Source organism: Physella acuta, unplaced genomic scaffold, assembly GCF_028476545.2.
Source record: "Physella acuta isolate Inbredline_101_S28 unplaced genomic scaffold, ASM2847654v3 ptg000608l, whole genome shotgun sequence".
Lineage (NCBI taxonomy): Eukaryota > Metazoa > Mollusca > Gastropoda > Physidae > Physella > Physella acuta.
This window is the reverse complement of record NW_026732127.1, coordinates 781455-1025468: the sequence shown is the minus strand read 5'-3', so window position 1 is coordinate 1025468 and position 244014 is coordinate 781455. Positions and strand designations below refer to the sequence as shown.

The 244014-nt window shown below is 40.0% G+C and overlaps 1 protein-coding gene and 1 long non-coding RNA gene across 2 annotated transcripts; one reads left to right on the top strand and one right to left on the bottom strand.

The window, feature by feature from the left end:
- Positions 1-492: 492 nt before the first annotated feature.
- LOC131947827 (D(2) dopamine receptor A-like) lies at positions 493-122339 on the bottom strand (the record flags this gene model as incomplete). The annotated part of the gene is made up of 5 exons (XM_059309165.1): positions 121386-122339; positions 21134-21246; positions 1215-1597; positions 963-1122; positions 493-826 (listed from the first exon to the last, which is right to left on the bottom strand). Coding segments are annotated over exons 1-5 (1944 nt in total), but the record flags the coding sequence as incomplete, so codon positions are not given.
- LOC131947836 (uncharacterized) lies at positions 5556-7347 on the top strand. The gene is made up of 2 exons (XR_009387929.1): positions 5556-6057; positions 7097-7347. It is a non-coding gene; the product is annotated as an uncharacterized LOC131947836 (long non-coding RNA).
- Positions 122340-244014: the final 121675 nt, after the last annotated feature.

Sequence of the window (244014 nt, the reverse complement as noted above, 5' to 3'; positions counted from 1 at the left end):
AAATATAACCACTAACATGTATTCTCTCTCAATTATATATATATATATATATATATATATATATATATATATATATATATATATATATACTGTATGTGTTTATCAACTGCGACAGCACTACTGATGTAGAAAAGTATGACTACTGAAATATCGACTTTGTTGGTGTCAGTTCTGATTCTATATCAGCTGTATTCAACCAGATTTGTCATACATATGGCAACACATTGAGATTAGAATTCGACCAACAGAACACCATCATTTATTCAGATAGACCACATACACAACCCATATCCTACCACATAAACATCCTTTAACTAACCTACTACATACACAACATACAACTTACCCACCACAGACCAAATAAGGACATACAACTTACCAAGCACAGAGCACATACACAACATACAACTTACCAAGCACAGAGCACATACACAACATACAACTTACCAAGCACATACCACATACACAACATACAACTTACCCACCACAGACCAAATACAGGACATACAACTTACCCAGCACGATAGCCAGAGTCTTAGTTGCCTTTTTCTCCCGCTTAGACGAAGATTTCTCCTTCCGCTTCCGGCTGGTGCGCATGTGGAAGTTAAATTTAGTAACGCCTTTCTTGTGGTCCCTCTTGGTTTTTTTCTTGGGACTCAACATCCCCTGCGAGGCCTCGGCGTTGTCACTGTCGCCCTTACACACCAAGGAGGTGAACGGCGTTTCCGCCTCGTTTGCGCATGTCTGCGGCACACCACCGGAAGGTCGATGCGGAATTTGAACCCGCGGCTTCCTGTGCGGCCGCGCATCCGCCGTTCTTACCAGACTGGAGTTTAGCCCGTTGTTCTTCGGTCTCTAGACGGTCCAACTCCTCGGCTACTGGTTCGAGATTAACTCGGCCACCTCCGCGTGACGTAACAGCTTGGGGTTGACCTGGGCCACGACGCTGGCCACGCCCAAACCTTTGGGAGTCGTTGGCGTTGGTGATGTTGTTGGCGCTGCCGCTGCCGCTGGGGCTCTCGTCGTCGTCCTCGTAGTTCGAGTTGTCGTCGGAGTTTGAATTCACGTTCGTGACGGAGCCCTCGTCACCGCCGTGCGCGGCCAGAAATCGTGACGTCGTCGCTTTCGATGACGTCGTCGTGTTGTACGTCACGCGGACCGTTATCCATCTTCGCCAGGCCCGTCGTCACGGTTGCTTCCGACGCCCCGTAGACCCCGCCCCGTGTCGTTGAGTGCCGCCCCTGCCGCTGTGGCCGGGTTCTCTATCACCCCCTGTAACGCCTTACGGTCTACATCACGTAACCGTTTCGCTTTCTTAGCCTTGAGCGCTCTAAGCCGAATAACTTTGTAGATTTTCCAGTAGAGGAATATCATGATAATGGAGGGTATATAAAACGAGCCCATTGAGGAGTAGATGATAAAGTCGGAGTTAAAGAACCGGCAGTCCCCCTCCGTCCTCTCCTCGGAGTAGTTGACCCCCAGGGTGATGGGCGCTGCTATGGCAACGGAGATGACCCACGTGACGGCCAACATGACGAAAACACGCTTGGAGTTTTTATGCTTGGCGTACTTTATGGGCTGCGTCACAGCGATAAACCTGCAAACAGAGGACAGGTAATTAGACAGGTGGGCTGCGTCACATTGTTAAACCTGCGGACAGAGGACAGGTAATTAGACAGGTGGGCTGCGTCACAGCGATAAACCTGCGGACAGAACACAATCACGTAATTATAGGTTGCGTCAGTGTGTTAAACCTGCAAACGACAATCAGGTAATTAGACGGATTAATAAGTAAAGGAAGTTTACATCGTTTTGTGGACGTGTGTTCTCTCGAATGAAATCTCAGCTTTTCAACCGCTCTTCATGTGAAATTGTCAACTACATTTGCCGGGATTACATTCCCTTTCATGTGATTTCCCACATTTGTTGTATTATTGAGTGGAGTATATCCCAGGCCATTACCACTAATGTCTTTTTTAGGAGTTTAAGTCCTTGATGATTTGAACTTTAAAATTTTATACAGAACGTTTAAGTAAAACTAAATTTAAAAAAAAATAATAAAATAGCCCAGAACAAAAAAAGAAGAAAAAGATAGAAAAAAGTTTGAATACAGTAACATACAATACACTTAGAATGCTGATGGGGTGGGATGGAGGGGGGGGGGGGCGGCTGGGATGAGGTCATACAATTATTACAGTGATTGTCAGTAGACTCTAAGTATAAATAAGTCAGCCCGCGCGCCGAGCCAATCCCCAGGGTCTGTCTACAATCAGACTAGGTCCCCGGGGGTGTCTGTCTACAATCAGCCTCGCTCCCCAGGGGCTGTGTCTACAGTCAGACGCAGGAGAACTGACCACGGATACAACCAATAGAAGTATCTGGACCCAGTGAAATCTATATGATGCTAAGATCGGAATGTGGTCGTTTTAATACAGCGGAACATTCGTCTTGATGACCTTGACATATGCAATCTTAACTTTGACCCCAAATCGTGTACCCCAAAGTTCGACATGAATTGTGCACCGCAAAGTTCGACCTGAATTGTGTACCCCAGAGTTCAACTAGTCAACTGTGTACAAATTGTGCCGTGTACAAACTGTGCAAGTATTCCAAATTCTATGAAACCAATGTTAGATTCCGAAAGTAAAAAAAAACATAATGTTGACTAGGGGAAACAACGAACTATTTTTACAATCTTCCACAAGTGGGTTATCTTGTCAAGTGTGACAGATGAAGGAATGTGTGGCTCAGTTTTAAGACGGTCCTTTCATTAACCTCTTATCTTAAACAAAGAACTAACCCACATAATCTAATAATTTTTACAGTTAAAAAAATAAATTAAAAAAAAAAACCTTAAACGTTGTTAACTTTTTTTAGGTTAATTGTGTATGACGCAGTTTTGACCCCTCCCCCCTTCCCCCTAACTGTTTTCTTGCCCCTAGCTCTCTCTTTTAAAGAAGACACGATAAAAAACCTTTTTTAATATCACTAATCGCGCTTCGTTAGTTATCAGTTTGCCTTTTGAAATCCCAACAATTACTGCCAGCCTTAAAATAAAACGGGAGAAAAAAAAACAAGAAAGCCAAGCCGGCAATACGCTGGAAATCTCCCATTCCGTCTCATTAGCCAGGCGTTTTCGCCTTTAAAAGCCAAAGTGAAAATTTGACTCCGCCGCGTGTGAAATCGAAACAGAAGACAGAATTAAACGTGGCTCAAAGCGCCTGGTTCTAGAAGGCTGAGGTTGTTTCTCCTTGGGTGGGGGACGGGTGGTTGGTTGGGGTAGAACACTGCTAGGCTCTATAGTCACGTGATAGGAGTAGGATCGGGGGGGGGGGGGGGGGGGGGGTGTGACAAAAGTTTCCGACGCTGCCTTTGATTGACATGGATCGAATCCAAGTGCCGACATCGATATCTGACAAGTATCGAGGATCTAAAAATATCGAATACAACAAGCTTTGTATTTTATTAATATATTTTTTTAAAAATATGGATACTTCGCTTCTCGCAAGTAATTGCTGACTGCAACTTTAATGTGGCGTGGTACAGCGAAAGTCTTATTTGTGATACTTTACCCCCCCCCCCCCCCCCACACACACACACACACCCCGACCCCCACCTCACACCTTTATCTCTCCTTAATTCCGAAACCACACAATCCTGCCACACCTTCCTCCACTCATTCACACTGTGTTGTGTTCAACGTTTGAAACAATCAATGGGTAACCATAGCAACGGTCTTTTGTTTGTAGCTGTACACTAACAAATAAAGGAAAGTTTCATAAAACAGTCAGGTATTGTTGACAGAGGGAGCTAACTGTGCTATAATATTATATCATCTTAGCTCACTTTGACGTCTGCATGTACATCCGACACCCTTGGCCTATAAGAGATTATTTTGTTTATGTCCACTTACTAGCGCTAGCAGTTTGTTTTTACACTCATAGGTAGGGTGGTCTAGAGCCTTGATAGTGCTCATCATAGCAAATCAACACAAGTAGGAGGGGGAGGGGGTATGTAGGGATTTAGTTGGGGGGGTGGTATGTAGGGATTTAGTTGGGGGGGGGGGTGGTATGTAGGGATTTTTTTTTGGGGGGGGGGGGGGATTTGCTGTTGATGTTCCCGAAACAACCAAAACTTACAGCCACACTCCCTACTACACCCACCACATAGACCACATGCTCCAACAACTCCAGCAACCACACCAACCACATAAAACCACAACCCCCAACAACACCCACAGCCACACCAACCACACCTTTAACAACACCACCAAATCAACCGCACCAACTACGCCTCCCTAAAACACCCCTGACCACACGAACCGCACCCCCCCCCAATCACACCAAGTACCCCATCCTCATTTTCCCGCACATAGGCATACAACACTATTTCTAGTTTGACATTAAAATATAGCCTTTATGTTGTCTGAATGGTACCACTAATTCTCTGTGTTATTTCAGCTATACACATCAACAACAGACATACATACATACATACATTTATTCCACATTTACACTGAAACCTTATCCTTCTGACGTTCTTAAATAACATTTTCCAAATAATTAATGATCTTAAAAACCGTATCTTTTTATCTTGAAAACAGCGGATTCCATTTACAAGAGATAAAAACAAAGTCCGCGATCATTATTTTGTTTCACTAAAAATGTAGGCAATTTCAAAACGCAAAAAGTCTGACAGTTTGTTTAGAACATCTACACTCAAATATTCTATTGCGATGTTAATTGATGTGCGGTATCACTTTATCGTGACAGAATAAAAACTCAAAACTCGAGTAATTTTCGTTTCGACTTTTTAAATCTAACATGTATACTCAAAACACAACGGTAAAGAAAAACATTTAATTTGTTTCGGATTATTTTTGGTGTTGTGGACAAGGTTTTGACTTTCTTGATCCGCCATCTTTATTCTCTCGTACACTAATTATCAATATGTTTAGTTCGTCATTGTATGTACACTTTAATTCGCACGTACGCTCATTATCGATATGTTTAGTTATTCATTGTAGTATGTACACTTTAATTCGCTCATTATCAATATGTTTAGTTCGTCATTGTATGTACACTTTAATTCGCTCGTACGCTCAATATCGATATGTTTAGTTCGCCATTGTATGTATGTGAGGGTTGATGAATATCCAAGAAATGCACAACACAATTGCAGTTAGATATCACAGTCCTTTATTTCTCTATCCTTCAGTCACCAAATCCACCTGCCTTCTTTCCTGCCCAACCTTCAACTGCCCGCCGCATTCATTCCTACACACCACATTTCTCTCGCTCACAACACAGCCACTGTCACCCGACCAGTCGCTTCCCTTGTACCCTCGTTCACTCCGTACAACAACATACACGTCAACACACCCGGCCTCGTGTCACACTACAAGTAGGTAGTCCAAACTGGCGAAAAAGTGCGTTTTAGGGTCAGTTTTTGCGGTTTTCAAAAAAAATATTTCACTACTTCTAGCTGTCCTATAAGAATAAAAATTATATGTCAATAAAGTTTAAGTCTTTATCTGTCGTAATCTGATATTTTTATATCTGTAACACATGTCTGAATGTGTTTTATATTTGTTTGAAAAGTATCAGTTACGTCAACAAATTTCACCGTTTTGCGTGTACCGATCGACCCCACACTGTTTTATTTGGTCGCGGCTTCGCGACGAAGCATCGTAGAAGCATAATCTTAATGTCATTTTAAAGATCGAATTCTAGGCTATCATTTGATGTATAAATTGAAAAAATAACTTGTTTATTTCATTTAAAAAATACAGATTTTAAACTTAAAATGACGATATATACACGGAAACAAACTAATTCTGTTTCAATTTTTACACCGATGTAAAGTTCAGTTTTATAACTACTTTGTGTTGTAAATTCAAGTATTTCTGATTTACGGTCGCGAAGCCGTACCCCCAATAAACATATAACCCTCGAGTCGACTTTCAGCCCCGAGTAAGTTGCTCGCCGAACGGTTTTAAAGGTTGACGACCGATGATGCTAAACGGATTTTACCCTTGCTAGAGCCTTCAAACAAGTTGTAAGTATCATTTTTAAAGTTTCATTTCCATTTTAATAAATGAATTTTAAGTTTGAATGTCAGTTTGGTTTAATTAGTACACGTTATTAATGTAAATTTGAACGCTTCAAGTCCACGGTTTTAGCGTGTGAACTACGCTTGTACACAGGGTGTGTTTAGACGTGAAGCTATTTAATTCAGGACATTCTAGGGACTTAAAATATGGATGCACTTAACTATTAGATGCTAGTGTTTACTAATTCTTTAAAATCTATTGACTGGGATCAATGATAGGGTCGTATTACTACAGTTTATCTGGACTATCACGTCAAAATTATGAATCGACAAATTCAAAATGGCCACCAGACTATCTTGGTTACTATGTGGACGAACTCAATTATTTACAGGGAACGAAGGTTAAATACTTATAAAATATTAATGAAACATAAAAGAAATGTATAATTATAATAACTATACATTTTTATCGCTTTATTTAAAACAAAGGACACTAAATTTTAAGGACTAATGTGATTAATTTTTTTTATTTTCTGTTGTGTGCTCTGATTCTGATTCCCCTGCTAAATAATGTGAAATGGTCTGCGCCAGTCTCCGTAATAAAATGTACCAGATCAATTTTTAGATGGTGGTGCAATTTATTAAGATTCTACATGTTGTGACTTAGTTTTAAATGTTATATTAGTTGTAAGTGTAAGTAGTACTAGTAGTATTTCTCATTATTTATTTATTTTATATGCATATAATAGTAACAATGAAGGACAGTTAAGTTGTCCTATAGGATGTTGAGAACCACAGTATGGCATCTTCATCATTGGATATCTCAACCATTGTGGGACCAGCAACGATTTTTTCAAATTTCATTCAGTAGAATTACTCTTAAAAATAAATATAAAGTATAAATTACTTTTAACAAAAAGGTGTTTTCAGGCTTTTTCATATGTTTCCAGTTATAGTCATAGGACAAATAGTAGGCCTACACAATAGGCTGGTAGTAAATTTAGTTATATTTTATTAATCACTAAATCAATTGTTTATTCCATAGCTGGAGACATTTACAGTGGCCTATCCAGAACTTTCCTTACAAGGGAAGAAGGCCAAGACCCCACTCCCCCCTACAATTCCCAAAACATATTACTTACTCTTGATGCTCCACAAGATCAAGGTTGAGGGAAACAAGACGTACAAAGATGTGGAGTTGTAGTTTTAAAAACTGTTCCCCCAAAGCAGTTATCAACCGTATAGGTTTGAAAAGAAACCAAAGCATGTGGCATCAACTGCTGCATCACTTGTAGGCATCACGTCTTTATTAAACTACATTACATTACATTTACTCTACTAAATTTTGATTCTGTTTCTCCTGCACTAGATAACTGTGGTATTTTTTAAAATAATATTTTAACTCATGTGATTTTTGAAAATAATTAACACATTTTTCCACGTTGATGTTACCAACACAATAGTTTTACAGTTATTCCAAAGCAAAAAAAAAAAAAAAAAAAAAATTGAATTTTTTTTTTTTATGAAAATAAAAGTGACCAAAACGCATTTTTGTCATTTTCAATTATTTTTTTACCTTAGAAAGACTCATTTTAGATGACTGAAAAAAATTGGGCATATATATTACAAACTTTGCAGCAACTTTACCAATTTCTACACTTCTATGTTATTTAGTTTAAAAAATATGGGTTCTCAAAAATGGCACTTTTTGAAAATCAGTTTTTTACCAAATTTTGCTTTTTTAAAAATCGCATAACTTTTTTATTTATTGAGATATTTTTATAAAATTTGTGGCATAGACCTTACAATTAAAAGTTCTTTCATGACATACTCACTCCAGAAGTCTGCAATCAATAGTTAATTTCAGTTTGGACTACCTACTACAAGCTACATACACACACGCAGTGACCCGTTCCACGTATTCACCTTTCATACACATTACATCACCACATACCCTCCATCTGTCCCTAGCTGATGCAATCAGCGGAATTATCAACACAGAAACAAAAAAAAAAGAAAACCAACAATTCAACAGAATATGTACATATTACATTCCAGATAATAGCTACATAGTAGCTCTATATAGAACATTTGAGATATGTTTAAACATCAAACATAAACGACAACCGATCGTTGACTCGGCACCACCCGTAGCATACTTTTGTTGGGTACAATCCACCTTCAGTCCCTGCAAGAACATCATCATTTACATTTCTCGTATATAACAATTAACAATAACCACAGTACACATACATACATACTAAAGAAACTTAACAAAAGGATACCGGTTCTTGTTTTTAACTTTGGATACGACGTCGATGTTTCTCTCCTTCGGTACAACTTGTGGAAGGACGCCATGCTGCATAATGTATATCGTAGAACAAATGTCTTACACGTGTGTTGTCTCACCGCCGTCTTGTTGTGTGTTCCGTCCCAGACTGTGACCAGATCAAATATCACCTTACCGCTGCATTAGAATGATAGTTTTGTGGTATTGTCTCTCTCCCGATATCATTCCCGATGATTACGTCGAATGATCCCCGTTCGAATACTAAGGCTCGTACTTGTCCCGTCACATACGGTGACTTAATGTTTATCAGTGCTATCGGTAGGCGTATGACCGTGCCACCAAACGCCTCTACCATTTTCCATTCACCCGTGTATTGGTGCTGTTCGACGTAGCTACTTTTTACAGCAATAGTAGAGCAACCAGTGTCTCTAACCGCCTCTACCGTATGAGCTCCCACATTCACCATTAGTGTTGGTATTTTCGGTGCGATCTGTAGTAACGGTGCTTGTTCTACACCCTCCTTATCTGGACTACTGTTGTGGCCGTTATAATCATTGTTATGATTTCCGTCCTGCCGCGGTCTATGTCGTTGGCTGTAATAACTGTGTGCCGCATGAGTGTTTGTGTCTCTGGGGTATTCTTGACCCGCAGCCTGGTTATTGACCCCAACGTTTGAGTTTCTATGCGGACAGTTCCTAATCATGTGACCCTGTTGTTGGCAGTTGAAACACCTCCCAACGTATCTTGTGCCGTTGGTTTGCGTTCCATATCTCCTTGGCCGTCGATTGTCATCTCTGTAGTTTCCTGCCTCTAGACCAACATACTCCGCTGTATCGCCTGTCGCCTTCGCGTAGAAGATTGATTCATACTCTGGTTCTTTGTTAGCTATTGGTCTATCCGTGTGTGCAACAATGTACTTTTGGCAGTGGTCAGTGAGTTCCTTTAGAGTGGTGGGCTTCCTTTCCTGTATGTAACTTAGTAGCTGCTTATCTACTGAATTTAATACTTTGTCTATCAACATGAATTCAATTATATTCTCCACTTTCATCTCCACTCTAGCCGTTTCTAGCCACTTCATAAACGTGGTTTTTAGATCCAACACGTAGTTCTTGAAGTCCTCCGCTTTGGATGGTAGTCTGTTGTGAAACTTTTTCCTATACGAGTCTTCATTATGTAAGAAGAACTCAAGGAGAGTTTCCTTTAATGTTCTGTAGTCTTTCATTTGATCCTCACTCAGGCCCTGACATGCATCCAATGCCTTCCCTCCTATTAAGACAAGGAGTTGAGTTCCCCACTGCGTATTGCTCAAGCCTGTCGTCCTCGCCACTGTCTCGAATCTCCTGATGTACGCATCTATGTTTTCCGAACCTTCCTGAAATTTCGGCAACTTTGATAGGATGTTTTGATGGTTCATGTCTATGTGTGGTATGTTTTTCATACCTTCATTCTTCATTCGTGCCAGTTCGAATTCCTGCCTTTCTTTTTCGATCGCTGCTTCCGCCTTCATTCTTTCCACCTCTATTCTCGCTTCCGCTTCCATTTTTTCTTGCTCCATCTTCATTCTTTCCACCTCTATTCTCGCTTCTGTCTCCATCTTTTCTCTTTCCCTCCTGCACCATCTGTCCCTCCTTTCTTCACTCTCATTCATTCTTTTCTCCACCCACTCGTCCAACTTCTCTCCCTCGTAGCCTTTGCTTTTGCCCAGTCTATACATCTCTGACAAACTCATTGGTTCCTCCATAATTCAACTAATTCAAAAACTCAAAAAGTTGTCACTTACAGGATTTTTTGTGTTCTATTCCCCAATTGTGGGTCCCGCAGCCCCACCAAGTGTGTGAGGGTTGATGAATATCCAAGAAATGCACAACACAATTGCAGTTAGATATCACAGTCCTTTATTTCTCTATCCTTCAGTCACCAAATCCACCTGCCTTCTTTCGTGCCCAACCTTCAACTGCCCGCCGCATTCATTCCTACACACCACATTTCTCTCGCTCACAACACAGCCACTGTCACCCGACCAGTCGCTTCCCTTGTACCCTCGTTCACTCCGTACAACAACATACACGTCAACACACCCGGCCTCGTGTCACACTACAAGCTACATACACACACGCAGTGACCCGTTCCACGTATTCACCTTTCATACACATTACATCACCACAATGTACACTTTAATTCGCTCGTGCACTCATTTTCAATGTGTTTCGTTCGTCATTGTATGTACACTTTACACAGTACATGTACACACATCCATGGCATGTACAAATAAAACGGACAACACACTACGTATACACCATTTACACCATTCATGCAAACAGAGATATATTGTACACACGCAACCGAAAACATTTAACGGTACGTACACACAAGATAATGACGTGCAATCAAAACCATGTGTACAGAAAACCTTGATGTGCCCACACAACCGCGATGTGTACAGAAAACTGTAACAAATACACACACTGTTGATTTATACACAAAACCATGACGTGTACACAAAAACGGAATGTATACAGAAAACAGTGCCTTGTACACAAACTGAGTTGTACGCAGCATCACACACACACACACAGCACACACACACACAAACACACACACACACAGACATCATCCATCACGTCTCGCAATAAAACCACCCCCCCCCCCCAGGGGATATGTACAAGACAGCGCATCTGTCCCACACGTCAAAACATCAGCGCTGAATTGAACAAACTCTTTTAAAATCTTTTTATCAAACTTGTTCTAATTCTTTAGTCTGCACTTCTCACTTTACAAAAGTGCAATGCTTCACAACCCCCCATCCCCACCCCCACCCCTAACCCCCAGACGACAAATAATATTTTAAAACAAAACTTTTAAAATCGTGACTGCCCTCCACATTGTCCTGTCGTCTCGTGACGTCCGTTCTGGGAAGTTCTAGTTATGTAATTGTCAAAATGATAAGGAAACGTGTTCTAAAGTAAATAGAGAACTTTATTATACCGTCGTGACTAGTCATTACCGTGATTAGAAGTATAAAAAATGTTTAATTAGTTTTAGAGAAACTGATTGCAGTCTTGGTTGGTGGGGGGTGGTTGGGGTGGTGGAGGGATGGAACTAGTGTGGTTGGGTGTCAGACTGTGGGATAGGAGTTAGTTGGAGTGGGGGAGAGGAGTGGAGGTGGTTGGGGATGGTTGGACGAGGTGGGGTTGTCGCTGTGGGTTGGAGGTGCTTGGGGTGTGGGTAGGGGGATGGGGGAGGGCGTAGGACGAGGAGGGTGGGGGTTACCGTAACTGTGGGTTGAGGATGGTTGGAGTGTGTGTGTGTGTGGGGTGGGGGTGGGGGTTACTGTAACTATGGGTTGGGGATGGTTGGAGTATATGGTTGAAGCAGTGCTGTAAGGCTTTGGGGCTGCATGTTGAATGGAGCTGGTTTGTGTTGATTATATATATATATATATATATATATATATATATATATATATATATATATATATATATATATATATATACGCATATATCCATCAAAGACACCAGCATTGACTAAATAAAACCGCGCATAATTCTAAGATTATTGTATCGCAGTGTGTAGCCGCCCTATCGACACAAAAATTGTGCTGTTAGATGAAATATTCCGTGTAGAAAGTTGTGTTGAAGAGTTTGACTAGCTGGACAGAATGAAATAAAAAACTGTCGCCTGTGAGTGCTCTCTGTAGCAGACACTTAGATGTGGACCCAGATATTGGGCTGTCTAGAACAGTCTAGAACAGTCAGAGACTAGAGCAGCCATTGGTTGTTTGCATCACGTGATCTAGACTAAGCTGATTAGGTACCAATTGTGGGCACGTTCTACCCAAAGTTTAAGGGAAAACGTCATTACGAACTAAGATGTCTGAGATTTGGTCTAAAAATATCGGAGGTCAACTGATCCCTACCCTAATCTTCTGACGGGTGGGGAGGGGAGGGGATGTTAGGGGGATGTTTGGGGGAGAGGGTGTTAGGGGGATGTGTGGGGGACGGGTGGGGGTGTTAGGGGGATGTTTGGGGGAGGGGAGGGGGTTTTAGGGGGATGTTTGGGGGACGGGAGGGGGTGTTAGGGGGTTGTTTGGGGGAGGGAAGGGAGTTTTATGGGGATCTTTGGGTGAGGGGAGGGGGTGAGGGGGATGTTTAGGGGAGGGGTGTTAGGGTGATGTGTGGGGGAGGGGGTGTTAGGGGGATGTTAGGGGACGGGGGAGGGTGTTTGGAGGAGGCGGGTGGGGTTATTCGTAAAGAAATTTTGAATGACAATGTAGATTTCTGGTGATAAAATTGTGTTACGCCTATGTAAACGGTAAAGTTTAATCATGACATCAAACGGTTGTCTGCACATTCGGTTAGACAAAGTGTGGTTTACTACAAGCTGTGTGTGTGGGGTGTGGTTTTATAAATGCTGTGTGTGGGATGTGGTTTAATACATGCTGGGTGTGGGGGGTGTGGTTTAATACATGCTGTGTGTGTGGGGTGTGGTTTTATACATGCTGTGTGTGGGGGGTGTGGTTTTATAAATGCTGTGTGTGGGATGTGGTTTAATACATGCTGTGTGTGTGGGGTGTGGTTTTATAAATGCTGTGTGTGGGATGTGGTTTAATACATGCTGGGTGTGGGGGGTGTGGTTTTAAACATGCTGGGTGTGTGGGGGGTGTGGTTTTAAACATGCTGGGTGTGTGTGGCGTGTGGTTTAATACAAGCTGTGTGTGGGGGGTGTGGTTTAATACATGCTGTGTGTGGGGGTGTGGTTTTATACAAGCTGTGTGTGGGGTTGTGGTTTTAAACAAGCTCGGTCTTGTGGAACCTACCCATATCAACACCTGCCACCTACCCATGTCAACACCTGTATTCTGGCACCTACCCATGTCAACACCTGTATTCTGCCACCTACCCATGTTAACACCTGCCACCTACCCATGTCAACACCTGTATTCTGGCACCTACCCATGTCAACACCTGCCACCTACCCATGTTAACACCTGTATTCTGGCACCTACCCATGTTAACACCTGCCACCTACCCATGTCAACACCTGTATTCTGCCACCTACCCATGTTAACACCTGTATTCTGGCACCTACCCATGTTAACACCTGTATTCTGGCACCTACCCATGTTAACACCTGCCACCTACCCATGTCAACACCTGTATTCTGGCACCTACCCATGTTAACACCTGTATTCTGGCACCTACCCATGTTAACACCTGTATTCTGCCACCTACCTATGTTAACACCTGTATTCTGGCACCTACCCATGTTAACACTTGTATTCTGGCACCTACCCATGTTAACACCTGTATTCTGCCACCTACCCATGTTAACACCTGTATTCTGGCACCTACCCATGTTAACACCTGCCACCTACCCATGTTAACACCTGTATTCTGGCACCTACCCATGTTAACACCTGCCACCTACCCATGTCAACACCTGTATTCTGCCACCTACCCATGTCAACACCTGCCACCTACCCATGTTAACACCTGTATTCTGGCACCTACCCATGTTAACACCTGCCACCTACCCATGTCAACACCTGTATTCTGGCACCTACCCATGTCAACACCTGTATTCTGGCACCTACCCATGTCAACACCTGCCACCTACCCATGTTAACACCTGCCACCTACCCATGTCAACACCTGTATTCTGGCACCTACCCATGTCAACACCTGTATTCTGGCACCTACCCATGTTAACACCTGCCACCTACCCATGTCAACACCTGCCACCTACCCATGTTAACACCTGTATTCTGGCACCTACCCATGTTAACACCTGTATTCTGGCACCTACCCATGTTAACACCTGCCACCTACCCATGTCAACACCTGCCACCTACCCATGTCAACACCTGTATTCTGGCACCTACCCATGTTAACACCTGCCACCTACCCATGTCAACACCTGCCACCTACCCATGTTAACACCTGTATTCTGCCACCTACCCATGTCAACACCTGCCACCTACCCATGTTAACACCTGCCACCTACCCATGTCAACACCTGTATTCTGCCACCTACCCATGTTAACACCTGTATTCTGGCACCTACCCATGTTAACACCTGTATTCTGGCACCTACCCATGTTAACACCTGCCACCTACCCATGTCAACACCTGTATTCTGCCACCTACCCATGTTAACACCTGTATTCTGGCACCTACCCATGTTAACACCTGTATTCTGCCACCTACCTATGTTAACACCTGCCACCTACCTATGTCAACACCTGTATTCTGGCACCTACCTATGTTAACACCTGTATTCTGGCACCTACCCATGTTAACACCTGCCACCTACCCATGTTAACACCTGTATTCTGGCACCTACCTATGTTAACACCTGTATTCTGCCACCTACCCATGTCAACACCTGTATTCTGCCACCTACCTATGTTAACACCTGCCACCTACCTATGTCAATACCTATATTCTGGCACCTACCTATGTTAACACCTGTATTCTGGCACCTACCCATGTCAACACCTGCCACCTACCCATGTTAACACCTGGTACCTACCCATGTTAACACCTGTATTCTGGCACCTACCCATGTCAACACCTGTATTCTGCCACCTACCCATGTTAACACCTGTATTCTGGCACCTACCCATGTTAACACCTGCCACCTACCTATGTTAACACCTGTATTCTGGCACCTACCCATGTTAACACCTGTATTCTGCCACCTACCTATGTTAACACCTGTATTCTGGCACCTACCCATGTTAACATATGTATTCTGCCACCTACCCATGTCAACACCTGCCACCTACCCATGTTAACACCTGCCACCTACCCATGTTAACACCTGTATTCTTCCACCTACCCATGTCAACACCTGTATTCTGCCACCTACCTATGTTAACACCTGCAACCTACCCATGTCAACATCTGTATTCTGCCACCTACCTATGTTAACACCTGCCACCTACCCATGTTAACACCTGCCACCTACCCATGTCAACACCTGTATTCTGGCACCTACCTATGTTAACACCTGAATTCTGGCACCTACCTATGTTAACACCTGCCACCTACCCATGTCAACACCTGTATTCTGGCACCTACCCATGTTAACACCTGCCACCTACCCATGTCAACACCTGCCACCTACCCATGTCAACACCTGTATTCTGCCACCTACCCATGTTAACACCTGTATTCTGGCACCTACCCATGTTAACACCTGCCACCTACCCATGTTAACACCTGTATTCTGGCACCTACCCATGTTAACACCTGCCACCTACCCATGTCAACACCTGTATTCTGCCACCTACCCATGTCAACACCTGCCACCTACCCATGTCAACACCTGTATTCTGCCACCTACCCATGTTAACACCTGCCACCTACCCATGTCAACACCTGTATTCTGCCACCTACCTATGTTAACACCTGCCACCTACCCATGTTAACACCTGCCACCTACCCATGTCAACACCTGTATTCTGCCACCTACCCTTGTTAACACCTGTATTCTGGCACCTACCTATGTTAACACCTGTATTCTGGCACCTACCCATGTTAACACCTGCCACCTACCCATGTCAACACCTGTATTCTGCCACCTACCCATGTCAACACCTGCCACCTACCCATGTCAACACCTGTATTCTGCCACCTACCCATGTTAACACCTGCCACCTACCCATGTCAACACCTGTATTCTGCCACCTACCTATGTTAACACCTGCCACCTACCCATGTTAACACCTGCCACCTACCCATGTCAACACCTGTATTCTGCCACCTACCTATGTTAACACCTGTATTCTGGCACCTACCCATGTCAACACCTGCCACCTACCCATGTCAACACCTGCCACCTACCCATGTTAACACCTGCCACCTACTCATGTCAACACCTGTATTCTGCCACCTACCCATGTCAACACCTGCCACCTACCCATGTCAACACCTGTATTCTGCCACCTACCCATGTTAACACCTGCCACCTACCCATGTCAACACCTGTATTCTGCCACCTACCCATGTCAACACCTGCCACCTACCCATGTCAACACCTGTATTCTGCCACCTACCCATGTTAACACCTGCCACCTACCCATGTCAACACCTGTATTCTGGCACCTACCCATGTTAACACCTGCCACCTACTCATGTCAACACCTGCCACCTACCCATGTTAACACCTGCCACCTACCCATGTTAACACCTGTATTCTGGCACCTACCCATGTTAACACCTGCCACCTACCCATGTTAACACCTGCCACCTACCCATGTTAACACCTGTATTCTGGCACCTACCCATGTTAACACCTGCCACCTACCCATGTCAACACCTGTATTCTGCCACCTACCCATGTTAACACCTGTATTGTGGCACCTACCCATGTTAACACCTGCCAACTACCCATGTCAACACCTGTATTCTGCCACCTACCCATGTTAACACCTGTATTCTGCCACCTACCCATGTTAACACCTGTATTCTGGCACCTACCCATGTTAACACCTGCCACCTACCCATGTCAACACCTGTATTCTGCCACCTACCCATGTTAACACCTGTATTCTGGCACCTACCCATGTTAACACCTGCCACCTACCCATGTCAACACCTGTATTCTGGCACCTACCCATGTCAACACCTGTATTCTGGCACCTACCCATGTTAACACCTGCCACCTACTCATGTCAACACCTGCCACCTACCCATGTTAACACCTGCCACCTACCCATGTTAACACCTGTATTCTGGCACCTACCCATGTTAACACCTGCCACCTACCCATGTTAACACCTGCCACCTACCCATGTTAACACCTGTATTCTGGCACCTACCCATGTTAACACCTGCCACCTACCCATGTCAACACCTGTATTCTGCCACCTACCCATGTTAACACCTGTATTGTGGCACCTACCCATGTCAACACCTGCCACCTACCCATGTCAACACCTGCCACCTACCCATGTTAACACCTGTATTCTGGCACCTACCCATGTTAACACCTGACACCTACCCATGTTAACACCTGCCACCTACCCATGTCAACACCTGTATTCTGGCACCTACCCATGTCAACACCTGCCACCTACCCATGTCAACACCTGCCACCTACCCATGTCAACACCTGCCACCTACCCATGTTAACACCTGCCACCTACCTATGTTAACACCTGTATTCTGGCACCTACCCATGTTAACACCTGTATTCTGCCACCTACCTATGTTAACACCTGTATTCTGGCACCTACCCATGTTAACATATGTATTCTGCCACCTACCCATGTCGACACCTGCCACCTACCCATGTTAACACCTGCCACCTACCCATGTTAACACCTGTATTCTTCCACCTACCCATGTCAACACCTGTATTCTGCCACCTACCTATGTTAACACCTGCAACCTACCCATGTCAACATCTGTATTCTGCCACCTACCTATGTTAACACCTGCCACCTACCCATGTTAACACCTGCCACCTACCCATGTCAACACCTGTATTCTGGCACCTACCTATGTTAACACCTGAATTCTGGCACCTACCTATGTTAACACCTGCCACCTACCCATGTCAACACCTGTATTCTGGCACCTACCCATGTTAACACCTGCCACCTACCCATGTCAACACCTGCCACCTACCCATGTCAACACCCGTATTCTGCCACCTACCCATGTTAACACCTGTATTCTGGCACCTACCCATGTTAACACCTGCCACCTACCCATGTTAACACCTGTATTCTGGCACCTACCCATGTTAACACCTGCCACCTACCCATGTCAACACCTGTATTCTGCCACCTACCCATGTCAACACCTGCCACCTACCCATGTCAACACCTGTATTCTGCCACCTACCCATGTTAACACCTGCCACCTACCCATGTCAACACCTGTATTCTGCCACCTACCTATGTTAACACCTGCCACCTACCCATGTTAACACCTGCCACCTACCCATGTCAACACCTGTATTCTGCCACCTACCCTTGTTAACACCTGTATTCTGGCACCTACCTATGTTAACACCTGTATTCTGGCACCTACCCATGTTAACACCTGCCACCTACCCATGTCAACACCTGTATTCTGCCACCTACCCATGTCAACACCTGCCACCTACCCATGTCAACACCTGTATTCTGCCACCTACCCATGTTAACACCTGCCACCTACCCATGTCAACACCTGTATTCTGCCACCTACCTATGTTAACACCTGCCACCTACCCATGTTAACACCTGCCACCTACCCATGTCAACACCTGTATTCTGCCACCTACCTATGTTAACACCTGTATTCTGGCACCTACCCATGTCAACACCTGCCACCTACCCATGTCAACACCTGCCACCTACCCATGTTAACACCTGCCACCTACTCATGTCAACACCTGTATTCTGCCACCTACCCATGTCAACACCTGCCACCTACCCATGTCAACACCTGTATTCTGCCACCTACCCATGTTAACACCTGCCACCTACCCATGTCAACACCTGTATTCTGCCACCTACCCATGTCAACACCTGCCACCTACCCATGTCAACACCTGTATTCTGCCACCTACCCATGTTAACACCTGCCACCTACCCATGTCAACACCTGTATTCTGGCACCTACCCATGTTAACACCTGCCACCTACTCATGTCAACACCTGCCACCTACCCATGTTAACACCTGCCACCTACCCATGTTAACACCTGTATTCTGGCACCTACCCATGTTAACACCTGCCACCTACCCATGTTAACACCTGCCACCTACCCATGTTAACACCTGTATTCTGGCACCTACCCATGTTAACACCTGCCACCTACCCATGTCAACACCTGTATTCTGCCACCTACCCATGTTAACACCTGTATTGTGGCACCTACCCATGTTAACACCTGCCAACTACCCATGTCAACACCTGTATTCTGCCACCTACCCATGTTAACACCTGTATTCTGCCACCTACCCATGTTAACACCTGTATTCTGGCACCTACCCATGTTAACACCTGCCACCTACCCATGTCAACACCTGTATTCTGCCACCTACCCATGTTAACACCTGTATTCTGGCACCTACCCATGTTAACACCTGCAACCTACCCATGTCAACACCTGTATTCTGGCACCTACCCATGTCAACACCTGTATTCTGGCACCTACCCATGTCAACACCTGCCACCTACCCATGTCAACACCTGCCACCTACCCATGTTAACACCTGTATTCTGGCACCTACCCATGTTAACACCTGACACCTACCCATGTCAACACCTGTATTCTGGCACCTACCCATGTTAACACCTGTATTCTGGCACCTACCCATGTTAACACCTGTATTCTGGCACCTACCCATGTCAACACCTGCCACCTACCCATGTCAACACCTGCCACCTACCCATGTTAACACCTGCCACCTACCCATGTTAACACCTGTATTCTGGCACCTACCCATGTTAACACCTGTATTCTGGCACCTACCCATGTCAACACCTGCCACCTACCCATGTCAACACCTGCCACCTACCCATGTCAACACCTGTATTCTGGCACCTACCCATGTCAACACCTGTATTCTGGCACCTACCCATGTCAACACCTGCCACCTACCCATGTCAACACCTGCCACCTACCCATGTCAACACCTGCCACCTACCCATGTCAACACCTGCCACCTACCCATGTTAACACCTGCCACCTACCCATGTCAACACCTGTATTCTGGCACCTACCCATGTCAACACCTGTATTCTGGCACCTACCCATGTCAACACCTGCCACCTACCCATGTCAACACCTGCCACCTACCCATGTTAACACCTGTATTCTGGCACCTACCCATGTTAACACCTGCCACCTACCCATGTCAACACCTGTATTCTGGCACCTACCCATGTTAACACCTGTATTCTGGCACCTACCCATGTTAACACCTGCCACCTACCCATGTCAACACCCGTATTCTGGCACCTACCCATGTTAACACCTGTATTCTTCCACCTACCCATGTTAACACCTGCCACCTACCCATGTCAACACCTGTATTCTGGCACCTACCCATGTCAACACCTGCCACCTACCCATGTCAACACCTGTATTCTGGCACCTACCTATGTTAACACCTGCCACCTACCCATGTCAACACCTGTATTCTGGCACCTACCCATGTCAACACCTGTATTCTGGCACCTACCTATGTTAACACCTGCCACCTACCTATGTTAACACCTGTATTCTGGCACCTACCCATGTTAACACCTGTATTCTGGCACCTACCCATGTTAACACCTGCCACCTACCCATGTCAACACCCGTATTCTGGCACCTACCCATGTTAACACCTGTATTCTTCCACCTACCCATGTTAACACCTGCCACCTACCCATGTCAACACCTGTATTCTGGCACCTACCCATGTCAACACCTGCCACCTACCCATGTCAACACCTGCCACCTACCCATGTCAACACCTGTATTCTGGCACCTACCCATGTCAACACCTGCCACCTACCCATGTCAACACCTGCCACCTACCCATGTTAACACCTGCCACCTACCCATGTCAACACCTGCCACCTACCCATGTCAACACCTGTATTCTGGCACCTACCCATGTCAACACCTGTATTCTGGCACCTACCTATGTTAACACCTGCCACCTACCCATGTCAACACCTGTATTCTGGCACCTACCCATGTCAACACCTGTATTCTGGCACCTACCTATGTTAACACCTGCCACCTACCTATGTTAACACCTGTATTCTGGCACCTACCCATGTTAACACCTGGCACCTACCTGTCCACGCTGATAGCCGTCAGGTTGAGGATTGAGGCTGTACATGCTAGAACGTCAGACGCTACCCACGCGTCACAGAGGGGGGCGCTGAGTAGCCAGTGGTTGGTCATCACCTGGTGAGTAAAATATGACGTCATTTTAACGGTTGGTGCAGTTGTTGAGTAAAATATGACGTCATTTTAAAGGTTGGTGAGTAAAATATAACATGTCTTTTTAACGGTTGGTAAGTAAAATGTGACGTCATTTTAACGTTTGGTGAGTAAAATATGACGTCATTTTAACGGTTGGTGCAGTTGGTGAGTAAAATAACACATTTCATTTCAACCATAATTGCAGCACACTTTGTTCTATTTGTATTACATGTGTCTTTAGAACCATTAATGTAACAAGAAGAGATGAAGAAACAACAAAGAGAGATAAAGGCGCACATTTAAAGAAACAAAGTTCCAATACACAAAGGGGCTGTAAATAAAGTTAAGACTGACCGAAATATCAGAGAAGTGTTAAATATTTGAGTGTGTGATCTTAGGTTCCAGGTGGGTTAGGGGGGATATGGTGTCTCGTTAGTTTGTGATGAACGGTTGGTGTGAATGTGTATTGTGTAGGTTTTCTGTGAATGTGTATTGTGTAGGTTTTCTGTGAATGTGTATTGTGTAGGTTTTCTGTGAATGTGTATTGTTTAGGTTTTCTGTGAATGTGTATTGTTTAGGTTTTCTGTGAATGTGTATTGTTTAGGTTTTCTGTGAATGTGTATTGTGTAGGTTAGTGAATGTGTATTGTGTAGGTTAGTGAATGTGTATTGTGTAGGTTAGTGAATGTGTATTGTGTAGGTTTTCTGTGAATGTGTATTGTGTAGGTTAGTGAATGTGTATTGTGTAGGTTAGTGAATGTGTATTGTGTAGGTTTTCTGTGAATGTGTATTGTGTAGGTTTTCTGTGAATGTGTATTGTGTACGAATTTTTTAATGTCATTACTAAGCTGCCTTCACACTTCATACATAAGAGGACACAATTGAAGTTTAACTGTACGGAAACAGCCTCTAAATGAAACAAGAAAGGTGAAGTTATTGACGAAGATTTGAATTAGCTTCAATTGAAAAACGTTCTTAGACGGGCTATCTAGCTGTAACATTTATATAATGAAATACAATTTTTTTTTACAGACGATCTTCTATATTTAATTAACTGAACTCAAACATATTTGATAGACTAGCTCGCTTAGGACTAAATACTTAAGTTAATGACGTCATACAATTTAAAAAAAATGTCACAACAACTAAGCTCTTCATAATTTAATTACAAATGAATTAAATACTTTCATACTTATTGCATAACTTATACACATCTATGTTTGTGATTTGAATTGACTGTTTGTATGCTTTTAAACTAAAGATCGTTTTGCTAAATAATTGATATAACACGCCAAATCACGCATTGATGTAAGTGTAAGTTTTAATTTACAGAAACCCCCACATCCCATAGTGCTTGCGGATTCCATTAAGTAGCATGTATATTTGACCAAGTGTATTGCCTGGTCTGTCTAATGGGGACATGTCGATATGTAAATAAATGGAGGCAAATCTGTGCTAATCGATCAATCGATGAATGTCATCAACAGACGTAAGTTTGTGGTACTTTTATTACATACCTTTTCTTTGATTACTTAAGCAATTTTTAAAATATCTAAACTTTTTTACGTTTCTATGACTGGCTAAAAAACAATTAAGAAAAAAAAATTAAACGTGTACAGTCTTACATAAAACTTTAGATTCAATATTAGATTTTAAGCAAATTAGATTTACGATGAATATAAATAAAGTATCATGAAGCAGATTATTTAATTCAGTTTTGCCTTAATTGATTTTACACGTATGTGGCATAATGTGACTAAAAATAGCTGACCCATTGTGAATGTACCATATAACTGTTCTTATTAAGTTCTCAACAACAGTTTCGGTAGTTTAACATAAAACCCATCCACACACAACATAGACACATCAGCAACCACAACACATACACCACATCTGACATTGTTATGTACACAACAATAACCACAAGATACATCCACATTCACAAGACACATGCACATTCACAAGACACATGCACATTCACAAGACACATGCACATTCACAAGACACACCCACATTCACAAAACACACATCTACATTCACAAGACACACACATTTTCACACTCTCACCCACACCCACACACATCAACTAAGATGTCACCAAACCAAGGCTATCGTCTACCACCAACAAACACCACTCCGTGAGACCACGACCTATTATAAGCAGTGCTATATTTATCCTCCAATGAATGTTAAGTAGTGGGTGTTGTCATAGCGTGTAAGCCAAGTTAGGTGTGGAGGAGAATGACTCTGGCGATGATGTAACTCGTGTTAGATTGTAGATTCTGGTCTATTTTTAACGTGAGTAAAAGATAGTCTTAGACAAAGGCGTGAGTTCAAGGAGTGAGTAGAGGATCATTGGTACGTTGTCAATACAAGGTTAGACCAGTCCTAGCTAACCACTGATTGCTAGAGCCTATATTTTGACTGGGATATTCGCGTGACTCTATAAGGTGACTGAAATCAGGGTTTCTTTCAGGTATCTCTACAGGTGGGGGAGGGGGCTGCTCTGTCGAAGCACGTCTCCCCTCCCCCAACCTTTAAGTAGAAAAGAAAATTATATCTAAAATAGCTACTTTGACTACTGTAAACACCCACAGGAAATGGAAATGCGCCCCACCATCCGAAAATTTTAAGTTCGCTTCTCCTCCAACCTCCCCCCCCCCCTCCCCCACCACCCGGAGAATAATATCAGAATGTAATAATGTAATAAATAGAGAGGTGGCTGAAACATGACTGAAACATGACTGAAATAACGGGATGACTGAAAAAAGAAATGACTGAAATTCGAGACTGTATTGTGTTTAGAAATAGACCGGCCTTTTTGTGGAGGGTAAAAACAAATTGCATCTTCGTGTGGAGGTAATTAGCCTGTGCAGCAATTACTGCTCCTCATTAAAAATTAATAATCGTGTGTATTTCTTTGGGAACTAATTACACCTTGTAATGAATCTCAGATGCAAAGTATGATAAAAAGACATTTTTTGCGAAGATATGAAATGTAATTACTACAGGTGAAGTAGAGTTGATCTGTTCATGTGACCCAACGCACGGAAAAATAATTATAAAGACGGCTAGCTCTAACGGTTCAGGTAGCGGTCCTCTAGTAGGTCACCTAGTAGGTCCCCTAGTAGGTCCCCTAGTGGGTCCCCTAGTAGGTCCCCTAGTAGGTCCCCTAGTAGGTCCCCTAGCCTCCAGTCAAGTAAACTGTACTCAAATCACGAACATGTCTTAGATTAGCTAGGAGTGCAGCAGGGTTTCGAACCAAGGATGTACCCTAGCCTATTCATCAACTGAGTCAGTTTGCCAGCTATGAGAATCTCAGAGACCCTCCATGTTGACGCGCATGCGTGCTTGCAACATGAAGATGGCGTCAAAATTAGAAAATTGATTACTAGAAGCTTGACACCTTGCCCCGCCCCTCACCCCCCCCCCCCTACAAGCTCCACAAAAAAATGTTGAAGATAAAATTGGCGAATTCCCCACCAGGGACTTGATACCGTCCGACTGAAATGGAACAATTTTTTTTTTTTGAAAAGGGTTGCAACCATGGCGTAAAATTTGGGGACGGGGGTCGTAAAGGGAGAGTTCACAGATCGATGTGGGGGGGGGGGGGCTTGTCGTGTAATGAAGTAGGGACTATTTTGGTCGAGAAATTTGACACGGTCTAGCATTCAAATTGTCTAGCTGAGGAGGTGAGAAGCGACGGGGGGAGGGGACATCACTCCAACAGTGCAGGGTGTATTCACGCATGGGAAATAGCTATGTCGGGGAAGGCGGGGCTGGTGGTGTAGGGGTGGGCATGTGGTGATGGCGTGGTGGGTAGGGTTAGAGTGCGAAATGGTATCATTTGTAAAATAACAGGTAGTAAACTTCCATCTAGAACCGTTCGGCCCTCGGGGAAGGTGAAGTAGAGCTGACCTGTTTTTGTGAGGGGATAGTCTGGTAAGCACTATGCCGAGCCGCTTTAATTTCTCTAGCGTAGGTCAGGTACCCATCAGAGCTGGGTGGACTCAGTGAGTTAGGTACCCATCAGAGTTGGGTGGACTCAGTGAGTGAGGTACCCATCAGAGCTGGGTGGACTCAGTGAGTCAGGTACCCATCAGAGCTGGGTGGACTAGAGTCAGGTACCCATCAGAGCTGGGTGGACTAGAGTCAGGTACCCATCAGAGTTGGGTGGACTCAGTGAGTCAGGTACCCATCATAGCTGGGTGGACTCAGTGAGTCAGGTACCCATTAGAGCTGGGTAGACTCAGTGAGTCAGGTACCCATCAGAGCTGGGTATTGAGTCAGGTACCCATCAGAGCTGGGTGGACTAGAGTCAGGTACCCATCAGAGCTGGGTGGACTAGAGTCAGGTACCCATCAGAGCTGGGTGGACTCAGTGAGTCAGGTACCCATCAGAGCTGGGTGGACTAGAGTCAGGTACCAATCAGAGCTGGGTGGACTAGAGTCAGGTACCAATCAGAGCTGAGTGGACTCAGGGACGAGAAACAACCAGGCCCCGAACTCGAGACTTTCGGGTTACAATTTGAACGCTCTATCATTCAACCACCCCACACAATGTGAGCACCCCACACAATGTGATCATCCCACACAATGTGAGGTACGGACGCTGACTGAAATGGTATATACTGTATAATGAGAAGTATGGACGTAAAATAAAACGCTATCCGTTGTATATTGCTAAAGGGACGTTAAGAATCAAATGCTATTATTTGCAAAATCAGATGAATGGACGTTGAATAAAATGGTGTCATTTGAAATAAGCAGTGTTATTATATTTTCCTTCCAGCTACACTTCTTTAAAAGGTTTGACTAAATTATGTCTGTCCTGTCGGCATTTTGGGTGTCGGCCTTTTGAGTGTCGGCCTTTAGGATGTCGGCCTTCTCGACTAAACAGTTTTTAAAACTAGGAACTTGGAACCCCAGGGTAAAGATGGACGTGTCGTATTTTCTAGTGGCTCGTAGTTTCGTTGATTAATTGAAACTAATTAGGTGAGGCGCAATACCACAAATCAATAATTAAAGTGGCATTCAGGTTGCAAAACAAAAATAATCATTTAGCTTTGTGTGTGTTTTAATTACTTGCTGTTGGTGTAAGTTGTATGATGGTGTTGTAAGTTGTATGAGGGTGTTGTAAGTTGTATGTTGGTGTTGTAAGTTGTAGTATGGTGTTGTAAGTTGTAGTATGGTGTTGTAAGTTGTATGATGGTGTTGTAAGTTGTAGTATGGTGTTGTAAGTTGTAGTATGGTGTTGTAAGTTGTATGCTGGTGTTGTAAGTTGTATGATGGTGTTGTATGATGGTGTTGTAAGTTGTATGATGGTGTAAGTTGTATGATGGTGTTGTAAAGTGTATGATGGTGTTGTAAAGTGTATGATGGTGTTGTAAGTTGTATGATGGTGTTGTAAGTTGTATGATGTTGTAAGTTGTATGATGGTGTTTTAAAGTGTATGATGGTGTTGTAAAGTGTATGATGGTGTTGTAAGTTGTAGGATGGTGTTGTAAATTGTATGTTGGTGTTGTTAGTTGTATGTTGGTGTTGTAAGTTGTATGTTGGTGATGTAAGTTGTATGTTGGTGTTGTAAGTTGTATGATGGTGTTGTAAGTTGTATGATGGTGTTTTAAGTTGTATGATGGTGTTTTAAGTTGTATGATGGTGTTGTATGATGGTGTTGTAAGTTGTATGATGGTGTTATGTTGTATGATGGTGTTGTAAGTTGTATGATGGTGGTGTAAGTTGTATGATGGTGTTGTATGATGGTGTTGTAAGTTGTATGCTGGTGTTGTATGATGGTGTTGTAAGTTGTATGATGGTGTTGTAAGTTGTATGATGGTGTTGTAAGTTGTATGATGGTGTTGTAAGTTGTATGATGGTGTTGTAATTTGTATGATGGTGTTGTAAGTTGAATGATGGTGTTGTAAGTTGTATGATGGTGTTGTAATTTGTATGATGGTGTTGTAAGTTGAATGATGGTGTTGTAAGTTGTATGATGGTGTTGTATGATGGTGTTGTAAGTTGTAGGATGGTGTTGTAAGTTGTAGGATGGTGTTGTTAGTTTTTAGTTGTGTTCTGATGTACATAAACTGATTCAGGATGCTTTAGCAACCGTGCAATGACACCAACATAATTACCATCACTAATTAGACTAAAGTTCTTGAGGAATTAAATAATTAGCAAAAAATTGTTAAAATCTATGTCGATGTCAGGTTGGTTGAAATGTGTAGTAATGTGTAATGTTGCGACAGTTTGTGTTTGTTGTAGACGTAGTTACGTTTGTGACTGGGTTAGATGCAGATCTTTTAGGCTGTGAATGTTTCGCTTACATGTAGTTGAAGTTGTGAATGTTTCACTAAGATGAAATTAAAGTTGGGAATTTTTCACTAAGATGTAGTTAAAGTTGTCACTATTTCACTAAGATGTAGTTAAAGTTGTGAATGTTTCGCTAAGATGTAGTTAAAGTTGTGAATGTTTCACTAAGATGTAGTTGAAGTTGTGAATGTTTTAGTAAGATGTAGCTAAAGTTGTGAATGTTTCTCTAAGATGTAGTTACTGTTGGAATGTTTCACTAAGATGTAGTTAAAGTTGTGAATGAAACAGAACAACCTTAAAGAGCTGAAAGTAGATTGAGTACTTCAGCCTGGGAAAGATTGATTCTATTTTAAGCCAAAGAATTGATTTCATTTGCTTCGAGCGAATTATTTTTCTTTCACAGTACTAATTAATTTTTTTCCCATTGGTTACTGGGGGCAACAGGGGGTGGGGGAGGGGAGGGAGGGGCTATTGTGTCGAGCCCGGGGGTGAGTTCTATCATCTTTGTGTGCGATCTGACCCCGATGTTTGCACGTGTTTGCACGCGCGCCGCGGCGGTATTTGTGGTGTGGTTAAGCTCTATCGTGAATGCCCGGTCAGTGAACTGACCACTGGTCATCTCGTGTGGGTGGGGGTGCTGTATCTAGAACATGAGTCTTTGTTGAACCTGCTGCACTTAAGGTTGGAGTTAAAAATTTGAGTTCGCCCAGTAGACTAGAAACACTAACCTTTGTAGGGCATCCAACAGTGATTATGTGCATCGATTCTATTCATCAATTCCTTTGTCAAATAATGATCCGCAGTTTATCAAACTAAATTTCAAACCAGCCCCACTAAGACCCACCTTTTAGAAACGTATTATTTTCAGAGTTATCTAATCTAAATAAAATTATAACTTTTTAGCCACTAAAAGAACAATAATTTGTTTGAAGGCTGCACTGAATACTGCTAAGAAATTAGTGCATAAAGTTACGAAAAACATGGAAAAAAATGGTTTCCTGGCAATTAGAGTAATGGCATCCAAGTGATGTCTCAGATGACATCTCACTGATGTCACATGACTGATGACATCCCAGTGATGTCACATGGCTGATGACATCCCAGTGATGTCACATGACTGATGACATCGATGTCACATGATGGTGATCCCCCACTGATGTCACACGTTGCCTCCTGTGACGTCAGATAACTGATCACCCCTACCACCACAAGCTATTACCCCAGTTTTTGTCTCCTTAATTAGAAGCTTTGTAGTTCATTTGTATTTCTCACTGAAGGCTCGTGGTTCAGATGAATGATTCATTAGCATTTTTGGTTTTCAACTTAAAATTAGCTTGCATTAATTGGCTGGCTAGGGGTGGGTTGGGGGGGGGAGGGTTGTTCTGTTCAATGAAGGTTTGATTATTTAGCAAAGATCATTATGTTAATTTATGTTAATTGCGATGAAATCGTCGGGTAACGTAAGAATAATGAGTCCTGTTAAATGACGTCATGTCATCACTACCGACCTGGACTTGACGTCTTTTAAATTAAGACCTGACCTATTTAATTGTAAGGTTTTGACCCATTTAAATACTTGACCTTATTTTTTTTAACGTGTGTAGGGAAAGGCAATTTAGAAGTTTTTAATTTGTTTTTAACAACCATTTGCAGTACCAAACTTCGTTTTAATTACCTTAAATTAGCTGTTCGAATTGGTGGTATAAAATTAGCTTTTCCGTTTTGAGGGCTGAGAAATTAAATGCTCAACTTTAATGTTTAATAGTAGGTATTTTCAGCTTGATTGTGAAAATCAGATTTTAAAATTGTACTTAAAAAATCATATTTTTAACTAGATTATTAAAAGACAGTAACATGTACAGCTTCATTGTTAAAATTTTTAATTTTTTAGATTTATTTTTGAAAAAAATAATTATTAAATGATCGCGATAATCAGCATTTTAGATAAACTCATCATTTTTTACCTTGATTGCAATAAGCTCAGATTTTGAGCTGAGTGTTACCAATCAACTCTCCAGGCTAATTAGCCAGCATGTCCACTAACAAAGACCACTTAAAACCTGACCTCCCACTTCCTGTTGACACCTCACCCAGTGGTGACAAACAGGAAGTACATCATGCAAACCTGCGCAGAAGCGATGCGCAGCTAATTAAACAAAGTAGCAAATTGACTCGACCGTCACGGTTCGGTGAACAGGAAGTGATACGCGAGTGATAGATCATTGTCGCGTGCCGTTGATGCGCGCCGAATGTAAACACGTGAGTTAAACTAGATGCACGTGCGGACTTAGAACAGGGAGTGAGTGAGTCGTGTCGCTAGTGTGTTTTGCTGAACTAGGAGTGACAGAAATCTTCAAAAGTGACAAAGTGACCCCTTTTACTTCCCCCACCCCAGAAATAGAAAATAACATATAATTTAAACTATATATATTTAGACCAGTGTTTCCCCCCCACCCCATCCTACCTTTCCGAAATTTTAAGTGCGCCCTCAACCTCCAAAATTTCAAATCCCCCCTCCCAAGTAGAAAAACAAATATCTAAAACAAAAGTGGATAGTGGTAGATTGAACTGTAAAAGTGAAAAGTTTGTGGTGTACGGGAAGGGGTGGGTGGGGTGTCTTAGTAGATGTTATCGATCGTGGTGCTGTTCGGCCTAACGGATAACAGTAGATTATATATATATATATATATATATATATATATATATATATATATATATATATATATATATATAATATGCATATCTAACTGGATAACTTAGTTTTTTCTTCCCTAAAACTGATTTCTAAATCCTAAATATTTCCTATTCAGTACACGACCTTGACCTCTCTAAATACCGACCTGAAATCTCTACCTTAAAACTCCGACAGTTCAACCAGAAGCCGCCTATCAAAAGCCCGCCACTGTAAATGGACGTGTTTAATTGCTGCTGTTTGATTTAACACCGAGGTTATGCTAGTCCTGGCTGGCTAGCTCAACACTTTTTATCCGACATGTTTCAAATAAAAATAAAATAAAAATGAAATCATTTCTTAAATCCAGTGCAGCTCTGCGAGCATCTCAAAGACGAGCTATAATTTCAACCAGGCATGCTTGAAAAAAAAATTGTACTGACTAAACTTTCTATCTCAGAAATCTTTATATTTTAGAAAATATTGTATCTCTGTAAATTTTCAACCTCAGTATTTTTTTCTATCTCTGAAAGCCTTTTACCTCAATAACTGGCTACTCTAGTAAACTCGCTACCTCAGTAAACTCACTACCTCAGTAAACTCACTAGGCCCCTACCTCAGTAAACTGGCTACCTCCGTAAACTTGCTACATCAGTAAACTCGCTACCTCAGTAAACTCGCTACCTCAGTAAACTCGCTACCTCAGTAAACTGGCTACCTCAGTAAACTCGCTACCTCAGTAAACTCGCTACCTCAGTAATCCGGTTACCTCAGTAAACTGGCTACCTCAGTAAACTGTGTACCTCAGTAAACTCGCTACCTCAGTAAACTGGCTACCTCAGTAAATTGGCTACTACAGTAAACTCGCTACCTCAGTAAACTCGCTACCTCAGTAAACTGTGTACCTCAGTAAACTGGCTACCTCAGTAAACTCGCTACCTCAGTAAACTGTGTACCTCAGTAAACTGGCTACCTCAGTAAACTCGCTACCTCAGTAAACTGTGTACCTCAGTAAACTGGCTACCTCAGTAAACTCGCTACCTCAGTAAACTCGCTACCTCAATAAACTCGCTACCTCAGTAAACTGTGTACCTCAGTAAACTGGCTACATCAGTAAACTCGCTACCTCAGTAAACTCGCTACCTCAGTAAACTCGCTACCTCAGTAAACTGGCTACCTCAGTAAACTCGCTACCTCAATTAACTCGCTACTTCAATAAACTCGCTACCTCAGTAAACTGGCTACCTAAGTTGTACAGTACACATCAAACAACACGGCACTGAATGTTTGTAAGTCGTAAAGTGCTGAGCAAAAAAAAAAACGGCACCGATACATCAAACTCACTCACCTACACCCGGCTCTGGAAGCTGCAACAGCTCCCCCATTACCGGAAAATGCCGGCTATTATTAGTCGGTTTTGATCTGAGCGTTAAGATCGTATCACTGGCTTAATAGCAAAAGCCGGAGAATTTTTTTTTTAATCTACAGAGAAAGAGAGTTTATTTGTTTCATGTTTTTAGAAAACGTCATGATTAGGGTTAAGGTTTTTGTGGGTAACATTACTATAGGATTAGTTAAAACAAAACATGTCCTTTGTATTCGGATTTTCGTGTATTGTAGCAGCGACGATGTAAAAAGTTCGCCGTATTTACATATTGATGCATTGTTACCAAAAATAGATCTGCCAATGCCAAAGGATGAGGCGATAAACGAAGAGAAAACAAACTAATTAGTTTAACACCGCGGACAAATTAGCTGCTGTAGTAATTCTGTTTTCGAGCCATTGGTCAAGTCCACACAGAGACAAGTGTCAAGTTCACAGACAGGCACAAGTGTCAAGTTCACAGACAAGACAAGTTGTTGCAGATAGGCGTCTGTTTAAAATAAGCAATGCTTTGTTATGCTTTGTTTTGAACGTTTGTTAATTTGTTTTCTTGTAAACATCAGGGTCAGCACGATTGGTGTAGACGAAGCCCTAGTCTTCATGTTTGGTTACATCACGTGATGGTCTGTGTGGCTAGTTCAAGAACAGCCGAACAACAGCTTTATACAACAACAGCCCAACAACAGCTTTAAACAGCGACAGCTTTAAACAGCGACAGCTTTAAACAGCAACAATTTTAAACAGCAACTGCTTTAAACAGCGACAGCTTTAAACAGCGACAGCTTTAAACAGCGACAGCTTTAAACAGCGACAGCTTTAAACAGTAACAGCTTTAAACAGCAACAGCTTTAAACAGCAACAGCTTTAAACAGCAACAGCTTTAAACAACAACAGCAGAATACAATATACAATATACAATTAACAATATTAACAACCGCCCAATAACATTTAAAAACATTCAACAACATTTAACATTTCATCAACGTACAACAACGGCCAGATTGTTTTATGCAACAATATCAACAACAACACATAACAACAGCCACGCACACCAACAACATACACCAACTGCCACAAACACCAACAACATACACCAACAGCCGCAAACACCAACAACATACACCAACTGCCACAAACACCAACAACATACACCAACAGCCGCAAACACCAACAACATACACCAACTGCCACAAACACCAACAACAGCTACATACACCAACAGCCACAAACACCAACAGCCGCAACAGCCCACCATCTGTAGGTCTGTTAACATCAAACATGGCCTGCATGTACCTAACGTCCCACTACCACCATCAGTAGGTCTGTTAACATGACCTGCATGTACATAAGGACCCACAACCACTAAACCCGTTCAACACTAACGTCCGTCTAGAACTTCGTGTACGCTCTATTCCTTGACCATATGGCCCCACATTACACCTTACAGTGACACATACAGCAGTTTGATAGACAGACACAGCACACAGGTATGCGTCTGCTTTGTTTCAAACTTGGTTTTTATTTTTTCCCAATTAACAATGAACACACAAGAAAGAAAAACAAAATTTATATAGATTACAACGGTATACATTGATAGACTTCAAGCAATGACGTGAAATAATAAATACATAAACACTTGTTACATAATACATGATTCACACATCAGTAGCATGACGTCACAGTGTGAAGTGTGATGTGTGTTGTTTAGTGGACATCTCGATATTTGTTTTGGTCTATATTTGTGTCAGAATGGACAATACACGTTATATATGCTATACAACTGTTTGCACCCGGTGAATATGCTACACCATTGTGCCATTACACTGTATATACATAACACCATTGTTTCATAACACGTTATTAATTTATCATACCATTATGTACATGTTATACTCGTTATGCCATTGCCATTTCACGTAACGTATGCTATACCTTGATGTCATTATATATTTGATCTCCTTAAAAGCAAGCTAATCAATACAAATGTGTACAAATCTAGATGAAATTGCTTTTTGTAGCTTTGAAAGGATTAGTTGTAATCAATAATGTATGATCTTAATCCAACTATTTTTGTTAAAGAGAGGTTGAATCGTATCAAATATGTTCTTGAACATCATAGCTTGTGGTTTTCTAACACAAAAACATATGGTTTAATAACACAAAAACATATGGTTTAAAAACATGAGACCTTGTAGTTTGAGAACAGAAAAACATGAGGTTTAAGAACATGAGAATACCAGGTTCTAGCCTATGACATCAACGATGCAGCTTTTAACACTGATTCTTCTACACTTGTGACTTAACATCAAGAAGAGTCATGAAGAGTCACATAACAGGTGGCGTCAGACACGATGTACCTCCAACTCACGACGCCAGTTGCGTCATCAACCCGACGCCAGTTGCGTCCACATGCTGGCGCTCATTAAACTCCAGACAAATTTGTTTAAAACCCGGAATTCCCCAAACTCCCAACAACGTGTTTTCTAAACTTAAAATAAAACTATTTGCGTCTATATTTAGCACCTGGAGTCAAAAAGGCGTGAGATGTTTATTTGTGTTTTATCTACTTCTTATATTGTGCCACTTCCTGAGCGGTATCGTCTGTAGAACAGCGAAACCTAAAACCCCAAAAGTTAACTGCCTTCATTTCCAACCAAAAAAAACTTGCCGCTCTGTTTGATTTTTTTACCTACACCAACCGATAGAATCTAACAGTAAAAATATTTTTGTTGCGTTTAAATTTTGTTGAGAGTTTTTTAACCAACTGAATCATAATATTTAGCTTAGATCTTCCTCCCGGAGTTACATCTATGAGAGCGGGGGGGGGGGGGGAGAATTTAAGAGAATGTTGGTGCTTAAGGACTGTAGATTCTCACGATGGCTAAAGATGACCACAGGTCACTGAACAACAAACTTAGTGACCCACTGTTTTTTCCCATGAAAAAATATTTGATTTGATTAAATTTCCATTTATATTATTAACTAACTCACGATCATTTGATTAACGAATACATAATCTGTTCCGTTGTTTATAAATACCTTTTCGTTGTTATTTTTATCACTAAGTCGCATAAAAAGATTTTTTTTTAAACTGCTGAGAAATATATTCTAAATTTGCTGAAAGCACTAGCGAGGTTTGAATTCTTCGAGGCCACTGAGTTAATTTTTTTTTTTCTCACATATTTTAGGAAATGTTATAAATCTTCCTCGTGAGTACCATCGCGCCCCCCCCCTCCCTCATCCACCCTCCTTAAATCATGGCTTGATCTCAGCTCGCACCTACTTTAAGCCCTCCCCCCCCCCCCCACCTACTATATACCCAATTCCCTCACCCTTACCACCAGACCCCTCACCTACTTTCTTCCCCCACCCCCTATTAATATAACACCCCACCCCTCACCTACTTTCTTCCCCCACCCCCTATTAATATATCACCACACCCCTCAGTTCCTTCAAACACCCCCACCCCTCACCAACTTTCTTCCCCCACCCCTATTAATATATTACCCCACCCCTCAGTTCCTTCAAACACCCCCACCCCTCACGGTCTAACCTTAGGTCCCAAAATTAGCCCGGACCCTAACCTACCAGCAAACTTTATGGCCTTACTACAGACCAAAAGCCATACATCCCGGGCCCAGTCGACACCAGTTCATGAATCAACCGGACCCCTCTAAGGGGCGGAACTCTCTCGGTCCCCGTCCCCCAGGGGAAGCGACTCTGATGTATTGGTCCAGAGAGAAAGTAGAGTTATGCCTCGTTTGTCATAACCGACACCTTTAACTACTAAAGACAAAAAATAACTTTAGGTAGGAAAACAAAGAGTGGGAGAAAGAATTATATGTTGACTTAAAATGTGATTGTTTTTTGTTTTTTTTTAACTTGAGCGACAGATAAATTGTGTTCAGTACAGACGTTACTTAACACCATGGTGTGTGGAAGGGGGAGGGGGTGGGGGGTGGGGATGGGGTGAGAGGGGTTTGTTGAAGGGAATATGGAATGGCGGGAGTTGATCGCATTCACTGATACATGACCTACTAATAATAACCGTTGTACATGACCTACTAATGATAACCAATGTACATGACCTACTAATGATAACCGTTGAATGTGTCCTACTAATGATAACCGTTGTACATGACCTACTAATGATAACCGTTGTACATGACCTACTAATGATAACCGTTGAATGTGACCTACTAATGATAACCGTTGAATGTAACCTACTAATGATAACCGTTGAATGCGACCTACAAATGATAACTGTTGAATGCGACCTACTGAAATAATATGTCTATGACCAACCGTTTCACATTGAACGAAGGATAATAATTGAATCCTTCAGAAAAATCTAATTTTCAAACTAAAAAATCTTAATTCAATTTGACGTAGATAATTATGTTCGTGAGTACACTGTCGCGAGATTTAATTAAATCAGGAGTCAAAGCTAGACGTCTACGTCTGTGTGACGTGGCTAAAGTTGTGGCTCTCACATAACAAGGCTCCTGTTTCATTGATTGCTTAAATAATTACACACTGTAATACTTGATGGTGTCCGGCTACACAATTAGGTTTTATACGATTGCAGCTTTTGAAAGATGAATAACTAAATTGCATCCAATTATCATTTAACAAAGAAAAATCGAGTTGTTTTATTTGAAGAAGTGCAGTTTTGGTGCCAAGTTCGTATCGTATATCTCGCCTACAAAACGGGTGGAATTTTTGTTTGTTTGTCGTGTGTGACGTAGTGGACCGTGTATTGTATAGCTCTCTGTATGGTTTGTCACGTGATAGCTCTCTGTATAGTCGGTCACGTGATGGCTTATACTATAGGATGCTCACAACAAAATCACTCCCCAGCCAATACAGACCTGATACCCCTATCCACAATGTCGACCGTATGACGACCATAACACGACGATAACACGACCATAACACGACCCCCGATTCCTTCAAACAACTACGGACACCACTTCAGTTAGCAGCATGACAGAGGCGTAGCGACGGGGTGGGGGGTACATATGTCCCCGGGCGCCAGGAGGGGGTCGCTACGCTTCTGCAGCATGATAACACACTACCCGCCCTTAAGCTTTCTACACATGAATTATGTGACGACACAAACCTCTTATCAGCGCTGAGACCGGAAAAATAATAAAATCGGAAAAATATTCGCGAGAAACTGTCAGAAATAAAATCTGCGATAACCAGATCGTATCTTTAGCCGACTGGTGAGTTGTTTAAAGCACGTCAATAAACCTCAAACGGTTGGGGAAAAAATTCTTTGATGGCAAAGTTACGAGCAGTTGTACTTCGTGGTAGCTGCTTCAACTTTATAAACTCCAGGGGTAGTGAGTGTCGCTGAGGAGGGGGGGGACGGGACGGGGGGGGACAGGATCTACAGCCGACAGGATCTACAGCCGACAGGATCTACAGCCGACAGGATCTACAGCCGACAGGATCTACAGCCGACAGGATAAACAGCCGACAGGATAAACAGCCGACAGGATAAAAAGCCGACAGGATATACAGCCGACAGGATAAACAGCCGACAGGGCCTACAGCCGACAGGATCTACTGCCGACAGGATCTACAGCCGACAGGATCTACAGCCGACTAGATCTACAGCCGACATGATCTACAGCCGACAGGTGATCTGGCTAGCGTGAAGATGTATCTGGGGAGGTTTCACCAAAAAACGACGTACGTTGGCGGCCATGATTCCATAAGTTTTATGGGGTGGTTAGAGACTGCTGCAGACACTTCGTTTAGCTTTTTATTGCTCTGTTGACAGGAAAGTCGTCGGCAAGGTCTTATATCATAGGGTGCACTGGGTGTCATTTGGTGCACTGTGTGTCATTTGGTGCACTGTGTGTCATTTGGTGCACTGGGTGTCATTAGGTGCATCCTGTGTAATCGAGTAGGCTAAATGCAGTTAGATACATTTGAACTTGTAACTGATTTTAAACTTTCTGAATTTATCTTACCATTCTAACATTGACATTCATTTATATGTCATTTAACTCTAAACTACAATATTACATGTCAATTTACGGTAAAATACAATATTACATGTCAATTTACTGTAAACTACAATATTACATGTCACTTTACTGTAAACTACAATATTACATGTCACTTTATTGTCGTCTGAAATATCACTTGTACATCCACCTAAAACTGTGCTATTTCGTTTTAAAGTCAAACTTTAAAAATCGATGTTTAGAATGTCGAAAATGTTTCAACATATAAAATCACAATAATAAACTCTAACAGATAAATTTGGTTTAGATTTTCAAAAATATCTGACCCTGCTACTTCGAATATTCTGGAAAATATTATCCCTGAAGAATTAATTAAACCTAATCCCTGGATTAAACGTTAATCCACCTGGTAGTACCTGTGAGTCCACGAGTTAATCCCACAACGCCAGAGTGGCTTTCAGACAGGACTAAATCTTTCTTCAAGCTTCCAGAATATTCCAGAGATCACAGGGCAGACGGTAGAGCTGCTCACACGGTGGAAACATTTTGGCGGGAATTAAAATCTGGTCAGGCGTGGACGTTTGGTTTTTGTATGACGTCACCGTTCTATTTTTAGCTGGTTTTCTAAAGTGAACATTTGTACAAGCTACTAAAAAAAGTAAAGTTCCCTTTCACTGTGTTTGGGGCAAGTGAAGTAGAGTTCATCTGTTTCAGTAACAACAGAGCATCAAGAGATAGTGTGGTCAGCACTATGCCCAGCCGCCTTTACTTTCCCCAACGTGCGTTAGGTACCCATCAGCGCTGGGTGGACTCAGATCATTCTACTGACATAAACCCGGATTTGAACTTGAAACTTTCGGGTTAGCAGTCTACCTCTTGCCTCTACCGCTAGGCCACCCCGTCCCTTACAATTCCTAACGTATCACCAAACCTCAGCCCCGCTAGGTCCAACCAACTACACCCAAATGTTGACGTCTCAGACAGATGAGGCGTGACCTCACAATATTAGGTGAAAATGAAAGTTGATGCTAATTTTTTTTGGAATAAATAAATGTTTGTCTCGCGTGTTGATGGAATCTCTGCAATTAAAATGGGCTGGCAAACGTTTTACGGTAATCACGTGACCGGCATCTGTAAGCCTAATCTTAACTCGAAACGGAAGTTGTCGTTACGGTACAACATCAAAGGAACTGTGACGTGCTGAGCGGGGAGTTAATCCCTCGTTAGCTAATGATACAGCGCCACCGTACTTTTGTTAGGGGCAGGGGTAGGGTGGTTAGTGGGACAGGGGTAGGGGTAGGGTAGTTATTGGCACAGGGGTAGGGTAGTTAGTGGCACAGGTATAGGGCAGTTAGTGGCAGTTAGTGGCACTGGGGTAGGGTAGTTAGTGGCACAGGGGTAGGGGAGTTAGTGGTAGGGATAGGGCAGTTAGTGGCAGTTAGTGGCAGGGATAGGGCAGTTAGTGGCAGGGATAGGGCAGTTAGTGGCACAGGGATAGGGCAGTTAATGGCAGTTAGTGGCAGGGATAGGGCAGTTAGTGGCACAGGGGTAGGGCAGTTAGTGGCAGGGATAGGGCAGTTAGTGGCACAGGGATAGGGCAGTTAGTGGCAGGGGTAGGGCAGTTAGTGGCACAGGGATAGGGCAGTTAGTGGCACAGGGATAGGGCAGTTAATGGCACAGGGATAGGGCAGTTAGTGGCACAGGGATAGGGCAGTTAGTGGCAGGGGTAGGGCAGTTAGTGGCAGGGATAGGGCAGTTAGTGGCAGGGATAGGGCAGTTAGTGGCACAGGGGTAGGGCAGTTAGTGGCACAGGGATAGGGCAGTTAGTGGCACAGGGGTAGGGCAGTTAGTGGCACAGGGATAGGGCAGTTAGTGGCAGGGATAGGGCAGTTAGTGGCAGGGATAGGGCAGTTAGTGGCACAGGGATAGGGCAGTTAATGGCACAGGGATAGGGCAGTTAATGGCACAGGGATAGGGCAGTTAGTGGCACAGGGATAGGGCAGTTAATGGCACAGGGATAGGGCAGTTAGTGGCACAGGGATAGAGCAGTTAGTGGCACAGGGATAGGGCAGTTAATGGCACAGGGATAGGGCAGTTAGTGGCAGGGATAGGGCAGTTAGTGGCAGGGATAGGGCAGTTAGTGGCAGGGGTAGGGCAGTTAGTGGCAGGGATAGGGCAGTTAGTGGCAGGGATAGGGCAGTTAGTGGCACAGGGGTAGGGCAGTTAGTGGCACAGGGATAGGGCAGTTAGTGGCAGGGGTAGGGCAGTTAGTGGCAGGGGTAGGGCAGTTAGTGGCAGGGGTAGGGCAGTTAGTGGCAGGGGTAGGGCAGTTAGTGGCAGGGATAGGGCAGTTAGTGGCACAGGGATAGGGCAGTTAATGGCAGTTAGTGGCAGGGATAGGGCAGTTAGTGGCAGGGATAGGGCAGTTAGTGGCACAGGGGTAGGGGAGAGTGGTAGAGGGATAGGGGCGTTAGTGGTTTTATTAAAGTTTGAATCCCATGTGAAATCCCAAGTGTAATTTGAAAATCTGACCACTTTGAAAATCTGACCACTTTGAAAATCTGATCACTTTAAAAATCTAATCATTTTAATTTTGAACACGCACTTTGAAATAAGTTGCCTAGGTGTCAAAAGAAATATTTATATTCCGCAAATAAAAGTTAAAAAATTCATCAACAAATGGTCCTCCTTACATCAATAGATTTGATGTCCAAGGGTCTACCTCATCACGTGATATTAAAGTTGACGTGAATGTTGAAGGATCTAGAGAGGTCAGTGACGTGGGTTTGTTTGTCTGTAGGTGGCGAGGGTTTGTTTGTCTGTAGGTGGTGAGGTGAGCAAGTGCATGATGGGACGTTCTTTGATCTGTGTATCACGTGGTGTAGGGGTTGTAAGGGCTATGTAGGGTTGGCGTCGGGTTGTCACCAGGTTAGGTTAGGGTTAGCGTAAGGTTTGAGTGCGGTTTTCGCTAGGTTGGGATGCGATTGGTGTAAGGTCGTTGTCTGATCGCATCACGTGTAGATCAGCTGGACTTCTGCTGCCAGGAAATGAAGTCTCGTTTGATCTCGCGGGCCGAGATGTCGCCGAGATTAGAGACGAGATCAGAGCATCAGATCGAGGCTGGGACGGACGCACGGTCACGGGTCGTCGGTTGCTAAGGGCAACGGATTCTATTGGCTGACAACAAACTAGACCGTTGGCCCAATGCCGTGATGGATTCATAAGATGGCCATTTGGGCCATTTGGCCAACGATTGTATTAGAATGTCTGCTTTATTTAATCGCCATTTTAAATTTGCACTCGGTAAAATCCCGATTGTACTGTCATCGTAGCATACATCTCATGCTAAAATAGTGCTTTGAATTTACATTGTCATAAAGGTATGCACCAACCCACCCCGCACCATCCCCGTACAGAAATATACCCCTTTATCCCCACTACACCAAAATTACACCTTCCACCTTCCGATCTCACCTTAGAGAGTCGCCAACAACCGTACCTCTCCAGAAAGTCGCCAATAAACAGTACCTCTCCAGAAAGTCGCCAACAACCGTACCTCTCCAGAAAGTCGCCAACAACCGTACCTCTCCAGAAAGTCGCCAACAACCGTACCTCTCCAGAAAGTCGCCAACAACCGTACCTCTCCAGAAAGTCGCCAACAACCGTACCTCTCCAGAAAGTCGCCAACAACCGTACCTCTCCAGTAAGTCGCAAACAATTGATGATCCCAACATCACAAAAATCGCTAAATGACCCCCCACCCCTTTACACACACACACACAAACAAGCCAACGACTAGACTCCTTGCCTCAACGAGGCAAAAACTACCCCCCCCCCCCTTTTCCAACACAACCAAGACAAAAGCTGACCCCCCCACATAATCTCCTTACCCCACCCCTCACGCCAACAACTGACCCTCTCCACAACTTGCCGGTTGCCGGCTTGAAATATTCATGAGTGACGTGTTCACTAATGCCGGTCGCTCTTGTTTCCGGTCATTTTGTCCGGTTTATTTTTTTCCCGCCTTAAAAAAAATGTCTAGCTTCTCTCTCGACTAGACACCATGTCAACGTGCTGGTCTGATGTGTCCACGTCTGCTTGACGCGCGCCTTTGGTTCCTTAAAGTTGACAGTTTCAAATTCGCTGACGTCATCAGCTTATAAGCAGGGGCAGATAAGTAATGGGCACGGACAGAAAAATAACATGAGTTACGTTTTCCCAGATCTGAAGATTACTGTAATTTTCAGAAAAAAATATAGTTTTTAATACTTTTATGCGCAATTTGCAGCAACTCTATAATCTAAAGTACAATGCATTACAATGCTGTCTTGTTGTATAGGCAATCACGATATAAAAAAAAATTATACGTATTTTATTGATCAACTGTTGTAGTCACAAGAAGTGGCGTCTGGTGCGAGACAGATAAAAATATTTTCATGACAGAAAATTGTTACTAAAAATAGCACATTGAATTTCGTTTAGTTCTGCCTGTGAAATGGTCAATAGTTCTTCCATTCAAGTCAGTTGTGCGAGACTGCGACTTTTGTATCAGATATATTTCTATCTCAATTTTACTTGAACGTAGAGGGCCTAGAGTTTACTTTCTTGTATACGAATCATATGGGGAAAAATACGAGAAAGTTCAAGGGAGATCACTCTAACTTTTTAACTCCTGTACTCAAGTACTTAGGGTACCTTTAAACACTTGTAAACATAAAACTAAAACAATGTAGACAATCAGATATTTCGATCCATATCTTAGCCACCATCTGACGGTAAGATTCGATCTTTCTAGACCGTTTTTCTGATGAAAAACTTGTGTAATGCTGAAAATAAAACTGCAGAAAAAAAACTGCATCAAAGTTATTTTCAAAGCAAGATTTCATCTTTTCGTTCAGGCTGATTTTTAATCAAAATATCGAATAAAAAGCGTCACTATTGATGCTATAATAACATTAAAGTGTCACTTTAATTAATTAATTTAAAAACTCCAGAGTAAACATATTTAACCCATCGCTCTCCAAAATGTAATTACGTAATTACGATAATTGGTGGAACTGATATGTGCAAGGTTTTGCTCGGCTAAACTCAACCAACATATGAAATCTCATACAGCTTCTGATTCCCATCCCACTTAATGAATAGCCCAACCCTGTACCGCACAAACCTCACCCAACCCTGTACCGCACAAACCTCACCCGACTTGGCCACCATACGAACCCTCCTCAACGAACCCCTACAATATGAGTCCCACGCCAATAAAAAAACCAACCCCACGAAACCCGAGCCATGAGCCCCCCCCCTTAAAACCCTAAGTTAGGAACCCGAGCTATGAGCCTCCATCCCCCCCCCCCCCCCTTAAAACCCTAAGTTAGGAACCCGAGCTATGAGCCCCCCCCCTTAAAACCCTAAGCTAGGAACCCGTGTCATGAGTCCCCCCCCCCCCCCCGATTAAAACCCTAAGTTAGTAACCCTAGCCATGAGTTCCCCCCCCCCCCACTTAAACCCCCACCCTAAGAACCCGATGCCACCATCAGGCGAACATCTGGTGCTATCACGTGACTCGAGTCACGAGTTGGTCACGTGGACATCTGCTAACACGGGTAGCGACGTGATCACAAATCACGGACGTGATCTGGTGAGTGGATAGCTCTAATCTTCTAGAGTTTTCTCCAGTTGTACATAGGGGGGGGGGGTGTTTATGAGATAGGGCAGATATGTCTTGTATGTGGGGAGTGGCGGGGTGATCAGATATTGTTGTCGATGATAAGATCGAATGGAAGGGTCAAAGGTTGATTATTGATCTTTCATGATATGGTTAGATACAGGTGGTGGCAGTTAGTGAGATAGTGAATGGAATGTTTGTGTTGGCACTAATGTATTTACTGCTAAGATGTGAATCACATAATGTTAAAAGCAGTTTGAAACAAGTAGCTACACCATATTGTTACGATAACAGTATAAATCACGAACTGATAACAACGTAGTAAACAAATAGAAAAGAAATAACGTAATTAGCATTAATTAGGTAAATGTTTCTGTTATTCTCAACCATTTTCTAGTTTTTAAAATTATGTTCAATGATTTGTTTAGGAAAGATTAACACGTCTTGATTTATGTTGGTTGAGGGTTTTTACTGTTCAGTAATACGTATTTGTGTGTTTTATTGATATCTTTATCTATTTATATATCTATATATGTATTCACATGTCAGTGTTTATGCGTGTGTATGTTTTTTTGGTTGAGTACTTTAGTCTTTATGAAAATGTTTCTATTTATAGACTATGTTCTGTGTGTGTATGGTGTGTAGACATGTAGAGAAAGGAAATAATACAAGAACTATTTTATTTCCGAATATCATGAATGGACGCTTCTATATTCCACAGGTCACTCCACGCATTCATGAGAGAGTAATTGCCAGTTTTTTTTCCCAATTTTTTTCAACTGCGCTACGAGTCAATCAGGCAAGTTGACTGTCATGGTAAGTTGACTGTCCAGGTAAGTTTAACCTGAAATGTGACTTAGACATCGTCCTTTTAATGATTCGCTAGCTTAAAAAAAGTTGATCTTTTTTTCATCATTTTATCCATCTGAAATATCTAGGCGCTTTTGTAAAACGGAAATTCCAACATTTACTCCAGTAAGAAACAGTTATTGTGTCAAGCCCCACTCCCACTTCATTAAAAAAAAAATCCTTAATGAACACATTCCCACCTAACCAAGCTTAACACTCGGATCACGAGAATCGTATTGCAAGAATCAAATTCTACGCGAAACTTGATTTTTTTATTAGGAGTTTCCAGAAAGTTGATATGTCTAGGATTAAAGCTCATATTTTATTTTCCAGGCCTAAGGTGGCATTTCAAGCCTAGGGATGGTTGATTCATGTCGGTTCACACGCAAATGTAGGTATAGATGCAGATTTGAGGCGTATGTATTTATTATTATTATGTCTGTCATATTCGTTGTATGTCAACTTAACGTAGATGAAAATGTGTATATCGAGTGTATGTGGTATATCTATAGCGTACGGCTGATATGAATATGTGATTGTAGATGATCCAAGTTTAGCTTAATATGGAGAGGAAACATCAGATCAGCTTAAAAACATATATATGTTGAAAGTTGTCTGAAAATCTGCTTTTTACAAGCTTTTATTTAACTCACTTCCTCGTCAGTCTGTCTAGACGGAAACGCAAGAGTGAAAATTCGGACAGTTCTACTTGACCGATACGATTCACAGTTGGCACGTGGGTCAAGACATGAAGACAATGCAATCTGAAACTAAATTTGACTTAATTGGATGCCTAATTGATTTTTAATGAATTAATTAAAATTTGGACCGAATTAGTAGGCATATCTAGCCAACCACACCACACGCGTCATCACCTTCAATAGCTGCGCCATCACGTAATGGCTGCGTTCAAAAACCATTGCGCGCCTACTGAACGTGATGTTCAGTAGGCGCGCAATGGTTTTTAGTCATGTAACTCTATAGTAAATAAAACATGTAAAGTACTGAAAAAAAAATTCATAAAAAACGTTTTAATAACAAGCTTTTATGTAACAATGCACTAAAAAGTAGAAAATAAATTATAGACTACTATTTAAATAACTATAAAGAAAAGCGTGGGTGTCTTCCTTAACATTAGTAAAGGTATCCAATAGATACTAAAGTGACCCACGCTTTTCTTTATAGTTATTTAAATAGTAGTCTATAATTTATTTTCTACTTTTTAGTGCATTGTTACATAAAAGCTTGTTATTAAAACGTTTTTTATGAATTTTTTTATATTGTACAGACGTTTACAGTTGTTCGAAAATAAGTTCTAGTGTCAAATAGAAGGTAGATCTAGAAAGTATGAAGATAAGGCTTTAGACTAGAGAGTATAAAGATAAGACTTTAGATAAAAGAAAAATATTTAACAATAAAAGTGTTGGCAGTAAAAATTGATTAAAATTTTCCTATTCTAGATTCTTGATTGGGAAAATTTTATGAGAACAGGAGGTGATGTGTGTGCGCGTAGAACAGACAAGAAAGGACAAATATCACATTTAAAAAGTGTAGGAAAACATCAGCAGTCATATGTTGTGTTGCATATGACAACTGTAACAAGTGAGACTGCTGTATCCATTTTACATACATATACATATACGATTTTGGTGTTTGACTTTAGAAATGTTGTGTTGTCAAAGAAACATTAATTAACACCCAAACAATGTTATTATTAATTACAAAACAAAGTTTTTTCCATTATACGCGGAAAATATAAAAATAATAAAACCTAGACAACGGGGCCCATAAAAGTCTGAAATGTTCAGGGCCCCTAAAAGATTTTGAGGGGCATGTAGAAGTACTACCCAACCCCTTACTTCAACAACACAAAACGTGTGCCGTAAGATAAGCCCACACCGGTTATACTGCACATCATTGCATGCTCGTGGTCTCAAACTAAATGCATTTTTTTAGCTAATCATCGTGAGCAGCATCTGAACCTGATTTTATTTTAAACGTCCGCCCTCGGGGAAATTAGAACTGATAGCGCCTACATCCCGTGCCCCCCGGGGTTTAGAACGCAATTTGAACCCGTCCCCCAATCACAAGCATCGAAAGTAATCACACCAATCGCGGATTACGTCGACACTTTTATTGGGAGCCATAAAATTTGCTCAAAGTCTACCCCAAACACATCCAGATAACACAAAATTACGTCGCGAATGTTTAAATATTTTTACACGTAACTGAACAGATACGTGTTAGTATCTGTAATTTGAGAAGAGATTTTTATCTAGGTTTGAGTTTTTATTACACAGGAAAAAAAAAAATTAATTCTTAGCTGTAGTTTCGTAGACGTCGAATTTATTCCACCACTTAAACTCAGACCTGAACTATACAATAGAAGTGGGGCTTTCTTTAGAAGCGGGGAACTGAATGCCAGTAACGATAACTCCGATTGCCAGAAAGAACCAAGGAATTATTCGACCGTCGCTAGCGTCCTGTCCACCGACAAACAAATGGATGCGATCATGGGAAAATGTGATATGGAAATAATTCCATTTTTTGTAGATAGCTGTACATTTTTTAAGTTGTATCTAGCGAACAACATAAAGCAAAAAGTTAATTTGTTTTTTTTATACGGCGCCCTTTCTCAAATTGCATGCGGACAAAAATTCATTTGGAAATAGATAATCAATGTGTAATGGGGACATTCGATTTAGTTCAAAACTAATCACGTGGCATAAAAAAAATTAATTAAATTTATTTTTTTAAAACGAAACGAAATATACGCTGGGCGACAACCAATAAATATCTTTAATTAATTTTTGTCCTAGGCAGACATTTTTTGTCGTAGTAAGGCTTGGCTGTCAACATATTTTGATTTTTAAGAAACGTAAACATGTACACAATTTGAGAGATATTCGAGGCTTTCAGTACTTAGGCTGGGGCCTAATGCCGGCATTTTTTACGCTGGAACTTTAGCCGCCAAGTAACTTGACACCCCCCCCCTCTTCCCCACCCTCACCTGATCAGTGTGTGACGACATTTCAAACAACAGAGACAGGTCGCCAAACCGGAAGTTAGAACTGGCGAATCGGTGATGACGTGGCGGAGATGACGTGGCGGAGATGACGTAGGAGATGACGTAGTAGCGGAGATGAAAGGCTGGAGATCAGAGGAAGTACTTTACTGTCTGGCCAAGAGTAGTGTGAGGGTGTGTGGGAGGGTGGTTGTGTGGGTGAGTGGGTGTGTCAGTAATGACATGTGTGTATGTTTGTGGGGGGGGGGGGGGCAACTATCGTGGCACGGAGATGAAGCCGATTTAAGAACAAATTAAAATCCAATATTAGATCAAGTGATTTGGGAGATCACGCCACAAGACTTTAGTGTCCGCTAAACAATACTTTTAATGCATGGTATTCAACTATTCGTACATTTATATATATATATATATATATATATATATATATATATATATATATATATATATATATATATATATATATATATATATATATATATATATATATATATATATATATATATATATATATATATATATATATATATATATATATACTAGGCATGCTGCCCAGCTTCGCTTAGGCTTTCGAAAACATTGAGAATTTGAATGCTTAATTAATTCGCCCGAAGGTCGGTCTACGACCTCAAGAGTTATGAAGAGGTTCCTCCGTGGACATTTTTTTTCGATTTATAGCTCATATAAGGTACCGGTCAGTCGAGGTCAGTTTTGACCCCCACATCGTAGACTTTTCGGCCAACCGGCCCCCGTGTTCTGTCGCATCAAGGCAAGATCATGCCAAATTTGAAGCGCCTGCGGCGCCGGGAAGTGCCCTATCGGACACCCGACAATCTAGATCTAGATTTCTAAAAGAATTTTTTTTTTTAGTTTAGCCCGAGCATAATAAAAAATAATACATTAACCAAGTTGACTTGCTGTGTCTCGAACCCGCACCACCTGCGTGGTTTAATGTACACTAACATCTCCGCTATTTAGGCAACTTATAAAATACGGAGAATGAAACACGTATTTTAAAATCTTAACTTACGCGAATATGCCTATTCTTTCAAATTAATTTTTTATCCCAAATTAGCCAGTTCCAAACAAAGATTTTGTATAAAATAAATAAGTCTTGAAATAGTTTAGTCCTAATATAGAAATTTATTTTTGGAATTGATTTTAGAGAAGTTAGAGTCTAAATCTAGATCTTAGCGTCTACGTCTAGATCTAGTTATTGCGTAGATTTAGATTTAGATTTAGTCTAGATCTAGAATCTCTAGATCTAGAATCCAAATAAATAAAATAAATTTTATGAGTTTAGGCCGGAAAAATTGTATTGTATACATTTCATAGTGTACGTAGATCTAAATCAAATTTGAATGAAATAGTTTATTTCTTTTCATTCAAAACACAGCAGATGACGTCATTAGTTAATGTATAAGCAATAGCGACGTCACAGTTTTATGCGTTTTTTTTCACATGTATTAATGCTTTTCCGGTTGCATAAATAATACTGTTTCTCTACATTCGAATACGCCTTTAATTTTTATTTTTCTTCTTTAAGTAAAATTGTGGTTATACATTTAAAACATCTAACATATTATTTTCAACAAAAGTCCGTAAAAAGTTCTCGATATATCGCTGCCGATTCTGACGTGATGTCCGGCGAAAATTTTTTGCGGACAGAGAAAGAGAGAGAGAGAGAGATGTGCGAACGTGGGGATTTATATATTAGGATATATGTTTGTAGTAGGTTCAGCTAAATGGAGTTTGACATTAAACGTTCCCCAAAAACAAAGAAACACTTTAATATCTTTTATCAATGTGTATCCTGCAGTCATCATAAGCCATAGGAGAAATTATAATCAGAACATTCTCACGTTAACACACAGGCCATAACATTCCCAGCAAAATATAATTGTAAGTTATACAATTTTCACCAAATACTTAATACGATATACACTTTATTATAATTAATTCAGTGTTACTTTTACAAGCTTTTATTAAACTCACTTCCCCTGTCTGTCGTCAGTCGTCAGTCTGTCTAGATCGAAACGCCCGTGAGAAATTGCAGGCACTTCTAACTGAAAGATACGGTTCGTAGTTGGTACGTTGGTCAAGACATGAAGACAATGCATCGTGACATTCAATTTGACTTAATTGGTCGCTTAATTAATTCTTTATATAATATCGTTGGCCACTATAATAATAAGTATTTTAACAAGCGGCCCACGCTTTTATTTATAGTGATATAAATAGTAGTGCATTAAAATATTTAAAGAAAGTAATTTTTTTTATATATTTAAAGTAACCGAAGATTTATTATATTTTGAAAACATTATTTTATATTTAATAAAAATTGTATTATTTTCTTCATTTAAGTGCATTTAAAAAAGCTTGTAATTATAAACGTTTTTATGTATTTATTATTTAGACGATTACATAACAAAGCTTTAGCAAAACGTAAACTTAAGTGCCGGATATCTTTAAAAACAAAATAAAACACTGGCTTAAGGATCAATACAGAGAAACACTTGGAATTCACACACAAATCTTTCCAAATTAACTCCATATTCAATGCCCAATTCAATGCCCAATTCAATGCCCAATTCAATGCCCCGTTCAACCCCCAGACTAAACCATCCCTAAATTCTTATATCGAAACTCATCAGAACAATCTCGAACGTATATTTTGAGCAAAATTTTTTAACCGCTTAAAAATCATTACCCAACAATTTTCAACGCTCTAATTAATTAGGTCATCTTGACCCTCCCTCATCGTGATATATACCCATGACGTCACCGTTCGCTATCTTGTTTTTTCCGCTTCACTGAAGCATGACGGATGAGCAGCCGAGCATGACGGCCATTGACGCCATATTCCACACAACAAGTCGATAAAAGAAACCCTTCATCATCTCGTTATATTGCCAGTTTATTATTGTGTCTGATGATTAACAGAGCAAAGACAATTCTCAATGAACTAAATAATTCATCTAGCGTTGTAATCTGTGATAATTATGTAAGGGGGGGGGGGGCAATCTTGATACAAAAGATTTTTTTGTTTTTGTTTTTCTCAGACCAAACTCATTATTCCTCTAGATTAAAGCACTGTATACACTATTACATCCACAGCGAGCAGCTATTTAATTGCGGGTTAGGGTAGGTGATTTAATTACAAGACATATCCTTTGTTCAGTTGGGGGGGGGGGGGGGTTAGTTAAAAGTGTAGGTAATACAGTCTTGTTGCTTGTAGACCGACAATGTTAGGACCTGTGATGGTTGCCACTTGGTCGAGAGGGATTCCTCTTGTTTCTCTGCATTACGAAAGGCTTATTAAGAAATACAGGGGAGGTGATTAAGAAATTCAGGGGAGGTTATTAGGGTTCAAGCTGTTCACATCTGCTGTTAATTTGAGTTGTTTATTTTCTCAGCGTGGATGGGGGAATTGTATTGCAAGTGTAATTTGGTTTTAGAAAAAGAATAAATAACGGGTCTGTTATTGTGTTGTGTGTTTGTGTTGTTGTAGAGGTTTGAGAGTTGCGAGGTGGAGGGACTGCATGATAGAGTTAGAGGAGGCGGGTGGTAGGGCGGTAGAGTTCATGGCTGATAACTCAGGTTCAGGTTTCAGATCCAAAGGTACATGGGGCTCGTTGACTGGGGACAGCAACCCATCTAGGCGAGAAAACTAAAAGATCAAACAACTGCTGCCTTGTAGTTTCGTCTTGGGTGGGCTAAGACTACGGAAGCAAATTAGGATGAGAAAGTAGGCCCCATGGATTAAATGATGTTGACATGTAATTATTACTGAATAATGTTGGAAAATACACAACAGTATTTCAAATACGAACGAAGAAGAAGCAGCAAGATTAATTACATTGTGTATGATTAACTAAATTCAAATTCAAATGTATTAAAAAAACGGTAACAATTGTAGACACAAAGGCCTTTTTACACATTGGCCGTTTAAACAAATAAAACAATTCAATAACACATAAGGCTTTAAAATGTGGTTACAGTTTTATTGGACGTCGTATTTTCATTATTTTGAACATTTTAAATCATTGACGTGTTTGTAGATGTGAAGGTAAAAGATTGTCGCTAAAGGAATGAACAAATTACAATCTTTATCTTCTCAAATTTCATTATATCACAGATAAAGTGATCAATCAGGAACTTATTAAGTTTTTATTTTGGTGACTTTAATGTACCAATTTATGTTCTAAACTTAAACAAATAATAAATGTTCTGTTTCTGATTCATGTTTTCTTGAAAAGACAGTAATAAAAATAGACAGTATTGTGTTTTATGTGCTACCTGTGTAAGCATTGATGTGTCTGGAGCTACTGGACAACTTGACCAGTGTCTGGAACTACTGGACAACTTGACCAGTGTCTGGACAACTTGACCAGTGTCTGGAACTACTGTACAACTTGACCAGTGTCTGGACAACTTGACCAGTGTCTGGAACTACTGGACAACTTGACCAGTGTCTGGACAACTTGACCAGTGTCTGGAACTACTGGACAACTTGACCAGTGTCTGGAACTACTGGACAACTTGACCAGTGTCTGGAACTACTGGACAACTTGACCAGTGTCTGGACAACTTGACCAGTGTCTGGAACTACTGGACAACTTGACCAGTGTCTGGACAACTTGACCAGTGTCTGGAACTACTGGACAACTTGACCAGTGTCTGGAACTACTGGACAACTTGACCAGTGTCTGGAACTACTGGACAACTTGACCAGTGTCTAGAACTACTGGGCTGGGATCATAACAAGTGTTTTGGTTAGGACGGTCTATTTTTAGCTCTCTTGACCACCGGCCTAAAAGATGTGTGTCAGACGATGAAGGATCTTGGGCTGGTGGCAAACATGTGATCGTCTGGTATCACGGTGGGCTGGGGTGGGGTGGTGGGAGGTTGGGGTAGGGGGGGTGGGGTGGTGGAAGGTTGAGGTAGGGGGGTGGGGTGGTGGGAGGTTGGGGTAGGGGGTGGGGTGGTGGGAGGTTGGGGTAGGGGGTGGGGTGGTGGGAGGTTGAGGTAGGGGGGTGGGGTGGTGGGACGTTGGGGTAGGGGGGTGGGGTGGTGGGAGGTTGGAGTAGGGGGGTGGGGTGGTGGGAAGTTGGGGTAGGGGGTGGGGTGGTGGGAAGTTGGGAAGTTGGGGTAGGGGGTGGGGTGGTGGGACGTTGGGGTAGGGGGGTGGGGTGGTGGGAGGTTGGAGTAGGGGGGTGGGGTGGTGGGAAGTTGGGGTAGGGGGTGGGGTGGTGGGACGTTGGGGTAGGGGGGTGGGGTGGTGGGAGGTTGGAGTAGGGGGGTGGGGTGGTGGGAAGTTGGGGTAGGGGGTGGGGTGGTGGGAAGTTGGGAAGTTGGGGTAGGGGGTGGGGTGGTGGGAAGTTGGGGTAGGGAGGTGGGGTGGTGGGAGGTTGGAGTAGGGGGGTGGGGTGGTGGGAAGTTGGGGTAGGGGGTGGGGTGGTGGGAAGTTGGGAAGTTGGGGTAGGGGGGAGGGGGTGTTGGACAGTTGTGTGTGGTTGTGGGATCAGGTTTATGGTAGACAGAGGAGTCGTTCAATGTTAGTGTTACTATGATGTTGTGTTATGTCAGGTATGAAGGTGTTTGGGTTGTGGTGAGACAATATTATTCATTACATGAAGTCGTACATGCATTAATGACGGACTGATGGGGTTAATGTCGGCCTAGAGATGGGGTTAATGTCGGCCTAGAGATGATGTTAATGTCGGCCTAGAGATGATGTTAATGTCGGCCTAGAGATGATGTTAATGTCGGCCTAGAGATGATGTTAATGTCGGCCTAGAGATGATGTTAATGTCGGCCTAGAGATGATGTTAATGTCGACCTAGAGATGGGGTTAATATCGGCCTAGAGATGATGTTAATGTCGGCCTAGAGATGATGTTAATGTCGGCCTAGAGATGATGTTAATGTCGGCCTAGAGATGATGTTAATGTCGGCCTAGAGATGATGTTAATGTCGGCCTAGAGATGATGTTAATGTCGACCTAGAGATGGGGTTAATATCGGCCTAGAGATGATGTTAATGTCGGCCTAGAGATGATGTTAATGTCGGCCTAGAGATGATGTTAATGTCGGCCTAGAGATGATGTTAATGTCGGCCTAGAGATGATGTTAATGTCGGCCTAGAGATGATGTTAATGTCGGCCTAGAGATGATGTTAATGTCGGCCTAGAGATGATGTTAATGTCGGCCTAGAGATGATGTTAATGTCGGCCTAGAGATGATGTTAATGTCGGCCTAGAGATGATGTTAATGTCGGCCTAGAGATGATGTTAATGTCGGCCTAGAGATGATGTTAATGTCGGCCTAGAGATGGTGTTAATATCGGCCTAGAGATGGGGTTAATATCGGCCTAGAGATGGGGTTAATATCGGCCTAGAGATGGGGTTAATATCGGCCTAGAGATGGGGTTAATATCGGCCTAGAGATGGGGTTAATATCGGCCTAGAGATGGGGTTAATATCGGCCTAGAGATGGGGTTAATATCGGCCTAGAGATGGGGTTAATATCGGCCTAGAGATGGGGTTAATATCGGCCTAGAGATGGGGTTAATGTAGGCCTAGAGATGGGGTTAATATCGGCCTAGAGATGGGGTTAATATCGGCCTAGGGATGAGGTTAAAATCAGCAAAGAGATGGGGTTAACGTGAGCTTGTAATCTCAGTAACGTCGTTGATTTTAACCCTCCACCACCTGCTGACGTTCATTACCCAGCATCCTCGGAAGATCACGTGACCAGCGACTCTCTACGTCATGAACAAAAGGTCTGTGTAGGTCACCCATAATGCAACGGGGTGAGTTCCATTTAGCTCCGAGAAATCCCAGGGTACTGACGCCGTAAGGTCTTGTTGTTTACAATTTTGTTCCGATTGTTATGTAAACAAATCTCAGCCGATCTGGGAGGGGACTGTCGTGGTGCAGCGATGGTGTGCGATGGTGTAGTCAATGGTACAGCGATAGTGTGCGATGGTGTGAGATGGTGCAGTCGAATGGTACAGCGATGGTGTGCGGTGGTGAAGTCAAATGGTACAGCGATAGTGTGCGGTGGTGTAGTCAAATGGTACAGCGATAGCGTGCGGTGGTGTAGTCAAATGGTACAGCGATAGTGTGCGGTGGTGAAGTCAAATGGTACAGCGATAGCGTGCGGTGGTGTAGTCAAATGGTACAGCGATAGCGTGCGGTGGTGTAGTCAAATGGTACAGCGATAGTGTGCGATGGTGTAGTCAAATGGTACAGCGATAGCGTGCGGTGGTGTAGTCAAATGGTACAGCGATAGTGTGCGGTGGTGAAGTCAAATGGTACAGCGATAGCGTGCGGTGGTGTAGTTAAATGGTACAGCGATAGCGTGCGGTGGTGTAGTCAAATGGTACAGCGATAGTGTGCGATGGTGTAGTCAAATGGTACAGCGATAGTGTGCGGTGGTGTAGTCAAATGGTACAGCGATAGTGTGAGATGGTGAGGTAAAATGGTACAGCCATTCCCTTATAGATATGTTCACAACACATCCTATGTTCATGGTCACCTATATAATCTACACAACCACACGAACTTTGCTTGATCACTTTGTCTTGTATTCAAGAATTTAAATACATTTAAAGGGGGGGGGGGGGGGAGTTCAGAAATTATAATTTTGCTTTAATTTAAACTCTCAATGAATAATATTTTCTTTTACAAGAAATCCCATCCGGAATACTACCATCTGATGTGAAAAGATGAAAATTTTGATTCGACTTTTTACCCAACAAACTGATCTGCGTAGTTCACTAGCTCGACATGAAGAGTTCAACTAACTACAGGCAGGGAGATGTGTATCAGTTGTAAGGTCTAATGGTACTAGCAAATCTAAGCCTCGATTTGAAGACGTTTCACTATCAGTTAAATATCAGAGAGAAAAGTGTCGGAAAGGGCAGGAACTGTGACGTACTATTTAATCTGACGTCACCATCTAAAGCCGAGTTGTGGCCCTTTCAAAATGCCGGACTAAAATTGAGAAATTGGAAACTTTATGTGGAGGTTTTAAAAAGTTAACTTTTGTATTAGACGCGACTTCAAGATTTAAATTCACGATCAGAACGACAAGTCATGAAATATAAATATAGTATTCAAAAGACAATTGAGTGTAAAACAAAAAATTCGAATATAGCATTTTTTGAAACAATATAATTTATAAATTTATTAAACTGTATCCTTTTTTATAACCTACCAAGTTATCCCAATTCGTCCAGCTTATCCCAACCATCCCAACCAAATTACCATGTCATTTATCCCTACATTTTGTCCATATTTTACAATTTGTCGCAAGAGGGCCATACCCATACAAATGTCACAATAAAATGTTTTCACTGGCCAACATACGAACAGAAGAATGTCACGGCCCAATCTACACCACGCACTCATTAAGGTATCATTATGCCAATCTACACTCAGTGCGTGCTATTTTAAAGTTTACTTAACCAAACATTAAGGTATCATTATGCCAATCTACACTCAGTGCTATTTAAAGTTTACTTAACCAAACATTAAGGTCTCATTATGCCAATCTACACTCAGTGCTATTTAAAGTTTACTTAACCAAACATTAAGGTCTCATTATGCCAATCTACACTCAGTGCTATTTAAAGTTTACTTAACCAAACATTAAGGTATCATTATGTCAATCTACACCCAGTGCTATTTAAAGTTTACTTAACCAAACATTTAGGTATCATTATGCCAATCTACACTCAGTGCTATTTAAAGTTTACTTAACCAAACAGTAAGGTATCATTATGTCAATCTATACTCAGTGCTATTTCAAGTTTACTTAACCAAACATTAAGGTATCATTATGCCAATCTACACTCAGTGCTATTTCAAGTTTACTTAACCAAACATTAAGGTATCATTATGCTCCTGCCGTCGCCAGATTACTCGGTGTTTTTTTGGTTACCTCCCCTAGTCGTCTGCTAATCATATTTTCTTTTTGGTGGGGCCCCTGAAACACAGGGTACTGCTGTCGGAGTCTTCTCGGGGAAGGGCGTGATTGTAATTGGGATTGTCATGTCAAAGAGACACAGGAAACAAGATGGCGGCCGTGTATTGATCCCTACGTCACTGTTTCAGCGCGCGCAGCTTTGATGTGTCAAGATAGATAACGCGAGATCTCGGCCGGCATATGGCGAGATCTCGGCCAACATAACGCGAGTTCTCGGCCAACATAACGCGAGATCTTGGCCAACATAGCGCGAGATCTCGGCCAACATAACGCGAGATCTTGGCCAACATAACGCGAGATATCGCCCAGCATAACGCAATATCGGCCAGCATATAGCGAGATCTCGGCCGGTATTTGGCAAGATCTCGGCCAGTATAACGCGAGATCTCGGCTCAGATCTCGCCGTATGCCATATGGCGGGATCTTGGCCAACATAACACGAGATCTCGGCCCAAGGTATAGCCTCATTCAAATGTGAGACACGTACTCAACAACAAATCAGTGCATGTGCACTTAGCTGAGGCTCTTGCTAAAAACATATGTCAAGTAACGTCAAACCCGAACATCAGATAACTGAAACGTAAACTTGATAGATAGGAAAGTATAAAAAACAGATATATAGAATAGACATATCACATGAATATTTTGCAATGCTGCGATCAATATAACAGAAATATCACTTACGCATCACGTATCACATAAATGTCCTATACATACCAGGAAAATATCATATTTCTAGCTAAATACAAAATACATTTTTCATTAAATGGCATCAGCAGTTTAAGTGATCATACAATGGTGTAATAAATAAAGGGGAACAACTTTCAAATAGGTTATCTCCCTTTTTGCACTGCCCCAGTTTATTACCTTGATGAATTCATTAGTGCCCACCGTCTTTGATTACGTGTTTAAAGTTGAATGGTGCGTGCACACGACAGAACTCATCAACTGGCTAAAAATAGATTTCGTTATTAAAGATGTGTCACAACAGTGATCTTCACTTTAACAGACGTTAGATGGTTGTGACAACATCATTGAGAACATCATTGTGAACATCATTGAGAACATCACTGTGAACATCATATCTGCTGGGGGTGGTTCTTTGTGTTGTGAACATCATAACTTTATAAACAGCTGCCTCAAAAATAAATGCTCAAGATCTGCTGGCCCGACTTCATCAACAAATCAGACCAACGAGAATCGACAGGACAAATTTCATCAGAGGTGGAAATATGAAAAGTAGACGGAGTTGGGTAGGGCATATACTACGCAGACAGTCAACCGATATCAGGCATTGAGGTGGGACCCACAAAGGAAGGCGTAAGACGTCGACCAGGAAATACCTGGAGACGGGACCTGGTACCAGAAGCTACAAAATTGGGCTTCACCTGGAGTCAGGTCGAAAAATCGCACAGGACAGAGGACACTGGAGATCTTTGGTTGGCAAATACTTAATATAAGACGAGTAATTATCTTTGCCAAGGATAATTACTGATCTTATGTTAAGTATTTGCCTAACAGTTCGCCAATCAAACAAACTTAAACAAATGAGCAGGGGACAAGTATTTCAAACATATCGTTGGGACAAATGGTAGGAACATTATTTGTTGGGGAACATTATCTATGCAGAATGGTTAGCAACAACAGTTTGTGACATTTCACAAAGTATTTGTTTATCGATTTAACCCCAATATAATCTTACAGAATCTCAAATATGGAACAAAGAAATTTTCAAAAGCCACAGTACATCAACTTATGGTGCTAACTTGCTTTCTTTTCAAATATTTGAAAACGCATCGGGCGTCTCAAGGCATGGTGATATCGGGGTTTAGCCTACCACCAACCCTCAGCACCCCTTAGTAACGCCTCTTACAAAAAACAACAATACACTTGTAATTTGCGAAAATAAAACCGTTGAATAGATCCTTCAGCTGACGAGACAAGCACTCACTCGTCTGATTAAACCAGTACCATCTTGTCTAAAACCTCTACAAGACAAGCACTCACACGTGTGATTAAACCTGCACGATCTTGTCTACCTGTCTCTGATGCTTTAAATTACGCTAATCGCTAATCGCAATACATCGTAGACGGCAGAAAGACAGGAGAAACTATCGAGAATAAGCAGAAAAAAAAACAGAACCAAACGATACAGATTCGGTATGTACTGTAGGATACAGCTTTAGGTTGATGAACACATGAGTGACGTATAAAAATTGATGAAAATATGATTGACGTATAAAAGTTGATGAAAATAAATTGACGTATAAAAGTTGAAATTTATCAACGAAGACATCGGAGGGTAAATATCAGGTAAAAAACGTGGTATACTATCTCCAATCTTTTACCTGAACAGGTATTTGAAGCCAATTGATCATCGGTTGCCTGGGGATTGCAGCTCTGGGTATACATTACTGGGGTGGGTGTCGGGGGGTGGGGGCTTATGAAGATGGTCAAATGTGTTTTAACAAAGTTTGTCAGTAGCATTGTGCTGTTAGTGGCCAAATACTTTTGGCAGATTCTCGCTAATAGAACTTGCCCAATATTAGTCAAAAATGTTAAGGCCAATGCATGTCAACTGTCTAGTACTTGACTATCATGTACGATCTATTTTAAAGTAATATAATTTAAGTAATGTAACCCCCCCCCTTACACCACCCCTAGAGCACAATATGTTTTCAGACACGTGATGACCGCGGGTGATTAAGTACATCCGGCCGGTCCGTGCCATTAAGTCAACGTGAGCCAACCACACCATCACTGGGTGCTTAATACAAATAAACACTTGTTCTTACAATTGTAAGATCGCACTCGAAATTATTTTTTTTTTGTAATTCCTGAATGACGCTCTAATTTAATTTAATAATTAACATAATTTATTACACGTTAGGTCGTTACAGTACACTTGTATCAATGTTTATAATTAGTTACAAGAGAGAATTGTGGTGCTGGTAATTCTCTTTTATCTTAGAAATCGGTGCTGTACCTATTGCTAAAATAGCAGGGTGTTAATTGCATTATTACTCCCGAAGACGACTTTATAAGTATATTTGTGACTTTAATATTTTCAAACGCAATGACATTCAGCAGGCAACTTTCATTTTGCAATTACCAGTCTGATAATTAATTAAACAAATGATTTGGCTATTAGAAACATCACGACCTTGGCTCTGATATAAAATTGTTTTGTGTTTCCTGTATGGAAGATTAATGCATCAAATGTGTGAGCTCATTTTAATATTTGCATTACATGTCAGATTTTAAATTATTAAAGTTTCACGCATTGCAACGTTTATTCCCAGGGTAGATTAATTTCTTCTACAACCCAGGCTCGCCAAATACGTAATGTATCGAAGTTTGACCTAATTTAATTAACACTAATGAGTTTAGAAAATAAACAAATGAATTTTAAATAAACAAGGACTACACGAGGAACTTGAGTAAAGGTGCTGTTTCATTAAATAACAATTAGCCACTATGATTAAAGATGTTAATTCTTAACAACAAATCTAGAAATAATTTTCCTAAAAATAGTTATAACGAAATGCCAATTAATAAAGTTTAAAACAATTAGGCCAACGAAAACACAATAGTCCAGAAAAAAGTCTAAAATGTCCAGAAAAAGTCTAAAATGTCCAGAAAAAGTCTAAAATGTCCAGAAAAAGTCTAAAATGTCCAGAAAAAGTCTAAAATGTCCAGAAAAAGTCTAAAATGTCCCAGTAAGAATTGATGTGATAGAAAGGGGAATGAAATGGAGAAATCTTGAAAAAAAAATTTTGTTTCTTTAGATTAATGTGTCTAATACACTAGACAAGGGTTATCGTTTAAATCACCCGACCAGGGGACAATGTAACGCTTACATCCACATCAGGGTCAGGAGACAATGTAACGCTTACACAAAATGTCATTGTCTTGAGACAATGTAACGCTTACATCTACTTCACTGTCAGGAGACAATGTAACGCTTACATCTACTTCACTGTCAGGAGACAATGTAACGCTTACATCTACTTCACTGTCAGGAGACAATGTAACGCTTACACCAATATCATGATCTTTAGTCGTTCAACTAGAATTTACTATGTTCTCCGATGTACCGCTCTTAACCCACGATTTTAGATGGTTAACAGAACTCTAACTGGGAATCTAACTCTACATACAATACGCTGAGATGGTCTAGTTGAAACAAGGTCTTGACAAGGATTTGATTCTGCGCATGTGTCTAGCTAACCTTTGATGCTGATATAACACTTCACGCCCTATATTGTTATATCACATATTATTACATGTTGTTATATCGCCAGCAGGTATAAATGCACTACACCCGTGTTCTTAGATCAACAAATTTTTCGCTCAAATCTTAATTTTTTTCGTCTACTCTATAGGCCTAGCGAGAAATTTTTTAAAATGTCGTCTTGACATGAGAAAAAATGTTAAACAAAACACGGTGGTGGTCTGACGTCACAGCTAGAAGACCACCCAACACCCGACACCCCATCACCAGCCTCAAGGTCACCCGACACCCCATCACCAGTCTCAAGGTCACCCGACACCCCACCACATCTCTCAAGGTCACCCGACACCACATCTCTCAAGGTCACCCGACACCCCATCACCAGCCTCAAGGTCACCCGACACCCCATCACCAGCCCCAAGGTCACCCGACACCCCATCACCAGCCTCAAGGTCACCCGACACCCCATCACCAGCCTCAAGGTCACCCGACACCCCATCACCAGCCTCAAGGTCACCCGACACCCCATCACCAGCCTCAAGGTCACCCGACACCCCATCACCAGCCTCAAGGTCACCCGACACCCCATCACCAGCCTCAAGGTCACCCGACACCCCATCACCAGCCTCAAGGTCACCCGACACCCCATCACCAGCCTCAAGGTCACCCGACACCCCATCACCAGCCTCAAGGTCACCCGACACCCCATCACCAGCCTCAAGGTCACCCGACACCCCATCACCAGTCTCAAGGTCACCCGACACCACATCTCTCAAGGTCACCCGACACCCCATCACCAGCCTCAAGGTCACCCGACACCCCATCACCAGCCTCAAGGTCACCCGACACCCCATCACCAGCCTCAAGGTCACCCGACACAGCATCACCAGCCTCAAGGTCACCCGACACCCAGCTTCACCCAGCGACGGTGACATTTTCCTCATTTCCGCTGACGTATCGATATGTTGCTGTTGTTCACACAGCGGCTTCCGGGATACATAAGTAGGTCACATGATGTTTCCGTCTTAACAATCCGTGTCTGGATTCGTTCCTGCATTCCTGACATGCTTCAAACATTCCTGACATTTCCTGCAACTGAGGATTTGTTTGCTAGTTCCTTAAAAACGAGTTATTTATTCTTCAACTTGACTGCAGGTTTTACAAGGCCGCATTCAAATTGGTGAGTAACGCGAACTCAGTAGTTGAGTATTAAAATTTACAAAGTTTGTTTAACACAGGCTAAGCCAGTGGCGTCACTAGGAGGGGGTGTCGCCGCTATGATCCGCACCACGGGCACCCTCCCCCCGACCATACTCCTTCCATTATTCACGCTGTTCTATTGCGGCACAACAAAGTAGGTTTTATTTACAGCGAAGTAGGTTTTCTCTACAACAAAGTAGGTTTTAATTACAGCGAAGTAGGTTTTCTCTACAACAAAGTAGGTTTTATTTACAGCGAAGTAGGTTTTCTCTACAACAAAGTAGGTTTTATTTACAGCGAAGTAGGTTTTCTCTACAACAAAGTAGGTTTTCTTCAAATCGAGACGAGATATGCAGACGTAATTTGTGGTTGAACCAAGTTCAAATCCCGGGTGAAAATTTTGTTTGTTGAAAATTGACGTCATTCGGTAGATGTAATATTACGTCATGTTGGGGGGGGGGGGATCAAATGGTTCAAACATCGAATGTATTTGTTGAGAGGTTGCTGGTCGCTTCTTGATGCTAGCTACACACAAACCTACACCCCACACAAGCCTACACCCCGCACAAGCCTACACCCCGCACAAACCTACACCCCACACAAACCTACACCCCACACAAACCTACGCCCCACACAAACCTACGCCCCACACAAACCTACACCCCACACAAACCTACACCCCACACAAACCTACACCCCACACAAACCTACACCCCACACAAACCTACACCCCACACAAACCTACACCCCACACAAACCTACACCCCACACAAACCTACACCCCACACAAACCTACACCCCACACAAACCTACACCCCACACAAACCTACACCCCACACAAACCTACACCCCACACAAACCTACACCCCACACAAACCTACACCCCACACATACCTGCACCCCACACAAACCTACACCCCACACAAACCTACACCCCACACAAACCTACACCCCACACAAACCTACACCCCACACAAACCTACACCCCACACAAACCTACACCCCAAACAGACCTACACCCCACAAAAATCTACACCCCACACAAACCTACACCCCACACAAACCTACACCCCACACAGACCTACACCCCACACATACCTACACCCCACACAAACCTACGACCCATCACAGTCCTACAAATCTACATCCAACATAAATGAATGTAAACACAAATCTAAACCCCACGCAAAACATAAACAAACAGGGATGTCACACACAAACTAACATAAACACAAACATACACCTGACTCAAAATAAAATACACCCCCACCAACAACCCGTACCACCCCCACTCCCCCACCCCCACTAGCATGAGCAGTTAAACCATGCTGACAGCATTACATCATTTCCTTCCTCAGATCAGAATGCACCTGTGTGAATTTCCTCTCACCTGTACCCTCCCCACCATCAACCACACCTGTCTTGTGGTACCTCTCTCACCTAAAGCCTCAGCACGTCACAATAGATTAGTTTACCCCGCAGTAGGTACAAACTTTTCTCTAAGAAACGATACAGAAGCCAGTTTTTTATCTATTTGATGTACTCAACCATTTTTTTACATCGTAATAGCGTGTCAACATGGTATATCACTAGTTAACTAAACTTTGAGTGATCTTCTCGCCAGTTGTCTTTAAAGATTTATCACAAACATTTTTTCTACCCCCCCCCCCCCCCCCACTCCTTTCTAAATCAAACTCAGCCCTAACATGTGGCAGGCATTTTTAAAATCACTTCCAGACGGATAAAAAAAAATGGATATTTATTTTCCTAGCTGCACCGGTTGCACCCCTTTTGTTAGTTAGGTGCGTGAGTTACGTCCCATTTCGAATGGGTTATCTTCCCTTGCTGGTTTCGGTGACGCAGTGAGGTCGTCGTTCTAGAACCGTTGCCATAGTTACAGTTTACATAATTTAACGCTTTGATCTAGCTGCACTTCTGCAGTAATCCGCGAGCTAAAAATAGCAAATATGTCGTCAGGTGAACTGTACAAGAACTAAATTGACGGCCTATGTAAGAATTAATTATTCACAACTCTAGCTGCTCTCAAATAACTTTTACCATGCATATTTTCTAGTGGCTAGTCTTGGTTTACTGGTAGCTTTTTACATGGCTACATGTCGGGCTACATAGCCGATACCTCTGTGACATACGCAAACATTGCTACATCTACGAACGTTGCTAACAAATATGCCAGTATATATAAGCTATTATATATGAGTCTAAATGTAAGGTTACTCTTCCATCTATATATGTGTATGTGACTTCATTATTGTCTGCATCTGTAACTACATCTAAATCTGTTACACCCACATATGTGAGTATAATACCACTTTGTGCACTAACTACTGTCGTTTCTTAAGGCTACCTTACCTCAAAGTCTGAATACATAATTATATCTAGGGGTAAATAAAAAGCACCGCGTTAAATATGCGAGGCTATAATCAAGGCTACATGTCCACACTTTGAGTGCACCACATGCAGCACTGTAGCTACACTCAAAGGCTACCTATGTCCACACTTTGAGTGCACCACTGACAGCAGTGTGGCTACATTCAAGGCTACCTATGTCCACACTTTGAGTGCACCACATGCAGCACTGTGGCTACCCGGGCTACCGATCCAAGCCCAACCAATAGCTTTAACTCATGGGGAAAAAAAAATCCGGTTAAACGAAATTCAAGTCTGACAATCAAGGCAGGGAATGGTGGGGGGAGGGGGGGGGGGGTTACCAGGTGCACGCCCCAGCACTGCCGTAGCATCTTAAACAGCTTGACCCTATCGTTCCATCATCGTTTTGAACCCTGTCACACGACCCCAGGCGCCGCTCCACCCCCGGGAGAGAGCCGGTAATCGGAGATTGGATGAAGACAATTAGACCTGGCAATGTTGTCATCCTGGACAGTTTTCTCGTCCTTTAGACACGTGTCTTTAGGTGGGGGGTCAGTCAAGGTCATCTTTAGGTGGGGGGGTCAGTTAAGGACGTCTTTAGGTGGGGGGGGGGGTCAGTCCAGGTCGTCTTTAGGTGTAGGGGTCAGTCAAGGTCATCTTTAGGTGTAGGGGTCAGTCCAGGTCATCTTAAGGTGGGGGGTCAGTCCAGGACGTCTTTAGGTGGGGGGTCAGTCAAGGTCATCTTTAGGTGTGGGGGTCAGTCAAGGTCATCTTTAGGTGTTGGGGTCAGCCAAGGACGTCTTTAGGTGGGGGGTCAGTCCAGGTCATCTTTAGGTGGGGGGGGGGGTCAGTCCAGGTCATCTTTAGGTGGGGGGGTCAGTCCAGGTCATCTTTAGGTGTTGGGGTCAGCCAAGGACGTCTTTAGGTGGGGGGTCAGTCCAGGTCATCTTTAGGTGGGGGGTCAGTCCAGGACGTCTTTAGGTGGGGGGGGTCAGTCCAGGTCATCTTTAGGTGGGGGGGTCAGTCCAGGTCATCTTTAGGTGTTGGGGTCAGCCAAGGACGTCTTTAGGTGGGGGGTCAGTCCAGGTCATCTTTAGGTGGGGGGGGGGGGGGGGTCAGTCCAGGTCATCTTTAGGTGGGGGGGGGGTCAGTCCAGGTCATCTTTAGGTGTTGGGGTCAGCCAAGGACGTCTTTAGGTGGGGGGTCAGTCCAGGTCATCTTTAGGTGGGGGGGGGGGGGTCAGTCCAGGTCATCTTTAGGTGGGGGGGTCAGTCCAGGTCATCTTTAGGTGTTGGGGTCAGCCAAGGACGTCTTTAGGTGGGGGGTCAGTCCAGGTCATCTTTAGGTGGGGGGGGGGGTCAGTCCAGGTCATCTTTAGGTGGGGGGGTCAGTCCAGGTCATCTTTAGGTGTTGGGGTCAGCCAAGGACGTCTTTAGGTGTTGGGGTCAGTCTAGGTCATCTTTAGGTGTGGGGGTCAATCAATGACGTCTTTATATGTATGGGTCACTGAGGAAGTCGCCTTTTAGTCACGGATGAGTAGATATCCTGTGTTCTATGTACCAGCGGGGAGCCAGTTTAAAGTCTTTCTGATCTGTTGACATAGTACAGCTACTGCATTTTGTCTTTTGAACTAACTTGTGTGACAGTCGAAAGTCTGGCCTACGTAAGTGAACTCTGAGTGGCAAATCGCAATGTTTTCCTAGATTCAGTACACCGGAAGCCCGGCGTTCAGACAAGGCTCACAATCAGAATGCGATTTTCTTTTCGTTGATTTATAAAACTTCAAGATAATGGACTTGTGATGCAATAATGTATCATTTTATAGCGAATAGATATTTCAAGCTGTTCACGTTTTAGTTTTTGATTTTGCCTACAAATACATCAACATCGGAATTATAAAGTAAGCTGAGGACCTGGCGCTCCATGGGCAGATGAAGAAGGTTTGTTTCTTTAAATTCGGCATATGATGGGATAATATGGTTACCGCTCTGCACAGCCGCATTTATTTTCCCTAACGTGATTCTGGTACCCGTCAGAGCTGGGTGGACCCAGGGACGTTATTCGAATTCTAAAATAGCGGGGGACAAGCGCTCTACCACCTGACCACAGTATACCTGCTACACGTGTTAAAGTGGAGGAGGTTCCTTATTTGTGTATCATGACAGGTCAAGGGTCAAGTATGGGAGCAGCTAAACATACGTCTATTTAAAGTTATGACAAGTACGGGAGCCTGTGATCTCATATTTTCTGAAAACTGAGCAATTGTGTCAAGTATGTGTACATACAGCATCAACTATCGGTATTTTAAAAACAACTGGACCTTCTTGTGTACATACAGCAACAACTGTCGGTATTTTAAAAACAACTGGACCTTCTTGTGTACATACAGCAACAACTGTCGGTATTTTAAAAACAACTGGACCTTCTTGTGTACATACAGCAACAACTGTCGGTATTTTAAAAACAACTGGACCTTCTTGTGTACATACAGCAACAACTGTCGGTATTTTAAAAACTGGACCTTCTTGTGTACATACAGCAACAACTGTCGGTATTTTAAAAACTGGACCTTCTTGTGTACATACAGCAACAACTGTCGGTATTTTAAAAACTGGACCTTCTTGTGTACATACAGCAACAACTGTCGGTATTTTAAAAACTGGACCTTCTTGTGTACATACAGCAACTGTCGGTATTTTGAAAACAACTGGATCTTCCTGTGTACATACTTCAACAACTGCCGGTATTTTGAAAACAACTGGACCTTCCTGTGTACATACTTCAACAACTGCCGGTATTTTGAAAACAACTGGACCTTCCTGTGTACATACAGCAACAACTGTCGGTATTTTGAAAACAACTGGACCTTTCTGTGTACATACAGCAACAACTGTCGGTATTTTGAAAACAACTGGACCTTTCTGTGTACATACAGCAACAACTGTCGGTATTTTAAAAACAACTGGACCTTTCTGTGTACATACAGCAACAACTGTCGGTATTTTGAAAACAACTGGACCTTTCTGTGTACATACAGCAACAACTGTCGGTATTTTAAAAACAACTGGACCTTTCTGTGTACATACAGCAACAACTGTCGGTATTTTGAAAACAACTGGACCTTTCTGTGTACATACAGCAACAACTGTCGGTATTTTGGAAACAACTGGACCTTTCTGTGTACATACAGCAACAACTGTCGGTATTTTGAAAACAACTGGACCTTCCTGTGTACATACAGCAACAACTGTCGGTATTTTGAAAACAACTGGACCTTCCTGTGTACATACAGCAACAACTGTCGGTATTTCGAAAACAACTGGACCTTCCTGTGTACATACAGCAACAACTGTCGGTATTTTGAAAACAACTGGACCTTCCTGTGTACATACAGCAACAACTGTCGGTATTTTGAAAACAACTGGACCTTCATGTGTACATACAGCAACAACTGTCGGTATTTCGAAAACAACTGGACCTTCCTGTGTACATACAGCAACAACTGTCGGTATTTTGAAAACAACTGGACCTTCATGTGTACATACAGCAACAACTGTCGGTATTTTAACAACTGGACCTTCATGTGTACATACAGCAACAACTGTCGGTATTTTGAAAACAACTGGACCTTCCTGTGTACATACAGCAACAACTGTCGGTATTTTGAAAACAACTGGACATTACTGTGTACATACAACAACAACTGTCGGTATTTTAAAAACAACTGGACCTTCATGTGTACATACAACAACAACTGTCGGTATTTTGAAAACAACTGGACCTTCCTGTGTACATACAGCAACAACTGTCGGTATTTTGAAAACAACTGGACCTTCATGTGTACATACAGCAACAACTGTCGGTATTTTAAAAACAACTGGACCTTCATGTGTACATACAGCAACAACTGTCGGTATTTTAAAAACAACTGGACCTTCATGTGTACATACAGCAACAACTGTCGGTATTTTAAAAACAACTGGACCTTCATGTGTACATACAGCAACAACTGTCGGTATTTTAAAAACAACTGGACCTTCCTGTGTACATACAGCAACAACTGTCGGTATTTTGAAAACAACTGGACCTTCATGTGTACATACAGCAACAACTGTCGGTATTTTGAAAACAACTGGACCTTCAAATTTGTCCACAACTTGCCCAACCCATCTGCGCCTCTGCATAGAAAACATCTCAAATGTTCTCTCCAAAAGATGAATCGCTGCCGTGGTTAGAAAAATATTTTCCCCATCTCTGGGGTCTTGTTTGTACCTAGAACTTCTCCCTCACCCCCGGGAATTTCCCCACGGTGAAGCGCGCGCATTAAGACACATCTACAGACGTTCACGCATCCTTTGAGCAGCTGTGGCGATTCAATTCGTTGCATTCAATTTTTTGTTTTTTCTCAAAGTTAATCATTTTCTTCCAGCTTGTTAAACCATGCCGTGAGCGAAGAGTCCCCCGATACAACTTTAACAAAGATAACATGCTGGTCTAGCTTTGTTTACTAGACGTTGAACTGTTTACAGTTCAAAGGTTATTGGGTTAAAAAGGTTAATGTTATCAATGTGTATCTAAAATACCTGAGATTAAATATGCAGATACTGAAATATTGAGGTAATTTAAGTTGGGAGTGTTTGTATTACCTGTGGCGTTTTATTAAAACATGTTTAATGGTAGGAGCATGGTTACGGTTTAGACTATGATAGGATCTGGGTTGTGGTTTATGTACGGGTAAGGGTTAGCTGTGTTATATTATTCGAGAGTTGACTAGTGGATTTAGAACATAACTCCCACTAGTCCACTCTTGAGGGCATATAGGGCATGTATGGAGCTTAACAAACTGTTGCGCTAATTGGATGCAGGTGGTTAAGAAATAAGGACGGTCATTAACTGGACCCAATAACGTGCACCCCACTCCTGCACTCCCCCTCCACAAGTACACCCCACCCCAGCCTCTCGCTATACACCCCGCCTAATATAAAACGATATAGAACATCACGTATACAATAGAAACTGACCAACACATAACGACATACAAACATCCGAATAGTCTATGTAACTGTTAATTAAATGTTAATTGCTTTTTGTAATTATAGAAAAAAACAAATTACCTGGAAATTGAGGAGGACATTTCAATTATGTTTTCAATGTTCTGATACCTTCTTCAATTAGCAATTAGATATTAAAATAATTTTTCTGTTTCTTAAATAACGTTGCGTAACTCTAGAACTTGTAGTTTGATTGTTGGGAGGGGTTATAACCCCCCTAACCCCCCTTGCCTACGCCACTGGTCACTAGCTAGATGACAGCAAACAGGATGTCACTAGCTAGATGACAGCAAATCGGATGTCATCTAGCTAGATGACAGCCAACAGGATGTCACTAGCTAGACGACAGCCAACAGGATGTCACTAGCTAGAGACTTGTCGTAGGAAAGTTCCGGAAATCTCTGGACAGATAAATAATGGCGTTGTTTATAATGATGTAAGGGCCATAACCAGAGCAGCGGTGATGCTTTAATTTGATTGGCCCACGGGGCAGACCGTCTTTATATTTATAGCAATGTGATTGGTCGCTGGCTTTTTTTTCCGGATGGGTGAGTGCCCAGGATTGGGTGTCTGACGGTCCTCGGCAGGCGGGCATTGACGGACGGGCAGAATGGGCAGACAACTCTGCCTTTGCCCGTTGTTGTTGTGTTCTTTATTGCCGTGTTGCTCGCCCGGGTGTGAGTGGAATTTATCGCGGGGGTCGGGTGTAAACAAAAGTTGAGGCCCAGGGTTGCTATGGTAACGGGATGAAAGTATTATTGGCGTGAAGGATGCGCGTGTGTATGACGGTGTTGGCTCGTGATTTGTGTCGTTAAGTCGGTGCGGGGCAGTTAGTCTTGCACCTAATGTAGTGGGGGGAGGGGGGGTATGGGAGGGGGGTGGGGAAGATGAGTGGACTTTAGAGGTGATACATTGTCGGGCGTGGGGTGGGTGGTCAATCGGGAGTGGTAGGATGGGCGGGAGTGTTAAAGTGGGAGGGGGTGGTAGGGTGGCGTGAGCGTTATGGTGCACTGTCTAGGGGTAGGGTAGCGGGTTGTGAGGGGTGGGGGATGTAGTTATTAATAGTAATTTTCACATCCGAAGTAAAATAATCGTCACGAAAACCAAACTAGTTTTCCGACAATTCACTCAATTGATGGGTCGAAGTTTTGTATCTTCTATTTATATCAACAATTGTATCACAATGTATCACCATTTCTAGGAATGGTCTTACCACTTTTAAGACTGTCTCACCACTTCTACAACTACGTATCACCACTGGTACGACTATGTATCACCCCCTGTACAACTATGTATCACCATCTGTACAACTATGTATCACCTAATTCCCTTCGACTGTTTCTAATCAACTCCGTATCACCCAAACATTGACTAAACCTGAACCGATTTCTTTTAACATCAGCACTTGTGGGGCTATTGGCCATACCTCTACCAAACTAGCCATTCCTAAAACGAACTGACCATTCCTCTACCAAACTGACCATTCCAATCAAACTTTTGTAACAACCCTAGATTTAAAAAAAAATCTTATACCGTTTTAACAAACATTTCTGACATTGCCTTGAGTACTTGTATTAATATGCCGTGACGTGTGTGAGTTTAAAAACAAAACATCAAATTTTTTAAACATAGACAGCCACAAGTCCATCCGCTGAGGAGCCGCCTCTCTATACCCCCCCCCCCCACGCCCTTATTGCCAAGAAAACAACCAGACTTTAATGCAATGGTTCTCAACCTGGGTTTGATCCAATCCCACAGGTTCGGTAAGTCAGTCTCAGGGGTTCGGTGTAGGTCACGACACACACCTGACTCATATGACTCACGATATGATTGTGTCCTTGCGAATATAAGAACTATTAAGAAGATTTGGTGAATGCGCGTATGAAACTTGTGGGGTTGACTACTTCCAAAAATGTTAAGAACCACTGCTCTAATGTTGCCATTTTTTTAAAACTAGAAGTTTCCAAAAGACGTTTCGAAAATTTTTTGCCAATTTTCGCTGGACAAATATTTATTTAAAAAAAAATGTAATTTAATTTGCTTTTAATTCAATCATATTTTAAAATATTACCCTACTTATTTTTAATGCTATAGAAATTGGATCCGCTATGGCTATACAAGTGAACATATGGAAGCATTCAGCGAAACGAAATATGAAAAATGTTTTAAATATTTTAAAAATGATTTTAAAAAATATTTAGTCTTAAGAAAAGTGATACTAATGATAACATGTCAGATGATATTTTTCATTTTTTGATGAAAAATCTCATGTTAGCTACGATAGTTACTTGTTCTATTTCAACAATTTTTTAACAGACATAACTGTCAAAACAGGAACACGATGTCGGGATAAATTTAGCTACAGCACAAAACACTAACAGGAACTGTAACTCGTGGTGACTCGAATGGCGTCACGAGCGAACAAGAGTTGCCCGTGATTTAAAAAAAAAATGTCCAAGACTCCCATCATGGTGTCTTGTGTCGCTACAGCCCAGTAATGATGAACATGACACTTCCGACGCCCCATTACCTTCGCGGCGCGGCCACAATGGCGCCCCGGCCACTCTATAATTTCAGCACTAATCAAGCGCCCCGAACGGTAGAAAAAAAAATGGCATGTTTCAGACTAAAACGACAAAAAAAAAGGTGATTTCTTTTTTGTCATTTCACCAAATTACTGCGTCATTTGTTTTTCTCTAATGGCGGCACAAAAAACGTGCGTTTTTTATTCTCAGCTAGCATTTATTTTTTTTTTTTTTTTAATTAGATTTAAACTAGTTTTATTTGTTGTTTTTTTCCTTTCTCCAAAACAACGTTATTTCAAAGTGCAGTTTTGCCTTGCGTTTTTAGGGATTAAAACTCCGGAATAATGATTTATTTTAGTGTAAAAATGTATTTCATAGCTAGAATAGAAAAGTTGTGTGTAGCTGAAATGTGATATAGTACACTGGTCAGTCGGTCAATGTGATAAAGTACAGTGGTCAGTCGGTACAAATAGATGACAGCAGTAATGTCAGTCTCTCTACCATGTGTCACAACACACAGGTTATGCGAGGTCCACCTCGGCAATGATAAAGTAAGTCTTACACCCAGGGGGGTCAGGCAATAGAGCGAGAAATGTTCTTTGAAAGATGAGTAGAGTATATGGATATTAGATCACATGATCACATTCCTGGCATCCGTTGCTAGGGCCTTGTCGTGGATTGGCTTTTTATTTACCTTGACAACCCCCAGAGCTATACCAGCGAGAGTGTAAATTCCTGGTAGGTTCAACCAAGCTGGGAAGATCAGCATAGGGTAGGGTTCAGACGTAAGCTAGCAACCCTGGTCCTCCAGGTTGGGAATTGAGCATAAGGTCAGCAACCTTATATCTTTAAAACATGGAGCATCAGAGAGAGTTCAGGTTGGCGTGTAATTTTACGGCGAACGGTCGAATGCGAAATTTTGGATAATGTTCGATATAAATGTTTTACACATTGGAATCATCACGTGATCAAAAGAGCTACAAATTTTTCATCGATGGTTCAATATTTAAAAAAAAAATAATTCAGCTCTAATTAGGCAGACCTTAGTTAATGATAATAAAGATGTATCCTGAATTTTTTCTCCCCTATCCCAAATATCCTGACTTCTCGGTTGTCCGCGGATGTGCACTCTTGCAACGTCACGTGACTCAACTAATTAACGACCGGTAAAAAATGTGATCTCATTGTTGGACTACAGAGAGCAAGGTGCTATTTTTAGATCTGGTTCCTAATTAGGTAGCAACACCTTAGGGTAATTAGTGATAGAATGCAGAACCAATTAACTATCACAAAGTCGGTTCGAACAAAATGTGTGAAGATGGTAGCCAATGATCTGATCCTAATATAGTTTGTTGATTAGTTCTTTTATGTCCAAGTAAAGGAATTATATATATATATATATATATATATATATATATATATATATATATATATATATATATATATATATATATATATATATATATATATATATATGTGTGTGTGTATGGATTTGTAAAGAAGTGTGTGTGGTGTGATATCCGTGTAGGCATGTGTTAGAGTGTGTGCAGGAGATGTGTGGAGATGTGTGGGGGGATGTGTGGAGGAAGTTAACATCAATCCTCACCCTCAGCCCCCCCCCCTCCCCCAGAACGTCCCTGACTGCATCATTTCCCCACATCTCAGCTGACCACTGGGCTCATCTGCTCGGCTATTTTTAGACTTCCGGCTGCAGCAACCGGAAGTTCCATACATGGCGGGAAATCACTGGACGAATCGAGGCTGCAATCTGTGACCCAACTGTTCTTGGCATTTTGTAACTTTATATAAATTATACTTGACATTTTGTAACTTTATATAAATCATACTTGACATTTTGTAACGATATATAAATTATACTTGACATTTTGTAACTTTATATAAACTATTTATGCCATTTGGCATCTTCATATAAACTCTTTTTGCCATTTTGTAACTTTATCTGATTTAATCTAGCCATTTCGTGAAAAAAAATGGGAACAAAAATCTCATGAACACTGTACTTGTTAAAACTATTTGTACTAATAGGCCTACAAAGTCTAGTCATGTAAATCAACCTTCTACACAAATTACTTGATTATAAAAACGTGTTCTGACTAGCTAATTAGTCTTAATTACCATATTGGTTTAATCTCTTGTATACCGCTCATCTGTCAGACTGATGTATGCTTTCTCACACAAGTCGTTTAAATATAGTAACAAAGTTCCGTAACTCGATGACACGGCTGATCCCCCTTTGACGTGTTGGTGACTGCCCTTTATCATCAGGGTAACCCGGTTCCTCCCCTTATATCATTGCCCCCACCCCCCTCCCATCTACCATTACAGCATAAATGTTGGATATTACGCTTGAAGTGGGGACCAGTCCCATAAATGTTGGATGTTAAACGGGGACCAGTCCCATAAATGTTGGATATGACGCGGGAAGCAGTCCCATAAATGTTGGATATGACGCGGGGACCAGTCCCATAAAAGTTGGATATGAAACGGGGACCAGTTCATCAATATTGGATATAAAGCGGGGATTAGTCCCATAAATGGAAGTTCACACTTTGCACATGAAGCCTCGCGATTCACCCCTACAAAATATGAACCTCCCAGTCCTTATGAGCACGGTGAAGTGAACATTCTCGTGATGCCATAATGCATCAAACACATCCATATCACAGTTTCACACAAAATGGTGACCGGCTCGTGAAATCACTTTACAAAATCCAGATATCTCCAAACTAAGTAACAATACATGAAAGGTCACGTGTTTTGGAAAAACCTGATAAAAAACGTGCTAAAAACGTGTTATCAAAAATTAATGTAATGCACTTGTAACGCTGGTTTAAGACAGATCAACATTTTTTAGCCTGAAGTAAATTGTGACAAGAACTGAACGCACTTAGATTTTTATTCGTGACAGATGGGACTTTAGAAACTCACATCTTTTCAACAATAGTACGGTAGATTAAAAATGCTAGATGCTTTCAGTTTAAAGTACACACATGTATATTTAACTACATATATTATATATATATATATATATATATATATATATATATATATATATATATATATATATATACATATGATACCATCGGTCTAGTATTTGGAATATTTTGTGAAGACAAAAATCCACTGTATGACCTCTGAGACCCTCCTACCCAAACACAGGTACTGACGGGAATTGAATCCATCAAATACAAGGATGAAATGCACATGTGGCCCACCTGAATGTTTACAGGTAGTAGGTAGTTTCAGGTCACAGATCTAACAGAATTAAGTTGGATTCGTTGAACTAATGGGCTGGGGATAGGGGGGGGGGGTGGTTTGTTGGGGAAGGCGATCAAGATGGGAGTGGTATGTGGTGTATATGTAATGTTTGTATGACTGATATATGATGAATGTACGACTGATAGTTTACTGATGACTGACTGACGCATGACTGATTTTTTTTTCTTTTTTTTTTTTTTTTTTTTTATAACAAAATACGAGAAAAAATCACTGAAGCCAGACCAGCAGATAACGTAGAATGCCTAGATAAAACAATACATAACACGTGAATACGTATTGATGAAATGACTTACTCAACACTTCTATCCCATAACTACTGTGTCTACGTGAATATGTGACAAGTAATGTCTAATTACTTCCCTTTCATACTACCGAAATTTAGCAAAGGGAGATAACTCCCTTAGTTCAACACAATGTAAAATGTAAATAAAATATAACATACAAATATATTGTATGTGATTTACTTTTGGAAAATGTATAACAATTTTATAGCCAATCGAATTATATTTTTAAGCTTTTACTAGTGTACGAATAAAAATTCATTTCATATCTCAAGTTAAAACCTTTAATTGTTTTGCTAAATATGTCTTTTATATAGGGCGCAACTGAGTGTATATTAATCTCCCATAACAAGTCGTTTATTAGTTCTATTTTTAAGAAATGAAAAAAAAAAAAATGTAGACATTTTTTCTCAGTTAAGTGAGAGTTCCCAGTCTATGTCTTAGCTTTGCTTGAAATATTTCTTTTAACTCGATGTCCGTGTATTTTGTGAAAAAATATCTGACTTTATTCCTAATTTGCCATATAGTCGATCTATAAATAGCCGTTGCTACTTGTCTGTTTTCGTCTTCTGTTCTTTGTCTAGTCGTGTTAATTAAATTAAGTGTGATTGCTTTATTTGTTGTGGCTGTTTGATTGGTGGTGTTTAATATTTTCGCAAGTGTTTGCTTTGTTTTCTGTACTAATATACAATCTAAATAAATGTGTTTCTCAGTTTCTTGTATATTTTGTTTACACGTTTGACATGTTATTTTAACATTTTGATTTGACTTTGTATTTCGTGAAACTGGAGTTGTATTAAAAATCAGTCTGTATGCTACTTCCCTTTCTTTTGGTGTAATGCGTTTATTATGTAGGTTTCTAAATGTATCTTTAATGTCTATTATATTGTGTTCCCTGGCCCAACTAATTCTCGTGTATAAGGATGTCGCTTGTTGTTTGATTAGGATGTCGTATATTGTTTTTGTGTCTTCCCCAATAATGCTTTTGTTTCCTTGGAATGTTGCTAGCGTTTCTGTATAAAAGCTGCCTATGTCATTTCCCCCATAGTGTGGTGTTATGATGTTTAATTTTAAAATGCTCTTTATGTTTAACCCAATGTAGTATTGTGCTAATGGATGATAATGTGGTTCTATCCTTATTCTATCCAGGTGTTTTAATCGGAAGGTGTTTATTTTAGTTTGAATGTCGTGTAGCCCTATACCTCCATTTAATTTATTTTGTATTAAGGTTTTGTGGCTAATGTTTCTAATCGTATTTTTGAAAATGAACTCTCTAATGTGCTTGTTTTTTTTTTTTAATAAATGAGTTGGGTATTGTAGAGTTCGTCACTACGAAAATTATTTTTGGAATGATATATCTGTTTACTAATGCAGCTCTGGCAAAAATGGTTGTATTGCAGTATTGGTATTTTTCCAGATTGTGATTTATTTTATTTTTCAGTGTGGTCCAAGTTTCTTGGTCGTTTATTGTGGGATCGCTAGTATAGGTTATTCCATAAATTTTGAGTTTGTCAGTTATTGTTATGTCTATGTGATAGTTATCTTTACCTTTCCATTTACCTATACCCATTACTTTTGATTTTTCTGCGTTTATTTTTCCCCCGCTCCCTTTCCCAAAGTTGTTGAATTTTTCTATTGCTTTTTCTGTTTGTACTAAGAAAGTAGTGTCGTCTGCGTATGCAAGTATTTTCTTGCCTACCGTGTTTGGAATGTACAGTCCTTTAATCAAGTTGTCCTGTCTAATGTTTTCTAGTAGGGGTTCTAAGCTTAGGATGTATAGTAGGGGAGATAAATGACAACCTTGTCTAACTGATTTCTGTATGTGAAAAGCGCTTGTAACACTGTTGTTTATTAATAAATGACTATGTGCATTGTTATATATTATTTTTATCCATGTTTTAAAATAGTGTCCTAGGTTGTAAGCATCTATTGTTTTTATTAACCATGACTGATGTATTACGGATCTATGAATGGTGTGCGGAAGCTAAATGATTGACGTGTAATGTAGAAAAGAAGAGACAAAAATGTTGCATAAATGATGGATGTATGTATGTTTGTATATATGTACATATGTACATATGTATCTATGTTTATATGTATATCATCTAAGTTCTGATGTATCGCTCTTTTTGACGTATTTTATTTTATTTTAATATTTGCTATCAATATGTCAGTGCCGTTTAGATTTGACATGATTTTGGTTTAACATTATAAACAAATCACTGGACTGCTTACTTCCCCTGTATAATCTTGACAACGAACTGTGGAAACATTTCAAACACCACATACACAACATTATGTACATTATGTACCTCATCACACATTCAGACGTAGGTGGGTGGACAACATATGATGCATCACTATCCCCTAACATTAAAGACAATCCCCTGGGCCATGTTAACTTTAATTGTTGGAGTAATCGCCCTTAAAGCAGGCCAAAGAACAGTTTTTAACATGGGAAGTGATGGCGTCCAAACTGACGTTAAGCGCCCACGTTATTTGTCAGCTGTTTTTTTTTTGAACAAACAGACAAACAAACAAACAAAACTTCACAAGGCCGAGTTGTGTGAGTGGGTGTCGCGCGCGTGAAATACACGTGCAGAAAGTTCAAGGCCGCTGTCGTTTGGTTGACAGGAGAGATGAATGGCTGGACGCTGTGAAGTGACGTGACATAATGACACTCACACAGACATGACATACTGACACACTGACATGACATACTGACACACTGACATGACATACTGACACACTGACATGACATACTGACACACGGACACGAGATATTGACACTGCCACGCAGACATTAAATGACACTGTCAGAGAGACATGACATAGTGACACTGACACAGTAACATGACATAATGACACTGTTACGCAGAATGACATAGTGACACTGTCACATACAAATGACAGTCCTTGACATATTTTCACTCCCTCTAACAGCTAGTGTTATATGGCGTACACCAAAGCCTGTAGTTACGTCTCAGCCAATGGTTACCCACCAAAAATGTCTAAAACATTTCAATATCGAGATATCCAACACATGCAAGTGAAGCTCAACAAAGACTGATGACGCAAGACATCCGAGTTCCGACAAGACACATCTCGTTTTACACATTTGTTGTAGGTAAACACAATTTCAATAAAACATAAATTCAGTCTGAAGTATCTTTTAAATATTGTATAACAATTATTGTTGATAATTCGCATTTATTCTGACGTTTTATTTTTAATTTCTCGTTTCTATTACAATTTTAAAGAATTTTTTTTTAAAATAACACCATGAATAATAAATTAAATAGTACTTTGGAGCTAGTTAAAAAAAAAGAAGAGTTTTCTCCCATTAACAAAGTGTACTATTACCCCCCTTGTTTATCACCTAATTTGTCCAGCTATCTAAGGATTAAACTCAAGGTTACATACAACATTTCCATACAACATTTCCATACAACATTTCCATACAACATTTCCATACAACATTTCCATACAACATTTCCATACAACATTTCCATACAACATTTCCATACATTATGATAAAAGCTCTATAAGATTATACTGTTAAGACGCTGGGTACGCCCTCTCTTGCAGATGATCGCGGGGGGGGGGGGGGGGGGGGTAAGGGAGGGGGGGAGTATTAGATACCACCATCACGGGTTATATGGGGTTGTTGAGTTGGGGGGGGGGGATAGAATAAACCCAGTTCATCTGAACTTCAGAAAATTAAAAAAATAATGTATTTTGATCGTTATGTTATATAAAAGAGTTTTTGTAAACTAAAACTTAAAAAAAAAAGACATTGTCAACAAAGGCATAGCTTTTAACTTATTTTAGGTCATACAATTTTGATCATCAAAAATGCATAATCTAATGTCAAACGTCTTTATATGAAACATCAGCTCATATCAAAACATCGTGTTGGTCTACGGGGCATAAACATACGCGTAGATAAACACCTTTAGAAATTGATTTGTTTACGTTGTTAGTTGTTGTTTTATTTCATTGAACACACATTAATAATTGATACACAATACCAATCAAAACAAGTTAATTAATGATTGAAACCAAATACAAATCGAGACAAATTAATTAATGATTGGTACTCAATAAAAGTCAACACGTGTTAATTAATGACTGTCACTGAATAACAATCACGACGAGTTAATTAATGATTGGTACTCAGTACAAACGATTGGCCGAGCATCAGTGTGAAGACATCCGTTGGTCCGAACTAGGACTGTCACGTGACCGAAGATAGATGTCGCTGTTTACAACCCGCCCCATGGGTTACCAGATTTGTGTCTGACCTTTGACCTAACGCCTTAGGTGTTTACAAACAGGCCCACACATTAGGTCAGTAGAGCTCAAGTTCATTGGTTTATCGTATATTCAGATTAGGATTATCTTGATTCTTTAGTAATTAGAAGATTATCGACAGTTAGTGGGGTTATCCCGTTGTAGGGTAATGTTTGTTTATGGCTGTCAGTTAATCTTTATCCGAAAACTATATATAGTACTATGTGGTATCTAGATGTTTATGTACAAATAGCAACGTTGCTACTCCCCACAAGTCCAAGACCACCACATCTATACAAACGCCAGCAGCTAATTACCACCAAACACCAACAGCAGCTAATTACCACCAAACACCAACAACATCGGTCAGCTATCAGCGTCTTGTGTTTGGTGCCACAGATTGGGGGTGCCTCGACTACATCTCCCCGGGGACGGGAGGGGGGGGGTGTCCGGGGCTCTGCGACTCATGGAGTCTAAAAGATGGATGAGTGTGTCCACTCTCGGTGTTAAGATGGACCGTCTTGTCCAGTTACAGACAGAGACACTCTGGCACCGTCCTGCTTTCTACAAGAGTTACGTCACAGAACTGAATACAGATTTTTTTCTTTCGATTGAACGTAAAAAAACAAACAATTGGCTAATGCTGGACATTATATTGTTCATTCTGTGTGTGAAATTATGAGATAGACAAAGGCTATGCTCGAATGTATGTAGGATGTTATGTGTACAAAGATATATGTGGTGCTATATGCTGTGGTGTATGGGGTGATATTTGTTCTGGTGTACCGTGTGGTGTTTGTTGTGGAGAAATCTCGACACTCTGTTGCCTTGTAGTTTGTTCTTAGTTGGACAAAAGATTACGGCAACAAAGTAAGCGAAAATAAAGCAGGCTGAAATCGGAGTCAGCGGCCTATAAGGCGAATAACAAGTTGACAGGTAATACAGAATTGTGTTTGAGAAAATCACCTGCAATATAATACAATGAACAAGACGTAGAAAATGAATTGGTAAGTTTACGTTAGTAAAGACATTAATTCAGGTTTAAAATTGGTATACAAAAATTGAATGTAGGCTACAACTAAATAATTCTAGTTGTTTCATTAAAGCAACCTTAATTACAGTATAAAATTATTGTTTAACTTCCAAACAATGACGCTGATGTATAATTTAGTGATTAATTAACACCGGGTCTATCGGAGCTCATAATAACCTTGACGATAATGTGTCGTTTGTTGTCAACTTCTCAGATGTGTTTTAGAATGTCAGTGTCCATTAGAGGGTAGGTTTATGATTTCTTAATTCTTCGTTGTGCAAACCCTGGGGACTCCATATTTCAAAAAGAGATGAAATCTACCTAGTTGGATCAAATTTAAAAATTAATTTCTAAAATAATGCAACGTCGGTAGAAATTACCGAGTTTCAAAACTAAATTTTGCAGACGTTTGATGTCGAATGGACGTTAATGGAAATATGTCTGGATGTCTGACTGGCTGATGCGCCGCCTCCCGGGGGAATCGTTGGGTCTGTGGTCGTAGGCAGGGTCTAGTGTTTCCTGCCTACGTCCTCGACCTTACCCCCCGGGGGGTGATGATGGATGCTGAAAACTCAAACCATTTCTTCTGATCTTTTCTATTTTCGCAAACTCAACACGATAGTGATGCCCCTTGTGTTCTATAAATAGAAACAGAGACCTTGGTTTTTAATTAATTATCTAAATTTAGAACTATCATTAGTGGAAATGAAATAAATGATATTTTATAGCAGATCTGGGTAAAAGCTCTTATATACATTACAGAATACCTAGACTAATCTTTCTTGAATGTCTAATAATATCTGAACTGAATTTAATTAAACTTCAAAACAAAGGAATTAATGGCAATGCCGAGATTTAATTGAAGAAAAATGCGTCAAGTATTCATCAAAATCTGCCAGGAAGTAGCCAGTATCGATACGTGAATTATTTAATTACCAAGTTTTTATTTAAAACGATGCCGATTACATCTTTAGACGGTAACCAAAGTGTGAGTTAGATTTAAATGTCAGTGCCGGTAATACGGCTGGGGATTAATGCTGATTAGCGCCCCGGTGGCACCGCGCGCTATTGTGCAGACGACAACTAATTGAGGAGATGGTGGAGGGGGGGCTGCTATTATGTACAGGTGGGGGGGGGGGAAGACTCTGCCATTATGTGCAGGAGAGTTTTACTGCCGCACGCCGCTAAGAAAATATGAACATCAATCATCATAGATGTTGTCGTTTCCTCACACAGAGAGATATAAACTTTATCGGTAGAGATGGATGGATTTGTGAGATATTCACGAGAAAATACAAACACTCGCACACACACCAAACATATAAATTGGTGTATAAATATACACACATTTTTATTTACTTTTTATTCATACATTTATCAATTTATATATATATATATATATATATATATATATATATATATATATATATATATATATATATAATAGATTAATCGGTTGAATGTGAAGGTCTACTGATATGTGATAACCTTCATCATTAAGGACTAGGGTACTCGTTGCACGGAATATAATAATGTTTTTAAAAAATTATGAGAAAACATTTTTTTCAGTCTTAATTTAATTTACTAATTGTAACTTTCGATAAACATAATTAAAGCATTTAGCAATTTAATATCATTTAAATGAAATATTCTTATTTTTAATTAAAAAAAAACAAAACTTTTTTTTTCTTAATTCAATTTCAGCTAAATGTTGAAAATAAGAATTCTGCGTGCTTCTTAATACTTGAAAAAAATAAATCAAAGTATTACATTGTGTAAAAAGTTACACAAATGTCACATAAACTTTGTTTTTTTCTAGCACAGGTACCGGATAAATAACCTGACGGTCATCACGTGACGTTGTGTGGGCGTGTACCTAACGCCCCCCCCCCCCCCACACACACACCCGCCACTAAAGCAGGTTAAACCCCACACTAATGAGGCAGCTAATCAATAGTTTTAGTCGCGCCACTGGCTTGACCATCAAATATTTATGGCAAGAAGTTAAAAACATTTGACTAGACTGACCTTTATTACGCTTCACGTGCCTCAAGGTCATTTACACAGTAGTGGCTGAAGTCGGGGAGTGGTGACCTAGATACATACATTAACCTAATTTTTCATCATAAGACAGGAAGTATATTATGTACCTGGCCACTTCACGTGCATGCGCAGTCGAGCACCTTGCCCCCGATGTGATTAGCATATCCGGATAATTAATTAGCTTGTTACTCGCTATATACCATTTGAAAGAAGAAATCACAAAAAAAAAAAAAAACTCAGCCGTTATTATTTTTAAAACATACCACTTTGTGAAAACTGTGATTTTTGAATTTATAACGAAGTGCAATCGATTTCCAACTTGGAAGAATTATGGGATGGCCTGTATCGTCATTAGTACAGGTCGATTGGTTGGTGGGTCACGGTGGCCTATCAAAGTCTAATTAATTAATGAGCTGCGGTCTAATGAACAAGGAACAATCTCAAGAAATATACTGACGTTACTCCGTCAATCGCGCTGATATATCTACCACTGTATTTATTTATTTACGCTGCAATGATTGCCAATGTGATCAGCTACTCACATTCAAACATGTAGCTATAGAGCCGGTTATCAAAGTGATATCTGAAGTGAATTAACATGTGGACGTTTGACGTAGAATGATGTCTCGCTAAATTACAACTGGACATCGTGTTGTTTTTATCGGACTTTGACTTATAAAGCTGGTGATAATCTTTAATCTAATGACAAGTTAGCTTTCTTACCGTCTACCTCCCCACCCCCAAATATACGCCAGGTACCCGCTAGAGCTGAGTAGAAGCCAAAGACCTGTTTACCACAAGGATTCGAACTCTGGATGCTCCGTCCATCAGACGCCATAACAAACCGGGTTCACACTCTGCTGGCTGTCAGCCATCTTGGCATTCATTAAAGAGCGAACTTTGAACTTTGAACTTTCAATCTGTCACGTGGTCATGTTGGACCAGGTCCTGAAAATGTGACCCCCACCCCTCCAACCCCCAACCCCTCCAACCCCCCACCCCTCCGACCCACACCCCCTTTACCACATGTTTCCCACAGCACAAATTCATTAATCAACAGTTGATTCATAAAATGTCAGACGTATGCATATTTTAAACGAAAACTATCAAAAAAAAAAAAAAAAAAAAAAAAAAAAAAAAACAGCCAACAAAACACACCCAAACAAAAACATTTTTAAAAAAATCTAATTAACGAATTAATTTTCAAATGATAATAAATTCCATTTCTTAAAACCTTTCTTTAATCAGAGCTCCTGATCGTTTACTGGTGTGTTAGACAGTTTTTCTTCTAGTTTTCTTAGCGTCAAAAAATAAATTAATTACATCTAGAAGAGATACGCATGAAAAAAGAAATAGAATGCCAGTAAAAACGGCGCAGGGCCGGCGGTTTTTGTGTTTGGGGCTAATGAATGGACGGGGGGTGAGCCGACCGCGGTCCGTCTATTGTGGCACAGAATCGGGATCAGATTTACAGCTTCACGCATGAGCGGGTAATGAAATGATTAACTCCTGTGAAATAATCCCCCGCTCCCCCCACCCCTAGATCTGTCCAGTGGACAATATTTTATTCTGTCAGCGCGCAACGCCTCAGCGCATCCGGCAGCCTGGCCGCTCGGATCCGAGGGGTGCGGCTTCAAAGGTCAATGAAAACAGAACGGAACTGAATAGATCCTCAGCCCGCCTACATTGGGCATGCGCGGAGCTCTGACAGGCGGGTCAAAAGGTCATGTTAGACTTTTGAAAATAAAGAAAAAAGTGCATGGCTATCGGGGGGAAATATATATATATATATATATATATATATTGAATGGGGAAATCATAGGGCGATGTCAATAATGAATTCATTTTATTAATAAACTCCTATCTGATAGTGGGGGGGGGGTATAAAAACTGGGGCTATGAAAGATAGCTTTTTCAATATCTGTATTTTAAGACGCTGTTTAGTGTGGTGATATGTTGATCCGATTGACAACATATGGACAACATATGGACAACATATTGCTCTTGATCGGCCTCCATATTGCTCAGGGGGTGTCGGCCATTGCACATCGGCTGTAAAAAGGGGCGTGGCTATTGGAAGGGCAAGGTCACTCTATCTTCCCCGATCAGAAGATGAAAAAGATAATTGGCGTTGATAATTATAGGAAACGTTTGATTACAGTGTGTAATATTTCAGGTTTTACTTTGCTGAGAAATTGAACTTGCAATTGTGGGCGTTCAATATGATTAAAGGTAGAGTTTAAGTTGGGTGATTGTAGGAGTGGGTGTATGTATGTTGGATGTTTTGTTTCCTTCAGAGTGTATGTTCCAACAAAAACGTCATATGGCTTTCAAACAGAGTATGAATTGTGAGTCAATATTAGGATATGGGCATACATAACATATATGTGTACCTTTAACAGAATGTTTATATTTATACTTGTGTTCGAAAGTTCGTTTCTGTATTTGTTAGGGTAGGGGGGTGTTGGAAGGCTAATGAGAGTGGTAAATGTGGAGTGTGGTGGATGCGGAGAGTGGTAGATGTGGAGTGTGGTGGATGTGGAGAGTGGTAGATGTGGAGAGTGATAGATGAGGAGAGTGGTAAATGTAGAGAGCGGTAAATGTGGAGAGTGGTAAATGTGGAGAGTGGTAAATGTGAAGAGTGGTAAATGTGGAGTGTGGTAGATGTGGAGAGTGGTAAATGTAGAGAGTGGTAAATGTGGAAAGTGGTAAATGTGGAGAGTGGTAAATGGTGAGAGTGGTAAATGTGGAAAGTGGTAAATGTGGAGAGTTGTAAATGGTGAGAGTGGTAGATGTGGAGAGTGGTAGATGTGTGAGTGTGGTGGATGTTGGCGTGTGGTTGATGAGGGCGTGTGGTTGATGTGGAGAGTTGTAAATGTGAAATGTGGTTAATTTGGAGAGTTGTAAATGTGGAGTGTGGTGGACGTGTGAGTGTGGTGGATGTTGGCGTGTGGTTGATGTGTGAGTGTGGTGGATGTGTGAGTGTGGTGGATGTTGGCGTGTGGTTGATGTGTGAGTGTGGTGGATGTGTGAGTGTGGTGGATGTGTGAGTGTGGTGGATGTGTGAGTGTGGTGGATGTGTGAGTGTGGTGGATGTGTGAGTGTGGTGGATGTGTGAGTGTGGTGGATGTTGGCGTGTGGTTGATGTGTGAGTGTGGTGGATGTGTGAGTGTGGTGGATGTTGGCGTGTGGTTGATGTGTGAGTGTGGTGGATGTGTGAGTGTGGTGGATGTTGGCGTGTGGTTGATGTGTGAGTGTGGTGGATGTGTGAGTGTGGTGGATGTGTGAGTGTGGTGGATGTGTGAGTGTGGTGGATGTGTGAGTGTGGTGGATGTGTGAGTGTGGTGGATGTGTGAGTGTGGTGGATGTGTGAGTGTGGTGGATGTGTGAGTGTGGTGGATGTGTGAGTGTGGTGGATGTGTGAGTGTGGTGGATGTGTGAGTGTGGTGGATGTGTGAGTGTGGTGGATGTGTGAGTGTGGTGGATGTGTGAGTGTGGTGGATGTGTGAGTGTGGTGGATGTGTGAGTGTGGTGGATGTGTGAGTGTGGTGGATGTGTGAGTGTGGTGGATGTGTGAGTGTGGTGGATGTGTGAGTGTGGTGGGTGTGTGAGTGTGGTGGATGTGTGAGTGTGGTGGATGTTGGCGTGTGGTGGATGTTGGCGTGTGGTTGATGTGTGAGTGTGGTGGATGTGTGAGTGTGGTGGATGTGTGAGTGTGGTGGATGTGTGAGTGTGGTGGATGTGTGAGTGTGGTGGATGTGTGAGTGTGGTGGATGTGTGAGTGTGGTGGATGTGTGAGTGTGGTGGATGTGTGAGTGTGGTGGATGTGTGAGTGTGGTGGATGTGTGAGTGTGGTGGATGTGTGAGTGTGGTGGATGTGTGAGTGTGGTGGATGTGTGAGTGTGGTGGATGTGTGAGTGTGGTGGATGTGTGAGTGTGGTGGATGTGTGAGTGTGGTGGATGTGTGAGTGTGGTGGATGTGTGAGTGTGGTGGATGTGTGAGTGTGGTGGATGTTGGCGTGTGGTTGATGTGTGAGTGTGGTGGGTGTGGAGGGTGGTGGATGGGAGGGCTGGCACTCATTACTCAGACTTATGACTATGTTAAATTATAACAGTCAATTTCTTTCTTTTCTTTCTCTACTCTATGGTATAATGACAACGCCGTCGCTATAAGTTACCCAACTTAATTGTTAAATGAATGGGCATGTAGCTTGAACCAGTGAAACCATCTCTTCTAGAACATGCTACATCCCGGTACAAAAACCACTGACCTAGATTTTAACATAATGAATCTTAAAATGTGATTTAAAAATGTTTTCTCACGTGATAATTATGTTTTAAAGCTAGTTTGAGACGAGAAAAAAAAAGTTAAAATCTAAACTTTGCGCGGACATCTAATTTGCATAATTAAAGTGTAATGTGTCTTCTTGTGCCTATCATTGGAAACTACTGGAAGGATTTTCTAGCCAGGCGTACGGCTATCTGTTGGCGTTACACTTGCGGAGTCACCATGGTGACGTGGTGTTATACTGGTGTAATCACCATGGTGACATGCTAGAACTTTGATGTCATCACTCAAAGATTATAAGTAAATATTTGTTTTGGTGTCATCTCCGATGGTGACCTATGGTCGAAACATTTCTAGGTGTGGGGGACGTGAGTGAGTGGGGGAGGATTGATGTTGGTAAATTGTTGATGTTTTAGATATTGTTGATGTTGGTGATGCTGTTGATGTTGCCTTTGTTGTTGATGTTTATGTTGGTTATGTTGTTGCTGTTGTTGATGTTGTTGATGTTGATGTTGGTGATGCTGTTGATGTTGGCTTTGTTGTTGATGTTGATGTTGGTTATGTTGTTGACATTATTGATGTTGTTGATGTTGTTGATGTTGATGATATTGGTTATGTTGTTGACGTTATTGATGTTGGTTATGTTGTTGATGTTATTGATGTTGGTTATGTTGTTGATGTTATTGATGTTGGTTTTGTTGTTCCTGTTATTGATGTTGATGCTGTTGCTGTTGTTGCTGTTGTTGACGTTATTGCTATTGTTGATGTTGATTAACACGATGTTTCACCACTCTTTGTGAACTACAACTCTAAGAATAGATAAGCGCTAACAGAGAGACAGGGGATACACAGGTAAATGTAATGAAAACACACCTGTAGATTTCTGTGAGGATAAAGGAAAAAAAAATGAAAGCTTGGATATTTGTGAAATTAAATTACGGTTTCGATGAAAATGTGTAGATTGAGATGAAAGTTAAGATACACATGAAATCAAAATAAAGGATTAGATAAAAATAGATTTAAAACAGATGGATGTCGCCTAGTGTAAGCTTGTTGTAAACACGGATATTCATGGGATGGGAGAGATTAGAGAGAGTATCTGAGAGAGAGCAGTTAAATAGAGTATGAGGGAGGGAGGATAGGAGGGAGAATGTGAGTCAGGATGAGGAGATTAAGGAGAGTATGAGGGAGGGAGGATAGGAGGGAGAATGTGAGTCAGGATGAGGAGATTAAGGAGAGTATGAGGGAGGGAGGATAGGAGGGAGAATGTGAGTCAGGATGAGGAGATTAAGGAGAGTATGAGGGAGGGAGGATAGGAGGGAGAATGTGAGTCAGGATGAGGAGATTAAGGAGAGTATGAGGGAGGGAGGATAGGAGGGAGAATGTGAGTCAGGTTGAGGAGATTAAAGCGAGTAATTCCTTGGATGGCATCTTAGATTCCAATAAATGGCGAGGACGGACAGTTTGTGGGGTCTGACAGCTGAGATCGTAAGAGTTGTCTAGGGGTGGGGGTGTACAGGGGTGGGGGTGTACAGGGGGGTTGGGTATATAGTGGGTAAGGGGGTGTAGGGGTGTTTGGGCTGCTGGGGTGTAAAGAGGTCAGGTGTATAGGAGTTTAGGGGTGTTTAGGTAGGGGGAGGGTGGGAGTTGGGTTTATACAGAGGGGTGTATAAGGTTGGGGTTGTACAGGGGTTGGGGTTGTACAGGGGTTGGAGCGTCCATGGACGTATGGGTGCTGTGGGACAGGGAATTAGAGGTGGGGTTGGATGGTTGACGCTGACGACAGCAAGCAGAAGGAATGAGAAAAAAAAACACAGGATACCAGAGTTGATTTGGTGATGAAGGGATAGGAGGTGTGATACATCAGTAGAAGAAATGGAGAGATAGAGGGACACAGAGGGACTGAGATGGAACGAGGGAAAAAGATGATGTTCCTAGACTGTCTGGGTCTACTGTCTGGGTCTACTGTCTGGGTCTACTGCCTGGGTATACTGTCTGGGTCTACTGTCTGGGTCCATGGGCCACTGTCTGGGTCTACTGTCTGGCTCTACTGTCTGGGTCTACTGTCTGGGTCCATGGGCCACTGTCTGGGTCTACTGTCTGGGTCTACTGTCTGGGTCTACTGTCTGGGTCCATGGGCCACTGTCTGGGTCTACTGTCTGGGCCACTGTCTGGGTCTACTGTCTGGGTCTACTGTCTGGGTCCATGGGCCACTGTCTGGGTCTACTGTCTGGCTCTACTGTCTGGGTCTACTGTCTGGGTCCATGGGCCACTGTCTGGGTCTACTGTCTGGCTCTACTGTCTGGCTCTACTGTCTGGGTCCATGGGCTACTGTCTGGGTCCATGGGCCACTGTCTGGGTCTACTGTCTGGGTCCATGGGCCACTGTCTGGGTCTACTGTCTGGGTCTACTGTCTGGGTCCACTGTCTGGGTCTACTGTCTGGGTCTACTGTCTGGGTCTACTGTCTGGGTCTACTGTCTGGGTCGACTGTCTGGGTCTACTGTCTGGGTCCACTGTCTGGGTCCACTGTCTGGGTCTACTGTCTGGGTCTACTGTCTGGGTCGACTGTCTGGGTCTACTGTCTGGGTCCACTGTCTGGGTCTACTGTCTGGGTCTGTTGTCTGGGTCTACTGTCTGGGTCTACTGTCTGGGTCTACTGTCTGGGTCTCCTGTTTGGGTCTACTGTCTGAGTCTACTGTCTACTGTCTGGGTCTACTGTCTGGGTCTACTGTCTGGGTCTACTGTCTGGGTCTACTGTCTGGGTCTACTGTCTGGGTCTACTGTCTGGGTCTACTGTCTGGGCCACTGTCTGGGTCTACTGTCTGGGTCTACTGTCTGGGTCTACTGTCTGGGTCTACTGTCTGGGTCCACTGTCTGGGTCTACTGTCTGGGTCTACTGTCTGGGTCTACTGTCTGGGTCTACTGTCTGGGTCTACTGTCTGGGCCACTGTCTGGGTCTACTGTCTGGGTCTACTGTCTGGGTCTACTGTCTGGGCCACTGTCTGGGTCTACTGTCTGGGTCTACTGTCTGGGTCCATGGGCCACTGTCTGGGTCTACTGCCTGGGTCTACTGTCTGGGTCTACTGTCTGGGCCACTGTCTGGGTCTACTGTCTGGGTCTACTGTCTGGGTCCATGGTCCACTGTCTGGGTCTACTGCCTGGGTCCACTGTCTGGGTCTACTGTCTGGGTCTACTGTCTGGGTCTCTGGGTCCACTGTCTGGGTCCACTGCCTGGGTCTACTGTCTGGGTCTACTGTCTGGGTCCATGGTCCACTGTCTGGGTCTACTGCCTGGGTCTACTGTCTGGGTCTACTGTCTGGGCCACTGTCTGGGTCTACTGTCTGGGTCTACTGTCTGGGTCCATGGTCCACTGTCTGGGTCTACTGCCTGGGTCTACTGTCTGGGCCACTGTCTGGGTCTACTGTCTGGGTCTACTGTCTGGGTCTACTGTCTGGGCCACTGTCTGGGTCTGTTGTCTTTGTCTGGGTCTGTTGTCTGTTGTCTGTTGTCTGGGTTTGTTTCCACATCTTGTAAGTGGGATGCCGGTACTAGGACGGGAGCATTAAGCAACTGACACACATCAAGGGAAATAACCCAGGCAGGTCTCCGGCGGACTAAAGGGAGATAAAACGTTTCCGTGGGCCCAAAAAGTGGGACACTGACTCAAGTGCTCTATCTTGAACGCTTGGAAAAGTAGACCTGTCTAGGAAGTGGGGGGCGGGGGTGAAAAGAGATGAGAGGGGTGGGGGTGACACTCTGACGTCAGATTGGGAGGAAAAGGTGGGGGTGTAGAGAAGTGTATAAATTTAGGGGAGGCAGCTTTTGATAGTACAATAGGACACGAAATACTGGAAAATTGTGAGGGGGAAAAAACAAACTATAAACACAATAAACAGGGGAGGTAATCGACTTAGAAAACAAATCTCTAGCTTTATTGCGGGTTGAAAAAATAAATTGCAGACAATTTTATTAAATTCTGTAAAGTACATGTTTTGTCTGACGTTTTACACAAACATTTTTTTTTAAATATTAAAATGGAAGTTTTTATACAAACAAAAAAAAAACAAAAACCGATAAAAATAACTGTTTAAAAGAATGCAGTCATGTCTCAAAAATACTAATTAAAAACATTTTAATTAGTTGTGAATTAGCTTCACACTTAAATTAGCATTACTGAAAGATTAAAAATCTGAAATTTTTATTTTTCAGAATATGTTAGATCTAATGTTGACGAAAGTATCGCAAATTTTCGTGAACTAACCAAAATAGCGTGCAACAGTTAATGGTGCCTTAGGCGTATTATTTAATTGTTTAATGAGTAAATAAGAGTACATTAAAAAATAATAGTAACCCATACAAAGAAATAAGATCCAAATAATCAAAGCAATGTATTCAGCAAGAATTTATTTGACACACAGTAAAATATTAGATCTAAGATCTTCCTTTACAAGGCAGAAGTTCACTGAGAAAATACGGGCAATCAATAACTGAAAATCGAACATTGATTACCTTTTGATTGGGAGATCTGAGGGAGTTGAGTGTTAAGGTGCTGGGTGCTGGGTGCTGGGTGCTGGGTGTGACGTGTTGTGACGTCATGTGCTGTTTGGTGTCTGTTTTGGAGATATAAGCTGTGCTGGGGGTGTAAGGTGTTTTAGGGTGTAAGATGTTTCAGGGTGTAAGGTGTTTTAAGGTGTAAGGTGTTTTTTGATGTAAGATTTTTAGGATGTAGGATGTTTTAGGATGTAAGGTGTTTTGGTATGTAAGATGTTTTAGGATGTAAGAAGTTTTAGGATGTAAGATGTTTTGGGATGTAAGATATTTTAGGATGTAAGACGTTTTGGGGTGTAAGATGTTTAGGTGTGTACAGCATCCTCCACAACACCCTCCCCTACAACAACCCTAACCCTCCCCTACCCCTCTACTCTCTAGCACATTCCTCGCACTAGTAACGGCTAAGCTACAACATAGTTGCTAGGGACATTGTGAAGGGATGGGAGTGGGGGAGGGGGAGGCAACAATTGTGTTTTAAGGGAAACAACTTTTTTTTATGATCTTCTGCTCTTGCAGGAGACATATTGAACAGGGGTCATAACTCTACTAGCGGCAGATAACTCCAGGAAGATCAGTATGACAGGGGCGTAATGACCTCGATTGTTACTCGTTGGAAACTGACAGATGACTGGAGAGCTGACTGAAATAAAGATGACTGACTGAAATATGACTTGAGAGTTGACTGACTGAATTATGACAAACATTGACATAAACATGACTTAAGACTGAATTGACTGAAAATTGACAGAAGATTTGGCTGAAATATAAATTGAGTTGACTGTAAGTAATATGAAAAGTTGACTTCTACGACTGGAGAGTTTGACTACGAGAATTTGAATACGACTGAAATATGACTGGAACTTTGACTGAAAGATGACTTGGGACTTGTGACAGACACAGGATTAAGAAGCTAACGACTGAAATACGACCAACATTATGTCGGGGGGTGGGAGGATGGGGGACGGGGGTGTAGCAAAACATCGACTTTCTAAGGGGAGGGGGGGGGACAAAATGTGTACACTGGCAACTGAGACGTCTCACAAAGAAGTCATTTTGTAAAACGAGTCTTTTCTTAAAGCAAGTCATTTCGACATCGGCGCATTCTCCCACCACGTGTAATAAATCACGTCCAATTTCAAATGGTTTATGGTAGAACACCATCCAATAGTTTCCCATCTAGAGGGAGATAACACTCTCACAAGGTCATGTCGAGCTCTTGCTTACGTCCCCTTGTTTAAGGGACATAACTCGGTGGAGGAGGAACGAATCCCAGGTGGCCAGTGGTCATCGTTAGCCTGGTTTAGGTGGATTAGTGGATTCTCCTACACCAGGACTTCTGCTAATCTCAGAGGTCAGAACTGGGTCGGTGACCCCAAAACGATGGGTCACAGAGTGTACAGGGTATCACTTGGGTTAGCCATACCACAGGTTATAGTGTACATGGTATCTCTTGGGTTAGCCATACCACAGGTTAAAATGTACAAGGTATCTCTTGGGTTAGCCATACCACAGGTTAAAATGTACAAGGTATCTCTTGGGTTAGCCATACCACAGGTTACAGTGTACAGGGTATCACTTGGGTTAGCCATACCACAGGTTATAGTGTACAGGGTATCACTTGGGTTAGCCATACCACAGGTTATAGTGTACAGGGTATCTCTTGGGTTAGCCATACCACATGTTATAGTGTACAGGGTATCTCTTGGGTTAGCCATACCACAGGTTAAAATGTACAAGGTATCTCTTGGGTTAGCCATACCACAGGTTAAAATGTACAAGGTATCTCTTGGGTTAGCCATACCACAGGTTACAGTGTACAGGGTATCACTTGGGTTAGCCATACCACAGGTCACAGAGTGTACAGGGTATCACTTGGGTTAGCCATACCACAGGTTATAGTGTACAATGTATCACTTGGGTTAGCCATACCACAGGTTATAGTGTACAATGTATCACTTGGGTTAGCCATACCACAGGTTATAGTGTATAAGGTATCACTTGGGTTAGCCATACCACAGGTTATAGTGTATAAGGTATCACTTGGGTTAGCCATACCACAGGTTATAGTGTATAAGGTATCACTTGGGTTAGCCATACCACAGGTTATAGTGTATAAGGTATCACTTGGGTTAGCCATACCACAGGTTATAGTGTATAAGGTATCACTTGGGTTAGCCATACCACAGGTTATAGTGTATAAGGTATCACTTGGGTTAGCCATACCACAGGTTATAGTGTATAAGGTATCACTTGGGTTAGCCATACCACAGGTTATAGAGTACAATGTATCTCTTGGGTTAGCCATACCACATGTTACAGTGTACATGGTATCTATTGGGTTAGCCATACCACAGGTTATAGTGTACAGGGTATCTATTGGGTTAGCCATACCACAGGTTATAGTGTACAGGGTATCTCTTGGGTTAGCCATACCACAGGTTATAGTGTACAGGGTATCACTTGGGTTAGCCATACCACATGTTATAGAGTACAATGTATCTCTTGGGTTAGCCATACCACATGTTACAGTGTACATGGTATCTATTGGGTTAGCCATACCACAGGTTATAGTGTACATGGTATTACTTGGGTTAGCCATACCACATGTTATAGAGTACAATGTATCTCTTGGGTTAGCCATACCACATGTTACAGTGTACATGGTATCTATTGGGTTAGCCATACCACAAGTTATAGTGTACAGGGTATCTATTGGGTTAGCCATACCACAGGTTATAGTGTACAATGTATCACTTGGGTTAGCCATACCGCAGGTTATAGTGTACAATGTATCACTTGGGTTAGCCATACCACAGGTTATAGTGTACAGGGTATCTCTTGTGTTAGCCATACCACAAGTTATAGTGTACAGGGTATCTCTTGGGTTAGCCATACCACATGTTATAGAGTACAATGTATCTGTTGGGTTAGCCATACCACAGGTTATAGTGTACATGGTATCTATTGGGTTAGCCATACCACAGGTTATAGTGTACAGGGTATCTCTTGGGTTAGCCATACCACAGGTTATAGTGTACAGGGTATCTCTTGGGTTAGCCATACCACAGGTTATAGTGTAGAGGGTATCTCTTGGGTTAGCCATACCACAGGTTATAGAGTACAATGTATCTCTTGGGTTAGCCATACCACAGGTTATAGTGTACATGGTATCTATTGGGTTAGCCATACCACAGGTTATAGTGTACAGGGTATCTCTTGGGTTAGCCATACCACAGGTTATAGTGTACAGGGTATCTCTTGGGTTAGCCATACCACAGGTTATAGTGTACATGGTATTTATTGGGTTAGCCATACCACAAGTTATAGTGTACAATGTATCACTTGGGTTAGCCATACCACAGGTTATAGTGTACATGGTATCTATTGGGTTAGCCATACCACAGGTTATAGTGTACAGGGTATCTCTTGGGTTAGCCATACCACAGGTTATAGTGTGCAGGGTATCTCTTGGGTTAGCCATACCACAGGTTATAGTGTACAGGGTATCTCTTGGGTTAGCCATACCACAGGTTATAGTGTACAATGTATCACTTGGGTTAGCCATACCGCAGGTTATAGTGTACAATGTATCACTTGGGTTAGCCATACCACAGGTTATAGTGTACAATGTATCACTTGGGTTAGCCATACCGCAGGTTATAGTGTACAGGGTATCTCTTGGGTTAGCCATACCACAGGTTATAGTGTACAGGGTATCTCTTGGGTTAGCCATACCACAGGTTATAGTGTACAATGTATCACTTGGGTTAGCCATACCGCAGGTTATAGTGTACAATGTATCACTTGGGTTAGCCATACCACAGGTTATAGTGTACAGGGTATCTCTTGGGTTAGCCATACCACAGGTTATAGTGTACAATGTATCACTTGGGTTAGCCATACCGCAGGTTATAGTGTACAATGTATCACTTGGGTTAGCCATACCACAGGTTATAGTGTACAGGGTATCTCTTGGGTTAGCCATACCGCAGGTTATAGTGTACAATGTATCACTTGGGTTAGCCATACCGCAGGTTATAGTGTACAATGTGTCACTTGGGTTAGCCATACCACAGGTTATAGTGTACAGCTTTTAAATAAAAATAGCCCGTGCTTATATCTTGACACTACATTTTACCAAGCTGGGAATAAATCAAATATCGACATAAATAAACAAACCAGACTAGTTCATAAAAAGTGGGGGGGGGGGGGGGGTAAGTTTGATAGATAATAAGAGGTAAGCCGAGGTAAGCCGAGGTAAGGAAGAAAGCAAAATACATCACATAGACCACACCAACCACACTACACCAGTCACACACACACACACACAACACCAGACACACCACATCAACCACACCATTTCTAAGAATGAACTCATACTAAACACATACAAGCTAGACAAAAATAACACCCTACCCCCCACACTACCAACACAGTTTACCTTCACACTACCTTCACACTACCATCACACTACCATCACACTACCCTCACACTACCCTCACACTACCCTCACACTACCCTCACACTACCATCACACAACAACATCCTCACGCCCTATCTCTATTGTACTACCCTGACCGAACCGTTGCCCCAGAACTTTTTTGCTTTTAATTTTCTGCTCCACAAGAACAGACCCTCCCCATTCATGTAACATCCTCTTTTTTTATGACTGTCTATTTCTAGCCCACCTCCCAAATCCGCATTCGTTAATTTTCATCCCGTCCTTTTCAAATGTTTTACCCCCACCCCGGGCCACACACCTCACACAGGATGAAAGCCGCACCCCCACTCACCCCCCCCCCCCCATCAGACATATTTTGATTTGATTTTGTGGCACGGCAAGAAATCCTAAGAATCTATTGTCCAAAGGCACTTGTATGCTCCGCCTTGGAGTTGAGATTTTCCCAGCATTCTCTCCATGTGTTTCATGAGCTAAACTCTCGCTATACGGAAAGAGTCAATGTTTCATGAGCTAAACTCTCGCTATACGGAAAGAGTCAATGTTTCATGAGCTAAACTCTCGCTATACGGAGAGAGTCAATGTTTCATGAGCTAAACTCTCGCTATACGGAAAGAGTCAATGTTTCATGAGCTAAACTCTCGCTATACGGAAAGAGTCAATGTTTCATGAGCTAAACTCTCGCTATACGGAAAGAGTCAATGTTTCATGAGCTAAACTCTCGCGATACGGAGAGAGTCAATGTTTCATGAACTCAACTCTCGATAAAAGGAGAGAGTATATGTTTCATGTTACTACTACAGAGCTTTGATTGTTCAAGTTTTTGGCCTACAGTTTCTATTTTATCTAGCTCAGCACGTTGTGAAAACAAACATTACGCAACATTCTTTAGCGTATTCAAAAGTATTTGAACTTCTGATCTAGAAAAATGAATCTTTTATTTCTGGTGTCATGTTTGTCAAATATCACTTGTCTACTCATGTGGCAGAGGAAAGTTCGGCGCCATTTTTATCCTTGAAGTTGAGCAGAAGGCTAACGTTTTCTCTGGTAGTTTGATCGTCTGATGATGCTTGGAAGTTTGGAGAGACTGGTAGTCAGGGAACAGCCAACAGCATTGTTAAAGCCATCCACACAGCATACACCCGTGCAGCATCCAGCATCAGTCATACAGCAAACAGCCCGTACAGCATCCACCATCAGTCATACAGCAAACAGTTCGTACAGCATCCAGGATCAGCCATACAACATACAACGTTCATTATCTTCAGGCTAACAAAAAAACCAATAAAATGTGCGTGACTTTAGCCCGATCTCCTCTATAAGGACAGTTGTGTTCACAAAGCTACCAGAGACATAGGGTTCTTGTGGTAGACACATACAGCTTTAGTGCTTGACTCGACTGAACCGGTTACTTTGCATTACGTTCATTGGAATTTTGGGGTATGGGCTTTCCGATGTATCTGCTACTACTTTTAGTAATTTGCTTATCTATAGTGGTAAATATTATTTTATTAAATTAAGATTTAAATTAGTAGCATACATATTTTTCACTAAATTTTACTTTGAGATATACATACATATATATATATACATACATATATATACATATATATATATATATATACATACATATATATATATATATATACATATATATATATACATACATATATATATATACACACATATATATATATATACATACATATATATATATACACACATATATATATATATACATACATATACATACATACACATATATATATATATATATATATACACACATATATATATATATATACACACATATATATATATATACACACATATATATATATATATATATATATATATATATATATATGTATGTATGTATGTATATATATATATATATATGTATATGAACCCGAAGAGTTTCCTATTCCATCATGAAAAACTACGCGTATTCCCAGTACAGTTACATCTAGAGTCTGCTACTTGTCTTGTAGACCCATCAACCTTCTAGACTGGCAGGAGACCCCCCCCCCCCCCTGCTTCTACCCCCCTCAACCCCACCCGTCACCTGACATGAAGTACCGTGTCCCCCACGACGTATGACGTGTTTGCCCCTCCCCGGGGCGCAGCTGTATGACCAGCCACTCGAGGAAATTGAGAACACTTAGGGGAGGTGTTTTTGTCAGGGGTGGTACATATTTAAGGTGGGTAGGGGTGACAGGTCCTGGTGGGTAGGGGTGACAGGTCCTGGTGGGTGGGGGTGACAGGTCCTGGTGGGTAGGGGTGACAGGTCGTGGTTGGTAGGGGTGGTACATATTTAAGGTGGGTGGGGGTGACAGGTCCTGGTGGGTAGGGGTGACAGGTCCTGGTGGGTCTCAGGTCACTCGATTATTCAATCCGAAACTCGACAGCTGGAAGGAAGGTGGAAAATTCGATATTGTATTTAATGCCTAGAATCTCTAAATAATGCATAGAATCTCTAAATAATGCCTAGAACGTCTAAATAATGCCTAGATTGTCTAAATAATGCTTAGAATCTCTAAATAATGCCTATATTGTCTAAATAATGCCTAGATTGTCTACATAATGCCCCCAATCTGTAAAATGTTCAGCCAGTATCTAGATCTAGATGTCACATGTAGAACAGGGTAAAGCCTATCCCCTCATGTACATGTTTCCATATGCGAGCTACAGTATTATCTCAACCATTTTACAAGGCAAGAGAAAATGTATGCCACCATATAGACTAACTCTGTTGTATAGCCAAATCAGAATTCAATGCCTTCAATTCATCCACAGTACTAACCTTATACGTTGTTTACCATACAAGTCTTACTTCATTTGTACACGTTTTGTTGTAAAGTTTTACATCGATCTAAAACAACATTGTATACTTTACAAGACGATTTTTTAGTGTATAGAATAACAAGCGAAAATGTCTATTAAAATCATTGCTCTAGATATGTTTAACTTTTCTAGAAAATGCCAGGTATTCTAAAGACTTTTATTCATACTTTGCCGGTAATGGACTTTAAATATTAAAACTCATATCGTCCTTCAACTGACCCATCAAATTTAAACTTTTTTTTCTCTGTCAGTGACACCAAGAAGACACCGTTTATTGTTGGAGGTGACTTGATGCAGACATCTATCCTTACAGGCACAGTTACATATATCTCGCCACCTGGTTTCTTCAGGTGAGGCAGCTACGACACAAGAAGGGTCGCAGGGGTCGCTCTTCTCCTAGGGTTGGGACATTTACGGCACCCCACACTTCACAAACGTCAGTGCTTTATCAGAGAAACAGAAGCCCTGATGTTTGATTGTTCTTACGGTAAGTGATTCGGAAAATGTTAAGGTTAGGGCTAATTTAAGTATTGGATTAGCGTTTAGGTTGGCGAAGAGGTTAGCGTTGACGAAAGAAAAAAATACGTTATTTTAAAATTCACTCTGCCATTAATATAACATCCACTTTTATGATGTTGCCATTATTCTAACCTTATTTAATGATACATGAACCCCACAATGATACTGGTATGATACATGACCCCCACAATGATACTGGTATGATACTTAACCGCAAAAATGATACTGGTATGATACATGACCCCCACAATGATACTGGTATGATACATGACCCAACAATGATACTGGTATGATACATAACCCAACAATGATACTGGTATGATACATGACCCCCACAATGATACTGGTATGATACATGACCCTCACAATGATACTGGTATGATACATGACCCCCACAATGATACTGGTATGATACATGACCCCCACAATGATACTGGTATGATACATAACCCCCACAATGATACTGGTATGATACATTACCCCACAATGATACTGGTATGATACATGACCCCCACAATGATACTGGTATGATACATGACCCTCACAATGATACTGGTATGATACATGACCCCAAAAATGATACTAGTATGATACATGACCCCACAATGATACTCTAAACTATTTAGTTTAGACCCTCAGTCTGAGATAGCGAGCTAGCAGAAGTCTCTACACAAGTTGTATCAAACACAACACGACATTTTCTGACGTCAATAAAGAGGGCATTAAAGGCATGTATAAAGCTGAATTATTTATGGGATTTACATTTAGTTTTTCTTTTTTTTTGTAAGAAAAAATATTTTGTTGTGTTGTTATTTTATGACTTTGTATCTGTGTTAGGCGCTAGAGATTACATACAGTGGTAGACACATGGACATTAACGAACACATTTTTTAGAAACTCACTAAACTTTAAAAATTACACAAGTCTGTAGAAGTATTGAACGGGTGGTAGGGATGGTCGAATCTTCGATTCTGTCAAGGGGAGTGGGGTTGCGGGTGGGGGCGGGGTGGGGGTGCCGGTCATGTTGGCATAATTCGCTAGGTTACAGTATTAGGGGCAATATCCAGTCACTCACAAGTTACTTTACCTGACTGTCAGTCACAAGTCAGCTTACCTGAATTACGTTTTGTCTCCACCTGACTTTGATGGTCTACCTCTTGGGTAAGACGACCCTGACCTAGCCTAACCCGACCTTGACCTGAGTCATAAAACTGACAAATGTGCATGATTCTCTGATCAGTTGGCTTGTAAATTTAAAAACAGCATCGATCTAACACAAGCGTACATTGCGATACTACCCCATCAAACAACGGTATCGATATAACACAAGCGTACATTTCGATACTACCACATCATATAATACTCCCCTGTGACTCAATCATTCCTGCAGTAAACTTTAGAAATTCCATCTAATTTAGCCAGAACACTGAAGCTAAGCTCACATCATCCCAATTCTAATCAACCTGAACTTTAAGATGTCTCTATAGTCCATCTATTTAAAGCACACCCGACAACATCTTGTTTGTTTACCCCGGAAGTTTACGTCATTTAATTACTGGGGCACAAGTTAGTTTAGCTAAACATTAAATACATGGCTGACATTGTTGTTATTGCTGACATTGCTAGCATTACAAGTCATATTTGTAGTTATAGTTATACACCCACTAGCTACAAAGCATCGATAGTATGAAGGATTCTTTTCATTACAAGCTTTTATTTAACTTGCTTTCTATGTTTGTCTAGATCAAAACGCCCGAGCGAAATCTTGGGCACTTGTAACTGACAAATTTGATTCGAAGTTGGCAGGTGGGTCAAGACATGAAGATAATGCAATCTGACACTAAATTTGACTTAATTCGATGCCTAATTAATTTTTTATGAATTAACTAAATTTTGTCGAAATTAGTAGGCTGTCTTGCCCAACTGTTCCACACTATTATACGCTCTATGTCATGTTCATTAGCTGCGCAATGGTTTTTAGTCATTCGACTCTATTGTATATAAAAAATTTAAAGTACTAAAAAACATTCCTAAAAACGTTTTAATAACGTTTTATGTAATGTTGCACTAAAAAGGAGAAAATAAATTAGAGACTACTATTTAAATAACTATAAAGAAAAGCGTGGATCTTTTCCTAAACATTAGTAAAGGTATCCAATAGATACTAAAGTGACCCACGCTTTTCTTTATAGTTATTTAAATAGTAGTGTATAATTTATTTTCTACTTTTTAGTCATCATTACATAAAAGCTTGTTATTAAATCGTTTTTATGGAAATTTTTAAAATTACAATTAGTAAACTTTTTCCTTTAAGCGTATATAAGTACAGTTTTATTCGTTAACAGTTGTTTCGAGTTAATATGTCTGAGAGCCCTAGCCCGACGTCATAGACAAGCCAGTACTCACAGGATTACAATTCTATTTGAAGAACTATCTATACTTATGTTGTATACAATTATATCTATAGGCTACTGTTATTGTATATACTTACCAAAAAAACTGAAACATTTTAGCGGTCGCAACTTACTATTTAAATTCAACTAGACAACATGACAAAATTCTTTCGAATTCAGTAAACAAAAAAATGCATTCCGTGTTACATTTTAGCGGCTAAACATTATGCAATACATACTTAAATTACTGCAACACTGTTTTGATTTCCCGGGGGATCGTGGAGAAGAAACGAAAGTTAAACCATCCCCAGGGTACGGTCAACATAATTTTACAACCACCCCAGAAGCTGATGACGTAGATATGATGACGTCGACATGACGCAGCTTGAAACAAGATACTCTCTTGGCCGGTGAGAATTGAAATACATTAATTAGCTCCCCTTGTCTGAGTGACGTCTGGTCTATCTACAACATGACGTCCAACTACAACATGACGTCCAACTACAACATGACGTCCAACTACAACATGACGTCCAACTACAACATGACGTCCAACTACAACATGACGTCCAAATACAACATGACGTCCAACTACAACATGACGACCAACTACAACAGGACGTCAAACTACAACAGGACGTCAAACTACAACAGGACGTCCAACTACAACAGGACGTCAAACTACAACATGACGTCGAACTACAACATGACGTCAAACTACAACAGGACGTCAAACTACAACAGGACGTCAAACTACAACAGGACGTTCAACTACAACAGGACGTCCAACTACAACATGACGTCAAACTACAACATGACGTCAAACTACAATACAGGACGTCAACTACAACAAGACGTCAACTACAACAGGACGTCAAACTACAACAGGACGTCCAACTACAACAAGACGTCCAACTACAACATGACGTCAAACTACAATACAGACGTCCAACTACAACAGGACGTCAAACTACAACATGACGTCCAACTACAACAGGACGTCAAACTACAGACGTCCAACTACAACAGGACGTTCAACTATAACATGACGTCCAACTACAACATGACGTCCAACTACAACATGACGTCCAACTACAACAGGACGTCCAACTACAACATGACGTCCAACTACAGCAAAACTTAACTACAACATTACGTCCAACTACAACATGACGTCCAACTACAACAGGACGTCCAACTACAACAGGACGTCAAACTACAACAACTACAACAAGACGTCCAACTACAGGAGGACGTCAACTACAACATGACGTCAAACTACAACAGGAAGTTCAACTACAACAGGACGTCAAACTACAACATGACGTCCAACTACAACGAGACGTCCAACTACAACATGACGTCCAACTACAACATGACGTCCAACTACAACAGGACGTCCAACTACAACAGGACGTCAAACTACAACAACTACAACAAGACGTCCAACTACAACAGGACGTCAACTACAACATGACGTCAAACTACAACAGGAAGTTCAACTACAACAGGACGTCAAACTACAACATGACGTCCAACTACAACGAGACGTCCAACTACAACATGACGTACAACTACAACATGACGTCCAACTACAACATGACGTCCAACTACAACATGACGTCTAACTACAACATGACGTCCAACTACAACAGGACGTCCAACTACAATACAGGACGTCAACTACAACAAGACGTCCAACTACAACAGGACGTCAACTACAACATGACGTCCAACTACAACATGACGTCCAACTACAACATGACGTCCAACTACAACATGACGTCCAACTACAACATGACGTCCAACTACAACATGACGTCCAACTACAACAGGACGTCAAACTACATCAGTACGTCCAACTACAACATGACGTCCAATTACATCAGGATGTCCAACTACAACATGACGTCCAACTACAACATGACGTCCAACTACAACAGTACGTCTTACTACAACAGGAAGGACGTTCATATTTAAACATTAAAACCACCAGTATGTATCAAGGTTTTTTTATAGGAGGTCTGTTTAACCATAGGCTTACATTTACTAATTAGGCTGATTTACTTTAGGCTAAATCTCATCAGTTATGACATAAGACAGCGAACTATCCGACACAGACATATAGGTCAGTGAAGCCAGTATCGGTGTAGGCCTGACATTGTATTGATGACCTTGTATCTTTATTCCGCTGCCTTTAAATGTCCGACCTGGTGTGCTAGTGAGTTCACGCCCCTGCCCCAGGCCTACATTTCAAATGTCCAACCACGTGGGGTAGGAATATATACATTTGACTCGTCCAAACGTTTTTATGTCGTCACCCCCACCCCCCGAGATAAAAATCAGACGTGGGTTCCAGACGAGCCAGGAGCACGTCAGATCTAATGGCCGGAAGTGGACATTAGGCATCGCTGCACGCGCAATAACAACAAATTAGGCCAGATAGAAAAAGGCAAGTTCGAGAGTTGCTTGACCACTCCCTGTGTTTTCAGAGGTATGTCCAATATATATATATATATATATATATATATATATATATATATATATATATATATATATATATATATATATATATATATATAGTACATACGTTGAATCCGTTGATACATTAAATCAGCTATTACAAAGTTCACAGGTCACAATGATGAGCCATTACTGAGAAGTGGTCAACCTTTGCAGACGACACATGAACATGCAAACTGCAGACCACTGTCTGGAGGTAACCGTCTGCTGATGACACGACTTAAAGTAACTTGCGCCCGCGTGAAGCCCTGTAGCCTGACTCCCGGGGTGGGGGTATGTAAGGGGGGGGGGTTTACAGAACTGAAAAGAATGCATCGGGATTTGGCAAGCGGGAGGGGGAGGACAACACATGTTTAAAAGACGTGAATTTGACCAGTATTGATTCAAGAGCGATGGCCGCTAATGTGGCGGTGTCGTGTGGCCCACGTTGGCCCACGTTGGCCCAGTCAGGACCGGCCCTATTTAACTGGTTGAAAGCAGAGTTCCCATGTTTTATGCCACTGTCAGCCTACGCCCAGACATCAAGCTATTCATGGCTGCTGCTGCTGGCTGCCGCTAGCTGCTGCTGGCTGCCGCTGGCTGCCCGCAGAACTAAGTTCTAACCAGATTTATTCCGGCGGGAAAAAAAGGAAGAAGGCCCAGAATTCCGCTCTGTCGTCTGATGCAGCCTAATTCTTCTCGTCACCGCCAGTTTGGCCAATTATGTCTAAATAAAATCCGGCCACATGAGTTCGACGATGCACTTTCGACAAACTTTACTTTCTTTTACGATCTTAAAGATGGAAACAATTGGACGAGAAGGGCGGAGAATAAAGCTAAAGTTGAAACACGAATTGCCATAGCACAGAGAATAAAGCTAAAGTTGAAACACGGTCATAGCACAGAGAATAAAGCTAAAGTTGAAACAGGAATTGTCATAGCACAGAGAATAAAGCTAAAGTTGAAACACAGTCATAGCACAGAGAATAAAGCTAAAGTTGTAACACGGTCATAGGACAGAGAATAAAGCTAAAGTTGAAACACGGTCATAGGACAGAGAATAAAGCTAAAGTTGAAACACGAATTGTCATAGGACAGAGAATAAAGCTAAAGTTGTAACACGGTCATAGGACAGAGAATAAAGCTAAAGTTGAAACACGAATTGTCATAGCACAGAGAATAAAGCTAAAGTTGTAACACGGTCATAGGACAGAGAATAAAGCTAAAGTTGTAACACGGTCATAGCACAGAGAATAAAGCTAAAGTTGAAACACGGTCATAGGACAGAGAATAAAGCTAAAGTTGAAACACGAATTGTCATAGGACAGAGAATAAAGCTAAAGTTGAAACACGGCCATAGCACAGAGAATAAAGCTAAAGTTGAAACAGGAATTGTCATAGCACATAGAATAAAGCTAAAGTTGAAACACGGCCATAGCACAGAGAATAAAGCTAAAGTTGAAACAGGAATTGTCATAGCACAGAGAAATAAAGCTAAAGTTGAAACAGGAATTTTCATAGGACAGAGAATAAAGCTAAAGTTGAAACAGGAATTGTCATAGCACAGAGAATAAAGCTAAAGTTGAAACAGGAATTGTCATAGGTAACCCAACATCGTATGATGTAAATTCAAACATTAATGCGACCTCTGCTAGCACTCTCAAATGTTTTCTATCGTCACAATTTAGATGAGATTGTTTAAAAAAATATTTCTCCAAGTACGGTGGAACTGGTATTGGGTGTTGAAGTGGAGTCCAAATGGAGTCCTGCCGGTTGGCGTTTTTTTAAACCAAATCTGAATATTTTTATTAAATCTTTTTTTTTAAGTTAGGAAAGCTACTTTCGCTTTTGGCTTCAAAACAAACTCAAGAATTTAGAATCAGAATTTCGTGAATTTAGATCTAGAAATCGAGATAGAAAATTAAAATCTAATCTAGATTCTAGATCTAGATTCTAAATCTAGATCTAGATAAAGAATTGACTTTTCAGATTTTAATATAGTCTAGAATCTAGATTCTAGAATTATATTTAGAATATAACCGACTCGTTAGATTTAGTTTTAGAGTTTTAGTAACTTTTAGTAGTTTTAGACTTTTAGATTTTAGAGGTAGATCTAGATCTAGATTCTAATTCTACTAACTCTAGATCTAGAAATCTAGATCTAGATCTTGATCTGATCTAGGGACCGTAGTCTAAACCGATTTTATTAGAAGAGTAAAGAAGAGGTTGTAAAGTCAAGTGACCAAGTCTAAAGAATTAATTAAAGAACTTTAGTAATTATATAATTAGTTACTAATTACTAGGCCTATAGTAATTAGAATTAGATTCTACTTTAGTGTACTAACTTAGTACTAAGTACTAGGCCTAAAATTAATATTAATTATTAATTATACGTCATACACTCATACTTTAAGTTTAATTAAGTCTAAAGTTTAAGTTATAAACAGTAGATCTAGATACAATAATAAAAATATACCCTATTATAACAAATCGTCAAATAGTATTATTTACTAGATCTAGGGCCTATGTATTTTATTTAGATCTAGATCTCAGCCTTATTTTAGTTAGACCTAGATCTATAATAATAATAGTATTAAGTATAGGCCTGTTACTGTATATTATATAGACTATAGCGTATTTTCTTTTATAGTGAACTAGGCCTATAATGGCTATATGATTAATATGAATACTTTTATTAATATAATAGTAATAGGTGTTAGTATTAGTTTAGTTAGCTAGCTAGTATTTAAGCTAGAGTTAGTAATAATAGAATAATTAGCTAGATTTATGTAAAACAGAAACCTTTAGACTTTAGACTTAACTTTTGAATGTAGGCCCATAAATTTTTTTCTAGACTTTCTTTTGCTTAGAAAGTTAAGAACTGATTAAATTAGTTATTAGGCCCTATGTATTAATCATATTATAGTTAATTATAGGCCCCTAATTTAAATTAGGCCTATTTAGTTATAAAGACTTTGCCTTTATTCATTTTAATAAATAGGCCATAAATCAATGCCATATTTTTAAAAAAAAAAATCCTTTTCCTAGTACTTTTTCTTTTAGTACTAGATCTAGATGTAGATAAACTAGATATTACACGGTGACAGTAGGCTAGACCTAATAACCGTAATTACTAATTAGTCGTCTGCTTAGTAGTTAGTCCTCGTAGAGATAGTTATCGTTATATATATATAGACAAGTTATAGTGTACCAGTATTACTAGATAAAATTCTATATCTAGTAATAGCTCTAGAAATTCCAAATTTGATTTAAGCCCAAAGTGGGCCTAAAAATTGGATTAATCTAATAATTACTAACATTAGGGCCTAATTAGTTTAATTGTAATAAGCTTTGTTTGACTTTGTGTTACTGTCATTGAGCTTTTAGTTTAACATTGAAAATTTAATTCAAAGATTTAAAAAAAAAAATCAGCAACTTCAATTAATCTATATAGCTAGATTCTAGATATTCATACTGTTGTACAAGGCTTACTTAGTAGAAATTAAATATGCTATAATTACAGAATTCTGACTATATCACTCAGAATAAACAGATATGACTAAATAAGCCTAATGTATATTACATTGTTTTAGAAGAATTACTTTTGCTTTACAGTAAGCATGTATTTTTAGTGTCTGTGTACACTAGTTAATATTTATTTTTACTGTTAATGAAAGTATTATTCCACAGATGAAGCATGTTCCACTTGTAATAATATTAATAATGTCTTGTTTTTTTTACTTAGACCAATAAAACAGTTGTGTGGTTTACACTTAAAGTCAGTATCTCAAGCCAGTTACCCTTAATGATAATGTACTCAAGCCCTCAAACCACTTCTCTGGTTTATCAATTGTGTGCTCTACTGCTTGACCAATGAATCCCAATTTAGTATTTGTAGGTCATTGTAAAAATATATATTGATATATCCTAAATAAATCTTTTATCAAGTGTTAAGATTTATGTTATTTTTATTGAGTGTTGTTTTAATACGTTCTTTGTGTTTGTGTGTGTTAGTTCAGTGATTTTGGAAAGCTGTAGTGATTGAGGAAACTAAACAGTGTTTAACTTGCAAATTTTATATGAAGAAAAACACACTGGCGCTAGACTGCCATTACTACTAACCCAAAGTCTCAAGTTAAATTGAGGTTTAAGTCAGTAAAAAGTCCCTGTGTGCACCCAGCAATGAGGGGTACCTAAGTAAAGGCATTGTCATAGTGCTGACCACATCATTACTTCGAATGCCAAGTTCACAGAACAGTTGAACTCTTTGCAATCTGATCCATGGACAAACAGGCTAGAAACAGGAACTTTACAACTCTCACTGTTGTTTACAATATTTTCATACACTAACAATAACATTAACAATTACAATCAATAAACAAATTCAATGATTAAGACAAGTTCAATTTTTATTAAATAAATTAATAATTTATTAAGTATTTAAAGATAAAGGCACTTTATTTAATGTGATATATATTTGTCCCATAATTTCAGGGAATTTAATTTTTTCCTGCATCAAATATTGTTATTCATAAATTGCAGACTCAGATGAAATCTTCATTCTAAAACACATTTTGATTTCCTATGTTTTGTTGATAATCTTAGTTAAGGTTGTCTGGAACATGTGTAGGGTACTTTCTTCTGTGTTTACTAGAGGTCTATATGCACTGATTTAATTCAGGTATTCTGAAAAATAGATTTACACACAATATTTATACTTAAAATTTTGTCTTATAATCATAGTTTACATTTTTATACATAATAAGCGTATCAAAAATATAAATAAAATTGCAATCAAAACTAGCCATTAAATCTATAACTTCAGGTCAATATTGACAAATCTCTTACTAAATCTAAACTCTAGATCTAATAACCATAATTCATTGCCTACTAAAATAACTGGGTCTTGCTAGATTTACACATAAACTTCCTACATCTAGATTTCTAAGTAAGCATATGCCTACTACTCTAGTTAGTAGCAGACTTTCTTAATCTTTAGCAGTCAACTAAACTTTAAATCTACTTCTTAAATCAAATCTAGATAGGTTCGCAGTAGCAACAGATGTCAACATTTTAATTTTATTAATATTATAATATTATTATTTATAATTAATGCCTACTAAATTACTAACTAAATTCTAGATCTAGATTTCTCTAGACAAGTTACTAACTAGATTTAGCACTGTTGTTAACTAGCTACATCTAGAAAAAAAAAATATATAGACTCAGAGACCTACTCACTGGATCTAGAATTATAGAAAAATCTTATTCCGGCTAGTCACTTCGTCATTAATTATTAATTATCATTAGGTCCTATTATTAACTTTTTAATTTATTACACTCACAATGTTGCATTCACTCTCTACTCTACTAAGTCTACTTCAGTAACTATGCTCAACTGAACTACACTAACATCCTCAGTAGTCTACAGTCTGCACTTAGTTAGACTAGTCGTAGTCACTACTTCTACTTGTACTTAGAAGTACTTACTAGATATTAGATAAGTACTTGCAATCAGATCTCTACAATCTACACTACAAACATACACTAAATGACTAAATCTAATGATAATCACTGTCATTTTTTATTTAGAGGGATCAGTATAGATCTAGACTCTAGTTAAGGAAGTATAAAGAACAGATTTAGGATCAGGTAGATTGAGATCTATTACTAATAACTATTAGATATCTAGATCTAGTTGCAATATGCTGAAATAAAGTGTAAAGTCAAACTTGATAATCGTTTGTTTACTGTTTACCAAATCGTCCAGTAGGAGTAATGTCCCCTGGGGCTAGGCTTGCTAGGTCTTAGATTTAACTTTTAAAAATAATTAATTTACTTACCGCCACAAAACTTTTCTGTCAGAATTGAATGCAAATACATTACTTCCCAACCGTACGTACACAATAGACTTGAAATTTTGTATATTTGTTGCATATTGGGAGTTCATGATGAGTTTAAAATCTTGAAGCGAAGTCAAGAAACAAGCAGCCGCCATGTTTTTTTATCAATGGGAAACATGATCACAAAAATTCATTTAGTTTGAAAAATTTTATCTCTCCCTGGCGGAAGTTTTTCCAAAACTTTGAATGGATTAATGAATTAATATTATTAATTATTTCAAAAATTATTTTCAATAGTTTATCTTGAATTAAAAAATTCAAATCACGTAAAAATCAATACTTAATATTTTGTTTTAATTTTTGACAGCTAAAACATAATTTTAGCGCTTGCCAATTAATTTATATAATTTTTTGAAAATTAGCATGTTATATAGCAAAGTATTACTGCAACACCCAATTGTCATACAAGAAAAGAGCACCATACATCGTGCTGATATTTAATTTTCTTTATTTTTTTTTTAAAAAGCTATTGTTTTGTTCGTTTTAGCTAAACCAATGGATAACATTTTTAATCCAACGAAATTAATGAACTTTAAACTAGACTTAATCTTCTCTCCTGATTAAATATCACAAAGTTTATTAGTTGTATCTAAATTTACTTTCAAATTCAAATCGAAATAAAATGTATTAATATTAAAACATTGTGGGCATTGACAAATATCAGACACAAACATATTTGTTGCATTAGTCATCTCAAAACAAAAATATTTAAATTTGATTGTCAGTTTCATGTTTTCTGAAAAAAATAATCATTTTAATTCATGTTTATTTTTTAAATAACAAAAATATACTGTGATATTTCTTCCAAAATCTTCCGAACTAAAAGAGATTGTGCAGTAACGATATGTTATATGTTAGGGCATATAGACGGGTACATAAGAACTTGTACAGACAGAGATGAATTAATTTCTTCGTTTGGGGACATAAAAAAAAGAAAAAAGGTGAATATACCATGGACATTTGTAAAAGGTCGGAGAAAATGTGTAGAAAACGTCGACATCAAAGATCTCGTCTCGTGTCGTCTGCGAAAAATCTCCGAGGACTTGGGAGAAAATTAAAAATAAATGGACAACGGACGGGATAATATTTCCTCCTAATTGCCGGCTAGACCGTGAAGGGTGGAATCAACCGGTGGTGCCGGCACGCTTCTCACTACAAAACACGTCACATTCTCACGCCGGTCTGCCAGACTTGTTCCAACCGGCAGACGAACCAACCGGCAGACGAACCAACCGGCAGACGAACCAACCGGCAGACGAACCAACCGGCAGACGAACCAACCGGCAGACGAACCAACCGGCAGACGAACCAACCGGCAGACGAACCAACCGGCAGACGAAATAACCGGCAGACGAACCAACCGACAGACGAACCAACCGGCAGACGAACCAACCGGCAGACATTGGAAGACGGCTAGGAGATTTAGCCAGGATGCAAGAGTACTTTCCCCTGCCCCCCCCCCCTCCCCGAGTTTGTATGGTGAGAGGATCAGATGTGGACGAGGTAAGATTAAAAGAGGAAAGACTTTTCCAAAGAATTTTTTTTACCCAACTCTTGGGGGGAAAGTGTGTCGCGTGGATCAAAGATCAATATTACTTAAGTCTTTTAAATCGCGCAATACAGAATTACATTGATATATATATATATATATATATATATATATATATATATATATATATATATATATATATATATATATATATAAGTATATATTATTAAGTATAATAGTAATTAAGGTACTGAAGTAATACAACAAAAACTGTGTTTCAATTTCAGTTAGTTGTTTTTTTTAAAGATGTACGTAAGTAAGTCCTTTTTCTTTATAGTACTTTTTTATAATATTGAGCAACCACCCTATCTATAAGCTCAAAAACCTATGGTTTTTTTTTTTTAAGTCACATAATTTATTTACTTTGAAACTACTAATATTAAAGATAAATTTAGCAAGGCCGTAGATGAAAGCATGTAAGGAAGATGGTAACAGCACACCGATAGCAAAAGTTTTGGAGGAAGCTGGAATTTTACTAAACTGATCAACTGATCACGGTCAAGTTAAAGATTTCAGCCAATGGACAAGCATTTTAAAAACTTCAAATGTTGGGTGGATAACAAAAATATACTAAAATATTAGGTACATAATGAACATGGTGTAATTACTGAAGGCTAACAAACAATGATATTTTCTAATTGCATGAGATCTTAAAGCTTGTCATTGTATATAACGGTTCCGGAGCGAATTATTTAAATTTTAAGCAACACTTTGTAAACATCATCAACACGTATATAGTGATGTGGAATTCATGAGCTTAATTCACACAAAACAAAATTGTGCGTTTAATTTATTCGAACTATGTTTGATATATATTTTAAAACGTTATGAATGAACTACAACTTCCGAATATATTGATTCGTCACATTTACCGTGATGAAATATTCAACATGTCAAAGTTGTTGTTAATTCCAATCCTATTTTTGAGCCATTTTATTTTCTATTTTGGGTTTTTAAAAAACCCGTTACTTCATCATTACTAACCGCATTATAGTGAAACAAACATTTACTTTTTTTATCAACATGTTTTGATACAACCAGTTACATTTTGTATCAACCTGACTTCTTCCAAACATTTACATGTTTCATATAGTTATCATAATAAGATAATTAATGTGTTGCCTGACCCGGGTATTCGAAACGTTTTGGAAAACGAAAACTCAAACAATGGAACATGATGGAACACACCTATAAGTGATCAAATATGAAAACATATTTGTAGTGTGGGGGGGGGGGGGGTGTTTGTTACAAGTTGATCAAACTTGGCTTTATCTTTACATGGACAAATATTTGGTGCTGTACATTACACGTTAACACAATCGAATTATTGTTGACGCTTTTAGATAAAATATGCTGGACGTGTTAAATGTATGATTGATTTTAACCAAAGATAAACTGATGATTTTCGGACTAACATAATCAATTGTTCCATGCTTTTTGTTGCTTTTTTGAATTAACAATCTTGATTGTTTCATACTTTTGTAGTGTCTACGGTACAAACTAACTATTGTACAACACGTGTAGAAGTGCTAGTTTTATTCGCGTCCGCTTTCAAGAAAAAAGGGGCATAACTCCAGAGGTTCGGTACAGACCAACACAAGGGCGAGAACCCATGCAGGCAAGAAACAATTTTCCAGCGCCCTGAGCGGGACTGACGTTAATGAGTTGTATGTTTACACTGGTCAGCCAGCTACTGGTCAGCTTCGTTATCCAACGCGGTGGCTATTTATAGATCCCCCACCCTCACCAACCTTACATCCGGTATTGTTGTCAGCCAATAGTTGAGCTGAAATGCACAACACTCACCTCAAAATGTGTATCAGTTGTTTTCGTGTGGGGTGAGCGAATTGTTGCTCCAAAAATGGGATAACCTGTTCACAAAGCGAGGTAATTCGGGTGAAGTGGGTTACCACGCGTGGCGAAATGTAGAATGACAAGGTCATTAAATGTCCCGTATTTGGACATGGTAATATGACTATTTTGGTCATTTCCTAATTTTGGCGGCTATTCCTGCTCAGCACGCACGTGCTATACGAGAGCTATCATTTTTGGGTTTCGCATTTTTGGGCACACAAAAATCGCTCGTTTCTAATTCTAGACTTTCGATTTTTTTTGGGAAAGTACTTGAAACAGTTTTTTGCATTGTAATAGTTCTTTTTCAAATGTTCAACATTTGTTCGTAAAGTAATAAAAATGAAAAACTGGGATATACAGAAATGATGGTTTAATCACACACGTACACATATTTTCATATACGCTAGACACACAGATACATATAGACACGCAGACATACATACATAGACACACAGTTATACACACACACATGCTAAAATAACCAACCACACAGAGGTATATTAAGACACATATGACCACAGACACAATGAGACACGTGTACATAGAAACATACATACCGTCAAACACAAAATCACTACACACCCACACTCACACATTTAAATCTCCACATCGGGGAACACAGATTTGATATCACACGTCAAACTATGTCATGGGGAACACAGATACACCGTGAAAGCGCTATAAAATTTCTAGCGGTCAAAAGATTTTAACACCTCTGAAAGCGGGTGTGGTGGGAGTTAAAAGACCGCTGGTGAGGGAGTGACGTGTCAATCATACCCTACGTCATACCAGGTACCACGGCCACGGGAAATGCTTTTAGGGCAACTGAATTATTGAGTTAATTACGGTAACACCATCTACCGGCATCTGGAGGGAGCGAAAAACGGGTCGAAATCTTTCCCACTGTTTCAGGAGCTACCGACCACTACAGTTTCAGTGTGAGGAAATTTTCTCTACGACCTCATGTAGCACAAAGTTTGAAATTGTAAATCAAAATTTTCTCTTTCATTTGAGAACATAGGCGGAGCAATACTGTATCTTCGAAAATAATCAACTTTCGTTAGCTGAACATCATCTTTTGTTGTGTTAAATATATTTGTTACCTTAAAATTAAATGCTGTTGACTTCAAATTATCTGTCGTTAACTAAAAATAGCTTCATTACCTTAAAATCTTCTTTCTTTATCATTAAATCAACTTTCGTAGACTTACCTATATATTTTTCTTTAAAATAGTGTTTTTAATTTATTGTCATTACATACTTCATGTGGGTTTTTAAAATGTTGAATTATGGACAATAAATCACACAACTGCTATGCCTATGGCTATAACATTTTTATACATTTCAGTGAGACGTTCATCATACAATGATACCAACAAAACAACTGTACATTATAAACTTTCTGTCCATAGCTATCGACCAACGAAACCTCAGAGAAATATTTGGGTTAAACTAATCGAAATGAACCGGTAGGAGTGGTAGTAAAAAGAGAATGTCTCCTTTTTCTTCCAACTTTAGCTCAAAAAGCTCGCCTCTATTAGAATAATCATATCGTCCTAAGTCAAATTACCCCCCTTGTTAGTTCAACATTATTTCCCTTGTTAGTTCAACATTATTTCCCTTGTTAGTTCAACATTATTCCCCTTGTTACCTTCTCTCAAACTGTGTTTATATCCAACCAACCATTTTGTCCTTCCTCCCCCACCCCTCGTCATTTTCTGTCTCCCTTCCCTCCGTCTGGCTAGGCCTCCATTACAAACTGTAAGCTCAGCATTAGCTCAGACTTCAATACAACCCCGCTAGGCTACAGTTGTAGTGGAAAACACAGGAAACAAACTTAAAAGGAACCTACCCTGGGAGGGACCTATCTGTCGAAGGACCTATCTACGTGCATACTGCAATGGGGGTCAAACAGGGGCGGATAATCTTTGACTGAGGAGGCGGCGCGTCTGTTCTGAGATGAAATCATTATGGGCAATCAATGCGTATTACAAGGGGAAATCAATGCGTATTACAAGGGGAAATCAATGCGTATTACAAGGGGAAATCAATGCGTATTACAAGGGGAAATCAATGCGTATTACAAGGACTAAAAGTTGATAGGGTTATCGACCCTGGGCGAAGAATAGATAGTCGCTGGATCTCTTAGAAGAAAATTACCCTCGGAATTTCAAACAGTTCTCTAGAAATGGAGTCTGTCTTAAACACATGAGTAACACATTACCCTCGGAATTTCAAACAGTTCCCTAGAAATGGAGTCTGTCTTAAACACATGAGTAACACATTACCCTCGGAATTTCAAACAGTTCCCTAGAAATGGAGTCTGTCTTAAACACATATGTAACACACTGGTTTAACATGCAACAAACGTAATGGAACTAGTACTTCAATATTAATTAAATTAGTTAAATCATACATACAGCCATCTTTATTCTGTGTATTATGTACAACATGTTTTAAAACAAAAGCTGTGCAAGAATAAAAAATCGAATTTTGGAAATAGCTTATATTTAAACAAGTATCGGCTTTGAACGAATAGTTTTACGTTCTATCCATAAATATATACATACTCATGCATACATATGCTTACACATGCATACACACATACACAAACATACATATACCTACACACATACAGAGATACAGATAAGTTTAACACATAAAAACACATTTCAAGAAGATTTAGCTACCCTTTAGACTACACGACAGATATCAACATTCATCTGATAAATTACTGCAGTCGAAACGAGCCTAGATATTTCTCTGAAACTTTTATTTGTAAAACATTCCTAAGTAAATTCCGTACTACGTTTGAAAGCGTGGGCCTGTGTTATAAATCGATCTAATCAAGTCTTGAACAACTGAGTGAATAGTTTGCACTTTTATGACAAAAACAATGGGTCGTTTACCAGCAGGTCAACAGGTCATCTCCTTACAGCCTCCCAAGGTCAGCAGGTCATCTAATTACAGCCTCCCACCACGCGCATGCAATCACCATAATAGCTGTACGAGTGAGTAAAGTCGAGTTTTCACAACATTTGTACTCATTACGTCATGACGCATTATTCAACGGAGGGAGATTCAATTTGTCAATGAAATACGTACACCAAACGTCAAACAGTGAATCGTCCAAATTTGGTTAGTTAACGTGACCTTGACTCTGTTTTGTTGCTCGTACTAAATATAAATAAATTGTTACGGAATGTTTCTAAAAATAGATTAGAAGTTGGCTGAATTTGTCAATATATTTTAATTACGTGTGTAGAGAGATGTTTAGATAGGTGGTAGGGGAATATTTGGGGTAATGGATGAGGGGGAGGGGGGAAAATGGAGGGGAAAGACAAGAGTATAAAGAGGAAATATGATTGGGAATATGGGGAAAAGAAATCGTGAATGGGGGGGGGGGGGGGGGGGTACAAGATCGGGATAAAAAGCGAAAAAAATGAACGACGTAGAGATTGTGGCAAGAAGAGGTAGATGAAAGTGAAGATGAAAAGGTCAACAAAAGTAACCCTGACCCTAACCCTGACCCTGACCCTGACCAATGACCAATGACCAATGACCAATGACCCTGACCAATGACCCTAACCCTGACCCTGACCCTGACCCTGACCCTGACCCTGACCCTGACCCTGACCCTGACGCTGACCCTGACCCTGACCCTAACTAGTGGTATACAGTAAAAAAAAATGATAGCTCTTCTGAAATCGTCGATTTAACGTCTTTGTTTTCACACATAGAATATATTAGATTCGTTTCATGGGCATAAATAGCATACACACATACATTTAGCATACGGGAAGCTATTTTTGCCAGTGTGTTTGTCGTGTTTTATTTTTATAACCTTAACGCGCTGACCTCATTTCATCATTACACGACACACCAAAGATAATATTGTGATCTGGAGAATGTTGTGGGTGTTTGATGTTGCTATTCTCATCGTTTCTTCTACTCTTTCCGTTTTCTTTTAATGGAATTTAAATTGTAAATAGTCTATAAATAGCCTACGCACATGCAATATATAATTTATGCTTTCCAAGAACCAACCATACTGTTCTAACTCAATGTTTCGTTTTTTTTCTAGAATTATACACTGTTTTGTTGTGTTACAACCAAAAGCTCCATTGCAAAATATTGCGTCGACACATGGCACATAATAATTCCACAACAATGTAATCACGCCAAATGATTTCTACAGAAATGTTCAGTGAAATAAAACTATAAGGCCTCGAGGTGATTTTTTTGAAAACTTGAATTATAAATATTTTAGATAATAAATCAGAAGTTTAGAAATAACATAAGCAAAGGATATAACAGATCAATATTTGTTTGCATGCATCTTGATAATTATACATGTATGTAGTTTATTTTTTATATACAAATAATATTTCGTTGATTTGATCAATAAGTTCATTTTTTTTAGAAATTTAAACAAGAATAAACATTTTGTATTGCACAAGATTTGATCGGTTTTTTGATGTACTTACACAACAAACTTAAAATCTGATTCATTTCAGACACACTGAACAATAGTCTAACGAACAAACTTAAAATCTAAGATTCTCTTCAGACAGACTGACCAACCGTCTAACGAACAAACTTAAAACTGATTCTCTTCAGACAGACTGACCAACAGTCTAACGATCAAACAGTCTACGAGAAGACAAAAGGCCCAGACATACCCTTTAGGGAGAAAATTACGTAAGTAGTTTTCCTCGTGTTTCTTTCCAACACAGCCGGCTCGGCTAATAGGTCACATGACCGGTTGGGTTATCTTACGATGCTTGCTTTAAATCGTGGTAGCCGTAGTGGGCGGCTACAATGGTAGCCACATATAGGCTAGTAGTAGCCACATTGATGGCTAGTGGTAGCCATATTGATGGCTAGTGGTAGCTACATTGATGGCTAGTGGTAGCTATATTGATGGCTAGTGGTAGCCACATCGATAGCTACAGTGGTAGCCATTTTGAGTATCACAGTGGTAGCAGTCTGTCTCTGTGACGTTAGTATCCCAGCTGTCAATCCCTGTGACGTCAGTATCACAGCAGTCAATCCCTGTGATGTCATTATCCCACCCATCTATCCCTATGACGTCACTATCCCACCCGTCTATCCCTGTGACGTCACTATCCTAGCAGTCAGACAAAACCTGTCCACCCAACGACCCAACCATCTCATATACCACCAACTACTCCTGTCTACCCATCGACCCAACATACAGCCAAGCAACAATTTCAAGACATCCTATGTAAGAGTGCACTCCCATTTCCGCTTTGAAATTATAAAATGGGAAATGGGAAATGATATTAAGGTATTCCATTCAGCTCCCTACTCAAGGGTTGTTCCATCTGAACTCGGACATTAAACAAACTTTAAGGTTTATCGAAACTTTCAAAGTTTAACATACAAGCTAATGTAAGATAACGTTTTTCTAAAGTCGTGTTATCTGTGTTCACTTTTAACGTTCCACATAACGTAGAACTATACATAGCACGGGATACACAGCAAATGTAATTGTGTATACACAACTAAAGCATGCCTGAGACATTTCCGAAACGTCTTTGAACTTGAGAACGTCTTGCATATTGATGTGCTGATAATTTTAATCATACGTGTTCGTCATCGTGGTTTGGAGGCTTTGTTTAGCTCTCTGGGGAAGGGGATCTTTATCAAAGGCATGTCCATCTCATTGATTTATTCGCTTGTATTTGAGGGATCTATATCAATAGCATGTCTTTCTGATTGATTTATTGGGTTGTATTTCAGGTCGAAATATTTTGTTCTCTTGTAAGACAAAACTTGGCGACAAACTGGGCGGTGAATCGGGGTGTTGTGGGGGTGTTGTGGGGGTGTTGTGGGGGTGTTGTGGGGGTGTTGTGGGGGTGTTGTGGGGGTGTTGTGGGGGTGTTGTGGGGGTGTTGTGGGGGTGTTGTGGGGGTGTTGTGGGGGTGTTGTGGGGGTGTTGTGGGGGTGTTGTGGGGGTGTTGTGGGGGTGTTGTGGGGGTGTTGTGGGGGTGTTGTGGGGGTGTTGTGGGGGTGTTGTGGGGGTGTTGTGGGGGTGTTGTGGGGGTGTTGTGGGGGTGTTGTGGGGGTGTTGTGGAGGGTGTTGTGGGGGTGTTGTGGGGGTGTTGTGGGGGTGTTGTGAAGGGGTTGTGGGGGTGTTGTGGGGGTGTTGTGGGGGTGTTGTGGGGGTGTTGTGGGGGTGTTGTGGGGGTGTTGTGGGGGTGTTGTGGGGGTGTTGTGGGGGTGTTGTGGGGGTGTAGGAATATTGGCGGTGTGTGGGGTAGGGGTGTAGGATTATTGGCGGTGTGTGGTGGGGGTGTAGGAGTATTGGAGGTGTGTGGTGGGGGTGTAGGAATATTGGCAGTGTGTGGGGTGGGGGTGTAGGCGTCTGGAGGGTGTTGAGGGGTGTTGTGGGGTGTAGGTATGTTACATGACCTCGGGTAGATTGGGTTGGCTGTTTGTTATTTACAAATGGTTGAGGGTGGTTGTGGATGGTTGGAGGTGATGCGGATATTTAGGGAAGCCTAACTGCGATTATTACAGCGAGGAACACGAATATCAGTCGGATGAAACTGTTGCTATCGAACATTTGCAAATTCCCAATGTTTGAAGTCTTCGTGATAACTGAATAACGTTTAGCCAGCTTTTACTCCTTGTCTGATGTTCTGTAATTCCTACGGCAGTTTTATTTATTGTAGTTAATGTTTTCATCACAAATATATATCGACGGTATTTATTTAAAAAAAAAACAAAAAAAAAAACAAACTGATAGATTAGTGGGGTGGGTATAGGCTCAGACTGGCGTCTATGGAAATGGTGAACTAAGTTCCAGAACTTTCCAAGTGATAGACGCCAGCTGACGTCATGGACGGGAACTGTTTAAAAGTGTCAATCATAAAATAACCCATCTGTTATGCTGGCGTGTGTTTTAGTGTGTGTTGGCGTGTGTGTTGGTGTGTGTGTTGGTGTGTGTTAGCGTGTGCTGGTGTGTGTTAGTGTGTGTTGGTGTGTGTGTTTGTGTGTGTGTTGGCGTGTGCTGGGGGGGGGGGGTGGACGGGAATGGAAGGAACCATTCCCTAGCCCCAAAATTGTCTGGTTTCGGCATGTAGACAGACAGACAGCAGACATGAAGAGACAGACAGCAGACAAGATTAAAATCGATACGTGTGTGACACAAATGGCAGACAAGTCTTCAAACTTCTGCTGGTTGAACCTAAAGGTCTGGTAAGTGCTTAGATTGAGTCGAGCATTGGGGCGGGGGGTGGGGTGGCGGGGGAGAGGGGGGGGTGATCAATAACCGTGAAGCCAATGAGATTATGAGATGGATGCGCGTGATATCTTGTCGGAGCGAACGTATGGAGAATAAAAAATGATGAGTTGGAAATAGAAACGGAATAAAATACAAAATATTGACAGTTGACGCCTGCGTGGTGTATAAAATACAAAATATTGACAGTTGACGCCTGCGTGGTGTATAAAATACAAAATATTGACAGTTGACGCCTGCGTGGTGTATAAAATACAAAATATTGACAGTTGATGCCTGCGTGGTGTATAAAATACAAAATATTGACAGTTGACGCCTGCGTGGTGTATAAAATACAAAATATTGACAGACAAACATAAAGAATGTTATGATTGTGTTTGAACAAATATGAATAACTGCTGCATAAAAACAATAACAGGAAATGAAAGATTTAGCCGGGTGAAAAAAAACAACAACTGACAATGGTAATTGATGCCGGTTGAACTAGCGCTAAGATTAATATGGAAATGTCGACTTTGTAATTCAATTCACGGTTGGCTGCGTTTAAAGGACACGCGTCATTTAACACAAACCGGAATTTGGATGCTTTAGTTCTAAGGTGATATGTCATTCTAGCTTTTGTCTTTTTCAACACCATTTTCCGTTTTCATTTATGTGCAGGTTTTGACATTCATGTCAAGGCTGAAAGGTGTACAGTTACAACAGACGTGGTGAAACTGTGGATATGTAAGGAAGTGACGTGACAAAGACACGCATGACTTACCTCCATATAGACGGCCAGCGGCATGACGGCCACGGCCACCATAATGTCTGCGATGGCCAAGGAGGAGATGAAGTAGTTGGTGACGGTCTTGAGACTTTTCTCCTTGAACACGCTCATGACGACCAGCACGTTGCCGAAGACGGTGAAAAGCGGGAAGATGATGAGCAGTATGTTCCAGTACTTGTACTCGATGTCCAGCAGAGCCTTGAGTGTATCGTTCTCCCCCAGAGTGTCCGTCATGTTCTCGTAGATGGCCCAGCACTCCAGGAACGGCCGGCTCGTTAGGTTGAAGCAATCCTCAGAGAAGTTGAATGCCGGCTCCATCGTGGCTGAAACCGGGTCCGGCATCAGGGCTTGGTTGAAGGCCTGCAGGTGGCCGGAAGCGGCAGGGTTGACGCCCAGTTCTAGCAGGTTCAGGCGCGAGTCTGATGAGGGGGAGGGGTAGAGAGATGACGAGGGGGAGGGGTGGAAAGATGACGAGGGGGCGACGTCGTGGTGGATGGATGCGGGGGCGGTGTTGGATGACGTCATGTTGTGACGTAGAGACGAGGCGTGTCCCGGGTGAGGAAATGCAGAGAGGGGCGTGTTCGAATACTGCCGGCTCCCGTCTGGGTAATCCGGGTAGATGGATGAGGAGGCTGGACCTTTGAGTGAGTACTGATCATCGTCCGTGCCCTCGCTGACCCGGCTGTTCGTGTCGTAGGTCTGGAAGGGGAAGCTATCCGCGGTACCTTCTAGTCCCCAGCTCCTCAACGGCCGGTTTCTCTCGTCGGCTGCCGGCGTTGTCGTCAGCCCCTTCCCAGAGGGCCGCTGCTGGTCGTAGGTGGGGTCCACCTTGGGGTCCCCGATGAACACGCCCTTGCCGTACTCTGTGTCGTCGGCGTACAGCCGCTGGGGGGCGTGCCGGGGGTGGGGTCGGTGTACGGCGCTGCGCTGATTGCGAATCACACCCATATTTAAATATGGGCTGAAGGATTAGCTTAATCCCCAACAACAGATGTGGGTTGTATCCATTTAGGGGTCGTAGAGTCACCTCCTTGGGTCTGTGTCTTCAAGTAAGTTGGATGTTGAATTCTTCATGGCTTTAGCTGTAGTTTCTGTTGGAAAAACATAAACATGGTCACAGTCGTGATATCTTATTAATACGATAATCTGGGATCTGGTTCACAAGCAAGAGTTAATCCAATGTCTTTATTAAACTGGCTCTAAGCGGTGTCTACAATTATGGAAATGCTGTCAGTCCATACACTGGTCAGCACTATGGACGGACATTGGTCATTATTATGGTCGGACATTGTGTGTGTGTGGGGGGGGGGGGGGGTGACTCAAGTAAGTCAGAGGTCCACGAGATTGACACAATCTGGACAATGTCCAGCCACAAATCTAATCTTTGTCTAGCAAATATTTAGACTTTCTCGTTCCCAAAAAATTGTGCAACGGAAAACTGCGTGCAGAAAAAATGCACAAATACAAACTAATTGTACAAAGACGCTTATAATTTGTCATGGGTCGTAGAAATATGTTTTTATTACACTACATTCTACATGTAGTCACTATTTGTAAATGTCTATAAATGCTCGATTTAAGAAAACAAATATGCCATTGCGCACTTTTTTGTGCGCAGTTTTCCGGTCCGCATCTTTCCAGTCACTGGATTTTCTACACAAGTTACATTGAAAATTTACAACTGATAACCAAATGTATTAGAACCATTTTTCATTCACCTCAATTTACATTGCGCATGTCTGGCGAAATCGCCATCGTATAGCAACGGTTTATTTAAATGACCTTGACATTATCTCTACTGACCTTGAAAATCTGCTTAAACAAAGTGTTCATCGGAAAAAGGTTCGTGAAAAAGTGGACAGGAAATGAGGTAACACAATTTTTATCTCACCAAATCAAGGTACGCGGAGGGTTAATGATCACCACATCCGTCTGCGGCTAAGTGGGGCAGCTAGGGTTAACACGGCCAGTATTTTACGTCATTCTGGTCAACTGATAAAAGCGTATACTTTACGTATACTTTACGTATACTTTACGTATAGTTTATGTATACTTTATGCATACTTTAAGCATACTTTACCTAGAAACGACGAAACTGACAGACACTGAATGTAAACATGACCCTAACATATTCTGTTTAGCGGTCAAACCTTCCCTTGAATAGTCCGGTTTAACGGTCAAACTTGGCCTAGCTTAGTCCAGCTTAACAGTCAAACCAGCCATAGAATAGTCCAGTTTAACGGTCAAACTTGCAAACTTTGTTTACAGTGTCCAATAATGTAATGTCGCATGTCGATGACGTCGGTTTAATAAAGTACCACCTGTTATGATAAAAAATAATCACCATCTGTTTACATCATAGTCGACTTAAACTCTCATTAAAAGCCCGTACTTGATGCCAAGTACACATTTACTCATGCGAATATTTATTATATATATATATATATATATATATATATATATATATATATATATATATATATAAACTAGAATTAAAACCTGTTTTTATCCTAACATCAGAATTTGAAACATCCCGTACAAAATTACACACGTTTTAACCATTTAAATAATTACCTCTACAAACTGTTGCTCCAATTACCTAATTCAACAGATCAGTTTTAATCGTTTAACCAACTAGAGGTTAATTCTAGAGCAATCACATCTATTGATTAGCCAATAACTGTATTTGCAAAAGGTAATTCGTTAGTTCAGCCTATACTGTTTGTTTTTTATATTTCGTCAAAAGTCTGAAGACATTTTGTCCAATAGGAGCATTTGTCGTGTCGATATAGGCAAGTGGCTGACTAATGACGTGGGGTTATTAGAGTGGAGTTAATTAAAACGTTAAATGGTCTAGGTGTTGCGTTACCTGGAAAATGACGTGTATCTACAGGTAGATTAACTCAATGTGTTGGGATTAAGGTTTGGATTTACAGAATTAATGTGTTTGTCTTCATTAGGGTTTCGTTTTTACGGATTAAAAATGTTTGTATTAGTGTCTGCGTTAGAGTTTAGTATTTACAGAACTAATTTGTCTGCGTTAGGGTTTGGGTCAAGAAATAGACCCGCAACAGTGAAGATAACTCAGTCGGGCAGTCGAGAAAACTAGACCACACACAACATACTAGACCATACACAGTATACCACAACAACAACTAGACCATACGCAGCATACAACAACAACAACTAGACCATACGCAGCATACAACAACAACAACTAGACCATACACAACATACATCAATTACTACAGCACAAACTACATACAACAATTACCTCAACACAAACAACATACATCAATTACTACAGCACAAACAACATACAACAATTACTACAACACAAACAATATACAACAATAACTAGACGACACACACGCCACAACAATAATAACAGCCACTACATCATCAGAGTGACGGAGTGGGCTAGCGGTAGAGAGCTGGACTGCTAACCCGTAATCTTGGTTCAACTCAGTAGACCGTCTCCGAGTCCACCCAGCTCTAATGGGTACCTAACTCACGAGGTCACAAAAACAAGTGAACTTTACTTCACTTGCCCAGTAGACTGTCAGGTTTGAAAGGGAACTTTACAACACACAGAACATACAACAACAAATATTTCAAGATTTTTGTTTTCAAAAATGTGAGCCACGACACAAATATATTATTAATCTGAAGTGTTACTAAGGTAAAACTACACGGCAATATCCACTATAGCGTCGGTACTGTCTAGAATAACGTCGTCACTATAACGTCGGTAGTATTACATTTATAACGTCGGGATTGTTCACTATAACGTCGGTAGTATTACATTTATAACGTCGGCATTGTTCACTATAACGTCGGTAGTATTACATTTATAACGTCGGCATTTTTCACTATAACGTCGGTAGTATTACATTTATAACGTCGGCATTTTTCACTATAACGTCGGTAGTATTACATTTATAACGTCGGCATTTTTCACTATAACGTCGGTAGTATTACATTTATAACGTCGGCATTTTTCACTATAACGTCGGTAGTATTACATTTATAACGTCGGCATTTTTCACTACAACGTCGGTTCTATTACATTTATAACGTCGGTACTATCCACAATAAGGTCGGCCCAACTAAGAAAAAACAATTTTAGAATTTTAGCACCATTTTATCGTCGGTCAGAGAGTTTAAGTGGTTATGTGGTTATATGGTTATGTGGTTTCCCAATCCGGTTAAATTGAGAAATAAAGTAGCATTTCATTGAATCAAATTACTTCGCCCACGGCTATCTTACGGTGTAGCTGTAACTATTCTTAGCTTTTTGCTTCTGTTTGATAAGTTTTCCAACTTCTGTCGTTGTTTTATTATTTTAGTCTAACGGTGGCGTATTTGTTTCATTTAATTTAATGATGTAGGTAATTTACAATATGGGTATTTATTATTTTAAACTTATTCGTCTTGCTGAAGCATAGCTTACAAATAACAGAATAATCTACAAACCAACAGAACATGGATTAACAGAATAATCTATAAATCAACATAACATAGATTAACAGAATAATCTCTATACCAAGAGAACATGGATTAAAAGAATAATCTCTAAACCAAGAGAACATGGATTAACTACCAAAGTAAAACATCACCTGTGAGATAATCCCCGAAGTTTCTGCCACACACAACATCGTCACCTGCACGCGCCACTAATCCAACGCTCGAATGTTACACCGCTCCTGATTGGTCTACTTATCAACCAATCGAAATTCACGACTAATTTTTCTCGCCTTCATCTAAAGCTCATCAAATCACACTACATAAAAAAACTGATTTTACATCACATAAGCGGCACAATTTTTCACGTGAACCAAAAAGTAGTTTATCCGGGTTTCAAAACAGATAATCCGTGAGCTACAATAGATAATCCGTAAGTTACAATAGATAATCCGGCTGTTATAATAGATAATCCGGCTGTTAAATTAGATAATCCGGGTGTTAAAACCGATACTCCATCCGTACCGAACATTGAAATCTTGAATCTTCTAACATCGTTAGTTTAGCAGACGATAGCCTGTTTAAATAATCCGATGATGGATTAGTGAGCCAAACCTCTTGTAGACCAGTGACGTAACTTCCAGTACTAATCACACGCCGTACTTGAATATATCACCTCCTAGCTTCAAAGCTGTATCAGCATGCCATATCTATAAAAAAAAACAAAGAAAATCTATATGTATGAGTATGTTATTTACAACGTCATAAAAACAACATGTTGGTTACAACTTTAAAAAAAATCTGTACATTTTGAGATTTTAAAAATGATTTAAAACTACGAACCAAATTCTAAAAAAAGAAATTCTTAAAAAATTGTTTCTTTATATCTTTAAAGTACAGGGCAATATCTCAATATTAGGCCGAACAAAATGAATTTGTCTGATAGCTTTTGGCCGTAAATTCCAATGTGGCAAGTCTGTGATCCGTAAAACGGAGGTACGTGCATTGTTTGGTAAGTTCCAGCCGAGTCTAGATGTAAACACTGCTCACGCTAGCACCGGCCGGTGGGACCGGTCGAACACGTGACACCCGTGTGCGCGACGGGGCGGGCTGGTGGGAGTAGCGTCATGTGAGGATGTGGGGTGGTGTGGGGGGGGGGGTTGTGTGGAGGGTTGTGAGGGGTTATGTGGGGGCTGGTGTTGAGGGTGCTTCGTGTGTGTGTAAAGGGGCTATGTGTGTGTTGATTTTATGTGGTGTGTTTTTGGTGTGTGGGTTTGTGTGGCATGTGCGGGTTGTTTTATGTGGAGAGTGTGTATGGATTTGTTTGTGTGTGGATTTGTGTGTACTTTAAATATGGTGTTTTGTAGAGTGTGTGGGGTTTGAAGTGTATGCAAATTTGTGCATGCTCATTCAGTGGGTGTTTCTTGTGTGTGGGGATTGGTGGTGTGGTTGTTGTATGATGTGGTGTGGTTTTTGTGTTGTGTGGTAGATATGTTTTGTAAGGTGTGTGGAGTGAATGTGTGTGATTTGCTGGTGTGTGGTGGCATAAGTGTGTGGTGACATAAGTGTGTGGTGACATAAGTGTGTGGTGACATTGGTGTGTGGTGAAATAAGTGTGTGGTGAAATAAGTGTGTGGTGACATTGGTGTGTGGTGAAATAAGTGTGTGGTGAAATAAGTGTGTGGTGACATTGGTGTGTGGTGACATTGGTGTGTGGTGACATAAGCGTGTGGTGACATAAGTGTGTGGTGACATAAGTGTGTGGTGAAATAAGTGTGTGGTGACATTGGTGTGTGGTGACATAAGTGTGTGGTGACATAAGTGTGTGGTGACATAAGTGTGTGGTGACATTGGTGTGTGGTGACATTGGTGTGTGGTGACATTGGTGTGTGGTGACATAAGTGTGTGGAGACATTGGTGTGTGGTGACATTGGTGTGTGGTGACATTGGCGTGTGATGACATTGGCGTGTGATGACATTGGTGTGTGATGACATTGGTGTGTGGGGACATTGGTGTGTGGTGACATTGGTGTGTGGTGACATTGGTGTGTGGTGACATAAGTGTGTGGTGACATAAGTGTGTGGTGACATTGGTGTGTGGTGACATTGTGTGGTGACATAAGTGTGTGGTGTGGAGTTTGACGTGTAGTAGATGGGCAAAGTGTCATGCAGCTATTTGTTAACTGACCTAGACAACCCACACAGTTAACTACAACCTGACCTAACCTGTAACCCACACAGTAAACTTTGACCTAACCTGTAAGTCACACAATAGACTTTAACCTCCGCTAACCATAACCACGCAGTAGTGGTTCATAATTTCACACAAGCCGATTAAAAGTCAATCATATCGTGAAGACGAACATCTGATAAAATACATTACTCGAATATTTTTAGAGTTAGTTCCCCTGGTTTACTTTAAACTATTATTTCAGAGTTAGTTCCCTTGCGAATGAAATTTCCCGCGAATCAGTACAACGTAGAGATATAAAACACGGCAAAAACAAAAACATTTACATAAAAAACAACTTTTTAGTGTTTAATTTCCGAGCGAAAAAAGGGTAAATCTTTGGAATTTGTGTTCAGATCAAACCGATTTTTAATATTTATATGTAGCTTTTTAACAATGTAAATCGGTAAATTACAATTTGTTCATGTTTATTAATAAGCTTTTTTTTTCTTATTTTACATATTATACATTATATATATATATATATATATATATATATATATATATATATATATATATATATATATATATATATATATATATATATATATATACTTATAAGACCAACATGAGTATGTCTGAAGTTCCACGCACCAAAAGAATGAGAAAAATGAAAACTTTGTATTACAAGCAAATTTACAAACATTCCACATTCATTCTAGCGTCTCTACAAATGTGAAACAGAAAACTTGGCAGACAACACAAGCGCGCGCCTAATAGCTGTACAGTCACGTGATCTAGGCTGTCATTTAAGGGGTGTATGGGTGGGGGTGGGGGTGTTAGAACGCCCAACTCCCCCTAACAACCCCCTGTCAACGGCGAGTCTTCTCTACACAAAAAAAGCTAGCTCGTGAGCTACAGGCAAATCACGTCATCGTGCGTGTGTATGTGAGTGTCTGTGTGTGTATCTGTGTGTGTGTCTGTGTGTCTGTGTGTGAGTGTGTGTGTTCTCGCCCAAAACATGTCGACACACAAGCGCGTGTTGTGTGTAAATCAATCATCAATAACTCTATGTGGTTACACACACACACACACACAATGTGTATGAACCACATACAGACGCATGGTGTTCTCTCCGCATACAAAACACGTTGTCTAAACCACATACAAAGGCATTATATCCCACCTGCCTATATTGTGTTAAATTCGCATGTAAACACCGTGTTTAACCCACTCGCCTACTTGTGGTGTTTACTCTCACACACACACACACACACACACGCACAAACACTGTGTTAAGACCCCCCCCCCACATGTTAAACAGCTACAGCCTACACACCCCCACACATACCCCACACATCCCACACACATCCCACACACATCCCCCCCCCCCCCACATGACCTCAACAGTTTAAAAACCAATCAAGTGCCCCCAGGATCGACCCCCGATATGAACTTCGTTGGAATATAAATAATCGATACTACATTTTCTATTGTCTCACGAGTATAGCTCGATTTTTTTATAGAATATCCGATACTAAACATCCTACACACGCGGGAATCGATACTCCCCATTCATGCTCCATTTTGTTTCGATACAATTTCTGACTTAGTCCGATACTAAAGAATGGTGGGACGCTAGGCTAAACCAACGAAGCGACTCGACAACCACCTCATTCAAATATTGGGATGGGGGAATCGATTACGCGTGTACCGGATTACCGTTAGGGTAGGTCATTCCCGGGGAAAGGAATATTTCAATCTCCATGTGACTGTACTTTTAAAATTTAAAATTGTTTTTTTTTTGGTATTGAAAAACTAATATTGTAAAAGAAAAGGTTTAATGAAGGGAAAAAATCAACTTTTGATGCGAATGTTGATAAATTTGTAACCACTTTTGTTTTAGTTAATCGATGAAGTACCGGGATTATAGAAACTAGCCTGCTGGTTTTATTTTCCCTATCGCCAAGTATATAAGAAGTTTTGTAAGCGGCAAAAAAAATTAAGATGTTTATTACGGCGTTTTACATTTTTTACATTGTATATCTGTGTGTCTGTCCGATGGATTTATTTAGAAAAGTATTATGGATAACAAAAAAAAGAAACTAAATCATAAATAACTTGCTTGTTACAAGCACACTGTTGTCTAATTATATAGCTTATAACATGCTTTTGTTTATTTAAAAATGTTGTACCAAATCGACATGATTTTCTTGTATTGTAATTTTTTATTGTTTGGACTCCGTAGCCTACCCCCACCCCTTCTCTATCGATAGGTTCGAACTCCAAGAGCCTCCCATCGATTGCAGAAAGGTAGGTCGTAAACAGAATCACCCCCCCCCCCCCTCCTCCACCCCAGGCGGTTCCTACACTGTCGATTGTTTTACAACTTCCACTTACAGATTTGGTTAGAAACTATATCATTAAAGCAATTCTATAATAAAAATGTAAATATTTTGTTCAACGTCTTGAGAAATGTGAAGTAGAATTTGCATGTTTCGTGAAATCGGCACATGACTATGGTATAGTCATGTAGTATAGTCATGTATATGCCAAGCATTCTTTACTTACACTAACGTAAGTCATGTACCCATTAAGGCTGAGTGGACTCACAAAGATGTTGCAGGCTCGATCTCAGCATCTAAACTCAAGTCTTATGGATAGCAGTTGTGTGCTCTACTTATTCACTACACCGCCTCCTTCTACACATTATATATATATATGTATATATATATATATATATATATATATATATATATATATATATATATATATATATATATATATATATATATATATATATATATATATATATATATATATATTGATTTTTAGCTTCAGCGTCGGCCTGTTTATACGTGTCAAATTAATACACGATAATTGACAGACCATATCCATTTATATGTCATTGTGACCCCAAGTTGTCCGACCCCTCCCCCTTGTCCCCCCCTCCCCCACCTCAACAGGCCACTCAGTTATCAAGTCTATTCACCTCGCCTGTCCATCACCCTGATTCCCCCCCCCCCCCCCCGCCTGGCACCCGCCCCACTATCACACAGTGGGGTACACACCCCCCTCTCTATAACGGAAAGATTAGACAAATCTGTCAAACCCTCCTTACAACTAATTTCTACGCACATTTTTAGGCGAGATCTTTTTGTTCTTCCACGCATGCGCAGACCAGAACCTCGAATGAAATATTTATCAGAAAGATATTCAACAAATCTCTCCTTCAGATCTCCGAATCGTGCATGCAATGATAAAACCTAATAATCACTGGCTTGTATATAACGTCATACATGTTATATTAGCACACACATGTCTATTAGCCCATAGTCCTACATGTCTATCAGCACACACATGTCTATTAGCCCATAGTCCTACATGTCTATCAGCACACACATGTCTATTAGCATATCCCTGTTTGATCTATACAGTGACCGCCTTTATTTTTTAAGACATGTATTTGATTTTTTCCCTTTTAATTCGACTGAAGAAAACGCCCCAGAGCCAATCAATTTCCACTCAAGGAGCAGGTTTTTATCTTTCTTTATTCTCGAAGATGTAAAACATGATTTGAATATTGAATCATAATTTAATATGAACTTTATGTAGAGACGTAAACAGTCAATTCTCAGTTGACATTGTGAGTTCGTTTTAATGAGCGGTCGAGTGGCTAAAGGTAATGAGAAGTGGGGCTAAATATTTGGTGTGACTGTAAAATAATGGAATATATGCATGTTTAGCTAGTGTGTGTAAATGGTGGGGGAGGGGGGAAGTAGATACATGTTTATCTGTAAACTGTTAAAAACAAAACGTACATTTACACCTAGTTGTATTACTGAAGACAAACCTAATCAGAAACATTATCCATTGTTACTTAACACAGCTGTCCATGTAAAATTGTAAATTGTGTGGACCTGTGTTGATGTGTTTAAATCTAACGTGATTTCGATTTGTGAGCGTTATCAATAAAAATTAGTATTAAGTGTTTAAATACTTCACGTAAATATGTGTTTGTAAAAGTCAGTTATGTTTAGATTGAAAGTTGTATTTTTTTTCAATTTCTTCCGATGGTGTGATGGTGAAAGTACACTGAGAGGAGAATGCCTGTGTGTTTAAAAAACATATTTTAAAATGTGTTTAATTGGTTTAATCATCACATCACATGACTCTTGAAATATTAAGTCTGTTACTTCTTCATTTCGTGCATTTTTTACGGCGTACATTTTAGCACATACGACAGAAACTTCCGACGGTAATTTTATTGATACAATGGCTGCTTATATCCAACATTTTACTTATATAACGGATGCTTCTGTTCACATTTCTACAAGTACATTTTTTATCTTTTGCGTACATTTTTACCCAATATAATGGCCTCTTCTGTTGTATATTTTTATCAGACTAATGGCTATTTTAAACTCATAGTTTTTGCCAATATAATTGTGAATAAATTAGACTAGTTGGGATTTTCGCTTTCAATTAATTTCTATAAAAAGACCAGATCTTAGATTTAGAATATTTTTCTGAACAAAAAGCACTGTCCATTCATTAAGAATTAACTTAAGAAAACCAGTGGAAGCCACTTGGTGCTTTATTAAATTAAAAGATAATTAAAATCGGCCATCTATAACTAGTTGGTCTCCATTTAGTATGTATCCAGTATCTCTATCTTACTTTTTCTCTCTCTCCCTCTCTCTCGCTCTCTCTCTCCTCTCTCTCTCTCTCTCGCTCTCTCTCTCTCTCTCTCTCTATATATATATATATATATATATATGTGTGTATACATATATGTATATACATCGTCGGCTCCATCAAAATCTACCTCTATCCCCCTCCCACCCACACACACTTACACAAACAAACTGTAACTATGACTACAGCCACACTCTCGCCCTAATCTACTCGACTCTACGGGTATCAGCACAAAAAAAAAACAATTTCTTGATTAAAAACCTGTTAAATATTGCTTGGGATAAAAATGGGAGACAACAATGTTTAGCCCGTTGGATACGGTTTGTTTATTTGACCACCCAGCTATAGGAGAACTAAAAATGATGGATTATTTCCGTTTTCTGGCTATCTGTTGATCTGGCAGATATTTACATTTATAGTTTAGAAAATCTGCAACATTTTCGTTGAGATAAAAAGGTTGTTAAATACAATGCGTGCTATTGTTCTAAGCTTTCAAGATTTAATATATTTTTATGATTTCTCTGGGTATGATAATTTAGTTTTTGTTTTCTTTGAATGAATAGGATAAGTTAGTTTTTTATTGTTTGTGGTTGTAGAATAATTTAGTTGTGTAGCATTATTTAAATATTTATTGTTTATGGAGTAGGTTTTTTTTTTGGAAGGGTTGCGATTTAAAAAGACAAGAACTTAAAAAAACACACAATACAATACGATATTTCGCTTATGTTTTAGCACGACACACTCCATACCTATCAAAGACAAATATTACGTAACATGAGTGGCAGCAAGGATGGACATTCTTCAATATAGTGTCACTTGTTGCATTTATAAATGATGATAAATGATTCTTTCTTCTTTGCAGATTAAAGAACGAAATGTTAAGTAAGATGTTCTATGATAGCGAAACTAAAACCACCAAACGTTGTTTTAGCTATAACCACCAAACGCTGTTTTACTAAAACCACCAAACGCTGTTTTAGCTAAAAACCACCTAACGCTATTTTAAGTAAAAACCACCACCCGCTGTTTTACTTAAACCACCAACCGTTGTTTTACTAAACCCACCAAACGCTGTTTTAGCTAAAAACCAACTAACGCTGTTTTAGCTAAAAACCAACTAACGCTGTTTTAGCTAAAAACCACCTAACGCTGTTTTAGCTAAAAACCACCAACCGCTGTTTTAGCTAAAAACCACCAACTGCTGTTTTACTAAAACCACCAACCGCTGTTTTAGCTAAAAACCACCAACCGCTGTTTTAGCTAAAAACCACCAACTGAGGCTCCTTCTGTAACCACTGTTTCACGTTCAGCTAGATAAACAACTCTCCAGAGTTACTGGTAATGAAATTACTTCCCTTCATTAACGTGGACTCTAGTATTGATCGGTTACTGCCCCTGCTCACTTTTCCCCCTCAATTCTTTTAAATTAACGCTGTCTTATTCTGTGTAAATTTAAAAGGATTTTTTTTTTAAAATAGTTTTTTTTTAAATGCAGTTTCCAGTGTGGAGAGGTAAAACTAATTTACCATCGGCCATCAATGGACTAATTAGTTCTCCTATTTACAAGTCAATGAATTATTTTCTAACCAAGGTTACTAAACTTCTCAATGAAATACCTTTCTAACTTTTGATTCATCTTTCTACTAAATTTACATAATATGAAATACAAATGCTTTGATATTTACTTGAACTCAGAGTTTGTATAATTATAAGCTTTCCTAATTAACTTAATTATCATACAAGTTCGTGTTTCAAATATTCAAATAAATCTTAAATCTAACAAGAGATATTGATTGTATCAAGAACCTTTTTTTTATTTTGCAAGAAAATTGGTATAACGTATAAATAAATAAATTATTAGTTTGAAAAATGTGTTTTAGACTAATGTAATAAAATGCTGGGTATGCTTTTTGTCTATGTAAAGGTGTGTTTTGGTTACTTTAGAACACTGGCTCTTCTAGTAGATCCGATTTTTTAATTTACAAAACCACTAGTCTATTTGAGTGCAAAAAAAGTATATTTTGTTGTGTTTGGTCGGATTTTAGATTCCTTAAAACCTGCCTGCATACTCCCCCCCCCCCCCCTTGATGGGTCTGACGGTATGGTAGTTCCGACTCTGGTGTGGACTACTGTTGTGAGAAACACGGATTGTGTGAAGTTAATTTGTTGGTTGAATATTGTCGTGTTGGTTACTTCCCATTTTTAAAATCCTTAATACCAGGGTAGACAACCTAAGATTGAGTTACCTAAAATGCTCATAAATAGAATTGACCTAAACAGAAATGCGATTAAACTTTTAGATAATTTGTGTTGTCCTTTATGTCTGACCATTTTAAAGCAGTTATATTATATTCATTGTACTAAGGTTTTGAATTAATCAATTGAATATAAACTGAATCAAATACTATTAGCTACGTTCAAGTATTATTTGTAGACGAGCGAATCTTTCATAATATTTATTGATATGCTGTTCTAATCAATATGAAAGCTGACTGCAAAGTCTTGTGATAAATCTAAAATGTATGGACGCTGAATATACACTAACTCCGAAGGCAAACTGAAATAGGCCATTCCACTGGTAAGCAAACAAAACAACGACATGATGTATATCGCTGTTAATCTGTTGGTAAATAATCCAATGATACAACGACTTTATGTATATTGCCACTAATCTGTTGGTAAACAAACAACACAACGATATGATGTAGATCGCCGCTAATCTGCTGGTAAACAATACACTAAGACAATGACATGAATTATATCGCCGCTAATCTGTACAATTGAACACAATTAGGAAAGTTGTAGCGCTTCACTAAATAATGAAACAATTCGGTTCTTTATTTCTACCTGCGGTATCGTTTATTTTCTCATAATATACTCTTCCTACTATTCGGAATGGGTATTGTAAATCTGTGTGCATGTTTGTGTGCGTGTATGAGTGTGTGTGAATGTGTGTGTGCATGTGTGTTTGAAGAGATCCTTACTATTTTGTGGTTGTTGTGATATGTGAAGTGTACACGTATGACATTGATTAGCTATTAGTTTTTTAGTTATTAGCTTAGACCCTACTAAGAGCAATAACCTGTATCAATGAAGGATTGAAGGTGGAAGAGACCGATCCTTCCAAGATCGAGCTGTACCAAATTTCAACCTCCCGCCCCCCTCCCCCCCCTCACCTCCACCCCTCCCAGGTCGACCTGTACCAAATTTCAACCTCCCGGCCCCCTTTTTTTCCAGACGACCAGAGCGACTGCTGTTAAGTGGTGGCGTGATGACGTCACGTGGGAACAGAGCTGTCCCCACCCACCTATCGTGTCACATGACCACTCCAGTGGGTTGTCACGTGATGTTTGTCGGCTAAAATCTATCTGCAATGTTATTTATTTCACGCGCGTGAATTCTGTGTCACGTCTTCTTACGCACTAAAGTGCACCAAAGTGCACCAAACGCAACAGAGGCCAACGCACGTGCAATCACCACCATAACAACATCAGCAACAGACTCACCATCAGCAACAGACTCTCGTAAAGTCACGTGATAGCAACAGCAACAGACTCTCGTAAAGTCCTGAGATTCTCCTCAGAGAAAGACAAACAAATCCTCCCCCGCCCATTATATTGTTTACACTATTCGATCCTTCTACTAGGGAACCTAATCAACTTTATTGGATTTAAAATCTCGTCAAATGTAAAAAAAAAATGTTGCAGTACAACACAACTGACATGTTCTGAGTTACCCCGACACGTTCAACATTAATGACCACACCACCACTCCACCACACCACCACATCGTCACGCCATCAACTGTCTTAATCTCTTAACTTCAACAACTACGACTAAACAAGCGAGGGGTTTTCAAATCAATAACATATCCCATATTTAATGAATCTCATTACTTTTAATGAGCAATTAGACATTTATTTTTTTAAATTCGCAGTCGTTGCATGACGTTTTTAAAATGAATTAAATACTAACGGACAATTCATTGCATGCGTGTATGTTGTGTGTGGACTGTATGCGGGCATGCGCGTAGGCTATATGTATATGTATTTACTTTCAAACGTAATAAAAATCGACGTTTTTAAAGTACCTGCCCCCCCACCCCCCCCACCCCCCCACCCACCACCACCGAACACATACAAACAAGGGTAATTTCGCGCCGTATTTAAATACTGACGGCATGCTGATGTTGTAAATGTGTGTGTGAGTTAAGCTCATGATTTGCTCACAATATTGTAAACATCCTTGATATGACGTGGTATTATAGCAATATGACGAAATAAGCAATTATTTTAACGACATTTGATTTATTTACCATTACTAGTTGTTTTTTTAACCACCTCGGCATACAGAGGAACTAACACCAGCTGTCTTAGTTCTCTTAATGTCAGTCGAGACTTTCGGGTTAGCAATAAATGTTACACTGTGTGAATGTTTAGCCTGTTCAGTAGTGAAGATAAACCAAGTGAAACAGTAAGGTCACATTGGGTGTAGTACAAAATGTGAAAATGTTTAGGTAAATCACGGTGTGAAAACCACATCAGCAACAAGTAACACATTGATTTTAAAACACACACACACACATTATATATATATATATATATATATATATATATATATATATATATATATATATATATATATATATATATATATATATTAAGGTTATGAGCTTTAACTTTCCTGTTTTTTTTTTTTCAAGTTTAATATTTTTTTTCCCCGAATGAAGTGAGTTTGTTAAAATACTTTAATTATCATCAAATCTCGTTCATTAACACTCAGTCGGTTAGACCGGACATCTAATCCTGGTCTGGTTCAAAACGATGCTCTGACCCTCACAACAACCGAAACGGAGGGTGGAGACATTCAGTGACGTCACGAGACTGTTATGAAAACAACTAGTCAACGCTGTAGCGCCGAGTTGTATTCGTCTGATCCTAATTCCTTTGGACTGACCGGAGGAATGGAATCAACCACGGGGGGGGGGGGGGGGGGGGGGGGGGGGTAGTAGTGAGATGGCGGGGTATGAGTGTGAGGGAATGGAGGGCGTGGGTGGGAGGTGTGTCTAGGGTACGGGGCTGGGAAGCTTTGACTTTTCCGTCCTCGTTAATTCGACATTAGCGGCGACAGAAGTTTAAAAAAACAACTTCCGCTCAGAGCTGGGAAAAAATGTTTTAATGTACACTTGTTAGTACGTGTGTTAAATGTTGCCCAAAATAAACTGTGATGTAGTTGGGTTAAATGTTGCCCAAAATAAACTTGGTGACGTAGTTGGGTTGTAGGAAGATTGAAGCTTGGAGACTTAATAAGACAGGACGTCATTCAAAGATTGGAGGCTGTACCATATGTTAAGGGGGTTCAAATGATTGCAATACATTCAATAAAATATGGACACTAGATTTTAATATCGATACCTAAATCAACAATGTACAACATCATCGCTTAACTATCACAAAACAAAGGGTTTGGTCTTAGTACAAAAACCATCAAACTTAATTGTTTGTACAAGGCCAGTTGGCCAAGGATGGAGGTAATACACGGCCAGATCTGAAGGTATAACTTGGCCAGTTGGCCACATGTGGAGGTATAACTTGGCCAGTTGGGCAGTATATGTTACAAGAAGTCAATGCCACATTGAACTTTACGCCGTCGTCTCAAACTTTACACCGACTCCAGCTTCAACTGACTCCAGTTGTAAGCTATCACTAGAGTCTAGTGACTCCGACTAGCATTGACTCAAGATATCAGCTGACTCTCAGTAGGAATATCGAACATGCATATTACCCGCTCATGACCTAAAACATGAAATAGAACCATCTAGAGCCGGCAGTTAGGCCATCACACAAAGATGGAACACACATATGGAACATTAAAATGGGAATTTAATATAAACACAGAGAACAAACAACAAGATGGAACATAATAATGGAAATCGCAGACTGAATCATAAAATAGGGAACGTAGAAAATACGGAGATGGAATATAGTGAAACAAAAAAGTATAATAATGGGTTTTTTTTCTGACTGTAAAAGTACATGTAGTACCCGGGGCATATGCCACTGAAGTATTGACACTAATGGCCATTCGGATAGTGACACGGTGTACCCTAACCGAAATACCCATCTTAATTTTACACCATTCTCTCATACACAGGCTAATTGTCAGAACATCATGTCTCGTTTATACCATTGTTTTTTCCTAACTCCGTTTTTAAAGATATTTGTTGTCTATGTGTTGTTTTTATAGAAAATTTGTATTGATTTTTTAGACAACTGTCAGGTATTAACAGAACTGATTTAGATACGTTGTATAACAAAGGATCCCTGTTATTTTTTGCTAATGACAATTGTATTTGAGGACATTTAAAAAACTTCTGACAGCGAGATTTAGCTATAGAACTTTAACGAAACTTGTATTCAACATATGGTGTTTGGTGAGAGGCATGGCGCTAGAGATGAGGCTGGATAAACAAGGGTGTGACCAAGGGGTGACCTAGGGGGTGACCTTTAGGGTGGTGGGTGGATGGAGGTCAACTGACCGCCTGTATAGATCTGGTATCTGGACAATGGGCTGCCCATCACAGTTGGTCAGCCAACTTTCTTTATCACTCGATGTGGGGCAGACACAGAGACAGATGAGATGGAAAGGGGGGGGGGGGTAGGACTTGCAGAGTCTGGTGTGTACAGACCTATTGACCGTCGACCACACAAACACACCGTACATGATTAGTACAAGTTGGTACACCTGCCCTGATTTTATACGCATGTTAACGAAAACCGACATGAACAAAATATTGGCTTACTTTATAGAGGAGATCGAATTAAAAAACGTGAAAGTGAATTAAAAAAACTTGAAGATTTGCATATATACGTAACTAAAAAGTGCATACAGAAAAACCATGTTTGCATTAGTTGTAGGTCCCAACGTATTATAACTGTAGCCCTATCCATCTTGCGCATGTAGTGTAGTGTAGCCCTATTCATCAGGTGTAGGAACTGTAGCACTATCCATCAGGTGCACGAACTAGTGTAGCCCTATCCATCGGATGCACTAACTGTAGCCCTATTTATCGGATGCACTAACTGTAGCCCTATTCATCAGGTGCACTAACTGTAGCCCTATTTATCAGGTGCACTAACTGTAGCCCTATCCATCAGGTGCTCTAACTGTAGCCCCATCCATCATGTGCATCGTCCCGCGGACCAGCCAATGAAGTGCTGTCTAACCAAGTATTCCGTCAATTAACCCTCTAACCATCACGGATACAGCGTTAACCCTTGTAACACCAGATGGACTTGATCTCTCCCCAGCATCCCATCCCCACCTCCCCCCAATCTCCCTCCTCATCCTCCCCTCCCCGTTCCAATTTCCTGCCAACTTCCGGTTGAATTGTGCGGCCCAAAAGTCGGAGATTTTTTTTTTGTTCGGCGTCTACGTCATTTGTCTATAGAACTCAGGGCCCGAGCTTTCTGGATGCCTGTAGATCTATCGTCTGCTGATCTATCGGCTGCTGATCTATCGGTTGCTGATCTATCGGTTTGATGGCCGCCTGTGCCCATCCAACATTATCGCCGCTTTGGGCTGACGATTTTAAAAAAAGTTAAACAATTTCTGAATGTACACACCGGATCACAACAAGGAGAGCTAGCAATGCCCGGTATCCCCAGCACGATTTCAAAACATCCTTGCCCCTCGTCTGTTGTTCGGGAAATAAAACTTCAATAACCAGCGCTGGAATTATTGTTGGTAAACTAAGCAAAAGCTTACAGTAATGAGTGGATCTATGGGTCTGGACATGCGCGTGTCTACAGTCTTCAGTGATACATGTGTCTGGATAAACTTTGTGCCTGGTGGAGGGGTGTGACCTAGTGAGGGTCATCCCTTCATGACGTCACGGTATATTGATGAATTCTACCTTCCCCCTCCCCATTGTTACATGCGTCAAAAAAGCCAGCCCCTCCCCTAAAATGACGTCACCCATACAATCCACCACATCCCCATACAATCCACCACATCCCCATATAATCCACCACACGCCCCCCCCCTCATACAATCCACCACACGCCCCCCATACAATCCACCAAATCCACAATCCACACCCCCATACAATCCACCAAATCCACAATCCACACGACTACTTAACACCGATTAAGTCTACTGGTGATTTAAGGCGGCTAGTGACTAAAAGCACGGTATAGACAACCTGCTAGAGGCTACCATGCTTCGTGCTACTGGCTACCATGCTACGTGCTACTGGCTACCATGCTACGTGCTACTGGCTACCATGCTACGTGCTACTGGCTACCATGCTACGTGCTACTGGCTACTTTATGCAGGCTACAAGTTAGCATCGTTAACTCAACGCTCTGAAAAAATGTAGCTAGCGATAAATTAGAAAACACCACCACAGAGAGAGAGAGAGAGAGAGAGAGAGAGAGAGAGAGAGAGAGAGAGAGAGAGAGAGAGAGAGAGAGAGGGAGAGAAATGAATTTATCCAACGATAAACTAGAAAAAAATAACGTCGCAGAAAAAAAGTAAAAAAAAAAGTTTATAAGGAGATCCAAAAACTTAGGCTTTAAAATTTCAAGCATGGATCAATATTTGTTTAAACCAAACTCTCAAGAATCTTAAGATGAATGTTTTCAATTACAATTGGCTAATTAGAGTTGCCTCAAATTGGCCTTCACCTTCTTACACCCGCACACCGCATGTGTGTGTGGTCTTCACCACACACACATGCACCAGGGCTAGTGTGTGAGGACTTGGAATGGTTATGTCCACACATTGATGTGGGGGATACGTTCAAAATAGCTAATTTTACACACAGACCCACACAACCACACCATATTACTTTGTGTGGTATGACATACACACAACCACAACTATTATACTGTATGAGCCTACACCCACACATATAAACACATTATACAGTCAACTCCACCCAACTAACGTCGTGTTGAATAAAGGAAACACCATTAGCATGAAACAATATGGAAACACCATTAGCATGAAAGAATATGAAAACACCATTAGCATGAAAGAATATGGAAATACCATTAGCATGAAACAATATGGAAACACCATTAGCATGAAACAATATGGAAACACCATTAGCATGAAAGAATATAGAAACACCATTAGCATGAAACAATATGGAAACACCATTAGCATGAAACAATATGGAAACACCACTAACACCAAACAAAATGGAAACACCACTAACACCAGCAGCTGTACGAACTGACGTGAACCAAATCTCAAGTTTCTGTATGTTAAACTAATCAGACGACCAATTGCCTGCAGCAGTGCAACACTACAGCAGACGATGGTACACTACAGCAGACGTTGGTACACTACAGCAGACGTTGGTACACTACAGCAGACGATGGTACACTACAGCAGACGATGGTACACTACAGCAGACGATGGTACACTACAGCAGACGCTACATTGGGGAAGAAGTGGTAGATGTCGCAGTAGAAGTTTAAAAAAACATTGTCTAAGTGAGCTCTTGAAAACCAGGTGAGACAAAGTTTGTAAACAAACCAGGTGAGACAAAGTTTGTAAACAAACCAGGTGAGACAAACTTTGTAAACAAACCAGGTGAGACAAACTTTGTAAACAAACCAGGTGAGACAAACTTTGTAAACAAACCAGGTGAGACAAAGTTTGTAAACAAACCAGGTGAGACAAACTTTGTAGCAAACCAGGTGAGACAAACTTTGTAGCAAACCAGGTGAGACAAACTTTGTAGCAAACCAGGTGAGACAAACTTTGTAGCAAACCAGGTGAGACAAACTTTGTAGCAAACCAGGTGAGACAAACTTTGTAGCAAACCAGGTGAGACAAACTTTGTAGCAAACCAGGTGAGACAAACTTTGTAGCAAACCAGGTGAGACAAACTTTGTAGCAAACCAGGTGAGACAAACTTTGTAGCAAACCAGGTGAGACAAACTTTGTAGCAAACCAGGTGAGACAAACTTTGTAAACAAACCAGGTGAGACAAACTTTGTAAACAAACCAGGTGAGACAAACTTTGTAAACAAACCAGGTGAGACAAACTTTGTAAACAAACCAGGGGCTCTATGTGAGCGCCTAGTTGTGCTCACATTTAACACACGCGTGGTCCAAACATTGAGCGAAATGAGCGAGAAATACATTTTTAACCAACTTGTGTGCTATTTGCGATTAAAAAAATTAAACCTCTTGTGCAGTTAACCAACCATTTATTTTTGTTTGTCCAATAACATATTTTTTACATGTGATCAAGGCCTTACAATAATGTTAACGTGTGTATTTTAATGCTTGGTCTGTAGATGCACTCGCAAATTATGAAGTACTCGAGCTATATACAAGAGCTTAAGTGTATTCCGTTTTGTCATGCTAAATTTGTCATGACACCCTGATATGATTGTTACACGTCTGTAAATTTTAAATGCCACCAGCTGCAAATGTCACAAACAGCCCGCCCACCTAACGCCACAGACAGCCCACCCCTTATCGTTATAGACAGCCCCCGCCCCCCACCTCACAGCCCCCCCCCACTCCCACCCTAACGACCATCATACAACCACCATACACCACCAACTACCCCTACTAAAACGAGTCCCTGTTTACACGAAGCATGTTTGTTACCTTGTTCTGCTGACATCGATTTTTGCCTTCAAGTTTAACCAAACTAATTTATACCTCCTCTACCCCCCTCCCCCGTTCTCCTTCAGTTCTTTACAAAATAAAATATCGATACTGAACACCTCCGGGACTCACAAATTAAAATATCGATACTGAAAAAATCCAAAGCCATAGAAACCGAAACTAAAATAACATTACTCAAAACGTAGGCCTTTATAAACTCAAGTATGGGTAATCGAGTAGTAAGGGTGTAAATACTGAAGTATCGATACTCAAGTAGTAAGGATTTAAACACACAAGTATCGATACTCAAGTAGTAAGGATTTACATACTGAAGTATCGATACTCAAGAAATTATTAACACACTGACGTATCGATACTAGGAACCCGACAGTCTGTGTTTCGTACGACTTCCTGTGTCGACCCAAATCCGATGGGTACCAGACTTACGTTAGGGAAAGTAAAGGTGGCTGGGCATAGGGCAGATCTCTTCATAATATCCCGAAGTCATTGAAACAGTTGAAATCTGCTTCACCTGCCCAATTTAACTGTAAGATTCGATACGCGAGATGTCACGATTAATTAAATTTCGATATTAAAGATGCCATATTTTCCCAAATTGAAGTATCGATACTCAGGAGCTTCAAACTACAAACTCATATCGGTACTCAATACGGTTAGGATACTAAAACATCGATATTCAAAAAGATATGTTTTTGAAACATATCGGTACTGAATACGAATTGGCCTAAAATACCAAAATATCGATGCTCAACAACGCAAGCCCGAAATACTAAAATATCGATACTCAACAAACCAAGCCATAAATACTAAAATATCGATACTCAACAAACTAAGCCATAAATACTAAAATATCGATACTCAACAAACCAAGCCATAAATACTAAAATATCGATACTCAACAAACTAAGCCATAAATACTAAAATATCGATACTCAACAAACCAAGCCATAAATACTAAAATATCGATACTCAACAAACTAAGCCATAAATACTAAAATATCGATACTCAACAAACCAAGCCCTAAATACTAAAATCTCGATACTCAACAATCCAAGCCCTAAATACTAAAATATCGAAACTAGAGAGCACTAAGCCTTACGAGTTGAAATATTGATCATGAAATCCTTCGGGCCTAATACAAAAAATAATTTAAACAATTTTTTCTGTAATAACGATACATTATTGACAGCAATGAAAAAACGTCAAAATATTCATACTAACATTGCTATACGCATATTCATTTTCTCAAGTAATAACTTTGAAAATTACCTTATTGTAAAAGAGATACTATTCAGACTCAGGTAACAAAGTCACCATTAAATTTGTTTACGTCAAACAAAGAAAAACCTATTTTAGCTTTGATGTCATCCTTCTCATCTAGGTCTTGTTCTCTGGGTTATTTCTGTCGTAGCTCTGGTTAGGTCTTGGATGGACTCTTTGATTTATAATGATCTGGTCGCGAGATCCGCCATCTTGTCAGTAACGTATCATTACAGAGAGTAAATTTTACCTGACTGACTGTGACACGTCTGAAAGCTAATATTAGTAACATGAACGGTGTGTTTGTCAACTCACAACAACACACTGAACACAACTCACGGTACTGTGTAGACGGAGATGTGTTCACACCATGTAGGACCATGATTTATGGACACACAAGCTATTGATTTGTAAATAATAGGTGTAAGGTGGATAACGATAAGGGCAGTCTATTATCCTGTCGTCTGCTATGTAGAATGAGAGTACCCAGACAAGCTGAGGTAACTTAGGAATATGGGTAGCGGTTTGGGTGCCCTAGAGTTTTGTGGGAAAACAAGTTACATTTAGAAATCAAATAGCAAGTAGTGGTGTAATGTATAACATGTTTAAAGTTGCTGTTTGAAGAGGGAAACTTCGTTTGTCTATATATATATATATATATATATATATATATATATATATATATATATATATATATATATATATATATATATATATATGTATATATATACACGACAATATTGTAAATTAGAGAGAGAGAGTAAGAAAGAGAGAGATAAAGAGATCGATATGGTGAAGATCCATTCGTAGATTCTTGCAACAAAAGTTCCCTACAAAGTAAGACATTACATTCTATAAGCACGCCACAATACACTACTCGGCTGACCTAGAATACCATCCGAGCTAATCCAATAAAGGTTTAGTTATACCAGTGAAATGTCCTTCTCCCCCCTGTTATGCTGAGTGAGTGTCTCTAGTTATTTGATCCAATACCATTTTTCCTTAGCCACTACCATGTGGAGATGTGTTCACAGACATACATTGTACCACCATTCACTAGGACGACGTGGACGACCAACAATCAATGAGAGGAACTCAGGCTTCTTTTCTTATCTTTAATTCTGTACTCTCAACTCACATACGTCCTTCCACCAAGGCGAAGAAAATCATTCTAACTCACGCACAATACCTAGCAACTAGTCTCTACACCAGAACGTCACTGTCGCACCATGCGCGTCATCATTCCTTGCGTTCAACATACCTTTCGCACCAGCATTCATTCGCGCCAATCTATAGCATAGATTATAACATGCATCATAACATTACCCCCCTCTCCCACTGAAGCTAATAGTATTAGCTTCTACTCACGTAGCTAAGTACAATACATTGTTTAACCTAACAATATCAACTACGTCAGTATATTATTAACTCCTAATTAATTCATACATTCAAGCTTTTAGCTTTACTCTCACAACAGTTTATTATATTCCAAATATACAGGCATTCATATTATATCAATGGTTGGTCATAGAATCTCAGTCCATCCAGACAAGATATTGGGTATCACATCGGCATTGTCCATCTTCTCCCAAACAGTTGCTAAAATAAATATAAAACCAAACGCCACATTAGTTTAAGCCAGCAATATTTGTGATGACGAACAGAGCCACAGTACCACCATTTGGCACATTTGTGGTTGTTCTCATTATAATATACAAACAGCATAATATGTCAATACCATAATCAGTTCCAATATTCTGAAACAAAACATTAAGTATCATGTCCTAATATCATATCACTCGATAGACCCGCACACACAGAATCTCATTATCTCCACAATATGTCCGTACAAGTGTATCAGATTTATCAACAACCCAGAACCAACATGTATTCAAAATATCTTAGGTAACATACTATATTATGAACTCAACACATATTACAACATGTAAACATTAACTTCAACATTATAACCGTAATTATAAACACCTCGTGATAGAATATGTGGTCTATCACATTTTATTAACTAGTTAAAAATCATGCATATTGTCTCACACCATATTGTTCCATATTTAATCAGTGAGATCCACTTTATTTAATCACTCAATAACTAGGCAATTTTAAAAGTAATCATATAATAATCATATCTCTAAAAGTCATTCCAAATACGTTCCTTACACTCCCATTCAATTAGCGTAATTCACATTGTAATCCAGTACTTCATCATCCCACACTAAACATCTCTTATACAACCCACTAAGTTCACCTGAATACATATGTATCTCTAGTCATATCTGTATGACCTTTATCAGTATCTTCATGCATTAACAGAACCTATATGTGCTTTATTATGACCTAGATAAAATGTCAGCTATCTGATTTTGTGTACCTGGGATATAAACTATGTTAAACTTATAGTCCTGTAGTAGCAATGCCCATCTTGTTAATTTAGCATTACTTAATTTTTTCCTTTCCAGGGCAACCAGGGGTGAATGGTCAGTCATTAACGTAAAAGGTGCCCCTAGTAGATATTTTGATAACTTGGTTATTGCCCAAACTATTGCCAAGCATTCCCTTTCTATTATGGCATAGTTTTTTTCTGCCGGAGAGAGTTTCCGACTGATGTACAGTACAGGATGTAAGTGTCCGTCTACTTCCTGCATTAGACAGGCACCTATACCATAAGAAGATGCATCTGTTGTTAATGTAAACGGTTTACTCATGTCGGGCAATCTCAATATTGGTTGTTGTGTAAAACAGTTTTTCAAATACTTTAGAGTGTCATCACACTCTCTACTCCAATTAATTGCCCTGTTCCCAGCAGTGCCCTTTGTTTTTGTTAGTTCGGTAATAGGATGGAGTAGGCTAGCAAAATTTGGGATAAATTTTCTATAGTAATTACACAGTCCCAACAAACGTCTTACATCCTTTTTTGTTTTGGGGATCTGTAGATCTAATATCTGGTTTACAGTTTCCCCCACAGGTTTTATAACCTGGTGGCTAATAATATGGCCCAGGAACTGGATTTCACGCATGCCAATTTCAATCTTACTAGGTCTGGCCGTCAATCCATGTTGTCTTAATGTTTTTAATAACGCCTCCAGCCCCTTTATATGTTCTTGCCAAGTATCAGAGAACAAGCAGATGTCATCCAGGTACGCAACAGTGTCAACGTTGTTAGCTAGTACCTTCCGCATGAGTCTGTTAAATGTGGCCGGTGCATTAATTAGGCCAAAACTCATGAAGTTCCAATGGTATAATCCATAAGGTGTGATGAAGGATGTATATTTTTTTGAAGAGTCCTTAATGGGAATCTGCCAATAACCCCTTGATAAGTCGAATTTAGAAAAAATTCTAGCCTGCGATAATTTTATGAATAACTCTTCCTGACTAGGCATGGGTTCAGCATCAGGTATTGTTACTTTATTCAGTTGCCTATAGTCCACGCATAGCCTAATCTCACCATTTTTTTTCTTTTTCAATACAATTGGTGCAGCATAAGGCGAATCCGACATTTCAATTGTGCCTGTCTCCAATAGTTCGTTGATTTCCTTTTGTACTTGATCTCTATAATGTAAAGGTATCTCGTATGGTTTTAATTTAATGGGGGTGTCCGATATCACTTTAATCTCATGTTCAATTGTGTTGGTTCTGCCGGGAACAGCAGATAATGTCTCCTGATATTTTGATAATAACTGTTCTATCCTTTCCTGGAATTCTTTAGGGATATGTTTTAAGTCTATGTCTCGAAAAGATTCGTTGTTAACGGGTATCGTCCGAATTTCGTAAGTATCATCCCGATCAGTGTCCTCACTAACCACAGCACAATTGATGGTACCTGTATATTCCGGTACTTCTAAATCAGAGGGTCTCATGTGGAAAGGACTAAGTATATTCACATGGAAAATTTTCTTTTTGTCTTTAATCATTATTTCGTAATCGACATTCGTCACTATTCTAGAAATAGTATAGGGACCCCTCCATGCCAATTGTAATTTATTTTCTTTTGAGGGTAATAGTATCCTAACCTGGTCACCAACCTTAAATTTTCTTATATGTCTACCGACGTTCATTTTAGATCTATATCGATTAGCCTTATCCTCTATGGACGCTTTAGCTATCTCACATGACCCAATAATTTGATGTCTCAGATTTATCACTCGTTCATATGTAGACTTCATCTCAGGGTTCAGTCGGTCATCCACAAGTAAAGATTTCATGATATCCATAGGACCTTTTGGGTTGGCACCAAAAACCAGTTCAAATGGAGAGAAGCCAGTTATAGAGTGAGGCACTTCTCTGTATGCGAATAATAGGCAAGGTAAATATAAGTCCCATTCGTTAGCATTCCTCTTAGGAATTTTTCCCATCATTGTCTTAATCGTGCCATTCAGGCGTTCACATATACAATTGCTTTGGGGATGGTATGGAGATGTAAAGGTCTGTTTGATCCCCAGCAAGCACGAAATTTGCCTAGTAATTTCTGATGTGAACTGGGGTCCTCTATCAGAGAGTATTGTATCGGGGAATCCCGTTCTTGAAAACACCTGTATCAAACAGTTCACAATGTCCTCAGAAGTTGTATTTTTAAGAGGGAATGCCTCAGGCCATCTCGTAGCGAGATCGACAACGGTCAAGACAAACCTATGTCCCCTTGCGGACGTTGGTTGTAACGGTCCAATTATATCTATTGCTATCTTTTCGAATGGTCTGCAAACCAAATCAGTTTTCTGTATAGGTGCCAACTGGGGCGTCCTAGTTTTGTTCATGCAGAGCTTACAAGATTGTATATATTTTGATATATCCCTATCCATTCCAGGCCAATAAAAGGCTGACTGAATTCTCTGCTTTGTTTTCCTTCTACCCATGTGTCCAGCAAGACACAGATCGTGAGCCTGACTGAGTATAATGTTCCTATATCTGTGTGGTATCACCAATTGTTTGTATTCCTTGGTATGGTCTCTAAAGATTCTCATTAACGTGTTATCTTTAACAATAAATCCATGTTCTGTTGTTTTAGAGAACGTTCTCGAGTTTTTCTTAGCTAGTTTAAATATTTTTTCTAAACTATGGTCTTTTCTCTGTTCCTCTTGAAATTGTGTAGGGGTCCACAGACTAGCATTATTCAATGATTCCTGAACGGTTGACGATTCTTCTTTTATCTTTTTCTCACTTAGGCCGCCCTCAATTTTCATGGCTCCCATTTCCTTTATAATTTCCTCCTTAGATTGTCTCCTAGTCTGTACCATGTTTATGTGATGTCTAGTCATCCACTCTGAAATCTGGTTATCAGATGGATTCGATATCCCTTTTATGTTCCCCAGAATAAAATCGTATGGTCCTTTAGTGAAGACTGCAGCCCTAACACTACCCGTAAAGTAAGGTGTCTTAATATTGATAATTGCGATGGGCCACGAGTGAACGATTCCCCCGAACCCTTCTACCCTTACTCTGCCCCCTGTATATTGATGTGATTGTACAAAATTTCTTCTAACTCCACAAACATTTGCTCCAGTATCCCTAAGTGTTTTAACAAGTCTATCCCCTACCCAGCACTGTATTGTACCCAATCTAGTATTTGTACTACTGTTTAGAACCAAAGATAGTCATCTACCACTATTAAGGTGATTGATCCCCCTGGAGGACATACCCCCCTTCCCACTTGGACAGTCTCTCTTGAAGTGACCAAATCCTTGACACTCAAAACATTGTATGGTCCTGTCCATATTTGCCCCTCTATATCTGCAGCTTGGAGTTGTGTGTCCTGACTGTCCACATCGGGAACAATATCTCTGTCCTGGTATAGGGTTCCTTCTATCTATGTTAGACTCCATGTGACGGTTACCCTCTCCAAAGGACCATCTGTCCCTGTTACCATTCTGGGTTTGTGCAGTAAAGATATTATGGTCCTGCATTCTCCCAATGGGTCTGTCAGGGTGAGCTGCCTGATATTTTTGACATAGGTCCGTCACAGTATCCAGGGTTCTAGGTTTCCGTTCTTGCAGGTAGCTGAACAGACCTTTGTCCACTGAAGTCAGGACCTTATTAACTAGGATCAATTCCTTTAAATTTTGCATAGTCGGCTCCAGCCCGGATGCTTCGAACCACTTATCGAAAGCTGTCCTGATGTTGTTGCTGTATATTTTGAAGTCCTCATTATTCTCAGGGAGTAAGTCCTGAAATTTAATTCGATACGCCTCCTCGGTCAGATGGTAAAATTCCAATAGTGTCTGTTTCAAGGTCCGATAATTCTTCATTTCCTCCTCATTTAGGCACTGGCAGGCATCCAAACCCTTCCCTCCGATCAGTATTAGTAGGTGTGTGCCCCATTGAGACTCATGAATGTTGGTGGTTTTCGCTATGGTCTCAAATCGTTTAATATAGGAGTCAAGATTATCTCTATGCTCATCAAATTTAGGTATTTTCCCCAATATATTTGCATCACTAGTATGGGTCCTGTCCATGTTAATTGCTGTCTTACTAATTCCTAATTGGCCCGATTCCATTTTTGCTTGATAATCTACTTTCATTTGTTCCATGCTTACTCTAGCCTGTTCTTCAACCTGCGTTATGACTCTTGCTACGTTTAGTTTCATTTGCTCCTCAGCCTGTATTCTAATTCTATCTAGATCTGCAGTTTGGGCTTTAGCCTTCTCTACTTCTAATTTTGAAGCTTCCAATTCACTGGGAATCAGGGATAATTTTTCTAACAACCTTAATTGTTCCCTTACCCATGTTTCTAGTTCTTCGCCCCTATAATCTAAACTTTGCCCCAATTCACGCAGCTTCTTTGTTTGCTCGGCACTCATTTTTGTTTCTTTTGAACAATTATATTAAGCCAGGTTAGCTACAATCCTGGTTCACTAGTGTATGCCAGATCTAGATCTATACACTCTGGCAACTTCTGGATCAACTATTACAATAAAATTAAATTATGAGCCTACCACAAATGTGCTAATAAAATTAAAAAAATGGTGGTACTTATCTTAATTAACGAATTCACACACTGGTCCCGACACACGGATCCCCTTGACTTGTCCAACTCGTCACGACACACAGATCCCCTTGTAGTGTAGTTCCCAACAAATGTCCCGAGGTGTTCCGCGACTATTCCGGATCCAATGTTTATGAGGTTCAACAAGTCTTCGAGTTTTCAATCTCGTATTTTCGGTGCCGTGTTGCTGACGATTCACGGTGTAGTTTGTGTCAATGTTACATACACGGCTGACGTAGAATGGGAAAACAGCTGGTGAGAAATGTCCGTTGTTGAACAATTCGCTGTACGCTCCAGAGGTACGTTCTATCAGTAGAATGTGCTGTACTGATATGTTCCACGATATAGAAAATTAATTCTCCGGTGTCTATACTTCCGCTGATCTTCCCAGCTCGAAACTGCGACAACCGATTCCTCTTATCCAGATGGGTTTTCAAAGGTAGATACGAATACTCCACACGGTTTTTCACGCCAGGATCTTCACACACGGTTTTCAGAATAGCCGTCCGTATGTCACGTTCTTTCAAGCTGCTTCACCTTGTTATGCTCTTGTTATATCAGGTATACGTTGTTGGCTGCTCCACCATGTTATGCTGAGTGAGTGTCTCTAGTTATTTGATCCAATACCATTTTTCCTTAGCCACTACCATGTGGAGATGTGTTCACAGACATACATTGTACCACCATTCACTAGGACGACGTGGACGACCAACAATCAATGAGAGGAACTCAGGCTTCTTTTCTTATCTTTAATTCTGTACTCTCAACTCACATACGTCCTTCCACCAAGGCGAAGAAAATCATTCTAACTCACGCACAATACCTAGCAACCAGTCTCTACACCAGAACGTCACTGTCGCACCATGCGCGTCATCATTCCTTGCGTTCAACATACCTTTCGCACCAGCATTCATTCGCGCCAATCTATAGCATAGATTATAACATGCATCATAACACCCCCTACCCCCTGACTACTGACCCTACTCCGTCCCCCTTCCCCTCCCCACACACAAATTAATGTCGTGAGCAAATATCGATGTCCCATGAGAGATTGGTTTTCCTCACCAAAGCGTGGATTATGGTTTGGGTTAATTTTATAACCTACTTGTGTTCTTGCCAAGGCGAGCTATCAGCAGTTTGTAGTCACGTCACAACGTTAAACCCTCAGGACCTACAAGACTTGGTGTTTAAACCCTCGGGGCTACGAGACAGACTCGGTGTTTAAAACCTCGGGCCTACGAGACTCGGTGTTTAAACCCTCGGGGCTACGAGACAGACTCGGTGTTTAAACCCTCGGGCCGACAAGACTAGGTGTTTAAACCCTCGGGGCTACAAGACTCGGTGTTTAAACCCTCGGGCCTACAAGACTCGGTGTTTAAACCCTCGGGCCTACGAGACAGACTCGGTGTTTAAACGCAAGACTTGGTGTAGACATATCACAAGTTTAAACCCTCAGGACCTACAAGACTCGGTGTTTAGACCCCCTAGATGTTTAAACCCAATGACCTACAAGTCGTGTAGGTCCTGAGGGTTTAAACCCCCAAGACCTACAAGACGACGTTTTCTACCACTTCTCTACATGATTGACTTTCTCAGCCTCGTTATCGGGATAACAAAGTTTGGCCGTAAGAGCAGGGGAGAGAAAGGTTGGAGAAATTAGCGCCTTGTTTTATAGAGGTGGCCAGATCCATTTGCGATTTTCTGGCCAGAACCCGACCTTTTGTTCTCTACAATTTCTGGTCATTTGGTTTTATTGACCAAATGGTTTAAACATTTGTAGCTGTTGTGTTTTAGAGGTACTAAAAGATGCTCGCTTTGTCCTGTAAATGATGTGAAATTGTATTAGTTGTTTTAAATGGTGTGCGTGTTTACAAGATATCTAGAGACAATCTAAACGCCACAATGATTGTACTTTAAATGTGAATAAATGTGACAATGTTTTGACCAGTCAACTGTATCTCCATTGTAACGTGGAAAAGCTGTCAACACAGTGCTGAGACCTACGCCATCATACCACTTCCCACCTACACCAACATACCACCCCCTCCTACAACATCATACCACCTCTCACCTAAACCAACATACCACCTCCCCCTACAACAACATACCACCTCCCCCTACACCAACATACCACCTCCCACCTACACCAACATACCACCACCCACCTACACCAACATACCACCTCCCCCTACAACAACCATGCTCCATTAAAATACCCACGTCCCATATCTGGCCTTGTCTTTTGTTCGGATATTTTATTACCCTATCATCTCTTCAAAACTTAAAAATTGTTTAACAGCGCATTTGACTTCAGAAAACAATTACTAGAAAAAATAAAAACTCCAATGTTTGAAATGAAATGAAAAGTACAACGCAAGAAAATTATTATCGACCCCCCTCCCCCCCCGTCCTTAATTATAATCAAGACGAATGCTGTCCCCTGAGAGAAGGAAATTATGAAGGTAAAATTAGAATCGGGGACTTAATGAATTGGGATAACAGATATGATTAGACAAACGGGGAATGGCGGATGTTGAATTACAATTAGTCCACATTTAATCAAAGTTGGGGAGATGGAGAGGGGTGGCGTTAGAGGTGGGCTTTTTTGGTGGTATATGATGGATGGTAGGCTTGTATAGTGTGGCGGGAGGTGGGCTTATACAACATTATATATATATATATATATATATATATATATATATATATATATATATATATATATATATATATATATATATATATATATATATATATATATATATATATATATATATATATATATATATATATATATATATATATAATGTGTTTGTATGTATAACGTATATATCTATCCACCCATGTATAATAATTTAATCTTATGACAAAGGCTGGATATTCAAAGATCTTTAATTTGGATGCCAAGATTTCCGAAAGACTGACCTCACAACAACATATTGAAAGATATGTGATGTGTTTTTATATGTGATGTGTTTTTATATGTGATGTGTTTTTATTCCGCCCCTATGTTTGATGATGCCTGAAAAGATCATAAATCGACATCTTTTTATTTTTTCCCATCTCCCATTTTGATTTTGTTTAAACACATTTTTTCCCCACCCGGTACGGCTTTATTTCTCAAGACGTTTTATGACTAGTTATATTTAAGAAACGCTTGAAAGGTGAAGGCCGGGTCACGATGCCCTCAGCCGACCAGAAGATAATTTTTCGTCCCGGTTTACCCAATCCGTCAATCCCCTTAATTAATGAATAACAGAATTTGGTTAAAAATGTGATCATATTAAAAAAAAATGTTAATTAAATATCTCTCAGATTTTTAAATTTAATATCCACATTTCCTTTCACTGGTGGTATTTTTCTGCCGGTCGGCCGGCTCACGGTTCCATGCCGTGAAGAGTTTTAGCCGGCAACTCACCGTCTCAATTAGTAAAAGCTGGCCAGATTTTTGCGTTGAAGTTGATTTTTTATGGGATGGTGGCCATCAATGCGCCGATTGAATTTGATTGGAATGTCAGAGAATTTTAGGGGTAAATCATGTGCTAGCTACCCCCCCCCCCCCATGCTGGTTGGGTGTTGGCTGGGTAGTAGGGTAGGTGAAGTAGACTTACAGATTTGTTTAATGACGATGTAGAGTGCGTGTTGTATTGGGGGGGGGGGGTGTTGGATGGGATGAGGAGGCTCATAAGTCCTGTCCCCAACAAACTGCTTACTGGTTGGGGCTTTGTATGTCAAGCTACAGTACTCTGTCAAAGCACTATTCACTTATCCTACCCCCCCTCTCTCTCTCGTATACCCCTTCCCCACCCCCACGTCTAGTCTCATGACTACCAGCATCAAACTCACACTAGGCCAGCAAGCGAGCGAGCGTCCTACCGTTCGACCACTAAGGATCGAATCTCCCTAGCCCAATATGGCAAGCCTATTATATTATTGATTCAACGTAGCTTTAATTGATCTGGCAGGCCGTACTCTGAGAGAATTCAAATTAATGCTTACTTAACATCCTTAATGATTTTTTTTTTAAATAATTACATATTAACACAAGCCCACCTAAACACCTAGCTTACATGTATTACATGCTACTTATTTGTTCTAATAGATGTATTACATGCTAATTTCATGTGGTGATATTGTAGCATAGCTAAAGGTAAACATACAGAGGTGGTGATTGTGGCTGGTGATATAAGCCTGAGTAGCCGTGGTGATACAGTCTGTTGTCAATGGTGACACAACTCACAATGGTCAACGTCAGCTGCATGGTGATATATCGATAGGTGATCGATGAATGGTGATACAGTGTCAGATAAATGGTGATATATATTCAGTTGATTGGTGATACAACCGCCTTTCATGGTCAAAGACAGCAGGCGTCGTGGTGATACAACCTCTTATGCACGGTGATACGACCCCAGGTGACGTTGTCTGGCGGTGTCACCACTTCCGGTCCAATTAAGCGCGGGAAACTGCGCTAACTTACTTCCCCTTCACTGCGGGGCTCTAGCGCGTCGACCGGATATGGAGACTTGGTTTCCCAGCGGTCTCAGAGTTGGTTGGTCTTAGTGGGGACTGGGGGACTGGTCTCAGCAGTAGCGTAGCGAGGGGGGGGGGCGGGGTGACATATGTCCCCGGGCGCCGACCTTAGGGGGCGCCGAAATGGGTTGGAAAAATAAATTGAAAGGTTGAGGGGGGTGCAAATCGAAAGTTTGAGGGGGGGGGGGTGCATATGGAAATCTCGAGGGGGGGGGGGGGTGCAAATCGAAAGTTTGAGGGGGGGGGGTGCAAATCGAAAAGTTTGTCCCCGGGCGCCGGGAAGGGTCGCTACGCCTCTGGGTCTCAGTGGGGACTGTGAGGGTGGGGGTGGAGGTAGAATGAAGGTAAGAAGTCAGGTGTTTCAGGAATGGTGTCGTGTGTCGAAGGTTGATGGGGGTAGGATGGCTTGTGTTGGGTGGGGGTTCTAGTTACAATAGAATCACTCTACTTCCCCTTCCTTCTTGACCATTACGTCACCGAAGTTCAATTATTCATAGATCTGGTAACGGTTTAGAGCTTATCCCTGTCCCCAGGTTCCTAGACTAAAAACTGAAGGCTCCCGCAGGTCGGGTACATTAAAACATTCATTTGGAAATGTACAACTGGAGGTCTTTAATGTGGATCAAAACACGTTGCCAGATAAATGGAGGGAAATCTTGCCATACAATAACTCAAGTCAGGTGAAATCATTCGACATTTTTTGGTCTGTTTTCTGCCCGCGGGGATGGGGTGAGGGAGCGAGAGAATTTTGAGGGGGGGGGGAAGGAGCAGCGTGGGGTGGGCACCTGGGATCGATAACAGAGTTTGTGTCGAGTTGTGGGTCCAGCATCTGAGCCCCACCCCTGGAGCCTTACGGTACATTCAGCGCCGAATGTAGGTCTGTGGGTTGTGTTCTCTCGCTTGACCAGGTCTAGGAGTGACACGAGTGGTGGGGGGGGGGAATTAAAGGGTGAGAGGGGGGGGGGGTTGTTGTACCGGGTGCCGTCAGTACGGTAGTCACGTGATAAAGGATGTACGACATCAAGTTTAGCCACAACTTGTCCAGTTGGTAGTGGGTGAAAGCAGCACGTCTAGTTTCCATAGCTGTATGGCTGTCAAATCTAGCTTGCTGCTGTTATACGGATGTATGTGTTACATTAGGTCTAACTATGAGCTGTTATATGGGCGTATGTTTTACGTAAGGTATGGTTTTGAACTGTTATAAGTTGCACGTGTATCAAATCATGTTACGTATATGTTAAGTATATAGCTTACACTAGCAGGATAATACCATCCAGCTATAATTAACTGGTTAGCTAGCACCACGTGACATGGCTAGCTAGCACCACGTGACATGGCTAGCTAGCTATCAGTGACTTTACGACACCAGGCAGCTATAACGACATGAGTATATTTTAACTGATGGTCTAATTAAAAAAAAGTTAATTGAGCTGCTGTGACATTACCCTGACGACAATGGTGAAGATAAAACACCAGTTGCTATCATAGGAGACATGGCGGACATAGCCTGACTAATCTGGTCAATAACAAGACTACTTTCTTTTTAATGTGTATATATATATATATATATATATATATAACAAATATATAGCCAATATATATTTGTCTGTAACATTTTGGTACAGTTGTAAAGATTAATTATATAGTTAACTGTTGTGTTAAGAATTTTTTTCAGTCCTTGTTCAGAACTACAGTAGTTATCAAATCTGTGTCCTTGTGTGTTGGTGTATGTGACTGCATGTGATTGTGTGCGTGTGCGTGTATGTGTGCGTGTGCGATTCTTGTGCTAAACAAGAATTATTGGATTCTTTAAAAAAAAACAATTCCACCGGTTTTAATTTCAGGCTGACATTATGGATATCGCTAAACACAGCCTAACTGGAGAAAACCTTGTTGATTGATCTTCTTAATTCTTGGCCTGGTGTTTTTGTGTTGCTGTGTTTTTATATATGTGTGTGTGTGTGTTTGTGTGATTTCGTGTGCTTTTATGAGCGTGTTTGTGTGTGTTTTTGTGCTTGTGTGTGTTTTGTGTGTGTGTTTTGTGTGTGTGTTTTATGTTTCCATGGAGATCCACAATAGCCGACTGTTGTGAAACACCTCTAATTGTTAGCTGCCATCTTCACAGATCAGGTTGTTGTCAGTATAGCTATATACCATATTTTGGATGCTTTTCATCAAACGACACATCAGCAACATCAGACTGTGTACATGTATCATTTGACCATCTGTCTAAAGGTGTAGACAACTCCAGCATTTGCTTTGATCTCACAGCTTTCAATGTTTTAACCGACTCCTGCTTGGGTATATTCACACAACCAACCAACCAATCAAAACAGCTTTAACATATCATCCACAACCAACCAACCAATGAAAACAGCTTTAACATATCCGCTGTCGTGTGGGTTGATAGAAAAAAAAACTTGCCGGATATAAAAATGTTCACTAAGGAAACTTCAAAATCAGGAGCATGAACAATGAACATACATCAGGTAAACTGTCCAGCTCAATGGCTATATGTTAACATGTTAAATCCACTGTTGGCACAATTGTTAACATGTAATAGACTTAATTTTACGCCGTCTATACATACAGACATATTAATTTCTTCCCATCAATACGGTCATCCACCCCACTTCATAACTGTTTTATTCTGTTGGGTTTTAAAACTTGAGCACACACACACACCGCATATAACACATATGCAAATGACACATTTTATTTCAGACCACACACACACATACATCTTAATAGATCAGTTGAACTAATCAACACATACAGAAACATAATATTTAGCTCAGGACCAACATAATATTTAGCTCAGGACCAACATAATATTTAGCTCAGGACCAACATAATTTTTAGCTCAGGAGCAACATTATATTTAGCTCAGGAGCAACATAATTTTTAGCTCAGGAGCAACATTATATTTAGCTCAGGAGCAACATAATTTTTAGCTCATGACCAACCTAATATTTAGCTCAGGAGCAACATAATTTTACCCCAGCCAACTATATTGGGGAACTTAGATGTACTAAGATGTACGTACACATATTATGTACACTAAGTTCGATATAGATATACATGCACCAGATCTTACACAAAAATCAACATGATCGATATAACCCTTAAATATAGATACTTAACGATACACCATTAATGTGATAATCATCAACGTGATCTAGATATTTTATTTACGTACCGAAATGTCAATATATACACAACAATTATGTACACACATATCTATTTACACCATTCATGCATACAAACACGGTCTCCGTACACTATCTAAGTACACAAACGTCAATACACACATACTATGTACACAATCGTCATGGATCAGCCAACCCCATCTGTTTACATCACCACCAGCATAGATACAACAGATACAGCATAGATACAGCATAGATACAGCATAGATACAGCATAGATACAACATAGATACAGCATAGATACAGCATAGATACAGCATAGATACAACATAGATACAACATAGATACAACATAGATACCACATTATAGATACCACATAGATACCACATAGATACCACATAGATACAGCATAGATACAGCATAGATACCACATTATAGATACAACATAGATACAACATAGATACAACATAGATACAACATAGATACAACATACATACAACATAGATACAACATAGATACAACATAGATACAAAATAGATACAACATTGATACAACATTGATACAGCATAGATACAGCATAGATACAACAAAGATACAACATATAAAACATAGATACCACATAGATAAAACATAGATACCACATAGATACAACATAGATACATCATAAATACCACAGAGATACAACATAGAGACTTAGATACTGCATAGATACAGCATAAATACAACATAGATACAAACATAGATACCAACATAGATACAACATAGATACAACATAGATACAACATAGATACAACATAGATACAACATAGATACAACATAGATACTTGGATACTTTTAGATACCACATAGATACAACATAGATACAACATACATACCATATAGATGCAATATATACCATATAGATACAACATAGATACACAGACATGGCATACATTTAGTGCCACTTCCTTGCTGAACTGTGAAACACAGAAACCCTAGCAGTCCAAAAATCGATTCAATTCTTACAATGGCCCAGCTTTTATTAAATATTAACTCGTGTAGACCTAGAGATGGTATCTCTTTCAGGCATGGTTACGTCCCTTCAATCCTAACTTTTATTCCCTTTCTTCTCTAATCATTCCCGCACAATGGCGCGGCTATTCTTAGGCCGAGCTTTGTTGTATGGCTGCCCTACCCCAACATTTGAACCACAGAAAGAATGCATTATTCAATATCAGCCGACTGTCTTTCTTCGTGAACAATCGTAACCCCCATAACATACAGTTCACTTGAACGTCGGCAGTCGGCCGTTGATTGTTTTGTGGCGATGCTAAGTTTAAAGTGATACCCTCAAAATTTCAAAAATCTTCTTGTATTGTTGATGTTTTTTGGGTCGGTTGTTAAGGCAAATATTGAAACAACGGGTATCGAAGGTGAAAATGTATAGACAAGATTAAAATGTCTTGAATAGACTTTTTTAAAAGAGGCTTATAGTGTTAGATAGCAAGAGTAAGTTCTTATGTCAAGAAAATAGAATGGGAATATATTGTTGCATATAGGTGAGCATGTGACAATAGGACATACATCTATATATATATATATATATATATATATATATATATATATATATGTTAACTCAACAAACGTTCTTATCAGAGAGAGTTACAAGCTGAACAATATTGGGGTGTCGTGAATATGAGGAGCGTGAGATGATAGGATAAAGAAGATATCTTGAACAGGAGTCTAAGGAAAACACTACACAGGTAAATATGATGAATGTGAAACAATTTAAGAAAAATGCAAGAGTCCTGCGAGTTATGACATGGTCGGGCGGCTAGAGCTCTCGACTGTTATCACGTGGATCTCACGTTCGGATCTCGGTCCACACTCAAGACTACCCAACGTCTCAAAGTCGTAAATATATTTCACATATATAGTTTAGATTGTAATCTCATATATATTTCACATAAAGAGCAATGTCAGCATACCGTCTAGTTTAGCTCAACTCATGAATATTTAAAAAGTGAAGTACCTACAAGCATGTATAGAATATTAACCAAAAGCTTCTCTACTCACTTGAAAGTCTCGGAAAGTTAACCAGTTTTTCGTCCATAAAAAACTCTCTGCCCTACATGTAATAGAATCTACGGACATCCCCGATCAGGGACCTTCATTGTCTGGAAAGAACAATGAATTACCGGCCCTGATGGGAGCCGATGAATTACGGGCCTTGATGTGCTATTATTTTAATCTGATCGCTTCGCTTAGACTGCCGGATACAAGTTTGTGGTTGATATTGATTACAGGGCTTTGATTTTTAGAACTTCACTATCCTAAATGTACAGCTTTGCTATCCTACACTTACAGCTTTTCGATCTAAAATTTAGCACTTTGCTATCCCAAATTTAAAATGTTACTATCGAAAATTTTAAACGTTACTATACCAAATTTAGAATTTTTCTTTTTTTATATTTAGGTCTTTGTTTTCTCGATTAGAGTATTGCCGTCCAAACATTAGAATCTTGCTGTGCAATCAAAATAGAAATTCGAGTATAAAAAAATACTTGTGCAAGTAAAGATAAAACGAGAATCAACTCTTTTCTAACCAGTTTATTTCATTTTTAAAAAGCGAAACCCACAGTTTAACGTAACAATTTTGTTTTTTAAGGTTCGTTTAAAAAATATGTAGTTAAACAAAAATAATGTTTTGCCTTCTAGAGGGTTTTGTTTCTAGAAGTTTCATTTGAACTAGCTTGGCTGCAGCTAAGACATAGCTGAGTCACTGAGACAGTTGAGACTGAGACACAGTTAGACTGAGACACAGATAGACTGAGACACAGTTAGACTGAGACACATCTGAGACACAGTTGAGACACATTTGAGACACAGTACGAGTGTCTGGCTTACAGGAACACAAACTCGCGAGTGAGTTGAGTCTGAGCTATTTTTAGACGCCCGAGAACGGTGACACATTCACGCACGTGTCGTTGCTAATGTCCTCACGCTCCAAGACGCAAGGGATGCATTTTTTTTTTTAAATAGCGTTTCGATGTGGTCGGGGAAATATAGGCCTTTTTAGGTTTTTTTAGACCGGTGGGTGAACGAAGGTTAGGCCAGAGATAGGTTGTGTTAGAAGCTTTGTTAGACTGATGTGCAGATAGGTTGTCTTTGTTAGACTGATGTACTGATAGGTTGTCTTTGTTAGACTGATGCACATATAGGTTGTCTTTGTTAGACTGATGTACAGATAGGTTGTCTTTGTTAGACTGATGTACAGACAGGTTGTGTTGGAAGCTTTGTTAGACTGATGACTTCCCAGTTTAAGAACATAAAAATACGTATTGTATTCATTAAGAGTGGTTAAGGATTCATTTGAGAGTGGGGTTTAGTTGTTTGAAAGATATATGCGTGAAATTGGAGTGTTATAGCATACAGTCTGTAGTCTATAAGCAAAAGTTGAAGATTCAGAAAAGATACACCACCAAGATACAACAAGAAGGCGACACACCAAGGAGACACAATAAAGACACCAAAGACACACCAAAGAGGGCAAGCAAAGAAACAAATCGAGACATAACACCATGAAGGCACACTAAAAGAAACACCAATAGGACACCACCAAAACCACACCAAGAATATACCCGAAACAGGCATCTAGACTAATCTAATGGAAAAAAATATCTGACTTAAATTATTGTGTCTACATCTCACAATAATTAAATTGAACATAAAATTTATGATAACACTGTTCCTACAAAAACACGGATAAAATAATGTGGAGTGGAATGACGTCATCAAATCGTGTGGACAAATCGTGTTAGTCTTGATGTGAACATTTGTTTATTTAAATGAGATGTGGGTCATTTGATGAACGGCTTGTCACCTTAATGACTCGAAAATTGGCACGTGGGTGAAGGGGTGAGCAATCACAGACACCACGTGATCTAACTCAGACCATCCATAGGCACCACGTGATCTAACTCAGACCATCCATAGGCATCACGTGATCTAACTCAGACCATCAATAGGCACCACGTGATCTAACTCAGACCATCTATAGGCACCACGTGATCTAACTCAGACCATCTATAGACATCACGTGATCTAACTAAGACCATCCATAGACATCACGTGATCTAACTAAGACCATCTATAGGCACCACGTGATCTAACTCAGACCATCTATAGACATCACGTGATCTAACTCAGACCATCTATAGACATCACGTGATCTAACTCAGACCATCTATAGACATCACGTGATCTAACTCAGACCATCAATAGGCACCACGTGATCTAACTCAGACCATCTATAGGCACCACGTGATCTAACTTAGACCATCTATAGGCATCACGTGATCTAACTCAGACCATCCATAGGCATCACGTGATCTAAGACCATCCATGTTTTTTCTTTCTTCTCAACATTTTCAGCAACATTCCAGATGAGTGCATTAACTATCTAGGCATGACTAAGTTTTTAATACATTTTACAACTAAATACATTTACTTCAATCAAAGAGTATTTTAAAATGATGAAATTGGCTGAACTTACGTGTAAAAAGTTGTGATTTATTTGTTACAGGTGAAAGTCTTTTGTTCAGTACAAGATGGGGATGGGAGGGGGGAGTATGGGGAAGGGAGGGAGGATGGTTTGTGCTATATTGCCCCCCCCCCCACCCAATCTCAATAAACACAACAACACATCAAACATAGCTGTGTTCATGTGGTTTATCTTAATCAGCATTACAAGATCACATTTTTTGTGAAGTTTGTATCGTTATACAATCATTGCTCCCGATTGTGGTACATGAAACCAATCACTGCCGCAGATTATGAAACCAGTTTATCTAAGCGTCTGGACTCATCCGGTGCCTGTTCGTGTTCTACCCAGCTTTACAAGAGACGTCACATGTTCTACCCAGCTTTACAAGAGACGTCACATGTTCTACCCAGCTTTACAAGAGACGTCACATGTTCTACCCAGCTTTACAAGAGACGTCACATGTTCTACCCAGCTTTACAAGAGACGTCACATGTTCTACCCAGCTTTACAAGAGACGTCACATGTTCTACCCAGCTTTACAAGAGACGTCACATGTTCTACCCAGCTTTACAAGAGACGTCACATGTTCTACCCAGCTTTACAAGAGACGTCACATGTTCTACCCAGCTTTACAAGAGACGTCACATGTTCTACCCAGCTTTACAAGAGACGTCACATGTTCTACCCAGCTTTACAAGAGACGTCACATGTTCTAACCAGCTTTACAAGAGACGTCACATGTTCTACCCAGCTTTACAAGAGACGTCACATGTTCTACCCAGCTTTACAAGAGACGTCACATGTTCTACCCAGCTTTACAAGAGACGTCACATGTTCTAACCAGCTTTACAAGAGACGTCACATGTTCTACCCAGCTTTACTATTCCATGACGTCACAGACAGTATTTTGTTAATTTATTGGCTTAAAAAACAGTTTTATCATGAAGACAAAACTCTTGCGAGTTATGAACAAAACCACAAATTGATCATTAACGATTTCATGCTGTGGGCTGTAGATAGTCCACATGGATGGCAATTTTTGATCAAAAAATCCGGCCTCGTTAGGTTCTAGTTTGATGAATGCAATTGTGATATCTAAACTTTATTTGTTATACATAATTTTGTATCTTTAATATGTTTTCAAATAAATTCAAGTGAGTAAAAAAGTTAAACGATTGAACTAAAATTTGGCCTAGTATAAAGTTTTATATCACTGAATGATTTAGTATCAACTATCTCAACTACACACATTTAAACACCAACCAACAACCTCCCGCACTTCCCACACCAACGACCACTTCCCACACATCCCCACACCAACCACCATCTCCCACACATCCCCACACCAACCACCACCTCCCACACCAACCACCACCTCCCACACATCCCCACACCAACCACCACCTTCCACACCAACCACCATCTCCCACACATCCCCACACCAACCACCACCTCCCACACAACCCCTTACCCCCCCCCCCCCCCCCCCCCCCATTCATAACTTCTCACACTGCCGTGTGTTTTTGCTAATAATTTCATCGAATAATTCCATTACCCCCTTACACCACAACAGCCAGGCCCCTAGTGTTTGGGAAGACAACTCCTTCGTGTTTCAATATTGATTTCTCCCCCCTGCCCTTATTGCTTTGATAATCTGTTGTTTTTTTTTTTAAACTCTCACACGAAACGACAAAGGAACCCATCCCCTAACACGCCTGCCATTCAGGCAGACTTTGATCAGTGTCTTCATCACTTAGAAGACTTTAAGACTGATAAGTTCCTCACCCGGTAAATACAAACATTTTTCTTATAGGTTAACCAGGTTAGTTTCCATACAGTCGAAGTAAATTTAAAAAAAAAAAACGGTTTTACTTAGCACAAGAGTTAAACAAAAAAATCGTGTAAACAAAAAATTGTGCTTATCAAAGCGAAGACAAACCAAAGTTCTATCTACGCCAAGGCATCACTTTGCGATCTAGAAAAATCTAGTGTTACGTGAATAGAAACATTTTAAACCATTACATGAAGCTTAGGGCAATTTATCTGCACTTAAAATAGAATCCAGATCAAAAACCTTCATTTAAATAAAGTACATCTGTTTCTACTAGATGACCTCACACTGTTGTAGGAAGATGTCATGATGTCATATGTCACACTGTTGTAGGCAGATGTCATGTTGACGTATGTCACACTGTTGTAGGCACATGTCTTGTTATCATATGTCACACTGTTGTAGGAATGTGTCATGATGTCATATGTCACACTGTTGTAGGCAGTTTCTATGTTGTCATATGTCACACTGTTGTAGGCAGATGTCATGATGTCATATGTCACACTGTTGTAGGTAGATTTCATGTTGTCATATGCCACACTGAATACAGTGTTAGACTGGTAGTGGGGGTGGTTGTGATAATGTTTGAGATCCACTGGGTTGTTAAAATATGGGGTTGGGTGACACGGGGGATATGGGCACCACACAGTAGGGAGGGGACATGTTGCACGGGGGGGGGGGGGACGGGCACCACACAGTAGAGAGGGGACATGTTGCATGGGGGGGGGGGACGGGCACCACACAGTAGGGAGGGGACATGTTGCACGGGGGGGGGGGGGGGACGGGCACCACACAGAAGGGAGGGGACATGTTGCACGGGGGGGGGGGGGTCGGGCACCACACAGTAGGGAGGGGACATGTTGCACGGGTGACGGGCACCACACAGTAGGGAGGGGACATGTTGCATGGGGGGGGGGGCGGGCACCACACAGTAGGGAGGGGACATGTTGCATGGGGGGGGGGGGCGGGCACCACACAGTAGGGAGGGGACATGTTGCATGGGGGGGGGGGGGGGGGCACCACACAGTAGAGAGGGGACATGTTGCATGGGGGGGGGGGGGGACGGGCACCACACAGTAGAGAGGGGACATGTTGCATGGGGGGGGCGGGCACCACACAGTAGGGAGGGGACATGTTGCATGGGGGGGGGGGGGGTCGGGCACCACACAGTAGGGAGGGGACATGTTGCATGGGGGGGGGTCGGGCACCACACAGTAGGGAGGGGACATGTTGCATGGGGGGGTCGGGCACCACACAGTAGGGAGGGGACATGTTGCATGGGGGGGGGTCGGGCACCACACAGTAGGGAGGGGACATGTTGCATGGGGGGGGGGGGTCGGGCACCACACAGTAGGGAGGGGACATGTTGCATGGGGGGGGGGGGTCGGGCACCACACAGTAGGGAGGGGACATGGGGTGGGGGGACGGGCACCACACAGTAGGGAGGGGACATGGGGTGGGGGGACGGGCACCACACAGTAGGGAGGGGACATGGGAGGGGGGACGGGTACCACACAGTAGAGAGGGGACATGTTGTACGGAATAAATGATTGCGTTAGCTCGTGTTCAAGACGGGAGGTGTGACGTGTTTTCTGGGGGGTGGTTTATGGGGTGGATGTGTGGGGTGGGGAGTGGGATAGCCATGTGTACATATGGGGTTGTTCTCTAATGTGTTCATGCAACAAGGATGTGGTTGTAGTCAGGTGTGCTGGAGTCAGGTGTGCTGTGTATAATTGGACTAGATAGTGAGATAGGGCGGTGTCGTGTGACATAACTAATTGGTTTGTAATTGATTGCAAAGGGAACCATCTCGTCTAATTAAAAATGCAGCAGTAATTATACGGGTAAAACAGTCAAGATGCGGTGGGGTGGTGGTGGTAACACCACAAGGACAGGTGTCAGGTGTATGTCTGATCACCACCCAATCAATTATTAACGATCTGTGTCAATCACCGGTGTGGTAATTAGTACTAAAACTAATGTATGTAAATATTTGACCATCTGTTAACGCTAGTATACAACCGACTCTTTGGCGGATATTTTGTGAATGAATTAGGTTTACATTCATCAATACATGTTGAATTAAGAAACACCACACGCAGCGAAAGCACTACACATTAAGCATAATATAATGGATATATTCGTTAATTATCGTTTTAAATTAGATGAGGTTATTGATGATAATTGTAGCAGTTGTTGATAAAAGCCAAAATAATTGCAATGACAAGCGTTAATTGAACAGCTTATTTTAAATTTTCTTTTCTACGTTTTTTTTTAATTGATTGCTTACGCTGGGTCTCCTGTTATATCATCAGTCTAGGACATTAACCCCCCCCCCCCACCCCACACACATCTTTTAATGCTATCCACGGTTCCCCCTTCCTCCCCCAGATTATCTAACAATCGGTCATCCTCCCCCCCTCCCCCACCCCCACGATAATTACTCCCTGAAGAATACACACAATTTAAGTTACCGTCGAGGCTGTAAAATTATTTTGTGTAAGACCTAGCTTTTTGTGACGTTGACCAAATAGACAAAGCCATTAAGTGTTGAATTCGATCATTCTATTCAAATAATTCCATAACCCTAACCCTAATGCTAGCTCTTACGTAACCATACATTAGATTTAGATTTATAGTAATGTTTACTTTATTTTTCTTTCCTTACATTTGTCAAGATTTTTAAAAACTTTGATCGGCATTAACTCTTTGTTGGCGACATTTGTCTGAAGAAAGTACTGCGGTTAGGGTTAACAAAGCAGATAGGGTTAACAAAGGAGATAGGGTTAATAAAGGGGATAGGGTTAACAAAACAGAGGCAAACTTGCCACTGTTTAACCGTTCAACTCCTGATCTAGTCATATATGGAACATGATCAAGATTGTGTATGCTGCTGACGGCTTTGTTAAGATGGTGGGGTGAAGCGAGAGGGGGGGGGGGGAGAGAGAGAGAGAGAAAGAGAGAGACAGAGAGAGAGAGAGAGAGTAATACATCTATCTGTTGTGCAATATATTATAACAGACAGATGCTTTCAAGAAATTTTAAAACACAAAATAAAAAAAATCTATGGTCCATTATTACTCGCCCCCCCCCTTTTCACTCACACACACACAAACACACTCCCGCACAGAATGTAGTAGCGCTGGTAACATAAAACATAAAACATAAAACATAAAACAGGTTCCTGTAGTAGCATCGATACTTCTCTGGCAACCATACAAGTATCGATTATGGTGTAGATACCTGAGATCGTAGAGCAAGGTTCAGAAATCGATAACCGATCACATAGTAGCGGGAAGACATTCCGTGATCATAGTAGGCACAACGTGAACATAGTTAACGTGACATTAGTTAAAGTCACGTGATCATAATACACATCACGTGACATTAGTTCACATAACGTGATCATAATACACATCACGTAATGATAGTAAACAGATCGCGATCCTTAATACGTAAAACGTGATATAAATATGTGAAAATAATCATAGTACACATAGTGTGATTGTAGTACACATAGTGTGATTGTAGTACACATAGTGTGATTGTAGTACATATTTCGTGAACCTCGGTAAAAAAATCGTGGCCCAAATTACCGATAACGTGATCCATAGCTCGTCTATTATAATCACGTAATACCATGATCAGCTAGTATATCTAACGTGATAGTATATTGCGCACAACAAGATCATATAGTGATATCCACAAGACGTGATAAATAGTTCACTTCAGGTTAAACGTGATCATATATTTACGGGAAAACGTCATCACTTATACCACTCACCGTGATTACGAGAATAACGTGATCATGCATACCACTCTAATCGACAACATACAACAATGTTCACGTAACGTGACGCCTACTATATAGAACGTGACATGTATTTTAACGTGAAAGCTCAGGTTCGCCCCTAGGCACATGTTAGGCTAAAACTAGATTGATCCAGCCGAAATTTACCATTGAACCCAATCTGATCCATTCAATAAATCCGATCAATACTTGGATGTATCGAACTTTACAGATCTACCAATAACATGCCTCGTTTTCAAATGTTCACAAAATCATGTGTAAATATTCGCAGCAAAGTCAAGTTTAAACTAAAGTTGTGTGTGTGTTGTGATTTAAATGATGTGATTACAACTTACCTATGGTGTGTGTGTGTTGTGATTTAAATGATGTGATTACAACTTACCTATGGTGTGTGTGTAATGTTGTGGATAAATGAAGCTATTACACTTACCTATGGTGTGTGTGTGTGTGTGTGTGTGTGTGGTGTTGTGATCAAATGATGTGAATACAACTCACCTATGGTGTGTGATGTATTCCCGTGAATGTAAACAAACATGAACTGTTGAAGTGATGCTCGGTTTAAATCCGTCACTTAAGTGAACACAAACACCCCGACACACCGGCGCACCGTCAGCACTCGCAGACAGGAAGTGCTAGTCACGTGATCCTGGTGAGGCGCCCGGTGGGTGGGTGCGCGTGGGGGTGCGCGTGGGGGTGTCGTCTGCTCGCTGGCTCAAGCTTAGCGTGAGCGACACTGTGGTCAGGGTAGTACTCACACTATGCAGCCTGGGTCTGATCTATGTGGGACACTGCGCCCTTGTGGTCAGGGTAGTACTCACACTATGCTGTCTGGGTCTGATCTATGTGGGACACTGCGCCCTTGTGGTCAGGGTAGTACTCACACTATGCTGTCTGGGTCTGATCTATGTGGGACACTGCGCCCTTGTGGTCAGGGTAGTACTCACACTATGCTGTCTGGGTCTGATCTATGTGGGACACTGCGCCCTTGTGGTCAGGGTAGTACTCACACTATGCTGTCTGGGTCTGATCTATGTGGGACACTGCGCCCTTGTGGTCAGGATAGTACTCACACTATGCAGCCTGGGTCTGATCTATGTGGGACACTGCGCCCTTGTGGTCAGGATAGTACTCACACTATGCTGCCTGGGTCTGATCTATGTGGGACACTGCGCCCTTGTGGTCAGGGTAGTACTCACACTATGCTGCCTGGGTCTGATCTATGTGGGACACTGCGCCCTTGTGGTCAGGGTAGTACTCACACTATGCAGCCTGGGTCTGATCTATGTGGGACACTGCGCCCTTGTGGTCAGGGTAGTACTCACACTATGCTGCCTGGGTCTGATCTATGTGGGACACTGCGCCCTTGTGGTCAGGGTAGTACTCACACTATGCTGCCTGGGTCTGATCTATGTGGGACACTGCGCCCTTGTGGTCAGGGTAGTACTCACACTATGCTGCCTGGGTCTGATCTATGTGGGACACTGCGCCCTTGTGGTCAGGGTAGTACTCACACTATGCTGCCTGGGTCTGATCTATGTGGGACACTGCGCCCTTGTGGTCAGGGTAGTACTCACACTATGCTGCCTGGGTCTGATCTATGTGGGACACTGCGCCCTTGTGGTCAGGGTAGTACTCACACTATGCTGCCTGGGTCTGATCTATGTGGGACACTGCGCCCTTGTGGTCAGGGTAGTACTCACACTATGCTGCCTGGGTCTGATCTATGTGGGACACTGCGCCCTTGTGGTCAGGGTAGTACTCACACTATGCAGCCTGGGTCTGATCTATGTGGGACACTGCGCCCTTGTGGTCAGGGTAGTACTCACACTATGCTGCCTGGGTCTGATCTATGTGGGACACTGCGCCCTTGTGGTCAGGGTAGTACTCACACTATGCTGCCTGGGTCTGATCTATGTGGGACACTGCGCCCTTGTGGTCAGGGTAGTACTCACACTATGCTGCCTGGGTCTGATCTATGTGGGACACTGCGCCCTTGTGGTCAGGGTAGTACTCACACTATGCAGCCTGGGTCTGATCTATGTGGGACACTGCGCCCTTGTGGTCAGGGTAGTACTCACACTATGCAGCCTGGGTCTGATCTATGTGGGACACTGCGCCCTTGTGGTCAGGGTAGTACTCACACTATGCAGCCTGGGTCTGATCTATGTGGTACACTGCGCCCTTGTGGTCAGGGTAGTACTCACACTATGCAGCCTGGGTCTGATCTATGTGGGACACTGCGCCCTTGTGGTCAGGGTAGTACTCACACTATGCAGCCTGGGTCTGATCTATGTGGGACACTGCGCCCTTGTGGTCAGGGTAGTACTCACACTATGCAGCCTGGGTCTGATCTATGTGGGACACTGCCTGGGTCTGACCTTATGTGACTTGATGAAATTATGGTGTATATGACATCAGAGCATTACTCACACTGACCAGGCGGATTAATTGTGACCTTGACCTTACTACGTGTGCATGTGTGTGTATAATTTAACCATACATTAAATAATCCGAACCCTATATAACCCGCATGCTAACTTCCCCACCCCCCCCCCCCCCACATTACCAATCAGCAAACTACAACTTCAGCAGACAAACACACATCACCATACTCATATGATAGTCTAAACTTTAAGAGTTGTAAAATTGTAAAACTAACGTGAGGAACACACACTATGTCGTATTGATCCCAAATTTGAACAAAACATCACGAAACGACGTTTAAACTCCCGTAGTACAGATTTATGTCACCAAATATTTAACAAGAACTTTGGCAGCATGTCGAATCTTCAACCGCCATTGTGTTCTACAGTTTGTCAGCTTTTGTTCAGGGGAGAAAACTAAACTTGTGACATTACAACTAAATCAATGAGAATTTCTAAAAAAATTACTATACATTGTAAGCTGTTGTACTATCATGGTAGTAGAACCTCTATTGCATGACATAATGACACAATGTAAATGTAGTACTGCATGACATAATGACACAAAGTAAATGTAGTACTGCATGACATAATGACACAATGTAAATGTAGTACTGCATGCCATAATGACACAATGTAAATGTAGTACTGCATGACATAATGACACAAAGTAAATGTAGTACTGCATGACATAATGACACAATGTAAATGTAGTACTGCATGCCATAATGTAAATGTAGTACTACTGTAGTAGCTGAAACTCTACTGCATGCCATAATGACACAATGTAAATGTAGTACTACATGACATAATGACACAATGTAAAGGTAGTACTACTGTAGTAGCTCACTATACCGCTACTACACGACATAGCCGCCGAATAAGTGTAGATTTAGCGTGCTATGGGCCATTTAAAAAATCTGGCCTTTTTTTCCAATCGGAACTCTGGGATATCTAGTTTAACATCAAGGTCACTCTAAAGCGATAGTTGAGGGGGGGGGGGGGGGGAGGGGGGAGTAAAAGAGAACCTCACAAAAAACAGACGGTGGTGCAAATGTGGTGTTAAATTTAGAACATAGTTGACCTCTACATTAAAGAGATGTAAAGTTAGCATGCACAGTAGATTCAAACTACATAGACATTTTTTTTAAAAGACAGTTTGATTATATGTGTTAAAATAACAGTTTTCTGTTTGAACAAGAATGTACTTCTGTGTGTTTAAAATAAAATGTGTTACTACAATAAGTCATTTAAATATTAAATATTAAGTCAAAATATTTATTAAAATCACTGTTTTTTATATTCGGTAAAGTTCTATTAAAAAATCCGCAGAAAACTGAGATACGTCCATTGGTATGATAAGAGAATTGTTTTCAACGTAGACGCTTCACGTTACACTTTCTTCAAGAGATTCTAGACTTGAAACACTTGTACACGCATCAGGTAGATTTCAGGTGGAACCATCGTCTGATACCTGCGATTAGAACTCACCTGTCGGCTGCTATTGTTGGGGTTCGACCAGGTAAGTGCTGGCACCACGGAGCAGACGATGCTACACGGATCAGATACGATACAGACCTCTCAACGCCGGACCGTATCAGTCAGGGTACCGCCCCCCGCTGGGGACGTTTGTTGCCGTGACGTCACGGAGATACGCATCACGTGATCGCTGGCTATGTCAGTTTTTGAAAATATTTTTCATGTCATGATTTTTTTTTTGTAGTGTAATGGCAAGAAGAGGAGCAACATTTTGAAAATGTGGGCAAGTTATACACAAAACAAACGAAAACTGTGGGCAAGTTATACACAAAACAAACGAAAATTGTGGGCAAGTTCTACACAAAACAAACGAAAATTGTGGGCAAGTTATACACAAAACAAACGAAAAATGTTGGCAAGTCCTATACGAAACAAACGAAATAAAATATGGACAAGTCGAACACGCAACAAACTTATAGAATTATGGAAAAAACGTTTAAGAATACCAATCTGTAACGTACAATGTTATTTTTACAAAGTATGTGTTGGTGTGTTGACCTTGACAAAATGTTGATGTGTGGTTGACCTTGACAAAATGTTGCTGTGTAGTTGACCTTGAAATAGTGTGTGCTGGTGTGTTCAAAGCTCAAGGTCATCAGACGACAAGGCGGGCAGGTGAGATGGTAATTAAAAGATCGGAGGATTAACGAAAGTACATGAGCTTAACTTGCTAATTAAATTAGTTGAAAGGTAATTCCTGGGTACAGAGATATATCTCTAAAAGTGAGATCTTCTTAGCGGCTGATCAATTTCCTTGTAGTTCAGGTATACATACATTATATATATATATATATATATATATATATATATATATATATATATATATATATAACAGAGCTATAGCTATCACAGATGTCATAAGGTTGCGGGGAGTGGTGGGGGTATGGAGTGGGGTGTGGCTTGTCTGATCAGGGGGGGGGGGTAGGGGGACTAAAATAAATATCCCGTACCCAATCCCCCGTGTTTAGTTGATTTCCCGACGTCCGCGGAAGTTGAAAGACTTTCCGACATGGAACCTTGGGATATGTTTTGATAAGCTCCTCTAGACGGCTCAAAGTGTTCCGGCGAATCCGACCAAAATATCGATACCGCCCTATCGAATGTTTGCACATATAATCTTTAGGGACGATGATTTGACTGGGGAATATTAAAACTTGCACAGCGTTCGTTTTCTTTCGTTTAAATTATCATAGATTTTTTTTTGGATGGTAATTTTATCATCTCCTTTTTTAAGTCTAAAAATAGGCGCAAAGATGGAATCGCGATCAGTAGACATTTAAATAGGTCAATATCATTTACACAATTATATGATTGATATATATATGTATATATATATATATATATATATATATATATATATATATATATATATATATATATATATATATATATATATATATATATAAATATCATGTGTTTGTGTGTATCAGTAAATGTGTTATAAGAACGTCCGTCCTTCTCAATGCTGTGTGTATCCGTATTAGTTAGTTTACAAAAGGGGGATAACTAAGTAGCCAAGGATACTTGTGACTTCCCTTGTTGCTAGGGGCGCTAATGGCGTCTAACTGGGTCACATCAAGGCGGGACTAATATGTGTACTCCACATGTCCCACTGCTCTAGATTTGGTGTGGTGTGTGGTTAAGTGTGTGGGTGTGTTTGAATTTTTGTGTGTGGTAGGGGATTACACTGTGCATGTGGCTGTGTTTGTGTTTGTGTGTTTGTGTGGTTATGTGGTTGTTTGGTTGTCTTTATATGTTTATGTGTTTGTGTTTGTGTGGTTGTGTTAATGTGCTTGTGTTTGTGCGTTTGTGTGGTTGTGTTTGTCTGTGTGTGTGTGTATTTGTGTTTGTGTGGTTGTGTTTGTGTTGTTGTGTGTTTTGTGTTTGTCTGTTCGTGTTTGTGTGTTTGTGTGTTTGTGTATTTGTGTTTGTATGGTTGTGTTTGTGTTGTGTGTTTTGTGTTTTGTGTTTGTCTGTTCGTGTTTGTGTTTGTGTGTTTGTGTGTTTGTGTGTTTGTGTGTTTTTGTGGTTGTGTTTGTCTGTTTGTGTGTGTGTATTTGTGTTTGTGTGGTTTTGTTTGTGTTGTTGTGTGTTTTGTGTTTGTCTGTTCGTGTTTGTGTGTTTGTGTGTTTGTGTTTGTGTGTTTGTGTGTTTGTGTATTTGTGTTTGTGTGGTTGTGTTTGTGTGTTTTGTGTTTGTCTGTTCGTGTTTGTGTTTGTGTGTTTGTGTGTTTGTGTGTGTGTGTTTGTGTGTATCGCAATATTTTAAAATTTGTCTTTTTAATGCGAGCATCTGCCAGGTCTAGAGTGATGTTGTCCAGCTGAGGTCAAGGTCGCAATCCCCCCCCCGGTCGTCCGTCCCATTCATGCACACATCTCCAGCCTGATGGAGTGCTGGTGTTTCACACTAAATTTGCCAGTCAAAACCTCTAACTCTGTAAAAACTGCATCAAAAATAGATGTATATTTACAGTTGGTGGTGATGAGATGCGTTAGTATTGGTGTTGATAGATGAGGTGTGGTAGTTGGTGGTGTTGATGAGGTGTGGTAGTGTGTGGTGTTGATGAGGTGTGTTAGTTTGTGGTGTTGATAGATGTGTGGTAGTTGGTGGTGTTGATAGATGAGGTGTGGTAGTTGGTGGTGTTGATAGAGTAAGCGGCCGTGCCAACAGGAAGGAACAAAAACGTAAACCCCAGCTGCCGCTGAGTACGACGGGATGTTGGAGATTAGACCACTCTAGTCACGTGATTCCCGTGGGGATACGTCACGACACCGATACGGTCTGGCGCCCACGAGAAAGTGAAGCAATGTTGGATGTTTATCAAGCGAGCGGCTCTATCAGTCGGGGGTGGGGTGGGGGAATGGGTGTTACACACGACTTTGTCATTTGGCCGAAATGGTCAACATTTTACCCGACACTAGATGGCCAATCATCGCAATAAAGGCCAATCATCACAATATGGCCATCGTTTTAAAATAAAGGCCAGGCATCACTTGTTTTGTGCAGAATGGCAAAGAAAAAAACCTTTTAAAGTAAAAAAAATGGCCTGGCTTAGTCACATTATTCAAACAAAATATTGAGGACCAGTCTAAATGTTATCCAGATAAGTATGTCTTCATTTATCTAGGTAAGTATGACTTTATATATCCAGGTACGTATGACTATATATTCTGGTAAGTAAGCCTTCGTATATCCAGGTAAGTATGTCTTCATATATCCAGTTATGTATAGCTTCATATATCAAATTAGGTATGACTTCAAATATCAATGTAAGTATGACTACCTATTGAGGTCAGAAACAGCTCACCCTGGCTCTCTGCTCACCAGCCCAGGTCAAGCGTGAAAGGTCAATGACATTTCAAGAGAATCGCGTCATTGAGCTAACTGGCATTTGTCGGTGTCGTGTGTGTTTAGCAAATAGACTCCTACACGACGTAGGTGAGCACGCTTGGTCGGCAGGGCGTGAGAGGCATGTCGTGGAGATGAGGTGATCTGTTGGTGGCACTGATGGATTGGCTCGATGGTCATTAGTTGCGTCACTAGATCAGGTTTCACCAATTAGCGTAATGTCTGCACATGTCCCCCACACTCCCGATGTAAACATGTCAGTTTTATCATCAAGTTATGACCACTGTTTTTTTTTCTTGTATGTTTAAAACAATTGGAAGAAAAAAGATCAATTTTTTTTAATTGATTAATTATGTAATGTAAGAAAAACATATGAATGTATTCTATGCTCAGTCACCCCTCCCCCCCTCCAAACTGAGGAACATTATCGATATCGAGCTCAGGCTACGAATCGAACCAGTGCCTATCAGGTTAGCGATCTAAAGCTCTACCGTTTGACCAAACCGTCTAAAACTGTATCGTTAACAAAAGTAAAAGATTGTGTGAAATTCTAATCTTTTCTACATTGTTAAACAAATGCTGGGTACTGCTTTTAGCTGATAATACTGTGAGCGACGACGAATTGAAAAGTGTCTAGAAACGAATGTTTGCCTACACTCAGTTATGAAATGTGTCTCAAAACGAATGTTTGCCTACACTCAGTTATGAAATGTGTCTCAAAACGAATGTTTGCCTACACTCAGTTATGAAATGTGTCTCAAAACGAATGTTTGCCTACACTCAGTTATGAAATGTGTCTCAAAACGAATGTTTGCCTACACTCAGTTATGAAATGTGTCTCAAAACGAATGTTTGCCTACACTCAGTTATGAAATGTGTCTCAAAACGAATGTTTGCCTACACTCAGTTATGAAATGTGTCTCAAAACGAATGTTTGTCTACACTCAGTTATGAAATGTGTCTCAAAACGAATGTTTGCCTACATTACCATTGTTGACAGCTTTCCATGTCTGAATTGTTGGTGGAGATGAAATGTAGGACATTCATTAATTAGTGGATGCAATTACCGGAAACTGCATGCATGCATTAATGTTAATGACGTATTAGAATGTCTTTGTTACAATACATCATTTTGTTTCGATATTTGTCGTTAGATAGCAGCCACTGGAAAGTTGATGGTAGTTATTGGTTATTTGATGGTAGCCACTGGCTAGTTGATGGTAGCCACTGGCTAGTTGATGGTAGCCACTGGCTAGTTGATGGTAGCTATTGGCTATTTGATGGTAGCCACTGGCTAGATGATGGTAGTTACTTGTTATGTGTACTCACCATTTGTACAATCGTATGTGTATGTGTATATGTCCCCCAACAGACTATACCACAGTAAACACATTGAAAACATTAACCAATAATCTAACCGATACATACTACCATATATATATATATATATATATATATATATATATATATATATATATATATATATATATATATATATATATATATATATATATATATATATATATATATATATATATATATATATATATATATATATATATATATATATATATATATATATATATATATATATATATTATATATATATATACGTTTTCTCTCTCAGAAAGACCATAGGTTGTATGACTGATTTACTTGAAAACACGTCCACAAATTCTCCGCCAGCTATTTCTTGTGTTACTCAAATTTGAAGCCTCGCTCTCATGAAATGTACGCGCAGTTTGAAACTGTTAGATGGATATCAAACATGGTGTATCTATGGGTGACGAAAGTATTTTTCATGCAGATAGTTAAGTGCCATACCTGAAATTAGAATCACCCCCCCCCCCCCCAGCAGCGCGTGAGATAAGGTCACCGTTTATTGAGGTAAGAACGAAAGCTTCCATCTATCATTCTTAGGGTCACAATGAAACCAAGGGAGAGAATTAACCTATCGCTCAGCCAACCACGTTTCTAGTGTACGTCCTTAACACCGCTGTTAAGTAATGTCTTTTAGAAAGGTTTTTAATGTTTCTCTCACGAAGCAATACTTGAGATAGTTCGAAGTGTGCTGTTTTGATTTGAATGCTTAGCCGTAAGCAATCTTTGTTTGTGTGTTCAAATATTTAGAGTGAGTTGTTTTTGAAGTTGTATGAAGAAGGAGAGATATCTAATCAATATTGTTACAATTTAAATACCTGCAGAACTTAAGCTTTTGTTTTTTTAAAGAAGTAGAAGTAGAGTTTTTCTGGTTAAATATTGATGACCAAGAAAATGAACGTGTGACAGATGACAATAGCGACACATGGGATTGACATATGACACACCGCATGTCACAAGTGGACTGTCACACGAGAAACTGACTCCATGACAGTGTGACATTAGGAATGTGACGTAACGAATGTGACAAAATATACTGAAGTTGTAGCAAGCGTAGAATACTCAAAACAACTACACCAAACATTGTGAAATTAAGTTTCAAAATATTTCTCCAATATCACATTTTCCCGAGGAAGAATTTGGCTCATTAGCCATGTTCATCATCTGATGAAAATAAATTACTTCCAATCATTACCTCATCCGTTCTCCCCTGCCCCCCCCCCCCCCCCATCGCTAACTTCTGCTGCAGACGTCGTGTGATGATCCATTAATGATCCATTAATGTTATAATTTAATGTCGGAACATTATAACACACATTGGCTATTTCAGACAATGTGTTTTTAATGTGAAATTTTCTTCGTTAAGCAGCTCGTTAGCGCATAGAACTAATCATCCAAATGTCATTATTTATAACACTGATTTTTGCCACCATATTGGAAGCTGAAATTTTTAAAGGGTGGAATGGTTTAAAAACCCACCAAATACCGACTTTGATACATCAATTGTATCTTTAAAAACATGGAATATTGGGATATGTCGAAAATTGCAACATGAACTCTGGGAATGTCGTGTTAACTGAGGCAATAGTTGGACCAGCTACTCTAGAATCCTGCGAACTCTGCCAGTAATATCTCTATAGTTGGACCAGCTACTTTAGAATCCCACGAACTCTGCCAGTAATATCTCTATAGTTGGACCAGCTACTTTAGAATCCCACGAACTCTGCCAGTAATATCTCTATAGTTGGACCAGCTACTTTAGAATCCCGAGAACTCTGCCAGTAATATCTCTACTCCTGATCTAGTGCAAGCGGGCCACACTTGAAAACATATTCCATACGGGTTTCAAACATCTAAAGAAACTTGAAGGCGTACGTTTGTGTGTATGTGGGATGTAGTGTCACTCAAATATATGGGCCCTAGAATGAAATCCTTCAAGATCTCGTACAATTTGTTTCACTTTTGGACTGAATTTTTTTTTCTAAAACTTGGATTTGTCATATATAGATCTGCAATCTACGTATTTTTATAAAGACGACAAAATATATTCTAAATATAAAACGTTTATTAAACTTATTTTTAACGCGAGCCGGACGTTTTCCAGAAAGACACTTGCCCGAATGGACACTTGCCCGAATGGACACTTGCCCGAATGGACACTTGCCCGAATGGACACTTGCCCGAATGGACACTTGCCCGAATGGACACTTGCCCGAATGGCGTTTATACGAATGCGATAAACGCCCGAATGGACACTTGTAACAGTATAAAACAAACGTCTCTGTGTCTTGACCGTACCGCACCAAACAGTTTATCACGTGGGGAGCCCAGAGTATTAGACCGAACAAATCAACAGACAGTGTGTTCTACAATACATCAACACTTACCAGACGACACATCAACTTTTGGACGTCAGCAGCATGTACGTCATGGGCTGTACCTGTGGGTAGCAACACATATAAATTTTAACATTTTAGGTTTCAACATTTAAGGTTTTAACTTTTTTAGGTTTCAAAATTTTAGGTTTTAACATTTTAGTTTTTAACATTTTAGTATTTAACATTTTACTATTTAAGATTTTATGTTTTAACATTTTAGTTTTTAATTTTTTAGGTTTTAACATTTTAGTTTTTAACATTTTACTTTTTAACATTTTATGTTTTAACATTTTAGGTTTTAACATTCTAGGTTTTAACATTTTAGTTTTTAACATTTAAGTTTTTACATTTTAGTTTTTAACATTTTAGTGTTTAACATTTTAGATTTTAACATTTTAGGTTTTTACATTTTAGTTTTTAACATTTTAGGTTTTAACATTTTAGTTTTTAACATTTTAGGTTTTAACATTTTAGTTTTTAACATTTTAGTTTTTATCTGATCTCTCTCTCTCTCTCTCTCTCTCTCTCTCTCTCTCTCTCTCTCTCTCTCTCTCTGTCTCTCCATCATATTATCTACCGCACTCTCTGTACTACATTATCTATTTAAGATTTTATGTTTTAACATTTTAGTTTTTAATTTTTTAGGTTTTAACATTTTAGTTTTTAACATTTTCCTTTTTAATATTTTAGGTTTTAACATTTTAGGTTTTAACATTTTAGGTTTTAACATTTTAGGTTTTAACATTTTAGGTTTTAACATCTTAGGTTTTAACATTTTAGGTTTTAACATTTTAGTTTTAACATTTTAGTTTTTAACATTTTAGATTTTAACATTTTAGGTTTTTACATTTTAGTTTTTAACATTTTAGTTTTTAACATTTTAGATTTTAACATTTTAGGTTTTTACATTTTAGTTTTTAACATTTTAGGTTTTAAAATTTTAGTTTTTAACATTTTAAGTTTTAACATTTTAGTTTTTAACATTTTAGTTTTTATCTGATATCTCTCTCTCTCTCTCTCTCTCTCTCTCTCTCTCTCTATCTGTCTCTCCATCATATTATCTACCGCACTCTCTGTACTACATTATCTATTTCTTTTCATCTTTTTATCAGTTTCCTCCTCCCCACCCCCTACATTTTACCAACATCTCTTTGATATTTGTTTCAAACTATTGACATGTTAATCCACTAAAGAGGATTTATAAATAATTTCTAGTTCTCTATTGTCAATCAGCTCATTGTTTAAATATGTATGAGAGTTGAGAAATCACATGTATACCCACATATATATCTCATGTAGGCCTATATCAAAGTTTGGGAACAAAATAAAAAAATGTCGCGGTAAATAATCTTCCCTCAGTAAAGCTGTTGGTTTTAGTGGCTTTTGAACTGTTGAAATTAACGGCATTTGAACTTGAACGAAATTTTTAGTTTTATCATCAGAAACAGACTCAAAAAGGTAGAAATAATATTTTAAATGACGAAATTTAGTCCATTATAATTTTATTTTAATTTGTAAAATCTGTTTTATTATAGTTATAATTATTAATAAGTAAACTATTATAGTTACAGCTATAGGTAAAATGTTCTAGCTATAGCTGCATTTAACGTTGTGGGACCTAGCGCCTGTGTTTGGTGTGATTGGCTTAAGTTAGCTAGCAGACGGACAAAACGAAATGAATCGCAGAAACTGAGCGGGGAGGAAATGGATCGCCTCAACAAAAACCGAATTCCCCTTTGAAGCGGCAATTACGATATCGGATCGCTTTGTTGCTATTCTGCAACAATTAAGTCGAGGGGAGGGGGGATGGAGAACTGTCACAAATATAGGTCAGATCGGCGCAATGGTGCATTGATCTACGAGAATTGAAACCAGACGCGAGAAAATCGGGAACTCCCAAACGGTTTTACAAGAAGGTTCCCGCGATGTTGATGAAAATGGAAGTTTTATTCTCCACCGAAAAAAACAAAAATAAATCTCACGTCTTTTTTTAAAATGAAAAATTTAAAACCTGGTTTAGATTCCTGCACTTGCAGAAATTTGGGATGAACTTTTGAAATTAGAAAGAAAAAATTTCTCCGTAAGATTGCAGTAGTTATTTTATTTATAGGGAAAAATCAGAATCACTAAAAATATTGCAAAACAAAAATGGGTTGATTTTTGTATAATAATTGCTCTACATATTTGTCTAAGAATGCACCAGAATACATTGCGATGTGGTTAAGGAAAAAACACTTTTAAAGTGGGCTATTTCATGACTTATAAATGAGTGTCTAGAAAATGTGCGATATATGCGTATTAAAAGTAAAAATACTCATGTAAGGTGAGGAAGAGAATATGGTCAGGTGTGGGTCAGTTGTTGGTCATGTGTGGGTCAAGTGTGGGTCAAGTGTGGGTCAGGTGTGGGTCATGTGTGGGTCAGGTGTGGGTCAGGTGTGGGTCAGTTGTTGGTCAGGTGTGGGTCAGGTGTGGGTCAGTTGTTGGTCAGTTGTTAATCAAGTGTGGGTCAGGTGTGGTTCAGGTGTGGGTCAAGTGTGGGTCAGGTGTGGGTCAGGTGTGGTTCAGGTGTGGGTCAGTTGTTGGTCAGGTGTGGGTCATGTGTGGGTCATGTGTGGGTCAGGTGTGGGTCAGGTGTGGGTCATGTGTGGGTCAGGTGTGGGTCAGGTGTGGGTCAAGTGTGTGTCAGGTGTGGGTCAGGTGTGGGTCAGGTGTGGGTCAGGTTTGGGTCAGGTGTGGGTCAGGTGTGGGTCAATTGTGGGTCAGTTGTGGGTCAGGTGTGGGTCAGTTATGGGTCAGGTGTGGGTCAGGTGTAGGTCAGTTGTGGGTCAGGTGTGGATCGGAAGCTGAAAGTAGAGAACATGGCTCACTCAGACTACTACTTTAGCTACATTTTTCAGTAAATTTTAATGTTTTCCTAATCCGTTAACAACTTAAGAAAATGTTATAGCAAGCCCTGTTATCCACGTCGTAATTATTTTAAGCCCCCCCCCCCCCCCCCCCCCCCAACGATGTAACTATTTGTCTTTCTTTCGATATTAAAATGTATTCTAATTTTAATTATATGTATCTGTACGTTCATCAAACATTATATAGGGTATAAACTATTTTAAAATATTATGAACACCCTAATTTATTTCTATCATATTTCTTATCAAAAAGTTTAAAAATGGAAAAGAAACCTAGTCAAGTATGGGCTCAGCAAATAAAGCGTCACTTTAAGCCTCACACCAAGCATACACCGCCATCTTTCACTCAGACGGTCGCCGCTTTAAGTCGCGCCTTATAACGTGTGTAATCTTCTTTCAATGGCATCCAGCAGAAGGGAAGCCATATAGCGAAATAAATCCCTACTAAAACAGGAGCTAAACCATATGAGCTCTGACGGTACTTCGAGGGCAGCTCAGCTCACAGTGCTAAAAATATGAACAACATCCGGTGGATAAAAGTTTGCTGCGCGCGTCCCCCACTTCCCGCTAAAGAAACATAAATTGCGCACTTAAGGCTTAAGTTGCATTCCTCGACAGATTCCTACAGTAGCTCACAAGATTAGGTTGGAAACAAAAATCTTTTCACACTTTAAAAAATAAATTTAATTTGAGAAAAAAAAAACGAAAACAAAAACAAAAACAACAGCTAACGGGGAAGAGCATAAAGTTGTTATTTTGTAATTATCTCTGTAGAAATTGTTCTGTAATATTCTTTCATTTCGTGCAATGCAAACAGTGCTAAAAAAATTGGAGTTTCTTAAAAAGTGAAACAAACAATTCAAAATTTTTAAAATCAAGAACAGACTTAAACAGGATCGAGAGATGAATTAAATATATTTTGATGAAAAAGAAAATAGGATTTCCCGGTAGTTAAAAATAACTCAGTGACGTCAAACAGATTTCATAAATTACCGCTCGATTCCTTTTATACGGATGCTCTCTAATAAATCTTTTCAATTGACGGAAGTGACGTCTGCAGTTTTGGGTTTGATCTTTCACAAAATGGCGCCACTGTTTTGGTGGAATTAATATTGATACGGAGTCTCTGATTGGTTGTTTGAATTGAAGGGGTGGCAGGTAGAGTTGAAGGGGTGGCTAGGGGTGGCAGGTACAATTAAAGAGGTGTTTCTTGTATGAGGTTCTGGTGGCAAGAATACAAGGCAGCTTGACACCTTCCTCCTCAAGTCGGGATTTGAACTTGCGACGTTCATGTTCGTAATGAGTGAGTTATCACTCGACCATCTATCGCTCGCTTGTGTCACGTGCTGAAGTTATCAACTGGTACTCACGTGCGTTGGTGTGGGGGTCCTATAGAGAGAGGACCAACAGACGGGGGTCTTGTAGGGGGGTCCTATAAATGGGTCATTTATAGTCGGGGGGACATAAACAGCGGACGTTTAGACGGGGGAAATCTAGAGGGAAATCCTACACAAGGGTGACTTATAGACGTAGGACTCACAGACATGGGTCCTATAGATTGGGGACTTATAGACGGGGGTCCTATAGACGGGGGTCCTATAGACGGGGGTCCTATAGACGGGGTCCTAATAGACGGGGTCCTATAGACTGGGGTCCTATAGACGGGGTCCTATAGACGGGGAGAAGGGCTACAGTTTGGGACCCAGCAATAAGGGACGAGGGGGGGGGGGCTGTAATGGTATAAGCAGCGGCTTGATTAATTACATCATTTATTGTTAATTAAACGTTAACAATGACGTAAAAATATGACGTCAGAACGGTTTCAATCGTTGAAATGACCGCATCAATATTTCACAGTATGAGTACATCAAAGAAAAGGTCAGGGGGGGGGGGGGGTGGAAGTTTTATTGGGGGAGGGGGGGGGAAACAATCCGAATGTAATTAATTAAAGCAGAGCAATTAATTACTTGTTTTTATTTGTGTTGGTGCAAACGGTATAAAAATAGAAACAAATTAAACTACATAATGAGGTGGTTCATTGTGAGTAGAGACTTATTAAACCAAAGTCAACTTCGTAATGCGGTCGTTCGTTGTTCTGGGTGGGGGGGGGGGGGGGGGGGAGAACGTAAACTCGAGTTTAAAGTTTAAATTTAGGAAAACAGAATATAGAGCTTGTCTTTGATACAGCTCACAATGACATTTAACATGTTGAGCGACATTGGTGTTGATATTGTGCAATTGTTGATACTATGCATTGTTTTTTTAGGAGTAGGGGATGAAGTGGTTTTCATGGTCGAGACCAATTCGGGTGTTTTTACCTATTCAGGAGCTGTGGAGCTAAACATTTATCCAACGTAGGTAAGCTCAATGTTGATTGTTTATACTTTGTTGTAAAAAATCTATCAAAACTAATAATAACAGAAATAAATGAATCAACAATTTATGGGAGTATCTAAATAACTTGTTAAAAAAATAATTTTAAAATATCGAGGAGTGTTCAAGAAAAGAAATAATTTTATTTTTTGTATGGCTTTGTTTAGCCAGGCCCTCACTCGATACCGTACAAAGGTAGGTATTGACGTATCGATACCGAGCCCATCCACGTAGAACGATTCCATGAGATCACTCGGTACGATCTTGTTAAGTATCGAAATTACATGTTATTATATTTACAAGCAGAAAACAAAAGCTTTACACTCAAACCATACATTGGAAAGTTGAATCAGGTGTGTTTAAAAACATACGGGGATCACATATAAATTAATATATGTTGTAATATTGTTACACTACGCTGACTGTTACATATACAATACATATTGTTACACTATACTGACTGTTACATATGTAATACATATTGTTACACTATACTGACTCTAGCATATAAAATACATATTGTTACACTATACTGACTCTAGCATATAAAATACATATTGTTACACTATACTGACTCTAGCATATACAATACATAATGTTAAACTATACTGACTCTAGAATATACAATACATAATGTTACACTATACTGACTGTTACATATGTAATACATATTGTTACACTATACTGACTCTAGCATATAAAATACATATTGTTACACTATACTGACTCTAGCATATACAATACATATTGTTACACTATACTGACTCTAGCATATACAATACATATAGTTACACTATACTGACTCTAGCATATACAATACATATTGTTACACTATACTGACTCTAGAATATACAATACATATTGTTACACTATACTGACTCTAGCATATACAATACATATTGTTACACTATACTGACTCTAGAATATACAATACATATTGTTACACTATACTGACTCTAGAATATACAATACATAATGTTACACTATACTGACTGTTATATATGTAATACATATTGTTACACTATACTGACTATAGCATATACAATTCATATTGTTACATTACACTGACTGTTATATATGTAATACATATTGTTACAATGAGTTGACCAAAGAAGACATCAATATTTTATAGAAACCTGGGACGTCTTCACTGGCCCAATAACTTATGGTCTTATCTTTCTTCATGGGAACCAATACAACGCACGGCAGATAAAGTAGAGTTTATCAGTTTTATGCTGTAAGGCGGCCATTTGGTTAAATGTATTTTTTTAAAAATTGACGTTAAATTAACTCTGCTTTACCTAGCATATTAACCATATGAAAGCACATTTTTAAACAAAATAAACTGATTATTTAAAACGTAATCATTTAATTTGAATTCAAACTACACACAATTACTACTGTTAGTTAGTAAGAAGAAAAAACATTAATACCGCTGGTACTAACAAACACCAGACATACGACGCCGACAAGTTTTACCCAACGACACCAACCATACGACGCCGACATGTTTTACCCAACGACATCAACCATACGACGCCGACATGTTTTACCCAACGACACCAACCATACGACGCCGACATGTTTTACCCAACGACATCAACCATACGACGCCGACATGTTTTACCCAACGACACCAACCATACGACGCCGACATGTTTTACCCAACGACACCAACCATACGACGCCAACGACACCAACCATACAACGCCGACATGTTTTACCCAACGACATCAACCAAACGACACCAACCATACAACGCCGACATATTTTACCAAACGACACCAACCATACGACATCAGACATACGACGCGACGTAGTTTATGTTTATGATCGCCTCAGTACGGCCCAGACCCGCCTCACTTCAGCCATCGATAGTTCGATATCGACCAGGGAGCTGATAGGTCGGTCAGGTGTTCGATTGATTTTAGTTAGGGAATGGTGATCAAAACGTCCACCCACTCCCCAGCTACCATCATCTGACCAGCTACCATCAACTGACCAGCTACCATCATCTGACCAGCTACCATCAACTGACCAGCTACCATCATCTGACCAGCTACCATCATCTGACCAGCTACCATCAACTAACCAGCTACCATCATCTGACCAGCTACCATCAACTGACCAGCTACCAGCTACCATCAACTGACCAGCTACCATCATCTGACCAGCTACCATCAACATGATTGGGAAGTTGATTCCACACCACCGCACTAAACATTTCGCTCAGTTGTAAAAACATATGAGTACTAGATAAATGGCCCAATGAGGGAGAAATACAACGAGCGTCAGGTTGATACTGTTGTCTTTTTCTGGTAAAAGTATACATTTTCTATAGAAATTGTATTGCGTTGATTAGTTGGGGAGGGGGGGGGGGTGATAGGGCGGAAGACGTTCTTCGAAAAAGAGATGCCTGAAAGAAACTCTGCATGAAGACCACTTTTAAGATTAGACAAATAAATTAAGCCGTAATGTTAGTGTCTGTATTATCAATTATCGATGACATCATTATTTGTTGTGTATTTTTTCGGCATTTGCTTTTTAATCCTATGTTTATCCTAGAATCAATGACGTCATTTTATCGTGTGTACTAATCCGGGTTTAGAACTGTACATATTTCGTTTCATTTCGAAAACATCCTATATGTTCAATGTAATTAGTTCATTATATTGATTTTTGTTTATAACATCTCTTATTCATTGATATTTTATTATCTTTATGCATTGTCTATTTTCATCATCCTGGCCCTCACAAAGTGGGCTAAAATTGGGCCATTTAAATATTTTCCACATATTTAATAAACACCATGAAGTTCTAAAAATTTTAAACAATTCCAACAATCCTTTCCATATCTTTGGTTTCTCTGAAACTCGATTACAATCTTTTATAAATGATGTTGAGATATCCGTCTCTGATTATAACCTAATACGCCGAGACCCATCCTTACACAAAGAAACTGGCCTTTGTGTCTATGTCCACTCCTCAATTCGTTTCAAGTACAGGAAGGATCTGTCAACGGACAATATAGAATGTATTTGGATTGAACTCGAAAAAAGCAAACACCATCCGGCAATTTTAATTTGCTTCCTTTATAGAAATCCCTGTGAAAACATGGATTGGTATGATCGTTTTTGCTCCATGATAGATACCGTTTTATCTACTAACAATGAATATATCATATTGGGAGATTTTAATATAAATTTATTAAAACCTCAAGGATATTGGCAAGATATTATTGATTCTTTGAATCTAAAACAATTTGTGCACACGGCTACCAGGGTAAATGATAAATCAAGTACAATAATTGACCACATATACGCATCACCTGACTGCAACCTAATAGAGGTCTGTGTCCCCTCTTGTGGTGTTAGTGACCACTTCCCTGTTTGTTGTACTTTTTCGACAAAAAGATTATGTGTACCTTCGCGGCAACACATAACTATAAGTTATCGCTCTTTTAGAAAATTTAATGAAAATCTTTTTCTTTCGGATTTATTGGCTGCCCCCTTCTGCAATGTATACAATTATAATTGTCCCGATCTTGCCATTTCTGAATGGCTGCGTATTTTCTAAACTATATATGACAAACATATTCCTAAAATCTCTAAAAGGGTTAAGACTACATACAAACCTTCTTGGTTTAACAACAATATCGAATCTGCAATTAATAAAAGAGACTGGCTTAAACGTTATGGAACTTCTGAGGACTTCTGTAGGCAGCGAAATTATGTCAAACTGCTCGTGCGTAGGTCGAAGAAGGAGTATTTTAATAAGCTGCTGTCAGGCAAACCTAATTCCAAATCTATCTGGACTGCTATAAATCAAATAATTAGAAAAAAACGCACATGTAATACAGCTGGACATTGCCAGATATCTGCTGATGACTTTAACAATCATTTTATATCATCTGTAGCGCTCAACACAGATGCTGATTACACAATCAGTGAGGAGCTTAAAAATTTTGGTAATTCTGCTCACCGTGGTAGGACAGAGCTGATCATTCCGCTTCTCACTGTTCATGAAGTATATGTTAGCCTAAAATCTCTTAAACCGTCTTCAACAACTTCGTTTGATGATATTTCTAATAATGTATTGAAGATCTCAGCTCCAATAATTTCCGAAGTTTTAACCTATGTCTATAACCTCTGTATTGCCAAGCATTATTACCCGACACATTTTAAGCATGCTAAGGTTATACCACTACACAAAAAATGTAACATCCAAGATGCTAATAACTACAGGCCAATTTCTATACTTTCTTCCCTCTCCAAGCCACTAGAAATACATATAAACAAATGCATTTCAAATTACCTAGAAAAGCTCAAGCTTTTCCATAGTAATCAGTCTGGGTTTAGAAAGTTTCATTCTTGTCACACTGCTCTGATTAAGATGAATGAAAACTGGCTTAAAAATATTAACAAAAACCTACTCTGTGGCTCGCTGTTTGTCGATTTCAGAAAAGCCTTTGATTCAATTGATCACACCATACTTCTTAAAAAACTAATTCCATACAAATTCCACGACTTTACAGTTAGGTTACTTCACTCCTTTTTATCTAACCGATCTCAACGCGTGTTTCACCTCAATACCATCTCTTCACAGAAATATGTTAATATAGGGGTTCCACAGGGCTCAATCTTAGGTCCTTTACTTTTTTCTTTATACATTAATGATCTTCCATTACATATTGACGCTGGTCAGTGCGAGATGTTCGCTGATGATACTTCTTTGCATGTCTTTGCAGACAGTGCTGAGTCACTCAGTTACAAACTTCAAACATGTGCCAATCAGCTTGCTACTTGGACAAAATTTAACAAAATGAAACTTCACCCCGATAAAACCAAGTCAATGTTTATTACAACTCATCAGAAACGCCTTCGTCTTCCATCCACCGCATTAAACATTACTATAGACAATTCAAACATTGAACAGGTAGACAGTTACAAATGCCTAGGATTGTTTATAGATCACAACCTCACTTGGTCTGACCATATTCATTTTCTAAGAATGTCCTTATTAAAGACAACCTTTCAATTAGCAAGGATAAAGAACTTTCTCAACTATAGGAGCAGGCTGGTTTTTTATGAGGCTTTTATTCAATCCAGGTTGGATTATGCTTCTGTGGTGTGGAGCGGCAGCTTTATAAATAAGCAGCGTCCTCTTCTTTCTTTACAAAAAAGGGCTATAAAACTGGTTACTGGCTTGTCTAGTAGTCTGGATTCTTTTCTTACTACTAAAATACTTCCATTAAATAAAAAGATAATATATACTAAATCAATTTTCTTATATAAAATATTCCACGAAACAGCCCCCTCTTACTTATCAGATCTATTTTCTTTTAACATAAAATTAAATCGTCGTCTTAATTTACCATTCCCTTATTCAACCTTTTTCCAAAAACATAGCTTCGCCTACTCTGGTTCTAATTTGTGGAACAATCTTCCTAATAAAATAAAGCTATCTAGATCTGAAAATATATTCAAATCTAAACTAAAACTAAAATTATTTAATGACCTAACTGACTCATTGTAACATTTCTCATTCATCTATTATATTCTCTTTTTTATCTCATTATGTATGATAGCTATGTACCATTGTTTCTTTATTCCACATTTTCAGTGCTATGTGTTACTGCTATGTGTTATTGAATTGCTTTATTTGTTTAAACGGCCAATGTGAAAAAAGGCCTTTGAGCCTACAATTGTAACCGTTGTTTGAATAAATTTGAATAAATTTGAATTTGAATAAATTTGAATAAATTTAAATTTGACGTCACGGTTGTGGGAAGTTTCGTTTTTCGTTTGACTGTGAAAGTTTTGATTTTGCTTATATTTTCTTTAGACCGTTCCAGATAGCCAGAAATACAGACAGACCGACAGAATAGCGAAAGTATTATTGTAGATTACAATTTTAAAACATATTGCTTAAATTTTATACACCATAATATTCACTTCACTTTCATATAACTAATTAATTCCTTAGCATATCTATTTCGGTAAATGACTTGGGCATGACCCTCGGGCCACATACCACCCAGGGGATGCATCATGTGACCCTCCGTCCCCTATCACCCAATGGATATAAATTTGCTCAGAGTTGATTAAATGGGGCCTTACACACACAATAGAAAATAATACGCGGTAGAAGATGTCTAAATCCCATGTCTCTAGAAACTCTATATTAAAAAGCTTCTAGCAGACTACCATGTACATATGTGAGGTATTGGTTGAAGGGTGAAGCAGAGTTCCCGTAACTGCATGTCCCCTGGGACTGTCGGGGACATTTCTCAGACCGGTACGTGAGATTGTCTTATCCGTGTGGATATGTGCAGAGACGGTCTCTTGTCCGTGTGGATACATGCATCAATGGTCTCTGATCCATGTGGATAGATGCATCAATTGTCTCTGATCCATGTGGATAGATGTCCAGGTATTTTTATCCATGTGTTATAGGTCGAAGTCACGTGGATTATAGATGTAGAGTCATCCAAGTGGGATTCTGTTGTAGAGGGGTTCAGGGTTCTGGCGTAGAGGGGTTCAGGGTTCTGATGTATGGGGGTTCAGGGTTCTGGTGTAGAGGGGTTCAGGGTTCTGATGTATGGGGGTTCAGGGTTCTGAGAGTCCATGTTTGAATGACGGCTTTGAATGTAGCCTAAACCACTTCAGGTTGACCATTCACCTCTAGTGGTGTTGCTGTGTATAAAACTAGTGGTGTTGCTGTGTATAAAACTCTAGTGGTGTTGCTGTGTATAAAATGCTAGTGGTGTTGCTGTATATAAATCTCTAGTGGTGTTGTTGTGTGCAAAACTCTAGTGGTGTTGCTGTATATAAAACTCTAGTGGTGTTGCTGTGTATAAAACTCCTCTAGTGGTGTTGCTGTGTATAAAACTAGTGGTGTTGCTGTATATAAAACTCTAGTGGTGTTGCTGTGTATAAAGCTCTAGTGGTGTTGCTGTGTATAAAACTCTAGTGGTGTTGCTGTGTATAAAACTAGTGGTGTTGCTGTGTATAAAACTCTAGTGGTGTTGCTGTGTATAAAACTCCTCTAGTGGTGTTGCTGTGTATAAATCTCTAGTGGTGATGCTGTGTATAAAACTCTAGTGGTGTTGCTGTGTATAAAACTCTAGTGGTGTTGCTGTGTATAAATCTCTAGTGGTGATGCTGTGTATAAAACTCTAGTGGTGTTGCTGTGTATAAAACTCTAGTGGTGTTGCTGTGTATAAAACTCTAGTGGTGTTGCTGTGTATAAGACTCTAGTGGTGTTGCTGTGTATAAAACACGCTACTCAATCGGAGATTTCTTTTGGTACGTCTTCTGGCACCTTAGCTTGTTCATAGATACCGAGAGATAATAATGTGTGTGAGTGTGTGTGTGAGTACGTGCGTGTGTGTGTGTATGGAGAAAGTGAGGGAGTGGAATAGATAGAGATATAAAGAATTTAGGACGAAAACAACCGATTAATCTAAATATGCGATGGAATAGACCCCTAAAGTATGGTCCGTACCTGGTTTCTATCTTTATCTATTTTTAAATAAACACGAAATTAAGTAGTTCGTGTTCAACTGCCGTTATTTTTTCGTATCCCCAATTTTTAACGCCTTAAGCTCATGTGATATTTTCAAACTACCTCTAACTCAAGCGAACCAATTTTACCCCCACCCCCCAGCTCAAGCGAACCAATTTCCCTTCTCCCTCCCCCCTTATTTTAAGTTCCCAATCGTCATTAAACACCTGGTCAGGAGTTACTTCACCTGTAAAAAAAATCTTCAAAGTAACTCAATGTTGACATGACCCCCGACCCCCGACCCCCACCCCCTCACCTCAGTGTACCCAGCTATCAGTCGTCTGCTTGAAGTCACATGACCCAGGAAGTTGTGAACTAAACAAAAATCAAATCAATCCTTCAACCAGATGAAACTCAACTTGAGGGGGGGGGGTAAAATATTGATTTTTCTCGCATTTTACGAGTCACGCCTTGATGAACACCAAGCGATTTGAAGAATTTGATCTCGAAATCTCGACGTTCTAGAAACTTCTTTTTTTTTTCGTTAATCTGAGATTAACGTTTCGGAGTTAAGTTCTAGCGCTGGGTGTTATGTTTTTTCTCTGTCGTCTATCGACGTGTCGTCTGCTTAAATACGTGTCAGCGTCTTATCTTTTGAGATATCTGTCAGCATGATATCTTAAAAAATATCTGTCAGAATGATATCTTTAAAAATATCTGTCAACATGATATCTTTAAAAATATCTGTCAACACGATATCTTTAAAAATATCTGTCAACACGATATCTTTAAAAATATCTGTCAACATGATATCTTTAAAAATATCTGTCAACATGATATCTTTAAAAATATCTGTCAACATGATATCTTTAAAAATATCTGTCAGCATGATATCTTTAAAAATATCTGTCAGCACAATATCTTTAAAAATATCTGTCAGCACGATATCTTTAAAAATATCTGTCAGCACGATATCTTTAAAAATATCTGTCAACACGATATCTTTAAAAATATCTGTCAGCATGATATCTTTAAAAATATCTGTCAACACGATATCTTTAAAAATATCTGTCAACATGATATCTTTAAAAATATCTGTCAACATGATATCTTTAAAAATATCTGTCAACATGATATCTTTAAAAATATCTGTCAACATGATATCTTTAAAAATATCTGTCAACATGATATCTTTAAAAATATCTGTCAACATGATATCTTTAAAAATATCTGTCAACATGATATCTTTAAAAATATCTGTCAACATGATATCTTTAAATTTGATGCATTGTTGACTCACCCCCATGTGTATGATGTATGTTGTATGCTATATGTTGTTGTTGTATGATGTATGTTGTATGCTCTTGTATGATGTATGTTGTATGCTATGTGTTGTTGTTGTATGATGTATGTTGTATGGTCTTGTATGATGTATGTTGTATGCTGTTGTTGTTGTTGTTGTTGTTGGAGTCTGTCATTTTAAAAGAAATATTTCTTTCTTTTTCATTTTTTTCCCGATGCCTGAATCTTTAAAAAAAAAAAGAAAAAAAAATCAATAATGAAATCCCAAAAGATATCGGCAGAAACAAAAACCTGAGACATCCCCCACCCCCTTTCTCCACAATCGTAAAAACGATGTTATGTATTTTTGGGAAAAAGAACGGACTTTCAAAATCCAGGATATTGACCCCCTCATACATTTCATGCTATTTTATCCGGCTTCAAGTTTGATACGATAAATTGCTACCTTGAGTGTTTTGAATATATAATTAAAACATGTAGGTCCTAGATATCAGTAAATATATGTCACATATGTCAGAAAATATGTCACATGTCAGTACATATATTCCACATGTCAGTAAATGAATGCCACATGTGTCAGCTAATATACATGTTAGTAGAAATTAAGACTTACAACTGTTTTTCTAACTCAACATATAATATTGTTTTGAATATAGACCAGGGAATAGAACAAATGTAGAAAAGGAATTAGAACAAAATTTAGGACAGGAATTTAGAACAAAATTTAGGACAGGAATTAGAACAAAATTTAGGACAGGAATTAGAACAAAATTTAGGACAGGAATTAGAACAAAATTTAGGACAGGAATTAGAACAAAATTTAGGACAGGAATTAGAACAAAATTTAGGACAGGAATTAAAACAAAATTTAGGACAGGAATTAGAACAAAATTTAGGACAGGAATTAGAACAAAATTTAGGACAGGAAATAGAACAAAATTTAGGACAGGAATTAGAACAAAATTTAGGACAGGAATTAGAACAAAATTTAGGACAGGAATTAGAACAAAATTTAGGACAGGAATTAGAACGAAATTTAGGATAGGAATTAGAACAAAATTTAGGACAGGAATTAGAACAAAATTTAGGACAGAAATTAGAACGAAATTTAGGACAGGAATTAGAACAAAATTTAGGACAGGAATTAGAACGCAATTTAGGACAGGAATTAGAACGAAATTTAGGACAGGAATTAGAACGAAATTTAGGACAGGAATTAGAACGAAATTTAGGACAGGAATTAGAACAAAATTTAGGACAGGAATCAGAACTAAATTTAGGACAGGAATTAGAACAAAATTTAGGACAGGAATTAGAATAGACGTTGAATCAAATCTTACGGTACCTGATGTTTCAATTATTGAGTTTAACATTGCTCCTTCATTTAGAACCTACCTTTCAGAAATTCAACACACACCAACATAAGCTCTTTTCATATTCAATTATTTGAGATGGGTGTGTTTCATTGTCTTACTTAATTATTAACCGCGCTAATTAAGAAACTTAATCGCTAAATAAGTGAATATTTTATCATTTTACAAGACCAGAAAAAACGATTTTTTTTTCAGAAAAAGTACCCGACGTAAAAAACAGCGATGTTTTTATAATTGAGTTAGATAAATATAGTAGTTTAGGTAAGTCAATGAGTGTCTTATTCCATACATACACGATGCAATATGATATTACTAAATTACAGAAAATTAGTATTGATTCTAACACACTTTGCTGTAAAGAATCAATCATTTATATTTCACGCATATTTTTACTTTCTCGTATATACGTAGTATAGAGAAAGTATTGTAATCGTGCAAAAAAAAAATCGATATTTTTACAAATCTCGACGTTTTACACCTCACTGATACGGGAAAACATAATTTTGCAATCTTGTCCGTATGTCTGTGTGTGTGTGTGTGTGTGTCTGTGTGTCCGTGTGTAAACACGATAACTTGAGTACCGTTACAGCTAGGCTGGTGAAATTTCATATATAAGTATTTTATCAAAATCGTAGATCCGTATCAACTGTTGGGCGAATTCCGATAACCGGAAGTGGTACTTTTTCTACTTTGAATTTTTCAAAAGCCTATAACTTGAGTACTGTTTCAGATACATAAATGAAATTTGATATGTAAGTAAAAGAGCTAATTCTCTACCTTCTGTCAAATTTTGAGTAATTTCCGTTGACCAGAAGTACTTATTTACGCTATTTCCGATTTCTCAAAAAACGCATGTAAATTTATAAAGTACTAATAATATTGCGCACTATTATGCGCTTTTTTTTTGAGCGTTCACTTGGTGTGCATTTCTTTTATCTACGAGATTATATTCTATTTTAAGAAATGTGAGTATTTAAAATGGATTAAAAATCATGTCTAGAAGTCTATATCCCGAGTTGCCATCCCATGTAGTGTTATATTAGAATATTCGAGAAAGTTTAGGGGAGATCACTCCCGGTTTTTTTTACTTGACGTACATCTATGTATGCACCTATTTTTTTTTTTACTTTCAAATTCAAACTAGAAGCCAAACACATTGGGTGCGTTCAACTTTTTTGTTTCCCTTCCTTAAAGGACACCGGACTGAACCGGTTTTTAGACCCGGAAGTTTTTGCTTACCTTGATACTTAATTTAGCCCAGTTAAGGTTTGAACCTGATCAACGAAAGTTGACCTAAAATTCATGACTTATTCGCTACATATTGCTAGAGTGTAGTGTTCCTACGGTTAGAGCTATCCTCCTTACATCAGTAATCAATGTACGTCTGTTTGTTTGTTTGTTTGTTTGTCTGTTTGTTTGTTTGTTTGTTTTTTTGTCTGTTTGTTTGTTTGTATCCCCACCCACCGTCTAATCTACTCTGATCCCACCTGAACTATTTAAAATAGTGACGTCAACATTCTAGATGTATCCACAGGGCACTGAGGTGACATCCAGTCACACTACATCATCATCCTAACATCTAAACAACTGCAACCCTGACCTAATTATTTAGACGGTTGTTATATAAAATGGCCTCACCTTAGGACAGTTGGACGCTGTCAATGAGGACAAACGTAGACAGTGTAGTGACACCTGCGACGTGTTAAGGACTTCTTCACGAAGTCGTAGATTGAATTAATTTCATTATTTCGCTACGGTAATTCCATCCAAAGATTTTTTGTTTTGTTTTGCCGGAACTCAAGACTCAAGATTTTTTAAGGAAAATGGTGGACCAACGTCATACGAAAGTGTAATTTTTTTTAAATGTCATTTTTAAGATGTTATATTTTTAAATGTCATTTTTAAGATGTTATATTTTTAAATGTCATATTTTTAATATGTCATTTTGGAAGGAGAACTGAAGAAGCTGACAAACGAAAAAATCTGAGACTGTGTTCCGGTGCCTTATATGGGCTACAGACTGCAGATCTTCACGGCGGATATGACGTCATGGTTAATGGATATCCAAGTTGAAGGACGGCGGGCGGGGTCGACAGACTTGACAAATGTCCCCGGAATGAGGGTGAGTGCTTATAATGTCGCTTCGGTTTTTTTTTACAACAATCCTTCAGGTAATTTTATCTCAGTATGTTGCTTCACATATCAAGCTGGCTTCATTTTATACAAGTCCTAGTTTCTCTATATAGTGAATTTTTACAGTAAAACTGACACGCATTAATTACATTTGTGGCTAATTACTTTTTGATTGCGGTCTGAATTTTAGAATGAACGATGACAATCACAATCAACAAGAAAATCATACTAGTATCAAAACTATACGTTTAAAAGACAATGATGTAAGCACCGAAACTATACTATAAATATATGAGTGGTAGGTGATGTTGTAACATCACACTCTGAGCTAACGAAAATAGAAGGTGCATGTATGTTGTAAGTGATGTTGTACCAAAAAGCTGTTGCACGTATGTGTGGTAGATGATGGTGTACCATATTACTCTGGACTTACACAAGTCGCTGTCATATGTATATGATATATGTATAAGTAAACACTACTTAGCTTGTATGGAAATGATGAAAACAGCTCACCACCATATAATAGCACATACGTGTACATCATACAATGTGTATGTGTGGTGTATTTACTTCTCTGTTCCTCCCTCCCTAACCCTCCACCTACCCACCTCCCTCAGATATACTCCCTCCCTAACCCTCCACCTACCCACCTCCCTCAGATATACTCCCTCCCTAACCCTCCACCTACCCACCTCCCTCAGATATACTCCCTCCCTAACCCTCCACCTACCCACCTCCCTCAGATATACTCCCTCCCTAACCCTCCACCTACCCACCTCCCTCAGATATACTCCCTCCCTAACCCTCCACCTACCCACCTCTCTCAGATATACTCCCTCCCTAACCCTCCACCTACCCACCTCCCTCAGATATACTCCCTCCCTAACCCTCCACCTACCCACCTCTCTCAGATATACTCCCTCCCTAACCCTCCACCTACCCACCTCTCTCAGATATACTCCCTCCCTAACCCTCCACCTACCCACCTCTCTCAGATATACTCCCTCCCTAACCCTCCACCTACCCACCTCTCTCAGATATACTCGCTCCTATTGTTTACCCATCCCCAAGCATATTCTATCTCTCCATTACCTCACTTTATCTCTCCATTATCTCACTCTATCTCTCCATTACCTCACTCTGTTTCCTCCACTCCGTGACCCCACTTCTGTGTGAGACCCCCACCTAGTATTACCACCCCCCCCCCCCCCCCCCCCCCAGTCCCTTTGTGTTGAGTCCTCTGTGAGATGAAGCTCCTGTATTTCTTGCCAGAAAATTGCTTGCCCCTGATTAGATTGGAAGAGTTCAACTTGTGGGGAGATTGTGTGAGGATGCTGTGTGTGTGTGGTTGTGTGTGTGTGTGATTGTGTTCAGGGTGGATAGCATGCACAACAAGACGTGATTTTTTTACTGCTGTTTGGTCACGTGATGCATCTGGTATCAACATGGAGGGTGAGTTATGGGACTTTGGCGTGAGTTATGGGACTTTGGCGTGAGTTGTGGGACTTTGGCGTGAGTTATGGGACTTTGGCGTGAGTTATGGGACTTTGGCGTGAGTTACGGGACTTTGGCGTGAGTTATGGGACTTTGGCGTGAGTTATGGGACTTTGGCGTGAGTTATGGGACTTTGGTGTGAGTTGAGTTATGGGACTTTGTGTGAGTTGTGGGACTTTGGCGTGAGTTATGGGACTTTGGCGTGAGTTATGGGACTTTGGCATGAGTTATGGGACTTTGGTGTGAGTTATGGGACTTTGGTGTGAGTTATGGGACTTTGGCGTGAGTTGAGTTATGGGACTTTGAGTTATGGGACTTTGACGTGAGTTATGGGACTTTGGTGTGAGTTATGGGACTTTGACGTGAGTTATGGGACTTTGGTATGAGTTATGGGACTTTGACGTGAATCTAAATAGCAGAAATATTTAAAGCTCTCTTTACAAACAATAATAACATAAACATACATGTTGCATAAAAGGAACGCATAGGCCTACATGATGCAGGGATATATATATATATATATATATATATATATATATATATATATATATATATATATATATATATATATTTATATATACATACATACATGCGTATAGTCTCACCAATCATTGTACCTTTTATCTGCAGTAATCTTGTATTAATGAACTACCCACCCAGAATGTACGACAATTAATGACGTCATGGACTAGAGGGACAGCTATTGGATTGTCACGATCACGTCAACCATACGGTTACGTCAAGATTAGTATAGTCACACGATCACGTCAAGATCAAGAAAGTCACACTTCCAGATCTCGATAGTCAAACGACGAAATAACAATAGCCACATGTCCTGATCGCGTCAATCACAAGATCACGTCAAGAACTAGCTAGTCACACGATCACGTGAAGACCACGCTAGTCACACGATCACGTGAAGACCTCGCTAGTCACAGGGTCACACTACATAAACTCCAAGTGTTTTGTTTATCGATTGTTTGCTGACGTTGAAGTGGACACAATTGTTGTTTTTGTCGTATGTGGGCGTGGTGTTTTGTTCCTGTTTGGTGCGGGGAGTTGATGCAAGCTATTTTTAGATCTCCAGGTACACACGTGACCATGTGAGGAATTAGCGCGGGGTTAAAGTTGAAAAAGAAACATCCGATAAGATTGATTGGTGATTGGTTAATTTATGAACACGTCATCGGGTAGGTGAATTATGCATAGGTGTAATGATGCGAACCAGCGGGGAATGACAGTGCTACACAGGTTCCGCATGGATGATTGGTGCCGGGCAGGCTGATGGTGCCTGTAGAAGCTGAAGAAAGGACAAGGCCATCAATGATTCAGGCAGACACGGGTTGGTGGGACGCGTCTTATGGCGCTGACATCTTGGCTGAATCCCGGTGTTGTCGTCATTTATTTATAACTTGACCTACAGGAAGGTGTCACTTCTGGGCGTGGCAGTTGGTTGGCAGACTCATGACGTCATATTGGTCAGGTTTCTGTTTATAGATCAACATCGCAAGAAAACAAGATGCGCAGTCTTTATTTATCGAAATTCAAACAAAATTACTCACTTGAGGTAAGATGAGGTGTAAATCTATTTATAGCATCGAAGTCAGAGTGATATACTAGGTGTGTAGACGTGTGATGTTTTAACACAACACACTCCAAGTCTTTGTAGAAATGTTTATAGACCTATTCGATATTTACCATTTTGGTTTGGATACCATGAAAGTAGTTGCACAATTCTTCACATAGCCCTAACATGATGGTAACCCCAACCGTCATCAGGGAAAGAAATGCAGGTGTTTACAATATTTGATGCAGATTGAATGTTTTGCTGGCGATGTAACATGATCCAATAGTTAAACAACAGGTAGGAAATATAAAAACAAAATCGCTTTCAATGTTAATGTTTCGTTTACATTCGTTCGCTTTATTTGATTATTAAGCATTCAAACAACTATATTGAAGCAGTGAAAAAATAATGAATATTTTTGTTTCATTAAAACTGGCTTTTGTCCCTGCTTAATACAGTCATAATTGAGCCAGGGATTATCGTTAATGAGCCTGGGATTAACGTTAATCCAGGAAATACGGCAGACCACTCGATACCCCACACTAAAGCCGGTGCTCAGTCATGTTCGTCAGACTTAGGGCTTCCACTTTAGTCAGGTTTAGACAGGGCTGTCCACTTTAGTCAGGTTTAGACAGGGCTGTCCACATGTGGCCGGCACCCCATACATCTGTGGCCGGCACCCCATACATCTGTGGCCGGCACCCCATACACCTGTGGCGCCCCTTACATCTGTGGCCGGCGCCCCATACATCTGTGGCCGGCACCCCATACAACTGTGGCCGGCACCCCATACACCTGTGGCCGGCACCCCATACACCTGTGGCCGGCACCCCATACATCTGTGGCCGGCACCCCATACATCTGTGGCCGGCACCCCATACATCTGTGGCCGGCGCCCCATACATCTGTGGCCGGCACCCCATACAACTGTCGCCGGCACCCCATACATCTGTGGCCGGCACCCCATACATCTGTGGCCGGCCTCCCATACACCTGTGGCCGGCACCCCATACATCTGTGGCCGGCACCCCATACATCTGTGGCCGGCACCCCATACACCTGTGGCGCCCCTTACATCTGTGGCCGGCGCCCCATACATCTGTGGCCGGCACCCCATACACCTGTGGCGCCCCTTACATCTGTGGCCGGCGCCCCATACATCTGTGGCCGGCACCCCATACATTTGTGGCCGGCACCCCATACACCTGTGGCGCCCCTTACATCTGTGGCCGGCGCCCCATACATCTGTGGCCGGCACCCCATACATCTGTGGCCGGCACCCCATACATCTGTGGCCGGCACCCCATACATCTGTGGCCGGCGCCCCATACATCTGTGGCCGGCACCCCATACATCTGTGGCCGGCACCCCATACATCTGTGGCCGGCACCCCATACATCTGTGGCCGGCACCCCATACATCTGTGGCCGGCACCCCATACATCTGTGGCCGGCACCCCATACATCTGTGGCCGGCACCCCATACACCTGTGGCCGGCACCCCATACATCTGTGGCCGGGAGCGACCACAGACACCAGGGAGATTACCCCGTAAGCCGGGGGGGGGGGAGGTCGCCCCGCCCCGGGCCGCTGGTAAATAAAACAATAATGGGATATTTACTTTGGTTCCCTCGCGCGAGTTCAAGAGCGTACCATGGACGTCTAGCAATAGATAGACGTCTCACCTTGGACGTCTCGCCACAGTCATATATCTTGGCACAGAGAGATATCTCACTATCAAAATCTCACCACATAACTTAGCAGTACTACAGTGCCGCCTTATTCTAAGAACAAGCTACACACATACATAGATGTGTGTTAACAATTATATGTTTCATAAAAACAAACCTTTTAATGTGTATAACAAATATGTGTTTCATAAAAAAATCTGCATTCACAAATATTTGTTTTATTAAAAAAAACTTTTAATGTGTATTAACAAATATTTGTTTTATAAAAAAATCTTTTAATGATCTAAACATGTATCAACACACTTAACTAGTTAATGGAGATTATGTTTAAGATCTATTTTTAGCAATTTTCGGCGTTTTACGTGTCGTTTTGATTTGGGTGTTAATGTTAATTAGTTTAAACAACAATCCTCTTTTATCATTCACTAATGATGTTGTAAAACCATTGAGCTAATATATCGTATTACAGTTACGTGCTGGGGTATTAGAAACATGGGTTGGAGAGTAAATACGTTCCCAACTTAATTAAGATGATCATTAAGATGAAAGGCGGGTCATTAGCATAACTGGGCCGATGATGAACATTTACATTCCTGCGGTATCTCAAGTTTCCTTGCGTCACTCATCAATTGGGTTAGACATACCGCACCCTCTGAACCAGGTGCACTCCGCTAGTTGGGGCGACAGCTTTTGAAGTTGTGTGTACGCTTAACCCCATCGTGACCTTACCTGCTACAACTTTCGCAGGTACGAGCTACCCCCCCCCCCTCCACCTTCAGCTGTGGACGGTAGTACCGGAAGTCAGAATTTGGTGAGTTTTCTTACCGTGTCTTTACCGTGACCACCCCACTCTCTCGAGATAATTTTTTAGATAATTAATTGACCTCGTTATAGAAACATGACGTCACGATTTACTCGAGGTACAGCGGCTCAAGTTGGTGTAGTGGTGTAGTGGTAGACCACATGTGTGGTGTAGTGGTAGAGCATAAGTGTAGTGGTACCTGGAAATCCAGTCAAAGTAAAAGCAATAACCTAAAAAATTGTTGAAATACCTACAAAGAAACACGTCGACTCTACTTCATCTACCCATATGATAATCAGATGGACTGGAATTGTTTTATAAGACTGTCTAGTTTGTGTCATTTAACAGTCATGCTCACACACACAGTCTGTATTTTAAAATCTAATTTGATAGAAATATTACTTTTCAACTAGCACATCGACGTACATTGCTCTCTAAATGTCGTAGCTAATTAAACAACCTAATCATTTGAAAACTATTAATTATAATTTTAATTACAGGTAGGGGAAGGACCTTGAGATATCAGGTCTCATCTTTGCATGATAAGTTTGCTGAAATTTAGCCATATGGGATTCCTACTGAAGCCGTAGCTGAAATACAGGAGCCATATGTGAGTCTTGCTAAAGCCGTAAGCTGAAATACAGGAGCCGTATGTGAGCTCAACTAAAGCCGTAAGCTGAAATACAGGAGCCGTATGTGAGCTCAACTAAAGCCGTAAGCTGAAATACAGGAGCCGTATGTGAGTCATACTGAAGCCGTTAGCTGAGATACAGGAGCCGTATGTGAGTCTTACTGAAGCTGTAAGCTGAAATACAGGAGCCGTATGTGAGTCCTACTGAAGCCGTAAGCTGAGATACAGGAGCCGTATGCGAGCCGTATCAGGGCCGTAGCATCTAAGATTAGAAGCTGTAGTTTCTCAGGGCCAGGAGCTGTAGTTGAGTCTTACTGAAGCCGTGGCTGCAGAGATCGCAGCAGCTGCAGGTCACGTGATAGCCATCAGGGTGAGTACCACGTGACCAGGTAGTTAGAGCAGACGTCAGGTGTTCCCACAGTCACACAACCCTGTCAGTCATCGGCAGGTGTGCGGCAGGTGTTTGACCTGCGGTCAGCTATCAGGGGAAATCACGTGATCTCTGCTACCTGCGGCAGGTAGATTATACAGGTAACGTAACTTACCTGAGCGTAAGGTAAACAAAGTCATGCTATGAGTTTAAGCTTTGATAATCGACCTGAATTTTTTTAATCATCTTATTTTCTGAGATAATATTTACTCTTACACGAGCATTTATCCTATGCATATTCAGATGTGCCTATAATATAGATACATATAACTTTCAGTGCTATGAGGGCTAAAATATTTTCTTTCCTTCTCTACAGTAATTATAAACCTTGTTTCAATTAATTTGTTTTTTTTAAATTTCACATCAGACTGAGTGTCACAGTCCGTTGAGTGGCTCCGCCTCGCCTCACTGATCAAGTTTAAACGGTCATTTAATTTTAATTAATGTCTAGCAGAAGTCCTACATTGTGTCGCTTTGTTGGGCACTGGCGTATATTGTGTTTATTTTTAAAAATATTTTACTTATGTTTTTTTTTAAATAAATATTTTAACATATCTTTGAAAAGTTTATGTGGCTAGATGAAGGTCTATCACACAATGTTTGACGGTTCTAATGAGACCTAGAGCTCCAGCGCTGGATATTTCACGGTTTCTGGCAGCGATAGGGACTGGCTGGTATTGGAAATAGGTCGAGGTTGGCCTTCTATTCACGACAAAAAATTATTTCATTTAAAAAAATTAGGATTCTCTTAATTAGAGAATCTAATATTTCATAAAATTAATTAATTAAGAATCTCACTTTCAGTTTTGTGTTGATTTAATTAATATCTTTTTGGATACTAATTATATTTTTTACAAGGCTGATTACATGCAACCTCCCCACACAAACCTCCACACATAGCCACCCCCACACACAGCCACTTTCGCCCCCCCCCCCCCCCCCACACACACACATGCAAATCCATATCTCTACAAATTTGCAGATGCGTGATAACCTTGCACCTTAATTGTATTTAACATTACAGGTAGAGCAGAGTTGAGCATGGCTTATGCTATTTTGGAGCCGTGTAAAATCATTCATCTGCAAGATTTTAAAATGTGTGTCAACCTAGACATATACCACGTGTATGACAAACATTATAAATATATTTTCCCGTTTTATTTTCAAAAATAAAAAAAAAAATTATTTGCATTTAGTATATGAGCCGGCTGTGTCAAAAACTACGAGCTATGGCGTCATGATATGTTCATTAGACCGGTGCGTTTTTCCGTAATATCAGAAATAATAGAAAAAAACAAATTCAGAATTTCGAAAATTTCCTTTGATTGAACTAAACTTGTGGATATTTTTAAACTCATTAACCCTAAACAACGCGCATTCTCGTTAGCCCTTGCATAGCTGTACACTCCGCCACACTACTCCAGGGTTGAGCCTCATCCTGGGATAATTTCAAATCAAATAGCCACTATCTCTGGGTCACCCTGACCCCACCCCAGGGGCACTAACACTTGGTAATGGATGGGTTGAGTTTTACCCCCCACCCCTCCCCATCCCCACTCGTGTCGGCAACTAGCTGTTCACGTGGTAATTAATATAATTATGTTAATTGCCATGGATGTTCTCGTGGAGGTGACCCACGATTTTATCAATAAATTCACATCCGTTTTTTACATTGTAGACATTTTATGGCGAAACATTGCGCAATGAATGCTGGGAGATCCTTTGCAAGTAAGCTAGTGGTGTTTTAGTTTATTAAACGGACAGATGTTGAGTTGATAAATAACGCATAGGTGCATCTAATGATGTCACATTTAAGCGAGTTTTGTTCCTCAGTCGATAAGTCGAGGAGCTGATCGATTTTCAGTCAGCTACCTGGCATGACTGTAAATCAGTCAACTGCTTGTTAAACTAGTGTATCAGTCAACTGCTTGTTAAACTAGTGTATCAGTCAACTGCCTGTTGAACTAGTGTATCATATTTTGAACATTTCTCCGTTCATCGTGTTTGAAATTCGTCTGATCTTCTAAATAACCTTACGAGAACTTAACCATTGTCTAAATACTTGGCATTATCGTTGTGATATTACGGTTATGTGATGTTTTCCTATGACCTATGGAACAGCGTGGTTGGGAGGTAGGGCTCACAACTACTAACCCGAAAGGACTGAGTTTGAATCCCGAGTCCGCAGTCCACACAGCCCAGAGTACCAGAGAGTGACCAACACGGCGACTGGGCCACGGTTTGACCTCCATACGCCGAGGTCACTGACCCACTGATCCAACTGATTCACATTTCCACAATCACTCCAGTTCGACGCTCATCATGAACATTTTGTTACAAAAATACCCGATCGAACTGCAGTTGTGAAAACGTTACATTAACTTTACTTTGATCTATATAACAAAAATAATTGAAGAACGCCACAATCAGGTATCTTTGGCGTTGCTATTGAAGATTTCAGATTAAGCCTTAACACAAATCAAAACTTACTTGAATCTTGACCTTTGTAACACGTGCATCAGGGGTCAAGGCTACAAATAAAATTAATTCCCTTTCAAAGATGAAAACGTCGAAAGTATTGAAGCGCAGATTAAAGGAAAAAAAAATATTTCATTTGACGTTATTTTTTTTATCGGCAAGGGAGACAAGTAAATATAGACAACAAGATAGAGAGGAAGGAACATTGCAGAGTTATAAGGGCAGATGGCGAGTGTGGTTGGCTAGGGGAGGGGAGGCATATAGCTGGGGGGGGGGCGTGGAGCACAACACTTATCTCTTAAGCATGACAATATGCAACGTATATGAAGTAAAGATTATGGAGTTTACCTCGACATGTATGGTTTTTATAATGTGGCACGTATACAGATGCAGGTAAGGTACGCATAATTGCTGAATAGACTCAGGTAAGCGTCATAACTGTGTAGACGAGTAACCTAGTTGGAGTTTGAGCGTAAGATACGAACACAAATCTCTGGGGTTGGCTCTAACCCTCGACCACACATTCTCATGTAGAGCTATCATTGTAAAACTCAGTTCTAAGTCATTGTACTTAGACCATCATTTATTTGTTATAGACATATGTCAATATGTGATTTGTTTCGACATACGTCGGATATATATATATATATATATATATATATATATATATATATATATATATATATATATTATATATATATATATATATATATATATATATATATATATATATATATATATATATATATATATATATATACCCCACTCCCAAATGTATGCCTATATGACACCTCTCCCCTCTTTGATATATGCCCTCACTCCTTTATCCCCCCCTCCCCCACACACACCCTCAATATACGGCCAAGCACCAAGAATTCCCACTGAATTCGATATGCACTTACCATTTTTACCTACCAGCGTGTCTATTTTAGTCGGTTGTCGACTCCATATTCGGTAGTCGACTCCATTTTCAAGCATTTTATGTATGCCCCCCATAGAGAATCATACCAGAAATATCGACAATCGACTACAAAAGAATCGAATACTTTTTGTGCTGACCGTTTGAAGTGGATGTAATCTAAAAGTTACAAAAGTACTCGATCCCTCGTCTCGCTTTTGGCGTGGTATCGATTCCAGATAGAAAATATTATTTTAGGCCCTGCGCTTTGTTTTAAAATTTTCATTAGGTGCGTTTCGGAAGTGCTATTTTTAGAAAGTGGTTTTTGTGGAATCGATAACATGTGAGATTTAGATGGACGAATACATCAGATAAGTGCACGTACATATTTAACGTTCGATCTTTGGGGGTCATTGTAGTGTTTAGTGACGTCATCGTAAGATAACTAGTAGGGTGGAATTTTAAATATAAATACGTAAGCAAGAGCTAAAGATTTTAAAAATTTTAGAAATTAAAATCGAAATGTTGAAAAAACTACTTGATGCATTATTAGGGATCAAATTTGCGACATTCTAAATGAAATAACGTCGATTCCCCACACATAATTGTATGATTTAATAATGTTGACGCTATCATTTATATAGTTAGTATATGATAAAGATAGTAGTTTTTCTCATCTCCAAATAAACGGATGCAGACACACACACATATATATATAAATATATATACATATATAAATATATATATATATATATATATATATATATATATATATATATATATATATATATATATATATATATATTTATATATATATATTTATATACCAACGCATATTCTCTACTGCGTCATGTGCCTGTGTTTTCGTCCAACCGCCAGTATCCAGTCCTAAAGCTGAGCTTCTGATTTGATTTAATGCTACACTAAAACTCAATGGGTCCATTTTGTGCCGAGGGTTAATCTCGCAGTTTCCCGTCTGTCTCGACCCAAATCTCGTTTCATAGCTCAGCTGGCTTTCTTTCTGTGGGTTCCCTTCCCCCCCCCCCCCTACCGGCCAGTGACGCCACACCGTTCTGCTTGGCCGTGTCACGTGTTATGCACGTGAAACATGCGATATGCTCATACCTGCATTAAGCTGATTTTAAACTTGGCATCCGAGTTTCGTTAAGTTTACCGAACCACGAAAAAAAATTCGTTAAGTTTACCGAACCACGGAAAAAAATTCGTTAAGTTTACCGAACCACGGAAAAAAATTCGTTAAGTTTACCGAACCACGGAAAAAAATTCGTTAAGTTTACCGAACCACGGAAAAAAATTCGTTAAGTTTACCGAACCACGGAAAAAAATTCGTTAAGTTTACCGAACCACGGAAAAAAATTCGTTAAGTTTACCGAACCACGGAAAAAAATTCGTTAAGTTTACCGAACCACGGAAAAAAATTCTGATGGATTGGATGTCGTTGGCCCTTTTTGTGAAACTTTTTCGTCGTTTGTCGTAGGATTGGGCCAAATAATTGGCAGGGTAAATAATTGTGTGCATTATTGTGTGCATTATGTGTGTATTATGTGTATTATTGTATGTATTATTGTATGTATTATTGTGTATAATATTGTGTGTATTATTGTGTGTATTATTGTGTGTATTATTGTGTGTATTATTGTGTGAATTATGCATGTGAATTATGCATGTAAATCAGGTAAAAACGCTAGTCGATGTAGCGGGTTATGATGACATAGTTTACGTAAGGTATAGATCAGAAAACAGAAAAAAACATTTCATTCCAAGAAAATTGAAAAACAATATATTTAAATGTATTAAATAAATAAGGGATCAAAGGCAGAGATTTTCGTCTAGTTGCTGATAGAAAATAACAGAGTATTATTCACAACACAATAAATGTCAAACGTTGAACACAGACATAGCATCTCTTGAACACACTAAATGTTATTTTTGAACACACTAAATGTTATTTTTGAACACACTAAATGTTATTTTTGAACACACTAAATGTTATTTTTGAACACACTAAATGTTATTTTTGAACACACTAAATGTTATTTTTGAACACACTAAATGTTATTTTTGAACACACTAAATGTTATTTTTGAACACACTAAATGTTATTTTTGAACACACTAAATGTTATTTTTGAACACACTAAATGTTATTTTTGAACACACTAAATGTTATTTTTGAACACACTAAATGTTATTTTTGAATACACTAAATGTCATATTGGAACACACTAAATGTCATATTGGAACACACTAAATGTCATCTTTCGAACACACTAAATGTCATATATGAACACATTAAATGTCATATGTCAGTATGTTCGCCCACACAGGCCGTCAACATGCGCTTGTGACGTCATACATATTGTGACGCAATCCCCACTAAGTAACCCAATTATTTTTTTGATTAGTCTTTTGTGTACAAGAATCCCTTTATATCCCCCCACGACATACAAATATTTGTGTTAATTACAATTTTATCCACATCGATTTTCTCCAATTGTTCTGTTGTTTTTTTGTTGATTTTTTTCATATTTCGACAATGTAGTTTGTTTTAAATTTTTGTGTACAGCTTCAAGTCTAATTTAAAATGTCTTATGACTGTTGTATGTAGACGCGATCCGTCAGGTACAGGCGCGTCATGTTGGACGGACCAGTCAGTCAGACATGAGTTTTTTGTGGGACGGACCAGTCAGTCAGACATGAGATTTTTGTTGGACTGACCAGTCAGTCAGACATGAGTTTTTTGTTGGACGGACCAGTCAGACATGAGTTTTTTGTTGGACGGACCAGTCAGACATGCGATTTTTGTTGGACTGAGCAGTCAGACATGAGATTTTGTTGGACTGACCAGTCAGACATGAGATTTTTGTTGGACTGACCAGTCAGTCAGACATGAGTTTTTTGTGAGACGGACCAGTCAGTCAGACATGAGATTTTTGTTGGACTAACCAGTCAGTCAGACATGAGATTTTTGTTGGACTGACCAGTCAGTCAGACATGAGATTTTTGTTGGACTGACCAGTCAGTCAGACATGAGATTTTTGTTGGACTGACCAGTCAGTCAGACATGAGATTTTGTTGGACGGACCAGTCAGTCAGACATGAGTTTTTGTTGGACGGACCAGTCAGACATGAGATTTTGTTGGACGGATCAAACTGTCACATAACTGTTGACTGACCACAGCCAAGCGGATGTTGGAGCCCAACAAAACAAAAGGGCCTGAAGTAGGAACTTCAAACATTTTTGTCGGAAATTTTCGTCGGACATTTTTGTCGTTTTCTGTTTGTCGAGTTATCCGGTGTGATTAGAGCTTTCAATGTGTTTTGTCGGGAACTTTTTATCAGCGCCACTATGTCGACGCTCTTTTACAATTTCAGGCCCGTTTTGTTGGGATTGAAACATACATAGATTTGATTGTGGGGGTGGGGGGTGGGGGGTATCGTCTATAGCCCAGACACAAGAGGGCCCAACGTCTCTAGCTACCTGGGAACTACGACCATTTGACCACTGCTGTTGTCTATATACAGAACCATTGCAATGGTGAACATGCGCGACAATTAAATTTTTGGAAATTAATTTTCTAAATTTTTTATAGACATACTTAGGACCACAAGCCTCCCCCCCCCCAGATTTTGGGGTACGTCGGCATGGTGTTTCCACCACACAGTGGGTGTGGCAGTTTGGTGACGTCACCCTTGTCATCCACTCAACCAATCGTTGACGCGTGATGCGAGAAGAGATTAACGTGGATTACCCTTTGAACTTTGATTCGTGATCCCGGATCACCGATATCCTCATCGATCTAAACTCGATGACGTCCAACTGATTATTTTTGTCAGCTTTGTTTTTAACGATGCCCCTGTCTAATCTTTATCTCCCTCTGTCGTTTGATCCCCCCCCCCTACGGAGCTCATGGAATGGCTTACAGTTCTCGACAGTCATTTCGTTATTGCAACTGTGGATGGAGAAGGCTGATAGAAGGTCGTGTCATCTTTCATCACCGCCATGTAGCAAATGTGATACAAATCTTTACAGCAGATTTCTCAAAGATAGACTCAAAATGAAATACCTCAAATTGTGTTTTTACCGAGAGAGAGAGAGAGAGAGAGAGAGAGAGAGAGAGAGAGAGAGAGAGAGAGAGAGAGAGAGAGAGAGAGAGAACAAGAGACAGAAAGAGCTATGTTGACAAAGTAATTATAGTTTACAAATTAGAAATCAGACACCTCTGTTAGTTTATTACACGGCTTATTGTGTTATTCAAGTCATCTCGGATACACTATTCTAATCGATTGAAAAACTAATAGCATTTGGTTGAATATCATTTTTCTGAGATATTTTATCCGGATATATTTTGTACTAAAATATTTTTTTCAGGAAATAATTTGCCCTAAAATATTTTGTCCTTGAATATTTTGTCGTGAGATATATTGTCGTGAGATATTTGTCGAGAGATATTTGTCGAGAGATATTTGTCGAGAGATATTTGTCGAGAGATATTTGTCGAGAGATATTTGTATATAAACCAAATGACATACACATCAGTGTCTTAAGAGACATTACGCTAATAAATCACGCAGGTCATACATAGAGGTTTACATCACTACAACATAGAGGTGGTCCTACACACACTCAACGAGGACATCACCTACAGGACAAACTGAACCAAGATGTCCTACAGGACATAACAGCTGAGAGTTGTACCGCTGAGATATACGATGAAGGGGGGGAGGGAGGGGCGAGCATTGGCACCATGAGATCAAAGGGAAGCAAGTGTCACATCAAAGGGAGACAAGTCGTCTGGCCCAGACCAAGTTCTGGAAGAAAAGGAAATTAGGGGAGAGAACCCGGTGTTAAAAACTCGCACAACGACCCCCCGGGGAGGGGGCTGGCAAAAATAATCATTATGTTTCGACTAGCAAACTGTGTCTAGCAAACTGTGTCTAGCAAACTGTGTCTAGCAAACTGTGTCTAGCAAACTGTGTCTAGCAAACTGTGTCTAGCAAACTGTGTCTAGCAAACTGTGTCTAGCAAACTGTGTCTAGCAAACTGTGTCTAGCAAACTGTGTCCAGCAAACTGTGTCTAGCAAACTGTGTCTAGCAAACTATGTCTAGCAAACTGCGTCTAGCAAACTGTGTCTAGCAAACTGCGTCTAGCAAACTGTGTCTAGCAAACTAATCTGGAACGTTGAATCGTTAGGTCACAGCAAGTTGAAACAAACACAAGTTAGATCAGGTGATTGATGAGTTAATGGAGAATTTAATCAAGGTCAGAATTTACTTTAATTAGTGCAGATAGGGGGTTAATTAATGTTGATTGAGTGTTGAATACGTGAGTTTGGTGCATGGATCAGTGCGAAAAGAACTAAAATACTATAAACAAGTGTTTCAGGCGAAAAATAAAGTCACACAATGTATTTCTGATGTAACCTAAGATGTCTATGGTTATCACGTGACCAGCTTGTCATGTGGCCCTCCTGTTACATGACTTTAAATACAGCTGTCTACATAAAGTCACATGACTTTAAATACAGCTGTCTAAAGTCACATGACTTTAAATACAGCTGTCTAAAGTCACATGACTTTTGTCAACTGCAGCATCACGTGACCAGACTCTTTAATTGCCACTTGATTGTCCTCGACGTGATCGGTAATTAATTACTCATTAACTTCTCCACACAATCAGACGATTAGACTTAAGTCTGCCAGCAGTCTGGACAATCATTAGCTCTGTACTTTAAGCTCCATCATTAGCTCTGTACTTTAAGCTCCATCATTAGCTCTGTACTTTAAGCTCCATCATTAGCTCTGTACTTTAAGCTCCATCATTAGCTCTGTACTTTAAGCTCCATCATTAGCTCTGTACTTTAAGCTCCATCATTAGCTCTGTACTTTAAGCTCCATCATTAGCTCTGTACTTTAAGCTCCATCATTAGCTCTGTACTTTAAGCTCAATCATTAGCTCTGTACTTTAAGCTCCATCGTTAGCTCTGTACTTTAAGCTCCATCATTAGCTCTGTACTTTAAGCTCCATCATTAGCTCTGTACTTTAAGCTCCATCATTAGCTCTGTACTTTAAGCTCCATCGTTAGCTCTGTACTTTAAGCTCCATCGTTAGCTCTGTACTTTAAGCTCCATCATTAGCTCTGTACTTTAAGCTCCATCATTAGCTCTGTACTTTAAGCTCCATCATTAGCTCTGTACTTTAAGCTCCAACATTAGCTCTGTATTTTAAGCTCCATCATTAGCTCTGTACTTTAAAATTCAACCGTCCCACCCCACCCTCCCCACCCAACCTATCTCATCACATCCCACCCCAACAAACCCAACCCTCTACCCCACCCACCCCAACCAACCCTACCCTCCCCCACCCACCTAAGCAACAACGAAGCAAACGACGACACCAAGACGTCAGCCCGTATTTGTTTCTCGACATTTTGTTTACGCCCGTGAATGAAGGTCGTCTCCAGACAAATTTTAATAAAGGCCGTTTTTGTTTTCTTAAAGGACTATTTTTAGAAGCGTCTTGACTTCGACTAAATACACACGGTGATACGACTTAATGACCCGCCCTATTCAAACAGTGACCCACATTAATGACCCACCTCACCACACAAAGTGATCTGATTCTATTTATGTGAAAATGTGAAGCTTGTTATAAAGTTTTGCAGCAAGCGATCATAGATCTTGATAATTTACTACAATAAAATAATTCAATTTTGAAATTTTCTTTCATTAATTATATATATAGGCCTATTTTATTTTCGTACTTTATTCGGACTTTGGCCGGTCGTATTGGCCACTTCGCGAATTACACGGTCATTTCTCGAAGTTGCCGACTTTGTGCTTTGAAATTAATACACACACACCCCACACTACACCACAAACTTATGAATATATGTATGTATATATATATATATATATATATATATATATATATATATATATATATATATATATATATATATATATATATATATATATATGTGTGTGTGTGTTTGTGTTTGTGTGTGTACAGAGAGAGAGAGAGCTATTATATATTTAGTTACAAAGTACACAAATCATGTAGTCTAAAATGCAGTAGACGAGCCGTACAATCTCAACAAAAACCACAGTTAGTCGTGTTGATGCTGCAAACTTACACAATTTTTTTGTCATGCAAATTGCACAAATACAACTTCCTTATTGTATATAGGCAGCAATCCCAATAGAGAAAAACAGAGTTGCAAAAAAAAAAGATGAACTGCATCCATTTAGAGGCCAATAGATTGCTGGATTGGAAAGAAATTTTATCCCCGCTGTGTTCCTGACAGAAATATTTGGCCAGAAAATGGAGGCGATGATTTTTTTTTTCACGAAGTTGTTGCAGAAATATAGGGGGAATAATGCAGAAATATAGGGGGAATAATGCAGAAATATATGGGGAATAATGCAGAAATATAGGGGGAATAATGCAGAAAGATAGGGGGAATATTGCAGAAAGATATTGGGAATATTGCAGAAATATAGGGGGAATAATGCAGAAATATAGGGGGAATAATGCAGAAATATAGGGGGAATAATGCAGAAAGATAGGGGGAATATTGCAGAAAGATATTGGGAATATTGCAGAAATATAGGGGGAATAATGCAGAAATATAGGGGGAATAATGCAGAAATATAGGGGGAATAATGCAGAAATATAGGGGGAATAATGCAGAAATATAGGGGGAATAATGCAGAAATATAGCGGGAATAATGCAGAAATATAGGGGGAATAATGTAGAAATATAGGGGGAATAATGCAGAAATCAAATACAGATATCTGATGACACAGGGGTTAGGGTTAGGATTAGGATTAGGACTAGGATTAGGATTAGGGTTAGGGTTAGGGTTAGGGTTATGGTTAGGGTTAGCGTAGGAGTTAGGGTTAGGATTAGAGTTAGGGTTAGGGAGGATTAGCACATGTCAGGGGAGTTAAGTAGAAGATAAATGTTGATACAAGTCAGGTAGGGACAGTCATACACACCAAAGTCATACACACCACAGTCATACACACCACAGTCATACACACCACAGTCATACACACCACAGTCATACACACCAAAGTCATACACACCACAGTCATACAAACCACAGTCATACACACCACAGTCATACACATCACAGTCATACACACCACATTCATACACACCACAGTCATAGACACCACAGTCATACACATCACAGTCATACACACCACATTCATACACACCACATTCATACACACCACAGTCATACAAACCACAGTCATACACACCACAGTCATACACACCACAGTCATACACACCATAGTCATACACACCACAGTCATACACACCACAGTCATACACACCACAGTCATAGACACCACAGTCATACACATCACAGTCATACACACCACATTCATACACACCACATTCATACACACCACATTCATACACACCATAGTCATATGATACATAACGAAAGTTGATACAGACATACGCATATACTGGTAGTCCAACAGCAGTGAGAACATATATACAATAAGGTAAATAGAAAGATAAATAAAAACATACATGCGACAACACAATACATGTTTTAACATACATATGACAAATGTGTCAGTGACGTATATAAAAAATGTACAGACATGATTGGAGATGTTTACACACATATGTGTACCTAGACATATAAAACATATCTTGTTGACAAACGAGCTGTTATACTGTTACATGTATTCAGCCTTCATATTATTGCACCCTCACACAAATACACCCCCCCCCCCACACACACACACACACAAACAAACCACCACAGAAACATGCAATTTTTCAATCATTCAATCAAGGCTGTAAGAAAATCATGAAAGATGCATGTCACTATTCAATCATATGACACACTCATGGCATCACAGAACTCCCGCACACTTCCGCAGACGAACAACATAGACATCATCTACATCATCGCCAATCACATACACATACATTCCATTAGGGACATCTATCCTTACACACACTTCAACCCACAAACCCATCAACATCCATACTCTCTTTTCTAACAAAAACTTCACCACTACAGATGTCCCCCCCCCTTCACCCCCCCTCCCCCCCAACCCCCATCAGAAGCCGCACCAAGTTCATCACGTACAGGATATAGCGCGCCGCTTCTTTTGTGTACATGAAAAATTTGCCAAGGGGGAATAACTCTCAATTTCTTGTTGGCTAAAGTATTCCGGCCTTCGACTTGGCTACTTCCGGCAAAAGGAAGTGACGTCACACATGATACCGGTACTTCTAAACGCTTCTCTCTCCAACTGTAAGTAGCAATTGAGCAGAAAGCAAATATCAAGTCAATTTACTTCGATCTCTTCAGATCGATTTCTTGTTGAGTGCGTGAAGGCAGCCATCACAATGGCCGCCGCAGGAGAAACCACGTGATGCCCGGTCACAGCAACTACCACAGAACAATCTACAACCACATACCCTGACGCGAACCACTACACCACTCTATTCACTGTGTATCCTACGATCTATGTGAATAGACGAACACCAACAAAACAAACTTGAAAAGTCAAAGTATTCAGTGGTTATTAGCGTTTTACGGGTACTTAATTGAAACGTTGTAATTAATTTATCCAAACAGAAACACAACAATACATGTGTCTAAAGGAGACGATAAAAAACGAAGCTTTAGGCAACAGAAAACATCCAATCTTTGACGTCATTTGATCACGTGACAATCTTCGAATGACCGGTGGCCGTCTGCTTGTTCACCGAATATTTTAAAAACGGGAACACTGGAGGTGTCAAGTCTACATTTAGAACGTTAAGGATAATATGTCGTCCATGTGTGACGTCACAGATAATATGTCGTCCGTGTATGACGTCACAGATAATATATCGTCCATGTATGACGTCACAGATAATATATCGTCCATGTATGACGTCACAGATAATATATCGTCCATGTGTGACGTCACAAATAATATATCGTCCATGTATGACGTCACAGATAATATATCGTCCATGTATGACGTCACAGATAATATATCGTCCATGTATGACGTCACAGATAATATATCGTCCATGTGTGACGTCACAAATAATATATCGTCCATGTATGACGTCACAGATAATATGTCGTCCATGTGTGACGTCACAGATAATATGTCGTCCATGTATGACGTCACAGATAATATGTCGTCCATGTGTAACGTCACAGATAATATGTCGTTGTCTGACGTCACAGATAATATGTCGTCCATGTGTGACGACACAGATAATATGTCGTCCATGTGTGACGTCACAGATCATATGTCGTTTATGTATGAAATTACAGATAATATATCGTCCATGTTTTAACGACTCGTCATCACACGTATGTATGTAAGGACCTATTACAACGTATGTATGTAAGGACCTCTTACAACAACTATGTATGTAAGGACCTATTACAACAGAGTATAGATTTTCTAAAAAAGCGTTATCGAAACAATTCATTATCTCTCCTGTTTCACTCAGTAGCTCTTTCATTCTGTTTTGTCATTTTAAAATTCTTGAAATATTTAATCATTCATCACATATCGAAAAAGTATGTATATATTTTTAGACGAGTTAAGTGCTAGCTAGTAAACAATCATAAGCTACACGAAAAAAATAAAACAATATGAACTTAAAACTTAAAATATATTTAGATTGTTGTTAAAAATGCAACGGTGTACTTTTATAATAGAATAAAAAATGCAGAAAGCTTGTTTGTAATATTTCTATAGTTTCCAATAAAAAAGTTTTTTGTCTGAAAGCTTTTGTTAAATCTGGCGATGGCTGTAGCTTAACGTAGGGAAAATGTTTTTCTAGTTTTTATTTGACGTGATCGTATGTCATCAAGGCTAGAATCTGTCAAAACTTGATCCAGTTTTAGCGAACCAATAATTATTAAACTAAGTCTGGCTCACATTACAATGTGTCATAATTATATTCCTAATTAAAAATCTTTATATTAAATATATACTGCTATATAAAGTATTCCAATAACAATTGGAGCTGCTGTGGGATTAAAGAATTATTGCTTTTTAGAATGTTGTCTTTCTGTGATCATAGCTTTGGTCTTTAGAATATTTAAACTATTTCATGACCCTCCCATACTCCAGTATATTGCATTCGTTTACAGTTCATATTTTATAGCATTCAACTGAACAACTACCAATACAAATAGATCTAGAAACACTAATATATCTACAAATACTAACGTGTCAACAAATGCAAATATATCTACAAATAGAGCTACAAATACCAATATAGCTACAAATACAAATGTAGCAACTTATACTAATTGAGCCCCAGATACTATTTTGACTTGCTACTTTTTAGCGCAATTTCCATACGGACAATTGCGATTATTAACTCGTCATTTCTGGATGGATGAATGAATGAATGGATGGATGGATGAATGTGTGTCCGCAGCTTTAAGTCGTATTTCCTCCTCAACGAAGCAATATCGAGGACTAGTTCCAAAGCAAATATGTTAAGCAAGTTCCGAGGATGATTGTGGGCCAAAAAAATTCCCGGAATTCCTTCCTGGATTTCCCGGAAAAGCCAAAAAACCTCGAACAAATGCAGTTTTTGGCTCATATCTCGGCAACCAGACCACTTAGCGACTTGAAACATTTACCAATCGATTCCTGCCATAATTTAGAACAATATTGCCGAAGAAATTTTTCAAAAATATCCTTTCGTTCGGTCACAACAAATTAATTAAGAATTTTTAAAATGAGCATCGTGTAGGCCTAGGATGATATTTTTAATTTAAACTAAGCGTCGTGTAGGTTTTTAGCGCAAAAAAATATCCTTTCGTTCGGTCACAAAAAATTAAAAATTGTTATGGATAAAATAAGGAGATTGCGCTTAAATTGTCACTAGACTTTTTATTAACTTGTTTAATAACCAGACCAAATAATTTAAACAAGATTCTCTATTAAGTGTCAATTTTAACACGTTTTTCTTAACTCAGCTTCGCGTTTGTTTGTTTGTTTGGATGTTTGTTGTTAAAATTGACATCGAAAATTAGCCCACTTCTGATTGCTCTAGAGATCTGAAATTTGGCATGTAGGCTACTTTCGCCTAACAATTTCAGATGCAATCATAAAAACTAGCAATTAGAGACCGTAATTAGCTTAATTTAATTACGCCCCAAGGACCATAAAATTGAGGACATGATTTCTAAAGATACCGACAAGACTGGAGGCCTATTGACACAGTTACTTCGGCCCCAATCGATGTGAGCGCGCTGGCCGTGATCGTATAGCGGTTAGTACTTCGCGTTGTGGCCGCGACAACCCAGGTTCGAATCCTGGTCGCTCAAGATTTTTAGTCCGTTTATTTATAAACACTTAGTCAAGTCATACTTAATCAAGCCATTAGATAAAGTAGAAAATAAACTATATAAAAAACTTTTTTAAAAACCACGTTTTTCATGTGTAGCAACGGACTAAATAGGAGAAAATAAAATACTTAAAAAAAACTTTTTAAAAAACCACGTTTTTCTTGTGGACTAAAAAGTAGAAAATAAATTTTCATACATTTGATGACAAAAAACGTGGGTCGGGCAGATGGGTCGGGAAATTTGATGGTGAACGTACCCACGTTTTTTGTCATCAAATGTATGAAAATTTATTTTCTACTTTTTAGTCCACAAGAAAAACGTGGTTTTTTAAAAAGTTTTTTTTAAGTATTTTATTCTATCTGCTAATTCTCTTTCAGCAAACATCACAAGATTGCTTAGTCTTCTCCCCTTAACAACAGAACTTACATGTAAGCGACAGGAGTTGCGGGACTTGATGTAAGATGTAATTAGGGGTGGGGATAGAACAACGTTTGAATACCACTCGGATCCACTAGAGTATCAGATACCTCACGCTGGTGAGATAATCGCTGATATATCACCTCAGTGCTTTCAGTGGTGGTAAGATGTCAGCAAGTATCGTTTTGTTACAGGAAAATCGATTTCATCCTCATCTGCAGTGTGTATTCGATTACAATAACTTGAATTGAGTGCTGACAAGCTCTTTACAGCGAGTATCGAGTACAAACGCTCCAGGGTGATTAGCCATTACAAAACCACTACATCTTATATTCGATTACAACGCTTCCAAATAGAATATTCGAGTGCGTCTTAAGGACAGGAAAGCAAAGCAAAAAGCAGTAATATTGTAACCCTCTACTTTAAACTCAACAAAAAACAAAATAAATAACTGTTTAACACACAATACATAATATATATATATATATATATATATATATATATATATATATATATATATATATATATATATATATATATATATATATATATATATATATATATATATATATATTATCAACCCCTATAGCAAAAGGATGGCAAGCTTTTATCTGTGATCTTGTCTTACATTGATAGGTGGTCTAAGAGTTTAAAAAACAAATACGACCAAAACATATCAGTTGAAGTAACTGTAGATTCTGTATGTAATATACCGCCATCGGCAGAAACACACTTACAATGCTATGCAACTAGAAAATGGAGCAAAAATGTGAAGTCTAAATTGATGTGATTCTGAGTGTGATAGTGATAATACATTTATTGCTACACTTCCCAAGTAATTATTTTTTGCCTCGTCACATTTTTAACTTGCACATTTAATTATCGAGATTCGCACTAAACTTCCCCCCAAAAAAATTAAACAAAAAAAAATGTTTTTAAGTTTAGGCAAATATTTGTATTGTTGTTCGGCAAACTCCAATCTATTTTTAGATCTCATGAGCATGATCGCAGTGGAGATGAGATATTGAGGTTCTGCTGGGGTGAACAAAAAATGGCGTCACACGTCTGGCCATGTGCCGAGGGTGACGCCTGGGGCTCTTGTTCCACGCTTCAGTGACGCTGCTTGCTCCACTGACTCGGAAATCTTCATGACGCGTGTTTGACAAACTTGTCTCCTAGATTGCTCACCTCAATATTGGATGACGTCAGCCACAAAAATTTCAGGGAATATCCGATTGTAAATTTAGGTTTTAAATGTATTGTGCAATAAAAACAAAAATTACATAAAAACATCTAGGAACTTGGAATTTTTCTTTAATTCATAAGTTCGTGTGTAAAACGGTTACATACATTCATGCCTTTTACAAATACATATATGTTGCTGATGTTTTCTGTTGTATTACATCGCAGCGTCTTACATATGACACTAACACACATATGACACCAACACAGACATGACACCAACACACATATGACACCAACACACATATGACACCAACACTGACATGACACCAACACACATATGACACCAACACACATATGACACCAACACACATATGACACCAACACACATATGACACCAACACTGACATGACACCAACACACATATGACACCAACACACAGATCACACCAACACACATATGACACCAACACAGAGATGACAACTTCCTACACATGACACCAACATGCCAACTAATGACAACCTAGACCCCACTCACCACCGCACACCACACATTTTGATATCACCCGGTCCGTGGTCCTGTTGTCTGATTTTCTTTCGTTCACGACCTTACCCAATGTCCAGGCTATCGCCCTTGTCCGATTTAATGTCAATTGTTGTCTTGTCCAAGATAGTCTACTGATTGTCTGCTTGTTGTCTGCTGATTGTCTGCTGATTGTCTGTCGAAAATTTGGTCCACTTAACCTGACACCACATTCGCTTCAAAGCTGATCAGGTTTTATATTGTTAATCGAGTTTAGTGCAACATACTATATGAACTAAACATATGAACACATCTTCACCTAGGTGACTTGTACCTATAACAAATCTTCACCTAAATGACTTGAACCTATGAACAAATCTTCACCTAAATAACTTCAACCTATTACAAATCTTCACCTAAATTACTTGAACTTATAATAAATCTTCACCTAAATGACTTGAACCTATAATGAATCTTCACCTAAATGACTTGAACCTAGAACAAATCTTGACCTAAATGATTTGAACCTATAACAAATCTTCACCTAAATGAACTGAACCTATAACAAATATGCCTGTATTTAACGCACAACAAAATGCTGCTTACAAAAAATCTACACGTAATTCTGTGCCCCAAGGGACATAACACATCAAACAGACGAGGACCAGGAAGAATTTAGGTTTAATCTCTAAACCAATTTTTAACTGGCTCGTGTTTCATGCAGCGTCTTTTTAACACAGGTTTCACTCCCTCGTAGGAAATTTCAAATTGGAAAATGAGACAAGAGGTTAAAAACTCTCCAGCAAAATGACATGCTTGCAATATTTAACTAAAAAATTGTCTGTCTTAAATGTGAAAGTTGTATCTGATTTTTGTCTGTATCAAACCGGAAGTGTGGGCGTCGGTCACGTGACATTTTGGGGTTATCTGAGGTCAGAATCCAACTTTGAAATTGTCAAATGGCAAAAAGGGATTCCTATTTAACTTTGAAATAATCTAATAGCAAAAATTGATACCTAATTCAACTTTGAAATTACAAATTAACACGGATACATAATTTAAGTTTGACTTTGTCTATTTGCAAGGACACCGAATCAAAGTCAGTCCATTTAAATTTAGAAATTGTCTATTTGTAGGGAGACAGAATTAGTCAATTGATAAATGCCTGAAGCGAAGACTTGCGTCGTCTGTCAATACGACAACAATCGTACCATCCCTTAGTCTACCTACCCCAGAGGGCAGAAGTTGTATAAGACATTTAATTGTGACATTAATCAACGTTTTAAAGCTTTTAAAGTGACATAATCAACGTTTTAAAGCCTTTAAAGTGACATAATCAACGTTTCCAGAATTTTAAAAATAATTTGCGCGTCTACAATGTCAAAATAAAAAAAATAATTTAAAATAAAAAATTAAAAAATTGGAGACACAACAAACATCGGCAATGAAAGAGTCGAGACATTACGAACAGTTTTAAACTGTGGATCCGGACACAAATTTAAAAAAAATATTTACATGGCTATAAAGGCATGTTTTGTTTAGATCTCCCCATTTATGTACATATTACGTGCCTCTATTGAATAAGTCTGCGCCACCTAGGGTATCTCTCCCTGTAGCTTACGTCTAAACTAACATGAACATTTTTTTTAACTCAAACATGGCATACAGCCCCTTATCTAAGTGAAGAAAGTCATATTATGGTATAGGCTTCATAATAAATATAGCAGCTTTGTTTTTACAAGCTTTTATTTAACTCACTTCCTCGTCAGTCTGTCGTCAGTCTGTCTAGACGGAAACGCAGGAGTGAAAATTCGGACAGTTCTACTTGACCGATACGATTCACACTTGGCACGTGGGTCAAGACATGAAGACAATGCAATCTGAAACTAAATTTGACTTAATTGGATGCCTAATTAATTTTTTATGAATTAATTAAAATTTGTACCGAATTAGTAGGCATGTCTAGCCAACCACACCACACGCGTCATCACCTTCAATAGCTGCTCCATCACGTAATGGCTGCGTTCAAAAACCATTGCGCGCCTACTAAACGTGATGTTCAGTAGGCGCGCAATGGTTTTTAGTCATGTAACTCTATTGTAAATAAAACATGTAAAGTACTGAAAAAAAATTCATAAAAAACGTTTTAATAACAAGCTTTTATGTAACGATGCACTAAAAAGTAGAAAATAAATTATAGACTACTATTTAAATAACTATAAAGAAAAGCGTGGGTGTCTTCCTTAACATTAGTAAAGGTATCCAATAGATACTAAAGTGACCCACGCTTTTCTTTATAGTTATTTAAATAGTAGTCTATAATTTATTTTCTACTTTTTAGTGCATCGTTACATAAAAGCTTGTTATTAAAACGTTTTTTATGAATTTTTTTTTGTTCTTTTTGCCCAATTGTCTTGTTGCGTAATTTTCTTACTGCGTAATTTTCTATTTTGTAGATTTTATGACTGCGGGTTCTTCAATGTGCAATAACATCTGTGCGTGCTATTTTATACATTTTGTTTCTGCGTAGATATACCATGTGCGTTAAGTTTTCTGTGTGCGTAGTTTTCTGTGTACGCAGCTTTCTTTATTTATTTCTGTTTCTTAAATTCGGTAGCGCTTTTATTCTTTAATCACGATGACCACTTAACCAATTAATTAACTGACTGACTTTGGCAGCTCTTGAATCAAAGTTTGTCACTTAGCTGGCCGTCACGCCATGAAACAGACATCCCACTGACGTGACAATCACGTGACAATCACGTGACGTGACTGGTATAAACTTGAAATGGCCTTGTCACTTGACATGCTCATTAGCGGGCACGCACGGTTGGTCGCGTGCCGACTAATTGCCTCCAGGAACTAGTCAGACAGGTGAAAGTTCAGGTAACTTTAGCAGCGGGCACGTGATTTAGTTACCTAAGTAACCGAGTAACCTGCGGACACGTGAGTTACCTAAGTAACCGAGTAACCAGCCGACATAAGACCAAGGTAACCGTAGCACTAGATGAACATCATCTGCCTTGTTCGTCTGTCCCAAGAAAGAATTTGTTCAGGTGCAATCATCCCAGCTTTGTTATATTATAACACCTCGAGTAGACACTGTTATAGGAAAGTTATATTATAACACCTCGAGTAGACACTTTTATAGGAAAGTTATATTATAACACCTCGAGTAGACACTGTTATAGGAAAAATATTATAACACCTCGAGTGGACACTTTTATAGGAAAGTTATATTATAACACCTCGAGTAGACACTGTTATAGGAAAGTTATATTATAACACCTCGAGTAGACACTTTTATAGGAAAGTTATATTATAACACCTCGAGTAGACACTGTTATAGGAAAGTTATATTATAACACCTCGAGTAGCCACTTTTATAGGAAAGTTATATTATAACACCTCGAGTAGACACTTTTATAGGAAAGTTATATTATAACACCTCGAGTAGACACTGTTATAGGAAAGTTATACTATAACACCTCGAGTAGACACTTTTATAGGAAAGTTATATTATAACACCTCGAGTAGACACTTTTATAGGAAAGTTATATTATAACACCTCGAGTAGACACTGTTATAGGAAAGTTATACTATAACACCTCGAGTAGACACTTTTATAGGAAAGTTATTCCCAGCTGTACTAAGGGGGGATCAGGTATAACATATATAATAACAGATACCATATAATATATGTTAGTCTACCTCGCTCTAGCTACACTAGGCTACTCACAGCATCACCCTATAACATACGACAAACCCCTGACCACGTTATAATGCCATTTCTCGTAGAAATGCCAACACCACACTTTTGGTACTATGAGACCATCGCAGAGATAATCCAAACGGTTAAGTAGCTAAGTACTCAGGAAATGCCGAGATAATTAGCTGCTTATAGTGGATGATCACACCCCCGGTTAGCGATCGGATGGAACTATTGGCAGGCTGGTCAGCTCTGGCTATTCGGGGTCAACGTAGCGGATATAGCTATTGGGAGGCGGATGACCGGCGACTAGCAGGGGTGATAATAGCAGATGCGGCTATTGACAGATCGTGATGGCCAACTTGTAAAGGTCAAGCTTCAGAAACACCGTGCAAGGATTATCAGAGGGTAGGGTTAGTCATGGATTAAAGATTAACAGAGGTTAGGGTTAGTCATGGATTAAAGATTAACAGAGGTTAGGGTTAGTTAGGGATTAACTCTAGCTCAGCTCGGATTTGATGGGTTGCAATAGTTATATCTGTCACAGGCTAATCTATGGTCAGACGTATTACATCAATAGTTACGTGTATTATATGTTGGGGTGGGGGGGGGGGGAAGTGGCACGATGTTTTGATTGTGTAACTGAGTTTGCCGCAAATTATTCTGCTAATTTGACATCTTCCTACATCCTACCTTAAAACCACCTGACCACACCGTGTTATTGTGTTAGTGTGTGTGTGGGGGGGGGGGGGGGTCTTAAAATGTATCAGTTATATTGGGGTCAATTTGTGGAAGAAATTTTCATTGAATATATATATATATATATATATATATATATATATATATATATATATATATATATATACATATATATACATATATACATATATATACATATATATATATATATACATATATATATATATATACATATATATACATATATATATATATATACATATATATATATATATACATATATATACATATATATATATATATACATATGTATATATATACATATGTACATATATACATATATACATATGTATATATACATATGTATATATACATATATACATATATACATATATACATATATACATATATACATATATACATATATACATATATACATATATACATATATACATATATACATATATACATATATACATATATACATATATACATATATACATACATACATACATATATACATATATACATATATACATATATATATATATATATATACATATATACATATATATATACATATATATATATATATATATATATATATATATATATATATATATATATATATATATATATATATATATATATATATATATATATATATATATGGGTTAGCCTGATGGCTTAGGTCAAAGTTTTATGATTTGTTTGACAAGTGTCACTTTATACCAACGTCAAAGGGTCACGTGATGTGAACATTTCACGTGGAATACAAATCTTGCCTTTATTGCCCGACTCCCTTAACTGTTTTTTTTATAAACTATCGATAATTCAACAAAGACATTGTAAAATGCAATATGTACTAAAATGTATATATTTAACTATTTTTTAAAACTTACCACTTTCCTCCCTAAATTCTTATTTCTCCACCCCCCCCCCCCCCCCCCTTACGCCAACCCAATCTTTCTTACAACATGTCCTTAACTTGTCCATTGCCAAGTTTAAATTTATTTTTTCATCCAATGGTCGCTGTTCTCACATTCTCCCCCCCCCCCCCTCATCTCCCCCCCCCCCCCTCATCTCACCCCCCCCCCCCCACCCCACAGAGCTATTTGAGCTGGGTATTGGATTCAGGGGCCCAAACTCTTTTATTTCATTCTTCACATTGTCCCCAAACCTCAGCTGACAATTTGTCCCCCCTGGCTAGGGTAGCTAGAGTTGTCCGTCCCCCCCCCCCTCTGGCGTATGAACAAGAGAATTACCGCGGTCATTGGCGCATATCTCGGCTAGTGATGACAGGGGAAGCAAATCGTGTTTTACCAAGTGCAGCACATCTCCTGGGCAAGCGATGCCCTACCCCGGGTGTAGTCTGCATTGGCCAGCTCTTGCTCACAGCTAACCCGAACCCTAACAGCTCCTGCTCACAGCTAACCCTAACCCTAACAGCTCCTGCTCACAGCTAACCCTAACCCTAACAGTTCCTGCTCACAGCTAACCCGAACCCTAACAGCTCCTGCTCACAGCTAACCCTAACAGTTCCTGCTCACAGCTAACCTGAACCCTAACAGCTCCTGCTCACAGCTAACCCTAACAGTTCCTGCTCACAGCTAACCCTAACAGCTCCTGCTCACAGCTAACCCTAACAGTTCCTGCTCACAGCTAACCCTAACAGCTCCTGCTCACAGCTAACCCTAACCCTAACAGTTCCTGCTCACAGCTAACCCTAACAGTTCCTGCTCACAGCTAACCCGAACAGTTCCTGCTCACAGCTAACCCTAACAGTTCCTGCTCACAGCTAACCCTAACAGTTCCTGCTCACAGCTAACCCTAACAGTTCCTGCTCACAGCTAACCCTAACAGCTCCTGCTCACAGCTAACCCTAACCCTAACAGCTCTTGCTCACAGCTAACCCTAACCCTAACAGTTCCTGCTCACAGCTAACCCTAACCCTAACAGTTCCTGCTCACAGCTAACCCTAACCCTAACAGTTCCTGCTCACAGCTAACCCTAACCCTAACAGTTCCTGCTCACAGCTAACCCTAACAGCTCTTGCTCACAGCTAACCCTAACCCTAACAGCTCCTGCTCACAGCTAACCCTAACCCTAACAGCTCCTGCTCACAGCTAACCCTAACAGCTCCTGCTCACAGCTAACCCTAACAGTTCCTGCTCACAGCTAACCCTAACCCTAACAGTCTCTGCTCACAGCTAACCCTAACAGTTCCTGCTTACAGCTAACCCTAACCCTAACAGTTCCTGCTCACAGCTAACCCTAACCCTAACAGCTCCTGCTCACAGCTAACCATAACAGCTCCTGCTCACAGCTAACCCTAACAGCTCTTGCTCACAGTTAACCCTAACAGCTCCTGCTCACAGCTAACCCTAACCCTAACAGTTCCTGCTCACAGCTAACCCTAACAGCTCTTGCTCACAGCTAACCCTAACAGTTCCTGCTCACAGCTAACCCTAACAGTTCTTGCTCACAGCTAACCCTAACAGTTCCTGCTCACAGCTAACCCTTACAGCTCCTGCTCACAGCTAACCCTAACCCTAACAGTTCCTGCTCACAGCTAACCCTAACCCTAACAGTTCCTGCTCACAGCTAACCCTAACCCTAACAGTTCCTGCACACAGCTAACCCTAACAGTTCCTGCTCACAGCTAACCCTAACCCTAACAGTTCCTGCTCACAGCTAACCCTTACAGTTCCTGCTCACAGCTAACCCTAACCCTAACAGTTCCTGCTCACAGCTAACCCTAACAGTTCTTGCTCACAGCTAACCCTAACAGTTCCTGCTCACAGCTAACCCTTACAGCTCCTGCTCACAGCTAACCCTAACCCTAACAGTTCCTGCTCACAGCTAACCCTAACAGTTCCTGCTCACAGCTAACCCTAACCCTAACAGTTCCTGCACACAGCTAACCCTAACAGTTCCTGCTCACAGCTAACCCTAACCCTAACAGTTCCTGCTCACAGCTAACCCTTACAGTTCCTGCTCACAGCTAACCCTAACCCTAACAGTTCCTGCTCACAGCTAACCCTAACCCTAACAGTTCTTGCTCACAGCTAACCATAACAGTTCCTGCTCACAGCTAACCCTAACCCTAACAGTTCCTGCTCACAGCTAACCCTAACAGTTCCTGCTCACAGCTAACCCTAACCCTAACAGTTCCTGCTCACAGCTAACCCTAACAGTTCCTGCTCACAGCTAACCCTAACCCTAACAGTTCCTGCTCACAGCTAACCCTAACAGTTCCTGCTCACAGCTAACCCTAACCCTAACAGTTCTTGCTCACAGCTAACCCTAACAGTTCCTGCTCACAGCTAACCCTAACCCTAACAGTTCCTGCTCACAGCTAACCCTAACAGTTCTTGCTCACAGCTAACCCTAACAGTTCCTGCTCACAGCTAACCCTAACCCTAACAGTTCCTGCTCACAGCTAACCCTAACAGCTCGTGATGTCGGCTGTAAAGCTGTAGTCATGTGGCAGACGTATGACGTTGTATGTGTATAGCAACAAACAAAACAAAAACCACAGAGCGAGTTGTCACTAAATCAACTTGTATTTAAAATACATGAACGTCAGCTGTTGTTTGTATTTGCTGTTGGATACAGAGGTACCATCAGATTCGGGGGAGGTACCTAATATAGTGCACATCCAACTATGATGGTAGACGTCCAACTATGATGGTAGACGTCCAACTATGATGGTAGACGTCCAACTATGACGGTATCTATAATGTCATTTGGTCTGATTTTGATAATGTCCCTTTGGTATGTTTTGGGTTTTTTTGTGGTAGTGTGCTATTTTTAGCTCTGTCATTTCACGCTTCACTGAGTTCCTCAATTTTACGGTTAGTAATGTATGACATTACTTCATGTCAGTTAAAACTTCCTACATGATGACATTACGTCATGTGAGTTCATACTTCTAACATTATAACATTATGTCGTGTCAGTTAATTCTTTCAGTATTGTGACATTAAGGAGGTCAAGAAATACTTTCTCAACACATCATTCGTAGATAAAACACAATCAAAATGAGCGTATGTCCATGCTGCACGATTTTGTAAAACAAAAACAATTTAAACAAGCCAATGCGTTGCTATTAAATAAATCTATAAAAAAAATTAAATATGCTCGTAATATACAGGTCATCAGTTATATGTGATTTCTGTTATAACAAGCTACAACAGAACATTTATAACAGTTACTCCGCTGTTGTTACGTCACTCCTCATATAACGGTCGTACCTCCTTGTTATTTTGATGACAAACGATCCCGTTGGTAATTTATAATCTTGTACAGAGATCACGTTATTAGATTATTTTCCAACAAAGTGAAGTCACGTACGTGACACCACAGGCGCCGTGACTAAAAGACCACCGTCCCATTAGCGTGAGTATAGTATCACGACCCATGTACGTGCGCTCCAACAAAGGGACGTGGATTAGGGGGATTACTGGCAAATTAAAAGAAAACGACAGCTGCGGACATAATGTGGGCTGGGTGTTGGTGTTGGTGGGTGGGGAGATGACGATGTAAACAGACACAAACTTGGGATAGACTGGACCTCACCCAAACAACGTCTGGCCGGCAGTTTGTGTTTGACACAATGGCTAGACCCACATCACGTGACTTCCTGATACGGTCTGTCTATGGTGTTATGGTCTGTCTATGGTGATTTGGTCTGTCTATGGTGTTATGGTCTTTCTATGGCGATTTGGTCTTCCTCTTTATTCACGAAATTTTTGTGCATTTATGTGTCTTATATTTGCAGTTTTAATCCCATTATGTTCTCAGAATTTTTGAGTCTAAAGTTTAATGTTAAAATTATCCGCGGACAATGGCATGACTCAGCTATGTGTGTTAGTTCATACTCTACAAACATTTAGACCAAGCTAAGCTATATTTTAGACCTTTAAACCCATCGTTTTATCCACACGCAATCACACACGCACAATCACCCCCACCCCCCACCCTCTTCCAACACACACACAATTAAAGAAACGAATTTTAAAAACATTCTGAAAACATGTGTTACCATAAAATTATCAATCTTGAAACAGAGCAGAATGATTTACCGTGTACAAATGCTGCTTTGATGTGAATTGTAAGCTTAGATATAGTTCCATCATGTTTACCTGATAGTCTCTATTTAATCCTGGATTAGGGGCTAGGTTTTACTTTTAATCGTGGATTATGGGCTAGATTTTAATTTTAATCATATATTAGGGGCTAGGTTTTAATTTTAATCATGGATTAGGGGCAGTGGCGGAACTAGAAATCAAAGGCTCCCCCGCAAAGAAAAAACTAGGGCCCCCTATACATATATATATATATATATATATATATATATATATATATATATATATATATATATATACAAAATCTATATCCTAAGTGAGTAATTTAGTCTACTTCATTGCAATATATAACCATTCTGAGTGATTTTTTTTTTTTCTTTTTTTTTCAGAAATATATTCTTTTTATTATGCACTTAAAATGTTTTTCTACATTAGAAAATACAAATACAATGTAAGATTATAATTTATTGTTAAGTTATACAAATTCCAAAAGCTAAAATAAATATAATTATGATTTGCTATCTGAACCATCAACTATGCAGGCCTAATCAAACTATAAATATATTGACTATGACTTACTGTATTAAATGTTTTATTTATAAGTTATTTTAAAATTTAAATGTAGGCCTTATTTGATGGAATGAAAGTTAAATGATTTTTATGAGAAAGTTTAGTCTAAATGATTTTTACAACTTGTTTGAACACAATAAAAAAATTTGATACAATACAATGGGTATTATTGCAACTTATCATTGTTGAAACCCCAACAGCATATCTTGTTCTCTTTAAGACATGTATGTTACTATTACTAAGTTTACACTTGCAACACATACAACAGATATCTAGAAAGAAAAAGCTCATAAGTATACAAGTTCTGTGTGGAAATGCTTTTACATAAACCATTCTGAGTGATCAAAACAGAAAAATTTCGTGCGGCGTCAATTCGGCCAATGACGAAACGGCCCCGTCAAAACGACCCCGACAAAACGACCCCGTCAAAACGACCCCGTCAAATCGGCCCCGTCAAAAGGGCCAGCGACATATGGACCCCGTCATATAGGCTCCCGACAAATAGGCTCCCGTCATTTAGACTACCGACAAATAGGCTCCCGTTATATAGGCTCCCGACAAAAGGGCTCCAGTCAATAAGGCTCCTGACAAATAGGCTCCCGTCATTTTGGCTCCCGACATATAGTCTCCCGTCATTTAGTTTTTTCCACAAAACGGCCCCCGTCATTACGACTCCCGACAAATAGGCTCCCGCCATTTAGTTTCTACACAAAACGGCCCCCGTCATTACGACTCCCGACAAATAGGCTAGCGTCATTTTGGCTCCCGACAAAAAGGCTCCTGTCAATTTGGCTCCAGACAAAAGGACCACTGACACAGTGGCGTAGCTACCGTAAAGCTAGCGTAAGCAAGGCATGGGGGCCCAAGGCACATAGGGGCCCTTTTCCCTCATAAAAAATTAAAAGTTTTACAATGGAATTTTAATATTTGTTACATATAAATAATTTTAAAAAAGAAAATGGTTAAAAGTTCCAAAAAGCCCCCCCCCCCCCCACCGTTTCGGCAGTGGGATTCAGTGTTTGTGGGTCAAACAGAGCCCAATCGTTATAATAACACTATAGGCTATATCACTTTGTCGTGCAAGACATTGAGAGAATCAGCCTATAAATAAACTTTTTAGCAGTAGTAGGCAAGCATAATAATATAGTATAAATACAAAATCAGGACATATAAAATACAAAATGTTGCCTTCAGAATATTTATATATTAAAAAATATCCATCGTAAGTAGAAGTTGATCTCTTCGTTTAACTCCTCTGTAGCCTAACGCAGAGGCGTAGCGAAGGCGAGGCGGGGGTTGCGGACCGCAACGGGTGACACCATTTAGGGGGGGGGGGGGGTGACACCAAAGGCAAAAAATTGTAAAATTTATAGAATGAAATGCCATTTTCCAGATCCATTAGTTAACGTTAAATAGTCTTCTAAGTACAAATCGAAAATTATATCAAGAGGGGGGAGGGGGGGGGGGGGGTGACACCACGACGTAAACGTAAACTATAAAGAAAACAATGCTACATCCAACTGTATTATAAACAGACTGTAGATAAACATCGTTACTATTAAGTCTGCAGTGATTAAAGCTTAAACACGTACGTGTACCAGTATGTGGCATATATATAAATTTTAGGCCTATGTAGGCCGACACACACACACACACACACACATATATATATATATATATATATATATATATATATATATATATATATATATATATATATATATATATATATATATATATATATATATATATATATATATATATATATATATATATATATATATATATATATATATATATATATATATATATATATATATATATATATATATATGCTTTGTTTCCTGTGAGGGGGTGACAATACGAAGTGCCGCACCGGGTGAGACCCGACCTAGCGACGCCACTGGCCTAACGGCTGACGAAGGGGCCCACTGATAATTTTTGCATAGGGGCCCAAAAATCCTAGCTACGCCACTGCACTGACAATACCGTTTCTGTAGAGACTAAGTCTCCCGGCAAAGCGGTCTCATTGAATATGACACCTGCCAGTGGGAACCCTTCATCAATATTCTTTAGAGTTAGCTTATCCAACACTCTTATGTAATACAACGTATGCATCTCTTGTTCGGCAGGCCTTATTTTTATATTAGTTTATCTATTATAAAATATAGTATGTTTTAATTTAAGGGTCATCTATCTATGACATCCATAATTGAGTCGGTTATAGGCTGTTCCAACTCATTGTGTGGGGAGAAGGGTCTACGCTGTACCTTCCTAACTGCAATATGCTTGCACAGGGGCGAAGCGAGGGGAGGGGCGGGGGTGCGGACCGCACCGGGTGACACCATTTAGGGGGGTGACACAAAGGCAAAAAATAGCAAAATATATAGAGAAAAAGTTGAGGGGGTGGGGGTGCGAATCGAAAGTTTGGGGGGGGGGGGGGGGTGCAAATCGAAAACTTGAAAGTTTGTCCCCGGGAAGGGTCGCAACGCCTCTGGGGAGGGGGGGGGGGGGGAGGGTGACACCATTAAGTGCCGCACCGGTTGACACCCGACCTCGCTACGCCACTGTTCTTGTAGGTTATCAAAACAAAATGCTGTTATCATGTTAACATCATGTATATCATACATTTACACTTCTGTGCTCGCTTTTAAGCAACAGATCTTTTCTGTTGTAAATAAAACATTATCGAAACTTTAGAATTGGTGGAATTTAGCTGTTAAGGGCTCGATTTGTTTGTGAATTAATGTTGGTTCATGAAAAAATAATTTCATTCGGGCATTAAAAAGAGGTTATGGTGGTATTGGAGGTAGGACACAATGGTTACTTTTATGCCAGTAGTGGTCATATCATTCATTTTTCTGGAGCCAATATGTCGGGAGTCATTTTGTCAAAAGCCAATATGTCGGGAGCCCAATTGCCGGGAGCCAATATGTCGGGAGCCCATTTGTCGGTAGCCAAAATGTCGTGAGCCCATTTGCCGGGAGCCCATTTGTCTTGAGCCCTTATGTCGGGAGCCAATATGTCGGAAGCCGCTTTGTCGGGAGCCAATATGTCCTGAGCCTATTTGTCAGGGGTTAATATGTCGGGAGTCCATTTGTCGGGAGCCTAAATGTCGGGAGCCCATTTGTCGGGAGCCTATATGTCGCAAGTCAATATGACGGGAGCCCATTTGACGGGAGCCAATAAGTCGGGGCCCTTTTGACGGGGCTATTTTGACGGGGTCGGTTTGTCGGGAGTCGATTTGACGGGGTCGTATTAACGGGGCCGTTTTGACGGGGCCGATTTGTCCCGGGCCGTTTTGACAGGGCACCAAAAATTTAGTTCACACTCAGTTTGAGTTAGTAAAGAATCATAAATAATGCTGGTCAAAAATATATAAAGACGTTAGCTTGACTCGTGAATGGTTTCTCGCGTTATGTTTATTTTTTTCATTTTTGGCTTTTATAATATCAATTTTGAAAACATTGATTTTTATAGCCATACTATTGTATAGTACGTCTTATTTAAGTAACAATTCAGAGAATCAATTGCTTTTTAATATACATAGTACAAAACTATTTAAATGAGCTTCGTGGGCATCCCTATTTTAAAGAAGGGCAGTAAGGCTTGGAAGTAGTGTGAATGTTTACCTACCTTTCAAACTATAGCTCTTGTAGATTTTAAAATATTTTTCTACGCAACAATCTCTGCTATAGTAGACCTGTTTTTTTTTTTTTTTTTTTTTTTTTTTTGCAAAACCACTTTCAAGATGCATGAAAAACATAAATTTTGAAAAAAAAATTCATTGTTTTTTGGTCGGAACTGGGCCCCTAAACGTCCTGGGCCCCCCAGCATTGCGGGGTGTGGCGGTATGGTAGTTCCGCCCCTGATTAGGGGCTAGGTTTTACTTTAATCATGGAATAGGGGCTAGGTTTTATTTTAATCATGGATTAGGGGCTAGGTTTTACTTTAATTATGGATTAGGGGCTAGGTTTTACTTTAATTATGGATTAGGGGCTAGGTTTTACTTTGATCATGGATTAGGGGCTAGGTTTTACTTTAATTATGGATTAGGGGCTAGGTTTTACTTTAATCATGGATTAGGGGCTAGGTTTTATTTTAATCATGGATTAAGGGCTAGGCTTTATTTTTATCATTGATTAGGGGCTAGGCTTTATTTTAATTATGGATTGAGGGCTAGGTTTTATTTAATCATGGATTATGGCCTAGGCTTTATTTTAATCACGGATTAAGGGCTAGGCTTTATTTTAATCATGGTTTAAGGGCTAGGTTTTATTTTAATCCTGTTTTACGACAAGACTTTAGTTTTGTTTATCGACTTTGCTGTTGTTTGTGACTAATTAAATAATATTGAAGTTGGTGTGTAGTGGGTGAAATACAATATTTTTGACTTACCACAGGTGAAGGGTGTGTAGGTGCTGACAATATGTACCTGTGGATACAAATAGTAAGGTCAATTTTTATTATAATTAAATTTACATTATATGTTTTTCTAATTTATTTTACGGTTGTGTATGTCTAATATTGGTTCTAACATTGAAGCTTGAAAAAAAAAGTAATTTTAAAATGTAAGTCTAAGGATCATTCGTCTTTTGTTTGTGTATGTACACTAGTAATGTAGGCGCTTTGATACAGAAAGTTTTAGAATGCGAACATTAGATCATCGAAATCCTTAGCTAAGTAGAAATCATGTAATCTAAATCTATAATGGGCCACGTTCGCACATCTCTCTCTCTCTCTCTCTCTCTGTCCGCAAAAATTTTTCGCCGGACATCACGTCAGAATCGGCAGCGATATATGAAGAACTTTTTACGGACTTTTGTTGAAAATAATATGCTAGATGTTTTAAATGTATAACCACAATTTTATTTAAAGAAGAAAAATAAAAAATAAAGGCGTATTCGAATGTAGAGAAACAGTATTATTTATGCAACCGGAAAAGCATTTATATATGTGAAGAAGAACGCATAAAACTATGACGTCACTATTTATACATTAACTAATGACGTCATCTGCCATGTGTTTACAATAAAAAGAAATGTACTATTTCATTCAAATTTGATTTAGATCTACGTACACTATGAAATGTATACAATACAATTTTTCCGGCCTAAACTCATTAAATTTATTTATACAAAATCTTTGGAACTGGCTAATTTGGGATAAAAAAATTAATTTGAAAGAATAGGCATATTCGCGTAAGTTAAGATTTTAAAATACGTCTTTCATTCTCCGTAATTTATAAGGTGCCTAAATAGCGGAGATGTTAGTGTACTATAAACCACGCAGGTGGTGCGGGTTCGAGACACACCAAGTCAACTTGGTTAATTTTTTTTTTTTTTTTATTTTGCTCGGGCTAAACTTAAAAAAAAAATTCTATTAGGATTCTAGATCTAGATCTAGATTGTCTGGTGTCCGATAAGGCACTTCCCGGCGCCGCAGGCGTTTCAAATTTGGCAGGATCTTGCCTTGGGGCGACAGAACACGGGGGCCGGTTGGCCGAAAAGTCTACGATGATGGGGTCAAAACTGACCTCGACTGACCGGCGCCTTATATGAGCTATAAATCGAAAAAAAATGTCCACGGACGAACCTCTTCATAACTCCTGAGGTCGTAGACCGACCCTCGGGCGAATTAATTAAGCATTCAAATTCTCGATGTTTTCGAAAGCCTAAGCAAAGCTGGGCAGCATGCCTAGTGATAAATAATATTTGAAGAACATTAGTCGTTTCAGATAAATCAGTTAAGTGAGGCAGACTTCATACGGGTCGTGTTTCTAGGTAGTCTGGACTATGATGCTGGTCAGTTTACATCTAGAACTTTCTTAGGTAATAGTCACTGGTCAGGTGTAAGTCACTGGTGAGCTTTAATAAGGTGACTCTAGCTTATGCAGAAGTCATATAGGGGAAGTCAAGTTCAAGTCAGATATGTGTAACACCTAAACATGATCGAAACGACAATAATTTAGGAGACAATAATTTAGGTGACATTAATTTAGGAGACAATAATTTATGAGACAATTATTCAGGTGACATTAATTTAGGAGACATTAATTTAGGAGACAATAATTTAGGAGACAATAATTTAGGAGACAATAATTTAGGAGACAATAATTTAGGAGACAATAATTTAGGAGACATTAATTTAGGAGACATTAATTTAGGAGACATTAATTTAGGAGACATTAATTTAGGTGACATTAATTTAGGTGACATTAATTTAGGAGACAATAATTTAGGAGACAATAATTTAGGAGACATTAATTTAGGAGACATTAATTTAGGAGACATTAATTAAGGAGACATTAATTTAGGAGACATTAATTTAGCAGACATTAATTTAGGAGACAATAATTTAGGAGACTTTAATTTAGGAGACATTAATTTAGGAAACATTAGTCTGCTAAAATTGTAATTTATTTATCTTAACAATTACGACTTGTATACACAAAATGAGTTGCCTATTTTGAAATAAAAAGCACTCCTTCTTTTCTGTTTGATCATTTTCTTCAAGAACTAAATTGAAGCCGAATTTGTATCAGTCTCTCATCATGCCCGGTGTAAAATTATAATCAGTTGGAAATATGAACCCAGTGCACTGAAGATACAGTGCAAATAGAACATTCTAGAATTGGTTTCAACTAGACGCATATTCTTCGATCCGAAATATCCTTTTTGTTAATCTTTAAAAACTTAATCCCTGATTACTCACGAGTTTTTCTTTTTTTAAAATTCGGTTCGAAAAAAAGAAACGAAAAAATATAATCCCAACATAATGTTTATTTTTTGTAATAACACCAATTTTTTTTTTTTTCTGACGACTTAGAAGTGTCACACTTTAGCGGAGGCGATACTAGAGGTATCGGTCTGGTGGTATCGGAGCCAATCCCTTCATTTCTAGATTGTTCCAATCAAAACTCTACTCACCATTATTTTGATGGGGTAATCTAGGATTATCTCATGCGTCACGTGATAAGAACTGACCTCCACAGGAAGTAGAAAGAGATTTGCTGCCCCTGCTAAATGCCTTCTTGTTAATGGCGTTTAGTTTTAAGGCCATTGATTGTTTAGCGCTGGCCTGCTGTCCTTACTGTATCGAGTGGGAGTTCCCCACCCCCCTCCTCTCAGCGTACACCCACATCAAAAGTTAAGTTCTTTTGATTTCATGTTCGTTGGATGAATGGTGTAACCTAGTCAGAGATTGGGCCAAACATTATGGGGCCACATCAGGCCAAATATTATGGGGCCACATCAGGCCAAATATTATGGGGCCACATCAGGCCAAATATTATGGGGCCACATCAGGCCAAACATTATGGGGGCCACATCCATGACGTCACGAGATGAATCTCAGAGATTTGATGAGCGGATGTGAGACTGGCCGAGACGTTACGGTACGGGAGTCACGTGATGATTGTCTGATAACATGCAGACGGTGTCAGACGACATCTGATAATTTTGGCGGCAATTTTTTACCTGACGTTTTTAACAAGGTGAGCCTGACATATCCAGACATTAGGAGCCTAAGACAGCCTCACCTGTCTTGTAGTCAGGGTTACAGCCTCACCTGTCTTGTAGTCAGGGTTAGACCTGTCTTGTAGTCAGGGTTAGACCTGTCTTGTAGTCAGGGTTAGACCTGTCTTGTAGTCAGGGTTAGACCTGTCTTGTAGTCAGGGTTAGACCTGTCTTGTAGTCAGGGTTACAGCCTCACCTGTCTTGTAGTCAGGGTTACAGCCTCACCTGTCTTGTAGTCAGGGTTAGACCTGTCTTGTAGTCAGGGTTAGACCTGTCTTGTAATCAGGGTTAGACCTGTCTTGTAGTCAGGGTTAGACCTGTCTTGTAGTCAGGGTTACAGCCTGACCTGTCTTGTAGTCAGGGTTACAGCCTCACCTGTCTTGTAGTCAGGGTTAGACCTGTCTTGTAGTCAGGGTTAGACCTGTCTTGTAGTCAGGGTTAGACCAGTCTTGTAGTCAGGGTTACAGCCTCACCTGTCTTGTAGTCAGGGTTAGACCTGTCTTGTAGTCAGGGTTAGACCTGTCTTGTAGTCAGGGTTAGACGGGTTACCCAGTTATTTTAGTTAGGGTTAGACCTTTTTTTTTTAGTTAGGGTTAAATTCCTAATGTCATGGAACCATTGTTGAAGACAGTTAAACCTGTCTTCTGTAGAGAATTAACTCCCAACCCCCTCCCCCCCCCCCCAAAAAAAAAATTGAAAACAGTTCCATCTGTTGGCGAGAGCACGACTGCTCACCAAAACGTGTCGCGTTCTAATCCTGAGTCCACCCAGCTCTAATGGGTACCTGACTCACTGAGTCCACCCAGCTCTAATGGGTACCTGACTCACTGAGTCCACCCAGCTCTAATGGGTACCTGACTCACTGAGTCTAACCAGCTCTAATGGGTACCTGACTCACTAAGTCTACCTAGCTCTAATGGGTACCTGACTCACTGAGTCTACCCAGCTCTGATGGGTACCTGACTCACTGAGTCCACCCAGCTCTAATGGGTACCTGACTCACTGAGTCCACCCAGCTCTAATGGGTACCTGACTCACTGAGTCCACCCAGCTCTAATGGGTACCTGACTCACTGAGTCTACCCAGCTCTAATGGGTACCTGACTCACTGAGTCTACCCAGCTCTAATGGGTACCTGACTCACTGAGTCTACCCAGCTCTGATGGGTGCCTGACTCACTGAGTCCACCCAGCTCTGATGGGTACCTGACTCACTGAGTCTACCCAGCTCTGATGGGTGCCTGACTCACTGAGTCTACCCAGCTCTAATGGGTACCTGACTCACTGAGTCCACCCAGCTCTAATAGGTACCTCTCCTACCTTATTGAAAGCGTATCTTGATGTGAATCGTTTTTATTTGATATGTATCGGTGAGCCCAAAGTGGTGGTGGGTGACACATTTAGTGACAGCTAGGCTCGACAGATGACAGTATATTTCTATCTTACAATAATACATCAGTGGATAGTCTTAGTCCTCTTTAGCCATTAGCCGAGCAGAGTGGCTATTTATAGCCACAGAGGATGGTCAATTGACGAGAAGAAAGCGACATTTGAAAGAAGAAAGCGACATTTGAAAGAAGAAAGCGACATTTGAGTAGTTGGCGCTGATTTAAGTCGGGGGAATACTTTACAATCGGGCAGGCACAATACGCTATAGAGAGGTTAAATGGCAATTCAGCGGGCAAACAATACACAGAGTTCAAATGGCGAGTAGAAGCTTAGTTTGCTAGCCGGAGTCTATTCGCCGACATTTTGTTCGTCTCTATTCAACTCCGGCTCAGTTTAGTCCTTCGTACGACGCAGAAATCGGAAGCGAGATCGATAAATCGATGCGATCAGATCGATATCGGCTTGTCAAGGTATGCCTTGATTGATCGCGATATTGGCTGACCTGAGAAGAGAGTAGCAATCAAATCATCGACTAAAGATGGAGGTTTTGTCAGCTTTTGGACGGGTGTGTGGAGAATGTGTACGGCTTTGACCGCCAAGGTTTCCAGATTTTGTAGGTCTTTAGCCGGAAAGTTAGAACTTAGTAGGTCTATGGCCGGTAAGTTAGAACTTAGTAGGTCTATGGCCGGAAAACTAGAGCTTTGTAGGTCTTTAGCCGGAAAGTTAGAACTTTGTAGGTCTTTAGCCTGAAAGTTAGAACTTAGTAGGTCTTGTCGTGGGGATTGTTCATGTTGTGTAGGTCTTTGGCTGGTGTGTGTTGGAGGTTGTAGGGCTTTGGCTGGGTTGTAATGGAGGTGTGTAGTTCTTGTGTTGGGGTGTGTAGGAGGTGTGTAGGTCTGAGATTGAAAATTTGCTGACCGTGTGAAATGACTGTGTACATCATATGCTCAGCGTGTGTTGAATCTATGCTTATATTGGCTTGTATGGTCTTGTCTTTCCTTGGGTTTTCAAAACTAGAGTGTATGTTTTCATTATACCTTTCTTCTTTCTCTCCCTTAAATAAATAAATTAATTAATAAGTATATATATATATATATATATATATATATATATATATATATATATATATATATATATATATATATATATATATATATATGTGTGTGTGTGTGTATGTATGAATGTTTGTGTGTGTTTATTACTCCTCCTAAAGCATAACATCTGTCTTACTTATGCATCCATCACAGGTTAAAAAATCAGGATCCCATTTTTTTCGGTATGATATTTTTTATCCAATCGAACGCAAATTTTAATGCTGAAACTTTTTATGTGAATGTCATGTTAGAAGACAAATCACGCTTCTAATACTGCATGCACATTTTTTATGCCCAAATATTTTCTTGGGTTAGTGTTTATGAATACGAATATTTCAGTTGAGACGTAATGTTTAAGATATGATCTGCTGAAATCACAACTAAAATCTGTTCATTTCCATTTTTTGATCCAGTTCATTTCATCAATGATGATGAACATGCAACTAAATAAATAAAAAGAATATTAAGTGGAGTTTGTTTAATATTTACGTCTCTTAACGTCAAACACCCCCTCCCTTCCCCTCCCCCTTCTAATGACGGCCTCCATGAATGAACAAGCCCTCAGGCAACTCATATTTAATGACCTAGATTCTTTTTACAGTGGTGAGTAGGATTTCTAATGTTTTAGACAAAGTTGTGGTGTGTGAGTAATTTTATGATTTTAACATTGTGGTGTGTGAATTATTGTAGATTTCAGCATTGTGGTGTTGTGAATAATTGTAGATTTCAGCATTGTGGTGTGTGAGTAATTGTAAGATTTCAATATATGTGATGTGTGAATTATTGTAAGATTTCAATATTGTGGTGTGTGAATTGTTGTAAGATTTCAATATTGTGGTCTGTGAATAATTGTAAGATTTCTACTTTGTCAATAAAGTTGTCGCCATTGTAATAAGATCTGTATAGAACTCAAGATAAAAATAGAACAGCCTATCTGAGCACCACAGATGGTAGATTGACAGATAAAAGCAGTGACGCAGCAAACAAAGATTACACTGATGCAGTTCACTAAGTTGGGCATGAAGCTTTAAATAATCAAAATATTTTTTTTTAAATAGGTCTGTAGATATATTTACAGTAAAAATATATTTTCTATGCACTGGAAAAAATAAAATAAAACAAATAGTTTCCTTTGATAAAAGTTTTGGTCTTCTAAATGTGTAAGAGACGCCATAAGCGGCCATTTTTAAAGTGAACTAAAAAAAAAGTAGCCTGCCGTGTTGTCAGTTGTGTGTCTCGCGATAAAAATGGCGAACTTGTGGTTCATTCATCTCAGTACAAGTTCTCAGAACCTTGGTGACCTCAGCCGTTAGGTCATGGCT